This window comes from Apodemus sylvaticus, chromosome 2 (genome assembly GCF_947179515.1).
Source record: "Apodemus sylvaticus chromosome 2, mApoSyl1.1, whole genome shotgun sequence".
NCBI classification, from domain to species: Eukaryota; Metazoa; Chordata; class Mammalia; order Rodentia; family Muridae; genus Apodemus; species Apodemus sylvaticus.
Genome location: NC_067473.1, coordinates 119,752,572 through 120,021,312, shown reverse-complemented (window position 1 = coordinate 120,021,312; position 268,741 = coordinate 119,752,572). Strand labels below are relative to the sequence as shown.

At 45.2% G+C, this 268,741-nt stretch overlaps 1 protein-coding gene and 2 pseudogenes across 1 annotated transcript; 2 read left to right on the top strand and 1 right to left on the bottom strand.

Annotated features, from left to right (window-relative positions):
* Positions 1–23,760: 23,760 nt before the first annotated feature.
* LOC127678941 (ferritin light chain 1-like) lies at positions 23,761–24,273 on the bottom strand (annotated as a pseudogene).
* Positions 24,274–45,998: 21,725 nt separating this feature from the next.
* On the top strand, positions 45,999–259,689 carry Chchd6 (coiled-coil-helix-coiled-coil-helix domain containing 6). The gene is made up of 8 exons (XM_052174302.1): positions 45,999–46,186; positions 66,503–66,695; positions 69,372–69,441; positions 71,059–71,203; positions 170,998–171,081; positions 220,718–220,788; positions 258,096–258,231; positions 259,502–259,689. Exons 1-8 carry the CDS (start codon positions 46,100–46,102, stop codon positions 259,505–259,507), a joined length of 792 nt encoding a protein of 263 aa, XP_052030262.1. The 5' UTR covers positions 45,999–46,099; the 3' UTR covers positions 259,508–259,689.
* LOC127678940 (60S ribosomal protein L18-like) lies at positions 125,778–126,347 on the top strand (annotated as a pseudogene).
* Positions 259,690–268,741: the final 9,052 nt, after the last annotated feature.

Genomic DNA, 268,741 nt, shown 5'->3' with positions numbered 1-268,741 from the left:
CCTTACAAAAGCTCAAATCTTTTTCACTTGCAACCCTTTTTAACCTAAACAAGTTCACACGATCTCAAAGGTATATATGTACATTAAACAGATTCACAAATGTTTACTGGTAATAAATCATAATGAATTTTACTTTTTAAGAAAATCTTAGGTATCTTTATAATTTCACCCTTTATTAAAGATGAGAGCAAATTTACATTCTAATTAGATGGATGGGGTTGTTTATTTTTACATAAAACAAATCTTGGCTGAAAATTCGATACCATGGAAGGTAGAACATTATCACTGTTTTTCATAATTGATCAATATTTTAATGTTATAATTGTCAATACTAAGAATGCAGCTTTGCATAAACACAAAGAATGCTTAGAGTTGGAAGTTCTGCTCTAATCCCAAGCCAACACTCATTTAACAATTTTTTGTGTGAAACTTAAGTATGCAGCTCAAATAGCAATTTTTGAAATCAAACATATTACAAATGAAATCAAACATAATACAAATCTAAACATATACTAATTTGTTCCTTACATACTGAGGAGAAAAATATTAAAATTCCTAGTTTTCTATAATTAAATCATTCATTTTTAAAGGAACAGAAAAATCTGCTGCAGACTTAAGAACACTACAGTGCACAATATTCCCGTCTTACACCCTGAGGCACGGTGGGTAGCTTGTGGGCTGTGTGTAAGTTTGATGGGATACACTGGGCAGCACGAGTGCAGCATTGTGTTTGAAACCAAGGCTGTTCCACTGAAGTCAGGCAAGACAGCACTGGCAAGCCCTACCTTGCAGAATCACCTTTGATTCATTTTGTTTTGATTTTGAATCAGTTGTTGGGCTTTCAGAAACCTCAGGAAATGAGTGGGGAGGAGGAATGTGGCTTGAAAATGTGTGGAATACATGTATATAACCACATGTATACAAGAACGAATAGATGTCAGCAGTGGTGGACTCCTGACTCCTGGTGGGTTCAGATCTCCTAGAACTGGAATTGCAGATACTTGGAAGCTACCATGTGCATGCTGGGAACCAAACCCAGGTCCCCTACAAAAAGAGAACGTGTTCTTCATCATACTCAGCATCTCTCCAGCCCCCTTCATAAACCTTTCACCACTGTCAAAATTTTCACAACCCCCACATTTTGTATCATGTCACTTGGGGTCACAGCCCACAGCTTAAGACCCTGGGATCTGTTCGGTTGGAACTCGTTGCAGGCCTTGTGCATGGTGCCATAGTCTCTGAGGTCATATGTGGATCAGTCTTGTGTCTGGAAGATGATGTTTCCTTGGACTTGTCCATCATCACCCCTGGCTCCTACAATCTCCTGCCTTCTCTTCTGCATAGAACCCTGAAGGGAGGAGGGTAAGGAAGCCATTCCATTTAGAACTGAGTGCTCCAGCATCTCTCCCTCTTGGTACATTGTCCCGTTGTGTGGGTCTCTGTGTTAATTACCATCCACTGCAAGAAGAAGCTTCTCTGACGAGTGGTCACTGTTCTATGTGTACAGCAATGCCATTAGGAGTCATGTTATTGCTATGTTCCTTTACAGCAGAATACTGTTCCAGATTAGTGGTAGGTTTCCCCTAGGGTCCATGATCCAACTTGTCTCAGGTTCTTGGACACTTTGGCAGTGTCAGACATGGGTGTCATCTTATTCTGATGTTCAGTGGTTGGTACACACACAAGCCAATGGCTATGATTGATCCAGACACCCCTTCTTGGATGGCATGAGCAAGCTGTGCATGCTCACTTGGTGAGCTGCCTGGGAGAGCCCCTCCTTGCCTGCCTCCCCTGTTACACTGAAGTCAGGCAACACAGCATTAGGCTCGGCCAGAGTGCTCTTTCCATGGTAGTGTGGACTGAGGGGGTAACATGGAGTAAAGCAGCAGGAGGCATGGCAGCAAGGGCTGAGACCACAAAAGCCGGGCAGCCTGCAGGCTGAGCTGGGAGGGGCCTGGGGAAAGAGGAAGGGCAGCTGTATTCATTTCTTTCCTTGTCACTGGGACAAAATGCCTAACAGAAGCAATTTAGTGGAGAAGATGTTATTTCCGTGGACTAGTGGCAGGAAAGGTATGTGGCGGCTTGCTCTCAACTCAGCTGGCCAGGACACAAGGAGACTCTGGCTGGAGCTCAGCCTGTAACCATAAGCCCTATCCACACAGCCCTGTGTCATCCAGCAACACATCCCTAGACTGTGCCGGGAGCCGGGACCAGATACTCAAATACACAAGCCTGTGGGGACATTTCACATTCAGCAGAAAGTAGAGAGGCAACAAGAGAAGGCAGAGAGCGGAGACTTAAGTATAGAAGGCAATAAGGAACCAGAAACATAAACTGCAGCTAGTTGCCAGAGGGGCTTCATTGAACTATAGGGCCAAGGGTCTCACGCGGCACACTGAGCTATCACAGTGCCCCATAGTAAGGACTAGAAAAATCTCATCTGACTTCCAGACCTATAAAGAACTGTTGGAAAGGCCTCTGTCGTAGGCTGAGGAATCCTAACACCACCAACCACCCTAGGCCACACAACCTCTGGGATGCTTGTTATGTTAAGGGATTCAGTACTGATGCTGGCAGGAGAGATGTAACACTAGGGGGCGCCACCTGCTGATGCTCCCACCTGCCTAACTGCAGCCACTTTGTTTGTTTGTTTGTTTTGTTTTGTTTTGTTTTTTCGAGACAGGGTTTCTCTGTGTAGCCCTGGCTGTCCTAGAACTCACTCTGTAGACCAGGCTGGCTTCGACTCAGAAATCCGCTTGCCTCTGCCTCCCAAGTGCTGGGATTAAAGGCGTGCGTGGACCACCACCGGGCTCTGCAGCCACTTTTTGCTACTGGCCATGGGGAGAGGTCTGTCTGAGGAGAGGATGAGGAACCCAAGCAGTTGATGGAGATGCTCTGATTACTATTGGAGTTGAGGTAAGCTCTCACCATAATGGCTGATCTCGCTGTGAGCTTAACTACATCTAAGATCAATAAACACCCAAGCTGCTGAGTGCTCCGGTGATGGATTTTCATGGTCATAATATTTGAAGCAGGAAGATCCACCCTAATCTGGCCCAGCCCTTCTGGTGGCAGCCAGATAAAAGGACACAATGGAAGGAAGGTTTGCTTTTCGCCTGCTTACCCCAACTCTCTCTGGCAAGCCCATCTATGTTGCCGTTGGGGCATCTGTTTGCTGGTTTTAGAACTAACTTCTTTGAGATTCCTAGCTGGACTGAAGATAACCAACTGTCTAGGAGTCCTCTAGGACTCCAGCGCCAGGTTTAGACTGCTCAGACCACAGTCAGCTAGCTACTCTAATACATCTCCACCTAACATATCTCTAGCTCATCTGTCTGTCTTTCTGTCTGTCATCTTTCTTCATTTCATCAGTTCTGTTCCATCAGAGAACCATGAGTCATACAGCAACTGAGGCTGGACTTAAAATCACTGGGTACGAAGAGTGAGCTCGACTTCCAGAACCTCCTGCTTCTACCTCCCAAGTGCTGGGCTACAGTGTCCCACCATGTTGAGGTTGGCTTTCTGCTGTCTGCCCCAGACTGCATGTAAGCTCTGAGAGGAAGAGACTAGATCATCATTAGGCCCACATGTCTAGCCCAGAGCCTGGCTTATTGCAGGTCAGCTGTGAAGTTTACTGAGTGATTTACCAGACTCACAAATCAGCAGTGTATCCAGTAGTGACGCTGGGTGACCTTGCTTCCCCTCCCATCTGTATATAAAAGGTCAGGATCTGGAATACTTCCCCTCCTTATCTTGCTTATGTAGAGCAAAGCAGGTGGCACACAGACATATGTTTAGGGGCTGCCTCACACTACCCCTGTCCAGGGCCTGTGTGACCCGTGTAATGCCTTTACTTCTCAGACACTTGGTGACTAGCCAGGGTCGTGGTGGGACACGGGCTTAATGACAGAGCCTGAGTTTGGGAGCCAGAGCTCTTAAGAGAGAAGGCCAGACTGAGGGGCCATGGCTGGAGAGGCAGCTTCACAGAGAGGGACACATGGGAGCTAGTGCTGACACACTGTAGGCTGGCCCTGGAGTCCCAAGAGGCCATCCCAAGCCAAGCAGAGACAGAGCAGCTGGGCACATTGGGGAATGCAAGTGTGGACAGCAGTGAAAAAGGACTTAATGCCTGCAGAGTAAGCAGGGTCCAATGGCCAAGGCCTCCACTGCTGTGCGGTCTCCAGAAAACAAAGGGGAACCTAATGCAACGCCATGAATAGGACAGTGGCCCCGTGGGCTGAACAGGGTCAGGGTTGTGGAAAGTAAGGACAGAAGGTGACAGAATGAGAGGGATATCCCCACTCTTCTTGCTATGTCTGTCTCATCTCTAGTCTCTGCTGAGGTTTGTAATACAGTGTCCCCCACCCCAAGACTCATGTTCCCGTTCAAGTTCCTCCTCTCTGCCTGTAGAGTCTTCATTGACCTGCCATTGCCACCATGGTGAGCTTGTGGAAAACAAGGAGGCAGCTTCAGTGAGACCTCACCACAGGTCTCACAGCACAAGGACTGAGTGCCTCGGGCACCGTGAGCCAAAATAAACATCTCCTCCGTGAAGTTGATTATTTTAGGTGTTTTGTCGGTTACAGTCACAAAAAGCCAACACCATCTGTTAGACCGTTTCTACCAGAGCTGTCTGCTTGTCACGGTTTCCACATTACTGATGGAATCCACATGGCTGTCTTTCAAAACCACGAGTGTCTGCTTCGTCCCGTTAGTTTACTTGTTCCTCACAATCACGTTGTGTGGTCCCCGCCGCCCCCATTTCTCATGTCGCATTGATAGCTTGTTTTCTTCAATAACATAAACACCCACTGGCAATAGCACTAGTTCACCAGTTTCTCTCCTTCAGATTCCTTCAGCGCATGAAAGTGTCAAGGACAAACACAACTGTGAGTCTAGGGTCATCCCAACTCCAGAAAGATACAAACCATGGTTCATGTGTGGTGACCATTGCCCCAGCTGTCTGTGTAAGCCTTTAATAGCAGAAGGAGACAAAGGATTACAACCCTGATGGCAAGTGTCATCAGCCTCACAGGAACTAGAGTCGAGTGGGAGACAATCCTTCGAGCTTGTCTATGAAGAGGCTTCTAAATCAGACCAACCAGGATGGGCAGACACACCTCCACGGTGGGAGTTGCTTGTTCATGGTGTGGGATCCCGGACTGAACAAAACAGAGAAGGTGAGTCGAGTGCTGGCACTCGTGTCTTCTGCGTTCCTGACTGCAGACACGTGAGCAGCTGCCTCACACTCCTGCCGTGATGCCTTCCAGCCATGACGGATCACACCCTCAAACTCTGAGCCCAAAAGAACCCTTCCTTTCGTAAGTTGCTTTTGCTGGATATTTGATCATGGCTATGACAAAAAGTAAATACGTGGGTTTTTTTTTTTTTTCAAAATGTGGTTGGTCACACTGATTTGAAAAGAGCATAAATAGAATTTGAATTTAAAAATCTAAGACAAAATGAAGCCAAGAAACGAGGGAAAAGGTTAAGGGTCCTAAAATCCCCTCCATGGCTATGTCTCCAATGACTTAACTCTTTCCCATCAGGTCCCACCCCTAAAGGTTTCACATCCCTCATTAGTGCTATAGGCGGAGGAACCAGCCTCCAGGACCTGGCCTTCGAGGCACACTGAAGCTGCAGACTAACCATCTTCCTTTCCCTTCCTTCAGCGTTACTGTCCTTTTCTTCTGTATACGCCTCCTAGGATGGATATGGCCTAATTAATCCCCTATTATCCCTTGTAATTCTTAATTAGTTGAAAAGAAATATATTAAAATTGGACTGTAGAGCCAAGAATGCTCTGCGCACAAGCAGATGGGGGATGCCGGGAGCCAGCAACGAGTCGCAGGATGTGGGTGTGCCGGGGACCCGAGCAAGGGGTTACAAGGGATTTTTAATGTATAATAAAGGTACTTGAGAGTTGATTTTCTTGATTGGTGCTAAACTCATTGAATATAAGAAAATCTATTTAATTGTACATTGTAATTGTAAAGCCATGAGCTGTGAAATATGAGAATTACATCTTCAATCTTTAGAAAAGAGTAAGGAAACAAAACAAGAATAGGGTGTGAAAAATAAGTGATTAATAAAACCCCAAAAGACTCGGACAGTTTGAAGTATTGTTGTCAAAATCCACTTCTATGTCTTTGTAATATTTTGGAAAGCAGTAAATGTATGCTTTTATTGTATATACACAGTTATGCATATGTCTTTGTCTAAGAAAATTTCTTGGAGCAGTAGAGATGGCTCAGTGGTTAAGTGTACATTTCCGGCAGGGGACCCAGGTTTGGTCCCAGCACCCACATAACACCTCACAACCATATGTCCACGTCCCAGGGCATACACACGGTAAGCATGCATGTATGCAGGCAAAACACTTACATGAAACAATAAGGTTTCAAAAAAAGGCAGAAAACAGGAAAGAAAAGAAAGGGAGAAAAATCAATCCAAAGGCCCAAGTGTCTAAGGGACCCCAGAGGCAGCGAGCAGTTTGCAGAGATAAAAACACGCTGGCCGCTCCCTAATAAGTGGATATTAGCCTGGAAAACCGGAATACCCAACACATAATCCACACATCAAATGAGGTACATGAAGAACAGAGGAGTGGCCCCTGGTTCGGGAAAGACTCAGTGTAGCAGTATAGGGCAAAACCAGAACAGGGAAGTGGGAAGGGGTGGGTGGGAGAACAGGGGGAGGGAAGGGGGCTTATGTGACTTTCGGGGAGTGGGGGGGGCCAGAAAAGGGGAAATCATTTGAAATGTAAATAAAAAATATATCGAATTAAAAAAAAAACATGCTAGCCTTTGTTTTTAACAATTGCCTTTTAAAGGCCAGTTTTTAAATTTTTCCTATGTAGGAATGTCTTGCTTGTATGTATGTCTGTGTACCACTTGCATGTCTGGTACAGACAGAAGCCAGAGAAAGGCATCAGATCCCCTGGAACTGGAGATAAAGCTGGTTATGAACTAAAACGTGGGTGACGGCAACTGAACCTGGGTCCTCTGCAAGACCAAGTACACGTAGCTGATGAGCCACCTCTCCTCTCTCCAGCCCCTCGTGGTTCTTTAAATGTAGTTCAGCTTGGTCTAGAGCTTGCTATGAGGTTCAGGTTTTCCTGCTTTAGCCTCACAGTCCTGGGATCAAAGGCGTGCATCAATTTGTACAAGTAAAACAAATTCCCTACCACTGAGCTACACCCCAAACCCTAGGCCTTCAGCTTAAATGGGGCCCTACCACAAGGGGCAACGATGACTCAAGTCATTTCAGCACAAAATGTCAGCCTATTGGGGAGATCAGGACCCCCCTGAAACCATCTAAAGCAGGCGTGAGCCCGAGGCATGCACTCCGCAGCACATACTCACTAACTCTGAAAGCTAGAGGGAGTCAGAGCACTGCCCCCAAATCCCTGAGCAACAACAGTTCTAAACATAGACACCCAGAGCAAGCCAATGTTGAGAGCAAAATAGAGACATTCTCAGAAACAGGACTCAGTGTGACCATGCACACATTTCCCAGGAAGTCTGTTGGGGCTGTTTATCAGTGCAGCAGCAAGCTGCTCCTGGAGGACGGGCTCTAGGGAGAAGCTGCAGGCCAGCCCTGGGGAAATAGGAATGGAGTCCTTAGATGACAGCCAAGAAGTCACAGGGGCCGAATCCCAACCTCTGCTCATGTTCACAGCTGCCTCTTCTTGATTTAGTGGGTCTCCCAAGGTGAACGCACCCTCTGCTGACTCTCCAGGTCCGCAGAGACACCTGAATAACAGACGGCTCCAGAAGACAGGGAAACAACCAGAGAGACAGCTTTGCAGCTGGATGAGCTTAAGTCCAGTAGTGGAAGGCTACGACAGGTATTCTGGTTAGCCATCACCGCATCACCGAGCAGTGACACTGGGTATCCACCACACAGCATCACTTCTGAGTGCCCGCTGCTTCTGCTTACCCTGACTCCTGTATCAACAGCATGCAGTGTTGAGCAGCCATGTGGGATGGCTGTGTTTAGATGGCTCTAACGTGTCTGGAGGCTCGTCCAGGACAACCGCGATGACTCTCTTGGCTCCAGGTGTCCTCTTGCCCTACCAGTCCTTTCCAGAGACCCAAGAGAAAGAAAGCATGCAGGGTCTTTTGAGGCCTCCACTTAAAATTAGACTTTATTACTTCTGCCACATTCTGTTGGCCACACTATGTCTCAAGGCCAACTCGGGTCTATTCAAGGGATAGGAGATATCCCATGGAGTGTCCTGGGAGTTGCTACACAGTCACAGTGCTTGGGGACATAGGCGACATAGGGCAGCACATTGGGGCTACTTTTGCATTCATTCTGCTATGAACAAAGACATTTCTTTTTGATGCATCTTCTTTGGAACATAGCACAAAGTCTCCCTCCCTCATTCTACATGAGAGCTCTGCTCTCTCATCCCCACAGGACTTAGGTGTACACGGACCATTTTATGATGTTTGCAACGTCATGTTCCACATGCAGAGAGGCCTTTGGGTAGTTCCAGCAGGGCTCCCTGAGCTAACAGATGCCTCCAGAGTAAATCCAGTTCATCGCCCACTGGAGCAGAGCATTGTAGGAGAAGACACCCTCCGGCTGTGATGCATGGAAGCCATAGGGTTCAGACTGAAACTCTCCAGGGGAGCGGGAGCCCCTGCCCTTCCTTTCCTGCTGAAGTCGATCCTTCCAGAAACCAGCCACCGAGGTGCAGAGGGTAATGGAAGTGCCTACTCAAGCGGAAACGTAGAATGATGCCAGCTGCTCCCCTGTCTATGAAAGGAGACCTTAAGTCACCTTGGAACAGATTCGCCTTATTATCGCTGGAGTCCCCTTAAGTTGTATAAATGAGGGCATCTCAGCCCTGCTGTTTTGAGAAAGGGTGCGGAGAGAAGCTTGTCGTCTTAGGTCTGGAAATGCCTGCCTATCCAGTGTCCTTAACAAACAAAGCCAGGAAAAAGGCCATGGCAAATCTGTACAAGTATCAAGAGCTTTCAGGGGCGGGAAGGGGGTGGGGAGGGGGTGGGGAGAAAAACAGCTTTGGAGTCTGAGACTGAGTTTTTCATAGAAGCCTGGGGGCTATGTGGGTTACCTGAGGCTTGGAACAGGAGCGGGTAGACAGACTCTCAGGGATAGAGAATCTGTGTGGCATGTAGCATACCCGTTCTATGACAACCCCTAGTGTTTCTGCTTGGGCCATGCATACAGACAAGAAGTCATAGAAAGGGTTGATAACTCAGGTGCTGGGAGCAACTTTTCATGACTGGGGTACAGCTCAAGTGGCAGAATGCTTGCTTAGCATCTTCAAGGCCCTGAGTTCAATCCCTATGCCACATCAAGTGTTATTATTCCTGAAAATAACAGCACTGGACAGGAAAGACTGCAAGCCTGACATTCAGGATTTGAATCAACCAGAGCCAATAAGGGCAAGGAGACAGCCCTCTGCCTGGGTGACTTTGCTTAGCTCCTGGCACTTAAAAGTCATCACACAATTCAGCTGGCCTCACCTGGAAGCCCACAGGGCTTCACTTCTGCATTTCTAGCAGACAGATCCTTCTCTGCTATACTCCGTGGTCTCTCTCTGCTTCCTTATTGCAGGACATGGGGCCTGGCACCGACAGAGGGATCTAGTGTGAATTCAGTGCACTGTGAAGCATCCTTAAAAACCTCATTTCCACTTCCAGTGAGCAGCCAGGCAGGGGATGAGCTTTGGGAACCAGGATTTGTAAGCTTTGCAACCCCCTAGCTAGACATGAGGTGCCTCCCCTCAAGTTGATCTCTAAACTGCGGTACCAAGACACAGTTCTCCAGACGACCACTTGGTGGCGCCAAAGCTTCTTATGAATCAGACAAAATAGGAAGGTGGGCCCGGTCACAAGGATACTTGCGAGGCTGGCTGCCTGCTGGCTTCAGCACGCGACAGGGAAGTGGCCTCGTGCCTTTAGTCCAGTAACAAACACCACCCAGGCGTGGTCAATGCAGGCAGCCAGAGCAGCCCCCTAGGGAGCTGTGTTCCAGTTCAGTTGACTCCACCTCTCTGAGTCTTGACTTCCTCTAGAATACAGTGGGGAGGGTGACATGGGTAGGTAAGCTAAGCGAGCCCTGTGAACTACAGAGTTTGAAGCCTGCATGGGTATGAAATGAAAGAGGTAGCTCTTAAAAGCCGTCCTGGCTGGGCTGCTGAGACCCACCCAAGATGCGGCTAGGTAAATAGCTAGAAGGATATTCCTGTAGTGGGTTCCTTGGCTTTGGGGTACTCAGCGCTTAGCACCCACGCATGAACTTATTGAAACTCTAATTCTCACTGAGCTGCTGTGCTCACTCTTATTGAGCAGGCAAGGAAACTGAGGCTCAAAGAAGTTGTGAATTTGGAGTTGATTGGCCAGCGTGGAGGCAGAAAGAGGAGTGAGGAGAGGCTGTGAAGATGGACACCATGAGAGAAGGCAGGAAAGGGGCAGGAGACTGACCACTGTGCCGATGGTCAGCTGGTGTCGTCCCTCTCCTCTGACAGGAATCTGAGCAGGTGAGGTACTTCCTCCATTGAGCATCAGAGACAGGGCCTGGGTTGGCAGAGCCAGAGGCTGTAACTCAAGCCCCGAGAACAGAGGCCCCAATGCTCCCGGCTGTAGTAGAGGCTTGGGGCTCCAGGTGCTTAGGCTGTAGACCCACAGCCTTGGGCCTTAACCCCCAGCACTGGTCAGCTGTTCTTGACACTTAGCTTCCAGCACTAATGATTGGCAACAGCAAGCAGCTGCTGCTAGGGGCCTTGAGTGGTAGGACCCTCTGGCCTCACACCTCCTAGACCCAGATGCCAGGATCTCCAGCCCTTAGGACTTGGCAGCGACCTCATATCCTCCAATGACGGCCCGAGGCTCCTTGCTTTTGGTTCTTCTCAGCCTTCCCTTCCTGGCCTTCCAGCTCCCAGTCACCTTCTCATTCTGCCGGTGCTTCCTAACCAGGTCTGCTAATGATAAACATCATAAGTAAGCAAGAAAAAAACCTTTAGAGGGTCTTCAGAGAAGACAACGTCTCAACACCACACCCCAGCACAGGAAACTGTCTCCACGCTGACTCCAAAAGCGAGCTCAACCACCTCCTCATCTTGCCCAGAGAGGGTGTAGCAAGGGAGCACTGCACAGCCATCACATGCCTCTGCTGAGTGCAGAAGGGGAGTGCTCCCCATCAGCCTGTTAGAGATCACCGGGGCTCAGAATGGCAGAAAGGTCTCCTGGGACTGTGGAAGCAGTGGCGGTTGAAACAATGCCTTCTGAGCTGAGCTCTGATGCAGCCAGTAGCTGTGGAGTCTTGAAAGCAACAGGACTGTCTTGGAAGCAGCCTGGAGGGTCTGTAGGACCAGAGTTCTCCACTACAGGAAGCCAAGAACATGGAAAAGGTTTAACAGCTGGCCCCTGACATCTTAGCTCACTTACGTTCAAAATAAACATTAAGAGTGGTGCTTAGACTAAAGTCCTACCATTGATATTAACAGCACTTTACCTGTGCTCACAATGTTGCTTTAGCCAAATGCTCCTGGCAGAGGAGGGGCACTTTACGTGTTTCATCTGCAGGGAGTTGGGGGACAGTATGGGACCCTTACCAGCTCACAGCCCCTGCCCTAGTTCAAATGAAACACAATGGTGGAAAGACTGATTCTAGCAACCCGAGGGATGCTGTGTGCATGGTTTCTGCCTCAGCCCCCTCTTCCATACGGGTGCCGCCACTATTGGTGGGTGTGTGCATCCCAGCTGCACAGAAGAGCTATCTACAGAGAGTCCACAGGAGAAGAGCAGATGACGCACAGCTGAGCTATGGAACAGACCTCAGACTCCATCAACAAAGGAGTGGCCACAGAAAATGTGTCGTAAACACACAGTGGAGTTTTCCTCAGCCAAACAGCGATTGTAGGAAAGCAGGTGCAACTGGACACTATCATTTAAAGCAAATTCACTCAGTCTCAAAAGGACACATATCAAGTTTTCCCCACACTGGTGGGTTCTACACGTAAAATCTACAGACACATAAAATCACACGTGAGAATAGACATGAAACTGTCTACTCGAAGAAAGGGGATGATGGGGAGGGGGAGGGGAGGGTCACGGGGTGGGAGCATGTTCAGATTGCACATATACTTGTGAGAAGATGGCCTCATGTAACACTGAATACAGTAATAAGTAGATAAATAAAATTAGATAAAATTTTAAATAGGGGCTGGAGAGATGGCTCGGAGCTTAAGGGTGCTTGCGGTTCTTACAGAGGACAAGGGTTCAGTTCCCAGCACCTACATCGGGTAGTTCATCCCCTCCTGTAAGTCCAGTTCCAGGGGATCCGATACGTTCTTCAGGCCTCTGATGGCGCTGCACACATGTGATACATAGGCAAAAACAACCCACGCATGTAAAATAAATATATCTAAAAAAGCAATAAATGTATTTAAAAAGCAATATCCTTCACTGAGTCTGAGAAGCAGAAAAGACAAGAGCTTTTGCTTCATGGAGTAAATGCTTCAAGTCTGGGGTCTGAAGTAGATTCTAGAACTTAATAGAGGCTAAGGCTGGGGCTGGAAAATCATTACACGTAAATGATTACATATCCAGTGAACAGACACGTGCCGATGACTGCACAAATGTATTTTATTCACACGATGAATAAGATAAAGACACCGTGAGACCGACAGTGTCTTTGAGGCTGTGTCCCTCTTGTTTCTGCCCACACGGCTTTCAGGCTGTGACAGAGTGAGGACTACCTGTCTCATTTTATGGAGATGATTGCCTCAGGGACACAGCCTGGAAGGGACAGAGCTGGCCGCAGACCTGGGCAGGATGACTCATGGTTCCTTTGCAGCCTGCCTCCTTCTCCTCACATCCCCTGAATAATGGCTCTATTAACCTGGCCCAGCACGTTGGCCTCTCAGACCTGGTTCTTACTTGCAGGAATCATCTGGCCTACAAGAATTTATTCAGTGCCTCCATGGCTGAAGTACTGTCTACTGGTAAAGATGTAGAGTGATAGTTACTGGCCCTGAAACTGCCTTCCACAGACGCCCGTGTCTAGAGACAGCCAGGATTTGAGAGCGACTTAGGAGACCACTAATTGTCTGTTATTGAAGTCCGGATGGCGTTGTTTATGCGTATCTTGAGTTATTTGTGCTTCTTGTCCTGAGACATGATGTACGGAGCAGGTGAGGAGAATCTGCTGTGAGACTGGAAGGTGTTCCTGCCTGCCCTCGTTCTTTTTCTTCTTTTTAAACAGCTTTAGGAATTAGTGTCTAAATAAAATCAACCAACAGGAAAGTGAGCACACTGCTGCTTTATAACTCTGACAGATGATGGTAACGGACCGCAAACCTGTAGCACAGAAAACCTATAAAACAGGCCTCAAAGCACAGTGCTTTTGTCAAGTTAGAATGAAGGATGTCCTGGGCTCCGGGTGAGCTTAGCAGCCAGGAGCGAGGGAGAGTTCCTCGGGTCTTGTGAGCAAGATGTTTATAGCCCGCAAGACTGACAGTCTGAGTTCCAGAGATGTCGAGGCTGAGCACAGAGGAAGGGCTGGACATTGCTTCCGTGTCTAAGCTCCGTGGGGTTTTGAGAGCCCTGCGCTCACCAGGTGTCACGGGAACACAGATGACTCCCGGCTTCCTTCTTTTCTTTCCCCCTCCCTCCTTTCCTTCAGACAGGCAGACAATCAGGGATTTTCATGCCAAAGGCAAAATGAAGAAGACTGGAAAGTCTGAAAAGTGGACTTCTGTGTCTGGTCCAGCCCCCTGTGCTGATGCACAGACCCCCACAGACCAGCAAGGTTAGCACGGAACACTGTCCGGGGCTGAGCCCCTGCTAGCCACCACACTTACCACGGTCCATATCCGATGTTGTTTACCAGCCTTGCTTTCCCTCTCAACCACTTCTGCACTGGGCAACTGATCTCATTTCCTGAGTTAACCATTAGCACATCCTAGAGACTCTGACACATCTTGACTCTCTCCTCTTCCTCTGTCTTCTGCCAGGGAGGATACCTCCACCTCGCTTCCACTCCTCAGGACTCACAACCTACACCCTAAGGCTCACTAAGCCAACCTGTCCAGAAGTGCCTGGAACAGGGAAGTAGAGGAGGGTTGGAAGAAGTGTGGAAAGGTTGCAGCCCTTAGACAGTCCTGCGGGCACCCCTGCTCAGCCCGAGCAGCTGAAGGCGCTGCTAGCTGCTCAGATCTGTTTGCAAATCTATGAGCTGGTTTGAGAATCTGAGCATTAGTCTTTCTAGTGCCACTGTGGAACAGCTGCCAGAGTCAGTCAACAGGGACATGTCGCTCAGGAATCAGACCTAATATAAAGAGCAGGAATCTTGAATTCAAATAACGAATGTCTGCAGAACGCTGCCCAAGGATACTGACTTCATAAAAATACAAATAGAAAAATCTTGGTTCCTTAACTAGGAAAGTGGCTCAGCAGGATGGCTGAGAAGTGGAATGAATACAGCCAGGGATCAAGTTGGTGACTCGACAATTTGCTGAGGAATTATGCCAGAACAGAACATAAAATGGAGGCACTGGAGAGAGATGGCTCAGTGGTTACCAGCACTGCCTGCTCTCGGTGCCCCAGCATCTGCACAGTGGCTCACAACCATTTGTAATTCCAGTTCCAGGGAATCTGATGTCCTCTTCTGGTCTTTACAGGTAGCAAGCTAGGTGCACACACACACACACACACACACACACACACACACATGGGCGAGCACGTAGGCAAAACACTCATACATATAAATCTTATTTTAAAAAGGATGAGGAAATAAAAGCACGAGGGGGGGTGAATCAATGGCAGCGTGCTCACCCAGCGTGTGTGAGGCTATGAGCTTTATCCCAAGGCCACAGACAACAACCTGGTAATGAGAAAAGGGCTGGCTCACACCTGTAATCCCAGGACTCAGGATGCTGAATAAGGATGATCTCATGAGCTCAGACGTTTGATGCCAACCTGGGTAACATAGTGAGGTCCCATGTCTGAAAAGTGGGTAAAGGACGAAGGAGAGAGGGAAAATGGAAAATATCGGGGCACTGAGTTCTAGAGCGAAGGAAGAAAATTATTGCCCAAGAAATCATAAAAGCAATTTCTTTCCAACACAAGAAGGTGTGAATTTTGGGACTGACAGGATCCTCAGGGCAGGCTCCTCAGAGTTCAGGGTGAAAATCACTTGGAACCTGTAATTACAGACTCAGCCCATTATAAAGCCCATTATCGCTCAGAATAAAGACCTCTCAGGCATGAAAGGAGCCTAACATTTTTGTGCTCACACACACTTCCCTAAAATAGATAATAGAAGGCTTCTGAAGCAAGAAGAAATGTGAAGAGCACAGATGGAGGTGCCATGAAACACTGGTGACCAAACACAACAGCAAAAAATGTCAGAATAAGTGTGGAGGAGCTGGGAGTTAGTTCAGTCATAGAGCACTCAGCATACAGGAAGTCCTGGTTGAAACCCCAGTAGTGGGGGGGAAAACTTGAGTGTCAATATTTTTTTATATTCTATATTCTTTGTTTACATTCTGAATGCTTTCCCCTTTCCTGGTGCCCCCCTCCCCATCGGTCTCATAAGCCCTCTTCCCTCCGTCCATTTCCCAACCCCCCCCCCCCCATTTCCCTGTCCTGGTCCTCCCCTACAATGCTGGATCAACTCTTTTCAGAACCAGGACCCTCTCTTTCCCTCTTCTTGAGTATCATTTGTTATGCTAACTGTGTCTTGAGAATTCAGAGCTTCTGGGCTAAATAATATCCACTTATCAGTGACTGCATTCCATGTGTATTCTTTTGTGATTGGGTTACCTCACTTAAGATGATATTTTTCAGTTCCAACCATTTGCCTAAGAATTTCATGAATTCATTGTTTTTAATTGCTGAGTAGTATTCTATTGTGTAAATATACCACATTTTCTGTATCCATTCCTCCATTGAGGGTCATCTGGGTTCTTTCCAGCTTCTGGCTATTATAAATAAGGCTGCTATGAACATAGTGGAGCATGTGTCTTTATGGCATGCGGGGAATCCTCTGGGTATATGCCCAGGAGAGGTATAGCAGGGTCCTCCGGATTTCCAAAGTGGTTGTACCATCTTGCAATCCCACCAGCAGTGGAGGAGTGTTCCTCTTTCGCCACATTCTTGCCAACACCTGCTCTCTCCTGAGTTTTTAGCCTTAGCCATTCTGACCTGAAGAACTTCTGATGGCTGAAAAGCACCTTAAGAAATGTTCAACATCATTAATCATTAGGGAAATGCAAATCAAAACAACCCTGAGACTCACCTCACACCAGTCAGAGTGTCAATATTTTAAGATTTATTTTTAATTATGTGGATGAACGTGTGTGCATAGAAGTACAGTGGCCTTGGAGGCCAGGAGAGGGTGTGAAATTCTCCGGAACTGGAGTTATGAGGTACCGGATGTAGTTGCTGCAAAGTGAACTCATTCCTCTGGAAGAACAAACAGCTAGTATTCTGAAATGCTGAGCCATCTCTCCAGCCCAGGTGTTAATTATTTAAAAGTATGAAGGCACCGGCTAGGAAAGCTAGCTGTACCACTAATGCTAGCCGTATGTGCACTCCTCCATCTAACAAGTCTCCTGGGTGTGGCTCCAAAAGGAACTCACAAAAGCCTGCACCCAAAGGGTAGAGTCTAAAATATCATTTACAATACCCGCAGTCAGGTACCTGCATGTGTTCATCAGCAGGACACCAGAAAACCCATCAAACAGTCGGAGCAGAGACCACCACCCACAGCAGGCCAAGTGGAGCTGCCTCACATCTGCAGAGGAAGTAAGAGTGTGCTCTCTGATTCTTGGACCAACACAGCCACAGAATTGCTTCAAATATAAGCTAATCTATTTAAAAGGGGGCAAACCCCCTGACAATTTGATATATTGAACTGAAATCAAAGGGACAAAGGGACAACACAGAAGCAGAGTAAATGCCGGAGACACGGCTTAGGAGCAGTAGAGCCCCTGCCTTGGATGCGCAAATTGCTAGGTCGATCCCCAGCATCACACAAAACAAATACATTAAATAAATTAAGAGCACAGTAAATAGAAAACAGAAGTCTCATGAACAATTTCAACAATATCAGTCATTACAATATATATGAATGGACTAAATTTGTTAATTAAAAGAAAATGATGTTGTTTGAAAAAAAACAAACCTAGTTACATGTATGTTAGCTGGGGCACATCTACCAAAGCTGAAGAGAAAAATGACAAAAAAAAGTGATGAAGACTAATAAAAACAAAGAGCAGGCATAAATAGAATATAAAATAGAGGAAAGTACCAGTGCTTATCCAGGGGATAGGGTGTTTGTCTGAAACATTGCTTAAGGATCTATATTTCTTCCGTTTGGACTTATTTCCTGCCCCCTGCAAGCTCTGTGTACACAGAGACCTACATTTCACTTTTATCTTTCTTATTTTTATTTTGAGGAGAGGTGTGCTGATTAGTTTTCACTGTGAACGTAATAAAATCTAGAGCCACTTGGGAAGAGTCTTCAATGAGGAATTAATCTACGTCAGATTGGTCTGTAAGCATGCTTTTCAGGGACTGTCTTAATTGGTAATTAATAGAGGAAGCCCTAGCTCACTGTGGGTGGTACCATTCCCTAGGCAGGGGCCCCGATCAATATAAGAGAGGAGAGAGATAGCTGAGAGAAAGCAAGATGATATGTGTTCATTCCCTTTGCTCCTGACCCTGGATATGATGTCACTAGCTGATTGAGTTTCTGCTTTGACACCTCCCCCACTTCAGATGGACTGCAACTTGGAACTGTAAGCCAAATAAACTTTTTCCCCTCCATGTTGCTTTCTGCTGAGAGTACTTATCAAAACAATAAAAATAAAACTAGAGCATGAAGGTTTGAGACAGGGTCTCATGTAGCCCAGGCTGGCATTGAATCCCAGTCCTCTAGCCTCTGCCCTCTGCCTCCTGAATGCTTCGATTATATGTGAGCCTCTTCTGGCTTGTTCATCTTTAGTGGGATTGCCTCGTCTTCCTGTGTTCACCTAAGTCGCGGGGCCTTTCTGTCTTTTTCTTTAGTTTTACATATTTGTTACCTTCTTTGTGCCAAGAGATTTCTATGAAAATAAGCACTCTCCTTTTCGTGTTTTCTTGTCTTTTTTTTTCTTTTTTCCAACTAAGAGAAAAAAGAAAACAACACAAATTTTAAATGTCTTTAATTGAATGCATTTCTTGATCTTAATTTTAAATTGTCAAACAGATCATTTTACAGTATTGTCTTTTAAGGTAAGTTTTGATTGGTTTATTTTTTAAGAATTGGCAAACTTAGTTCTGCAGCATACTGAAAGACATTTTAGAAATGCAAGTGTGTGCTAAATTTTAGAAAAATCTACCAACTTAAATCGCTCTTTTACTAGAGTCCAAGAAGAACTACATAATTTCTTTGGAATATAAAAATATCTTAGAAAATATTCACATATATATATATACTTTCATATTTTATGAAAAGCTTCAAACAACACACTTTGTAAAATGATTGGAATCTAGACCATGACAAGCCCAGACGCTGGTGAGGATATGGAGTGACAGAAAGTGTCACTCAGTGGGAAGGTGAAACAGGAAGACAGGCTGGCAGCCCGTTTCAAGACTGAGCCCACAGTTACCATATATGATCTAGAGATGTAGTCATTGCTTTTACCAAGATGGGATGAGAACTTGAATCTACACAGAAAATGTGCACACAAATGCTCACAGATACCTCATAAGTGCCAAGACAGGAGGTGACCAAGAAGACCTCCAGTAAGTAAATGGTTAAACAAACTGTGGCACATCCAAATAATGGAATATCTTTATAGCTCCAAAAACAAATGAAAAGATATGGAAGAATCTTAAAATACATGAGTTGATGGAAGAAGCCAACTTAAAAAGGTCGCTTATAAGATGATTCTGACTGTGTGACATACTGTGAAGGAGAAAATGTGTGAGACAGTATTAGGACCTGTTCTACCCAGGGCTTCTAGAAGAAGGGAGAGTGGAACAGGTGACACACCGCGAAGCCTTTGAACAGTGACATCACTCTGTGATACTGTAATGATCTACATATCATTATACATTTGTCCAAAGTCGTAGAATTCTCACCACCGTAAGAACCCTCACTTACTGTGGACTTTGGGTGACAGCAAGTATGAGTTCTTCAGTTGCATCAAACTCACCTCTGTCAGTGATGGGGACCATGTGGGTGGCAAGATGTGTGTTTGGATCCAGTAGATTGAACATCTCACGTCTCTGTACCTTTCAATTTCGCTGCAAATATAAAATTAATCTACAAATACAATCTTTTTAAAGTCATGGGTGGGGAGTCCCCAGATAAAGTTTCCAGACGATCAGCCTATATTGCTCAGTGTAACAAAGGCCTTTAGAATGTTAGGGTAGTCAGTGTACTGGATGATGAACTTGAAGTCATTTTACCATTATAGTTCTGTCTGGAGAACTGGAGTCTAGCCAACAGTACACCAGCCTTTCTACTGGAGTCTAGCCAGCCTTATATTATGTATCTTCATTAGGATTTTTCTTGATCAGATAAATAACGGGAGGGAAAGGAGTTTTTGGCTTACAGTTTACAGTCCATTATCAGGGAAGCCCAGGCAAGAACTGAAGCAGAGATTGTGGAGGAATGCTGCTTCCCGGCTGGCCTACTCTCCTTTCTTATACAACCCAGGGCCACCTTCCCAGGGGTGGCACCACCCACAGTAGGCTAGGCTCTTCCACATCAATCATTAATTTTAAAAAGATGCTCTACATATTTCCTGTCTTAGTTTGAGTTTTATTGCTGTGAAGAGACATCATGACCAAGGTATAAAGGCAAACATTTAGTTGAGGTTGGCTTACAGTTTCAGAGGTTCAGTCCATTATCATCATGGTGGGAAGCATGGCAGCATCCTGTCAGACAAGGTACTGGAAACGCAGAGAATTCTACAGCTTGATCTGAAGGCAGCTAGGAAGATACTCTTTTCCACAGGCAGCCGGGAGGAGACTGTGTTTCATACTGGGCAGAACTTGAGCACAGGATCTCAAAGCCACAGTGACGAACTTCCTTTAATATGGCCACACTTACTCCAACAAGGCCACGCTTCCTAATAGTGCCACTTCCTATAGGCCAAGCATATTTAAACCACCAAACTTCTCTATAGGAAATCTGATGGAGGTATTTTCTCAATTGAGGTTTCTCTTCCCAGATATGTTTGTATCAAGTGGACTAAAAAGACCAAGCAGCATATTATGGAAGAAAAATGCTGTGTGTGCCAAAAAGGTAGGGACAGAACAACCAGTGATATCTGCAGTGCCAGACAGAGGATTATCTACCTGCCCTGGGACTGCTCACTGGAATCAGTGGGCGAAAACTAAGAGGGTTTGGCAGTCCGCAGGTCTATGGTCAGCTTAACACTCAAGAACTATAGCCTGGGCAGTTGGGTGGAAAGGTACCTGACTCATATGAGCAGGGCCCAGGGTCCCATCACCATCATCAAGGGAGAAGGAAGAGGGTGAGAAAGAAGAGACATTAAGAGGTTTAATTATGCATTTGCAAATGCCAGTTAGAAGAAAAAATGAACAATAAACTGATCCTTAAAAATAACAAATGGGGCTGGAGAGAGGAGATGACTCAGTGGACCTAGGTTCAATTCCTGGCAGCCACCTAATGGTTCCCAACTGCCTGTAATTCCAGTTCAGGGGATGAGATACCCTTGTCTGGCCTCTGTAGGCACTGCACATGAACACACATAAATAAGACAAACAAACAAAAATGTTCAAAGGCAACATTCTCCTAAATACCTAATAAGAAACCCAGCCAAAACATCTAAGACTGGGCAGACACAGCGGTGTATGCTGCATCCTAGCAGGTGAGGGAGGGGCGGGAGCAAACTATGTAGGAATGCCATCCCCAAAACCTAAAACTAAGGTGCATAGTGATGCACCACTGTTATCCCACTACTTGGGAGGTGGAGGTGGGAAGATCAGGTGTTCAAGGCCATCCTCAGTTACATAGTAAGTATCCTTGCCGGCCTCAAGGATACTTGAGGCTACATGGGACCTTGTCTCAAGAATGAAATGAACAAACAGAACAAAACAAGAAAAGCACTGAGAGGGACCAGGGCACAGAGAGAGTAGTGGGGTGGGGGAGCACGAGTCAAGACTATATAAGGAAAGCAAACAGGATGTATGGAATACCTTCTGCCACATCACTTATGGATATGCCAGTGGACCCAACAGAACCCCACCCAGAATCCTAGATAATCTGTCAGCCATATATAGCAAGATGATTTCTTCCTCCTAGAAATTTGTGAAAATAGCTAAGAAATTTTGAAAAATAAAAATAAAAATAGGGAATAACTTCCCTTATCAGATGGGTATTCAAATAGTTTCTAATGTTATGGCAGGGAAACACATGGTGACTTTTCTACAAATAACCAAAGACAGAGAGATAAACCATAAGCAGAATATGTGTATATGAACAAATAGATCATGTGAAGATGACAAATTGCATATCAGGGTGTTGGAGAAATGGTTCAGTGGTTATGAACATCGGCTGCTCTTCCAGAGGACCCAGGTTCAATTCCCAGCACCCACATGGCAGCTCACAACTGTCTATAACTCCAGTTCCAGGGGATCTGGCACCTTCATGTAGAAATAATTCAAACAAAATACCAGTGCACATATAAAATAGATTAATTTAAGTAAGTAGGAAGTGCCAAGAGAGGATGCTTGTGTCTCCCTGAGTAGGGGAAGTAGAATAGATATGGGAGTGAATGGAGGGACGGAACTGGGTGTGGGAGGGTGTGGAGAGAGGGTGGAAGGAGAGAGAACTGGGGGAGCATCAGTGGGGGAGCATCAGTGGGGGAGTGAAAGGATAGAAAATAATACAGCCTAACTCTAATGACCCCAAGAAGTCAGAAGTTTAAAATGCTATCTCGCTTTGTTAAAAACTAGGTAAAAGATCACATTCCAGAGCCCGCCCTTTGTTTAGACCTAGCAGAAAGGCCTTGAATAGGTGATCCTGGCCCCACAAGGTAGCTGGAAATGAGCTAAGCTTATCTTGCTTCTTTCTGTAAACTGCTTATGCCATTACCCCTATGCAGGAGTTCACGCAGCTATAGACATTCAAGAAAATAGGAAACTAATTGGTCCACTGAGCCGATAATTTAAACTGATTGGCCTAAAAGCTATGGAGTGGTACAAATCAATTGACTCGCATTTCACAGGCTCTCCATGCTAAGAAATGATTGGTTTGTGATTCACGGGCTTTGTCATAAACTTATAAAAGCTGTCATAATTCAGCACTCATGGTCCTCAGTCCTCTACCCCTGTGTGGTGTACAGCTGTGGAACCCAGAATTCTGGAATAAAGAAATCCTCATGTTATTGCATCGATACCATTTCTCGCGAGTGATTTGGGTGTCGCCTTCTGAGGTGTGGGGTGCTGGGGCCCCCTCGGTTTTTGGGGGTCTTACAGGAGCATCTCTGGAGGACCCTAGCTAAGACTCCTAGCAATGGGGGATATGAAACCTGAAATAGCCATCTCCAGTAGCCAGAGAAGAGTACCAGTGACGGACTGGGACACCAAACCAGCCACAGAACCTTCAACCTACAATCTGTCCTGCCTACAAGAGGTAAAGGGGTAAAGATAGAGCAGAAATTGAGGGGAAAGTTAACCAATAACTGGCCCAGTTTGACAGCCATGCTGTGAAAGAGAGCCCACCCCTGGCACAATTATTGATATTTTGCTATACTTGCAGACAGGTGCCTAGCATAAATGTCATCTGAGAGGCTTCACCCTCAGATGGAAGCAGAGACAGAGGCCCACAGCCAAACATTAAGTGGAGTTTTGGGTAATCTGAGGAAGAGGAGGAAGAAGGATTGAAGGAGCCAGAGAAGTCAAGGAGATCACAATTAAAACTACAGAGTCAACTAACCCTATAGGCCTTAGGGGCTCACAGAGACGGAACTGTCAAACGAAGTGCATGTATGGGATGGACTTAGGGCCATGGCACATATGTAATGGTTGTACATCTGAGTCTCCGTGTGGGACTCCTAACAGCAGGAACAAGGGCTGTCTCTGACTCCATTGCCTGCCTTTGGATCCCTTTCCCCTAAGGGCGCTGCCTTGTCTAGCTACAATAGGAGATGTGCCTAGTCCTACTACAACTTGATATGCAAAGGCTGATTGACAGCCATGGGAGGACTCCCCTTTTCTAGGAGGAAGGGAAGACTGAAAGATGGGGAAGGAGAGGGGAGAAGGGGGTACTGCATGGAAAGGAGGGAGGAGAAGCGGCAATTGAGATGTAAAATAAATTAAGTAATTAGAAAAGTTCATAGCACAATTACAAAACATTAAATAAATGCTTAGGTGTACATTTGGTTGTCTAGACAAAGAAGTCCTATGTAGTATAATCCCAGAGCATAATGAAATCACAAGTGACTTTAAAATATAGATTTGAAAAATTAGTTTACAGTCTCAGAGAGATGTTCTTTCTTTCTTTCTTTCTTCCTTCCTTCCTTCCTTCCTTCCTTCCTTCCTTCCTTCCTTCCTTCCTTCCTTCCTTTCTTTCTTTCTTTCTTTCTTCCTTTCTTTCTCTTTTTCCTGCTTGCAAAAGCTTTATTTTTATTTGGCCAAAGACTTGAGAGAGGCTCCAGAACGGTTAAATAGCTGCCTAGCGGCTTGAGAGGTTCATTCAGGTGGGGTCCTGAGGCGGCCGGTGCAGAACAGAGGGAGCCCGATGGAAGGCAGAGGCCTCCTAGTCGTGCTTGAGAGTGAGGCACTCAAAGAGATCCTCGTCCAGAGATGCCTGGGGCACGCCGGTCTGTGCTGGTTGTGGCCTGGCCACCCTATGGAGATTGGTCAGGTGGTTGTCCATCTTCTTGATGAACTTCACCTCCTTATCCAGGAAGTGGCTTTCCAAGAAGTCACAGAGATAAGGGTCTGTGCGGGCAGAACTCAGGGCATGCAGATCCAAGGGGGCCTGGTGCAGATTCTGCCCCAGGGCCAAGGCAACTTCCATGGCCTCCTGGGGTTTACCCATTCATCGTGAGGTGGCTTCTGAGTAGCCCCCGCGACTGATCATTCTGCAACTTGAGAGCTCGGAGACCTTGGGCCGCAGAAGTGGCTACACCCTCCAGAGTCACATCATCATGATCAAAAGAGAAGCCCAGAGAGAGTAGGTGTAGGAGGCCCGCAGGTGCAAGTTGACCAGTTGGTTTACCGCAGCTTCCACTTCGGTGGAATAATTCTGATGAATCTGAGAGGTCATGGCTGATCTAAGAGCTAACCGCGAAGACGGTGCTGGCCTGTCCTAGGAGTCAAGGAGATGGTCCCTGAGGCTGTAACTGAAGAGACTTGTAAGGTGGCTGGAAGCTAATAAAGTGGGAATCCCTGGGTCTGTTCTGTCCAAACACTTTTGAAGCAAGACACAGATCCACAGGACTTTCAGTGTGCTGCTCTGAGACTTTCTACTAATGCTTAAAACCTGATGGCACCAAAGATTTAGAGATGGATCATATGAACAATTTAAGTTGTGTTTGTCAAAAACTAATCTTTAGGCGCTGAAATGATGGTGCAGTGGTTAAAAGTACACACACACACACACACACACATATGTATGTATATATGTATATGTATATGTATATGTATATCCTTGTTATCTCTCTTTTTCAAATGTTCTAGCTATTTAATTTCAAACTGCCACTGCATATTACTGTAAAAAAAATTAAATTTAAACATTAGAGGGGACTGGAGAAATGATTCAGCAGCTAAGAGTACTTGCTGCTTTAACAAAGGACTCAGGTTCAATTCTCAGCACCCACATGGTGGTTCACAACCATCATAACTCCATTCTCAGGAGATCTGATGGCCTCTTTTGACCTCTGCAGGCACAAGATAAGCATGTTGTATGCAGACATATAGGCAAGATATGAAAATATTTTTTTAAAAAATAGAGGTTTTTAAGATTTATGTTTCTTAATGTGTGTGTGTGTGTGTGTGTGTGTGTGTGTGTAAACACATGTGAGTGTATGTGCCCACAGAATTCAAAGGAGCATCATATACTCAAGAGCTGGAGTTGAGGGTGCCATATATATGATTTGAACAATTTCTTGTTATCTCTTTTTCAAGTGCTCTAGCTATTTGATTTACACACACACACATATATATATAAACAAGTCAATAATAAAATTATTAAAGTAGTTAAAATCTATAAAAAGGTAACCCATAGACAGAAGATATATAAATAGCCAATCAAATATAAAAGACACAAGTTTAGATTAGATATTTTGGGAATTCCAACGGAAATTGAAACTTTTTTTTCATTTTCATATAACAGAAAGTTAGGTAGCAGCGCCTATATGTAGGGAAATGAGCCTTTACGACCTAATCTGTTGGTGGGCATGTCCACCCAGCATCTTGGTAGGGAAACTTAGGAACATCTAATGAAAGCTAAAGGAATGCACATGAAGGAGCCAGTCCACCCCTAAGCTCTGTTCTTCAGCCGTCTTTCTGTAGCAAGGTTTGTGTTCATGACCATGAGCTATTAGTAGGGTGGAGAGAAGGCACGAGAGGAGAGGCCTCCCCTGACTTCCACAGGCTGCACCAGCCCAGAGGATCCTGGAGTGCAGTGTGTTCTATCACTCCAAGTCCTGGCAGGCAGCAGGGGAGAGTCTCCAGCAGGCTGGAGACAGCAGGTGGGCTGTCCTGATGCTGTCTGTCCTCACTGGTTACAGCTGTGAGTAGGTTGGCTTCTGCCTGCCCCATGGTTGTCATTCCTGCGATGGAGATTCTGTCATTTGGATCTGGAATGTCTCCTGAAGGACTGACTGCAGGTCAAGTTTGGTTTCCAGCATGGAGCTACAGGAGGTGGTGGGATCACTTAGAGGTGGGGAAGCCTAGGGAGGTTTAGGTCACTGGTAACATACCACTGAACGTGATGCTGGGGCTCTGGGGATGTAGCAGTTGTAGAGTGCTTATCTAGCACGCTGGAGGCCATTCTTCTATGGGATCAGTATCCAGCCTCGAGAACTGGGTGTGATAACACCCATTTGTAATTCTGTCACTTGGGAGGTGGTAAGACAAGAGATTCAAGGTCATCTTTTGCTACATAGGGAGTTTGAAGCTAGCCTAGGCTAGATACTGTGTGGAAAGAAAGAGGGAAGGGAAGGGAAGGGAAGGGAACGGAACGGAACGGAACGGAACGGAAGGGAAGGTATGGTGGGATCCAGCCTCCCCTGTGATGACATTCTTAAGAATTCTGGAACTTTGAAACCTTAAAAAAAACAAATATTATAGAAATATGTTTTAATTTTCATCCCAGGTGTGGGGATATGGGGCTGCTTCGCAGCAAGTGACTATGATTTGCCTTGTGCTCTAGCAGAGACATGGCTTTGCCAGCTGCAGATGGTTTCTGCAATTGTGTTACATTTGGAATTCAGGGAGCTTTTCAGACTGTATATAAATGCTAGGGTACCATAGGTGGGGGTCGGTGGTTATAGGTTGTTCAACGGGATTGGCTGCAATTTGTTAGCAGTTGTGCTAAAAGAAGAAACAAGAAGAAATAAATTAGATTCAAGGATCTCTCTCTCTCTCTCTCTCTCTCTCTCTCACACACACACACACACACACACACACACACACACAGCCTCTTCTATCTAGTGATAGGAGCTAAAATGGGGGGGGGGGTTAAAGGGCGGGGGGAAAAAGAAGAACCTACAAAGTAGCTAAGACCAGCCTCCTGTAATGACAAAGTCTACTCACTGCCCAAGAGCAATGACACCGCCCCCCCATAAATCATGGACCAAATGTCCAGATGTGTGAGCTGAATGACTGCACTTTCCAGGCCAGCTGTCCCAGGTGTGTTTAACAATGCAGACAGACAGGAAAGAGTTACATCTCTGACATTTACCATGGTGATGACTGCAATGGTACAAGAGAACTTCCACCACATCCGAACATTCCCCTCTTTCCTCACCTGCTTTCTACCACAAACATGGGACACAAAGTCTGTGTGGGTAGGATGCTCCTTCGAGGACTGGAGCCTGACAGGAGATCAAGACCAAAGATCACTTTGAGTTCAAATTCATCCAGGAAGTTGTCTCATCCAGGAAACACTGACTTCCAGCCCTTCCTGCAGGCATACAGAACCTCTCCAGGCTCTTGACCCTGCACACGTGTAACTTTTAACTTCAGGGGTCCATCATGAAGTCTTGAGGGCAGGCAGACAGATGCAAATCAGCACAATTATGCCAATTCCGTGGTGGCCTGTGGAGGGCTTGAGGACACAGAAGGCCAGTCTTCTCATTTGCATTAAAAATACAGAGCTTGTGCTTAGGTTTGCTTAGCCAGGGTGAGAGACAGGGAGTATGAAAGGCCTCCAAATGCCCCTGGGACAGCCCTTTTGTATTTGTGCTTCAGATAGTGGCCTTGGATGCCGAGGAGGGAACCCACTCTCCCTGCTTCTCTCTCTGGTCACCCCAGGTCTCTGAGGAAGACACCAGGCAGCTCTTCAGAGCTCATAGGGTACCCAGAGGTCCTACCCTCCCTTTCCAGGCCAAGGAACTGCAAGAAAAGCAGGAAAACCATTTGGCCTAGGAGGCAAATGGAATTACTGCGGAGCTCTCCCAGGGACTGTGCCAATTTGTAGTTCTCCTTGCAGGGTAGCGCTGTTTCCTTACAAGTTTGCAAGCACATTTAATGAATTCATAAAACTCCAACTGCACAGATCTCATGGTGAGAAGGCAGGATGCAATTCTGTAACTGCACATTTGCTTAACTGCTTGGGGTCACAGAAACCCTGTGAGGGGCTGGGGGTAGTGAGGGACGCTCCCCTTGCCTGTTGAAGACTGGGCTAGGGGGGCGGGTACACTTCTTCATGGAGGAGTCCTAATGCCCACATTCCTTCTGGTTCCTTGGAGTGTCAGGTAATGCATTAACTAGTTACCCTGAAGTAAGTCCTATATTCACCCAATCAGCAATTCAATAATTTAACGACTGTCCAGGAGCACTAGGTGCTATCCTAGGTGCTATCCTAGGTGCTATCCTAGGTGCTAGGTCCAGAGCCAATGGCTCAGCTGGCTGCAACCTTTTGGGCCCTTTGGGTCCTGTGAGCTCTGGCAAGGCTCAGAGTTGCTCTTGAGTCTAGAGTCTGAATTTTGCTCTGGCTATGGCCACCCAAGCCTGGGCCTATTTCAGGTGTGCTAGATATATGTGCAATTCCCTTCAGATACTGCCTGGGAGCAGAGCAAGACATCAGCAGACACAGACCTGGAAGCCCAGCCTTGCCCTTCAGATGACAGAATTAACTCTCCCTCTCCCTCTCCCTCTCCCTCTCCCTCTCCCTCTCCCTCTCCCTCTCCCTCTCCCTCTCCCTCTCCCTCTCCCTCTCCCTCTCCCTCTCCCTCTCCCTCTCCCTCTCCCTCATCACCCTCACCCCCAACCCCATGTGTGAACAGAGGAAGAACAGACAGGAAATGGAGTCCGGACTGAACAAGCCAGGCTCACAGCAATCTCGGGGAACTCTGAGTCCATTTGCTTTATCAAAGTGACTTCCCTTTTTCCCTGAAATTCTTGGCCATCTGTGTTCCCGTCCTCTCCCACACCCAGGCATCTCTGTCTAGGAGTGCTCTGCAAGGTGATTCCTGTGGCACAGTCCAGGAAAAGCTGGTCCAATGCAGCTCGGCTAAGCAGCCATCCACTTGTTAAACAGTCAAAGCCAGGGCCAAAGCTGACGCTTAAAGCTCTGAGAGGCAAAAAAAGGAAACCAGGGCCAAGGAGGTTGCTCCCGACGGTCTGGGTCTGCGGCTAACAGCGCTCGGCTCATTCCTCCCATCTGGAGGCTTTGTCTTGCACTGAGAATTTCCTGGTTTTCGGGGAAAGCAGGTGGGGACCCCAGCACAGGGCTTTGGAACAATGGACTGAGCAGCTTCATTGTCTGAGCTGACTTGCTTCTTGTCTGCAGCGACCAGCACACAAGTCCGTACACATGCACACACGCGCGCACACACACACACACACACACACACACACACACGCACGAACGTGAACATACACACACGGACACACACAGACACACAGACACACACGTGCACATACACACACAGACACACACACAGACACACACTTGGCGCAGACGCAGCACACCCCTGCTGCACACACTGCAAACAGCTAACAATCCAGCCTTGGCAGGAACAGATGGCTGTGCAAATGGGGGCTTTTCAGGGCTTGGTGAAAGGGGCTGTAAACAAAGGTGGAGTGGGCTGGTTTTGTAAGGGATGAATGATGATAGCCTCAAGCAGCCATAGCCCTCTCAAGTCCTCTGGTTTAGGGGTAAAATGTGTGGCCAGCGTGCCTCCAGAAGACGGCTTCAGGAAAGATTTTCTTTGTGTGGAGAGAGAATGTTGTGTCCTGGAGCCTGTGTAGTGTTCACTTTATGGACTGAGGCATTACTCATCCTCGACTGTCTGAAAAGCACAAGCCCCACCCCCAACCAACTGTGTCTCATTCTGTGTGTGTGTGGGGGGGGGGGGGTTGGGGTAATGATGCTCCAGTCAGCCCTACCCTGTGGCCGAAGAACCTAAGGTTCCACTTCAGAAGGCTGGACCTTTGCTTGACCGGGGACCAGTCCCTCCAGTTCCTTCTTCCTGGCTACGTTGGACCTGGGGCCCACCGGATCTTTCTGTGGTGCATTCTTCCTTCACGTTGCCTCCTCCTCCCTGCAGGGACCCATTACTCACCTGGAGCTTTCAGACTTCAGTACAGAGAATTTGTTAGTTTACTTAATTAGTGGACAATGAAATAAAAGAACAAAGGAGACCACCATGGAAGGAAATGTCTTTTAAAGCCCTGGCCAGGTGACACATCCTCCTGAGGTGAAAGTTGCTAGAAACAGGGCCACTCTCAGCAGGAATATACATAAACACTTCTCCACACAATCTGCTCCTGAAATGGCTATGCTTTGGTTCTTTGTGCTCCTCAGTGTGAGTGATGTCCTGCCTGCTGCAGGCCTGTTTCCTCAGATGGACAAGAGAGGCTGATGAGTCCTGTCACTGTCTGAGTCAATTTCCTCTTCCTTCTTCAGGGCAGACAGCTCCTCTCAGCCACTGCAGGCAGGGGACCGTGTGCCCAGTCCCACCAGAGAAATGGCAGGGACATGTGTGGTCCTTCCAGCCTCCCAGCCTTGCTTTTCCTGCTCATTTGACCATGGAATCATGTCTCCCCCACCGCAGCATAGTTAAAGCGTGATGGGGCCCTGTGAGCCAGGATTGCCTTCCTGTTTACCCACATTTTGAGTGAGAAACAAAACATAATTGTGAAATGTCATATTACCAAAGAGATCTTCAGATTCAACACAACATTCATCAAAATGTCAATGACATTCTTCACAGGACTAGAAAAAAAATTCCTAAATTTCTATGAAATCACAAAAAGCCCAAATAGACAAAGGGATCTTACAGGGCTTGCTAGAGCAGTGATTCTCAACCTGCTAATGCTGCAGCCCTTTAATACAGTTCCTTGTGTGATGATTCTCCCAACTATAAAATTATTTCATTACTATTTTATAACTGTAATTTTGCTACGGTTATGAATTGTACAGTAAATTATCTGTGTTTTCCTGATGGTCTTGGGCAACCCCTGTGAGAGGGTCGTTTGATCCCAATGGGGTATTGACCCACAGGTTGAGAGATGCTTCTAGCATAGGCATCTGCCCAGAAACTACCACAGAGCCGTAATGGCAGAAACAGCACAGGTTCCAAAATAGACACAAAGACCCACGGAATAGAACAGAGGACCTAGAAATAAACCTTGTAGCTACAGCCACCCAAGTTTTGACAAAAGTGTCAAAGCATACATTGGAGAGAAGACAGCTTCTTAGACAAGTAGGGTTTAAAAAAAGCCCTGGATATCCACATGTAGATGAATGGAGATAGATTGGTCTCTAACTTTGCACAAAACCAATATCAAAGACCTCAATGAAATATCCGAAACTCTGAAACTGTCAGGCGGAACATGTCAAGATTCAGGTATGCAAATACGTTCTGAAAAGAATCCAACTAACTTAGAAAATAATGACGAAAATTGACAAATGGAATTGCGTGACATTAAAAACCTTCTGCACAGCAAAAGTAATGATCAGCAGAGTGAAGAGAGAGCCACAGAAAGGGAGAGAAGCCATATATACACACCTGACAGGTGATTAATATCCAGAATCTATAAAGAAGTCCAAAAATTAGACACCAAAAGTTAAATAGATAGACAAGTGAATTGAACAAAGAGCTCTTAAAAACTGGCCAACTAATATATTTTTTAAAATTCAATATCCTTAGCCATCAGGGAAATGCAAATAAAAAATGCATTGATACAATCTCCCTCCAGTCACAATGGGCAGCATAAGAAAATGAACAAGGATATGAGGACTCAGGGGAAGAGGAGACGTACACACTGCAGCACACTGCAGTTGGTATGTTGGCTCTTCAACAAACTAAAGAATGACACTGGAGAGACGGCTCAGAGCGTTTGCTACTCTTCAGAGGACCCAAGGTTGGTTCACAGCATCGCCATGGCCGCTTACAACAGCCTGTAACTCCAGCTCCAGGAGATTTGATGCCCCCTTCTTTTCTCAATGGGCACTGCACATAACCTCCCCTCTACATATACACATAAATGAAAATAATAAAATATTTTAAAATGAAACAAAACAAACCTAAAGACAAAAACAGCATATAACCTAGCTATTCTTGAGGATATTTAAGGGAATCTAAGTTATCATACCACAGAGGTACCTGTACATCCACATTTATTGCACTACTCACAATAGCCAAATAAGGAACCAATCTAGATGCCTATCAACAGATGACCGGATAAAGAAAATGTGGAATATATAACATGATAACATATATATATATATATATATTGTGTGTGTGTGTGTGGTGTGGTGTGTGTGTATATATATATACATATACATATACATTACATATATATAAATATATGCATACATATATGTAGTGATCTTTTAATCAGTCACAAAAAAGAGTAAACTCATTTTCAGGAAAGTAGATTGAAGTTTATCGTGTTAAACAAGCCAGACTCAGAAAGATGTTTTCTTTCTCATATGTAGAATACACATGCCCATATAAACTTACATATAACATGTCAGAAGAACAGGGGCTATGTAGGGGAAAGGAAGAGTCTAGAGATGGGAGATGGGTTTGAGGAGAGCAAATGAAAATAATGTGTTTTGTTTCCCATGTAAAATCTAGACATGTTTGTCTGTCATGAAAGCAAGAAAGGACTATTTATTAGAGAGATAGCCAGTGACAGCTCGAGAGGATGCCAAATATGAAGTAAACTACAATGGCATGTAGGTACCAAAGTGACTGGTGGGATGGTTGAGGAAGGAAAGGCACTTGGTGCCTAACTTGATCACCAAGCTCCAGGACCCAGGCAGAAGGAAAGAGCTAACTCCGATAAGTTGTCCTCTGACTTATACCTAAACTGCTATCTAGTACCCTTTGCCCATAGTGCCCTCTGCCTAATACATATGTACAAAACATTTTAAAAGAAAATGTCATGATTAAACTCATTCTGTACACTAAAAATATTAATAATAAACAAGAGAAATAACCAGGCATGGTGGCACACAGGTAATATCGGAACTTGGGAGATGGAGACAGATGCATCGGGAGTTCAAGGTCATCTTTAGCTAGAGAGTGAGTTCCAGACTAGCCTGAATTATGTGAGACCCTGTCTCACAAAAACAAAAGAGGAAAACCCAACCACCACCAGCAGCAAAGCAAGATCAAACTAGACAAAACCCCATCATGGAGGGAAGAGATGACACAAAGTCCAACCCCCCAACCCCAGCAGAGATAGCTGCCAGGGGAGGGAAAGTTAGTTCTTATTAATGGTGTGCACACTGGTAGGTTGCCCATGCCCTAGTGGTTGGCCACATGCCCAGGGCAGAATAAAATGGATTCAACAGGTTAAAAAAAAAAAAAAAAAAAAAAAAAAAAAGGAAGACACAAAGTTGAGTGGATATAAAATGGGGGGGGGGGGTACTGAGCAAGGAAGAAGAATATAATCAAACTAAATGCCTGAAATTCTCAAAGAATTAATAAATACACTAAAAACAAACCTCCAAACCCCAAGAGAAAGGAAATAAAATACAGTTACCATGGTAACTACTGGTAAATGTTGATACCACAGCTGCTCCAAACAGCACACAGACTGATGGACTAATGTCTAGACTCTATAACTCCAAGATTTAATCACCCCAAAGATTCACCTACAAACTGTTCTACAGAGCCACAGTAGTAAGAGCAGCACGGTGCAGGCACCCAGACAGACAGACAGACAAACGCACAGCCCAACAAAACGGGGGCTTTCTTCACTCTCCATCCTCATTCCCAGGAGATGGTATTATATAGTTTTGGGATGTAAAATCTCATACTTTGTGGTTTTGGATTGTTCTTTCTACAGAAATAGAAACCAGTTATTTTGTGACCTGGGACAATTTCTCTGTGCAGTCCCGGGGGGGGGGGGGGGGTGCGGTTCTATCTGTGAGACCCTATCACCTGTGAATTGAGAATAACTGCTTCTTCCTTCCAATCTGGGTAGTTTAAGTTCCATTTTCTTGCCTTGGTGACCTTCCTAGGGTGACCATACTGAGCAGCAGCTACAGGACTCCTGACGGGGAAGGAAGCTGCCAGCCAGTTTCTAGAATGGACAAACTCGTCGCTTCTGCGCTAGCCTTCTTCCTGTCTCCTTTCTTCTGTTTCTGAAGAATCCACTCTATGACAGGCAGCCCCACAGAGGCCACTCCAGGGCACCTTCTACCCTGTTCACCAGATTCCTAGTTCTAAAACTCCAGCCATTCACCCTCGTCATGAGTGAGCTCACTAGGTCTGGGGCCTTGATTGTTAAATATTCTGTAACATCAGAGGCATGAAGCTTGGAGAGTCCCTAACTTGCCCAAGAGTAGCTCTGAAGCCTTACAGGCCAAAGCTAGGTCAGGAGACCATTTAAAGCTGCAAGAGACAAGCGCATCTCAGAGAGCTGTCTCTTCCACCCAGTTCAGAATTTTATTTTCCTATTATCTTATTCTGAAAGCATCTCAAGCTCATTCAAACAATGAAGTAATGTAATGGACTCCAAGATATATTTCACTTAGAACTGTCTCCTGACACTTTTCCCCTCAGAACCATCTGAGTGTAAGAGGCAGACACTCTTGACTCGGCATTCTTAAATAGTTTGGCACACATCTCCCAGGAACAAGGAAATTAAGATTGAGGGACTGGGGAGATGGCACGGCAGATAAGAGTCCTTTCTAGTCTCGCATCCTGTACAGGTTTAGCTCCCAGCAGCCACATGGTGACTCACAACCTCTGTGACTCAAGATCCAGAGGCTGTGATGTCCTCTTCTGGCCTCTACAGGCATTGCACACATGTTGTATATAATATAAACATCCAGGCAAACATATATAAAATTAAATAAAAGCTTTTTAAAATGAAAATGAATATTGATTCAATAATAATTACCAAATAGTATTAATCGATGTAGAAGGCCAGGGTGTCACTCAGTGGTTGAGTTTACACTCAGTGTGTGGGAGGCCCTTATGTCAATCCCAGTTGCAATAACAACAACAAAAAACCCTCTGGGATATTATACTGTATGTAAACTTTGCAAGGGGCTGGGAAGATAGCTTCCTGGTTGGCTAAGAGCACTGACTGCCCTTCCTAAGGACCAGCATTCATTCCCAACACCCATTTCGGGTGGATCCGATGCCCTCTTCTGGCCTCTCTGGGCACTGCACTCACATGTACAACCCACCCCCACCCCGACCCCACTATTAAAAATAAATCTATTGGGGCTGAGTTTGAGGGGATTTATCATCCCTACCCAAGTACATTCAGGTCACACACTGACTGGAACACTCCACAGCAGCTTGCTACATAGTCCTGCTGAGAAACACACATTTTTAAATCCCAGAATTTTTTGAAACATGGTCATTAAGTGACCAGCAGGCCTCCTCATCATAATACAGCGTTTACTGGTAAATAGTAAGACATCTCTCAAAACGAAAAGGCTGGGTGAGCCGTCTGCATCTCAGCCTCCCACCCAGTGGCTTTAGTATGTTTTGAAGACTTGGGCCAGCTTCATTAAATTTTACTGAGTAGCAAAATGGCAATTAAAAAAAATCTTAAATTTTTTTGGCATTGACTAGCTGGTATTTTTATTTATAAAGAAGAGATTTTGGGCCATTGGGATGGCTCAGCAGGCAATGGCATTTTGCCCAGTGTAATAACCTGATATCGGCACTGGACTCCACAGCGCAGAGGGAAAGAACGATGTCCAAAGTTGTCTCCTGACTTCGACATCTGCTGTGGCATGCATGTGCCCATCCACACAAATACATTCAAGTCTTCCAAAGGGAAGGTTTGCATCCTTTTACCATTTCTATCTCCTTTTTCTTCATTAGGATGGAATAATGGAGCTGATGAGGCTGGAAAGATGGCTCAGTGGTTAAGAGCACTGCCTGTTCTTCCAGAGGTCCTAAGTTCAATTCCCAGCAAGCACATGGTGGCTCATAACCATCTGTAACAGGATCCAATGCCCTCTTCTGGTGTGTCTGAAGACAGTATATATGAAGACATATATAAATAAACAAATCATTAAAAAAATAGACAGGAGCTGATGAGTTGGCTCAAGTGGCTGAAATGCTTGTCTGATAATCTGAATTTGGTTCTTAGAATCCATAGTGGAAAGAGCCATCCAACTCACGTAAGTTCTCCTGACCCCCACATGTGCATGTGGTACATGTAAGTCCCTCCTGTATTATGTGTGCACATACACACTCACACATACTTTTAAAAATGGACTAATGGAATTTTAAAAATATTAAATGCATTATAAACCATTATTTTTATCATTCATTTTAAAGGATTTCTTTTATGTGTATGCATTTGCCTGCATTAGTTTATATGCACCATTTGTTTGCAGGGGTCTATGGGGGCCAGAGTTAGAGACATTATAAGCTGCCATGCTGGTGCTGGGAACTGTACCTAGTTCCTCAGTAAGAACAGTAAATGCTCTTAATTGTTGAGTAGTCCCTCTGGCCTCATTTACTCTCTTTATTGATGTTCAAATTGACTCAAATTTGGCCAGTGGGAACCAGGCCCCTTTTCCTGAAGGGGTACATGGCTACACGGAAGGAAATTGGCATTCTGCTGTAGGAAGAGGGCTGGGTATGTGGCAGCCAGTAAGAAGTGTCACACTTTACTTCCTCCAGAGCCTCAGTTTCCTGGGTCTTAGGTGGGATTGTAGCACTGAGGATTTTTAGACTCGATTAATCAATCGGTCGTGGATTAATATGGACAGCATGTACTCATCCTTCCCTGTCCTTTCTTCTCCATCCCTATCACATCACCTTTATTTAAATGTGGTCAGGAGCTAGGTGCGAAGCTCAGCCGCAGAGTGCTTACCTAGGATGAGACCCTAGGTTTGATCCCAGCACTAGACAAAAACAGTCATCTTACTTTTGATTTATAACATTACCATTTACCTGTTTGCTCCTCAGTTATCTGTGAAATGGGCATGTGGCAGCTACTGGAGGGTTCAGTGTACACCTTCCCTGGAGGACTTGTGGTATCTCAAGGGTCCACCAGGATCTCTTACAGAAGTGCTGAGGGGTTTCCCTGGCTCTGACTCATTTTGCTGACTTTTGCGGGGGGAGGTCAGTCATTGTATTAATCACTTTGTCATCTGACCCAGAATTTCCTGAATGGAGAATCCATTTGAGTCTTCTAGGAGACCCTGAGAATGTCTGGGCCATGTAATGGATATTTGAGGTTTCTCATTAAGATTTTGTTTACTGATCACTGAGGCAATTTCCCAGTGTGGGACATTGATGAGTCACAGATGTCACTTCTCTAGGGAACTATCCTCAGCTGCCAATGGTTAGCTGATGTGACATGGTCAAAGCTGGTGGCAGGCTTCAACCTGGTCCCACAGGAGCACTGGAGTACAACTTTCTATAGAATTGTGCCTAGGTTTGAGCACGCCAGCACCCCAGCCCAGCCTATTAAGGTATGAGTGACAAAACTGGGTATATTTAAGATATAAAAAAAGATTTGACAAATAGTGAAAGGGTCATCACAATCAAGGTAGTTGATTTATCCACTGGTTACCACCATGTGTAGTTATGATCAAATTTTAATCATAACAGTATTAAAAATTATTTTATGTGTACGAGTCTTTCTCCTGTATGTATATGTCCTGTGTGTGCAGTGCTTAAGAAGGCCAGAAGAGGGCATCATATTGCATACCTTTAATCCCAACACTCAGGAGGCAACCTTGAGACCAGCATGGTCTGTCTACATAGAAGTCCTAGATCAGCCAGGGCGTTATAGTAAGACCCTGTCTCAAACAACAACAACAAACCTAATTACATATATTTTAATTAATAAAGAACATATGCATTCAAAGTTTACAAGGTGTACAAATACTTTCATGCTGTGTAATGCTTATGACAACCAAATTAGTCAATATGTCTTCCATAATTCAAGCTGTACACTAGATTCCCCAAGCCTTTTCATCTTATAACTAAAGTTTATATCCTCTGATCAACACTACCATAGTCACTGCAGAGCAAATATGAATTATAGACATTTGCTCCCTCGTTGTGGCTATTATGAACAATGCTACATAGAACATGGTGGTTCAGCTTACCACTTTGAGACAATATTTCCTTAGGAGATGTGTGTGTGTGTGTCCCACCATATTTAAAAAGTGTGATGAACTTCTATATCCTTTCTCATATTGGGTGTGCTAATTTATATTTCCATCAACTGTGTGCAAGGGTTTCCTTCCCTCCAGTGTTTACCAATAGCTGTCATCGCTTGTTGTTTTGATAGCGGTCATCCTAACAGATGGTGGTGATAGACTGTGGTTTGGATATGCATTTCTGAGTTGACTGGTAATGCTGAACACTTTTTCCATGTGTTTCATTGTTATTTGTATGCTCTTTAGGGGAAAAAGAGACTGTTCTAGTCATTTGTACATTTTAAAGTTGGGTAACTTCTTGTTTATGAGTTAATAGCTTGGATATTATTAACCCTTTAGTATGAGTTATCTAGCTGGCAAATATTTCATTCTTTAGGTTGCATTTTCACTTTCTTAGAAACTTCCTTTGCTATGTAAGACCTTTTAATTTTAAAATTACATTTGCCAGTGTGTCTCTGTCTCTGTCTCTGTCTCTGTCTCTCTCTCTCTCTGTGTGTGTGTGTGTACACGAGCACACACACCACATTCATGGCATGCATGTAGAAGTCAGGGTCTCTTGGTCCCCTAGTGTCTCTTGGTCCACCATGCAAGTCCCAGGGATCAAACTCAAGCACAGGCAGCAAGCACCTTGGTCTGTTGGATCATCTTACCAGCTTGTACAAAGCCTCTTTTGTTTTGTTGTTAAAACTGTTTTTAGGTTGATTCCACTTTATGTGTATGAATGTTTTGCCTGTGCTCACAGAAGTCAGAAATGGATATGGGATCCTCTGAAGCTGGGTTCATGGATGGTTGTGAGCCACCATGTGAGTGGTGGGAATTGAACCCAGGTCCTCTTTAAGAGCAATCAGTGCTATAGACCACTGAGCCAGCTCTCTTTAATATAGTCTTAATTGCTTATTTTTGCTTTTGTTGACTGAGGATTTGGTGTCATATCTAAAGGATTAGTGTTAAGGTCAATATTAAGGAGCTTCCATACTTTCTTTTAGGGGTATTTCAGGTTCAGAGCTTACATTTGAGTTTCTGACATATTTGTAGTTGATTTTTGTGCACAGCACAAGGAAAATCGTATCATTTTGAGTGTGAAAAGCAGTATTAACAACATTTATTAAAGACTTTCACTTTCCCATTGTGTGCTGGCACCAAGATGAGCTGACATAAATTTATTCCTAGGCTTTAGTCTATGTGTTCTGTTGTTTTGATTACATTAACTTTGCAATATAGTTTGAAACCAGGGAGTGTGATGACTGCAGTGTTAGTCTTCTTCCTTAAGATAGTAGCTGGGTTCCTACCAAAATGGGCCATGTTTATACCAAGACTGTGAAGAAGGTGGCCTGGGTCATCATCAAGAAGTACTATATGTACTTGGTCCAAGTGCGCGCATGAGGAGATCACCATCATTACCAGCACGACACTCTGCAACAAGATGACTAGCACTGCCATGCATTTGATGAGGTGGATTGAGTCAGAGAGGTCCTGTGAGAGGTATCTCGACAAAGAGACAGGAGGAAAAGAGAGAGGAGAGATAGAATTATGTCCCCAAGGTTGCTCAGCCCTAGATTAGGAGGTCACTGAGGTAGATACTGATGCCAAGGAAATGCTGAAGCATCAGGACTTTGGCAGCCTCTCCAACCTGCGGGTCATTCAGTCTACCACTAAGATGAATTTCAAAACACTGCATGGAACTGTTTGAATCCGTTCTGTATTATTTTCAATAAGCCTGGGGACAACTAAAAATATAGTATTAACTGGGAATGGAGAGATGACTCCGTGGTTAAGAGTATTTGCTGCTCTTGCAGAGGCTCCAGGCCCAGTTTTCAGCACCAGCACAGTGGTCACAACCCCTTGTGATTCTAGTTCCAGGGGATCAGGCACCTCTTCTGACCTCCTTGGATTCCTAAATGCATGTGGTACACACAAATACACTCAAGCATACATATATACACAGAAAATGAGTATCTTTTAAAAATAGCTTTTGATGAAAAACACTATTAGAATTTTGATAGTAGTGACTCAGATTATTTGGGGGAGTATGAAAATTCTAACAATATTCTTTTTCCAACTGATGAAGACAAGATAATATCCTTCATCAGTGTCAGCTTTTGTTAATCCCACCAAATGAGAGTAAATACCCAGGTTTGTTTAGTCAAATTAAGCAAGCTGTATTTTCTGTCAGACAGGGCTATCTCCCTAATGTGTAGCACTGAGCTTCGAGGCTAGTGGGTTTTCTAGGAGAAGGCTTCCATAGACTGGTGCTTGCTTTTGTTTGTTAGCTTTTGTGGCCCTTCATCCAGGCAGTTCACCTTGGGCACTGGAATGTCTCCATGGGGCAAGCCCTTAAGGAGCAGCTCCTCAGTCCCAGAGGAAAGGGTCCAGCTTTTGAATTTCTGAATTTGAGTTGGGGTTTTGATCATTATGGGGCCTCCAAATGTTAATCCCAAAGATGTGAGGGAAAAGACCATCAACTCAAATCATCATGGCCAAATTAATTAATTAAAGAAATGAAAGAAAACAATTAATTAAAGCAAAATTTTTATTCATGTTTATAGGCTGCCTCCCCTTAAGATGGGATTCAAGAGATGAGACTTGGATGTGGGGAAGATACGGCTTTTATAGCTCAGAGGTATGGGGCTGGCAAATAGGTGGGGTTATAGAAGCAGAACATACGAGTTGGTCATAACAACCTCTGTGGAATAAGCATAGTTACAAGGTAATCATAACAAGGTGGTCAACACAACAGGTAATCATAACAAGGAGGTCATTACAACAGGTAATCATAACAAGGTGGTCATAGCAAAAGCTGATTTGAAACTTAAAGCACTGGATTAATAATTAAAAATTTACACATAGGTAATCTTACCATTTAGGTTGTAAAACTCAGCACATAGACAGCACCAACAGCCAAAATGAAAACAAAGATATAATCTATCAGAGTCCGTCATTCTGGAAAGTCTCCAAATGTAGGAACTTTAGGTTTTAACCAAAGTAGGTCTATTTCCAGCTAACTGTTCTTGTTAACTGAAATATGTCAACCAAAGCATGGCTTTTATGCTTAAGAGCTCACCCTGAAAAAGGTTCGGCAGAGACTTCATATATGCCTAGCTCTTCTGTGTCTTTACTAACTTTGTTATGCTTTAGCTATTTTGACAAACTGAATCATACAGGAAACTGATATTCTGCAATGGTGTACTATAAAAAGACCAGGAAAAGTAAAGTTGCTAGGCTCCCTATGGACTGTATTTATGGTTTCATGTTTTATTCTGATAAGCTTCATTTAGTTTCCTGTATATGTTTTCAAAGTTAAATCTAAAACAAGTAACTAAAAACTAGTAAAGTTTATTTAAAATCAAGGATACTTAATAGGTGGCCCTCAAAACTTTACAGAGATCTGCTAAATATGACATTTAAAATGCTTAACAGAAAAAGCTTCCTATGATAGACAGAAATGCCAGCTCCTAGAGGTGGCCATAAGGTCCCCAAAGAAGATGCTGTGGTACAGAAAATTCTACCAGAATTACAATGATGCTAACCATTGGGAAAAACTGCCCCTAACATCAGGGCTCTGCACACACTGTAGACATTGTTAGGTTAGTCACTCTGCCTCATCACAGTGGGTCAGTTATCCCAGGTTCCTTCTCCACAGGAAAATCTCTCAGACCTTCTGGGTCTGGCAGCCAGAGGCCTGTGTTGTCCTTTGCAGTAACTGAAGATGTAAAGCTGCCTTATGTGACAGTCGAAGACCAACTACTTCTGCCCTCAGCAAAGCCACAAAGACCACAGAGGTCTAGGGAATCTACCCAGGTAGCAGTAAGTCTCTGTCATTTTAATTGATACATATGGTATCTGGATTATACTTCCTGCTGTAATTCATCCATCTCAGATCTCTGATGGTGTTGACAGCTAACTGTAGCTTTATCAGTTTATCAGCAGCTTCCTGGTCAATGCATTTCATATATAAAAACCAGGACTTGCTTTTCTAGAGCTATTAGGTCACCTGATGAGAAAAGCAAACTCACAGACAGGTTTGTCTAACGTGTTAAGGCTTCATTCTAATTGATAAACAGGTTTCAGATGTGGCTTTTACTATTTAAAGGAACTTGCCTGGCAATGAATATTCTCAGTAATCAACTATTTATATATGTTTAATGGTAAATAATTGGATAAGAAGTATAAGGTTTATATAAATTATAGAGGTCTAAAATAACTTAAAATATAAACATCTGAGGATATAAACATCTAAATAAATTATGAGGATCTAAAATGATTTAGTATATAAAATACAAGTTATTCTATGCTACTGTTATACTAAATTTTCAAAAGTTCAAAGTTTTAACATTAATCAATGAAGTTCTGATAAATGGTTAAAATACTGACTACTATTATCAGTAACAAGCTCATGATTTTAAATTATGTCTGATTGTCTTCTCAGTATAGACTTAAAATGCTTCCCATCATTTAACACCATAAAAACACCTCCGTCCAATTTATGTATACCCAATCACCTAAACAGAAAAAGAAAGTGTTTATGCTTTTAACCTAAAGCCATAGCTTTTGCTATGATTCTAAGGTGTGAATCCACTCCAGCTGTTTTCTCCGATGTGGATTTCAGTGCAGATTACAAACCATGATAATATAAGTTTCAGGGAATTGAGAAAGTCATAAAACTTAATTCTACCTCTACCAGGTCAGACTCCAGATAAGTCATCTTGTCAATCAACAGTCTCAGCTTCCCTGCTATCGCCTGTGCCTGAGGGAAAGCTCCAAATGTAACCATTTTCTTAAGTTCTGTAACTCTGCCCCCAGTCTACATTTGTCTTGGCAGAATTCCACTCAGTCAGTAGACACCTTTCAGAACTCAGCTGTGGCCTATAAACTGCTGTACAAACTGAAAACAGATGCAAAACAGTCCCTTTGACGTGACTGCTCTCTGTCTCTTCAGTTGGGTGAATGCCCCCTTACCCGAATCTCCTCTGACCTTTCACCAACGTTCCAGCCTTCCTGGGTCTTGACAATAGTGTCCTAATTTCAGCAGGAAGTAGTCACAGAAGAGAATACTCCCCACTTATCCTCCACAGATGGCTGGAATATTAGATAAGAGGATAGCACCTATTGGCATACCAAGATTATATGGCCTTAAAATTTTTGTTCTTTCTATGCCTGTCAAATAGATATAATTTATGAATGAGCATTGTATCTTTTGATGCATTGCAAATTTTGCCACCCCCCATAAAAATGCTAAAACACTGTCAAGAATTTGACAGGGACACATGAGACAAAGGGGAATGATAAGCCAGCCTGCCTCTACCTTAGACTTGAAAGACATTTTATAATAAACTAGGTTAATTTCATTTTATGATTAAATCTCTGTCTCTCAAGTATTAGGCTATGCCCTATCTGTAACTTTAACTACAAATGATTCTATACTGCATGCTCCAGGAAATGTCAACCATGCTTTTGTTTCAAAAGTTTTTATGACCACCTGTTGCTATGACCACCTTATATATGCAGGCATAAGGTTACTGTGCACTTTGTAAAGATTATCCTTGTTTTATTCAAATGCTGATTTCTGTGCTCCCAGATCTGGTTGCAATCGTTATTCTGAGAATCTCCTGTCTCAATGTTGTGTAAACAATGTCACTGGTGTTGGGGATTTTGGCTGGGAGATAGCCAGATTAGTTTAGAGGATTAAAATAGATTAATACTGCTCAGTTGTTGTGCCTTAAAACTGCTAAATAAATCTAACAGCCCTGTCTCCCTTATTTGGAAGCTAGCTGCATTAAGAGAAACTTCAACCCTAATAAATCCTCATTAATAACCTTGCTCTGGGTGCCTGTTGCTGTGACTTGACCACTTTGTTATGAGTACCTTATTAGAACTACCTTATGAGAGGATCTAAACCGTTCCATTTTAGAATGGGCATCCATATTAGACTTTAAGTTTCAGTTTCCCAAAGAAGTGGGCAAGGCTCCTTTGGAAAGTCACAGACAATGGATGTTAGTCAATAAGGGTCCTAAATTTTGGCCTAGAGGGAAAATGGACCAGAACTGAGTCAGTTCCTGGGACATCTGGCCAAGAGAGATAATGAAATACTCCCGAATCCTGGGAAATCTTCATTCAAGTCTTGGGATAGGACGCCCCCAAAAATTCACGAGAAACTGTTCTTGATGTAAATACATAAGGTTTAATTCTCCAGTGCATTGGGCCACTCCTGTGTCCCCAGCATGGACAGAGGAGTTCGACCCCGAGCAACTACCGCTGGTTTTTTTTTTTAAAGAAACAGACCATAAAGAAAAAGGGCAGGGGATGCTTAGACTGTGATCTATGTCATAAGGAATGGGGATATCAGCGGCAACTCATGGCTCAGCAGAAGGTTACAGGTTATCTTGGGCAAACACAGTTACTTTGAGCGGAGATGGGTCCTTGAAGCACGGGGAGTGCTCGCCCTTGCAGCTGGAGGGAGTGTGGAGGGAGTGCCGGTCTTTGAAGCCTTTGAGTGCTATCTTAAGGTTGACAGTTTTCTAAGTTGCACTGTGTCTAGGCTAATTGTTAGTAGTCTCTCAATAACAAACCCTGAATTGGGTTAGTTCCTGAAATTTCTCTAAATTTCTGACTAAAAAATGGTAAAATGAATATAGCAACCTGTCAGAAATTGTACTAATGTAACTGCTGCACACTTAGCTAATCATGTTAAAGATAATGTAACCCTTTAAGAAAATTCCACTAGCCCCGCATAAAAAGAGCTCCTCTCCTGGTCACCATTTTGATGAACGGTTGACCCACGCATGCTGGTTGTTTTTCAGAATAAATGTTCTTTGCTTTTACATACTATTTGAGTTTGGGGTCAACAAACCCAAACCTTTCTCAGACCCTAACACTTGCAACCGTGTTGTGGTGGTTTAAATAGGAATGGCTCCCATAGACTCATGTGTCTATGGACTTGGTCCATAGAGAATGGTACTGTTAGGAGGTGTGGCTTTGTTGGAGTGGGTGTGGCTTTGTTGGAGGAAGTGTGTCTCTGGGGTGGTATGGGTTCTAAGGTTTCATAAGCTCATGCCATCTTACTCCCCGCTGCCTGCTGGAATGCAGAACTCTTGGCTTCTCCTCTAGGACCATGCCTTCCTGCCTGGTGTTGGTGTGATGCTTCCATATAATGGACTAAATCTCTGAAAATGTAATCCAGTCCTAATTAAATGTTTTCTTTTTCTTTTTTCTTTTTTCTTTCTTTCTTTCTTTCTTTTTTTTAAGACAGGTTTTCTCTGTGTAACAGGCCCTGAATGTTCTGGACTCTTTTTCATAGATCAGGCTGACCTCAAACTCACAGGTATCTGCCTTTTTCTGCCTCCTGAAATGCTGGGATTAAAGGCATGGGCCACCACACCAGGCTAAATGTTTTCCTTTTTAAGAGTCACTCATGGTGTCTCTTCACAGCACTAGAAACACTAAAACACATGTCTTTGTTTCACAAGAAGTTAAGACCAACTAGTTAAATTCTACTTCTGCTTGCTACTATACCCCCACACCTCAAATTTGGAAACCCCGTATCCCTGAGCTATAAAAATCTTTTCCACCTCAAAGGCTGATCTCTTTAACTCCATCTTAGAAGGAGGCAGCCTATGTACAAGAATAAAAAGTTTACTTTAATTAATTTGCCCAGGACAGTTTGGGTCGGTGGTCTTTCTCCTCCCATCTTTGGGATTAACAGTTGGTCCCTAGCAAAGGGACCTTTCTCCATCTTCTCATGGCAAACTAGACTCACCTTAGGTCTTAAAGTCGCCATCTGTGAGGTTACCACAATTTATTAATCCGTCTCGCGGTATTACAGTGTACTTTCCCATGCATTACAGTAAATTCACTCATGTTTGAAATTTGTTTCCTCCTGACTGAGGCTGAGGGAAGCAAGTCACATGGGGTGGCTCAGAACATGTCTGCTGAATGCTTAACATGAACATAGATCATTAACAGTTGTCTTAGCATCCTTGGTAGTTTATTCTCAGAACACGACTTTTACTTTGCTTCAAGGATAACATCTATAGGAAACCTTGATCTTGCATTAGCCTCTGTTTGGCTGGTCCTCTATCCAATTTCCAGCTCACAGGCACTCCTGCCTCAGAGGGCCACGCCCCCCTTCCAGAACCTTTTATAGCGCCAGAAATGCTAGACTACAAATCCCACAGGGCAACGCGCGCCAGTCTCAGCAGCCAATAGAGCGCGGTGTTGCTGGCCTGTGTCCCGGTGACGAGCGTAGGCCGCTGAGCAGCGTCGTCCTGGTTACTGTGGAGCCGGCTCGCGTGGCCGCACGCCCTGCCCGCCTCCTGTCATGGGCAGCGCGGAGAGCGCCGATGCCCGAAGGGTGTCCTTCGAGATGGATGAGGAGGAGCGGGTCCGGGTGCTGCAGGGCATCCGGGTGAGCGGCGCGGCGGGAGGGCGTGGGCCGGAGGAGCGTGCGGGCGGGAACGGGAGCCGCCGTCCGGGGACCAGATAGATAGAGGGGGCCGCTGGCATTCGGGGGTAGCCGCCGCCTCACGTCGTTTTCCACCGCTGTGGCACTCTCGGTTCCGGATTTGTTCCGTGCTCTACCCGGTTTCACCTGTCGTGTGCGTCTTGTTGCGTGTGCTGCAGCACGTCTTGAAAGTGTTCGACTATTTCCAATCTTGTTCACGTGCCTTTCTCCGTGAGGCAGCAAAAGGAGAGCTTTAGTCACCATATATTAGGTCATATGCCTTACCCGCTCTTCATCTAAAAGCCTACAGTGGGTCCTTATCATGTCGAAGAGGAGGCATAGCCTCACTTGCTTTTACAAGATGTCCTGGTGCCCACTGACCTCCCCAGTCCTTCCCTGGCCTGTTCCCTCATCGTCTTAAAATTTTGCCTCAGGACCTCCTTGTTCTTCCCAGAAGATCCCAGGTGGTTAACGTTTCTTCAGTTATCTTTAACCTGGCTGTCATCATGTTACAGCTCAGATATCACCCAAGAATCCATCCTTGGCCACAGTCTCAAGCAACTTCCCACACCACTGCCACACGTTTATGATTTTCACAGCATCCAGCACAGTTTGAAACAAATTGTGTTTATTATGTTTTCCTTTAGAACTCTAGCTAATAGCTTGGCTGAAGTTCTTGTGTGAGTCATGACTTTATCACCAGAACTTAAAAGAATAAAAGCACCTGTTTTATTGCAGACTGGCAGTTCTTTACAGGAGTTATTTAATTTTCAACAGATCAATGAGAAGTAGAATTCTTAGTACCTCTTCCTCTGGTTTTTTTTTGTTTGTTTGTTTGTTTTGTTTTGTTTTGTTTTGTTTGAGACAAGAGTCTCTATATTTAGCTCAGGCTGGCCCAGAACTCCATTATCTTCTTATCTCATGAGTGTTAGGATTAAGGAGGGCTCATACCTCCAACTGTCTGGTTAGTCCATTTTGTAGCTTATGGGGAACTGAGGTACTATGGGCATAAGTTGGCTAAGGTCACACAGGTTACAAAGTAGGAGACTCAAGATTATAAAGTAGGTGAACTCCAGAGCCGTTTGTTAAACTTCTTGATATACTTCCTTCTATACCTGTGCATGGCACTTAGTGGGTACTTGGTCGGTAATTGTTAAGTAATTACATGAGTGAACTCAATGAAATAAATCAAACTTTAAACGAAATGCTCTGAGTTGGGTCTAGGTGAATTAGGAGGTTCAGAAAAAGACTTCAGAGGGTCTGACATCTGAGCTCCTCAATAGTGTGACCTTACAAGAGCTAGCTATTTTTTTTGAGTTTCACTTGCAGAGAGAGACAGAGGAGACAGATGGTGGGATGTTATCCTGGGTACTACCAAGCACCAGATGAAGATGTATGTGAATCGATGGAGAAGACAGGCAGAATGCTTTGTAGGGGGCCTCACAATGTGCAATGTGCATGTCAGGTGCTGACCAGCTGGAATTGCTAACATGGCTTGAGGCAAGAATTAAGTAGGGAAGATGACTTCTATGGAAAGGCTGAGAGGGAAGAAGTAGGGTAGGTTCTAGGAAGACAGCTTTGGCTCAGGATATTCTTCACATTTGTTAGTAGGTCTACTGTTTCAGGGGATGCAGGCCTGAGAATTCAGAAGTTCAGAGACTCACCATTGGAGGTGGCTTCGACTTTTTATTTGTAGTTCTCTTAATTCTGTAGAGTACAAAGTCTTTACATTTTTTTCTCTCCTTAAAAAATGTTTTATGTGTGTATATTTGCACATGCTTGCTTGTCTTTATGTGTACTACATGCATATAGGTGCTCAGGGTGGAAAAAGGATGTCAAATCCTTTGAAATTGGAGGTATAGATTATTGTGAGCTGTCGGCTCTGGGTGCTGGGAACCAAACTCATGAATAGTGATAAGCATTTTAAACCACTGAGGAATTCTTCCATACCCTAGTACAAACAATTTAAGGATGGAAAGTCAAGCTTAGAGACAGTAAGGACTTCCTAAGGCACCACTTGAGAAGTGTTTGGAACTAATCTAATTCTATCAGACTTCCCACCAGCCTGAGGACACATGTCTTGGTAGTCTGAAATTTTGACATTGCTTCTACCTGACCTGACAGGGATGCTAAGACTCTGCTTAGTTTCACCAGGCAATTAAACCGGAGGGAGCTTCAGTAGTTGTCAGCTTTCTTTTCTAGTTAATCTGAGAGAATAATGGCTTGTCAGAGGTAGTCAGTGAGGTGGCTGGCCCAGTGTAGGGAAAACATGTCTAGTGTGCTGGGTTTTAAAGAGGAAGATGGAAGAAAGAACATTATGGTAAATATTTTGGTGGTAGGGGATCTGTTATGAGTAGTTACTTGAGAATTTAAGAGTTCCTCTGATCTTCAGACAGATAAGTAAAAATCAGTATAAATAAATAAATATTTTTAAAAATCAGATCAATAAAGTAGTTGGCCTACTAAACGCATGGGATGTCAGCAAGAGGTAGATTCCAAGAGAATATCTGCCCTAGTTCCTTCAGAGAAAATTAAATATTCTTATAGACCACTTGTATTTAATCCCTGGGGCCTGATCCCAGTGCTCTCATTTCCTTAAAATTAAGTGTTAGGGCCTTGCTCATTTGTGTGTGAATTTGCATAAATTTACATAGCAAGTTCAAGCCCTAATCTGCGAAAGGTAAAAGAAATTTAATTGATGCAAAATGCTGCAATTATATTCAACTCCTGATTTCAGAGCGAGCATGCACAAAATACATAAAGATTGTTTCAGCCAGTGCATTGAACCTCATGGTCTTCTAAGAGAAGGTAACAATATCTTATAAATGTCTGCTTTCTTCTTTTCCACCTTGTATAAGCAGCCATCCTTGCCATTCAGCTGAACTTGGTTGGTTGTTGAAATCCAGACTCCTCATAGTTCCCAAACCACTCCCCCTTTGCAGCGATTCACCTCTTATTTTGCCACACGCTCCAGGAGCCTACGTATGGAGCCACATGCCTACGCTCAGACCAGGCTCATTTCATCCTTCTGGCTAGATCGGCTTTATCATTACTCATTGCTCCTCTGAGGCAGGTTCTGGACCACTTGGGAAGGGAATATGATGAAAGATTAGTCAGATACACAAGAGACAGTCAACATTCAGATGCCAGGGAGGCTGCTTGCCAGTGCACTACCTGAGCTCCTCAGCAAGCACTGCTAAAGTGCTATTTACCAACACTGGTATGCTCTTACAGAGATAGGGAACAAAGCCAGGCTCTCTGTCACCTTGGAGACTGGAAACAAAACAAGACAAAACAAAACAAACAAACAAACAAACTCCACCCCCCCCCCAAAAAAAAACCCTGAAAGTTCTGAGGAGGAATTAAAAGCAGGCAAAAGTAGTAGGATTTATTTGAGGAGCGTTGGTAAGAAAATGCCTCTCTGATGAGGTGACATTGTTGATATGTATGACCTGTGCTACCCCTTGGAAGAATACATATGTATACTGTGCTAAGTGCTGTGCTAAGTATATTAAGGACATTTCTTCGGGTTCTGCACATGCTGATCTTGTTCAATGTCATTGCCCCATCCATTTTAGAGGTCAGATGTCACATAGTTAAATAGTGGAAGATTTGGCTCAAGCTCTGATTCCGAAGCAACATTAAGATGATTGGCCTTCATGAGGGGTAAGGATTCTTGAGAAGGCTTGCCTTGTGGGCTCAGGAAGGCAAGGCCGTGAACACATTATCTGGAGGCCACATTGCAGATCCCTAACTAGGCAGTAGCACTCTTCAAAGATTGGGTGGCCATTTTTTAAAATTTCATTTTAAAGAAAACTGTATTGAGACTTATTTTAAATATAAAATTACCACTTTAATTTTTTTTTTTTTAGTAAATGTACAGAATTGAGCAACTGTCACCTAATCTACTTATAGAACATTAACAAGATGTGAAAGCTATATAGTTCCTAAGACACTTTCTATTGCCTATCCACAAACCTGGGTAACCATATTCCTCCTTCCTTAAAAAATTGCCTTTCATATAGGTGGGTTTGTGTATCTTGCAAGCCTGGCTTCTTTTGCTTAGTGTAATTCTTTGTGCAGTGTGGAGATAGAACCTAGCATCTTGTGCATTCTAGGCAAGTTCCCTACTACTGAGCCACACCTAGCATGCTAAATTTCCTTCTTTTCCTTTTTTATTTTATGTGTATGATTATTTTGCCTAAATGGACATCTGTGTGCTCCATATGCACAGTGCTCACAAAGGCCAGAAAAGGATGTTGGATCCAGTGGGACTGGAATTACATACAATTGTGAGACACCAATGTGGGAGTTGGGAATTGAACCCAGGTCCTCAAAAAGCACAGCCAGTGCTCTTAGCTAATGAGCCATCTCTCTAGCCCCTGTTAAACCATTTTGGCATTGTTCTGTTGGTAGGGGTGTTTGTCATGTGAGAGTTTTAGTTGCTGAATCTACTGTGTTGTGTGGATAAATAGTGCATTTGTTTATTCATTCACCAGTTGGGGGACATTTGTATTGTTTCCGTTCTAAGCTCTAGAATAAAGAATAAAACTGTGGCACACTTTTCTTTTTCTTTCTTTCTTTTCTTTTCTTTCTTAGGATAGAAACTAAAGAGTCTATTTTCAGGATCATTCTTATATGGTTAAATTTAACTTTGAAGAAACCTCATTTGTTCCTCAATATATCCCATTTTCTGGTTTCACCAGTTACCCTTGAATATTTTTCGTGTCCTTCCCACACTTGTTCTTGCTGTTGTTTTGATTGCATTGATTCTAGTACTGTGAGAGCATCCCGTGGCAGTCTGAACCCATTTCTCTGGGAAGGCTCAGTGGGCATTTTATGGACTTATTTGCTACCCACGTACTTTCTTTGGTAAAAATGTTTATACTCAGGCCTTTTTGCATTTTAATTTAGTTGTTGTTTTTTAACATTAAGTAATGTTTTGGTTTTGCTGGATCCAAACCCTTTCTTAGATTGTAATTTGAAGTCATTTTCTTGCAATGTGTGGCTTGCTCCTGTTTTTATGATAGTTTTGAAGTACAAGAGTTTGTAATTTTAAACTTCAAAAAATAATGACTGTACCTCTGGTGTTGTATCTAGGAAAACTTTGCCTGCTTTAAAGTCATAAAAAAAATCTTTTATTTTTTTCCTTCTTAGAGTTTATAGTTTTTGCTATTTGGGTCTATCACCTGTTTGGGTTAGCTCTTGAGTGTGGTATATATCACTGCAGTTTTAAAACTGAGATTGGCCAAATCATCCTAGGAAGAACATAGTAAGTGCTTGGGTTTTGTATATTAGAGAGTCTTTGTCATAAATGCCAAGTTTTGCCATAAATGCATGGCTATAGCTATGTCCCACTGTTTAGCAGTTCAAGTGGTGGGTTGAACTTCACTCAAGAATGTTTGTTGAATTCTGAGAAATACGGCCTTTTTTTCTTCCGTGAGATACCTATTTTTGTACTGTTTGTTGAGAAGACTTGTTTTTTCCAATGAGTTACTGTGTTGACTTCATAAGATGCATCGAGTGAACACGAGCTCATTTCTGGGTGCTCAGTTCTTTCCATTGATCCCTGTGTCTGCCTTTGTGCCCGAACCACACCATCCAAATTGGAATAGTTCCATAGTTGCAGAAGTTGGTAGTGCAAAACCTTGTTTTTCAGGATTGTCTTGAATCCTTTGTGTTTCTATGTACATTTTAGGATTAATTTATCAACGTTTATAAAAAGAAGCCTGTTAGGTTTCAATCTGCACTCTACTTTGGGAAATTGCTGTTCTTACTTTTGCATGTGGATGTGTGTGTGGTGTGCATACATATGTGCATATGTGCATGCATGAGCTAGTAGAGGCTCAGAATTGACTTTGGATCCTCAGTCGCTCTCCATTTATCTTTACTGAAGCAGAGTCTCACTGTGAACCTGGGGCTTGCTGGTTCTAGCTAGTCTAGGCAATCACCCCCAGACTGCCCTGTCCCTCACTGCACCCACATTTCATTGACTTTTTTCTGGCTCCTGGGGCTCTGAACTCCAGTTCTCACACTTGAGGGGTAAGTGCTTCATCTACTGAGCCATCTCCCCAGTCCCCACATTGCTTACTTAAGAGTGGTATTGCCTGCCTGTGGATCTGAGAAGTTCTCCAGGTAGAGGGGAGCCTCATTTTCCTCAGCACTTTTTGCTTTGAGTGCACAGAAGTGTGCTTCTTTCCTTCAGTGTAATCCAAAGGTTTTGTTCTTTTGGTATCATTGTGAGTGAAATTATCTTAACTTTATTTTCTTAATTTTATCTTTGGTTCTGTCATTGCTTGTCTGTAGTTGATTTTTGTATATTGATCTCACAGATTGTTGAGTCCCTTAATCTTAGCAGCTTTTTTGTTGATTCCTTAGGATATTTTATGGTTAAGATGATGTCTACAAATGGCTTTATACTCTGTGTGTGTGTGTGTGTGTGTGTGTGTGTGTGTGTGTAAGTATAACTTTTAGGAGTTGGTTCCCTCCTTCCAGTTTGGGTTCTGGGAACTGAACTCAGGTCAGTTTGTATGTAAAGTGCTTTTATCCTCAGAGCCATGTTGCCAGCCCTCTTTTTCTTTTCTTATTTCATTGGCTAGACTCAGTAGTATATATTGAATGGAAGTGGTAAGAGTGATGTCCTTGCCTGAGCTTAAGGAGAAAGCATTGACTCTTCCCTTACTAAGCATGGTAGTTATGGGTTGTGTGTTGGTTTCCTTTAGGGTTTGATGGTCTTTTAACTGTCTGTCACCTCTCCCTTCCAGCTCTTGTTTACTGTTTTTCTCTTGGAAATTCTAAGGGTACAAAGATTAACTTTTTGAAATTGGAATGTCTGGTTTGTACATTTTTGATTCCAAACTTGGCTTAAGGAGTTGACAGCCCTCTCTCCAAGCTGATGCTGTGGCAGCTGAGTATGAGATTCACTCCTTTCCAAGGCTTTATGGACTTGTTTCATATTCATACCTCGGATTTCTTTCCACCATGCTAATGTCAAGCAGTGTTGCACCGGCCCCCTCAGATGTCGCACATGAGTACTGTGTATCATGTTCTGTGCCATCCCATTCTCCTGTCCCATGCCTTTATTTTGAACTTGTTAGTTATTACTCTGTGCTTAGGATCCTGTCCAACCTGCCGTGTCTGCTCTCTGGTTGCATCCTTTGTCTTAGTTTGACTTGTTTAAAGTCAGTAAGACAAACCAGTGATCTCAGAAAACCTGGGCAATGGCCTTGCCCCTGAAGAGGGGGCAGATAGGATGTAGCATTTTCATGCATCAGTTAAGGACAGATGCACACAGGGCTTGAGCACAAGTCCTCTCCAGGGTTCTTCAGCTGCAAAGCTCTCCTTGACTCATAGGTGAGTGTAGTTTGATGGAACCACAAAAGAAAATGCCATCTCGGAAAGCCAGGAGGCAGTCAGTCTCTTCCACTTCAGAGTTCGGATTTAGAGTCCAGCAGCACACAGTGCACCCTACCCTGCCTGGACTAAGTGCTTCCCATGTGCAGTTCTGACCAATGCTCTGACACTAGTCACATCTTGTGAATAGTTTTAGGAGTTAGAAGACAAAGCAGAGCAAGCTCTGATGGGAGGTAGAACATTTTAGGTCTTTCTGTCCCTCCTCAGCTGAAGAGGCAGAGAATTTGAAGGCCCAGCCTTCCCTTTGGCACCCTCCATTCTCCTCACTCCTGGTTCCCAGAGTGACAGTTTGTGAGATGACAGTCAAAAACTACATGCAGTTTGAGATACTTTTTCTGATATTTGACCCCTGTATAGCCAACAGTAATGTTTAAACAGCACAAAGAGATGCTGGGACTTCCATCTGACCCTTTGAGTTGGGGATGCTACCCTCATGTAAGATGAAATTCTGCAGTGCACCTTAATTGTATCACAGACCCCCCCCCCCCCAACAATGTAGATGTAGGGATGGCTGATGCCTTCATTTGGGAAAGAAAGGTGTAGCTCTGGAGGCATCCTCGATCCGTGAAGGTGGCAAATCCTGTCTTTTAGCAGGCAGAGCTCTGCTTTTTCTTAGTATTTCTGGGTATTTGATGGCTAACCAGTGTAGGCATGTGATGCTGTGAGCAGTAGCGTCCATAGGCAAGTGGCCTTGGGCTGTACAAGAAAGGTAGTTGAGCTTGAGCCTTGAACAGGCTAGAAGCAGCTTTCTTTCATGATTTCTCCCTTTGCTCTTGCTTGAATTCCTGCCCTGTAATTTGTAATTAGCCCCAAGTTGCTTTTGGTCAGAGTGGATTATCGCAGCAACAGAAAGGTATCTAGGATACTGCTTTTTGCCGGGGTCTGACGGAAGGTTCGGGGTATTTTCTTGTTCACTCTTTTGCCCCTCCTGTACCCTGACCCCCAGTCATTCTCTGTTGTCCTTATTCATTAGTTGATAACTTCTGGAGTCTGAGTTTCCAGCCTAGAGCTATTACAAATGGCCTGTTCATGTCCCCGTGCACAGCACGCGTGCTGTGTGTCTATCTAATCCACTGTCCACATGGGATCTGCCTGCACCCTTCCTTGTCTCCCTCAGAAAGGACCTGTTTCTTAGGTTAATGGTTCTGCACTCCTGTCCCTCACCTATGAAGTCGGCAGTCTCCTTCATTTACTTTCAACCTTTAATGACAAGTCTTTCCAGTATTTTGTTTCATTGTCCCTTTGTCTTTACTATTCTTCCCCCAACTGCCTGTTGGGGATCAAAGGCCTGGTATCTGCTCTGCAAGCTCCCCTGAACCACATCTCCAATCCTCTTCTTACTCCTTCCCCTTCAGGTCCACATTTCTGCTGTTCGTCTGACTTTTGGGCTGTTTTTCTGGCAAATGGTCATAAAACTCAAGTTTAAAGGAGGCAGGTCAGGAAACCTCATCCCTGAGCACTGGTTTATCCTCCTCTCAGAAGCAGCCCATCTTCTTCTGTCAGAGATTCTGTTCAGAGTCAGCGCTGATTGTGTCACAGTTGAATTTTGCTACTGGGTTAAAGGGTAGTGCTGTGCCAGGCTCACTGGGAGCTCCATGCTGGCACACTTTCATCCAGCTGGACTGCAGACAGCCTCTGCTGCTGTGCTCTGTGCTATTCCCTGGTCTGCCTATGACTCTGTCCTCTGGATTTAGCGTTGTTTTCTCCCTCTTTGATTGGCTGAATCTCCTTCCTTAGGACACTGGGAAGGAGTACCCTCTGAAGGAGCCTTCCTCTGTGGCACCTGCAGACCCACTAACTTCCCACGGCTTCCTGCCCTGAGCCAAAATTGCTCTTCCTTGCCCCTTCCTTTCTGCTTGATGAGCAGGAGTCGCTTAGATATGGCTGGGTGCCTGCTACAGATCTGTGTGATACTAGCTGGCTAGAATTTGAAGACATTGGCTGGTTTTCTTGCCCCCAACCGTGAGCCCAGAAACTTTATGTTATTAATAGGTTTGAATTAATTGCTACCAATTAAAAATTGGGAGGCTTTACATAATTTGATTTTTAGCGTTTTTTGGAAGGGGGAACAGTATTGACAGTCTGGTGTCTTTCTGTATAGCAGCACTTTGTGTGAGCCACAAGTCAGTTGTCCCCCTTCCTTTTGCCCTCGGCACTATTCCCACCGCAGAGCCTTACAAGATTTGTTTTTCTTTGCTATGCCTGTTTTGTTTGCTTCTGTCGTCTACTTGGCCCCAGCAGGCATTTATGTGTGCTGTACTTAGTGTCATGTGCAGTGCTTGGTGTTGGAGGTCCCCGAGGGCTTTTCTTGTCCTGACATTCTGGGATTTACATCTGTGCTGAGCAGCCGGAGGGTCTAATTTCAGCCCATAAGAAGTTGAAGGACAAGGAACACTGTCTCCAAGGCAACAGCCCCAGCTAGGAGAGGAGGAGTCTCAAGTGCTATGGGAATAGGCAGTGCCTCTTCAAGGATTGGGGTGTCTAGGCCCTAGGAGCTTCCCACAATGAGATGTCAGGTCAACTGCTTCCTCTAGAGATCATCTAGTTGACATTGCTTTGGTGCAGGGCTGAGCCTGGGCCTCTGCCCACAGGAGCTATGGACCTAGGCAGGGAGAGGGCACAGAACAGACTTGGTTTCCTAGTAGTCCTGGGCTTGCACAGTGCCTGCACCCAGTGAGACCTCAGAAAACATGGTACTACATGGGCAAAACATATTCACATAGGCTTGGCTGGCCTGCAAGCCACTTCTTATCCCTAGTAACTATGGTGACACCTCTCCTGCCCTTAAGGGAGCTGACACCTTACTTACTTCATGAAATGACAAAGCTGCCTCCACACTGTTACCTCTTAGCTGTATCTACACAGTAAGAGTTATGAGACTATAAGAACTGCACTAATGTTCATACTGATTGCTTGCTGACCTCTGTGCATGTAGCTGAAAATTCCTGAGCCAGCCCTTGCATCACATGGCTTTTCCACCTCCAGGGAGAACCATGTTCCTACCTTCCTTTGTACAGTTGTCACATTATTGCCAGAGTTTAGGATGGGCCTTAGCACTTAGGACATCTGTGATCGTGGTTGGCTTTCTAGCCTCCCTGACTGTTTGTGTAAAATGGCAACGCACGGAAAATACATTTAGCTGGAACCTAGCATGTGTACAGAGTCCCTGTAATGCACAGTGCTTTTACATTTAGATTTGATTCTGGGGTTTGTCTGCCTCTATTCCAGCTTTGTTTCCTGTACTAGTCAAGGTTCTCTAGAATAGTAGTTCTCAAACTGTGGGTTGTAACCGCTTTGGTGGTTGAATGACCCTTTCACAGGAGTTGCCTAAGGCCATCTTCATATCAGATATTTACATTATGATTCATAACAGTAGTAAAATTACAGTTATAAAGTATCAGCAAAATAATTTTATGGTTGAGGGCCCCCACAACATGAGGAACTAATATTAAAGGGTCACAACATTAGAAGGTTGAGAACTACTGCTTTAGAGTAACAGAGAAAGGGATTAGATTGATTTATAGGCTGTGGTCTAGCTAATCCAACAAGGGCTGGTTGTGACAGAAAGTCTTAAGAATCTAGTAGTTGTTCAGGCTATCTATGAGGCTAGATGTCTCAGCGGGTCTTTAGTATATATTGGAATCCCAAAGAAGTAGGCTCTAATGCCAGTGAAGGAATGGACTTGCTAGCTAGGAGAGGGCAAGCAGACAAAGCCCTAATGCTTCCTTCTTCCATGTCCTTGTAGTAGAAGGTGTGGCTCAGATTAGATCTGGATTAAAGGTATGTCTTTATGTCTTAAGATCTGGGTTAATGGTATGTCTTCCTACCTCAAAGATCTGGATTAAAAGAGGAACTTTCTATTTCAAATTAAGCAAAAACTCACAGGTGTACCTTCCATTTTGGGGTGTTAGTTTCAGACATAGTCTTGTTGACAACCAAGAATAGCCATATAACATTGCCTTCTTCTGGAGTTTGAGAAATGACCTCCTTACTCCAGTCTGCCTCTAGGCTCTCTCGCTGAGCCCCTCCACGACTTCTTCCTCTATGCTCAACCTGTTTTGCTTCTGGAATGGCAGAGGGTCAGAGCTACTTGGGCGCATTCGGAACACTTCACACATCAGCTGTTCTTGGCTCAGCCATGACACCTCCTCTTTTACAGCAAGCCAGGCTGGAGTCTCACTGTCATCTTTTCTCTCCTCCATTACTTGATGACTTTTTTCTTGCAGAATACATCTTATTTTTAAATGCCAACTGTTCACAATTTCTCATGAATCCTTCATACTTTCCTCAAGCCTATATACAATGTGCTTTCCCCTTCTGCTTGTACAGAGAGATTTGGAGTTCTGTGAATTGCTCTCTCATTTGTCTGTGCCTTTAGACAGGTCTTAACTAATTTCTCTTCCTTGGTATCTTCAGTGTCCACCCCTTCTGTCCACCGTCCAGCCAGCGCATATCTCAGCCTCTCCTGGACACCCTGTGTCATCACACTTTCTCCATGCTCTCATTATCTCAAGTACCCTTTCTCCTTTGGCAGACTCTTGTGCAGAGAAAATCCTGGCTGGGCCCCTTTCAGAAGTTTCAGTGGTTCTAGTTGATGGCAGAATAAATTCTAGCTTCTCATCATTTGGAAGCCTCATCAACTAGAGCCCAGCACCCTTACTTAATTTTTAAATATACCCATTGTGCTCTTTGTGATTGAACCTCAGGACCTCTTTATTCTTTTTTGTGTGTATTTGCTTGTGCCACTCCCAGCTCTGGCAGGCCACCTTCCACCTGACCCCTGATTACAAAGTATATTTTTTGTTCTACCCAGAATAGGATGTGTTCAAGGCCTCATTTAGGCATCTCTCCAGGGGCTGGAGCTCTTGGAGCACTTAGCTGAATGGCTTGTATTTCTGTGATTGTGTTCTGTCTGTCCTTTGTACCCATGTCTGATGACAAGCTTGTTGAGAGTTGAAGCTAAGGTATTTGGCATGCTTCTTTGGTTTGGATGTTGCCTCCAAGGCTATGTGCTGAAAGCTTGCTTCCAGTCTTTGGTAGGACTTGAGGGTAGAACTTTAAGGTATGTCAGTTCTCTGAGAAAGGACTTCAGGTCATTGGAAGTGTACCTCTGAAGGGGTTGTTGGGACCCCACTCCTCATCACTGCCTCTCAGCTGCTCTGGAAGTGACTAGGCTTTGTCCTAGTTTTCCTTCTGTTGTGATAAAGTACTGATCTAAAGCAACTGACACTTCCAGTCTCAGTCCATTATTAGGGAAGTCACAGCAGGAAATTAAAGCAGGTACCTGAAGCAGAAACTGTAGATGAATATTACTTGCTGACTTGCTCACAGGCTCGTGCTGAGCTAGCTTTCTTAGCTAGCCCAGAACCACATGCTTAAGGATGCTGCTGCTCACAGTGGGCTGGGCTCTCCTAATAGTTAGTATTTAAGACAACCCCCCACAGACATGTCCACATGCCCGTCTGATGTAGAATTCCTCAATCTAGGCCCTTTTCTCAGATGACTTGATCATTAAAGCTAAATGAGGATAGACCTTCTTTGCTATGATATACTGAGTCAAAGCAGGCCCAAAGCAGTAGAGCCAAGCACCGTGTGCTGGATGAAGCCATGAGCCAGAATAAGCATTTTCTCCTTTTAAGTTGATTATCTCAGATAATTTGTCATGGTAATGGAAATTGACTAATACCCTGTTGACTGCATGTAGTGTTATGTACATGAACCTTTACTACATATTTAATTTAACAAATATTTTAACATTTCTAATGTGCCTGGGGCACTGAGAGCAAACTGGGATCCTAGCTGTCATGACTGGGGCTTATATTTCTGGTGCTAGTGGACAAGAAGTCAAGTGTGTGTTGTGTCAGATTGTGAAGTTCCATGAAGAGAAACCAGGCCGAGTACTGAGACTGGAAGGTGGAGGCAGGACTTTGGTCAGGGAGATGTGCCAAGTTTCCTTGTGCTCTCCGTTGTATTCCTTGTTTTCTTAGCTGTCTTGGCATCTCCACCTATCTCTGCCTTACTGCCCGTGTGAGCCATGTGTGTCAGACACTTCCAGTGTGTGAGGGTCATATGGAGAGGACTGCATGGCAAGCATGTCTTCTTGCTCTTGAGAACAAATACTCCATTGTTCCAGGACAGAAGAACACAGTTTAAAACATGGATCCAGATTTCCAGTGGCCTGCTGTGCTGTGGTGGCTTCTTCATCTGCTTTGCACCTTGATTACCAGGGCTGGGATATGGGTGTGATGAGTGCCAAGCTTTTGTTCCCTGGTACCTTAGTGCATGCACTGTACTTCCTTTGACTCTGATCTTATTTAGTTGGATGCAACTCATCTGTCAATAGTTCTTCTATTGGGTTCTTCATTTGGTAAAGCACCGCAACTTTCTTTCACAGGTGGCCACATGACTTGCCCAGACTATGTAACTATCTGCATAGTTCTTTATGAGTGGCTGGAGAAAGTAAGAAAGAGGCCCTTCTTAGACTTTCTCTCACTCTGGGGAATTTTGGAAGTGTCAACCTAGCAAGCCACAGTGTCAGGAAAAGACCCCTTCTCTTTAGGGTCCCTTGCTATGACAGCATGAGTTCAGGTCCAGGTATCAGACTTGGATGGTATCGGATCCAGAAGGTGCATTAAATAGAACCTACAATCATTGTGTATGTGGATTCTGGGCACTATGGGAAGAGACTTGCACAAGGTCAGTAGAGCCTGGGTACACTGCTTTCATAGTTCCTTTGTTCAATCCTCTCATTTATCTGTGTGCACTTGGCATGTGTGTGTCCTGGACTATAACCCATGTTGGTCTGGTATGTACCAGTCACACTGAATAGCTAACATTTATGGTTTTCTTTGTGCAACTGCTTTCTGCAGTTTACCTCAGTGAAGCCCTGAAGTTGCCGATATTATTTCCATATCACAGATGAAGAAACTGATTTAGAGATAAGAAGGCCACTGCCCAATGTAATGCAGCTAGTTAGGAGCTCTCTGCTGACTACATGGGACACTTTCTGTCTTACTCAGTGACTAGAGGGCTAGTGGCACTGAGCACCCAGCCCTGTCTGGCTTTGGAGGCCTCTGTTCTGGTTCTGTTGGTGCAGGGAGCATTGCCCAGATGGTGTTTATTCTCGCATGACTACTGTGTGTGTGTATTTGTTGATTAAAAATATTACTTGCTGTATTTTGTAGCAACATTAAAAAATATTACAAATTTCTTACCGCCAACAAGAACTGTGCCAATGTTTTCCTTAACCCTTCATTCACCAGGCAGTATGGTTCTGTCAATGCAACCTATGCCAGCTCTGGCAAATCAGAGCCTGTGACTCACCCATGGCAGCCCTCAACCTTGACTTCCTCTTGCCCTGGAGCCAGGGTTGACCTCTTACCCTGATCTACTCCCAGCCCTCTCCTCAAGAAAGAGCCCAATTGGTAGTGTTTGCTGATTTCTGAATTTTTGTAGTGGAAATACTCCCTCCCAAGTCAATTTTAAACAGCTATCATGATGTCAATCAGTTTGCTAAACTTTCTGAAAACTTAAAAATCAGCTTTCAGGAACTGTTTCCTGGACAGGGTAGGATGGTCACATTCTCTTTCCATCTTGTTATGTTCACACCTCAGAGGCTGCCTTCGGGAATATCATACTCAGCGGACCCTAGTACACTGACCTCAGTATGCTGGTTCTTCGTGCTCTGAAACCAACCTAGACTTTCCCAGCTGTGTTCAGAGAAGGAGCATGACCTCTGAAGGCTCTTTTCCTTTAGTGGTCTCAGGAATTTTAGTATCCACACACTAGTGTGATACCTTCTTAGTGGTTTCTCTTCACGTCTCCTTTACCCATGTTCTTCCAGTAATGTGGGAATCACATTCCTTCCTCTTTTTTAAGTCCCAGTTCTTACTCATTCCTACTAGGCAAGGCAATGGCCACTGGGCTGTTGATGTTTGTGTGGTCTCTCTCTCTCTCTCTCCCTCTCTCGTTTTCTCTTTTTGCTATGAAATATCATCAACATAATGTACAATTTATTCCTTGCCCCAAGCTGCTGATAATTGTTTTTGTGTCTGGAGATTTCCTAGATGGATGGACCACATAGGTCTATGTTACACAGGCTGTGGCTGTCTATGCTTAGCTTCTTTCACTTAGCATGTTTTCTGGGATTGTCCATGTTATAGTATGCATCAGTATTTCATTCCTTTTTATTATTCAATAGTATTCCATTGTATAGATGTTTTTATTTTTATTTACTTATTCATACGTTAGTTGAACATCTGGGTGCTCTCTTATTGGCCACGCTGGATAAGCTGTTGTGAACGTTAGTGTAGAAGCATGTGTGGGCATGCTTTCTTTTTCTTTGGCTTTAGCTGATTATTAGAACTGCTGGATCATTTGGGTAGCTCTGTGTTTAACCTCTGGAGAACCTTCCAGACTCTTCCCAGTCCTGCCTATCCTGTGTTATACCCCACATTATGTGAGGCTTCAGATCTCTAGCTGTGCAGACACCTAATGTGTAACATTTGGATGGCAGCTGCTCTGATGGATGTGATGTGTTCTCTCAGCATGCCTTTCTTTATTTTGTGTCTCTGTAATGACTGATGATATTCAATGACTGTTCTTGTTCTTCTTGGCTCTTTGTCTATTTTTGCTAGAGAACTTTCTGTTCATATCTTTTGTCCATGGTATTAGCATTTGGTCACTGTGACCAAATACCTGAGATAGTTAAGGCATCAGGAGACTTTACCTTGGCTCATGAGTCTGCTCCATGACTGCTGACTGGTCTTAGTGCTCTGCACTAATGAGAGTGGTGCATCATGGGAACATGTGCCATAACAAAATGCCCACTTCTTAAGATAGGAAGGAATGAGAAAACAATGGGTTCCCTCTTCTCCTGTGAGGGCACGTCACTGACTTAAGGGACTTCTACTGGACTCCACTGTCTAGATTCCACCACCTCCCAGTAGTGTCTCTTAAGGACCAGCCTTTATCATGTAGACCTTCAGGGACACTGAGCCAAACCACATCATTCACTTTTCAGTTGGACCATTTTTATTTTTTACTGTAAGTTGTAGGAGTTCCTTGAATATTGTAGATATTTGTTAGGTATAATATGCAAATGCTTTATTCCATTTTGTGGGTTATCTTTTCAGTTGCTTTAGAATGTTTTTTTGATAAACAGAACTTTAATTTTGATGAAGTCCAATTATCCATTTAATTGGTTGTTTTTACTTTTGGTGCCACATCCAAGAATCTATGCCCAAAACAAGTCATTCAGATTTACCTCTGCTCTTTCTTCTAAGAGTTTTTTGTTTTCCTACTTTTCTTTTCTTTTTCTTTTTTTTCCCATGGTTCATATTTTTCTTTCTTTTTTAAATTTTTTAAATTTATTTTTATTGGATAGTGTTCTCTTACTTTTAGATTACTGGTCTATTTTAAAATAGTATTTTACCGGGGCTGGAGAGATGGCTCAGCGGTTAAGAGCACTGACTGCTCTTCCTAAGGTCCTGAGTTCAAATCCCAGCAACCATATGGTGGCTCACAACCATCCGTAATGAGATCTGACACCCTCTTCTGGAGTGTCTGAAGACAGCTATAGTGTACTTACATATAACAATAAATAAATATAAAAAAATAGTATTTTACTGTATAGTTTAAAGTGTGGCCCCACTCTGCTACTGTATGTGGGATATCGGGCTGTCTACATATCATTGGTCATGAGGCTGCTCTTTCCCATGTTGAAGTATGTTGGCAACTGTACTATTCTGATTTTTTGCTACCTGAGACTGAGAAATTACAAAGAAAAGTCTAATTTAGCTCCAGTTTTGATGGCTGTAAGTTCAACTACATAGGATGCTTATTGAGGTTTATCTGTTGCTATGTATTATACTGCTAAATTCTATACCTAGGCTGTGAGTGACTTCTCATGTTTATAAGCTTTGTTATGCAAGCCTTGTTCCTTGATTTAAAACCATTGGTTAAATAATATTGGCTTTGACAATAACTGGGAGTAACCCCTAATCTACACTACTCACTGCTAGCCTGGTGGGTACTTCCCCAGTGCTGTACCCCAGATACTTGCTGTTTCTCCTGGCTGTATGCTCATGGTCCATCTTCTTCTATGGTAGTGTCCTCTCTCCCCCTTCTTCTTTCTTCAGTCTTTTCCCCCAGTCAGATCACTCCAAACCCACCTACCTCTAAGCCCTCCCATAATTAGCTGTAGCCGATGCTATTTAACCAATAGTTTTAAATCAAGGGACAAGGTTTGCACAACAAACGCTTGTAAACATGATAAGTCACCCCACTCGTAGGCCTAGACCTTCAGGTATTGAATTTAGCATTACAATACATAGCAACAGATCAAACCCTTAAACTGGTGGTAGGTCTGGTTAGCTTTTGGCTGCATCATCTCATGGCATGTCTGTAGAAGTTCCATTTCTTTCTTTTTATTTTAAAGATTTATTTATTTTATTTGTATGAGTATACTGTAGCTGTCTTCAGACACACTAGAAGAGGCCATCAGATCCCATTACAGATGATTGTGAGCCACCATGTGGTTGCTGGGAATTGAACTCAAGGCTTCTGGAAGAGCAGTTAGTGCTCTTAACTACTGAGCCATCTCTCCAGCCCTAGAAGTTCCATTTCTAAAAGAACATATTAGGGAAACATCACATTCCAGGCTGGAAGCCAAAGAGTGGAGAAGAGTAATGGTCATCCCCATGCCCACTTCTTATAGGTCCCATCACCTTTCAGCATGGTCACACTGAGAACTAGTGTGCCATGGTCCAAACCCCTGGACCAGACTTAGCCACATAACCCTATGAACTATCAGTTGGCCATAGACATACAGGTTCATTCTGGGCTTTCTGTTCTTTTTCCACTGATGGGTGGGATTGTCCTGTATCATTAGTTACTTGATTTTTTTATATCCTCATTTATTGATTATAATTATAATTATCATTATATCTTCAATTATTAATATATTCTTTAGATATCAAATGATTATGGCAAGAAAAAAATAAGGAAGGCATAAACCCACATACATATAGATATACATAACATGCATACACATTGTCTTAGTGTGTTTTATTATTGTGAAAAGACACAATGACCGAGGCAACTGATACAGGCAAACATTTAATTGGGGCTGGCTTATAGTTTCTGAGGTTCATCATCAGCATAGGAAGCATGGTATTGTGCAGGCAGTCTTGAAACTGGAGTTGCTGAGATTTCTACATCTTGATCCAAAGGTAACAAGGAGACTATGTTCTGTAGGTAGCCATGCTGACCACACTGCCTAGAGTTGAGCAGATATATGAGACCTCGAGGCCCTGCCTCTAAAGTGACATACTTCTCTAACAAGGCTCCATTAAGTCCATACCTCCTAATACTGCCACTTCCCATGGGCAGAGCATATTCAAACCACTACACACATGTATATGTTCCTTGCCCATTTCCTCTCCAGGACTTTGCTGAGGAGCTATGTGACTTGCCCTTCTGAACAGAACCTGTGAATTCTGTGAATTCATCTGTGCAGAGATGTGAAAATCACTGGATTTATGTTTATACATGTGCAAGTGTGCCTTCACTTAGTTAAATTTGTTTGTATCTTCATAGTCAGTGTCTTTTTGCTGTTTTTGAGATGCAGCGTTAGAGGTCTTGCTAGTGGTCAGCAGTGGGTCATGCTCCTTCCTGACCGTGCATGCATGCCTTGTCTCGGTCTTCTTCAGTGGCTCCTGGTGTTTCACAGGATGTGTGTATGCATGCATTGAGTTCTTTAACCATTTCTCTCCAGGATATTCATATTCTGCAGCTTGTTTTTCTATCTCTTTTGTTTTTTGGGACAGGGTTTCTCTATATAGCTCTGGCTCTCTTGGGACTCCCTTTGTAGACTACACTAGCCTAGAACTCAGAGATCTTGCCTCTGTCTCTCAGGTACTGGGATTAAAAACATGTGCCACCACATCCAGTCCTGCTGCAGCATTTTGGTTTTGTCTGTCTCCTACAATGAGCATCCTAGCACTACCCTTTGCTCACAGGGGACTGCTTTCTTTCCATAGGTATCTGGAAATAGAACTGCTGACTGTGCCTTTTGTCCTGAAGCCATTTTTAATGTCTTTCCCTCAGCTGTGCTTTGTGATGGCCTGTGAATGTTAGGCACTTAATAAATATTTACTGAAGTAAACTCTTAAGGGTTTTTATCTGGGATTTATCTCTAGCTCACTACTTCATCTATGTAAACTGTTTTATGATACCCTCATGCCCATTTTACTTCCTCTGAAATGAGTGAGCTTTTCAGTTATGCAGGCTTCATTAGGGGAATCAGGTGAAATGAATCAACAAGTATTTTGATTATCTTCCCTGTGTGGCGGCTGGAGCAGGTGCAGGAATGGTGCCATTTTGGCCCAGTTCTGGAGCTTTCCACACACCAGCAAGCCAGGCCTGCTGCTTCCCTGGCATGCATTGTAACAGTGGGCACAGTGGCATGAGAGACGGAGCTTCACCTGAGTGCATCCAAACGCTCCTGGGAAGGGAGCGTGGAACTTCCTTGAGTGGGGCACTGATGATGGGCCGCAGTGGCCATTGGGGCTGGTGAGGTTGAGAGGGTCAGTGTGAGTGCACAAAGGGAAGGGATCTGAGTCATGGAACCCCAGGGTAGGTGTGTGTAGAGGGTGACAGGACAAGAGAAGAAGCGCCAGAGTCCAGCCGGGCCTTCCTGGGATAGGCTTGGGATTCCAGGTGGGCTGGCACTGGGCCACCCTGAGAGGCTCTTAAGTAAAATTATATTACTGGGGCTGGTTTTCAGAAAACTTCAATAGTTTCTTGGGCATGGATTTTCAGGGCTTCCGTGATGTAACTTTTCCTGTTCCTCACTTCTTCCCAAAGCTGTCTGAAAGTGTTGTGAACCGCATGAAGGACTGCAGTCAGCCTTCAGCAGGGGAGCAGCCAGCTCCTGGTTTTGGTCCTGCACGCTCTGCTCCTGTGCCCATTGTCCCTGAACCAAGCACTCCTGTGCCTACTGCTCCTTCATCCTCTGTACGTGGTCCCTCAGAAGGCATCTATAAAGTCCCTCAGACAGGTATGTTGGGAGAGATATGCCTGGCTGCTGCTAGGCTTGCCTTTACTCTTAATGATGTGTGCGAGTCACTGCTTTCTGAGACAGTAGCCCTCCCTCCGTGCAGCAGACACTGGGGTGGTGTAGGCCGCACCATATTTAGAGCTTGTATAGTGTGCCCAGACTGTTTTCTGCAGTGTTTTTATGTCTGCACATATAAAAGATGAGGCAGAAGGTCATAGTCTGACAGCTCAGGTAGGAAGCCATCTGCTTTTCAGGACCCAGAAGAAGCAGAAGTGTCTGTCACTCAGTGGTGGCAGCTCTACCCTAGCTGCCAGTCACAGAATGAGGCATATGAAAATGGGCCATTGGGATACAGTAGTGAGTAGTCCTGGCACAGGCATCAGACACCCTGATCGGACCCTTCCAAGATACCTTGGCCACTGTGGAGCTGGCACCCATGCTGCTCTGTTGAGCTCTTCCCCAGTAATTGCTTGTAGCAAACACAAAGAAGCAAAAAGCCTTGAAGAGAAGGCTGCGAGGAAGAGTAGAGATGGGGTATTCAGAAGGCTTTGGACTGCTTGCTGTTCTAGTCAACAAACACCTGTGAGAATCTGGTCTGTACTTACGATTTGTTTTTTTGTTTGTTTTGGTTTTAAGTAAACCACCGCAGAAGGTAGGCTCTGCCCAGAGTAGCCCCTGTGGGAGCTTTGGTGTGCCCTCCAGTAGCTGCTGCCCTTCCTACCCATCTTCTTTGAGGGCTGTATTAAAGACTGGGGCTGTCCACTTTTGTCCAGTAGCATTTCTGGGACACAAGGCAGGTAGCCAGCCCCCTCTCTGAGAGTGCACACAGCTCTGATTAAAGTCTACATATTCACCATGGAGTTCATGACATGGTGTCACCATGTCACATCAGAAGTTCATGCCAGCTGCCTAAGGCAAGGGGTGGTGAAAGCAAGCTCCTTATGTGAGGCAGAAGCTACCTGCATATGGGAAGACAGGGCTATGGTGGGTGGGGTTTTCAGGCAGGTGAACAGTAGGAACAGAGACTTAGAGCTGGGGTACAGCCTGGCCTGTTGAGGAAGTAGAAGCAGTTTGCTGTCTCCAGACTACAAAGTACAAAGGAAGGGGAAACATTGGTTGTAGTCACCTTCAATAAGGGCTAGAGGGCTCTGAAACTCCTCCATTGTGTTGTAAACCTCAGGGCTTCTCACAGGCCTTAGAGCCAATCAGAGCCTGGATTTCACTCTGAGATCTTAAAGGGCTGAATAAGCTCCAGTCCCAGTCCCCATGCCCATCCTGTACCCAGCATGCCTCTTCCCTAGGACTTCTTTGCTCTAGAGAGACTGAAAGGGGTCTAGCTTGACCCAGTGAGCTTTAATAAGCATATTAACTGAAGAGGGAGAGAACCATGGGAAAATGAGTTTGTCACAGTATATTGTCATCTCAGCTTTGGAGAATATGCACTGACTTCAGTTTCATTAAGTTTCAGCTGTTTGAAAGAAATAATGAGACTTTAGTTGTCACTTAGTTTTAGCAATAACAAAATATTTTGCAGAGTGTGTTTTAAGTTTCTGGATGTGGAAAAAGATTCGACAGAAATGGACCAGCTTAAAATGGGCTGATTTTAAGGTATCTTTTAAGCATAGTTTTTGCCTTTATGTTAGTGATAGAACAAAGTTAGAAAACACCATTAAAATTAAGTCATTCCCTCATACAGTTGCTCAGTTGCAAGAGCCAAGGTCATCGAGATGTGGTGGTTTCAGCCACCATAGCAGACTACAAAGGAAGGTGTCATCATGAGGGAAGTCCCTAACAACCCAATAGTTCTAGATAATTCTAGAAGTAAAATAGGTTTAATAGAGAATGCCACACCAGTATTAGGAATCTGTAGAAATGGATGTGTTTTCAGTTGCTGTAACTAAATACCATAGGTAGATAATTTGTGAAGAAGTCAATTTCTGTCTATAGTTCAAGGGGCTGGGAAGTCCAAAATCAAAGGGTAGCATTTGGTCAGAGCTTTATTGCTGATGGGAACTGGGTAGAGTCCCATAGCAGCATAGGATATCACATGGAGGACAGAACAAGTGGAGAGCTGAAGGCTTTCCATCGTCTTACAAAGTAAATGATGCCATCCGTGGTGGGGACCGTTCTAGTCCTAATTGCTACTAAAGACCTTGCCTCTTACTGTAGTGAGAATGTAGTTATGTCCCATCTTGAGTTTTAGAGGGGTAAGCATTCAAACCATGGCAGGTTCCAAAAGAAATAGGATGCAAGAGTCTCTACCTTTCTCTTGCATAGCAAGAGATACACAGCAGAGGGTGATTACCTTCCGCCATCTCTGGCCTGTGGGTTAGGAGGTAATCTCAGAGTGCTAATAACTGTGCGTTATGTAATGGTGAACCTGAAGGGCAGCACTCAGATGGTTTGCTGCCAGCCCCACATTGAGGGTGCCCTGTTGCAGAACCTGTGATCAGAGTAGCCTCGTGTCATTTGGCTCTGCAGAGTGGTTGATTTGAGGATATGTAGAACTCTGCAGTCTGTCCATGGGGCATGCTTTTCCTTGGGGACACTGTCCACATGCAGAGTGTGGTTTCCTGAGGAAGTATATTGATTGATTTGTGTGTGTGTGTTCCTGTACCCTTTCTTTATCAATCCTGCATGCTGTTAATTGGCCCTTTACCTCTGGTTCCTTTGCAGACTTTAAAGTGCACAGTGCAGAGAGTGGTGGTGGCCTGCATTCCTCAGCAGTGAAGGAGGATCTCAAGAAGTAAGCCCAAGACTTATATCCCCTTGCTGCCTCCAGCCCCCAAAACTGCTTCCTTCCAGGTGAACCCTCTCCCTCTCCGGACTCCCTGGAGCATAGTGCCTCATGTTTTTATGTTGGCTTGTGTTGAAACACAGTGCTATGGTGGCCTGGTCCACTGAAAAGGGCACAGGGGAATTGGTTACCAGAGATGGATTCTTAAAATTCCATCCTTAAAATCCAGAATTGAAGAGGCAGATTCTTGGAAGGATGAAGGAACTGAAGCTTGCCCAGTTCTATGTGATGAACTTCCTGCCAGCCTAGGCCATGATCTGGAGAGCTCACAACAGCCATGAAACAGTACCATTTTCTCTGCCCCTCGGATGTGTAGAAAAGTGGCTAGGGCACAGAGACCTCTTATGTTTAGGCCAGCTTCCTGATTTTTTGACCCACTAGTTGTCACCTGGAGAAATCATTGCAGAGGAGGATGTTCTTAGTGGGGCATAGTCAGGAGTGAGTACAGTGCCTGCTCTCTGTGCTCTTAACTCACTTTGAGGAAACGGCCTCTGTCTGGGCCTAGGGCTCAGTCTCAGACTTTGGACAGTATCAGCCCTGGCTGGGGGTTTGCCCTCCAGCACGACAATCCTTGGTAAAGACTCATGGTCTCAAAAGTTACCCTGCTGTATCCCAGTGGCATCTCCAGGAATGTACAGTCTCCCTGCTCCCTTCAGTAACTTTTAGCAATTTTAAAGTAATACATGCTGATAAAAGACTTTTTAAAAATAAATAAAATAAAAACAAATCCCCATAGACTCATTATCTTAGTGTAACTGCTGTGGCTCTTCTGGGTGTCTCTTGTACTAGATGTCTTTACCTTAACTCGTTTATATTAATGTCATAGGCATTTTCATATCTTGCTGCTTTACTTTCTATTATAATTACTTTCCATCAGTTACACCTGCTTTCAAACATGTTTATTGCTAGTCAGATTGCTTACTCATTCTCAATTTTTAGATTCAACTTGTTACATATAAATCCAAGTGCTATAAATCATATAGCACTGAGGCTGTGGTATAGCTTTTCATGATGCTGTGGCCTTTTTCTCTACTGTGGCCTTGCTGCTGGCTGCTTGTGTTGTTTTACTTCCATGAACAACACAGAGGGCATCTTAGTTCTCCTAGCTTTGTGTGTGCTGTGACACACTAGCAGAATGCCAGGATAGTCAAAGGTTATGACTGTACTCTGGCCAAAGTTAGATGTTTAAATCCCAAAAGTGCTGCTGTCTAAAACCTTTAGGCTTTCAGCCAAACAAGAAGGTCATATCCCACCCTGCCTACTTGTTTGAAAGGATGGCTCACATGGGATTCAGCACTGCCCTGACACACTCCCACTGGCTGGTGATTGCCTCATTCTTTGCCTTTGGCTAGCTCTCCTGTTCCTCATCTGAGTTGTCCGAAATGTCATTGTCCCTTGGCTAGGGGGCTGTCACTGAAGCTTCCCCTCAGGTGAAAGAATTGGCTTATGGTTTCCTATCCTGTACCCCTGCTTAGCTAGGTACAGCGAGCAGGCAGGTCTTTTCCTACCCATGTTCTTCCAGCCATGCCTTCTGCATCAGCTTCTCTCTGTTTCTCTCTGGCCTAGGTTCCAACAGGAGCAGTTGGCAGTCCAGGATGAGCTGGTCAAGGTGGCAAAAAAGGAGAAAGAGGCAGCTGAGAAGCACTTGAAGGCATCCCTGCCCAAGAAGAAGGCCAGCTTCACCCATGAGCAGCAGCAGTCAGCTCGACTAGTGAGTGTGTCTTTCAGAGCTGGCCGCCTTCCAGTGTGTGCAGGAATGGGCAGCAGAGACCTGGCCCTGGAGGCTCGGGCTACTCCACAGCTGGCTACATCAGCTATGGCTTTGAGGTGTTTTCCAGGCACTGGCAATTAGTAGTCTTCAGACTCTTGATTCACTGATTTTCTTTGCCACCTTGTCAAAGTCCATTCTTGTGGCTTCAGGCCTCTAGAGCCATGGGGGATTGAGAGTCTCATTTGTCATAGCTATCACTGGTGTAAGGGCTGCAGTGCCATGTGCTTTAGGAGGGCATAGGGTTGGGTTTTGGGGCATGCAGTGTATGACACCAAGAGATCATTTTCACAGCAAGGCAGCCCAGGTGCAAAGCCTAGCCCTTTGCTAACAGCTTCAGCACAGTGAGCCTTGTTGGAAGATCATGATGCTCACACACAGGATCGCCCCAGGGGTCAGGAATAATAGCTACCCTGGGCTTAGCAGGAGCTGGCGAACAATGAAGGAGTGCTCTGACTGCTGCTACTGTTATTAATGCATCTAATTGATCAGAGCTGTTAGGATTCTTCAGCTTTAATGCAAAGTTTATTTTACAAGTGAGGAGTCTAGGAGCACCCGGTGGGCCAGTTCAGCATTTGCTGGCATCATCAGGGATCCGGCACTCCTCCTTCCCACTGTTTCCCCAGTCGACCAGCCACTCTCAGGAGGACTGTTGCAACAGTTCCATGATAGCTGCCACCACCTCACGATTACAGCTCTGAGCAACAGAAGAGAACCTGTGCTAGCCCATATCTGTGTCAGCAAGGACAGGTTTCCTAGAGCATTGCCTCCCAGCAGCATTTGTCTTCCATTCCATTGGTCTGAATTGCACTGGGTGCCCAGGGCTAACATTCAGACACAGAGGGACTAAGGGGACTGCTATCTGCAGCTAGGATCCTTTCATTGCTGTGGTTGAAAAGTAGACAGACAGACTCAGGCTGATGGCAAGTGATGATGGCTTAGTCTGGCTGTTGGCACATCTAATGACACTTGCTGTGGAGACTGAGACCATGGGTTTGAGACTAGGGGTAGCTTTGCCTCAGTTATTAGGTTAGCAGACTCTGCACACAGAAGGGTGCAGAAATTGGGGTAAGGTTGTAACTCTGGGATGAGATGAGCGGAAGGATAAGCTAATGATCCTGATAGTCACACAGCTGTTCAAAGCACACAGTGGGTGAAATGCTCTGGAAGGTATAAACCCTTAGCTCCTGGCCCTCGGGACCGGGAAGAAGATAGAAGTTTGAAAGAAACGAGTTGTTTCCAGTCCAGTATTAAGTGGCAGAGATGAGTTATTTGGGAGTGTTGTGACCTGCTGGTAGGCAGAAATGACATTTACCTTCACCCTGGAAGACGGGTAGCCACTGGGGCTAGGAAGTAGTTAAGACAAATGGTAGGAAACAGGTCAAGGCCTGAAGGCAGATTATGGAAGGCTTTGGTGACTTGTTGAACTTACAACAAAGCAGCCCTCTATGCCTCTGAAACAGTAGCGGCATCCTAATAGTTGTAAGGATGGGAATGGGCTATCTGAATTGTGCTTTTAGAACAGAATCTGTGCAGTTTTTAGAACAGTTTCCCGAAGAAGAGGGTGTCTGCAGAGAGACAGGTTATCACCTTACTGCAGGCAGCCTGACAGCCAGTAACACAGAAGATCATATTATTGAGATAGAAGATTAATCATGGACTGAACAAGGCAGGCATCGTTTACTTGGGACAGTTGTAGAGCAGAGCGTGCCGGTCTGCTTCATTCTCACCTGAAGGTGAGTTACAGTGAAGGGACTTGAAAGCCTCTCTTCCTTCCACTTGCAAAGAAGAGGCCTTCCCTCCTGCCTCTGCTTTCTGGCTGTCTCTAGGGGAAGTGTGAGAAGGGCTGAGTGCTCCTGGGTGCAGGTGTTGGATTTTTGTTTGTGTGCTTGGTAATGGATTGCTACCTTAGGAAGAAGAGAATGCACCCTACCAGCTTTCTCCCAGCTTCCTAGATGGATGATGCCCTCTACAAACTATTTCCAGGGAATAGTAGAGCAAGTCCCTTCAAGCTGAAAATATCTTATCTACTTTTGTAGGCACTTCTACTTTTGGCTGCTCAACATCCTTTTCTCCTTATGACTAGAGTTCAGATCTTCTTTCAGGAGCTTTCCTGTCTCCTGTAGTTGCAGCCTCAGTAAGATTCTAATTTCAGTGCCTCTGTGGAAGCTAGATCTGGGCATATGTTCCAAGTTCAGCCAGGGATAGATAGCCCCTTCCTAGGGACTTTGGTCTGAACTAAGTACAGAGGGAGAGTGGGAAGCCAGGGTGGCAGTTACTGACTGCAGCTTAGGTGGGCCGTGAGGCCCTATATGCTGTTAGGTTATGTCTTCTGCTCTCTCCCACCCTGTTAGGATATGCTTGTTTTCTTTCTGGTCCTCCTGCCATCTTGAAGATCATGTCATCTGCTGAGAGCTCTCAGTTCACTGGTTTTTGAGTTTGCTGGAGTTGGTTAGTGTTGCAGCAGGACCTGTGGCAGGTACATCTCTAGAAGAGATGCTGTAGCAGCTGGTTCTGGAGATCAGCAGCCTCCTGTAGGAGAAGGGAACTAAGGCAGCTTTTCGTGTCACAGTTAAAGTGCTAGGCAGGTGCTATTGCCATCAGTGCAAAAGAAGCCGCTCACTGTGGATAGCTAGGGTTGGCAAGTGCTTTCAGTGGAGAGAATTTTAACTATGGCACATTTAAATGAGCAGAAAAATCATTTAAATGAGAAGAAAAAAGATGGAGAAAAAAAAAACTTGAACTAAGTATGGAGATTTCCCCCCCTCCCCCATGTATGCCTTCCATGCCTCCTGCTTACAAGTGCTAAAAGGCTAGGGATTGATTGGCAGCCTTCAAGGCAGAGCTCCAGTGGCTTGGTAGTCTGGAAATGTGCGTGGGCCTGAGGCACACCTAGTGCGTGCTGGAGTGAACTGGCTCCCAAGTCTCCTTAATGCTTCTGTGACTCAGTGTCCCTAAGTCCCACACCTTTGGATCTGTTGCCCTGCCTGTACATAAGAGGCCTGAGGTATTTGATACACTCTTCTGCCCTCTGTCTCCCTCTCACCTTTATAATATTGATTTTCAGCCTCTTCTGCATGAGGGAACGGCTGAGCTCATTATTGGGAAAAGTTTCATAAAACTAATGAGAAGGAAAGGTAATAAGTTTTATAACTTGCTTCTGCTGACAGAAGTGTTAACATTTCCCATCTAATGCAGCAGTAATGAACAGTTCTGGGTGCCACACATGCTCCTGCTCTTATAGCTGGGTTCAGATCCATCCTATTGTGAATGAAGGCCATGAGTGTTGTTGGAGCCTATGTGAGCTGAGAATAATTCCCTTTGTGTTTGTAGAGGAAGTCTGGAATTCAAGCCAGACACTCTGGTAGAAACAGGCAAAAATGAAGTGGTTTAGGGAGCCCAGTCTTCTGTTCTGAGACATAGTGGATTGAGAAATGAAGTCCTGGAGCCCAGTCTTCTGTTCTGAGGCATAGTGGATTGAGAAATGAAGTCCTGGCAGAGTGAGCATCACAGTCTTGCCTGCCAAGAGATCTCAGTGCACTCAACACACAACAGAAACCTTCCTTCACTCCCTCCCTCCCTCCCTTCTTCCTTCACCCACTCCCTCCCTCCTTTCCTTCCTTCCTTCCTTCCTTCCTTCCTTCCTTCCTTCCTTCCTTCCTTCCTTCCTTCTCCTCCTCCTGTTCTTTTGTGAGTCTCTGTCTCTCCCTCTCTCTGTCTGTCTCTGTCTCTCTCTCTTTTTCTCTCTCTGCATAGGATTCTAGATACTGAGCTAGTTTCCTAATAGATGGAGATATATAGGCTGCTTCTGGGCTTAAGCAGGTGTATTTGTTAGGATAGTGACAGATTCTCTCGAGGGACACTACAGAGTTGAAAGGAAGGACTGGAAGATGCTGGAGAAGCAAGGTGATGAGCTTGTGGAGGATGACAAAGGCCTCTGAAAAAGGAGACATTTGAACTGGATCTGAGGGATGAGTAAAGGTGTTAGCTGAGGAAGAGGAAGGATGCTGGGGCTGAATGAACCTGAGACAACGGCTGGTGAGGAGGGGTGGATTCTCTGGCCAGAGTGGAGGGTGCACCAGGCTGGAAAGCCACTGAAGCTTTCAGGAAGGTTGAGGGAGAACTTGGGAGGGGTTTTTCTCCTCACAGGATATAGAAAGAAAGAGCTCAGTATCAACTCTGGGAAGTACTCAATTCCAAATCTAGCCTTGGGCTCAGAAGTTCTTAGAGTTGGTAGGCCACTCCATTCTCAGATGTGGCCAGTCTAAGCCTAAGAGTTCACCTGAAGTTCACCTAAAGACTGGCTGTTCTGTGGACTCCTCAGATAACAAGGCTCTTTTGGCCATTATCACAGTTCTTGCATTGTTTGAATGCTTCCAGAAACTGCCGCATACGTGAGCTGTGTGAATCTCTATCTTATGATGTGAGGAAAACATTAAGAAAGGCTCTAAGTTGTAATTTTCAAAAGTTAATGTGGCAAGAAGTTTTAATCCATCTCCAGAATATCTCCCTCCTATAGTTTTGTAGGCTTTTCCGCAGAGGAGCCATTGGAGAGAAGAGCTGTGTGATAGTGTGCTGGTCTCTTCATTCAGCATGTAGAGAGACAATGATTGGCTGGCAAACAGCCAATGTCTGGAAGGCTACTGCCCTGTAGTGACAATTTTGGGATTTTGTTTTCTTAAACACACACACTATAATAATGTGCTTTTCTTTTAATCCCAGGTATGGGGATGTGGAGCTGTTTTGGAAGCCACTGACTATGATTTGCCTCGAGATTTAGCTGAGGCATGAGACTGCCAGCTGCAGATAGTTTTTGTGATTGTGTGATGTTTGGAATGCTGGGAACTCTGCAAAGGGTATCTAAATGCCCGGGCCCCAGTCGGCAGGGCTGGGGGTTGTTATGGGGGTTGGTTACAGTTTGTAAGTAGTCATGTTCAAAGAAGAAACAAGAATTTAAATTCAGGGCTTGCTCTCTCTCTTTCTCTGTCTCTCTCTCTTCCTCCCTCCTTTCCTCCCTCCTCCTCCCACCATCCTCCTTTCTCTCCTATCTAGTGAAACTGGGAGGATAAGTGGTGGGAAAAAGAAGAATCCTCAAAGTAGCAAAGACTGGCTACACTGCTCAGCTGTCTTTAGGGTCTCATTGAGGCCTGCTGCTAAGAGTGGGAAGCAGGTTCCCATCACAGTTATCACAACTAGGTTGGATAGCAATACAAAGTTTTAGCTCTTTCAAACAACAACAACAACAGCAATCCCAAATCAGAGCCTGGTGTGTTGTACTGCACTATAATCCCAGCATTCAGGATGCCAAGGCAGAAAGAGTTCCATGAGTTTGAGGTTAGTTGGGACTACAAGTTGCTACTATGTAGCAAAACCCTATCTCAAAAAGGGAGGTGGGAGGGCAATTAGATGGTAGGTAAAGGTGTTTGCTGCAAGCCCGATGACCTAGTTCATCTCTAGGGACCCACATGGTGGGAGAGAGCTGACACTTGCAAATTATCTACTGACCTACACATGTGTGCCATGGTATAAACTCACCGAGAATAAATACATGTAATTAAAAGTTGAAAAGAAAATCAACTAAAAAGATGTTAATTTGATTCCTAACCAGTGACTTAATAGACTTTAAGCTTCATTTGCCAGGAAGCAGGACAAGTGGGTTTTGGGAATACAAGCCTCGTGTCATGAAGTTGGGATGACATTTAACTGAGTAGCTTGGTGGCCTTGTCTACAACTAGGCCTCTTCTAGAGATCTTGGATTCCCATCTATGTCTATTTTGCTGGCACTCAGATGGCAGATAAAAGGTTAAACTGGGACAACAGACTTGTCATTCCTCTCTTCTGTCCTTCAAGTCCTTAAATCTTTGTTTGTTTTGTTGTTGAGCCCGGTCTTTAGATCAAATCAGATCAGAGGCTGCTTGTTTTTTTTCTGTTAAGATCCAGAGAGGAAATACGCCTGGCTTTACAGGCCACACACAGTCTACCTGCTCTTGTAGTGTTTAGGGCACTAAAATACGCCTGTACCATTAACAGATCAGAGGCCATATCAAAAGAGCCCCTGGGCTGGATTTTAACGTATTGCAGAAAAACTGGCCCACAATGCTCACCTCTGAGGATTTTATTTTGTTTTTCTGCTTTTGGAGACCTGGTCTCTGGAACTTACTATGTAGCCCATCTGGCCTCAAAGCTGTAGCAATCCTCCTGTTTCAGGCCTGTGAACTATGCCCAGCTGGGCTTTTAGTCTTAAAAGTGTCATTGAGTACCCAGTTCCTTGGTTGTTGTATGCTGGGTAGATTCAGCTTTTTAGTGGATAGGGTGACCCAGTCTTGTCAATCTTTTGTTTAAAAAAAAATCTTATTTGTGTGTGTGTGGGTGGGTGGGTGGGTGGGGGAGAGAGAGAGAGAGAGAGAGAGAGAGAGAGAGAGAGAGAGAGAGAGAGAGAGATTGAGATTGAGAATGAATGAACTTGTGTGTGTGTGTGTGTGTGTGTGTGTGTGTGTGCAGAAACCTTATAGGCATTTGTGAGCCACCTGATATGGGTGCTGGAATCTAAATTCTGAACCTAATAGAGTAGGGAGTGTCCTTCAACACCAAGCCATCTCTATAGCCTTAGTCTTTTTATCTGTGGAGTAACTTGGAGTTGGATGGCTTCAGCTTTTGTAGTAGGAGGAGTTTGTGTTGGCTGGTGTCTGAGCCCAGGTTTTATTTTCAGTAAGTATTGTTTCTCTGGAGACAAAGCAGTGATCTGTGTGGGGAAAGCCCCAGCTCCCCTTTCACTCCAGTTTGCTTCTCTTGCCACTTTATCGGGTGCAAAAAGTGTTCCTTCCTTACATACACTGCCATCCTTTTCTGTGTGCCCCTCTCCAACATATACTGTGCCACCCTTTTCTGTGCAGCCTCTGAGCACAGGAATCCAGAAGATGCTATAGTTCTTACACTTTGGTCATCTCTAGATTTGGCTCTGTCAGCTGACCAAATTCTAACACTGGTTGCAAGAGCATACTTGGCTTTATTTTCAGGTCTAGAACTGAGCAACACCGTGTGTGTGTTCCATGAAGTAGACTAGTGTTCTGATGGCTGGATGGGGTCTGAGGTGAGGAAGGGAGACAGGAAAGACAGATCACTTGAGAGTGCTGTGTTTTGTGTAAGTATTTGGACATAAGGAGCTTCATGGTCAGACTGATTCATACTGTTCCGTGTGTAAGCTTGGCTGTTGTCTTTCTAATCCTGTTTCTGGGAAGGCTGGATAAACAGCTTACTTTCAGCTTGGCGGTAAGGAACTTTAGCTTGAGTGTCTCCATTTTCTTTTTAGCATGGTCCATACTGGAGTTTAGTCCAATACTCTTGTTACCACTTAACAGTTCTATTGGGTGTTTTTCTTTTTGACAACAAGCCACCTTTTTCTATTTTTCTATAGATTTCTTTGCCTGGACATCATCTGCAGAACAATACAGGGCAGTGCTCTTTCTCTAGCCCATGGTAGCTTGGGAAGGTAATCAGCTGTCTCTAGGGACTCTGAGCTTAGTCTTGTAGGAAATAACTATCAGGAATTTGCTGTAGTTAGGAAATGATTGATGTTGGTGATCCCAGGGGAATCCCTGGACTTTGAGCAGCACCTGCAGCCCAGGCCATGTGGGAGGCTAGTTCCAGAACAAAAGGGTCCCTTTGCAAGCAAGCCATTCTGGGGCACAGGAGATATTATTGCTGGTCCTTTTACTAATAGGTCACTGGGGTGTGTCCTTAGGCAGGCTCAATAGGCTTGCAGGTGGAAGTTTCAGCTCCTCTCCTGGGAAGCTCATTTCTCACCTGTATCAATGTGTGGTAATGACATCCATGCCATCAGCTACCAGGCAACTAGAGGTCCCTTGGTAGAGGCCCAGGAGATATAGTGTGAGAACAGGGTAGTGAGGCTGGGGTAAGTGTTAGGACAGGAGTTGGTGTAGATAAGGTGGCCTGAGTTGTTCTACATAGGAAAGGTAGAGGTAGGCGGTAGTCTCCCAAGGATGAAGCAGGGAGCCTGAGGACCCATTTAAAGAAAGCTGTTGCTCTGTGGCCTGCTCAGCGTCACATTCAGTGGAAACCCCATTTCTCGGTAGCATAAGTGTGCACATTGAATTCCAATGAAATAGTAAGGATTTGGGGTGGGCTTCAAGCCTGGCCCCTATCACAGGGTTATATGTGCCTTCAGCATGGCCTTGTAGAACTGTCTGAGGGCACCTTAGTGCCCTCCACTGTGTGCCCACAAAAGCAGCAAGTCCTCATTAGTGTGAACTTTGTTAGGCATGTGGCTGATTGTGGTTCCATTCTCAACGTTGTTACTTTTAATTAGCAGATTTCATGTCTATGAAAATTTATGTTAGCACAAGGCACAAATGAGCAGGCTGACAGCTGAGGCTGGGACCTGGAGAAAACTCTTAAGGAAGCATTTTCTCTTCAGTTTCTTGAAGACCAACCAGGCTGACAATTGCAGTCAAACCCTTGGCCTCTGTGTATCCAGTGAGTTCACAAGGAAGTGAGCTACTAGCTGCCAGCTCTGGGGGTATGAGAATGGGAGGGATGCCCTTCTTCACGTTCCACAACATTCTGGCTCGTGGATGGCCAGGCCCAGCTGGTACTCTGGTCTGTGTTGAGCAGAGCTTTTGGTGCCATGCCTAAGCCTAAGCTGTGGGACAGCCGGCTTCAGCAGTGACCTCCCTCCTCCTGTGTGAGGTGAGAGACAGAGAGATCCCCCCTGTAGTGGAAGTCACTCACCTTGAGTTTTGCTGTTCCTGTTATCTTGGCTGTGTGTGCTTTTTTGCTTGGGGGGAGAGCCTGTGCCCACCTCTGTGCTGCTTCTGAGAAGCTGGTAGGTCTGGGTGTGAATGTCCCCATGACTGTACATGATGTCACCTTTACCTTCTTGCTTAAGCAAACTGTTTGCTCCTTGGGTAGATGCCACTGCCGGCTACTGGCAAGGCAAAGAATTGAAAAAGGTTGTTAAGCTTACTCACCAATTGACCTTAAGATCTTAGATTCTCATCTGTGTTGTGTCCACTCAGTGGCTGGGTCATGCCACCATCTCATGTTTTGATATACCAACATATGTACCAAATACACACAGGTTGTGCTGTCATAGATCTTTTGTAGGTGGCTTAAGGAGTAGGGCATGTTTATCTTGTGCTTCAGATATCCAGGAGCAGATAGTCCAGACAAATGTGATAGTTTAGCGTGTCAGAAGGGGTGTAGTCTCTTTCTGGTCCTTATTGTACCTCTCCTCCTAGATATAGAGTGGCTTTCACATCATTTTCTAATTCAGAAAGAAGGAAGGTCCCATAGCCCATTTCTTAATGAAGCTTTATTACTTTCTATTGAAAAGATCCAGGAAGTGTCTGGCAGAACTGTCACATGAGCACCTCTGGCTGAAAGGAAGGCTGGGATAGTCATTTTATCTGGGCACAGGACTTTCTGACATCAAGACAGTGGGGTTATGTCATTCAAGAAGTGATAATCTGGTGACTGGTGATAATCACCTTGTACGAGGCAGCAGCTTAGAAGTAGCTGCCTTCTGGACTCTGACTTCAAGACTCTGCAGGTACTGTTGCTGTGACCACTGTTGTGACCTGTGCCTGTGGTTCTGCCTCTGTGAGAGTCAGCTTTCTCTCTGGTCAGCCTCAGCCCTGACTGGCAGACTCAGAGCATCCTGTGTGCCCTGGCAGGTGAAGTGGTCGTGAATTCTTAGCGTGGAGCCCAGCTTCCTCGAAATGTAGAGAAGACCAGCAAGTGACTGAAAGGGGACAAGAGGATCCAGGCGAGTCATGTTGCAGTATGGCAAAGAAGGGGCAGGCACCGAGGGCTCCAGTGGCAGAATGACTCCCACTTCATCCCCTCTCCTATGGCCCTGTGTTCTCTCAGAACCATCCACTTCTCCTTGGTGCTCCCAAGTCAGCCTTGGAGCACTTGGAGAGGAGGCTCAGCTTTCGGTTCCTCTTGCATCCATCTGGACAGTAGGACTCGAGAGTCGTTAGCCATAGACCCATGTGCAGCTGCCTAAGGAAGGTGGTTGGGGGCTCTGTTCCCTGGGCACCTCTGCATCCTCTGGCAGTTGCATGCTCTGCCCTCTTCAACTCTCCTATCAGTGCCACATCCCAGTAGGACTTGCCTGCCATTCTTCTGTGGTGCCCTAGGCTGGAACCTGATGGGGAGTGGACAGTATTGAGGAGAGCAAGCCTAGTAGTACATCCCAAGTACATTTCTATGACTGTATATTGTCCCTCACTGGAGAAGGACCATCCAGGGCTGGGCTGCCTCCCTACTCCTGCCTCCGTGTCTCCTGGTCCCTGCCTACTCTTCCCAGCTGATCTGTCTGCACCTCTCTCATGGTGTGTGGAAGGGGTTGCCTGCCCTGGCCTTGAGCTGTTCTCTTTGATACTGCCACACAGTGGTGATGGCAGCCAGTGAATGCTAAGGCATACACAGGCAGTGGGGTCTCCATTCACGGGCATCCAGTGTCAGGCAGTGTTGAACATGGGCCCATTCTCTAGCTGACTGGTTGGACATGATGTCGGCTCTTATCTCCGCTCTGACACACACTGGACATTAATAGAAATACAACTCGGCAATGCGTGGATGGAATTTCAAGCAGCCACACCACGCCAGTGCTCTCGATGGCCATTGTGTGTTTAACCTCTGCCGAAGAGGTTTTTGATGAGAAATGAGTGAGACTGTTAACTCGGCAGCTGGGATGTGGCCGGCTTCCTTCTTTCCTTTCTTAGCCTTTCTTCATTCTTCACAGTGCCTCCCTAATCCTCCCTCAGGAGAACTGGCTTTGCTGCCTCACAAGTTTATTTAATCTACTGTTACAGGGTGACACTTTGTTGCCCAGGGGCCTTGGCTGTTCAAAGGTACAGCATCCCTGGTACAGCCACACAAGGTGGCTGGGGATGCCAGGAAAGCCTGCACCCTGTCTAGTGTTTGACCCAGGGTTCCTCCCCAGGTCCCCGATTTCCCAGATATACGCAGTGGTTTTGGGCCTGCAGGCTGTTTCCTTTCTCAGGCAGACTCAGCCTTCAAAACTGTTTGCTTTCTCCTCTTTGCTTACCTCCCGTTTCTCTTCAAGTGTTGGGGTGATGTCCCAGCCTTTCTTACCAGAGCGAGGACTCACATTTCTGGGTGTACTGCATTGGAGTCAGTTGGCCTACTAGATTGCTGATGACTGTGGGACAGATCCCCTAATGCCGATCCCCCATTCTTACTGTGACAGAAGATAACAGGATGACAAACCCTCAACAACAGTGACCCCTGGGTCCTCCTAGCCAGGCCAGTGGGGAGCAGGGGGGTGGGGTGGGGGCGGGGACCTGCAATAGAATTCCTGATTCCCTTTCTAGATCCATCACTTAGCCTTCCCACATTCTGGGGGTGTCTTTTTCTGGGTTGCATCTTAAGTCAGAAACGGTGTTCACTTTCTCCTTCTTGCCCCACCAACTTCCTTTCTGGCTTTCTCCAACGTCTGCAATGTTTCTAGTCTTGGGCATTTCTCCTCTCTAACAGGTTTGTGTTGAGAACTGCTTTTGCATGTTGTACTGACCCATTCCTCTAGGCCTGCCATGTACGGCCGTTCAGCCTGGGTGCTTCAGTTAGGTGCTCCTCCACACCTGGGCCTAGCTCCTGAGGATTGTGAGAGACCTTGAGGGTCTGGGAAGATCACTTTTCCTGGCTACCCATTGCAAAGACTCCCTGCCATACCAGCCACACATACCTTCCCTGCCCCCTTCCTAGCTTCTGAGTATGGAAGAAGTCTTTGCTTCTGAGGTACCTTGCCTTCAGGTGACCTGGGTTGGATCCTGGACCTAGCCCCATCCCCCTCCCCAGAGCCCCATTCTTCATACTCACCCTTTCTGAAGACAATACCCTTTCCTTAGTGGCCCCTCCAGGTTCTTCCATCCTCTTCCTGTCGCTTTAACATGGAGGGTAGTAGAGGTAAGGCTGTGTGATCTCACTTCTCAGACAGTTTGGCTTCTACTTCCATGAATGCCTCCTCAGATGTCTTCATGATCTTTCTAACAAATCTGTCCATTGAGGTTCACTGTCCTCAGAGATTCCTGTTATTTCCTGTGCTGCAGTTGTCTATCTGGGCTTTGTTGTCTCACTGTGTTTGACACAGAAGTGACATGGAACCTACTCTGCTGTGGCCTAGACTCCCTTTGGAAAAGCAGACATCAAACAAGCAAACATTCTTGAGTTACTCTGAGCTAAGAGCGATGCTAGTGAAGAGGACAGTGCTTAGCGAGAGTAGCTATAGGACCTAATGTAGGCTGAGGTGAGCAAGAGGCTTCTCTGAGAGACTCACACTTGGGCCAAGCCTGAGGGGTCAGTAGGACTTAGACGGAGGGAGGAGGGGGAGAGGTCTGAGGATGAGGAACAGCAGCACTGCAGTCACGGTCAGAGGAGAACAGGTTGAAGAGCCTGGGGGCATAAGCTGAGAAAGCTGTGACTTAAAAGGTGCAAGCAAGGGAGCTGTCAGGCACCAGGTTTCTCCAGCAGAGGGGAAGTCAGGGTTGGAAGATAGGAGGGAGCTTATGGTTGGTCTTTGTCAGGTTGGAGGAGGGCTCAGAGTGGAGGGGGCAAGATCCGTGGGATCCCAGGGGAAGTGGTGATGATCCAGACAGGACAGTCACTATCTTGGAGGACTGAGTAGAGAGACAGAATGTTGACTGGGAGCCCAGCGGCACAGTGAGGGACACAAAGAGAAAGACAGCACCTTTTTCCATAGCTTGGTGGTCTGGGCTAGTGGGGCTTCTAGCCTCAGCACGTGTGGCTTCCAGGTGGTTGCTCCAGGTCTCTCTGGTGGGGAGGGGGCCTGGTGAGATCATGGCCAGTTTAAAAGCAAGAACTGAACTGAGCACACCATTTCTGGACATATCCTGTTGCCTGGATGGTTGTCTTGTGGCCTCTCAGCTATAGGCTGTTTAGGAATTATATCCAGCTGGCATCAAGTTGAAGCTCTGTCACAGTGGAGGAGGGAGGCATGACTGTTGGGGACAGATGGAAATTCTCCCTTTCTTCTGTTGCCTCCTCACTACCCACCCTCAGTGACTCCCACATTCATCTTGTTCTGAACTCTGTGTGGTTTCTGTTCTCTAGGCGCCATTAGGAACTGTGCTAGCCACAGAGACAAATACTTGAGAGATACAGTTGAAACGGCTTGCCTGGGCTCATGGTTTCTGAAGCCTCTGCTCATAGCTGCCTTCACTGCTAGCTGTATTTCCGGCAGCAAGGAGGCTTGTGGAAGGACATGGCAAAGCTACGGTGCTCATGTCGTCATGGCCAGGAAGCAAAGGGAGGCGGAGGGGCCCAGGACGTTCCAGTTTACTAGGTCTGTGTAAGCCTCTCTGCCGTCACTAGACGTGCTCCATCGAGGTTCCTATCTTCTTCTCAGGAACACCTCTGTGTCCACAGTAAGCCACTTTCTATGGCCATGTAAAGTATTTTGTAAGAAGTTCATCTTCTAGAATCTCTGGAAGGGGCAGAATAGAAGGGCATTTTGGAATTGGTGTGCCTACTACATGAACTTCCTTCCCTGTACTGCCATAGCGCAGGTGTGGGGCAGGGAAGCTGTTGTCTGCTCTTGGGAAACGTTGGGAAGGACGACAGACTCATAAATGGAATTTTTCTGCTTTTCACTTTGACTTCTGGGTAACTGTTTCCTCAAAAGTTGGGGTTATTGTACAGCCAGGGAGAATCCCACTGAACCTTGGGAATGAGGTCACACTGCTGTATATCCACCCCAACCCCTCTGGGGTCTGGCCCCTCTCTGTCATGCTTATTGAGCAGAGACCACTAGGTGGCAGTCCTGGGCCACTTGTTGGTGTGGAGGATCCAAATGCTGCAAAAGACCCAGTGGGGCGGAGAGCAGGGGTCCTCTTCCCCGAGTTACAGACCTTTGAGCGGGTCTGTAACTGCTGATTCTAGAGACACTGAACCTGGTTAGGAAGCTGGAGAGGACTTTTCTTCTGACAGACTTTCTACCTCTCTCCTAACCTTTGGTTATGCTCTACACTCCTTTGTTGTGGCTGCCCTAGGGTCTCTGCAGTTCAGGAGTCCAAGTGGTGCCCCTGGGGACCAGAGAGAGCATCTTCCAGCCCCTGTAGTGCTCTGGCTGGAGGACAGGCTCCCTCTTCTTGCTGTGTTTTGCTCTTACCCAGGGTGTTGCTGGTGGCAGCTTGGCTTGAGTCCAGAACAATAGAGGCACAGTTGGGCTTAGATGGGGGCAGGGTGAGAAATGCTGGGGTTTGAGGAAGGATGGTCTGGGTCATTCCCTTATCAACCATAGGTTACTGTTTTCCCAGGCTGTGTAGTCCCAGGCTGCTCACTGCCTAATGCCTCAAATTAGGGTGTCTCTGTGGACTTTGTCCTCAGACAGATGGTTAGGAGACAGAGGGTTCCTTGCACCATCTTCTCTAAGAGCTGGTGGCATCCTTCAAGTGCCTTTTCTTGGCTTCCTTGTACAAAACAAGCAGATTCTGACTTTCTTGTAGGCGGATGGACTGCCAGTTTTGGCAGCAAGGGAGATTTTTTTCAAGGCCCAGAGAAGACGCGTAGGGAACTCAGCTAACCTAGCAGTGACTTGAACTGTGGTGAGTACCAGTTAGGTCTAAGGATCCTAATGCTGGTTCCCAGTACAGCCACTGCTGCTCATTTCTCTGAAGAAGCTATGGTCCAGTGGCAGGAGTCCTATTCTTCTGTGTCCTCCTGGAGAGTCTCCAGGAGGATGACATTAGCACCATGGTCCAAATCATCCGGGACATTCCTGTGAGCATGCCGTAGCTGGCCTGCATGCCTACCATAGCTCTGGCTTGCCCTGAATTGGTTGCTGCCAACTCCACTGCAGGGCGGAGTCTTATGTAAATATGGAAGGCCGCTGTGGGGATGACTTCCTCAGAGCTGATCCCAGCCTTATTCTCAGATTCTTGGCAGCCACTCTAAGATACTGATCAGCTATCCCCACCTCTTTTGACCTTAATGCCTCTGTTGCTTCCTAGTAGTTGCTCAAAGCCTTCCTGACTGCTCTTTAGGTAGCAGTGGGTGAAGAGAGGGCTCTGGGTTTGGTCCTCCTGTCCTGCATGCTCCTGTACTACAGTGGTCTCAAGGGCACAGCATACATACATTCCCGGCCCACTGGACGTTGGTGTTCCCCACAAGGTGCCATAGCGGCTGCTGTTCCTCAGGGCCAGGGAAGAAGGACTGTGCCTTTGTGCTTTTATGGGGGAGAATACCATCTTGAAAATGACGTGGCTATGCAAGTTCCAGGTGGAAGAAAGGAAGCATGTTCTTTTGTCCACAGCAGTGCTGATATCCCCAAAACTCTGTCTACAGTTTCTTGAATACAGGTAGGAAAAGGAAGGGACTTAATATGCATTATCAGTCCATAAATCATCCTAGCAGTTAGAGTTCTAGTGTATCGTGTTACAGAGTTGCCAAAGAAGTGGGAGTCAGTAGAACCCCCCTCTAGGAGAAGATGCCTGAAGCTAGCCATAGTCAGCTGTGCTTCCCTTCAGCTCTCAGGACTGTACATTTCTGGGCTTGCCTGGACACTCCCTCATGGCAAAGCTGTTGCTAAGGTGTTGGGACTTAGCAAACTGGGGAGGGCAGGTGAACTTATCCATGAGAGAACATTTCTCCTGGTGTTTCCTTCCAAAGCAGACTGCTTAACTGCTCCACTGCAAAGAGAAACGTCTGTGTACTACCCCTAATTGGTTTACAAAGAGATTGATTTCTGCCTGTGTGATGCTGCCAGGAACTCCAGGGTCTTTCCTTAGGGATCACATACCTCCAAATACATTCCATTTGTAGACAATTTAGAGATGGAGCCCCAGAGGTGAAATGTGAGGCACCTTCAGCTGGGCCTCAGAGCAGTACCCGTATTAAGAGGCTGGTCAGTAGTAAAGGAGATGGCTACCATGAGAGAGCAAGACCCCGGCCAGTCTTCCTGGGTTTGGCATTTTGCTCAGAAGTAACTAGCTATCATAATCAGAAATCTTGGAGAAGAAAGATCGTAAAGAGAATCTGAGAGAACATTCCTAAGTGTGTGCAGAAAATGTTCTGAAAGAAAGTGGCCTGCTTTCCTGACTGCCAGGCACTGTGATAGGTCTCAGCATGGGTAGTGCTAAACAGGAATGGGGAGGAGAGGGGGTTCTCCACAGTAGCCTCCCTGCCTGCTGGCAGCAGATCTGTGTCTCCAGGGGAAGGGTGGACAGCCTCAGAGCATCAGAGTGGGATTCATCTTGCCAGTCCCAAGAGGGAGGTATAGGTAGCCTGTGTCTGCAGGCTCCTGAGTCCTGGCTTAGTACCCTCTGGGGGGGGGGGCAGTCACTTCTGATGCTTCAGTACATAGCAGGTAATGAAGTGTCTTTCCCTTGCTCCTGAAACCCTGTGGGTGTGTGCTCCCCAGGGATTCTGCAAGGTGTCTGCATTTGAGTCATTGTAGCTCTGTTTTTGGCAGCTTGATTATTTAGGCTTGACAGGTAGGCACAACTGTCTCATTAGATGCAGATATATTTGTGTGGTTTGAAAAACAATGGAACATTCCATTAATCTATAAAAAATACCAGTAGCCCCTTTATTCTTAAACTCAGTATATCAAAATCTGTTGTCATTAAATTTAGGAAGTGGGAAAGAAGTCATCATTGGTGCCTTCTTTTCACAAGGCCTAGGTCTTTGTGGTTGGGTTGTACCTCTGGGTGTTTGTGGTGGGTGTGTCCCCCGGGCCTAGATCCTGGGCTTTGCATGTGTTTCTTATTGGATCCTTAGAATCTCTATCACTCCCATTTTGTAGTTGACCCTGAGGCTGCCTTGACCTCTGTAGTAGATGCGTGTAGATGCCAGTGCCTGTCTGTAGATGTTGACATTGGAGAGCCAAGTAGATGTGGCAGCTAGAAAGCAGGACAGAGCTTCTGGTTTTGGGTACCACCTCACTTGATCCCTCCATGGCTCATGCATTAGAATTTGGGTAAGAGAGTGGAAGGGGAAGTAGAGGTTTCAGAGGTCAGGGTAGTTCTGTTAAACATGCCCACTACTGAGAATCCAGTTTCTGTAAAAGGAGAGCTGAGAGCACTGTTAAAGCTCTATGCCTTAGTGTCTAGTAGAGCTGCAGAGAGCCACGCTGCTGTGCGTTTGCTTACTTTACCTCTCCCTTACAGTCCTCCTCACTTCCCCACCCCAGAGAAGATCCTCTGACCCAGAGGCAGTAGGGATGATAGGGCTTGTGTCTTGCCACAATTCTCTCAGAATCTTTCAAAATGTCCTATGCTTTGTCACACCCACATTGTAAGGCACTAGACCATCTTGGGCATGTGCCCTGTCTCTTGGGGCCTCAGGTAGCAGCTCATTTAGAGCTGTTGCTCTTTCTCCTGCTTTCTACTCACCCAGTCATTGCCTACTGCTTGGGGTAAGTAGGACAGGAAAGGCAGAAGCTCCATGGTCCTCTTAGTAAGTGTGGGAATAGGGTGGGGCCACAGGGCTACCCCATGCATCCGGAAGACTTAGGTTTTCAAACTTTAAATTCTCTCCAGTGACAGAAAAATAGGTCTAGCAGGAGTGAGTCCTGTGCAACTTGAGCCCAGGGTGCTGAGCAGCAGGCACTGGATCTAATGTCAGGATCTAATTCAGCTTTTAAAACAAGGGGAAGAAGGACCAGGGGAAGAGGAAGAAGTATCGTGATATAAGGATGTATGCGAAGCGAAAGCAAAGACCATCATGGCCCAGTGTTGCTGGATTTAAGCTGGTTGGGTGAACTCACTTTCAGGTTTGGGGGTGCAGGTGATAAGGTATTGCACTAGCATTAAGCTTTGGGGCCCTGCTGATAACCTTCCGTTTGTCACCTGTGAAGCAGGCCACCACCAGCTGTTCCATGTCTGGGGAGCTTTAAAGTCTTGATTAAGAGAGCTCAGCTAAACAGAAGATGCTCCTGGCAGACTGACAGTCTTTCCATGGCCATCAGTGCCCCATCAGCAAGTGCCACCCCAGTGTCCTCCGAAGCCTGTAGCTGTCTGCTATTTTTAGCTCTTGTGTAACTCCATTAACCACATCCACCTTCTCATGCTGCTTGTCTTATGTTTAATTATGTAAATGGCATTACAAATCACAGTGGTGTTGAACTACAACTCATTTCTCACGGCAAATCAAATCATGATATGCTGCCCTGTCGGCTGTCCACTACATCCAAAGGGAGATGCAGCAGAGGGCTGTGCAAAAAAAAAAAAAACAAAAAAAAACAAAAAACAAAAAACAAAAAAAACAAATCGGGGGTGGGGGGTGTGCGGGGGTGGGGGGGAAATGAAAGTGTCTGTATAGAGTTTCCATGGGATGAACACAGGCTCACCTCAAGATGATTGTAGGCCAGGTCACTGCCAATGTATTTTAGGGTTTTGGCTTTGATTCTCCAACCACTGCACTACTGCATGTGTGTGGGAGGGGGGGCAGTGGCGGCAGTGGGGGGGAAGTTCGTAGGCGTTGGACTATAGAGAAGGGTCAGCGTGACGTGGAAGACTGTCCCTTGCCAATCGCCTGAAGAAAGGACTCAGGATTCTTTTCCCCACCTCCTTGACAGGTAAGTTCTCCAGGACAATCTTCCTGCTGTCTGCTATGACCTCAGGTTATCATGTGATGTGTTCTGGATGGACAGCTGTGAGGAGGCTGGGCTTCATTCTCCTAGTCTCTGGCTGCTTCTTGTGTGCCAGTGGGGCTGTCTATTCTTGCTGCTTCTCTTCCTGGGATACAGTGGGCATCTGTTTGGTCCCCCTCAACAACCTCCCTGCTGTCTTCTCAGCCTCCTCAGCAGAGGCCCTTAGCTCTTCTTGTTCATTCCTTTGTGCAATTTTTTTTGGGTTTTTTTGTTTGTTTGGTTGGTTGGTTGGTTTGTTTTTTTTTTTTTTTTTTTTTGGTTTTTTTTGGTTTTTGTTTTTGTTTGTTTTTTTTTCCGAGACAGGGTTTCTTTGTGTAGTCCTGGCTGTCCTGGAACTCACTCTGTAGACCAGACTGGCCATGAACTCAGAAATCTGCCTGCCTCTGCCTCCCAAGTGCTGGGATGAAAGGCGCTGCCACCACCACCTGGCTCCTTTGTGTAATTTTTAATCTTTGGCCACTCCTTGGGAATGATCTCCAGGTGCCTTTCCTGCCCTGTGCATGCAGCACTCTCTCCCAGTCTCTCTTCACTAGTGCTGAGTCATGCAGGGTGACTTGAGACTGTCATTTCATCTTAAACACTTCAGCTCGAGTCTTCATTCCTAACACAGGACATGCTGCATATCTAATGCACAGACCATGAACATTCTTCTTGCGGCTCCACCCAGTCTGTTGAAGTTCTTTTAGAACTCCGTGATATGGTCAGAGGACACACAAGATGTGTATTGTTACAACTTTGGAGTTCTTGAGTCAAATGGGAAAGTTTTCAAGGCCTTGTTCAGTTGTTTATGATAGAGACATTGTTGAAGAGTGTGGGACACTGGTCTTGTAGACTGTCTCTCACTGCATTTATCTGACCCTGCCCTGTGTCTAGATTTGGGTCAAGGTGCCAAAACACTTTCTTGGGAGTTCTCAGCACTTGCATCAGGGAACACATGGCACCAGCTGTGTGACTACGGGTGACATTAAATTTGGTGACTTGATTAAGGTGGTAAAGGTGCCTTTTCCTTTTTTAAGTGAATAAGTAGTGTGAGACTGTACATTGTTTCTCGAAACAGTTGTTTCTTGATGACTTTCTACCCATCTGCGTGTTCAGGTTTGAGATGGGTTTCACTGTGTTGTTCAAAGGGCTCCAGGACTCCTGGGCTTACATGATTCTCGCTGCCTCAGGCTCTCCGTAGCTGAGATTATAGGCACATGTTTACAGCTCCGAAATTTTTAAAGAATTCTTTTCTTGGGGCAAACCATGCCACTAAAATTTGTCATGTGGGACCTTTTAAGTACACAGTTCAGTGGCATTAGTTACACTCACATGTGCAGTGCCATTTTAAACTGTCGCCATAAATGGCACTTGTCTCCTTCGCCCCCATCATTGGCAGCTGCCATTGCACTCCTCCTCTCTGTAAATCTGACTGCTGTAAGGGGTAATGCACTTTGTTCTTTTGTAACTAACTCATTTCAATAAGTGTGTTTTTGAGTTTCATCCACATTATAGCATGTGTCAGCATTACCTTCCCTTTTAACACTGAATAATATTCTTTCTTCATGGTAAAATGTCTCTATCACATAATAACTATATTTTTGATATTTTGAAGACCTTCTATAACAGGTGCATTACGTTTAAAATTTTTTAACTTAAAAAACATGTGTAGGTATATTTATGTCTGTATACCACATGTGTGTGGTTCCTCAAAGACCAGAAAAGAGAATCAAGGTGTCTTGGGTCTGGAGTTACAGCTAAACATGTGCATCCATATGGCGCTGGGAACTGAACCCAGATCCTCTGCAAGAGCAGCTGGTGCTCTTAACTGCTGAGCCATCCACCTCTCCAGCCTCCACTTTAGCAGTTTAAAGTATCAGTAGCAGTTTATGAGGGATTCAGTATCTCTACAGGATTGCTTGAATATTTGTCTTCTATAAATTATAACTATTGCTGTCTTGGTACGTACAAAGTTGAGGGTTTACCTTCCATTTTGCTAAAGATGGCAACCATCTTTTAATGTGCATGGTAGACATTTGTATGTCTTCATTAAAGATGTCTATTTAAATTTTTTGCCCATTTGATTATCTTTTTATTATTGAGTTATGGGAATTTGGGGGGATGGCGGAGAGGTCGAGATAGTCTCACAAGCCTCATAAGCCCATCAACCCATTGGCCTTAAACTCCTGATCCTCCTGCCTCTACCTACAAGTTTTGCGATTTCAGGTGTGAGCTACCATGTCCAGTTTGAGTTGTACAAATTTTTTTTTTTTAGGTACGAATTTCTTAACAGGTGCAAATATTTTACCGCCACCCATCCCCTTTTGGGGGGGTAGACATAAAACTTTTCAATTTGTATGAAATCCAACTTACTACCCCTGCCTTCCCCAGCCATTTGCTAGTGCTTTTGGTATTTATGGTGATATGAATGAAAACAGCCCCTATAGGTTCATAGGGAGTGGCACTATTAGGAGGGTGGCATTGTTGGAATAGGTATGGCCTTCTTGGAGGAAGTGTGTCTCTGGCTTTGAGGTCTCAGCTACTCAAACCAGGACTAGTGTTACTGTCTCTTCCTGCCAATCTGGGTGTAGCACTCTTAGTTCTTTCTCCAGTGCCATGTCTACCTGCATGCCATCATGCTTTCTGTTGTGACAATAATAGACTGAACCTCTGAACCTGTAAGCCAGCACCAATTAAATGTTTTTCTTATAAGAATTGCTGTAGTCATGGTGTCTCCTCATAGACATAGAAACCCTTTGACAGTACTTTATCAAGAATTTGTTTCTAAACACAAGGTCACAAAGATTTACCTCTGTTTTCCTTTAAGATTTATGGTTTAGCTCTTACATCAAGATTATTTATTTTGAGTTAAGTTTTTGTATATGGTGTGAAGTTAGTCACTTTAGCTTTCTGCATGAGATATATCCCATTGTATCAGCATCATTGTTGTGTAGACCATCCCCCCTCAAAAGGTCTTGATATCCTTGTCAAATTAATTAGTACTTCATATTTGGATTTATTTCTAGACTTCCCATTCAATTTCATTATGTATGTCTGTTGTTAAGCCTGTCCCATACTGTTCTGGTAACTGAAGGTGACTGTTTTAAAGCCAGTAGTTGGCATTGAAGCAGGTTGTTTTTGATTGGGTTCTCTAGAAGAACAGATGATTTAATGAGTATGTATTAAGGGGTTTATTAGGTTGACTTACACAGTAGGGGCTGGGTAGTCCAACAATGGCCATCTGCACTGAGAAAAGCTTAAATTGGTTACTGCTCATCACACAATGCTAGGTTCCCTGAATTGTAGGAATGAGGGGTTCCTAGAGAGCCACTGTTCTTCAGTCCATGTTGGAAGCTGAAGAAGTAGGCTGATGTTTGGGAAAGATGGCAGCGGTAGCAGCAGTGGCAGCAGTGGCAGTGGCAGAACAACACAGATGAAATGAAAAAGGTAGGTGAACTGGTTAGTGAGACATGAAGGCAAGCAGCCAAAAAGTAAAAGCTTTTCTCTTAGACTTCCCTATATCTGGACCACCTCCACAAGGTGCTGACCATATTTGGGCAGGGCCTTCCTACTTCAGCTAACCTAATCTAGAAAATTCCTGTGTATCTGGAGACTTGTCTTGTAGTTGATTCTAGATCTAGTCAAGTTGAGACAATCAAGATTAACCATCACAGATCCTCTACCAATCGTTCTTTGATCCCCTTCACGGTTCTGTATGGATTTGATCAACTTTTGCATTTCTACAAGCCAAGACTTGGAATTTGGTGGAGTTTGCATTGCATCTTTATATTGCTTTGGGTAATGTGTTCACTTTTCTGGGCTACTGTGACAGTGCTATGACTAGCATGGATTTAACAAGCTCTGAGCCAGTTCTCAGTTCTAAGAATTGGAAGTCCAAAATGAAGATGTTGCTGGAGCCCCATCTCTCGTAAGGATCTAGATAGAGTCTGGTCCTTACTTTTCTCCTGGATCTAGCATTCTCTGGAAGTCAATACTGTGTCTTGCCTTGTACCTGAGTAATCTAATCAGTCTCCATCTTTATATGGTTGTTCATTCCTACCTTTCTTCTTCCTACCCTTTTCCTTCTCCCATTTTTCTCCTTCTCTTCTCTTCCTCCTCCCCCTCCTCCTTGTTCCCCTTTTTCTTCTGATAGGGTCTGAGGTTTGTAGTACAAACTGGCCTTCAATTCTCAGATTTTCTTGCCTTGCCCTCCTGAGCACTGGTGTTACAGAAATGCACCACTGTGCCAAAGTCTTATGCTTTGTTTTCTGTAAATAGTAGTTTTGCTTTTCTGTTACCAATTTGAGTACCTGTTATTTCTTTTCCTATCTTATTGATCTATCAAAAAATTCTAGTTAAAATGTTTTTGTCTCATTCCTAATTCTGGGGGAAAGCTTTTCCTCTTCCACCATTGGCTTTTTAATATATGATCTTTATGATAAAGTGCCCTGTGGTGGTTTAAATATGATTGGCTCCCATAAGCTCATATATTTGAATGTTTAGTCATCAAGAGGTGGCACTACTTGAGAGGCCTTGTTGGAGATATGGCCTTGTTGGAGGAAGTGTGTCACTGGGGAGGGCTTTGAGGGTTCAAAAGCCCAAGCCAGGCTCAGTGGCTCTCTCTTCCTACTGCCTGCAATCTGGATGGAGAACTCTCAGCTATTCTGTCTCTTCACAGGAATAGAACACTAAAACATGTCTGTTTTAATTGGGATTTTCATAAGTCTATGGGGGGGGCATTCCTATTTAAACCACCACATGTCCTAAGGGTGGTGGTGCTGTTCTTTTAATCTTATCATGAAAAGGTAATAGATTTTGTCAAATACATTTTCTACATCAGAATGATGGTGTGGATGCTTTTTGTTGTCTGTTAATATAGTTGAATATATTTTCCCACTGGTTTTTTAGTGTTGAACTGGCCTCACGTTCTTCTATCCAATTTTGGTTATGATCCTTCTGAGATGATGTTAGACTTGCTTTATTGGCAGTTTGTGGAGGACTTTATATCTGTGTTCCTAAGAGAGACTGGTCAGTGGTCTTATTGTCTTGGTTTGCTTTAAGGGTAATGCTGTTCCTATAGAATGAGTTAGAAAAATTTCTGTAAGAGTCTGAGAAGGGTTGGTATTGATTCCTTATAGGTTTGATAGAACTTACCATTAAAGCCATCTGTTTATGGACTTTTCATTGTGAGAAGCTTTTGATTACTCTGGTTACTTTTCATGTGCTAATGGGTATTTAAACTTTTCCATGTATTTTTATTCTAACAATTTGTGAATTTCTCAGAATCTCTTTCTTTGTCCAGATCATTAGCACAATCTGTGATGTTGTCTGCAGAGTGCTCTTATGGTTATATTTTTGCAATGTGCACCCACTCTTTGTTCTAATGTTTCTATTTACTTTCATTTTTACCAGATTAGCTGAAGATTTGTCAATTTCTTGATTTCTAAGAATTGATGTTTTTGTCTTATCTCTTTTCTTTATTTCCACTCTGTTGATTATTTCCTTTTGCTAGCTTTGGATTTAATTTGAGACTTTTTTTCAGTTGTGGAATCAACTCCACTGCCTTACACATGCCAGGTAAATGATCTGCTACTGGCTACATCCCTGCTTTAAGTTTGTCCTTTCTTGTACCTGTTCATGTAAGTTCAGGCCATTGGACTATCTTTCTTTTAATTCAAGCCTTCAAAAGTTTCTACATATTATTACAGCTCTCTTTTAGTTGATTTTTGCATTTTTAACAAAACAGTCTTTCAGTTTTAACCCATGTACTTGTTGCTAAAGTAATCTACCAGAGCAAACAGATAATGCTTTCCATCCATTCTTCCTGTCTCTGCCTTTTGATTGGAGTATTTGGTGCATTTACATTTAAAGTGATGATTGAGAAGGGTTTCTGCTTCCTGCTCTTTTTTTTTCTATGATTTGGAGATTTGGATTTTTGCTCCCCATTTCTTCTGTTACTGATTTCTTCTCTGTCATTGTTTCTTATGTGTGCTTTCCTGCTTTTCCTTCATATGGTTTTTTTTCCTTTGTGGGACTTTGGAAAGGTGTGTTTCTATCATACCACGCCCTTGGCTGTGCTCCCTGGTGTGAAGTTTTTTCTCATTTGCTCCCAAGATGCTGTGATTTCCATTGTTGCAGCTTTGTTTTCACACAATTCTTTCTCCTGCTTGTTGGAGTTGGATGGTAGAGTTATTGACTGTCTAGTCACAGTTGCTACTAACTGGTATTTCATTCTTTGAGCATATTTAAAATAGTTGTTTTAGGTATATCTGTTTAATAAGTTTGCTATCTGGACTTTGAAGACATGTGGCATCCATTAAATTTGTTTCTTTGAATGGATCGTTCATGTTCTTTGATAATGGTGACTAAGTAGCCATAGTGTGGGCCTCAGCTGTAGGTTCTTCACCCTGAGTAGGATAACTGGAAGGCTGGGCTCAGTTAAGAAGACCTCTTATTACCTGCCATGGGACTTGGAAAGGATAGAAAAGAGGAAGTGTAGGTACTCATGAGCAATTGTTGTATAGAGCTAGCTCAGAGAGAGGAATGATCTGGGAGAGGGTCTCCATGGAGTAACCTTCAGGGGAAAGTTTGTCTGTCTAGGAACTGACATAACTCAAGTGGTGCTGCCTTTGCCTTGTTCCATGAATTGAGACAGGATCTCATTCACATTGAGGGGAGATAAGACCCTCAGTTCCTCAAGGGTCTTGTTTCAACTCACGGGACACAGGACTATAAGACAAGTATATAAGTAAAACATTTACTGATACTAGACCATAAAGAAATTATGTATAAATTATTTGATAACAATTCTTTGGTACACAAATAATTTTACCATTTATTAAGAGCAGAAGAAAGCTTGGGAATAGAAAGAGATGGCTTAGTGGTTCAAGAGCTTGCTGTGCATACATGGAAATGCAAATTTGCATCTCTAGCCCCCATGTAAAAATCCTGGTGTAATGGGCTGCATCATGTTCTTGTACTTTCATTGCTGGGGGTTGGAGACAGGTGACTGGATGCTTACTGACTAGCTCATCTAGCCAATGAGAGATCTGTCTCAAAAACTAAGGTGGAGAATGATCCAGGAAGACACAGTGTTGACTTCTGGTCTCTATAGGTATGTGCACAGGCACATGTACTCATATACTTGTACAACACACATACACACACACACACACACACACACACACACCAGTATAGTTATGGAATTACAGTGGGAATTACTTTTTGGCTAAATATTTGATAACAGTAGGACATGGAGCATCTGTAGTGTTTTTTTAAATTGGTTGATATTTTGGTTTTATAATCAACAATGTTGAGAAAGTGTAAACTGGACAAAATGGCAGAATTATGTTTGAGTCCATTTTGGAAATTCTTGAAGACTGTGCCCTAATCCCCAAATTCCTTTAACAGTATTTCAGGAAATCCAAATCAGCAATTTAGACAGCAACTTTTAAACTCAAGCATTCTAACACAATTCAATCCAAAGACATACTGATTTGCTGCTTATATGCTGAAGAAAGCTGATAGATAAACATTGAAAGCTGTTGTTTTGTGTTACTAATCCATTATGCTTCTGTAAGAACAGTAAAGAGCTGAGGGGTTTCAGACTCTTCATTGGTGGTGTGTGGTATGATGGTGCTGTGCTCAGAACCAAAGCTGCAGTGATGTCAGCCATGTGACGGCTGAGTGATGCCAAACTGTCTTGGGTTCATTGTGCATTTGTCTTTAAATTAAATTTTGGTCATTACAGACCTTTCACTGTACCACCCATATGTAGTTGTGACCCACAGTTTGAGCAGTGGGGTCCTGGTGGTATTCTGAAATCAGAAGCAATAGAAACCTGTGCACAAGCCCTCTGATGTGGCTGCTCCTACAGATGGCTAAGGGGACTTGGAACTGAGTCATGAGGCCTTTGGTCAGACAGCCTTCCTTTCATCCCAGAGTCATCTTCTGCTTCTGGGCCAACTAGTTATATGATTCTAGTACTCACAGAAGGAAGGCATGAGTCTACTGCATTGATGCCTTTTTTTTTTTTGACTAATATTGTAAAGATTAGGGACAAATACCATCAGTTCCTTCTACACACACACACACACACACAGGGTGAGGAAGTAATGTATTGCCTATCAGCTATAGTCTAGTATCTAGTCAGGAGGTAGAAACCACAGCCATCTCTGGAACAGAGAATTTGATCTAAGAGCTGAGGAGGGGGCAAGTTGTTAGCAGGTTCCTGGGGAGGGTTGGAGGACAGGCAGCTGTGTGAGCTGACCTGGGATGTACAGAGTACTACCATCCAGGGCCAGGTCAGAGAATCTAGCAGGGAACAGAGGTGAGAGCCACAGCCTAAGAATTTAGTGTTGTTCCATGATGGGTGCTGCCTTGTGCGCATGTGGGGTGGGAGACCTGAAAGAGCTGTGTACTAAATTATTTAGACAGCTCACCACAGAGAGTATGCTCGTACTGCAGATGTCTCTATTTTGGTACAGTATGACCTCCTAGTTGCATTTTGCGTGTATATAGTTCACTTTGTATGCCGGTAACCATGTTGAGCACTACCATGCAACTTCATGAGAGAGGCCCACAGCATATTCCGAGAGTAGTTTGGATTATAGCTGATGTGTTATCTCAGCCATAATACATCAGTCTGTGAGGCACATCTACAGTTATAACCCAGGCAACCTGGAGGGTACATTTGTTATGTATTGATAGAAATAGCCATGTATTCTCTATGGTTAGCACTCACCTCCTGCCAGCTGGTAAGTAGTGGCTAGCACTGCATCTGGAGTCTGAGATGAGTGTTGTTTTCAGTCCTTCACTATTGACTTTTGTTGGTGGTTTCTTACTGAAGTGTGTTTTTCTTCGTGGTGATAAAATGGTCATCTTCTTTCTTACAGGTGGTAAGGTCTTAGGTTCACTTGGGTATAATGCTCGTCTTAAATCAGGAGTTCTAGGACAGAGGTAAAGTGATTACAAACAAAGCAGCAGACTTTGTCAAGTTTCAGAGTCCTTCCTGCCCTCATCATTGGCTGCCTGTTACCTCCTCGCCTTGGCTGACCACCTCCACACCAGCCTTGCCTAGCTTAGACCTCAGCGGCCTTATCCAGCCAGTTCTTTTCTCTCCTCCTTCCTAAGGATCCTACCTTGCTAGGCTTCTACATTGAATTCTAACTAGAGTTTGATCTCCCCAAGGCATGGGGGCCCCAAATCGGCACTTGTGGTTAAAGCCAAGCATGGTGCCACTGATTGTGGCAGCCTCTGGGAAGGAAGTCTAGTGAAGCAAATTGGGAGGATCCCTGCTTCATCAGCAGATCAGATTAGGTACATTTTCAGAAGGTGGTTTTAACTTAGTAAATCAGTACTTTCTTCAGCAGCTGATTTGAAGTAGGTGGACTCATCAGCAGGGTTTGGAGCCAGGTTGAAGGAAGAGTTCTGATGACCAAATGCTAGACTTGGGAGTTTAGGGAAATGCCCTCTAAGAGAGCCAGAAACTGGGGCTGGTGATGAACCTCTTCTGCATGCATAGTATGCAGCACAACAGTGCCTCACACTCAGGCTCTGCCTGCTTGAGAGCCCTGCAAGACTCCCTTAGCTCATCTCCAAGGCTTTGTTCATTGAGATGATATCAACATTCTACATTTCCAAATATAAAAATTTCCAGTGTGGTAGTACATGCTGTTAATCCAGTGCTTGGGAGATTGAAACAGGGTAATCTATGTGTTTAAAGTTCATAACCCCAAAGAAAGGACAATTCTTTGTTTTTATTGGAGTAGATAGTTATTCTGGTTATAGATTTGTCTTTCCTAAATGTAGTACTTCTGCCAAAACTACCATCTGTGGATTTACTGAATGACTTATCCACCATTGTGATATTCTACACAATATTGATTCTGACCAAGAAACTCACTTTCTAGTCAGAAAAGTGCAACAGTGGGCCCACAATCATGGAATCCATTGGTCTTACCATGTTTCTCACTGTTCTGAAGAGCTGGCCTTTAAAAGGGTAGAGTGACCTTTTGAAGACACAGTTACAATGCCAGTTAGATGGTAGCAGCATGGAGGACTGTGGCAGGATTTTCCAGAAGGAAGTGTATGTGCTTTGAGCCAGCATCCAATATATGATACAGTTTCTCCCTTAGTCAGGATCCATGGATCCAGGAATCAAGGGGTAGAAAAGGAAATAGTTCTACTCACTTTCATCCCCAGTGACCTACTAGGAAAAGTTTTACTTTGTGTTCCTGTGACCTTAAGTTCTGCTGGCCTAGAAGTTTTGGCCAGCAAAAATGGGAAGGCTCCTGCAAGGAGACATAACAAACATTCCACTGAACTGGAAGCATAGGCTTCACTCTGGCCACGTTGTGCTTCTGATACCTGTAAACCAACAGGCTAAGAAAGGAATAACAGTGTTAAGAGGGATGATTGATCCAGATTACCAAGGAGAAATTGGATTGCTTCTCCATAATGGAGGTAAGATTATTTCTGGTGTGCAGGAAATCCTTTATGGAACCTCTTGGTGTTACCATTGCTCTGTGATCAAAGAAATAGGAACCAACAACCACCTAATCTATGCAGGATGACAAAGGGCACTGACCCCTCAGGAATGAAGGGCTAAGTCACTCCTCCAGGAAAAGAGCCAAGACCTGTTACGATGTTTGCTGAGGGTGGAGGAAATACAGAATGGGTAGAGTAGAGAAAGGTTGTTAGTTTTAAGTACCAGCTAAGGCTTCATGACCAGTTGCAGAAATGAAGATTATAATTGACGTGAATGATTGTTGCATTTTGTTAAGAATGTGTTGTACATATTATTTGTATTTTCTTTCCTCAATTTCTTTATAATGTAATGTATTATTAGTTAAGAGAATATCATTGGCTATCAAATATTTAAGTTTGAGATACTGAAGGAATGTCCCTCCAGGAACATTACCACCTATTCTAAATTTATAATGCTTTTGTGATTATATGAGAAATAGTTAAATAATGTTAGATGTCATTACGACCTGGTTATTGCTTTTATTTGGAAATTAAGCATGACATAAGTTTTGATTTTGTGTCAAGCTGACAAGGGGTGGACTTGTGATGCTATTCTTGTCAATTTGACTACACCTGGAATTAATTAAAACCCAAGTGGCTGGGCATACCTGTTCAGGATGTTTTTCTTTTCTTTTCTTTTTTTAGAAATAACTTATTTACATTCCAGATGTTGTCCTCCTCCCAGGTCCTCCCTCCCAGAGTTCTTCACCCCATTCCCCCCCCCACCCCATCCCTTTTGCCTCTGAGAGGGTGTTCCTTCCACCTATCCTCCAGGATGTTTTTCTTAATTAAATCATTTGAAGTAGGAAGATCCACTTCTAATCTGGATTTTTAAGATGAGAAGACACAACTTTAATCCAAATTTTTTGAGGCCAGATAATCCACCTTAATCTGGGCCACACTTTCTGCTGGCAGCCTGTATAAAGGACATGCAAGAAGGAAGCTTGCTCTTTCTCTGCCTGCTTGCTCTTGCTAGCAAGTCTATCCCTTCACTGGCATTAGTTTATGGTTGGAAAGTCCAAGAATCCAGTAGTTGTTTAGGTCACAAGGCTTGATGTCTTAGCTAGTCTTTAAATACGAGTAGCCAGAAGAAATAGGCTCCAATGCTAGTGAAGGAATGACCTTTCCAGTGACAGTGAGGGCAAACAGGCAAAGAGGATGCTTCCTTCTTCCATTTCTTTATGTAGGCTTCCACCAGAAGATGTGGCCCAGATTTAAGATGGCTCTTTCCACTGCAAAATATCTGGATTTAAGGTGTTTTTCCACCTCAAGTGATACAGTCAAGAAAAAGCTCTCACAAGTGTACCCAGTCACTGTGTTTTAGTTAATTACAGGTGAAGCAAGTTGACAAACAAGAATAGCCACATTATCCATCAATGACAAGTTACCCTGGTACACTTGTCAAATATGGGACAAATACTGAGCCTGTGCAGTTTGTTCTATAAGAAGTATGAACAATACCTCAACTGTGTTTTAGTTTATAAATGCTCTAGAACATAAGGAGATATCTTGTCTGAACTTTTTTTCCTTTCCTTTCAATCCACCTCAGTATAGAATATGCATAGGCTTCTGAGTGATTGGAAATGAATAGTAAGAGCTTGCTACCATGGGCACATGCCAGCATCCTTGTGCTGCAGGCTGTCCCTGGCTGGTGTTCCACACTGGCTGCCCCTAGGCGGGTGGTGTAATGACTGGGATATTACCTCTGAACGTTAACTTCTGATTACTTAGGAAAACAAGCACAGTGTCTATATGTTGCAGTCTATCTTCCTCTTTAATGAGAGTTTGTGACAATCTCAGGAGCTTGGGCCTCCTCATCTAGCATCTGAGTGGTTTATTTTCATCATGTCTACGTGTTTTTGTACGTAACTTCTATTTATAGCAAGTGACAGTGTTTTCATTCTTGGTAGTTAAAGTCTAAAACCAATTTAGCTTTAAAAAAGTGAGAGTAGATTAAAACCAACCAAACAATCAAAAACAAAACAAAACAAAAAACCTCTACCAGACAAGAAAGCACAAATTGACAGCATCAACAATGTAATGCCCACAGTGGAGTCTCGCTCTTCTTTGTTTTCCAATTTTATTTTTAACTTTATTTTTGAGAAGCTAATGCATTGAGATGGCCAAGTTAAGAACTTAGTGGGTTTATAGTAAAGGTGCGCTACCCAAGTCCTCCAAGGTACCTGACTCCCTAATTTGGGAAAAGATTGACGTTTATTTCTTTTGTACTCATCTAGTGGCCATTTGGTGATAATGGAGAAAATATCCTATTTAATGTTCTGCACTTGTTTTACCCAGATCAGCTCTTACTCTAGGCCTCACTTTCCCTTGCCTTACAGGGTTACCTTCGTGCCCTGGCTGGCTTGTGTGGGTTGCTGGTGGCCAGGATGGCTCCTTCCATACTCAGCTGCTCTGCACTGGGCTTGTTCCCACCTTCCAGGTCCTTAGCAGTGTTGAACCAGAGGCTTTCACAATGCTGTGGATGAGGCTGCTATAGGCTGTAAAGGGCAGAAGGCAGGGCCTTAACAGCCTGTACCCTCTGTGTCTTCTGGTGAAGTACTAGGGAAAGGATGGGTACTGTGGGTGTGTCTGCTCAGTACTCTTAAATGAGGTGTTTTCTTCACAGTGCTGTGGTCATTCCCTCAATGTCTTCAGTAGGAAGGAGCAAGGAGGAAGGGGTACTGAGAGCTTATACAGGGCTTCCTTGGTTACACCTGAGGCATGTGAGCATCTCTGAGCTGGATTTCAAAGCCTTCCTCACAGTGGCCAGAGGGCTATATTTTCTGAAATGGAAACCTCTACCTCCTGCAGACCATCTTAGGGGCTTTTATGGTAGAGGGCACAGATGCTCTGGAGACAGGCTGCCAGAGGGATTGTCCAGCTGGAGCATGAAAAAGGCCCAGGCAGATGTCTGCTTTGAAAAGCCTCAACTATCATTGACTTGCATAGCTTGGAAGAGGAAGCTGAAGTGGTATGCTTCAGCCATGGCTAAGGCAGTTTTAGGGCTGGAGTAAGGTGGGCTCTGCTGCCTGGAGGCTTACTCGTAGACCTGTTTCCCTGATATGGTCCCTTTTCACTGTTGCCCAGAGGTAGGAAGAGCTAGGGAAGTGCCTTCCAAAGTACTTCCTGTGCCTGCTGTAAGAAAATAAAAAAGGGCTCTGCCCTGACCTGCAACTGGGCCAGAGGGAGTAGCTGGGCATGGGCCAAGGGGTAGAGGGTGGGCTAACTGGTGTCTGTAGGAAGATGCAAATCCAGAGAGGGTCCTGTGGCCAGCCATGCTTTTTGAGCTGAGTGTTTATGCTGCTATCCCCTGGTTCTTCTGGTGCCCACCTAGCTCATCCATATTTCTGTCTCTCTGTCATCTTGTCACAATCTATCCTCAACTTCTATCCCACTCAAGTCTCCAGCCCTTGGAGCTGAGACCAGAGGCAGTGTTAGGAGCCTTATTGTCCCAAGCAGTGAAGGGCAGGACCACTGCTAAGAAGGTGGAGACTGGTTGGAGAAGAATACAGCAAGTGGGAAACAGGCGTGGACTCTGGAGTGGCTGCAGGAAGAGAAGATGAAGGGCCGTGAGGCTGGACTTTGGTGGTCACAGTGGTTCACATGGTCAGTGCTTCTGTGGCTTCCTGTGTTTATGGAGTAAGCTCCCACAAGGCAGTGCACAACAAGGCAATGATTAATTGCCCCTTTTAAATTGTAATTATGTCACTCATCAGAACCTGTGAACACTAATTCTTGATCTGCAGAGGGAGTAATTGGATAATGAAGGGCTGCCTGTTTGCTGGGCTCTGTTCTTGTCCTTTCGTACTTACCATGCCAGGCCCTTCTGTCTCTAGACTTTGGCCGTCGCTCGCTCACTTCCCTGGAGATTTCAGTGCCCATTCTGGCCTTCTGACTGTTGCTGCCTGGCACTGCCGTCCATTGATGGCAAATGAGACCCAGGTTGTATGTGCCAGAGGAGAGGAAGCCAGTCATTTGGGAGCCCATCTGATGCTGCTAAGTTTTCGTCAAGCAACAAAGCCTGCCTTGTCAACTCCAGCCAGAGAGCCAGAAACCTTTCTTGGAATCATGAAAGCTTATGTGTGGCGAGAGGACAGCTGAAGAAGCATACCTTGAAGGGGACAGGCACCAGTCAGCAGGCAGACCACAGCAGCATTAGTGTGAGAACAAGCTTCCATGTTTGCATTTTGCCTCCGCACGCCTGAGCAGTTCAGGCTATTGATCCAGACACAGACAACTTGACAGTGGGCGCTGCTGTCTCTCCAGCAGTTCAGGCATTGTAATTAGGAGCGGTTCTCTTGCTGTACTTCATCCCTACTGCCGGTGGCTCTTAACCAGAGAAGGGAGGATGCTAGCCGGCAGGTATTACATAGGCCCTGTTGGTTCCACCCCAGCCTTGGGGGTGCTCATCTCTTCTTTCCAGTCACATGGAGAAGTGCTTCCTTCTCCACAGGAAGCAAGCTCACAGGTAGAAAGACCTACACCATATGGGTCTGAAAGTTTTTCCTCTCTCTGGGCTCACATTTCAGTCTCCCTTGTCAGTTGACATTGTACTTGCTGAACTTAGAGGATTAAGAATGTAAAAGTTACATTCTTCAGGTTAGGTGATCCAAATGTCCCTTTGATCCCCCTGGATACCTTGTCTCACTCCCTACAGTAATCATATGCACCAACTCTGACATCACAGGTGTGTGTCCCTGTCTCGCTCTGTTGTATTGATTGATCTGTTAGTCACAGTGAAGTTCATTGTTAAGAAGTCTCTCTTTTGAACCCTGGTGAGCAGTCACACTAATGAGCACTGCCGCCACAGTTTGCTCTTTGGTGTGGAGTCTTAAGAATACACCAGCTTTCCTCTTGGTAATTTTCAACATGTAGTGTATTATTATTGGTCTTAGTTACATGTTGGGTGTTAAGTCCCCTGAACCTTTTTACTTATATGTAAAAGTTCATACATATCCTTATCAACATCTTCCCCTGTCCCTGTCTCTCAACCCTAGTAGCTACTTTACTCTCTTTCTTTAAAGAGTGTCTGTTCGAGATTCTGCATGGGTGTGTAAGAGCAGGTAATATTTATCTCTCTTTGACTGGCTTATTTCACTAAAAATCCTTCCTATAATCACCTCAGTTGCTATACCATCCTTTTATAATACAAACTCTAGAAGTCATGTTGCTTGAGGACACAAAGGCATGTGCGACAAGCCCACAGCTGACACAGTGGTGAAAAATGAAAGCTTTTCCTAGGAAAAACCATATGGTTGCCCACTGTACTTCACTATTTCTACACAGCACAGTACTAGAAAAGCTAGCTCTGGCACTTAGGCAAGAAAAAGAACATCATCCACACATAAATGGAAGGGTTCAGTAGTCTCTGCATTTGAAATGATAACATTCATGGATGGTCCTAATGACCTCAGATAGTGTTGGAACCAACAAACAAATTTAGCAAAGCAACAGGATCAGATGTAAACATGCATAATCATTGTGTCTCTATGTTTACAGTCAACTATCTAAAAGGCTGTTTGCAAAGTCCTTAGCTTTTGCAAAGTCCTTAGCTTTACATTTTGAGAACTTTTTGCAGGCTTGAAACTGTTTGTCCTGGAGTTTCTTAGACTGTTTTTTGTAGCCGTTATTGTTTTTTAAAATCCTAGAGCCTCTTAGACAATTTTATTTGGTTGGTTGTTTTGTTGTTTTTTAAATCAGCTGCTGTCACAATAGTTGTGGGCACAGTGGAGGCTCGGTCTGCAGTCAAACATGTAGGTTTGTCAGTTTAGATGTGGTGTTGGACATAATGTTGAGATCCATGGTCTTGGCCTTGTTGATAAAGAATAAATTGTAGTGGAGCTGGAAAATTGCCACTTAGCAATGGTGTAGTTTTTGTAATTACACACACACACACACACACACACACACACACACACACACGTATACCACGCACACCACGCACACGCACACTGCAACCCTATATGACCATCATATGGAATGATGTTGACGCTAGTTGTATAAAACAGAGTGCTGTGGTTCTGCACAATAAAACCCATGATGTAGTGAGCACCTGTGTCTGTCTGTCGCTCCCTACCATATTGTGTCTCATTGAGATGTCTAGTGTGTTCCTTCTGCCCTCTGAAGAAAAGATTGTATGGTAAGCTGTTAGGCACCTACAGTACATGTGTCTTGTGTTTGTGCTTTCAGTTGTGTCCATTGCTCAGACAGCGACTGACTCATGCTTTCGAGGTTTGTGTCAGTGTGCTGTGATGCCCACCGAGTGATGTGCTTGCTTAGCAATACATTTTTCAGAGTATTTCCCATCGTTAGTTCTCTTTGTCTCCCCTGGAAGATACTGGGCCTTGTAACAAGTCTTTAAAAGAGCCGGCAGGTAGCTTCTGGCATACCCCGTGGGATGCATGCTCTACAGAAAGGCTAGCGTGGACTCCCTTCACATGCCCATAGACATGCATGCATGGCATGCATGGTCCAGTCTTTCTTCTCCGCCCCCTCCCCCCATGGGCAACTTTAGACAATTGCGTTTCTTTGCTCTCCTGGCCAGGGCCTTTTCTCTGCTTCCATTGTCCTCCCAATGCTTCCCTCAGCCTTGCAGCCTGTGTCCCCAGGGCAGCCCCCATTCACAGATTTCATTCTCCAGCCTACCACCTTCCCTTTAAATAACCTTTCCCTCCCTCCCAAAGCCATTTCTTTCTTTCCAAAATTATTTCCTTTCTGTGTGAAGAACTTCTCTTAACAATTGTGCAGACCTTCTGGGAGCAGCCTCTTCTTTCCTTTTACTGAGCTTCATTTCTAGAAGACTTTTTCTTCTTTCAGTTACCTTCTGGAGTCAGACTTCTGGTTAACAATTCTTTTATCTCAGTTCTTAGAAAATGTGCTGTCCCTTTCTGCTGGCCTCTAGAGTTCCTGCTGGAGACCCACTGTCCTTTGTACCCTCTTTTCAGGGATAGCAGGATATTTCTCTCTAGCCATTTTCAAGAATTTTTCTTTCTCTTTAATCTTCAAAAATTTTATTTACAATCTCTTCGCGAGTTCCTTTGAAGCCTGGTGTGTGGGGTGCTCCTCCTTTGTAAGCTTTACTCAGCTCTCAAATTTATAGGACTTTCACTTGTAAACTGAGAAATTTTAAACTGTTACTTGTGCAATTTTTTTTGGTTTGTTTTGGTTTTTTTTTTTTTTTTTTTTTTGATTTGGTTTTTTTCGAGACAGGATTTCTCTGTATAGCCCTGGCTGTCCTGGAACTCACTCTGTAGACCAGGCTGGCCTCGAACTCAGAAATCTGCCTGCCTCTGCCTCCCAGAGTGCTGGGATTACAGGCATATACCACTACCACCTGGCATTGTGCAATTTTTTAATGAAACTTTCCTCCTTTCTTTTGGAACTGAAATGTTCCTCCCACATTTTTGTTGTTAAATACTGTTTTCAAAAATTATAATTCATATGTATATATTATATTCATATGTATGTGGATTATTTGTATAAGTTTATGTTGTAAAGATTAGTATCAAATTTTGTTGGGTTTGGTGGCACATTCCTGTGATCCCAGCAGTAGGAGACTAAGGTGGAAGGATTTTAAGTTTGAAGCCAGCCATCTCAAAGGCAAACAACAGCAGGAGGCGGGGTAGGGTAGAGTTGGGGGGTGGAGACAGGATTAATACATTCTCTAGGTATCTCTTCTGCTTGCTTATTTATCTGTCTAGATTGCTCTATTACATAGTGCTCTCAATTATGATTCTACATTTGGGTCTTGTGGGTTTTGTCTGTTCTGATCTGAAAATCTACTCTTTGCAGTCAATGTATAAAACTTCCAGGACCTCTGAAAGCACTAGCTCTTTGACAAATATCCTTCCTGCCTTCTGATGTCCAGCTTGGCCAGTGAGATCTTAGATACACTATCCATCCTCCTACTGTGGGCACTTCCAAAGCAAACCTCACACTCTATGGTTTCTGTTGAATGATTAGAAGCAGGAGTATTGTTTACTAATCAAAATGACGATTTTGCTAGATAGAGCTAATAAGTCAATCAGCAGATACTCTATGTGGGACAGTTTGGACTGTGAGAAGCTGTCAGGAGAGGACTTGACCTGTGCCTTTAGGACTCTGGTCTTATTTATTATTACTGTTATTTTTTTTGACTGAACATACTCTTGTCATTTTCAGCTATACAGTACTGTCCTGTATACAGTCAAGGGGTATAGTTTTACCCTGTGGTGAGTCTCTGCCCACTTCTTGTTCACAGGCGCTGGTGGCCTGATGGGAAGATGTGAATGGACTTTAAGTGCTAAGATATCAACTGAGTCCTCCCTAGTTCTGAAGTTCATTAGCCGTGGTCCAGCCCACAGTGATATGTTTTGTAGAGCATTGTATGCTGTGTGGTATGGTGGGAGGAGTTGCCTCATTGGGCGTATGTTGAGGCATCCCACCCATGCCCCAGGTACTAGCCATACAATGATTCTAGTATAAAATAGAGTTTATTTAGGGGAGTTGAGAAAGGGAGTAGAGTCAGAAAGAGAGGGGCCAAAGAAAGGGACACACACACACACACACAGAGAGAGAGAGAGAGAGAGAGAGAGAGAGAGAGAGAGAGAATGAATGGGCTGGCTGGAACACATGGAAGGGGGGAGAAAGGAAGAAAGGGGGCAGAGAGAGTGAAGAGAAGCCAAACAGCCAAACAGTTCCTTTTATAGCAGGCCAGTCCTACCTGGCTGTAGCCAGGTAACTGTTGGGTGGAGCCTAGAAGGAATGTTAAGTTGGTTACAAACCCGGGGCTCATTCCTTTTCACTTCAGTTTCTCTCATGTGAAATGAGTTCAGAAGTGCTAGCCAGGGGGTTATCCAGCAATAAATCAAGATGTCACAGATCTCCTGTTGGCAAGCAGGTGGCCTTCAGCAGGCCCTGTTCTTTCTCCATTTCTTTCTGAAGCTTGAGAATTTTCTTTCCTGGCTGGGTTAGGAGTTGAGAGTAACACATTTGTCTACATGTGTTTGCTGGCGTATTACAACAGAGGAAGGAGACAGAAGTTAGCCATTAAAGATTCCACTTGGTTCTGGGTTTCTAGAAATTTAAGAAGTTAGTTCTTGTTTGGCTCTTTGCATAAGAGCTTCATCTTTAAGCCTTTTGTCTTGGTGTCATCTCAAGTCCCCACCCCAGGTGTTAAGTACTATCGTAGTGCACAAGTGAAGAACAGCACGAGGAGTGAACAGTCTGGTCTCCAGCTTTAGCCAACGCTGAACGTTCATTAAACCCAGCGCACTTGTCAGCTTTCCCCTCCAGAGAGTACCTCCGAAGACAGTCCAACTGCTTCTGTTCTGCCTTGTCACTTACAGTCACAGTACCAGTGAGGACGTGCCTGTGCATGTGTGCATGCATGCATACCATGTTTGTGTGCCTGCACATGCCTGGTGGAGGTGGAGTACAGGTGAGAACTTACTTGTAGGCGCCAGATGTGGGCTCCCCTGGGGCTAGAAGGTGCCTGTGTGTCTCCTCTCTCTTGTTTCTTGGCCTCTCGCTTGCCAGGAGCACTCCCTCTTTGGCCTGAATCCCCCTTGTTTCCCTTTCCTTCAGTATACAGTCAGTATTTCTGGCTGAATATTTTACCAACTTCTTAGAATGACTTAGACAATTTTAGAGGGAAGTTCTTTGAGGAGAGCTGTAGTCTCTCCATACTATGAAGTGTCTAGCTAACTGGCTGCTGAGACACTCCAACCAGCTCTGAGGTGCCCTCTGATGAGCATGTTGTGCAGGTCTTTCTATAGACAAGGCTGGTTTTGGTAGCATGGGGACATCAGAATCCTCCCAATAGTGTGTTATGAAGAATTTTCTGTGGGAGAGTCCCCTGATTGTTGCCCTTTCTTAGCCTCCCTGTGTGGCCAGAGAGGAGCTTGCCTCTGCACAATGTGCTGAGGACCCACTCTGGACATGTGCAGCCTTGGACAGTGGGGCCAGGAGCCCCTTTGAACATAACTGCAAGCTAACCCAAGGAAACCTTTCTCAGACACTTTACTACTCCTGCCTTTTCCCCTGTCGCTTGCTCATAGTATTCTTCAGAGTCTCTGTGGGTAAGTTCTTCCCTCTTGGCTTCTTCACTGGGAAGTAGAAGATCATGGTAGGCCCCTTAGTTTCGCAGGACTCTGCAAGGCAAATAGGAGGAGGTACCAGATAGAGGATCAGAGAAAATCTCCTATTCCTAATTCCTCTTGTTACAAATGTTAAGAAGGGCACTGGTGATGATTAGGTAGAAGCAAGGGCTAGGAGAGGATTGGTGAAGAAAGAAATAAATGGGCCTGCCTAGGATGGGGCCACAAATGGGGCCCTTTCAGAAGAAGTTAGTGTTACTTAAGTGCTCTTGGTTTGAGGAGGTGATCTCCAGGTCTCCTCTGGTAGATCATCCCTACTTGCTTGTGGTTAGAAATGTGCCAGGGATCACCTGAGACCGAGACTACTTTAGGGCTTCAAGCCTTTTATTTACCTTAAGCTCTTTCTTTACTCATAAATTGCAAATGTGGTATGTGCTTTCAAGCATTATACAGTGTCTCAAGATTTCCTTTTAAGCCAGATAGAGGTGCTGTATGCCTTTAATCCCAGTCCTTGGGAAGTGGATCTCTGTGAATTTGAGGCCACCCTGGTCTACAGAATGAGTTCCAGGACAGCTAGGACTACATAGAGAAAGCCTGTCTTGTGGTGGTGGTGGTGGTGGTGATGGTGGTAAAATGTATTTTACCCCCACGGTGTGTGTGTGTCTATGTGTGTGTGTGCCTGTGCAGGTGCATATCTGCCTGTGCAGGTGCCCAAAGAGGACAGAGGCATCAGATCCCTAGGAGCTGGAGTTACAGAGCTTCTGGAGCTAGATACTAGGAGTTGAACGTGGATCCTATGGAATATCAATACATGCTCATCAATACATGAGCTCTCTCTTCATATTCCATTAAACACCTTTTAAAATCCCCCAGAAGGTCTTAAAATAAGAAGTGAGGGTCTGTCTATGTGCTTCCCTCCTCCCCAGTGTCACTTGTCAGATGGCTTGGGAAGATGGGTTGCTGGGAATCATGCTGGACTTGTTTATACCATGAGATCCACCACCAGGGCTCTCTGTCCCTGCCTCTCTGATGTCGCATGTGGTGCAGTTACTTGAGGAGGCACAGGAGGGAAAGTGGCAGGGCACTCCATGTTTGTTCCTGTTGCCTTTGTCAGAGGCTATTGAGAACACTTTTCTCAGCTATGCTCTTTTTTCTCACACCTACGCTGCTAATGTACATTTGATAACATTTCCCTTTCTTAAAAAATGCTTTATAGTTTAAACCACAAAGTTGTAGTAAAGGGAATGGCAAGGAAACCCAGGTAGCCTACTGGTAGGAGAGGAGCTGAGCTCAGAGTGACAGTGCTGAGGGTCCCCTGCTCCCAGTGTAAGACGTGGGGGCCACTCAAAAGTGAGGTTCCTGCTTCCTCTGCAAAGACAAACTAAAGGGAGCTAGTTCTTGGAGTGACTTTTATTTTTATCTGCCTAATTAGTGAGTAAAGTAGAGAGTGCACCCAGTAAATTTTTGTTGTTGTTCAGACAACAAAAAGTGGTTTCAGTGGAGAGAGAGCTTGAGCTTGCCAAGGTTACTTGGGCGATTGGATCTGGAAGCTAGCTTTGCCTCCTAGTGCATGCTGTTCCCATCTCCCTGCTTTTCTTATGGCCACTGAAGTCACAGGCCAGTGTTTTTCAAGTTCCCAGACAGCACTGATGTCTGTTACAGTGTGCCCAGAGTCCATGGCTAGGCTGCCCACTGAAGGCAAAGGCTGGGTCTGAGCCATCTGCTTGTCCTCTGGAGTCTTTTTGGTTTTGTTTTTAAAGATTTATTTTTGTGTGCCTGCATATATATAAATGTACCACATGCATGTAGTACCAACAGAAGTCAAAAGAGGACCCTCTGGAACCAGAGTTACAGAAGGTCATAAGCTACCACATGGGTTTCATGAACTGAACCTGGGTCTTCTGCAAGATCATCGAGCATTTTTAACTATAGTGCCATCTTTCTCTCTCCCTCTTATGGATTCTTACCAACAAAGGCAATATCTGTGGGGTTTACAAACTACTGCTCAGTTACTACACACAGATAATTGGTGATTTTACAGAGGACTCAGAAATGGCCAACACTGTTCCTCACTGTGTGTGGCTCCCTGTGCTTGACTCTCTAGACCAGAAAGATATCTGGTCTTGAACAATCCAGGTTCTTTTATTCCATAGATAGTTGCTCCTATACCTCAGACATGAATTTCTTTTATCAAAAGGAAGCTGCCCATGTTCCCTGGACTGGCTAGATGTCCTGGTCCTGATTTCATCATTTATATTGTCATTTTTCTCTCCTGAGTCCCCGAAGACATTGTCATCTCTGAGTCAGGAACTCATAAAACAGGCACTGGATGACGGAAGAGCCTTGTTTCTAGCTGTCTTTGCTGCATACATAGGGGTACTAGGGGCTGTAAAATACCCATGCAAGAGAGCAAGAGGGGAGGTCATGAGACTGGAATGCTAGGCCTGATGTACAGGCTATAGGATGTTTGTATCTGGGTCATGTGGTTCATTCATTTTTTTAGTGGTCTGTTCATGTCCACAGTGTTTATTTGATGAATTGTGGCTCATCTTACCTTGGCTGAGACAAAATGTAAGGCAGAAATTGTTGTCCAAAGAGCCAAGAGTCAGGACCCAAACTGATGCCTGCCAACTTGTGTCCATGTGAGACTCAGAGGTAGTGGTGGCCCTGCTGGCCTCAGCTCCCATCTTCTTATGCAAGACCTTGTGAAAGCATCAAGTACAGCCACAAGTACAGCCACAGTCCATTTGGTGGGTGCCGGGTAAAAGTAGATAAACACCAGGACTGCAGTTCTGAGGGAGAAAGAGAATGTAGAGTCTTGGGCTCTGTCTTTCAGGTGTAGATGATGCACAGTGTACCATTTGTAAACAGTCTTTCTCTTTGCAAATTTTGAGAGAGAGAGAGAGAGAGAGAGAGAGAGAGAGAGAGAGAGAGAGAGAGAGAGAGAATGCATACATATGTACCACAGTGTGCTCATGATGGAGAAAAACTTTTGGGAATTAGTTCTTGTTTCTACTATATATGTTAGATATTCATTTTTATTCAGGAAGTTTTTAATTTTTTTGTTTTTGCCTTGACACAGAAGTCATTTGGTACAGAGTTGTTCAGTTTCCATGAGTTTGTAGGCTTTCTGTTGTTTCTGTTGTTTCTGTTGTTGAGATCTAGCTTTAATTTGTAGTGGTCTGGTAGGATACAGGGAATTATTTCAACTTTCTAGTATTTGTTGAGACTTGCTTTGTGACCAAGTATGTGGTCAGTTTTGGATAATGTTCCAGGAGGTGCTAAAAGAAGGTGTATTCTTTTTGTTTGTGTGAAATATTCTATAGCTATCTGTTATGTCATTTGGTTCATAACTCTGTTACCTCCATTATTTCACTGTTTAGTTTTTGTCCGGATAGCCTGTCTGTTGTTAGGAGTTGGGTATTGAAGTCTTCCACTACTAATGTGTAAGGGCTGATGTATGATTTAATCTTTACTAGTGTTTTCTTTACAAATGTCGGTGCCCTTGCATTTGAGGCATAGATGTTAAACATAGAAAGATCATCTTATATTTTTTCCTTTGATAAGTATGAAGTATCCTTCCCCATTTCTTGGATTAATTTTGAAGTCTATTTTGTTAGATATTAGGATGGATACTTCAGCTTGTTTCTTAAGTGCATTTGCTTGGGAAATCTTTTTTCTATACCTTTACTCTGAGGTAATGTCTGTCTTTGATGTAGATGTATGTTTCTTGTGTGCAGCAGACAAATGGATCCAGTTTTCACATCCCTTCTCTTCTTAGTCTGTGCCTTTTCATTTGGGAATTTAGTCCAATGATACTGAGAGATATCAGTAACCAGTGATTGTTACTTCATGTGTTATTTTGTTGTTGGTGGTGGTGGTCTGCTTTTTTTTTTGTGTTTGTGTGTGTGTGTGTGTGTGTGTGTGTGTGTGTGGTGTTTCCCTTCTTTTGGTTTTGCTAGGGTGAGATTCTTTCCTGTATTTTCATAGGTATAAATTACCTTAGGTTAGAATTTTCCTTCTAGTACCTTCTGTAGGGCTGAATTTGTGGATAGATATTGTTTAAATTTGACTTTATCATGCAATTGCTTGTTCTCTCCATCTATGGTGATTGAAGGTTTTGCTGGGTATAGTAGTATGACTGGCATCTGGGATCTCTTAAAGTCTACAGGACATCTGTCGAGGCCCTTCTGGTGTTTGAGAAGTTGGGTGTAATTTTGGTAGGTCTGTCTTTATATGTTACCTGACCTTTTTTCCTTACAGCTTTTAATATTCTTTCTTTGTTCTGTATATTGAGTGCTTTGATTATTATGAGGAGAGGGAACTTTCTATTTTGGTCGAGTCTATTTGGTGATCTATAAGCTTCTTGTACCTTTATAGGCAGGTCCCTCTTTAGGTTAGAAGATTTCTTGTATGATTTTTGTTGAAAATATTTTTTGAGTCTTTGAACTGGATTTTTCTCTTTATTTCTATTACTCCTTTTATAGTGTTCCAGATTTTTCTGGATATTTTGTGTTAGAAATATTTTAGATTGAAATTTTTCTTTGATTGATATATCTATTTCTTCTATCATATTGTCAACATCTGAGATTCTCTTTTCCATCTCTTGTATTCTCTTGGTGATACTTGCATCTGTAGTTCCTGTTAGCATCCCTCAATTTTCTATTTCTAGAACTCCCTCAGTTTGTTTTTTCTTTATTGCTCCTATTTCCGCTTTTCAGGTCTTGAACACTTTTATTTGTTTTCTTCATATGTTTGGTTCTTTCTCTTGGTTTTCTTTAATTTCTTTAAGGGATCTATTAATTTCTTCTTTAAGGGCCTCTATCATGTGTTTAAAATTGGTTTAAGGTCATTTGCTTGTGCTTCAGCTGGGGTGGAATATTCAAGACTTGCTGTAGTAGGATTGCTGGGCTCTGGTGGTGACAGATTGCCTCGGTTGCTGTTGTGTTCTTAAGCTGGCATCCAGGCATCTAGGTTTGGGGTGATTATTAGTCTGAGAACTGATTTCTGAGTTTGTCTTTGTTGGACGTGTATTTTGTCTTTGGTTTCTGTTTCTTCGTTCCTCTTCTGCCTGGAGTGGCCTGTGGTTGCACAGAGGATCTCTGCAAGAGTTGGGGGCTAGATTTCTGGTGGCTGGTATGACCCCTGGTCTAGCCAAAGGTATTCTACTGGAGTTGGGGCTTGGAGTTCTAGAGGCCAGCTTAGCCTCTGGTGGAGTTGGAGGTTTCTGATGGAGTTTAGGCCAGGATGTGGAAATGAGGAGAGGCAAGATTGTTGCCAGCAGGTGGGGCAGGCACTGAGGCAGTGGGGAATTCTCTGGCAGGGTGCTTATCTGGGGCTCAAGGAGCAAGTGTGGCCTCTGGTGGAGCAGGGGGCTTTCTTTGTTATTTTTTTTTTTTGGCATAAATCCCTAAACATGAAATGTCTTATTCACTCTCTAAGAAAAATCTCTAGAAAAAATTGACTTAAGTCAATGTATTTGTTTCCTAGAATTGTTGTAACAAGTACCACAAACCAAGTGGCTTAAAACAAGTAAAAATCTGTTTTATGGAAGTTGTAAAAGCTAGATGTTTGGGAGCTAGAGAGATGGCTCAGTGGTTAAGAACACTGGATGCTTTTCTAGAAGACCAAAGTTTGATTCTAACCCCCATGTGGAAACTTACAACTGTCTATAACTCCAGTCCAGGGCATCTGATTCCCTTGTCTGACTTCCATGGACACCAGGTATACACTTCCATGGACAACATGGCACACTGAAAATATATGCAGGCATAAAACACACACACACACACACACACACACACACGTGCACGTGTTTTAAAAAATCAAGTTATGAGGAAGATACCTTTTAGACATTCCTTGGCCCTTCCTGTGTCTTTACACCCATTCTTCAAGTACTGTGTGTATGACCTCCCACATTTTGACCATTTTATCAGGACACCAGTCATATTGGGTTGGGGTTTATCCCACTGACCTAATTTTTACTTGATAACTGATGCAAGCAGCTTAGTTTCAAATAAGGTCACATTGTAGAAGTAATAGGGGTTGAGCGTCCCATTTTTCAGGGCCATAATCCAGACCCTGATAGTTGGAAATAATATGTTGGGCTTGCATTTTAATCTGACAACTTGGATAGTGGCTTTGAGGGACAGACAGAAACTAGAGGTCAAGGAAACTGGGGAACTGGCTGTACTTTGATGAAAAATAAGGGCCTGGCCTAGAGAAACAACAGTGGACTTGAGAGGTGATTAAGAAGATAGCTAGTAAACAGAATCATAGAGCTCAGCGACCGTAGTGTGTGAGGATGAGAACAGCCAGGCTGTCTGTGTAAATGGCATAATGAATACAGTCAGTTCTTTGGTTCCATCCCCAAGTCCAATTAAAACAAGAGTGAGGATGTGGGGCAGCAGCAGTGCTGTGAAGCTGGAGGTTAGATGGCAGGGTTGTTTGTTTAGGCAATAGGCGGCCTGCAGAGGGGAATCAGGCCCATGGCTGCACATCACATCTGCCCCAGAGCTTTAGAATTGAAGGGTACCCTAGTCCTAACCCCTGTGGGGTTCACAGAGACTAAAGAATGGAAGGGCTGAAGAGCTGGTTCAGTCAGTAAAGTGCACAAAGACCTAAGCTCTGACCCCCCAGTATCTACACGAAAAGTCAGGTTCAGCAGTACAGATATGTTCCCAGCTCTGGAGAAGTAGACACAGACAGAGTCATGAAGACACTGGCTAGCCAACCTAGGTACACACTAACACACTCCTACAGGAAGAGATGCACACATACGGCACACACACACACAACGAAATAATGGGAGGAATTAGGTTCAAGTTATATAAGAAGTGTCAAAACCTGTCTTTCTTGAAGTTCGTTTCTACCAGCAGACCAAGTTCTTTATGTCTGGTTCGGGTGTCAACTTTATGGTTGATGTGGTAAAAGGGTCTGGATGCCTGTAAGCTTCATGGTAAGGGTACCCACCCCTATGAGTAGGAGGGGCCTTCCATTCTACACTGTGATTCTTTCTTTCTCCAAGAGTACAGGCTTAACACTCCCAGGCTAGGGACTAAAGGACCCAGGATAAGGTCTACAAACACTGACAATGTAAAGTTCCTTATGATAGTTCATCTGGCAAGTGACGAGCAGGTCTTGGCGAGAAAGAACTTGGAACTGCTTCTGAACTTTGAGAAATCAACTCTATAGAGGAATCATTGATAGCCGAAATATAAACCAATGTAAATTAAGACTAATATATTTAACCTCTGTACAGAGTTTGTAAATTGAAAATGGGAATAATGCATGGAAGCAGAAGAAAAAATAAGATTTAAAAAAAAGCCCTCTGATAAAGAAAATATTATATTTCTGAAGAGTGGAAAGCTATTTAAAAAACAACATAGAAAAAGAAATTTTAGAATTAAAAACACAATCATGGAAATAGGAAATTCTGTTGAAGGGCTAGAAAGTAGAGCTGAGGAAATTGCCCAGAGATGAAAACAAGTGGCAGAAAATACAAAAGAAGCTTAGGAAACAAGTGCATTTGTTTAGGCGGTCCAGCATCAGAGTTCAGCAATGCCAGAGAACAGCAGAGTGTTAGCAAAATGACTGCACGGCCTTTCTTAGACCCTGCAGATGGAATAGCCTGTTAGCCGTTGAGAACAGATGTATACAAGGTCTACTTCATGAAATTCTAGAATATGGAAGGACCTTAGCTGCTCCAAAAGCATACAGGAAGGAGCATGATAGTATTTTGTGCTGCCATCAACTCACCCCAGAACATAGAGTCACTTGGGATCTACTGTAGCACTCGTCTGTGCCATGATAATGCAATGGCAGCCACAGACAGTGGCTCTGGCCGTTCTTGCCAGACCATTCTGAAAGTACAAGTTGGGACAGGGCTGTGGCTCATTGTCTGGGTTGAGAATATAAGTGTTCATGTCTCAGAGCTTCTATAGCTTTGTCGGATCTTTGGGTTCTGGATCACCCAAAAGTCTTCAAGCACGGTGATTAAGCCATCTATAAGTTTTCTAGGTGTATCTGATTCTACTCTCATTTCATGAGTTTTGGAAGGTTTCTATTTCTGTGGACTGCTGGATGGGAGGGCCTTGGCTCCTTGCTCTTGGACTTCTCCTTGAGACAGCTGTAACATGACAGCGTGCTTTGTTGGTGAGGGCAAAATGGACAGACAGCAGTCCGTCTCACAAGTCTCCGATCGTGTCCTACCACTTTTACCCTGTCTGTTTTCAGAAGTGAGACCACACGTCCAGCCAGCAGACAGAGAGGAAGCTGCCATTAAAGGTGTGGGTCAGTGCTTAAGTCTGAACACTGAGATGGAGATGATAGAAATGGGTGGAGAGGATGGAGATGACTGGGGCTTTTTTAGCAGGCTGTGGAAAAGAGACGGAGGAGAGGTGAGGGAGGAGGGAGAGGAAGTAGGAAAGTGGGAGAAAAAGAAAAGAAAAAAATGACAGGTTGTATCAAAGAATCACACTAACCCCAATGTATTGGAAGCCACAGCATAGAGCTGATAGAAGCTACAGAAGGAGCCCTCTCTTCAAAGTTCCAAAAGGAGAGCAAAATTTGATTCTGCAGAAAACAGTTATTCTAGAAAAGAAATCTGAGAACATTCCATGGCTCAGCTGTGAATAATACTGGCTCAGTCATGCTGTATACTGCAAGTGATGAGGGCTGTAGATATTGGAGAGGCATCTTTATGAAAAAAGTCAGTAACTGGGAGGCTTAGAAACACAGAGGCAAATGCTTGAGAAGCGAATAAGAGGTCTGAATCAGCCTAGGAGAGTGGAGAGAAGCTAGTGTGTGTAGTTTGATTTTAATAGGAAACACTTGCCAAAGAGACAGGATCAAAATGTAAAGTGCTCTCCTATCTTGGATTCTGGAACACCAATGATAAAATGATGGTTGTAGGTAAACTTGTGTTTAATGGACTTAGGTTATGAAGTAAACTCAGTTTAGTTTGTCAGAGGAACCCTGGTATTTTATGATGCTACCTCACATTGGGGAGTGTGCATGTACTCTACAGTGTCTTTTCAACTTTTTATGTAAGTCTACAAGTATTTTTCAACATAAAGCTTATTTAAAAAGAGAGGTAAAGTTAGACCCCAGAAAACCAAATAACCCTATTAAAAAATGGGGTACAGAGCTAAAAAAAGAATTTTCACCTGAAGAACTTCAGATGGCTGAAAAGCACCTTAAGAAATGCTCAACATCATTAGTCATTAGGGAAATGCAAATCAAAACAACCCTGAGATTTCACCTCACACCAGTCAGAATGGCTAAGATTAAAAACTCAGGAGACAGCAGGTGTTGGCGAGGATGTGGAGAAAGAGGAACACTCCTCCACTGCTGGTGGGATTGCAAGCTGGGATTTCCACTCTGGAAATCAGCCTGGTGGTTCCTCAGAAAACTGGGCATGACACTTCCAGAGGACCCTGCTATACCACTCCTGGGCATATACCCAGAGGATTCCCCAGCATGTAATGAGGATACATGCTCCACTATGTTCATAGCAGCCCTATTTATAATAGCCAGAAGCTGAAAAGAACCCATATGTCCCTCAACGGAGGAATGGATACAAAAAAATGTGGTATATATACACAATGGAGTACTATTCAGCCATTAGAAACAATGAACTCATGAAATTCTTAGACAAATGGATGGAGCTGGAGAACAGCATCCTAAGTGAGGTAACCTAGTCTCAAAAGAACACTCATGGTATGCACTCACTGGTAAGCGGTTATTAGCCTAGAAGCTTGGAATACTCAAAACACAATCCACATATCAAATGATGTCCAAGAAGAAGGAAGGAGTGGCCCCTGGTTCTGGAAAGGCTCAGTGCAGCAGTGTAGGGGAATACCAGGACAGGGAAGTGGGAAAGGTTGGATGGGGGAACAGGAGGAGTGAAGAGGGCTTATAGGGCTTTCCGGGAGGGGGGATGCAGGAAAGGGGAAATCATTTGAAATGTAAATAAAGAATATATCGAATAAAAAAAAAGAGAGGTACACACAGGATGAAGGTGTGGGATGCTGGGTACCTCTCAGTCTCCTGGAACACTAGAGGAACAGGCTGATTGTGGGAGAGACTGGCTCAGCTGTGGATATCTCAATCCTAAGTGTCGAGGCATATCAGATGTCCTTATAGGCAGGACTTGTAGTTTGAGACAGTGTCAGGCACCAGCTCATGGATAATTGGTCAGGAGCAGATGGGCTGTGTCTGTGGGAAATGAGAAGAGGAATTAAGACAGCGCTAATGAGTACCAAAAACATTGGTGGGGGATGCTGTTCTTGCTGCTTGGTTTTTATTGCTAATTGTGCAGGCATACCTTTTTCCCGTGCTTTGTTCTCCAGTTTCTGCTTGCTTGTTTGTTTACAACTAAAGGTTTGTATCAAGCTGCATTGAGCAAATTTATCAGCAGCACTTTCTCAATACTATGTGCTTGCTCCCATATTTGTGCCATGATGTGATTCCTACAGTATTTCAAGTTTTCTCATGAGTATTGTATCTTTTATGTTGATCTGTGATGTCATGGTTGTAATTATTTTGGACTATGTCTACATAAGTCTGTAAATTTAATCAGGTATTATATCACACTGCCTTCTGTTTTTACGGCTTTCCTATTTCTTAAGATACAACAGTATTAGGCCAGTTATACAGTAGCCTTTCTACGTTCAGTCAAATATTGATGATTAAACTTAGAGAAGAAGGATGTTGGACACTGTGATGGGCCAAAGGCAGGACCTGGCAACAAACATGCAAATTGTGAATGGTGAGAAGTGATTGGTGCTAGGCAGGGACATAGGAGGAGGAGAGTGGAGCAGCCTTGCTGCTGATGTGGAGAAAGTGTTAGTGGATAGATGGAAGCTCAAACCACCCACAGCATTTCTCTCAGCCAAAGCCTAATCCAAAATGGCCCTACATTTCTTCAGTCCCGTAGAGGCCAAGAAGCTGGCAGAGACTGGTTCATGGAATGTAAGAAATGAGGTATCTCCATAACAGTAAAGTGCAGGGGAAACAGCGGAGGCTGAAGTGCAGGTTGCAGCAAGTGACCCTGAATGTCTGGCTAAGGTCACTGATGAGGATGGGTGTAAACCACAGTGGGCTTCCAGAACAGGTGACATGGCCCCATGTTAGAATACGGTGCTGTCCAGGACTTAAATAGCTATGAAGAAGAAGCCAGTGCCTGTCTTCAAAGCTTCAAAGGACAAGCAGATTCTCTTTTGAGGGGCTGATGCAGCTGGTGGATGACTAAGCCAACCAGTGCTCATTTGCCATTCCAAAAATCCTAAGACTTATTATTCTGCCTGTGCTCCAAAAATGAAGCAGCAAAGCATATGTGATAGCACATCTGTTTACAGCATCGGCTGCTGGGGTTTTCAAGCTTATTATTTAGACCTGCTGCAACCTGGCAATTCCTGTGGTCACCCAGAGCTCTGATGGAGAAGATGGAGCTCTGATGTCAGTGCTGGCACACCTTCATACATGGCATCCATTTTCCAGCCAGTCAATCAGGGAGTATGTTTGACTTTAAAGTCTCATATTTAAGAACTGCTTTTCATAGGACTATAGCTACACCTGAGGCGTTTCTGTTGACCTGGCAGGTTCAGCTAAAAACGTTCTAGAAAGGATTCACTACTCTCTTCCATTAAGAATGTCTATGAGTCAAAAGAACACACATGGTATGCACTCACTGATAAGTGGATATTAGTCCAGAAGCTTGGGAATATCCAAGACACAATTCACAGATCAAACGAAGCTCAAGAAGAAGGAAGACCAAAGTATGGATACTTTGGCCCTTCTTAGACGGGGGAACAAAATACCCACGGGAGGAGATACAGAGACAAAGTGTGGAGCAGAGACTGAAGGAAAGACCATCCAGAGATTGCCTCACTTGGGGTTCCATCCCATATATAGTTACCAAACCCTGACACTATTGTAGATGCCAACACGCGCTTACTACAGGAGCCTGATATAGCTGTCTCCTGAGAGGCTCTTCCAGTACCTGACAAATAGAGAGGTGGGTGCTCTCAACTAACCACTGGACTGAGCACAAGGTCCCCAATGGAGGAGCTAGAGAAAGAACCCAAGAAGCTGAAGGAGCTTGCAGCCCCATAGGAGGAACAGCAATATGAACCAACAGTACCCCCAGAGCTCCCAGGGACTAAACTATCAACCAAAGAGTACACATGGAGGGACCATGGCTCCAGCCACATATATAGCAGAGGATGGCCTTGTTGGACATCAAAGGGAGGAGAGGCCTTTGGTCCTGAGAAGGCTCAATGCCCCAGTATAGGGGAATGCCAGTACAGGGAAGCAGGAGTGGGTGGGTTGGTGAGCAGGGGGAGGGGTATGGGATAGGGTGTTATTGGAGGGGAAACCAGCAAATGGGATAACATTTGAAATGTAAATAAAGAAAATATCCAATAAAAGAAAAAAAAGAATGTGAGTCACTAGAGTGGTGATGCAATAGGGCTTTGGTAGTTGACTCTGTCCTTTATAGATGACTTGCAGAGGATTAAACCTGCAATGGAGGCAGTGACTGCATGTGTAGTAGCAATAATAGGAAAGCTAGAACTGAGAGTAAAGTCTGAAGATGTGCCAACTGGCAGAAGAACCTCATGAGGAGTGCAGTGGAGTTGCTTCTTCGGATGAGCAAAGGCAGTGGACTCTCAAGATAGAATCTGCTCCTTGCAGAGAAGCTGTGATCCTTGTTGAGACCAAAAGGTAGGTTCAGGGTACTATAGAAGTTCAGTTGATAAGGCAGCATCAAAGCATGGGGGTAGGGATTAACTCTTAACTATAAGCAGAAGTGCTATGCCAGTAAACTGTTGTCAAAATAGCAGAGTGGCCCAGGGAGGCCATTTGTGAGAAGAGCCTTGGTGGCCTGTAGCAGCCATTACCCTGGGTTGCTAGCAAATGCTAACATAGAGGGGAGACTCAGCCCTAGCAAAAAGATTAGACCTCTCTGAAGGCTCAGATGATCATTAGCACATTTTAGCAACAGGGTTTTTTCTTTTAAGATAGGGTTTCTCTGTATAACAGCCCTTGCTGTCCAGGAATTTGCCCTGGGGACCAAGGTGGCTTCAGACTCACAGAGATCTACCTGCTTTAGCTTCCCGATTACTGGGATTAAAGATGTGTACCACCACCCAGCAAAATAAATTTTTTTTGATCTAGAAAATATACTTTATATTTTAGCCCCACAGTAATGGTTTAAAAACAATAACATTTACTAAGCAAACTGATACTCTGCATTAATTTTCTGTCTGACAAATGCACTCTATGATGTAAATGCAGCATTCAGAAATTTGTCTTCATATGTGTCTTCTTTTTATTTTTTAAACTTTTAAAAACTCCTTGTGGGTTTCACATTATGCACCCCAATCCAACTCATCTCCCTGTTCCTTCATGTCCACCCTTCACCCTTACAACTTCCTTCCCCCCCAAAATAGCACACACACACATATACACACACACACACACACACACACACACACACACACACACACACACATACACACACACAACCAAAGCATAGAAAATATCTCATTGTAGAATCTGTAGTATGTCACAGTATGTTTTGCAATATTCATTGCAGTAAATATTTGGTTGACTCGAGATATCTGGTTTCTATGACACCATCAATATTGGCTTCACACTAGGATTCCTCCCTGTCATCCCATTGCTGCCCTGTGTCATGGAGATCCTATAGCTTTGGGTCAGCAGGATTGGCCCTTTCACATATCCTACCGATTCGTAGGTGGTATAGATTTTGAGATAGGCCAACTCAGAGCCCTTGGTCTGGGCCTGGGTGGCAGCTGAGCTGGTCAGTGCACTGGCATTCCATTATCTGCACCACAGGGTGAGCTCTCCAGTACTGCTCCAGCTAGGCCACCCAGTGGCAATATTGGTAAGAGGTGAGGTCAACTTTCTTGCTCTTATGCCCTTGGACCAGCTCACCTGCACCTTTGACATCAGGGCCAGCTCTGCTGTGTTGCCCTGTGGTGAGGTATAGGGTGCTGCATCCAGTAAGGAGGAAGGGCTTGCTCTCTCACTCTCATGCCCTCAGAACCTGCTCTTCTAACTACTGTAGGTTATGAGCGGCAAGGGAGGGAGAGCATCACTCCTGGACCCATACCACTTCACAACAAAGGAGCCAGCTCTCCGTCATCCTCACCCTTGGGGCTGGTTCCCTGTACCCCTTCTACCAGGACCAGCCCTACTGTGTTGCTCAGGTGAGGTGTGGGGCCTGCCCTCCAGAGTGCTGTATCTGACAAAATACAGGGCCAGTTCACCCACTGTCATGACCCTGTGGGCAGCCCTCACAACTTTTGCAGGTGGCAGGAGGGAGGGCAACATACTCACACCACCTCATGGCAGAGGAATGGTGGGTTCAGCATTTCCACACTTAAGCCCTTGGCCATTTCATTTCCCTCCCCTATTTTCCCACTCCCCCCTTGTCAAGGCCAAGGCCAGCTCCACTGTGCTTCCTGGGTAAGATGCCAGGCCCGCTCTCCAAAGCACTGCTGCTTATGAGAGGTGAGGCCAGCTTTCTAGGCCACCTCAACCAGTGAGGGATGGAACCAGGTCTACACAGCCCCTGGACATCCTGTGGTCCCTGTCTGGTGCCCCAAGCACGGGCATCCCCATATTCTCTAGTGGTAATATAAGCCACAAACATTGACACACTGACCCCTGCTGCTGTGTATCCACAGACCCAGACATAGCCCTTAGTGGCAGCTGGGGCTGGGACCTCATTATGGCCCCAGGTGGCAGAGCTGGCCATAGGATACACTCCTCTCCACCCTCGGTCTCCAGTTGCACTCTCTTCATAATGTACAAGCTGTTCCACTTCTCTTTCTTTCCCATCTGACCAGAAGGTGGCTCCCTCCACAGGCTGGCCATGCATCTGGTGGGTCCCTTGGCTGACATCCTCTGTGGTGGTTCCGATATGGTGGCCCAGGGAGTGGCACTATTTGGAGGTGTGGCTTTGTCAGAGTAGTTGTGGCCTTGTTGGAGTAGGTGTGTCTCTGTGGGCCTGGGCTTTAAGACCCTCATCCTAGCTGCCTGAAAGCCAGTCTTCTCCTAGCAGCCTTCAAATGAAGAAGTAGAACTCTCACCTCCTCTTGCACTATGCCTGTCTGGATGTTGCCATGCTCCCACCTTGATGATAATGGGCTGAACCTCTGAACCTGTAAGCCAGCCCCAATTAAATGCTGTCCTTATAAAAGTAGTTGCCTTGGGTTTTTCTGGACCTGGCCAAGCAGGAGGTGCTATCATGGGTGTTGACATTCAACACAAGGACTGAAAGGTTTGGCGCAAGGAGCCCAAGAGCCAGGATATTTACCTGCAGCTGCTAGTCAAGCTGGACAGGTTTCTGGCCAGATGGACCAACTCCACCTTCGATCAGGTTGTGCTGAAGAGGTTATTTATGAGCCACACTAACCGGCCACCTCTGTCCCTATCCTGGATGATCCTAAATTAGATGAAGCTTCCTGGCTGGGAGAATAAGACTGCTGTGATTGTAGGGATGGTCACAGATGATATGCAGATTCTGGAAGTACCCAAGCTAAAGGTGTGTGCACTGCAGATGAGCGGCTGGGCCGAAGTCACATCCTCAAGACTGGGGACAAGATCCTCACCTTTGATTTGCTGGCTCTGGACCTTTGATTTCCCAAGGTCCAAGGTACTGTGCTCCTGTCTGGTCCTCGGAAGGGCCAAGAGGTGTAGACATTTTGACAAGGCCTCAGGAACCCCACACAGCTGCACCAAACTCTATGTCTGTTCCTAGCACTGGAAGCTTGAGGGTGCTAGAGGCCAAAGGGCCAGCCATGACTATAAAAACTAACCCTAGATCTTAATGAAAAAGCTTTGGGTATTAAAAAAAAAAAGTTGCCTTGATCATAGTGTCTGTTCCTAAGACATCTTCCCTCTGCTCTACGTGGTGTGGCACCAAGTGGGTGTCTACAGCCAACCTGTGCTGTGTGCTGGAGGGCAGATCTGTAGGTTGCATGGCTGTCTACCAGTCTCTGTCTTCCTTCTCCCACACTGTGCTGCACAGTGGTAGGTGGGGCTCTGTTTATCTATGCCTCCCCCTCATGCCATGCAGTGGAGGGCAGGACTATGGGTGGCGGATGGCATAATGGAATGAAGATCTTTGTCTGTCTTCCTCTAGTACTGTGCTGCCTGGATTTGACTTTTATGTGTCCTGTGCATATAACAGCTTTGTCCACTGTCTTAGGGTTTTATTGCTGTGAACAGACACCATGACCAATGGAAGTCTTATAAACTACATTTAATTGGGGCTGGCTTACAGATTCAGAGGTTTAGTCCATCATCATCAAGGCAGGAACATGACAGCATCCAGGCAGACATGATGCAGGATAAGCTGAAAGTTCTACATCTTTATCTGAAGGCTACTAGCCATACCTACTCCAACAAGGCCCCACTTCCCAACAGTGCTTCTCCCTGGGCCAAGCGTATACAAACCATCACAGCCACTAAACTAGGCACCAAGCGAGGATGAACAAAGTACTGCCATCTGCTCTGCCCTGCCTGATTTAAAGGCAATACCACCAACAAGGTGTCTTTTTGCCTATTGCAGGGGGATGGCAAACTATTTTTAATTAAGGTATAGACATTGCTTTTCAGATGGTGCTTAACTGATACTCACTGTATTGAGTGGTCTGGGACAGAACTGTGAGGCCCCTAGTATATATGCCTTAGTTCTTTCTGTTGATGCAGTAATGTTTTGAGACTGGTCATTGAAATTCTAAATAACATAGTTCCAAGTACTAACCCCCAAGCTTCTAGAAATTGTGTAGACTTGAGCAAAGCTTAGCTTATATGTAATGGGACGTGTTGTTCTGTGACAACCTGAACTGTATGTGCTCTGTCCATAAAGGTGGTTCCATCTTCCATGGATTGTTGCATATAGGAATAAAGGATCTTCTGCTGACACATTTCCTTATTTTATAAGACAGAAATTAAAGTTTTAAGAGTCAGCAGTTCATTCATTCTTGATTTTATTATCAAGGCAGATTATGTATGTTCAAAAGGTGGCTTGTACATTGCCTGTTTGTTAGCTCTATTCATTCCTGTGATTGTGGCATCTTTCCATTCTTTTTCCTGCTCTACATTTTCTCAATGTCTTAATTGACACTACACCCACAGCCTGGCAGCTAAGTGTTTGATGAAGGTTGCCGATAAATTTGAACCTTTTCCTACATATCCCTGCTTACAAACTTCCCTTGCCTGCCCAGTCACAGACTTCCTGCTGCTAACTGTTAAAAATGGCCAAACCTTTAGTTCTTTTCTTAGGAACTTTAGCTTATTGCCATGTGTTGGGGGAATGAAGCTTAGTTTCATGCCAAGAGAGACGGTGTTGTCCTGAGACCTGTGGAACTGTTACACTGGCCTGGAAGGCCAACCCAGTCACTTTTGTAGGCTAGTCCCCCACTCAGTCATAGTACAACATAGCAGGCTCCTTCAGATGTACATAGAGAGGTTTTGTTTAATTTCCATCTCTGCTCAACTAGCGGTGGTAGGGGAAAGAGTATATTAGTATTAGAGAAAGATGCAAACTCTAAAATGAAGCTGCTGAGTTAACAGTTTTCCAGACTTGAGAAAATTAATTTTGTGTGTATACACACATACATACATACATGTGCACAAATACATAGCACATGTGGAATCAGAAGGCAACATTGTGAGGTATGTGTGTGGGGAGGGTCAGTTTGGTCCTTTTACAAGTCCTCTCTTGTATTTATGCCTAAAAGCTTCCAGCAGACTTTTGTCTCCACTTCCAGCTCTCCATAGGAATATTGGCATTACAGATGTGTGCCACTGAATCTAGCTTTTTTTCTGGATTCTGGGGATGAGCTCAGGTTTTCAGTCTTGTGTGGATAGTACTTATTTGCTGAATGCCCCATGCATAGGTTTATTTTTCAGAACATACAAACATCACAATGGCTCTTTTCCAAGTTGTCCAAGCATAATTATCAGTCCTCTATGAAGCCTTATAAATTCTAGGGTTCCTGGAATCCTTTCAGCTACCTTCTTGAATGCTTCATGATGCTAGTTTGGAACCACAGATCCAGTCTGCCTCCTTTATTAGTCAGGGTTCTCTAGAGTAACAGAATTTATAGAATGACTCTCCCTTTATCCATCCATCCATCCATCCATCCATCCATCCATCCATCCATCCATGGGATTTATTAGAATGACGTATAGGCTGTGGTGCAGGTAATCCAACAAAGGCTGGCTATAAATGGAAGGTCCAAGAATCCAGAAATAGCCCCATCCTCAAGACTGGATGTCTCAGCAGCAGATCTTCAATATATGCTAAGATTCCAGAAATAGGCTTTAATGCTAGTGAAGGAGTGGGCTTGCAAGCAAGGTGAGGGCAAGCAGGCAAAGAGCAAAAATTTCCTTCTTCCATGTCCTTATATAGGCTTCCAGCCAAAGGTCTTTCCACCTTAAGATCTGGATTAGAAGTGGATCTTCCCACTTCAGATTAGTCAAAAAGCTGTGTCACATGTGCCCTCCATTTTTGGATTTTAGTTAATTCCAGACATAATCAAGTTAACAAACTAGAGTAGCCATTATACTTCCTTCTCCTTCTCTATGTGGTCCAAGTTTTTGGATGACCTTGAATCTAGGGAAAATGAACAGGATTAGTGCTTCTCACAGGAACTGCTGTCAGCTTTGATATACAAACTTGCCAAGGCCTCTTTTTCTGGTACCTGACATCTCTGGAAAGCTCACTGGTGTTTATGTCTCCTACTAGAGAGTACATTGGTGCTTGGGCTTTTGACCCAAATGTAACTTTCCTGTTGCCTTCTTCTGTAAAGGATGATTCTTCCTTTTCCTTACTTATTGATATCTTGGGTGTTTTACATGCATCTTTGAATGTGACAAAAGATGTACCTCTGTCTTTTGTCTCCTGCTGGGAGGAGTGCCCGGCTATCATATAATTTACCATAATTCTGTGTTTATGTATTATAGAGCTGATTGAGTTAGCAAAAATGGGAGTTTGTAGGTCTGGATTGTTTTTTGGAATCTAATATGGTGTTTTGGAAGAATACAGACACAGAATAAATTAGTTCAGATATTTTACATGAAAACTCCATTAGCAAATAAGTCTTAAAATGTTGACCATTTTGAATATTTGGGGTCCAGAACTCCAGTTTGCCTTTCATTGGCTGCATGGCCTTGGGCATGTCATGTTTCTCCTTTGAGTCCTGCCTTCTTATCTTCTAAAGAGGATGCTCTCCCTACCTCATTGACCATACTGGATTGATACTAATATTCAATTGGATTGTGACTGAGAAGGTTCAAAGTGAATGTCAATAAGTTACCTGCCTGTACCTGTGTATACACATTCCTAGGTTACTTGATGGTTTAAGAAGACATGAGTCAGGACTACAAGATGTCTCAGTCATTAGAGCATGTACTACTCTTCTAGAGGACCCAAATTATGTTCCCAGTATCCATGTCAGTGATTCACAGTCACCTATAACTCCAGGTTCATGGGATCCCATGTCTTCTGGCCTCTGCAGGTGTCTGTTCACACAAACATGCTGACATATAAATACAAATAAATTTTAAAGACATGAGTAGACACTGGATATGAATGGTGGCCTTCCTTCAGTGAACTTCTTAGAGCTTAGTACCTGCTAGGTGTGGCCACCATGTCCTGTATCACCTGCTCTAGGGGTCATCACAAACACCGTCAGAGAAAAGCATCAGCTTTGTTTCTGAACAGAAGCGGGTTCCTCTTCACTAGTGAGTACAACTTGTCAAATATGACTCATAGGTGTGAGCCCCACTCTGAGTGTCTGGACAGCCTATCACTGTATGGATTGAAGCCCAGGTTCACGATGGATTGCTTCTGTCCTTCAACTCCAGTGTATACCAGCTGTAAAGGCATAGAGCTGGTTTAGGTTGACCATAGGAGTTTGTTGCTAAAGTAAATTGCAATAGTGACTTGAAGGCCACTCACTGTAGCTTGAGAAACTTTCACAAAGCTGTGAATTCTAGATTCTAGTTAGTTTCTACCCAGTTGAAAGAGCCATATATACAGGGGTTCAATTCCAACCCAGACTTTGTGGGGTAGACTCCCCAAAGGGACTGTTTGGAATCATGTTTGTTATAAATGACTTTGCTGGTGACATCACACCAAGCATGCTAATTTGTAGCTTTATTTGATTTTGCACTTATTCATTAAAGGGCCTTTTCCTAAGAGCTCTGAAATGTGATGAGACAAGGTATATGTAGGGAGGGTTTAAAGCAGAGGGAGACATGGGTGTGCTTTATAAGGTTGGAGGTAGCCTCTTGCTGCACCTGTGGCCTCATTAGTCCTGGTTCTCTTGTGATTGCTGTAGTTTTCCACTAAAAAAATATGTGATGGATGTCTTTCATTTTTGTGGACAAATCTAACTCTGTATAACCTGGCAGTCAAGGTATGTGGCTGTGCCTCTGCTGGCCTCATCCCAGCCTTCTCCAGAAGACACACCTTTGTTGGAGGTACAAGGAACTCCTCAGTATGTGAAGAGCAATCAACAGTTCAGGAATGACTATTCAGACGGCATTTCCCTTTCCTCTGTCCAGAAATAAATGTCTATGAACATCAAAGACCTCCCTGCCCTCTGCATTCTGCCCATGTCTCCTTCCCATCTCCACCCTGCTCCACTCCTATAACAAGGCTGCTGGGATACTCTTGTGCTCTACCCCTGCATGAGGACACACTAGAGGCTTGTGAGCAGAAACACTGTTTTAACAAAATTCCTGGCATTAGCAGCAACTACCAGATGGATGCTTGAAAAAGATTTTTTTAGGGGAATTACAGGGCACTTACGTGGATGCTTAGTGTTTTCTTGTTGGCTATGTTAACAGCCAGTTGAAAGAGTGATCATGTTGCTGTTGTTATGATCTGATGGGGTGTCATGGTCAATGGCCTCAAATGGCCAGCACCCACTGTCACTGAGGAAAGCTGATGGCCTTCTAAAGGAGCTGGTTCTCGGAGATTTAGGACTCTGTAAGTATTGAGTGGGCCAGGATTCTTGAACTTTTCTGATTCAAGAACTGACTGTTCTTGCCCTTTATCGTGGGTAACTTCACCTAATGTGGACAGAGCACAATGGACTCTTGCTTCAGATCCGTAGAGGATCACAGCTGGGAACTTGTAAGAGTGAGGAGTCTGCAGCCTACACAGCCTCCTCTTACTTCTAGTAGGTAGCAACATGGTCTGGGTTCCCAGCAGCCTTGCAAAATGTTGTCGCCTGTCTCTGCTGATGCCTTAAAGCCAGAAGGCAGCAGAGCCATGTGCAAGAGAGCAGTGTGGCTGGGTTGTTTTCTCTTTACAATCAAGTATGTTGGGGTTTTGCCAGATAGATTTTCCTCTTGCCTTTTTTAATTTTTTCCCCCAAATGAAAAGCTTTTCTGGCAGATGTCGTAAAGCCACTTCTAGGGCATTGATAGTTACCTAAAAAAGCCCCTGGCTTCCTCTCCCCACCAGCTGACTGTGCATTTCAGTGCCCCACATCTGTGCTGTCTTTCACAGAAGGCTGAGCCTGCAAGTGCCTGCTCTGGTGAAGGCCTTGCCTGTGCCTGTGGGGCCCCAGCACGGGTCTGTCCCTCCTGCTTAGTCTCTTATGAACTCACTTTCACCCTCCCTCTGCTGGGCCTGAACCTGCTACAGCTCTCTCATCTCTAGTGGCATTCAGGCCCTGTGACATCTGCCTGCATCTGGTCTCTCCTTTATCTCCTCATTTGCTGATTCAGCTTTCCTGTTCAGTCTCTCATTGGTCCTGTGCTATGCTGCTTCTTTTACTGTCTTCCCTGATCTTCCTCTACACCTTCTTCCCCACTTTCTGTTAGAAATCTGTCCAGATCATATTACATGACACTTAATGAGCAGTAGAATGTACCCGAGGACAAGGCAGAAAGGCCAGAGTTTGTGTCCTGTGTGTCCAATCCAGCTCTTCACAGCTTTTTCTTTGAAGAACAGAGTGAATGCCCTGGTAGTCTTGGTAGGAAGAGTGTATAAGGTGACCTGTTAAGTAAAGAGTAGCATCAAGACTTGCCTCCAGATGTCTGCCTGCTTTAGACAACTCTCTCCTATGCTGCTGGACTGGAAGTTCTCTCTATGCCTGTGCCTTGGCAGCTGACAGGTAGAAGTAGCATTTCTCACTGTATTGCAATTGTTTGCAGAAGGGCTCTTTCCCTCCTTAAACAGGTACTTTGACTTACAGGTGCTTTGACTTGACTATGTTGGGCCACTCCTCTACAAAACCACTCAAGCCCTTCCTAAATGCCTTGTTCCATAAGTATGTGCACAAGGCGTTACCATTAAACTCAGAGGTTCAGAGCCAGGCTCCCAGAGGTGGCTGCTCCCCATGGAGATAGGCAGCCTTCCTCTCTGCCTTTCATTATGTTTATTATCTGAACTGATTTTGATTCTGTATTAAAATTTATTTGTAAAGAGAAAGTAAGTGAAGGCCTTGTAAAGGGAGTAGTCTGTCAGTGTGGGGCCCAGTGTTCTCTAATGCAGATCACCATGGCAACATGGTAGCCTTCACATTTCACTAGTTAAGAAGATGAACTCTTCTGCCCACAGAATCCAACTGGATTGGCCACAATTACTTAGTGTTCTGTGCAGCAAGTCTTCCTGAAAGCCAGCAGACCTCATTACCAGGGACCTTTCCTCAGCAGGGACCATCATCTAGCTGCCTTGACCCTTCATGTCTCCCTCTTGACCCCCTCACTGTCTAAAGCAGGCCTGGAATGAGCAATGGTCCATATGGCTTTTATCTGCATACATGCTGCCTCTGTTCCAGGCCGTGAGAGCATAGTGAGGTGAGAGCAGATATTTCTGAGATGTTTGTGTAGTAAATCTGCTTGAATTCAGTGTGGTGTCATCAGCCTTACCATACCTCTCGTTCATCTCTCTGCACTGGAAGATGCTAGCTTCCCTTACGTACTTATTCATAGAGAGAGAGTATCACTGAGTAACATAGTCTAGACCTGAACTTTTAAGGCCTTGTGCTAACTCTTGAGTGCTAGGATTTCAGGTATGTGCCACTAAGCCTTACACAGGCCTCTTTTTCTGTCAGCTCGCTATCCTCTGAAGTCCTGCTCACCATCCCATTCAGTCATGATGGAAAGACAGGCTTATTTCTAGTCTTTTCTCTGTTCTGTTTGTTTTTGGGGGGGGGCAGTAACAAGATATTAAGGCTGGATGCAGGCACAATAATTCTACATTTTACCAGGAGCAATCCAGAAGAACAGAGCAGCTAACTCAGTCCGAGAATGCTGTGTGGCATCAGGGGTTCTGCATGCTGCATTAATGCAACTCTAGCTTGGGCTAAAGCCGACAAGGCTGGAGGATTCTAGTTCACCCCTTGATATGGTACTTGCAACAGAAGACAGGCCTCACTGCTCCTCTTCCCTAGTGTCAGGCTACAGCATAGCCAGGCAGCGACTACCACAAAGGTGTGGAAGCCAGCTGGCTGCGGTCCACCAGAAACCTGCTTTCCTTGGCTCTTAGCAGCTCTTTGTTGACAAAGGTCTTAAAATTCCACACCTGACAGAGGTCTCTGGGCAGATGAATGCCCTTATGCCCATAAGAGCACTAGCTTTTGATGGTGGGCCCCCAGGGAAGATTGGGCAAATCTTGGAATCATTTGGCATAAAGTATACTGAAGGACAATATACCTAAGATGAGATTCTAGCTGTGCCTGGTTACCAATGTATAGGAACTTGATGGACCTTGTCCTAAGGAATTCTCTGCTGATAAGGATACTTAAGGGTTGTCTAATAGAAGGCGCCTGGGAGTCTAGTTTGGATAGCTGCCTGAGTTGTTCTATCACAGGGAACAGTAACTATGAGGCAGAGAACCAGCTCTGGAAATCCCCACTCTGCTACCTATGTGTGTGTTGTTGATACGGGTATAACTTGAGGAATGCATCTAGTCCTGAATAATGCCTTTGGAGGCCATAACTATGCTCCAGCCATTTTTCAGCAATCTCTCTTGGAGATAGTTATTTCTGATTAGCTTCTCTTTGGTCTACATAGCCACAGTGGTTGGTCAGATTTTTTTTTTCTTTTCTTTTTTCTCTTCTCTTCTCTTTCTTTTTCTTCCTTCCTTCCTTCCTTCTTTTAATTTTTTTAAGGCATGACAGAAAGCATGTAAATTTGAAGCCATCAGCTCCATACAGTTTTACATGGGCATAATTACTCTATGGCCAAGATGTAGATCATTTCTACCATCACCATGTTGACCCTACCCCTGCCGACTGGCTTGTGGTCCTATGGAGGTATGTGCCATGCTGCCTCTGGCTCTGCACTTGTGGGATTTACCTGTGTTGCATTTCACAGCTTTCTGTTTGTTTCCAGTGTTTCATAACATTTCCATCTGACTGTACCATGGCTTACTTGTCCAGCAAATGTTCTGGGTGCTGGGGCTGTCCCAGGGCTAGGCTAGTATCAATAATGTTGCTGTGAATTTTTAAATTTTTTATTCTTAGATTTATTCTTCTACATGTATGAAACTTTGCCTGCATATATGTATATGTACTGCATGCTTTCCTATTCCTTACAGTAGTCAGAAGAGTGTGTTGGATCCTGTAGACTGGAAATTTGTATGGTTGTGAACCATCATGTGTTGCTTGAAACTGAACTTTGATGGTCTGCAAAAGCAACAAGTGCTCTTAAGCTCTGAACCATCTTTCTAACCCTGCTGTGAATATTTTATAGCTGAGCTTTGGTGGGCATAAGCATTTATTTTTGTTGAGTACTCACCTAAAATACAAGTGCTGGATTTGAGCATGTGTGTGACTTTAGTAGATACTAAATAGTTTTCTGAAGTGATTACAGCAGTTTGCACTCCCATAAGTAATGTCTGAGTGTTCATTTATTCCATGTTTTTCTTCTCAGCGTTCATGGCTTTAATGTTCATTGTCTAGGAGGAGATTAAACATTAATTATCTAATTCTGGACTTATTCCATCCCCCCAAACACTAATCATGAATTGACAACTTCTCCGTTTCATCCCTCAAGCTCCACACTATAACTGCTAACTCTTATCCTTATCTAACTTGCAGAAAAGTTGATACACCTTCTGTCTTTGTAGATAGTCCCATTCTGGACATTTCATGGAAATAGAATTTTCTATTGTGGTTATATACCATATAGCCTTTGTGCTTAGTGTTTCTGGCTACACACATGTTTGGGGTGCATCTCTATAACATGTGAGTGTTCAACTGTGTATAGATAGGTGACACTGTATTTATTCCTTTACTGATCAGTATTTGAGTTGTTTCTATTACCTAATTTTTATGAATGGTGCTTATAAGACTCACAAACCAAAGCTAGGCAGTGGTGGCATACTCCTTTCATCCTAGCACCTTGGAGGTGGAGGCAGGCTGTTACTCCTGAATCAGTTCTAGGAGAGCCAGGACTACACAGAGAAATCCTGTCTTGAAAATAAGACCCCTGAAAAACAAAGCAAAACAAAATAAAAATAAAAGAAACCAAAATCTTAAAAAAAAAAGTACCAGTTCTAGACCATATGCCTATTCTTTTGTGTAGTGGTTATGTAAAACATCTGACATGGCAATTAAGGTTTAGCTCTTCAAGACACTGCCATGTCAGATACTGAAAGCTATTGTCTCCTTTCCATTTCTACCAGGAGCCCAGGTTCCTGTTCCCCATCCTCTGTCAGTGCCTTTTACTCTGTCTCTTTAATGATGGTGCCTAAGTGGTGTCTCACTGCAGCCCAGATTTGCACTCTACTGAGGATTAGTGGGGCCAGATGCCTCCCTACATGCTGTTGCGCCTCTGTCTTTTGAGGAAATATCTGCTTCCTCCACCCATACAGATTATTCGTCATTTGGTTTTTGAGTTAGGTTGAGTTCTCTTCATATTTCAGACACAGATTCCTTGCAATGCATGATTGGCAGGTGCTCACTCCCATTCTGCAGATTCTTTTTACCTCTCATTTTGTTTTTGTTTTTGTTTTTTAGGTGTGTTTAGGGCAACTCAGTGTATAACTCAGGCTTTTTTGAGATCCTACCTAAGCCTCCAAATGCCATGAGTGTGAGCACATGCTGTCATGCTGGCTTCACTTTACACTTTTTTGGGTGTCCTTCAAAACATGGAAAGTTTGTTTTGGCGGTGACAGGTGTGGGGTGGGGTGGGGTGGTAGTTGAGGGATGGTTTATGCTTTTGGTGTTGTATCTAAGAACAGTTGTCAGATTCAAGATCATGGAGGTTGATTCCTGATTTGCTTCTAAAAATTGTATAGTTTAACTTTTTAAATATTGAGTTCTTATCTGTTTTGAGGTAGATTTCAAATATGGTGTGATATATATAGTTTGCATTTTTTCTCTTGAAGTAAAATTCAGCACCACTCTAGTGTGGACTTTGTATTCCCTTGCAAGTCATTTACTTAAATATGAAATACAGGTATCCTACACCAATACCACACTATCTTTATTTGTAGTTTTGAAGCCAAGAAATGCAAAACCTCCAGATTTTTATTTTTCCTAATCTAGTTACTTGATTTTCTTTGAGACATCCAGTGTGAATTTAGGGTTGCTATTCTACATCTGAAAAATAGGCAGCTGAGCTCTTGGTGGCAATTAGACTGAATCTATTGATCATTTTACACAATTCTCATTGGTCTTTGTCAGTCATCCTATGAATTAGCCTATGTTAGGTGTCCAGTGCAATGTCTATTCACTCATGATACCCGTCTTTTGCTCATGGGACTACAGGAAGGCCTTGTGGATCGGTCATCTCCTATGAGGGGCTGCTTCTGGACTGTCCTACTAACAAGGTGTTCCGCTGCTCTGTGCTGCTCTCCTTAAATGAATGGTACTCTTTATTTTAGCTTTATGATGGCTTGTACCTTGTGTGTGAGCCCCTCATTTGGCTGTACTTCAAGACTGTCTTTTCTTTTGCAGATCCTTGTCTTTTCTATATCTGTTTTAGAATCAGTTCATCAAATTACTGTCTACAGATGGGGTTGGACAGAATTACTGTTGTGACATTCTTGGGTCTTGCAGTCCATTTTCATGTGTAATGCTGGTATATAGAGAAGACACTCTAAGGCAGTAGTCCTCAACTGTGAGTCTGTACTTCTTTGAGAGTCGAACTACCCTCACACAGGGGTTGCATAACAGATATCCTGCATGTTAGATACTTAATGTACATTATGATTAATAATAGTAGCAAAATTGCAGTTATAAAGTAGCAACAAAATAATTTTTGATTGGGGGTCACCACAAATGAACAACTGTATTAAAGGGTTGCAGAACCACTGCTCTAAGATAATGATTGTATATACAATACATAATGCAAATCCACATATATGGTTGAGTTTACATTATATGTGTTATGCATAGTCTCTATATTTAGGTGTGTTTTCACTGGCCATGAAGCAATGCTTCAGGTATTTCTCTGTAGTATCTTAGACCTTTTATTTTTTAATCAGATATATTCCAGGTTTTTATTTTATTTTTACTAATGACAATGCTTTTTTAAAGATAAATTCTCCTGTATCCCTGACTGGCCTCAAACTTGCTGTGTAGCTGAGAATGACTTTGAACTTCTGATTTTCCTACCTCCTTCTCCCAAGTCCTGGGATCACAGATTTCACTTGTGTGGAGCTGGAAAATCAAATCCAGGGCCTGCTACAAGCTAGACAAATACATTATCACCTGAGATATATCCGCAGGCCAGAATGCTATTGTTGTAAAGTTCATTTCCTCATTTTCAATTTTGTTTATTGCTGGTAAATAGAATAGAATTGATTTTTTTTATGTTCCCTAACCCTGCAACCTTGATAAATTTCCTCATTACTTCCTGTCATCTGCAAGTCATGGCAAGTTTACTCTTTCCTTCTGGTCAGGAGGTAGAACTTTCAAAGACTTTCCCCTTATCTTTGGCTGTTGGCACTGGCTGCACATCTGGGACAGTCTGAGTAGAAGTCACCACAGTGGACATTTTTCTCTGGGTTTCAGTTGGAATGGGAGTGGCCTGGTAGCTGACTGTCCTGTGCTGTCAGCTGTGGGTTCCTATAGATGTCCTGTCAGGTGTGTCTCCAGGTTGCTTAGGATTGCTTTCAAGAGTGCCATTTGCCTTTCCTGAGGTGGTGACTGCAGTTCAGTTCTGTCTCAGTGGTTGTCTTACCAGCGCCTCATTACCGCTGTTTACTCTCTTCTTTTTGGGGGAGGGCACTCTCTTCTTCACCTGCTTCCTGCAGTAGTGGCTCGGGCTGTTGACTTGAAGTACTCTTCTCTGGCTGTCTTCTGAAGCTGTGCATGCTCCTCTAGACACAGTTTTGATGGTTTATATTTATTATTATGTAGCTCAAGTTACTTTCTAATTCTGCTATAATTGTTTGTGTTTTGATTTGAGCCTTGGGTTTCAACATCTGGGATCTTCCCAGATGTTGAGCTGCCCTCCTGATATTGAATTCCATTTTACTGGTGGTCACAGTTTGTTTGTTTGCTTATTTGTTTGTTTGTTTGTTTTGTAAGATTTCAGTCAATGGCATGTATTAGGCTGTGTCTTATGGCCCATGCTCAGTTCTAGAAACCTTTCCCTTGTGCATGGATGCAGCATGTCCTGCTTTGGGGTTTGGTGGTTGCTGTCTGCTCCCTATTATCAGGATGACTGGATCAGCACTGCAGCACTGCTGTCTGTCTTCAGCTCTGCCATCAATTTTCACTGATCTGAAAACACCTTTCCCTGCAGGTCCCTGATGTCCAGTCTCCACTCATGCTTCATGGTTTATCTATTTCTCCTTCGACTCTTACAGACCTTTACTTTTAATATAAGAAATATGTAAATCATAGTCACATATTCTCCCATATTGGAGGAAGATGTCATGTGAGTTTTTATGTTTGCCGAACTTTCTCCTTGCATCCTTTGTTTGTAAAGGTATGGCCTTTGTGGCTAGCCTCTTGCTCTAATTCTTTGCTTCACTCTTGGCTGTAGTCTGCCTACCTCTGTGCTAGCACTTTGAGAGCCATGCAGGCAGCACATTCCCTGCACCACAGAGAGTGGCATCTGTGCTGTCTGTATCATCCTCTCCCCTCCCAAGTACTTCATGGAGATTTTATGTAATGGTGTGTTATCTCATAGTCTCTCTCCTTGTAGTTTTTAACTGTAAGTAATGTCTGATCAGGATCCTAGGAAATCAACCTCCACAAAACCTCTGTCATGGCCACACTTCATCTGCAAAAGCCAAAGCTCAGGTGGCTTGCGCAGCTTGCTAGGATCCTACACCCAGTGCCATGGATTGAGTTTGAACTTCTCATGTTCTGTGTGGCAAGAGAATGATGGCAAAATGAATGGGCAGCTAGCTATTTATCTGCCATTTCATTAGCTAAACTGTGAGTTTGAGATCAGGAATGTGTTTTCTGCTTCAGGGTCTGGCCTTGGGTACATAAGAAATGTCAAGGAAGACAGCAGCAGGTGAGGATGACTGCTTAGCTAAGGAGGGAGCCAGCACTTCTTATAAACCAGAATTTGTTAAGCTTGTTGTCTTGGCCTCCCTCCCTCTTCCCTTCCCACCTTCCTCCCCCCCCCCCCACACACACTCTCTTGCTGTTTTATTCTCAAGTCTATAAAAGAGAAAACATCTCTTGCTTCCAGACCTAATAAATGGATAAGTTAATTGGGCAAATGTGCAAGTTACTGGCTGAGCTCCAAACACAACTAAGCCATGAACTGAGGAGCCCCTCTGATGTGTTGGGGGGATCATGGTGCTCTATCCTTATGGGCAACAGAAAACAATCCTCCTGCCTTAGCCTCTTAAATACTGGAATTACAGATGTGTACCATTACACCTGACTCTTGCCTGGGTCTTAAACTGTCCTTTGGTAAAGGACATAAGCCTCCCCTGGAAGAACTGCTGCATCTTCACTTCATATGCTCCTCGGCTCCAAGGGGCTTCCCATGGTTGCTTCTTTCTCTGTTATTTCTTGGCCATGGAGAAGCTTAACTGGACCTTTTGTCCATGTTGCTCAGTCCCTCTGGCTGCAGTTTGACCTGAAGTATTCTGAGCTGCTGCTGTCATTTGGGACTTTAGTCAAGAGACAGTAGAGACCATCTAGCTTAAATAATAGGATATTCACAGCTGAATGGCAGCTGATGAATTGACCTGAATGGAGCCTTCCCTAGAGCCTGGGAAGCAGGAACTTCTATCTTGCTGGCCCACCCATTGGGTGGAGGAGGCCAGCATTTTAACCTCCAGCTCTTCTAGTCACAGTAGCCCTCATGGGTTCCTTGAGGTCTCTAGCAATAAAAAGAAAGATGATTATTAGCCTGGGGACTATGTAGGTGGCAGGTCCTTGTAAATGTTTATTTCAGCCCCCAACCCCTATATTCAGGTCCATCTGCCTTTAGGGAGATACCCTCCTCAAATATGTCTAGCAACAAAGTCTTTTGTGTCCTACTCAAGCCTGGGAGCCTACACTGGTTTCTGTCTTATTACTATTATTTTTAGTTTGTGAATCATGATTGTACACTACTTGTGGCATGATGCTGTCCTTCTGTGGTCTCAGGCATGGATTATTTATGTTCTTTACTTGTGACACACGTTGCTGTCCCTCCTTTGTCTCAGGTGGTGATGGTTTGCACTCTGTCTTGATCAGTCTGGTTTGGAATCTATTAATGCATTTGATCTTTCCAAAGAACCAGCTTTGACTGCATTTTCCACTCTTTGCTTTATCTCTCTGTTTTCCACCCATGCCTTTAGTACTTTTACTTTAATTCTTTGGTTTTGTTTGGTTTTCTGAGCTTTGAGTCTACACAGTGTGGATTTGGTGTATTCCTTGTGTACCTGGGGCTCAAGTGCATGCTCCTTTTAAGGACTTCCTACTATTTTACAAATCTCTCTCTGTGTGTAGTTCAGAGCCAGCAGATTTCAATTTGTGGGAGATAGGACTTCCTTTCTGGGATTATGTTTCTTTGTATGCAGTGAGGTGCCTCAGTCTCAAATCTAGATATTCTGATTGATTTCCAAGTTCCTGGGACAGCACCAGGTGAGACCTGTTCTCAGGTGAGAACTGTACCGTAGAGAACTCAGCCAGTGCCTCCTTTTCATGCATTGGCTGCAGTCTCCTCCTGCTGTCATTGTCCAGGGTTGTAGTCTTCCAGTTTTTCCAAAATTTATCATTTTTTAAAATTTTTTTAAGATTTATTATCTAAGTACACTGTAGCTGTCTTCAGACATACCAGAAGAGGGTGTCAGATCTCCTTTTTTGGATGGTTGTAAGCCACCATGTGGTTGCTGGGATTTGAACTCAAGACCTTTGGAAGAGCAGTCAGTGCTCTTAACCCCTGAGCCATCTTTCCAGCCCATCATTTATTTTCTATAGGAGATGTTATGGAGCAAATGTCTATGTCTTCCCCAAATTCACAGGTTGGATTCAGCAAGTATATCCTCGGTCTACCACACTGGGAAACTGACACTTTATATGTAATCTTCCAGTTCACTTTCTGTCTCCTCAGTAAAGGGAAAAGTCTACTGGATTCGAAGAAAGTAAATCACTAACAATCTTTACTCCCCAGTCCCTCTTCATAAAAGAAAGTATGTTTGCTTTAGTGTCTCAAAGGTAAGATACCATGGACCTGAGGTGAACAATGCTGAGGACTGTAAGGGACCCATCTCTGTGGTGGTGGTGCTGTTACCATGTGTAGTGCAGGTTCCACAGAACAGTGTTAAAAAGTAGGACCAATGCTTTGCAAAGTACATACAATATTTGGCCAACAGGTATTAATCAAAAATAAAGAGAAAAGGATTTCTGACTGATGAGGTCTCATAGAATGCCAAGGCATTCCCATTTTTTAAATCAAGAACAGAGAGAAAAAGTGATGGTTGTATTCTAGGATTCTGAATAGTGACATTCTCGGAGCTTGCCACCAAGAGAAAATGAGATTCCTGAGAAGTCTTCCATTCTCAGAATAGACACCATCCCTGTGTTTCCTTGTCTCTTGCTCTTTCCGCTTTGTAGAAACCTTAGGAACAGGACTAAAGTCATCCAACCACAAGAAGGGAACAGGTCCAGCAAGACCAGAACCAGCTGAGGTAGGGCCATTGTCTCACTTTTTGGATCAACACTAGGCTAGAACGGTGTGATTTTTCCCACGTGAGGTCTACTGATGTGGGGTTGTCCTTTCATTGTCTTCAGAGGTCGGATCATGTCTGCTGAGTGTGCCCTACATGGTTAAGAAGTTTAAAGGAAGACTCTCCTGGGAGATGGCTCAGCAGTTAAGAGCATCTGTTGCTCTTGTAGAGGGCACAAACTCAATTCCCAGCACTCACATTAGGCATTTCACAATGGTCTGTAATCCTAACTTCAGGGCATCTGATGCCTGTGGCCTCCTGAGCCACTGGAACTCATGTGCACATAACCACCTGCCCACACAGACATACACACATGCACATAATTAACATGTTTACAAGAAAGAGACAGTGCACAGAGACATGGTACTCCCAGGAGCAGAACCAGGATTTCCCCAGGCACACTGGCAAACTAGTTTTATCTGAACAAGTCACAAGTCACTGAATGTGAACTTTACTATCCCACAGGCATTTGTATACTTCTATCCCCCACAGATGTGAGCATCAGTGTACATATACACACTTGCACACACATACAAACACAGACATACAGATGCATGTATATGCTCATCCCATCTCCATGCACAGGAGTGCAAGTGGGCTTCAGTATTCTAAGCAAAGTCAGAACCCTATTCCAGAGGGCTACTGTTATAGGAGCCCTGACAGGAAGCCGTGTCTTTAACAGGTGGGTGTACGTTTGTATTCTGGCAGGCTGTCCTTTTCAGCACACGTCTTCTCCTTCCTAGGCCTAGAAGCAGGAAGATAGACAACTCTTTCTAGAAACTTGTTCACCCACTTAAAGGAAAAAGTGCTATTGCCGTTAAAGGTCTGTGTGTGATCACAGAGCACAATTTCTAAACAGTGCTTTGTGCAGTAGCAGTTTTGTAAGAACAGTTTGAACCATCCTCTGTGTGTGTGTGTGCGTGCGCGTGCGCGTGCGTGTGCGTGTGTGTGTGTGTGTGTGTGTGTGTGTGTGGTCACACCTGTGGGGGACATTCTTTGATGATGGTGAATGGAAAGAGCATTGGTTTCACACCCATGCCAACCTGGGTCCTCATCCAGCACAGCCACCTGACAGCTGTGAAGTCTGATCCCAGGGTCCTTATTCAGCATCTGCTGGATGGGCAGTGGCTGTCAAAATGATGAGTATTGCTCATCATTAGTTGGAGAATAAAGGTCTGACCTCCCGATACAATGTGTGAAGATTACAGCACAGCTTTATGTGGCCTGAGCTGTAATAACTAATATCAGTGCTTTTTGACCATTTGGTATGAGAGTGGACTAATTAGTGCAACTTGAAGATCTACGTCTTCTCAACACATCTGTGTAGTGTGTTACCTGCCAGGCCCCATGCCATGGGGAGGTTAGACAGAATTGACTGAGGGTTCTTCAGAAGCATCTGGATGATCAATAGCTAAAGATACATTAGTGTAATAATAATTAGAATAATTATAAAAGGTACTCAAGTGCTATGGGAGTGCAAATGGAAGATGCAATTCTGTTCAGATAGAAAGTAAAAAAATAATGTTAAGCATCTTAATTGCAGTCATAGAAACCAGTTAGGGCCATCTTGAAATGAATTGGATTGCAGGGCCTCACCAGTAGGTGTTGGGAGTAGGCATCACACCTGCCACTTGGGTTCTTGTGTTGTGCCCTTGTCCCTGTCAGATCAGTCTCCATGAGCCCCTCCATCTCTGCCTTTACAGGATTTAGTTTTGTGAGATGGTGATGGCTGTCTGAGTCAAGTCTGGCATTTCTCCTTGACCAGTCCATGGCAAAGGACATACATGTATCTGAGCCCTTTCACAAAAAGGACATCTTCTTTTCTCAAGATGCCAGCATGCAGTTTTGCTAGAGTATGGAAGTACTTGATTGGGTTCTAGACAATTGAAAAAAGCAGAAAATTTGAACAGAGTCCTAAAAAGTCTCTAAGCAGAAGGCAGGAAAAGGTTTTATGTATGTATGTATGTATGTATGTATGTATGTATGTATGTATATATGTATGTATGTGTGTGTATGTATGTATGTATTTATTTTAAGGCAAAAAGCAGAAGGAGCCAGAAGCAAGAACCATGAAAACTCTAGTGTCATATACAGCTAGAACTTGGGTATGCTAAGGACAGTATTTTATAGCTGGCTAAGGAAGGCGTGGTCAATTTCTGATACGTGTTCTTACAAGAAAGATCCCAGACCTAGATTCTAAGTAGATCCAGTTTCTAAGTAGCTTTTAGGTTCCTAGTGGGGCAGCTTTCCTAATGGCCAAGAAGATGATGCCAGACCCTATGAGCTCCATTTTCCCTTTCTGCTGGGGAAACTCCATCTTTACCAGCACTCTCAACCCAGGCTGTGGACAGTACTGATGCCCACACAGTCCCTGATTTCCTTAGGAGATGGGAGACAGCTGCCCTCCTGCTTATCTTTATGGGCTGAGGGTGGCTAGGGCCAAGCAGCCTTTCTCTGGCCGGTTGCACATTGCTTCTCCAGCTCTTAGTCTTAGAGCACTCTAAAGACCCTTTCTAACTTGGTAACTACAAAACCCTCTACTCTGAAGATGCAGTGAATGTGGGTCATGTCTTGCTTTATAGACTCTGAGCCTAGAGCTCAAGCTGTGTGTTGCAACCCCATAAGCAGGGATCAAACTACCTTTTCATGGGGTTAGCATATCAGATATCCCACATATCAGATATTTACATTATGGTTCATAATAGTAACAAAATTACAGTTATGAAGTAGCAATGAAATAATTTTATGGTTGGGGTAATTACAACATGAGGAACTGTTTTAAAGTGTCACAGCCTTATGAAGGTTGAGAACCGTTGTCTTAGAGAAACCCATGGCACGCTATGAATTTCCTTTTGATCAAAAGCTGGGGCTATCTCTCAGCTCTTGTTCTCTGCAAGGAGTCATGATTGTCACACTGTCACATTAAGCAACTTCTCTGAACACATACTCCTCAGAACTGCAAAGTGAAGCAGCAAGCCCCTGAACTGAGTACTGCATCCATTTCCTCTCTCCCCAGCGGTCTTTCTAGCCTGCAGGATCAAGTCCACCCATGAGCTCTACTCTACCGGACTCTGGCTTGTTTCAAGTGGCACATTGTTACAGTGCACTCAGAGACAGCCCCTGCCTCCCTTACAGGCAGGGATTTTATTCTCCATCATTACTTTTTAAAAGGTGTTCAGCTAGAAAATTGCATATTATTTCCTCTGTAAAGGTTTCTCCTTGCTGCCTTTGTGCAGCTACAGCTGTCATAACCACAGTTGATAGTTTGTGTGCCCGTGCATGCAAGTGCCTGGCGTGGAGAGAGATAATCAGGCCAGCCTCTTGGGCAGCCGCCTTCTAGTTTGGCTTTTATGAACTGGATTTAAAAAATAAGTAAGTCAGATCATATCATTCTGCTGCTCTCGCCTCATAGAAGTCAGCGTGAACCTTTCACCACAGCCTGTCAGCCCTGCACCTCTGGGCATCAGCCTGGTTTTCATGCATTTGCTCCTCCCCCCTTCCCAGCTATGTGCCATTGTGTTTGTTATGTTCTTGTTTCTACCCCTTGGATGTGCCAATGTTTGTTTCTGCTCAGAGGCCTCTGTATTTTCTACTAGGAATAGCTCCGCCTAGATAAGTCCTTGTCCATTGCTTTAGTTTATGTTTGTTCATCTTCCACTACTCCTTGTCTTCCTCAATTCAGTGTGTACCAGTTCTGGGAGCAGTCCAGGGCTATGGATATTCAGGGAGGTGTCCTATCTCTGAGAGCAGTCTCAGGCCATAGGTGTTCAGTGCGTTTTTGTTCTAAACTGACAGTAACAGAACCCTAAAGTAACAGCAGGATTGCAGCAGGATTTGGCCAAAGTTTTGTCAGGAGAGACGGTATTATGGAGTGGTACAAATGGGTCTCTGCTGCTTTGTCTCTGCTGGTCCTCCCAGAACTGCACTCTGATGACATGGGTATGGAAAAGCAGCACACCAAGGATGGAGGTAGAAAGCACAGTGGTGGTGGCAGGAGCAGGCTGGGTGTAGTGCCTGCAGTCCCACCCTCGGGTGATTTTACAGTGTGAAAGGTCCTGTGTGACTGTCATTCTCTGCAAACCTGAGCTTTGCCCTAACCTGGGGCAAATGGGGCATACACCAAATGAGTGTTGTGCCTGTTTTCAACAATGTTGTTTCCCTTCCTGGGACTTGATGAGACTGAAGAGTGATAAATGGCCTCTTACCACAGTCTTGCTTGAAAAATTATATACCAGGTGAAGTTTTTCAGAAGAAGGAACCTATTATGTGACTTTTTTTCTGTGTAGTCCTACTAGCAAACCCTGAAGTGTCATTAAGAGAAAGAAGGTTTAGGTGCATCCTCTCCCAGGACTGGTGTGTGTGGGGTGTGGGGATGTGTGTGAGCATTTGACATGTAAATAAATAAATTTTTAAAAAATGGAAAAGGAAGAAGATGCCAGTAGGTGTACTGCATAGACTGCATCAGACACATAGCTGTCTCTGGAGCTTTCTGTTGTCTCCTTTCTATGGTTTTGTTCTTTGCTTCCATGGACCACATGGAAGATACCATGCTTTGGCTGTATAGTCCATCATAGCTGAAGCCTCTTTTCTTATGTCTCCAACATGGACAGTGTGTGCCCAGTCTGGGTGGGAGTGGAGATGTACCCTTAGCATGACAGCCTGTGAATAGAATCTTTGGACGGATACAGCATCAGAAGGCACCGTCTCCAAATGAGACCTATTTTCATGCTTCTTTCTCTGGTAATAAAAGAAAATGGGGGCTGCAGAGAGAGCCTATGATAGCTCAGCAGATGGCCATGTAATAGAATGTTTTCTCAAAGTTTTCTGCAAGGCATCAGTGAATCTCAAGAATGCACGTGGAGTAATGAGGAACAAAAGACAGGACTTTGAATGTCCCTCTGAGCCAAACATTTATGAGTTGGATCCTTTCTGGTACAGGTACATGTTTGGAAGATGAAGGATGTGACTCTAGAAAAATGATCTGCCTGGTGGTTACTTTATGTACTCTGGGCAGTTGTCACCTTATTCTGTGTTATCACGCAGCAAGTTTTTCCTTGGCTCCTGCCTGTTCCATTTGGGCTTGATTTAGCCAGGCCATCTGATAATTCATAAAGGATCTGTACCTCTGTAGCCCCTTTCTGAACAGCACTGACTCCCAACATAGGTATCAAGACACAGCTGGGCTGGGAAGGGAAGAAGGAAGGGAGGACCAGGTCCTGGAAGCAGGCAAGCACAGGCATGTCGCGGACCCAGCACTGGAACATAAATGCACCAGTCCCCCCAGCAGTGCTACAAACTGAGGAGGCTGGAGCAAGGCAGCACCATTCAATGCTCATGGCGCATCACTGTTAGAGCCCAAGCTGCCGAGCCATCTCCTCACTGATCCTGTCTTCTCCCACATCAGCAGTGCTGTATTCCTTCTGTCCTCGCACCACACAGTAGTCGTGTGTGGACTTGGGAGACCTACTGCTAGGGAGGAGGACTGGCAAGTAAGCAGGGAGACATGTCCACATTCCCTCTCTGCAGCTTATGTCCTAGCAGACACAGCAGCACACACAGTAAGGTCATTTCTGGCAGTAATTTGGCAGTTGGATGAGTATTCCTTGTGCTAACTGCTGCACTCTATTGTGGTGATGATATGAGGGCCACTTAGGAGAGGAAGGCTGTCGATGGCATTTATTATTACAGTATGGGTAGGTGTGGCTTCCCACATCACGCCAGAACCCCAGGGCCTTATGTTCTGCATTCAGTGACAACAGTAGAGGTGGCGGCGGCTGCTCTCTCTTCCTTCTCTTTCTCCTCCTCTCCCTCCTCCTCTTCCTCCTTTTCCTTTTTGCTAGTTTCCTATTTTGTATCCTCGGCTGATCTTGAAGTCACCATGGAGTTCTACTGAAACCTGTGGTGATCTTTTTGACTCTGATTCCATTAAGATACACATACACAGTTCAGGCCTAACTCCTGTTCTCCTGGAGTGCTGGTTTCATGACTGCTGGCCTTTTCTTGGGTATTTCAGTGACTGTATTCCAATATGATCCATTTACTTGGATCTTCTATAATCAGTGTTGGTTTTGAGATAGTTTCACAGCTGAGACCAGCCTCGAACTCATCATTATATTGTTTTCAGAATGTTAAGCGCTGGGATTATAGGTTTGCACCACCATGCCTGGCTATTCTTTATTAGAATATATGCCAGCAACTCACTCTTGTGAAGCACTCCCTACCGTGGGTATTGGAATATTTGCTGAGGTATACTAGCCATCACCACAGTTGAAGCTTAGAACATTTTGTCACCCCCAAGAAGAATCCTGGTGATCCTAAAAGACACATCACAACCCAGTTGCTGGCAGGTACTCACCCACTTCCTGCCTTTGTCTTTGCCTTCCCATCTGAACATGGTCATCATGCAGTATGTAGCTGTTTAAGCCTACCCTGTCTCTCCTCCTGCTCCCTTCCCCTCTCTCTTGTCTTTGAGAAGTTGTACCATGTGTTTTGCATATTTACTACTTCTCTCCGCTCTGACCCATCCCCGTTCCTACCCAGCCACTCATCTTTGTGTTCTCTTTTTTCCCCCATGAAATCAAATTTGTGCTGCCCATATACCCTTGTAGTGTAGCCTTCCACTGGAGAGTGGTTGACTTACCAGTGTCTATACAGTTAAAGCTTCTTAGATGGGAGTGAGACTTCATACCCACCTTCCCCTTTCCTGCTGGGATTTGATCTGGCTTGAGTTTGCACAGGTCTTATACATATTGTCACAGCTGCTGTGAATTCATAGATTCAGCTATTCTACTGTGTCTGGAAGACATTGTTTCCTTACAGTCACCTAACACCTGTGGCTCTTACAGTCCTTCCTCTCTTTCTTCTGCAGTAACCCTTGTGCATTGAGTGGAAAGGGTATGATAAAGATGTCCCTTTTTGTGATGAGCCTTTAATAATCTCTTATTCTCTGAACCTTGAAAAGTGTAGGTCTGTATTAACTGCCATCTACTGTAGAAAGGGGCTCCTCTCATGAGGGCTAAGAGATGCACTCATCTACGGATATTGTGGTAAGTCCTTAGGAGTCAGTTGTCCATTTAGCAGAATAATAGTAGCAGGCTCCTCTCGGGACTCTGGCCTGTCTAACCATGGATTCTTGGCCTGATAATGGTGTGGAGATAGGGGTCTTGTCTGGTAGAGTGGGGCTCAAGTACAATCAGAAGTGGTTGATAATTCCCCTCATGCTTGTGCCACTATTGCACCAGTGGGCATGTCTTGCCACAGCAGTCATCACTGTAGCTCTTGGGGTTTACAGGTGAGTAGGTTTGGTGATTAGTTGTCTCCTCTGATAGCAGGTAGTATGCTCAGCACCTTCCACCATTATGGAAAATAGCCAGTGAGGATGAAGCTTCTGGGTTAATCCTTGATTTTCTCCATTTTCTATGACTCAAGTCTATGGTATCTTCAGCAAAAAGATTTTACTGCCAAGTTTGAGGGTCTCTGGGACCTCATTAGCTAACAACTCCAAATGAGGTAACCCATTCCAGAAACTAAGATTTTTTTGTTAGCCTGTGACTTATTTCTTATTGTCTGGTTTTCAAGATTCATTTGTGTATCAGGGCTTTCTTCCTCGCTCTGGCCAAATTGCATCCCATTGTATAGAAGCATTGCATTTGAAATCCTTCATTAGCTGATGTCATTGTGTGACTGTGTGTAGGGAAAGGGAATGGGACCGCTTCTGAAGGTGTAATTATATTATATTACATTATATTATATTATATTATATTATATTATATTATATTATATTATATTATTTGCAAACTATCTATATATTGATGTTTAAAGTGCAAGAATTTGCTTTAAAAGCCCATGATAGTTCTATAGGTGGGTACCTGAAGGCAGGCGGTCAGAAAATAAAAGTAAACACAGTATAGGCACTGACATCACCTCGCAGAGGTCTTCATGCTGGTGCCTTAGTGGAGATGATCTCAGATCATCTCAAAATTCTATTTGTTTTTGAGATTTGGCTTTTTACATTGAAAGCCTGTTACCCATTGCAACAGTGGATAGGCATGCACTTTTTCCCCGATTGAATACTTAATAATAACACTTTTATTATCATGAAGACAATTCTTGGCTGGCATTTAACTTGAAAGCATTACATTGAATCAGATACTGTGTTGGTGCTTTATATGCACACTCTTAATTAACCTCACTGCAGCCTCCTGAGACAGAGCTGCTGTCAGTCTTCTGGGTGTAGAGATTAAGAAACTGAGGCTTCGAGAAGCTGACCATGGACACTCAGAAGACAGATTCAGGTCAGGGTTTCTGACTGCAAAGCAAGCCTGCTGTCTGGAGCCCTTTGTGGAAATCATTCAACACTAGTAAATACCCTGGCAGATGGAAAGGAGGGACTTTAGGGATGGTTATCTAGAGGTCTTATTTACTTTCTGCTTATATCTATGCCTTGCTGCCTAGCATCTGTGAACAACATACACTTTTGAGCTTATCTCAAAACGTGCTGCTTGAAAAGCTGCCCTTTATCAAAGTTCTAGGTAACTCAAGTGCCACTAAGTGTTTGAGACACATTGTTGCCATGCAACTTATGCATGGCATCCAATTTGAGGGTCCATGGCTTTCTTTTATCCAAACATATCTCCAGATAGTCTGACTGCTTGAAGTTGGTTACCTAGGAGAAAGGAATCTGTCTCCGTATCTCTACATCTGTACCATCTGCACCAAACTACTTAATCTGAGTCTTATTTTCTTTGTATATTCAATGAAATATTTGTTTGAATCTTAATTTTTACAAAATATTTAAAGCTGTGAATTTACCTCTTAGATTCATTGGCTTGGCTATGCAGTGTTTGTGGGTTTTTATTAATAATCTATTTATTTTACATCCTGTTAAAGCTTCCCCTCCATCCTCTTCTCCCAGTCATTCCCTCTCATGTCCCTTATCCACCTCCCCTCCCTTCACCCTACCTCCCCTCCCCCCATCCACCTCTCCTTGGGCCCTTCTCCGCAGAAAAAGGAGGAGTCCTCCCATGGATATCAGTCAGCCTTGGCATATCAAGTGACAGAAAGACCAAATGCATCTTCTATTGAGACAAGGTAACCCAGTTAGGGGAAAGGCAGACAATGTAGTCAGAGACAGCCCCTGCTCCCACTTTAGGAGTCCCATATGAAGACCCAGCTGCACACCTGTTACATATGTGCAGAGGTTGGCCATGCACTTTTAAATATAAAATTGTTATCCCTTTTACAAAATTTCAGCATATTTATTTGACATAATAATTATGCATATTCATGGATAACAATGATAATTTTGATTCATGTATATAATGTGCAGTAATTGAAATTTCTGTTATATTCTTTTAATTCCCAAGTTATTTAATATGGTGCATTGCTAAAACTGACTTTTAGTCATTCTTTTCACTGCATCTTGTAGTTGTGTTGTATTGTACCTAAAGGAATGATGAGTTTTCACAGCTGTCAGATGAACTCTCAGGCAGTGGAAGCATTCAGGTAGGGGATTGGGGGGAGGGGCTTCTAGATGTGCCCACTCATCAATCTCATTGCAAACATTCTAAGCCCTTCCTCATTTGTCTTCTTTACCTTGGGGAAAGTGTTTCACTAAGCCAGTGTCACATGCCTTACTTGGTCTTTAAAAATGGTCACATTTTGGTCAATTGTGCTGCTTGTTGTCCCCCATCCTCTACAAAGATGGCTTTCTGTTACCTCTGCCTCCTGGGAGGCATGTGCCTCTCAGTTCTATGTGTTTTGAACACTGAGTAGTCAATGGTGCAACTGTCCCCCAGTCCAAGCAGACTGTCAGTCAAGTTGTGTGGCCATGCTGATATCTTTTTGTCCCCAAGAAGTCTACTTGTTCCATCAGCATTCCCACAGTAGAGTATTGAGGCCTCCAAATGTGGTTGCAGAGTTATTTGTATTACACATTTGCCTATCAGCTTTGCTTTGAATACTTTAGTTTATTAACTATGTGTACACTTACTTTGCGTTGTTATTTCTTTGGGAATATTGATCTGCTTTATTGAAAACAGCCTTCCTTGTGTTTGGGAACATTTTCAGTTGATGGCTTTCTTGTCTGATATTAACACATTCACACTGGCTTTCCTCTACCAGGGAGGTATCTGTGCACCTTCGTTCATTCTGTTTTAGAACCTTTTGATTTATATCCAGGGAATATTTTTAGGAGTTTGCTTTTTCATTAGAGCAGAATAATGTGACTGCTTAAGATCTCTAGAACCTGTGACTGTATCCCATATACAGAAGGGACTCTTCAGGTGTGATCAAATTAAGGACATCATGAGATGCAGAGGTTATCCTTTATTGTCCAAATGGCCTCAGGGTAACCCAAGGATCCTTAGAAGGTAAAACGAAGAATGTCAGGAAAGATATAAGGAGGGGTAAGGTCATGCTCAATGTATAGTCACAAGCCAAGAGAAGAGAGCAACCCCTAGACCCTAAAATCCATCAAAGCCAGAGAAAGTAAGGAAAAGATTTTTCCTAGAAGGCTCCATCCTTGAGAATATCATGGACTTGGCAAGGTAATCCTCTTTGAAACATCTGCCTCTGCACCTGTAGAATACATATCATTGGTGTGCTTTTAGCCACAAGGGTTTATTCATTTTGTTGTTGCTCTAAGAAATGATGCAAAGGTCCCATCCACCCCTGAATAAATCATTTTTATTTTAGAAATCTGTGGTCTTTGTTGGTTTTTATTTGGTTACTGTTTTAGGGCTGCTATAGAAATTACATTTTTTCTCTCCTTTTTTTTTTAAACTCTGTGACTTTTTTGTTGTTGTTGTTCAAGAATATTTGATTTCTTCAGGACTAAGAAGTTTACACTGCATTTGCGTAGTGGTTTTGCACAGTTCAGGTCTGTAGTTTGGAGTCCCTTGCCCGCCTCTAGGTTGATCTCTGCTTGTTTGGGTCTGAGCTCTGGAGGGCTCTGTTTCATCGTGCTCACTTCTACCTCTGTTATTAATTTTTAAAGTCTTTTCCTTTGTTTCTATTTAGTTTTTAGTTTTTAAATGTTTTTAATTAATTTTAAATTAATTCTTTGAATTAATGTATTTTGTATTACAATACAAAATTTGTATTTGTAATACAAAAAACAATGTATTTTGATCATATTACCCTCCCCCAATTCCTCTAGGATCTACCTCCACCTCCCTACCCATCTAACTTTATGTCCTCATTTTATTTTTTTAAGCCCATCAAGTCCAATTTGTGTTGCCATATAGTTTTAGGTTTAATGGTCATCCCCTGGAGTATGGTCAATACACTAAGGGCCACATCCTTAAAGAAAATTTACAGTTCCTCTCCTAGCCACTATGAATTGCCAAAAGCTCCTTACTTAGGGGTGGGACTTGGTGCTCCTTCACACTGGGATTTAGTCTGGCTTGAATTTGCACAGGTCTTGTGCAAGTTGTCACAACTTCTGAGTTTATATGTGCAACAGCCTTGTTGTATCTGGAAAATACTGTTTTATTGTATTCATCTACCTGTCACTATTAGAGTCCTTCTTCACCCTCTTCTGCAATGGCCCTCAAACACGGGGTGGAAAGGGTATGATAAAGATGTCCCATTTTGTGATGAGCCTTCAATAATCTCTTATTCTCTGAACCTTGAAAAGTGTGGGTCCATGTTAACTGCTATCTACTATACAAAGGAGCTCCTCTCATAAGGCCCGGGAGATGCACTCATCTACAGGTATTGTGGTAAGTCCTTAGGAGTCAGTTAGAGGAGCCTATGACCTGTTCTTAGCCTGGGTTCTTAGCCTGAAAATGATGCCTAATATGGGTCTTGTCTTGTAGAGTGGGGCTCAAGTGCAATCAGAATGTGGTTGATTATTTCCATGATGTTTGTGAAAGGTAGCCAGTGGGGATGAACCTTTATGGCCAGTACTCACTTGATTACAACTCTCCATGTTCTATGACTCAGGTGTAAACTTTCTTCAGCAGAAGGATTTTACTGCTAATTTCTGGAGAGTAATCAATAAATTGGCGTAGTTTGGTAACTCATTCCTAGTACTGAGATTTTTATTTTGTTGGCCCATGGTGTCTAATAGGGGCATTGTTGTTCCAATACATGATAGCTCCATTTAAAGTAATTTTTCTAGTGTATATAGGTGTTTTGCTTGCATATATGTATGTGCACCACGTGTGTGCAGTGCCCACAGAGGCCAGATGAGGGCACTGGATCCTCTGGAACTGGAGTTAGATGTGATTGTGAGCCAAGTGTGGCTACTGGGAATTGAACTGGGTCTTCTTGAAGACCAGCCTCTTAACTGCTGATCCATCTCTCCAGCCCTCATTTAAAACCTTTTTATATGTCTATATTTTATGAAGCCTTTACAGAAACTTTTCATAAAGCTTTTTTGTTAGTTATCCCTTCTCATAGTCCTTCTTTTATCCTATCTTCCCTCCCCTACCCCACGTTACCCTTTCTGTTCCATTATTCCACCTTAGCTTTTTCTACCACTATATTCTGTATCTTCTACTCTTAAGCTCCACCCCATTACTAATTTCCTGATGTTTATGGGTATTCCTAATAAAACATACATACCTAAAAGCTTAAAGGCTAATAATCACAAAAGAGAGAAAGCATAGGACATTTTTCTTTGTGGCTCTGAATTACCTCACTCAGAATGATTTTTTTTCTAGTTCCATCCAGTACTTGTGCATTCCATAATTTTGTTTTTCTTAACAGCCGAATAATAATTCATTGTGTAAATGTAACACATTCTTTTTTATTGACTCATTAGTTGATGGACATTTAGTTTGTTTCTACTTCCTGACTATTGTGTCTAGAGCTACAATGAGCATAGCTGAGCAGACATCTCTGCAGTAGGGTGTTGTCTCCTTTGGGTATATGCTCAGGAGTGGAATAGCTGGATCATATGAAAGATCTACTTCTACCTTTTGGAGGCATCTTTATACTGATTTACTTAGTGGTCACACACACCCCACTGTCAGTGAATAAGTGTCCCCCTTTCCCATCCATGTTAGCCTTTTTTAAATCTTAGTCATTCTGACTGGAATAATATGAATCTCAAAGTTCTTTCAGTTTACATTTCCCTGATGGCTAAGGGTGTTGAATATTTTTAAAAATATCTGTCTTTTATCTTTTGAAAATTCTGTTTAGTTCCATGCCTTATTTGGGGAGGTGGGGTGTTTATTTTGAGGATGTTGACTTTTTTTTTTTATTTCTTTGTATACTCTAAATATTTCTGTTTATTTCTCCTATTCGCTTCACTTGAATGTTAATGTCCTTCGTTATAGAGGTTCTTTAGTTTCACGGGGTCCAATTTATTAGTTGTTGGTCTTAATGCCTACCGTTCCAGGGTTCTGCTTTAAAAAATATCTTCTCAGACCTTGAAGTTCAAACATTTTAAGTTCAGTTTCCCCTCTATAGGAGTGTCAACATCCTTGATCCATTTGGAGTTGAGTTTGTACAGGGTGAGAGATTAGATCTTGTCTCATTCTTCAGCCTGCATCTATCCAGAGTGAACAGCACAAAACTCAGATGACTGTAAGACTCAGATGGCTTATACATGGGCTCTCAGACTGACTCTGTTGAGCATGTGTCTCTTTATGCCATACATGCTAATTTTGTTACTATGTCTCTACAGTACTTCAAACACGGGCTGGCGATAGCTCCAGCAGTTTTTTACCTGTTCAGGATTGGGTTTTGGCTACACTTAGGTTTTTGTGTTTTCATATGAAATTTAAGGATTTGTTTTTTTTTTTTTTTATTTTTTTAATTTCTATAAAGATGGCATTGAATTTTGGTGGGAGTTTCATTGAATCTGTAGAATGCTTCTTGTGGATGGGTGTTTTCATATTATGAATCCTACCAATCCATGAGCATGGGAGGTCTCTCCATCTTATGGTATTGTCTTCAACTTTGTTTTTGTTTTTGTTTTTTCTAGTGTGTTGTTTTCATTGTACAAGTCTTTCACTACCTTGATTAGATTTGTTTCAAGTTTTGCGTTTTTCTTTTTTTGTTTTTTGTTCTTCGGTTTTGTTTTGTTTTAATGCTACTATGAAAGGTACTGTTGCCTTGATTTCTCTCTGTGTTTTTGTCATTTGTATATTGAAAGACTACTGATTTTTTGTGTGTGAATTTTGTATTCTGCTAATTTCGTGGATGTGTTTATCAGCTGTGGTTTTCTGGTATAATCTTTAGTGTCCTTTATGTAAAGCATTATATTATCCATAAATCAGGGTGTTTTGACTCCTTTCCAGTTTTGGTCCCTCTGTATATCTTTTACTCAGCTTGCTGCTCTACTAAGTCTTCAAGTACTGTATTGAGAGTCAGGGAAGGCGACACCCTTGTGCTATTCCTGAACTTAATGGAAATGTTTCCAGATTTTCTCCACTCCTGATATGGCCTATGGGCCTTTGTTATGTTGAACTATGTCTTCTGTATTCCTAGATTTCCCCAGAGATTTTATTGTGAAGAATATGGTATTTTGTCAAAGGCCTTTTCTCATCTAATGAGATGATCATATTGTTTTTGTTCTAGTGTCTTTTTATGAGATGGATTACATTTTTTTAATTTCTATATGTCAAGCCATCTACAGCATATCTGCATGAAGCTGACTTGATCGTCAATTATCTTTATGTGTTTCTTGGCAAATATTTTGTTGAGAACTTTTGTGACCATGTTCGTTAGTGATATTTTCTTTTCTGTTGTTGGAGCTTTGCCTAATTTTCATATTAGAGAAACACTGGATTCCTAAAAAAAACACTTTGTAATGTTTTTCTGTTTTACAGAATAACTTGAGTAGTAGTGATGTGTGTCCGTCTCTGAAAGTCCAATAGAACTCTGCACTAAATCCATCTAGTCCTGGGCTTTTGGGGATGGGGAAGGGGATTTTAAATAATCTCCATAGATGTTATGGGGCTATTAAAGTTATTTATTTCATTTTGACTTAGCTTTGATAGGCCATATATACCTAGAAATCCGTCCATTTATTTTAGATTTTTCAGTTCCCCCCTTTTTTATTGAAGATTCTTTCATACAATAATATATTCTATCCACCTACCTACCCACCAACTTTATGTCTTTCTCTCTTTCAAAAAGAACACAAACAGCTGGGTGGTGGTGGCACACACCTTTAATCCCAGCACTTGGGAGGCAGAGGCAGGCAGATTTCTGAGTTTGAGGCCAGCCTAGTCTACAGAGTGAGTTCCAGGACAGCCAGGGCTATACAGAGAATCCCTGTCTCAAGGAAAAAAACAAAAAACAAAAAACACCACAAACAAAAATCCTTAAGAAATAAAACTAACCACACACACACACACACACACACACACACACACCCAAAAAGCAAACAAAGCAGAAGACTACTAGGACAAAAAAAAAAAAAAGTCAAAACCTAGGAAATGAAACAAAAAGTCCACAAAAATATCTACCACTGAGTCTATTTTTTGTTGGTCAACTACTCCTAGGCATGAGGCAGTACCCTGGACTCCATTGGAAAAAACTGATTTTCACTTTGCAACTAGCAATCAATTGCAGATAGCTTCTAGTTAGGGATTGGATCCCATATCCACCTCTCCCTCTCAGTGATGAGACTCCAATCTGGCTTGAACCCATATTGGTCTCATGTGTGCTGCTCTAGTCTCTTGGGTGCATATGTCCGATGGTCCTGTTGTAAGATACTGTTTTCTTGGAGTCATCCATAGCCTCGGGCTCTTAGGGCTCTTATATTTCTTTTCGTCTTCCACATAGATACCTGATCCCTGAGGGGGAGGTGGATCTTTGTGTTAATTTCCATCTGTTGCAAGAGGAAGTTTCTGTGATGTGGGTTGAGCAAGTCATTGACCTATGTGGTATATCAGTATGTAATCAGGAGTCCCTTTATTGCTGTGTTCCTTATGCAGAATAATAGTATTAGGTTTTCCCCTAGACCTGAGACCTATCTCATTTCATATTCTTGGCCATTTTAGGAGTGTTGGGTATGGGTTCCATCTCATGTAGTAGGCCTTAAATCCAGTCAAGACATAGTTGTTTACTCCTCTAACATTTGTGCCACTATTGAACCAGTATATTTTGCAAACAGGCTATTGTTGTAGGTCTCAGAATTCGTATCTAATTGATATGGAAAATTACAGTTCTTCTCTAGTTGCATTCAGAATACTTTTAAGTATTATAAACCCTAGTCAGTAGGAGTAAATTTCAATTAATATTGAATTCTTAGGTCCATTTGCTTGGAATACTTTTTCCATTTTTTACTCTGGAGTGATATCTGTCCTTGATGATGGGGTATGTTTCCTGAATACAGCAGAAAGATGAATCCTATTTTATTTTTTTCTTTTTTATTTTTTCTTTCTTTCTCTTTCTTTTTTTTTTCTTGTTTTTTTTTTTTTTTTTTTTTTTTTTTTTTTTTGGTTGTTGTTGTTTTGGTTTTTGTTTTGGTTTTTCGAGACAGGGTTTCTCTGTGTAGCCCTGGCTGTCCTGGAACTCACTCTGTAGACCAGGCTCACCTCGAACTCAGAAATCTACCTGCCTCTGCCTCCCAAGTGCTGGAATTAAAAGCATACACCACCACCGCCCAGCTGAATCCTGTTTTCTAACAGTCTGTTAGTTTGTGTCCTTTTACTCAGGAGATGAGACCATTAATGTTGGGACTTGTTAATGAACAGTGTTTCTTGATTTCTATTATTTTGTTGGGGGTAGTTTGGATATTTCCCCCTTTCTTTTGACTTACTATTCTAGGGTTATTTATTTATTATGTCCTTTTGGGTATGGTTAACCTCCTCAGATGTAAGTTTTCATTATAGTTTTGGAACAACTGGATTGGTAGATACAAATTACTCAAATTTGGTTTTATCGCAGAATGTTTTTCTTTCCCAGCTGTTGGTATCTGTGGTCTATCAGAGTTTGTAGTACATCCATTTAGATCCTGCTGGCTTTCAGAGTCTCCATTGAGAAATCTTGTGTTATTCTCATGGGTCTGCCTTTGTATGTGACTTTTTCTATTTCTCTTACAGCCTTTTAATATCCTTTTCTTATTCAGTACATTTAGTGTTTTGATTATTATGTGTTACAGGTAATTTCTTTTCTGGTCCTGCCTATGTGGTGTCCTGTACAGTTCATGTACCTTGATAGGCACCTCTTTTATAGTTCATATACCTTGATAGACACCTCTTTTATAGTTCTTGTACCTTGATAGGCACCTCCTTCTTAAGATTGGTGAATTTTCCTTCTATAATTTTGTTTAAAAACATTTTTGTTCCTTTGACCTAAGTTTTTCTCTTTTTCTATAACTATTATTCATAGATTTAGTCTTTTCATGGTGTCCCACATTTCCTAGATGTTTTGTGCCTAGATATTTTTATATTTAACTTTTTCGTTGACCTGTCCATTTCTGCTTCTTTGTCTACATGCCCTGGCATTCTCTCTTCCATGCCTTGTGTTATTTTAATATAAATCCCCCTGAGATTTTTGTTTGACATCCTACATTTTTCATTTCCAGTTTTATTTTGGTTTGGATCTTCTTTAGTGATCCTTGTAAAAGTAACTTTAATTCACTTGTAGTAAATGTTGTCTCTTTGGCTTATAGCCTCCATCTGCTAACCTAGGCCTAGTCCTGAAAGCTTCTAGCCTTTGTAAATCTAATCTAGGCCTATAATGTGTTCAATCTCTGAGACTTAGTATGGAATAAAGCTCACCATTTCTAGTTTTCTCCTATCTCTGCCTGGCTGGTCAACTTAGCTGCTTTGGCTCAACCTCCTCCAAGCTGATTCAAATTGGCTTCTCTCACTTCTGAGTTTTTCCACTTGCCTCCACTCTTTAGCAATCTGTTCTAATCTTCTGGCTCCTTCTCATTCTCTGACTGTTCTGTCTTCTAACTTCTCTCTTCAACCTGTCTCTGTAAAACTCTCTTGGTAAAACTGTCTATGAGTTCCACAAACTGACTGAATAGAATTGACTAGAATTCAGAGATCTGCATGTCTCTCTTTCCTGAGTTCCGGGAGTAAAGGCATGCACTAGATTACTTGCTCTATATATCAGACTGACCTTGAACTCAAAGATCTGCTTGCCTCTGTCTTCTGGGATTAAAGGATATGCATATTCCAGACAGATCACATAGACCTAGAAGGGTCTTTGGGTGTGATCTCTTGCCAGAGCAGCCATGTTCTGAATTAAAATTCCTCTACAGATCTTATTTCTACTTCCATGTGTTGAAATGTTTCCATTATTTCATTCGTTTCACTGTCTTAAGGCATCTACTCATTTTCAAAGTCCTTGAACATATTCATAATTACTATTTTGAACTTCTTGTCTGTACTTCAGCTAAATTGCATTTTTCAGGGCCTATTACAGTAGGGCTTCTGGTTTCTGGAGGAAGTATGTTATCTTGGCTGTTTGTGATTGTGTTTGGGGGATAGGATGTCAGCATCTGGAGTTCTGGTGTCAATATCCAGTCTGGTCTTTGTTGCGTGGCTTTGCCATTCTTAGTTGCTATTTCCCACTTTGGATCCTAGGCAAATATAGTGGCTATAGGGTCTCTAGTAGAGAGTGCTTCTACAGGTTGACATAAGGAATGGAGATAAGCTAGGAGGAAAGGCTGATGGGAACAGACAAAAGGGAACCATGGCTCTGCCCAGGTGGTAGAGTCTCCAAGGAGTGGAGTGTGAAGAGGGGCTCCTTCAGGCAGGCTGCAAGGGCTAAGTTTTGAGAGACAGGAATGAAAGAGCCAAAATATATGGGATTTTAAAATATATCCTTGTGGTCCTCTGAAGTTCCTCAATGTCTGTTCTAATGTCTCCATTTTCTGCTAATTTTATTATTTTAGACCCTCTTTTATGGTTAATTTAGGTTTGTCAGTGTTGTTAAATTTTTTTAAAGGACTAACTCTATTTCTACTTCATTAAATTTAGCTCTGAGTTTATCTCTACCTACCTTCTTTTTTCCTTTTCTTTTTTCTTATCTTTTGTGTGTGTGTTGAGGGGGATTCTTGTTTTTCTGAGGCCTCTATGTGCATCATTAAGTTATTAATTTGAGATTTCTCAAAAATTTCTATGTAGGTATTTAATTCTGCAAACTTCACCTTTAGGACTGTCTTCATTCTGTCTCATAGTTTTAAGATGTTGCCTTTTCATTTTCATTAAAGTATAAGAATTGCAAATTTTCTTCTAAATTTCTTCCTTAGCCCAGTTATTGTTTACCCATGTGCTATTTAGTTTCTTTCTTTCTTTTTTTTTTTTTTTTTTTTTTGAGGTATTGTGCCTCATAGTTCTTTTTTATTTATTTATTTATTTATTTATTTTTATTTACATTGCAAATGATTTCCCCTTTTCTGGGTCCCCACTCCCCGCAAGTCCCATAAGCCCTCTTCTGTCCCCCTATTCTTCCATCTACCCCTTCCCACTTCCCTGTTCTGGAATTTCCCTATACTCTTGCACTGAGTCTTTCCAGAGCCAGGGCCCACTCCTCCATTCTTTTTGGACATCATTTAATTTGTGGATTATGTCCTGGGTGTTCAAAGTTTCTAGGCTAATATCCACTTATCAATGAGTGCATACCATGATTGATCTTTTGAGACTGGGTTACCTCACTTAGTATGATGTTCTCCAGCTCCATCCATTTGTCTAAGAATTTCGTGAATTCATTGTTTCTAATGGCTGAATAGTACTCCATTGTGTAAATATACCACATTTTTTGTATCCATTCCTCCATTGAAGGACATCTAGGTTCTTTCCAGCTTCTGGCTATTACAAATAGAGCTGCTATGAACATAGTGGAGCATGTGTCCTTATTGCATGCTGAAGAATCCTCTGGATATATGCCCAGTAGTGGTATAACAGGGTCCTCAGGAAGTGACATGCCCAGTTTTCTGAGGAACCGCCAGACTGATTTCCAAAGTGGTTGCACCATCTTGCAATCCCACCAGCAGTGGAGGAGTGTTCCTCTTTCTCCATATCCTCGCCAACACCTGCTGTCTCCTGAGTTTTTTACCTTAGCCATTCTGACTGGTGTGAGGTGAAATCTCAGGGTTGTTTTGATTTGCATTTCCCTAATGATTAATGATGTTGAACATTTCTTAAGGTGTTTCTCAGCTCTCCGAAGTTCTTCATGTGAAAATTCTTTGTTTAGCTCCGTACCCCACTTTTTAATGGGGTTATTTGGATCTCTGGGTTCTACTTTCTTGAGTTCTTTGTATATATTAGATATTAGCCCTCTGTTGGATTTAGGGCTGGTGAAGATCCTTTCCCAGTCTGTTGGTTGATGCTTTGTCCTTTTGACGGTGTCCTTTGCCTTACAGAAACTTTGTAGTTTTATGAGGTCCCATTTGTCAATTCTTGATCTTAGAGCATAAGCTATTGGTGTTCTATTCAGGAACTTTTCCCCTGTGCCCATGTCCTCCAGGGTCTTCCCCAGTTTTGTTTCAGTTACTTTCAGTGTGTCAGGTTTTATCTGGAGGTCCTTGATCCATTTGGAGTTGAGCTTGGTACAAGGAGATAAGAATGAATTGATGCGCATTCTTCTGCATGCTGACCTCCGATTGAACCAGCACCATTTGTTGAAAAGACTATCTTTTTTCCACTGGATGCTTTCAGCCCCTTTGTCGAAGACCAAGTGACCATAGGTGTGTTGGTTCATTTCTGGGTCTTCAATCCTATTCCATTGATCTGCTTGCCTGATATTGTACCAATACCATGCAGTTTTTATCACTATTGCTCTGTAGTAGAGTTTAAAGTCTCATCTTGCCAAAGGCAATCTACAGATTCAATGCTATTCCCATAAAAATCCCAACCCAGTTCTTCATAGAGCTAGAAAGAGCAATTCTCAAATTTATCTGGAATAACAAAAAACCCAGGATAGCTAAAACTATTCTCAACAGTAAAAGAACTTCAGGGGGACTCAATATCCCAGACTTTAAACTCTACTACGCTATTTAGTTTCTATGTGTTCACACACTTCTTGCCATTCCTATTGCAGTTGATACCTTTCTTTATTGCATTGTGGTCAGATAAAATGCAGAATGTTTCAATTTTTCCTATATTTGTTGAGACTTGCTTTGTGTCCTAATATGTAGTTAACTTTGGAGAAAGTTATTTGGGCTGCTGTGAAGTACTTGTATTCTTTAATGTTTACATGGAATGTTATGTAGATATGTTAGGTCCATTTGATTTATGGTATCATTCAACTCCAGAGTTTCTCCCTGCATTTTCTTCACAGATGGCCTGTCTATTGGTGAGAGTGGTATTGACATCACCACTATCACTCTGATGCTGTCAATATATTGCTTCAAATCTAATAATGTTTTTCTTATGAAATTGGGTGCTCTTGAGTTTGATGCTTATTTGTTTAGATTTGTAATACTCTGTCCTTTGATGAATATGAAATGGTCCTCCTTATCTCTTCTGACTAATTTCAATCTCAAGTCTATTTTTTCAGAATTTAGAGTAGCTATGCCTACTTGTTTCTCAAATCTATTTGTTTGGAATATCTTCTTATATCCAATTACCCAAAAGTGGTGTGTATCATTGGTGGTGAGGTGTGTTTCTTAGAGGCAGAAAAAATATGGACCTTATTTTCTGGTCTAATCTATTTGTTTGTGTCTCTTTATTGGGGAACTGAGTTCACTGAAATTAAGAGTTATTATTGAACAATTTGTGTTAATCACTGTCATTTTGTTGCTTTTGTGGTGTTTCCTTAGACCTCTTTTGATTAAATGTTCTGGGTTTATTCATTCCTTGTTCCTTCTTCCCCCGCCCCGCCCCGGGACAGGGTTTCTCTGTATAGCCCTGGCTGTTCTGGAACTCACTCTGTAGACCAGGCTGGCCTCGAACTCAGAAATCCACCTGCCTCTGCCTCCTAAGTGCTGGGATTAAAGGCGTGCGCCACCATCGCCCAGCTTTCTTGTTCCTTCTTGTGCATTTTTTTCGTTCTCTTCAGAATTACATATTCTTCTAGTAGTCTCTGTAGTACCTTAGTGGCAGTTCTTAAATCTATTTTTAGCTTGGGAAATTTTTCCTTCCTGGGTTACAACTGATAATTTTGCCACGTATGGTAGTCTGGGCTAGCATATGTTGCCTTTCATAACTTTTAGTAGGACATAAGTTCAAGCCCTTCTTGGAAATGAGGGGCAGTAGGAAGAGTGGACCTCTCTGTGTTTGATTTAGATAGAGACTTGTTTCTAGGTTCATGATACTTATCTTGTGCTGTGTCTGTCCAGTGTGCCAGTAACCCCTGCTTTTATATCATACCATCTGCTTGTCAGTGCAAATGGTGGACTAAGATCTTCTGCCACCAATGAAAACATTGCCAAGCATTGAAAACAGTTATGGAAATAGAGTTTACGTTTTCACATTTTTTTAGACAGGGTCTCCCTATGTAGTTCCAGCCTAGAACATATTATGATCTATTATGAGGCCTGTCCCTGCCTCCTTAGTGCAAGTAATAGCATTAAAGGTGTGTTTCACCACATCTGATACTTTGTCACAGTTCTGAACATTAACTCAATACAAGGACATTTGTATAAGGAAATAGGAGACTTTCAGTCAGAACAGCAAAGCTTTGGCCATTTTAACTGGTTCTATTCCATCTCTCCTTTTTCAAAGCTCCTTGATAGTCTCAAAAATAGCAGTTCACAGGTAGTGTGTCAGGCTCCTGTCAGACAATGGAGTTATTGTCAGTGTTGCTACTGCCTCCTCTTTCTCTGAAAGACCCCACTTAAAAGATCTTCATCTGACCTGACTCAGTCTCTCATTACAGACATCCCCTGCACCTCCAGAGAGTTTGTCTACAGACAACCATAGATAATTGTTGAAAAATAGCCATTTTCAACAGCCTGCAAAGGTGATTATTTAGGCAACAACCTGGTGCCAAGAAATCTAGAAAGGAAAGCAAGGACTCTGTTCCTGTAACATTAGACTATGTCAGTGTAGACTGAGATTCCCAGACTCAGACCTAGTCCCTTGGTAATCATGTTGGAAGAAGCTAAAGTCAAATCTCAAAGGAAGCAAGGTAGCCACATGTGAAGAGTTCTTAGTAAGATTATTAGCTGCAGATTTGAATTATTGGAGGCCATTTCCATCATTGTAAAACTCTGTCTTTTCATTAACATTTTCCCTTCTCTACTAGATCCCTCACATGTAGGCATAGTGTATTGATTCTGGTGTCTGAACTGCTGGGGATTTGTTTCTAGTATTTAATCTCTCAGTGGTGGTAGTAAACTCACTCTCGTCTCTCTTACATATTTTAGATTTTTTGATATAATACTAGTCCTATTATGTACAAAGTGGCACACACTACAGTATTTATTTCTTTCCAGTGAAGGGTTTGGTGGTATTCTATATGACTGTTTATACGGGTGTCTAGATCTCTTAGAAGTAACATCTACTTGGTTTTTCTTTTATCCAACGTGATCATCTTTTTTCCTTAAGGATGAGATTAATCAATTTAAGTTTTATTATTATCTATTGCTAAATATCAATTTTTAAAAACTAAGGAGCTTTAGTCAGTATTTGCACTGTTGAATCTGAGATCTGGCTCAGTGGGTGCTCTTCAGCCCCCTGGCATCTCAGTGCTGCTGGCCAGGTGTTTTCCAGGACAGCCATTGTAGCCAAAGGCCTCCCTGAAGAAGGATCTTTGCAGGTTTCCTTCTGACTGCTGGAAGCGTGAGAGTCGGCAGGCCTCAGCTTCTCTCTGGCTGCTGGCTGTGCTCCCTTTCTCACATTATCATTATCATGTGGGAGTTCCATGGGGCAGCTCATAACATGGAAGTTGATGGGCTAAGAGTAAGCAAGAGGGACAGGAGAGCAGCAGAGCCAAAGAGCAGAAGTGGCATCACACTATGTTTGACATACCCTGCTGATTAGTACTATCTCCAAATCCAACCTACTCTTAGGGAGGAGAACCATACAAGGCCTGAGTTGGAACTGGAGAAGAGATTTTGCCTCTCAGAGGCTTGCAACATGTTTCTGTAACTGCTCATTTATTTTGTTCTATGGATTTTTCAGTGTCTTCTCCTTACTGTTGTCTGCCTACCTTTCTACAACCCCTGTCCCCTTACTTCTATATCTTGCTACCTGTCTCCTCTCCCTATCTTTACTCTCAGTGTATTCGCTGCTGCCTTCTTGACTGCCTTATTCTCTCAGGGGTCCCTGCCTCTGCCGTCCTTCTGCTATTCTGGTAGCCATTTGCCTGTGCTGGCCAGCTCCAAGCTTCTCCCTTATGTCTATCTGCCATTCCCACCTGCTGCACTCAGCGCCACGCCCACTTCCCTTCTTTCCCTTTGCTGCTCAATGCTTAGGGCTTATATCACACTACAGTTTTTATTTTGAAGAATTGTTTATGTTCTCTGGGGTCTGCCTATTTCATGCTCATAATTTCTTTTTTATAAATTAGAAGTCATTCATTTGTCTTTGGGACAACTTAAACAGTATATTAAAATATTTTATCAGTGGGAGATTTTAATACTTTGCATATGTGATGAACCTATTGTATTTTTAAGGTGATACTTTTGTTCTGTTTAGGAGCATAAACGTCTTTTAAAATAGCATCTTGAAGCCTACACAGATGAAGTGACTTGTTGGCATGCTTGGGACAGGTGTTTGTGCATGTCCATGTGTTTGAGCATGTGTGTGTCTTAGTTCTTGGTTGTTGAAGCTTGGTGATGTCATCTGACTTTTTATTACATCATTTTGTCCTATATTTAAAGTTTTCACAGTAAAAAAGCATTTTGTCCTTGTGACATTGTACCATGATATTAGTTTGATCTGGGTTGAATCTCTGTCTCAGTTAATACTTTTGCCAGTATATTTCCTCACCTGAATGAGTCTAGATTTGTAGTACAAGTCTTATCTGGCTGCTTTCTTTCCTGCTCACCTCCAGCATGGCCTTTGCACCCTAATAGCATTTTTTTCACTGCCTATACCTACCCAGTCAGGCCCAGTTCCTCTTTCTGTCTGCACAGCTGTGATAATACACTGCAGAAGCCTCAGAAAGCGATGCTGGTCTTGTCCTGCTTTGGTTCCAGGGCCTCTCACCTGTCTGAGTTGAAGCAAACAAAAAATCATGTGCTAGGGAAGGGGGAATCTATGGACACTTGTAACACCTCCTTTTTGCTTCAGGGTTCACTCTCAGCTCCAGATGTCCACATTGGTCCCTGCTCTTCCTCTGAAGGGCAGGGTTTATTTTTATCCTTCGAGGTTGTAAGGTTGGTCCTGGCTGCCCAGCCCAGCAGGCCTGTGGCTCTTGCTCTGCCTACTGCTTTGAGTATCCCTTCTGTGTTGGCTCTTTAAGCTTGGTTTTAGACCTGACTGTGTCTTTCCAGGCAAGTGTTCTCTCTGCCCCTGCTGTGTGTGGAACTGCAGTGGTGCATCAAAGTGCATACTTGGTGTTGTCTGATAGAAAGAGGTCCTCTACTTATCCACTGAAGATCCCTTCCACTCCTGCTCAAAGCCTGCTTTCCACTGTGCACATTGTCATCATGGTGATATTTGTCCTGTGTATTGGAGGCAGCAGACTTGATTTGACTTAGTATTTATTTTCTTTGAAGACTTAGTTGGGAATTTCCTTAGACAAAATAGCAGCCTGCTAGCTGCTATTGGGTCAGTTATTGGGTCATAGTCTCTCCAGCACATCAGACTCCAAAACTGTCAGTGCACATATTTGCTTCCTTTTCAAAACTGAGTTCCATGAGCACATCTGATACAGCTGAGGTCCCTTTTCAGGAATGCCTCACTCATAATAGACACTTGGGAACAGCCAATGAGTTGCTGAGCAGTTACTGGGACCATGATGGCCACTTCAATATCACCTGGAGAAATGCCGTTTTCTAGGAAGCCTTCTGGCTGTAAGCTTTGTCTGTGTTACCTCCTGTCTATTATTGTTCATAGAGATTTCATTACCAGCCTCACAGCTGACTAAAGTAGACTAGGACATAAATGCCTCCCCTGACCTGACCTTGGTCTTTTGTATGCAAACATTGGTAAGTTTCAGGCCCAAGCCTGGACAATAAGTCTATGATAACGCATCTCTGCCCAGAGCTTTACTTCTGCAGTGTTTGCTGATGTGGTTGTCCTAGTGGCTGCTGTCTGAGTGTTCAGTATGAACAGAATCACAGTATGTCATTTGGAGGCTGGGTACATGCCTGGATGAGCCTCCTTGTCCTTCCTGCCTCAGTATCCCCTAGGGAACAGCAAATGAGTCTCATGATAGTTTTGCCTTCATATGTCACATTTCTGCTTGGCTGGAGCTACAGGTCAGAAAATGGCAGGTCCACACCCTGCAAGATATTCCAGTACTGGCGCTTAATTGTATCAGATGGCTTCTCCTCTGATTGCTCCAGAGATCATTCACAGTTGGTGCTGGGCTGCTGAGAGGCCCCACATACATTAGCCATGCCTATGTGCCTGGGACACAGCCTCATCAGCTCATCACCATGCTTTGAAAGATCCTGCGAGAAATCCCTGGCATTCAGTCCACTGTCTATGTTTAGCTTTGCTGGAGTATTGGCATTCCAGAGGCATTCCAAGGAGCCTTCTTGAAAGATCTTATGAGAAATCCAGGCATGTAGTCCCTTGTCTGTGTTTAGCTTTGCTGGAGCATAGGCATTCTGGGACCTTCTTGGGATTTTTAGATTCTTCAGCCTCTGGGGAGCCAAGTTTCTTTGCTCCACTTGACAGGTAAGGGAAAATACATAAGAGGAAGGCAGCTTACCCAGGACTAGAGAGGCTACTGCCTAGCTGTCTGCCCAGCCCCTGGCCTGGCATTGTCTGAACCTTGGCCTTTTCCTCCAGCCCTTTTAGCATGTGCCTGCTCACAATGGTATGCAGGCAGCTCTTATTGCACCATTCTGGAAGGTTCTAAGGCAACAGGTACATCATTGCCAAGGAGAGGGCTCCCAGAATCTCTACCCTTTTTCTTCTCTTATATTTTTGAGGGATTAAGACATCTCTGTAGACACCATAGTGTAGCTTAAAATAAAAAGCTCAGAATTTAGAAATTGTGTGGACTCATGTTCACAGTAGGCCTCAGTCCTTGATAAGGTTGTGCTCTTGGGGATGATGAGGGTAAGTGCCACCAGGAGCCTAGTACAGTGCTTGCTCACAGAGACCTCATATGAGTTGATGACAATTAGGAGTAATGTTCCTCTTCCATGTACCCCAGACTGTCCAACCTCTCAGGCCCATGGTGACTGCATCTGTGTACTGAGGACAGAGGCAATGGATCTTAATACATAGTACTGGAAAGCCCAGTGAACATGTGGGTATTCCAGTCCATACTCCCAGCTACTCTAAGCTCCCAGCTGTCCCAGTGCCGTAGACCTGTGTAGAGGCCTTGTTCTAACCCTGCTCATTACTGAGTGGTACCCTCAGCCTTCAGACCGTCTTGTAGGTATGGGAAGCAGAGAACACTTCCATTCTAGTTTTAGCTATTGCACTAGAGAGATGGTCTGTGCAAGCAAGGAAGTAGTTCAGAGTCATCTAGCTACTTAAGGAGAGGACTGGGCTGCACCCCAGGCTGCTAACTCCAAGCTGTTCACCCTGGCTCTCAAAGTCATGACTGAAGGAAGGAGGTTCTGTTAAGATGGTTTCAAAGGACTCATTCAAACACATCCCTTAGGTTGGTAGAAATATATACCCTCTTCTTTAAGACTCTACCTCTCTTGCTGTACACCAGGACTCCTGCCATATAGGACAGTGGCATGGTATACCACCAAATATCAGGATTCAAAAAACAGTGCCAAACTCTGACTCTTTCTCAACTAGGTTAGAGGCAGCTTAGTGCTAACACCAGGTCCAAGTTCACCTCTGCTCTGTGAGCTCTGTGTCCTATATGCTGAGCTATCATGGCAGGAGTCCCCATGTACAGCAAGAGAGGTAGAGTCTTAAAGAGGAGTGCATATATTTCTACCCACCTAAGGGATGTGTTTGAATGAGTCCTTTGAAGTTCATGCTCTGCCTGTGAGCTGTTGAATAGTTACTTACCCCCTCTGCTTTATCTCCTGTCATGGGGATCCATTGTGACTCTTGACACTGATTAGCTTAATACACCCTACTTTCCTCTTAGGCTTTAGAAGGAACCTAGAAATGTCCAAGAAGCATGTAAAACAGGACTTGGCAGACAATAAATATTCCATAAACATTAGTGATTGTCATCTGCAAAAATGGTTGTGCTAATTACCCACTTTGAAGGGCTGTTGTGAAAATTGGGGATAACACATATGCATGGCCGGCCACAGCCTAGGCTCTCTGTGCATTACCACTGTCCTTCTCATTGAGCATGACTGTGAGCAGAAATGTCAGCTGCCTTCTCCCTGTGCCACTCTCTCATTCAGCACTACTGCTGCCAGCTAACTCAGGCTTTGTTCTCCTCCAACTAGGCCAGGGAACTGGAGAACAGAGAGGCCGAGCTCAGCCGCCGTGACACCTTCTACAAGGAGCAGCAGGGGCGCATCCAGGAAAAGGTAAGGCGCACGCCTGCTTCCTTCTAGGTAGGTCCCAAAGGTACCTGAGCAGAGCATACCACCATGACATGACGGGAGACCAGCAGGCCCCATGCTGGCTTACTCTAGCAGCAGTCACCCTGTGGACTGCCCACCCTCTTGCCTCCACAGGAGCACCACCATCTCAGCCTTTCAACAAGTTGCTGTCACAGAGATAATTGCTTTTTAATTGGCCGTTTTCTGTGAATGTGGCTGGCTCTACTACAATCCAGTTTTAGAAAAATAATTCACTTTCACCACAGGGCGGTGCTGAGACCCAGTATACCTTTTTCACTTGAGTTAAGCTACACTGGGTAAAAATAATAATAACATGAAGGCTTGCTGTACAAATGCATTAAAGTTGTATCATCGATTTCTCCTGGGACTTGGGAAGATCAAAGTGCCCCGCTGCTGCATGCTCGCTGCTGTTCTAAGGATGAGCCCAGGGATACCAGAGTCACAGGCATTTTTACCTGGTTAAATGCTAGCAATTTATGATTGAAAGTTTATTTGGTAACGTGCTTACTTTGGGAGGTTTAATTTGTTGATTGTGACAGATTTTCCAAAGAAATGGCTTATAACATGGGAAAAGATGGTTGGGAAATTTTTAAAAAAGTATTCTCCCTTATGCCTAAGAAAAGTATTCTTTCTCATGCCAAGCAATCTGAGCCACCAGCTATTGCAGGCAAGTCTTCTCCTGTCATTTGTCATGGTTTGGAGCTTTGAAAGTGACAGTTTGCTTGAGGGGCCTGCTTTCCACGGGGGTTTTCTTCTGCAGCATGCCACAGCAGAGTCTGGCAGAAGTGTGGGTTCTGGATTTCCAGGTAATGAGGACAAGAGGGCGGGGGCTCCCTGCTTCACAGCCACCTGCTTGCCCACTTCTGCCAGGCAAGTAGAGGAAAGCCAGCATTGAGGATAGAGCCCTGACAGTGATGCCCTGCAGTCCTAAGCGCGTGCCTGAGCAGTGCCAAGTGGCCTTTAAGGAGCCAGCTTTCACAAAGCAGCGCCTGCACAGGTTTGACTGTAGCCTGCCATGTTAAGAATTGTGATTCGGGATTACAAAAAGGAGTTTTAAAAAAATGCACCAGCTATGGCTCTAATTATCACAGTCACCCATATGTTCTCGGGCATGGAGATAGTCTTTCTGGTTGTGTGTGCCGCACTGTTTCCTGCTGCGCTCTCCGCATCTCTGATTTGGGCTTGGCTACTCGGAGCTTGTACACATGCTTCTGTAGGGTGGGAGGAAATGGCCTCGTAGCAGCTTTCCTCTCTAAATCTGTTTTCCTTTCATCGCGCTCCTCTTGCTCCTCGGTTTCTCTGTAAGGGCAGTCTTCTGCTCTGCCATGGGAGAGGCAGTCCTCCCCCCAGGCTCTCCGCCCCCCACTCTTCCTCCCTCCTGCTGGGAGAGGGGTGCCCTGCTCCTCACACACAGAGAATTTTACATGCTTGTGAATAGTTCTGCGCTTTGACAGGAGCTGTCAAAGTATGCTCTCCTTTCTGGTAGTGCTTTGCTGGCAATAACAAAGAGGAAAACACCCCACATCCCAGCAGATGGAGATCAGGCTAGAGGTAGTGGAGTTGTGGAGAGGCCAAAGAGTGAGGCTTACCTGTAGTAGTTCTGAAAATGGGGTTTGATCTTTTCCATAGATAAGCTTATTCTGGTAATGGTTGAGAAGAGGAAAATGCAGCCTCTGACAATTTCTCTATAGCTGCTGCTTTTATTGAGTTTGGCTTCTGTTTGCTGAACACTCCCAGACTTCCCTTTGCCTTCCAGCCACCATGCTCCTCCCCTCCCCGTCCTTCCTCATTCCCTTTCTCAACATCCCCTTCCTGTCTCTTCTTCCCTTCTCCTTCTTTTTCTTTTCTGTTTCTTTAAGTATAGACACTGACAGCAGAGCCTGATGTAAGAGGAAGTGGGGAAGATATGGACAGTGGAACCCCATTTGGTTCCATGACATGGAGAGTGGAATCTTACCCAGGAGGAGAAGGGCTCATTCTGGAGCTCTAAGCAAGTCAGGGTGCAGGGCAAGGCGGGAGTAAGGTGGAATGGTTGAGTCCTCAGGCTGGAATTCTGCCACCGCCATCCTCAGGTCCAGTCCTAGGATGGGACTTCCTGGAGGCTTCCATGTGGGCCTCCCCTGGCCACTGTGACAGGCAGGGAAGGAAAGTCTGCATCATCCAAGCTCATGGCCCAGGAAAAGGAGACTTTGCAGTGCTTTTATACTGCTGTGCTTATTCTTCCATAATGGCCTTTTAGTGTGGAAGGAGAGGCTGTTATTCTTAGCAAACTTTCTGAATAACTATACACTGTACCACATTGAAAGGTATAAGTGTAGAGTGTTTTTTGGATAACAGTGAACTGCTGAGGACATGGGCCAATAGAAGGTTCTCTCATGTACCTGAGGGAGAACTATAAGCAGACTAGTCACAGAGAACAGTCATGCATCCAGCTGAACTGACAGCCTGGGGGTCAGCGTCTGAAAAGCTAGGTTGTCTCTGTTGCTCTGCAGTTCTCATTTCTCTCTATGTCTCCATTTCCTCATCTTTGAGATGGAGTCATCTGTGCTGCCTGTGAAGAGGGAATGGAGACTAATGTAGGCAGTACCTATGGAATATGGAAGTGTTGTCCTATACAAGATGCTGGGTTTGCCCTGTAGATACTTGGGATCCTGTATGGTATCATAGTGAGTTCTTTAGTTTGGGATTAGTGCATAGACATGGGTCCATACATGTATGCTGTGAGTTTGAACCTAGGTATGCTGAGGTAAGTTTCAATACTGAAGATGATCTGTCCTTATCTCCTACTCTCTGGGATGGAAAAGCCTCCTCTCTGGGCTTTATATGAATGCCTACCAGGAGTCCCATGAGCAAGGCCTTGTGCTGGGGGTGGGGAGTTGGGGGTGGAGGGAGGGCTAGTTCACACTGGCATTTCTCACACACCAAGAGAATTTTTATTGTGTGTTAGATATATGCACCAGGAAGGTAAAACCCTCACTGTCCTTAGAGTCGTGCTCAGAGGACCTCTTACCATCTTGCTTGCACTCCAGGTGAATATGCACTCTGCTTTCATTTTTGTGAATTCTTCTAGGATATGAAAGAACTGGGGCAGGATCCCCGCATTGTGCCTGGAATCAGCAGGGGTGACTTGTGTCTCTTAAACCAGTGCATTTGCTTCTGGCAGAGATTCCTGTGAAATACCTGAACAGCTCACAGAGCTCACCACTTTTGCTGGCAAAAGCTCAATTGGCTGTGACTAACCATGGCCATCCATTGAACTGCATAAGAGAGGACAAGTATGGTTTAAGGTCCTGTACACATCCTTTCGTTCAGCCTTGGTAATGGAACAACAACCTTGTGCTGAGTATGATGTTTCTATCCTCTGATCTCAGTTTTCTTTTCCTTGAGGCGAGGTGATAATCTGCCCATTATTTTATCATGAGTGATTATTTGTGTAAAGCAAACATTAGGATGCATACTGACAAAAGTAATAAGTTCTCTTTAATGTTATTTTCACCTTTTCCCTCTTTTTTAATTTTAAGTACATAGCCATTCCACATCCATTCAAGTTTGTTGTTTCATGGAAGCCTCAGGTGTGGTGAGGCTTGGGGAAGGCTATGGGTCCTCTGGTGTGGAGGGGCTGTGGTGAGGTTTGGGGAAGGCCATGGATCCTCTGGTGTGGAGGGAAGGTGGTGAGGCTTGGGGCAGGCCATGGGTCCTCTGGGGTGGAGGAGCCGTGGTGAGACTTGGGGCAGGCCATGGGTCCTCTGGGGTGGGGAGGCCATGGTGAGGCTTGGGGCAGGCCATGGGTCCTCTGGGGTGGAGGGAAGGTGGTGAGGCTCCACCTTGAGGAGTCCTCTGGAATAGAGAGAACTGATGCCCATGTGTGGCCCAAAGACACACACACACACACACACACACACACACATACACACACACACACAGCTGCATGGAGGACAAAGTTTGTAAGCTAGCTTCTAAGACTGAATTTGGAGAAAGCACAAAACTCAGAAATGTTTGTATTCTTCCTGGACTTTGGCTCTTTCCCAGCACAAACATCTGTATACTTCCTGCTTGCCTGTTCCTGAATGATCAACACTTTCCTCCTCCTTTTCCTCTGATAAAGAAGGGCTGTAAGCAGATCCAAACAGTCCTGATCAGCCTTCTTACTAACACACTCACAAAGCCTGCCTGACTAGGCACAGGTATCCTTGTCTCTTGGGGTGTCGATCAGTGTATTCACAATGTTTTCACTTGCTCATGAGCATGTACACAGCAGGGAGGCATAGCCTTCACCCACGGGGTAAGACTATTGTACACTCAGCAGAAGGGCCAACATGGAAGAGGTAAGAGCAGGTGAAAGTTTCATACAAGGCCATGGGAATACATCGACAAAGCCACGTAAGAAAAATTGAGGTCCAGGTCTATTTTGACCAGGTGTGGACATAGCTAGTGACAGCAGATTCTCCAGCAGAAGCCATGGTGCAGTGCTCAGGAAAACCTCAGACCAGAATCATAGAATCCATTCATCTATCCAGTAAGAGCAAGAGTGAGCAGCCTGCCACTGCAGACAGCAAAGGTGAAGATTGTAAACCCTGTGAAGGAAGTAAAAGAGGCCAGGTGTGAAAGGGATGAGTGGGATCTATCTGCATACAAGCAACAAAGCAGATCTGAGGGTTACAAGGTTGACCGGTGGAGATGGCCTGACTGGAAGAAGATGTGTAGCATGGGAGTGGGATACTGGTCACCTCAGGTAAAGCCCTGACTAGAAGAAGATGCAGGGGCTGGGCAAGATCCACTCTCTGACCTATGAAGGATTCACCTGTTAGGTGTTAGATTTTGAGAAAAGGACTGCCACTGAAGAGGGAAGGCCACTAGAGAGTGCCTGATACCTTCTGCTGCTTTGTCCCTTCTCCTGGGGTCTGGGGCCCTCCAACAGATCTGAGCACACACAGCACATACCATGTTGACTAGTCCATGCTAGTGTCTATGGCTTCCCCCTCCTTCCTGGAAAAGCTGCTGAGCACAGTCCTGATCACTCACAGTCATTCAGAAAGGGTGATTCATGATTCATTGGTAGGGGCCAGGAATGCAGTGCTGGGCATATAATAGGGGCTTAGTAAATATTTTCCAGAGTAAAGGGAGGAAAGTATGTGCACATAAACAGGAAACAAATGCATTCGGGGTTCTGGAAGGGAAGAAGGGAGCTTTGTGAAGAAGGCTACTTAGTGGAAGCAGTGTTTGGAGAATGACCAAGATGCCCATGACAGCCTAAAAGGTGGAGGGAGGCCCAGCCTCAGCAGAGGTGCCCCATACATAGGCCATGGGAGGTGGGGCTGAATAGAAATTGGCATGTGATTTCAAGGGACCTAGCTGAAACATGTGGCCTTAGTTTTAAAGTCTGTAAGGCCTGAAAGAGAGATTTGAGCTTGAAAGCCCAGGAGAATAATGGTACCATTTAAGGAAAGTCATGTGAGCTACTGCTTTTGGGGATATTGATGAGCTTAATTCTGGGCATGTGCTTATGAGGCAGAATGTCCAGCACGATTGAGAAGTGTTAGGCAAGAGGAGTGGATCCTGAAAGACAATTGTCACTCTGAGTTTTGAGCCTGTACCATGTGCCAGGCCCCTTTCATAAGTTATTGCTGATCCTGGCTTCAGCCCTGCAAGCTAGATTATATTACATGTGTTCTACAAATGAAAGAACTCGGAACCAGGCTGAGCGGGCTGCCAGAAGCCATGCAGCTGATAGATGGAGTCTGCTCCTTTCACCACACCATGCTGCCTCTCTACATCAGCTTGGAAAAGAATGTGGGAAGCAGGCCGGATTCTGTGGGGGCAGAGAGCATAGACCCCAGAACACATGTGTAGCAGGACTTGTGAGCCACACCCAGGGAGCCTTGTCAGTTCTCCTCTCAAGAGGGACTTTATAGGGACGAGGTAGGCATGTGAGGAGGAAAGGGCCGGCTGTGTTTTCAAGAAGTTTCATCAAGAGTATATTAGTAGTTGAGAAAGGAGTAGAAAACCTGTATGTCTGAAAGGAACACTCCTACCACCTTTTAGAAAGGGTCCAGCAGACGCTAATCCAGAGTCAGAGGTGGGCATGCCAACAAATGGCCAGAGGTTCTTTAGGAGTGAAGATTTCAGGCCACATGGTAAGTAAGCTTGTTGTTGCTGCAACAACAGCTGCACAGACAGGCATGTCCATTAGACACCTCTGTTGAGTACCAGGCTGGGAGAAAGAGCATTGTCTGCCGGCTGCTCCACTGGTGTGTTGTTTTGATCACAGCACCTCATATTTGTATGTTCTCATGAGCTGTGAGGGGGAAGGGATTAGCACATTGTTTAGAAATGCCTGAGCACCAGAGAGACAGAAGATGCAGTGGAGCTGGGAACCTGTGCCCTGTGTCCTTTCTCTGGTATATGGGAAAATAGCCCTGCACTTTAATGGCTTAAGAACCACATAGTACAGTATTGAGTGCTGGATTTTCAACACCACTTGCAGCTTTGTGGAGTTTACTATGTCACATAAGACCTTTACATTTTTACAAGGACAGCATTATTAGCTTTGGTTACAGGTTACATAATGAAGACATGGCATATATCCTTTGCCTTATATCCTTGCATCAACTGAAGCTACCATCAGTGGTCCTAGGTAGGGATAACAACAGGGACTCTTGTTTCCGTGTCTGTCTACTATTCCTCTGGTCCTCTTGTTTTTCCATTGTAGTGTGGGGAGTGTTAAGCTCCCATTGTGTGGAGTTAGATGTCTTACACTAGTCATGTTAAATATGTTTCTCCTTGCTATGAGCAAATACCTTTCATAAGCAACTTAAGGGGGGATTAATAATGGCTCCTGGCTCACAAAATACAACCCATTTATTGTGGGGAAGGAAGGCACAGTGGTAGGTTGTGGCACAACTTGCTGACATCTTGGCAAGCCACAGAGCAGAGATGAAGTGGAAGCAGGGCTGGGCTATAACCCTTACAGTTCATTCTTACTGCCCATGTCTGTCAGCTAAGACCTTTGGGTCAAAGGTTCCACCACTTTCCAAAGTAGTGCTACCATGTAGGGACCAAATATTCAAGCAAGTTAAGTCTGTGGAGGGCAGTTCATATTCAAACTATAGCCTGTCTCAGTAGGCATTCAAGATTGGCATCCCACCTCTACCTCCATCATCTTCATCATCTCCATCATGACCTCTACCTCCACTGCCTTCATCATGTCTACCATTTCCACCTCCACTATCACCATCTCCATCATTTCCAACAACTTTACCATCTTCACCTCTACCTTCGACTCTACCACCTTTGCTACCTCCACCTCTTCTATCTCCTCCACCATCTCCTTCATCTTTACTACCTACCTCTACCCTATCACCCCTATCACTTCTACCACTTCCTGCACCACCTCACCATCTCTCATTTACCATCTCTATTAGCATCTCCATGATTTCTACCACCTGATCAATTTTCATTTCCACTATCTCTGCCTCTACCAACATCACCTCCATCTGCACTATCTCCACCTCTTCTATCTCCTCCATCTCCTCTTCAGCTCTACCTCTATCATCCCCATCTTCACCATCTCCCCCCTCCACTCATTCCTCCTTACTTCCACATCATCCACCACCTATGCTTCATTTACTTCCACCACCACTACCACCACCACCACCGCTACCATCTCCCCCTCCTCTATCACCTCCATTTTTACCATGCATCCTCCTCAACCTTCAACCTCATCTATGTGTTCATGCACCATGTCCATGTCTATCTTTGCTCTACCATCGGGTCCTATACCAGTGCAGCACCAGCACATAGACCTCCACCTCTATCTCTGTGCTTCTACCTCTGCTCCATGTTTACTTCCAGGACCATTCCCACTTATTCCTTTCTAGCGCTCCTTTCACAAGCCAAGATCAGCTTGCACATCCTTACCACCCACTCTGTTGTGGGAGATATTAAAAAATGGCACCATTCCACGCTATACCCAGCTACTCAGCTGGGTGACAACAGTGACTGCTGACTTGGCTGCAGTGCTTGCTGGGAAAGCACCAGGTAAGTTATGAGCGACTCATTCTCATTCCTTTTGTTTCATTCTCAAATAATTCCAGGAAGTGGGAACTCTTACCAGCCTACTGGGCAGAGAACTGGCACAGTCATCCACAGCAGTGGTGCCACAAGTTGGGTAGAATCACAGATAGCAGAGTTTGTTGCCCTAAGGCCCTGGCCACCTGAATTCAGGGAATCAATACTTAGCATCTGCGGGACTCAAGTCAGCCCTGTTTCTGGGGAAGGTTCCTGAGTGGAGCACATAGGAGCACTGCAAGCACTGCTCCCCTTGGCATGGCTGCTTCTGCCTTACCTATTGTTCTTCACTTAAGCACCTTCAAGCCTTTCTCCCCAGGTACTCCACATAAGTGACAAAATGTAATTCTTATGCAGCTATAATGTCCTCATCTTACCTCAGGGGACAGACATTAATGATTTTTTTTCCCAAAAATACCTTCTTCCAAGATACTTGGATTTCTATTTGTTTGGGGTATAAGTCTTTATCCAATAGTCACAGTTGGTTCTTAGTTCTGAAGCCCATGGTCATGGTTATATAATTTAGACTTTTTCATGACAATGGTTTGTTCCTTTTTTCCTCCTTCAGTGCATGGAACCTGAACCAGGGAATTAAATGCTGGGAGAGCCTGTTAGGAAAGGGAGTTGCCGCCCAGGTCAAAGGCTAGCCCTGTGGCTAAACTGCTGCTTTCTGCTACTGATTTGTGTTGTTTGCTCTTTAGCATTGCTAGGGTCCTTTCAGCCCAGACTCAATCAGTAACTTGGAGTGGTTTCTGTGCATTCCTGCAATAGCCATAACATGCAGTGCTTCCTGCTCATGTGCATTCTATGTTGTCCCTGCAGCACATTACGTCTCCTAAATGGACACTTACAATGTGGAGAGCCAAAAGTGACTTTTCATCACATGTGCAAGTTATCACCCATTCCAGTTGGAAAGGATTTTGTTAAATGGTTTTCAATAGATAGCTGCTCCAGGACCGTTCCCACTTACTCCTTTCTAGCGCTCCTCTCACAGGCCAAGATCATCTGGATTTGAACATATGAACACCTTAGCTAGTATGTAGTGGTGGAGGCCAAAAAGGGGGCCCCTGGCATCAGGATTCAGTATACTGTGACATAGTGCTGGGGACTGTGTCTTACTCCTATCACTGAGCTAGTACTTCCTCACCCACCTTGATCCTCCCTCCATCCTGGCAGCCTGGTAGAGTCTGTTACATGAACTGAAGCCACATCTTTCCCTCCCACTATTGTACTTTTTTTTCTGGACTCCTCCCATGATCCAGCATCCAGTTGTGCAGCAAGATTTTCTGGGGTTTTTCATTGTCTTTCCACTGCAAATCAGGACAAGGCCAAGATTCCTCAGCCTAGGCTGCAAGACTCTGGTTTGGGTTGGGCTTGTGACTTTGGGCCCTTCCCAGCCTGACAAGTATTGCCCGTTCTGGAAGCCCCTTCCTACCTCTCCCTGTGCCACCTACATGTGCCTGCTATCCCAACAGAGCTGTCATGGCTCACCTAATTCACTTTTTGCTCCCTCCCCTTTTTTGTTCCCTGAGTTCAGAGCTCAGTTCCTGAAATATCCAGAGGTCAGCCAGGCCTGTGTGGACTTGAGAGGGCGCATTCTCCGAATGGCACTGCATGTTCCTTGCTGCCTTCTCAGTCCCATCTCTACTTGAGTATTTGTTTCATAGGAATTACTGGGCCGTCTGCTTGGAGCCATGGAATTATAGTACCTTTTCCTTAAATTGCCTGTTGTTTATTTCTTAAATAATATGTGTGCATAGTTAGAAGAAAAACAGAAAATACAGATAAGCATAAAGACTAAAAGGAAATTAAGTAACTCAGCCTGCCCTTAAAGAAATGACAGTTGCTCACCTCAGTGCTCACTTACCCAGCCAGACCAGGGTAATGTTTCAGTAATTGCAAAAATGGGACCATAAGCACACATGCTTCCCGGTGTCCTTCAGTTCTTGGTTCTGTCATCAGCCTTTCGCATCCAGTTTATCTCAGTCTAACGAGCAACTCCCTGCCTGTTGTCTGTGCCTTATTTACCAGTTAACCTGTCAGTACACTGTGTTGTTCTAGGTCTTTCTGGCATTAGAGACATCTGGACTGGTTTTCTAGAAAAATGCATATTTAGACTTAAAATTTCTGGGTCATGAGTTCCCAAGGAACAGGGGTGATACATGCAGGACAGGTTGATGCAGCTTACCTTCCACTGCAGGTGTGTGACAATGCTGGTCTCCCCTGACTTTATGTGTGCAATATTTTCCTTTTCACCTTTTAAATAAATTACAGATATAATGCTTGTTTGCAGAAAGCATGGAAAACATGGCTGGCTGCAGATTCAACCCTGGGGGTGGGATAGCTTCCTGCAAATACTTTCTCTGCTGGGTGCCTTTACTGCTACAGTATAGACATACATGGTCACCAATAGGGTTGCAATGTATTTTGTAACTTATTTTGTAGCTTGTACATAACAATATGCCTTGGAAAACTTTACATACCAGCTTTCTCTTCACATCAATCTCACTTGTTCCTTTTGATAAGTGCATGATGGGAATCTCTTATGTTTATTTGGTGGTTTCCTGTTAATGGCATGGAAGGTTAGCATCTCTGTCACAGTTGCTTTTATTGGTTACCCCCAGATTCTCTTCAGGAATATATTCCAGTGAAAGGACTTTTCAGGTTACTCCCCAATGTTTGTGCTATTGCAGGATCTTATCCCTTGTAAGAATGACTACACTTTACAATTATCAACATAAATATGTTTATTAATGAATGATTAAAATATTCATTGTTAGAAAAATTCACTTTTCCTGGTATGTTTATTCATAGATACTCTTTGTGGGATTTATTTATTTATGATTTACAGAGTCACTGTTGCCCAGGCTTGGCTCAAATGATCCTTCCACCTCAGCATCCTGTGTAGCTGGGATGATAGGCTGTTTAGGCAGCTAGATATTGGCGATCTATCTGTTTGTGATTAAATTTAAATGCTCTTCCTTCTCCATTTTTACTTTTTGGCATTTATGATTATTTTGAAATCATATTTATTAGTAGTTACATAATTCCATTTCTTGATTTGAAACTCTGGTCCTGTCTTGAAAACTCTTGTGTATAAGAGCTCTTACTGATGCTACGGACCTCCTGTTATTTCCCCTTAGGTGATTATCACTGATGGAGTCCATAGCCTCACCCAGATCTGCCCTGTCTCTGGCTAACTGACCTTATATCAATGAGTCACCTCTGCTGAGCTTAGAGTCCTTGTTCTTAGGGAATTGAGGACCTGAGGTGGACAGGCCTCCCAGATATAGCTAGGTAACCAAGAGTCTCCTTTCCTTTTCTTCTGTGCTCATGGGTTCAGTTCATCTTGTTGATAGACAATTGCTGTTGTTTACATGAAACTAAATTGCTTTTCAGGGCACAATGGTGGCCACTGGTTCTACTTCCACCCTGAAGAGTGACAAAGTTGTTACAAAGTCACTGGGTCCCCCCTGCCATCTGGCCATGTATATTGTGTCAAGAATTGGAAAGAACTGCTCTTCACCCTCATTTTTGTCTAGAACTCATGACCTTCCTGTCTCTCATTAGAATATGTGAAAACAAAAGGTGGGGAAATGGCTCTGGGCTGGGCAGGATCTGACACCCTACATTTACGCTCCTATCTGTCATTTGTGATGCTCTGTCCTTTTCCCCATCCATAAATTGGACATTGCTTGTCCTGGGCATCTTCTCATTTACTCTGAATCCTCAGAAGTGCTGCAGCCCAAGTCTCTCCTGTGAGTGAATCCAGGTTGAGGCTGGATGCATCTGGATGGGGAGATTTGAATTCATTTAGTGTGACTGAATGTTCTCTTGCAATCTCTCCTGCCTTGAGTTTCAATTCCCTCATATCAGTGCTTGATTCAGTCTCAGTCAGGAGATTGTTCTCTTTGATAGCAGAGGGAGTTTAGGAGTTCTTTCTTTCTATCTTGCTAACTGGCCACCTTTCACCCCAATATGAGTCCAACCCTTCCTGCTCTTATCACTCCTAATCCAATTTTAAAAGCTCCCTCCCTCTTTCCTTTTTTTTTAAAGGCTCAACTTTCCAGGCCTCAGCTCTCCTGACCCTTTACTTACATGCCTGGACCATTCCTTATTGCCAGTTCTTTGGTTTCCATTGGAAGCAGGTATTTCTAGGAAAGTAACTACTAGGTCAGATCTAGGAGAGGCCTTAAGGTCCTCTCCTAGAAGCATATAGAACTCATGAACTCCCTTCCTACAAACCAGTCTGTTCCTCTGGGCCCTGTTCCTGTCTCACCCTGGGAGCTACAGTCAGTAGGTGTCAAGGTCTTTGGGGGTAGGGACAGCTCACAAGCTCCTCCTTCCTTTTAAGAACATTCATTTTATTTCTTAAGAGTGTTTGCATATTTGAACTCTTACCCTCACAGAGTGTGGTCTTCCCTCAGGGATGTTTGTGACTGAAGAGGATGCTTGGTAACATCTGGAGACAGTTAAGGAGATGGTGCTGTGTTCAGCTAGTGAGGGACAATGGTGTTGCTTTCTTTTCTACCAGGAAGAGCCCATGGTGAGGAGCCATTCAGCAGGAGACAAGCAATGGTGCCAGAATGGCCCAATAACCCCAGTGCAGAGCAGCTTCTTGAACCTCATCAGCCTGAGGTGTTTGGTAAAGGCTGTAGGCTTTACCAGGCAGGATGACACATGCCCATAACTGGAAACACTGAGGCAGGAGAATCACTTAATCATAAGCCATCTGAAGAACCTTCTCTGGGTGAAAGAGAATGCAGGAGCCAAGAGAGAACGAGCACAGGAGCATTTGCTGGGATGTACTGGGATGATGGTCCCATGTCTGACTTTCCTGTTAGTCCTTTGCTGTCCTGAAACCTCTGTGCCTTGCTTTGTTTGCTGCCTCATTGTAGTTCATTATTCAGCACATGTTTCACAGATATCAGCAGGGTGTGCTCAGGAAGAGCCAAGGAAGGGAGACTTCAGTCTCTGATGACAGAAAGGCTCCAGGTGTGTTTAGTGTCTTCCCCTGGCATATGGGTGTCCCTTGCACAGGGCACCATGAGGTGCCAATTCTGCCAGGACTTGGTTTGGGTTGGCAATCCAGAGTCAGGGCTGCTGCAGTGCGGTGATAAGACCTGCTGGTCCATGCTGGTTCTGGGGCCTGCAGGCCTAAGCATCGCCTCGAGCAGGCCGGGAGGAAGGGTTCTCTCCTGCGGCCTCCTTTTAGGCCAGCATGTAAGGAACCTTCTCTAGCTCCATTTGTGGCACAGCTCAGTAGTTGGCATTTTGCCAGGGGCTTTATCTCTAGTTGCCAGGGGTCTTTTGAGTGTGTGCAGCTATTCCCATTGTATGGTGGAACTTGGGGCTGTGGTACACAGCGTTGCTCAGTCGGTGGTGAAAATAGAGCTTAAACGTAGCACTGGCTGATCTAAAGTCTATGTTTTTGCCTCCAATGTTGAACTATGATTGCTGTTTTCAGTGGCAGGAACTCGAGCCATGAAAAATGGGAAGGACCTCATTCTGCATTACTAGCCAGTCATGTCCGCTGTAGACTGCCTCATGTCACCTGGGAAGTTAGTCAGAGGTGCATCTGGCTCACCCTTGGGATGACCCTCTCGAGATGCCTGTGGGATTCATTCCATTTGCATTGCCATCTATCATAGAAATTTATTTGTGAAATAAATTTCCTACAATTTTATCACACTCTCAAATTGGTTCAAGTGTTCACAGTGAAACAACCTTAAATAAGCTTTAAGACCCTGGATGGAACCAAGCAATGGTGACACACACCCTTTAAAAAAAAAATTTTTTTTTATTTAAGTATATGAGTATACTGTCACTATTTTCAGACACGCCAGAAGAATGCTTCAGATCCCATTACAGATAGTTGTGAGCCACCATGTGGTTGCTGGGATTTGAACTCAGGGCCTCTGGAAGAGTAGTCAGTGCTCTTAACCACTGATCCACCTCTCCAGCCCCCAGTGGCACACACCTTTGATCCTGGCACTCGAGAGGCAGAGGGCAGGCAGATCTCTATGAGTTTGAGGCCAGTATGGTCTACAGAGTTCCAAGAGTTCTAGGACAACAGCCAGGGCTGTTACATAGAGAAACCCTGTTTCAAAGGGAAAAACAAACAAACAAACAAACAGAACAGAACCTGGATGGAGTTCATTGATTGAGAAGAAAAATGTCATGAAATCAAGTATCAGAAGCTTCTGCAGTAGACTGGGCTATAAGGAACTAGTGTCATCAGAGGTACAAGAGCCAGCTCTACTCAGGTTGAGGATCCCTGCAGTGACACAGTGTGAGGGCTCTTTGTCTTTCGGGTGTGTGTGCTCCAGTCACACTGTTATTCCCAAAGGGTGCCCTTTTAACCAGATATTAGGAAATGCAGAGTCTAGTGGGCCTTTCCCTCACTACCCATGTCAGTCATTTCTAAACAGTTAAAAATGATCGCCTTCCATCCTGGCTGCCAGCATCTATTCACTGGGCCTTAATGGCCTCCTGGCCTTTAGTTCCAGACTCAGTGAGTACCCAAGGTGACCTTGCCTGTGCTCTGATCAGAGGATACTCTGTTCACATGGCTACCACGTCACAGTCCTGCTTCTGGGTTCACTTGATATTTCTACAGACCTCAATGTTTCTTGAGCCTTGTTGGAAGTGCCAATCAGACTCTGTATCCTATGACTCAGGACACCTTCCCTGGACCTTCCTGGAGAAGTCCTGTGCTAGCCTCCACATCCCAAGACTGAGTGTTTTTTTTCCCCTATCCCAAACTGCAGACCAGGAAAAAGAAAAAGGAAAAAAAAAAAAAAAAGATCCTTATGTGTCACAGCCTCAAATACCAGAAGCTCGGGCAGAGAGAGAGAGACAGAGGGGCGGGGGAGGGGGGGAAAGATGGGTGCCTTGTGGAAAAGTGTTTACCCAGTACAGATCCTGGGGAGATTCATGCCTCAGTGTACCTTCAGCAAGGAACTGGCCATTGGAGACTGCCAGGGGTGGTATCTTTCCTCCTGGTTAAGCCACCTGAGGTCCATTTTGAGCATGGCAGAGCTGAGGGTGGAGCTTTCAACTAGCCAGGTGTACACTGCCCAGCCATGGTAGCACTGAGGCACCTAAACACCATAAGATAAGAGCTTATATATTTAGAATGCCAGTGGGGAACGGGCCATATGGGGTGTGTTCAGGTTTCTAGTGTTTTAAGGAGTGCTGGGTATCAGGTAAGGACTGTTGATTTACTTCATGTTGGTCTAAGCAAAGCCAATTAGTGCAAAGGTGGGCAAAGCTTTTCAAATCTGAAAGCCCAGATTGTAGCCTCAAGCTCAGGGAGGCTCAACTTACTTATCCAAGTCACAGCATATGTGAAAGGCCTTCTTGGAAGCAGCACACTGTTTTGTTTCTGTCTGAGATAATCGGGAATATTATAAGTTCCTCTACTATCACAGACTCTCCCTAAGGAATACTGCCTAAAAACCTGTAGGCGCCTGTGCTTCCTGTCGTTCCCGGGAGGAATGTAGGTCACTTCATTGTCGCTTGTTAAAATGGTCAGCCTTGGCAAGTATCTTTGCTGTTCTAATGGCATCTAATGAGAACACCAGCTTCTGGCAAAATAAGAGGCTAGAATGTAGAATCTGCTAATTTGCTGGTACTTCTTGAATATCAGCCAGTGCCTTTGCCTGTCTAGAATAAAGACTGATATTTACTGCACTCCTGTGTGTGGCAGACACTGTGCAAGCATTTTATAAGTATTAGCTCTTGAAGCCTGCAGCTCAGGAAATACTCAAGAAATGCCTGTTGTGTGAACTTAGTGAGCAAGGAAGGGCCTTCCGTCCCTGTGCTAAGGCTGTGCTGAGAGGGGAAGGAATGGGGAAGAAGGCTGGCTTGTTCAGAGGATCCAGGAAAGAGCTAGTGTAAAGGGTGTTGTCGCCAGTACGAAGAAGCAGAGTCAGTTCCAAACCTCCAGGGATGAACTGGATATGAGGTGGTAAAGCAGCCTGCCAGCACTGTGACAGTGTTCAGTATCGTTCCTGTTTTTGTGACATTTTAAAAAGTGGTAAAGTATAATTGTTAACATTTTATGTTTTATCGACTATGTTTGGTCGACAATATCTCACTTTCCTCCTGAGCATGTGATCATAAGCAGCGCATCACATCAACACCCAGTGTGCATATCCTCTGGCCACTCCTATCAGTGGGCTAGAATGTGAGTCACTGAAAACTCTTCCCAGCCAACTCTAATGGATACTGCATTAAGATGCACAGATTCCTTGTTTCTGTTGAACAGTCTCATGCGTGTAAATCATTGAAGAGCAAAAATTATGAGGCAAGTCTGGGGAAAAATCACCCTCATCAGTAACATGAGAAGGGACTGGCAACAGTCAGAGGCTGAGACAGACTAAAGAGCATGAGCAGAATGGAGGGAAGGGGTTTATGCAGGAGGTGGCCTCTGAGGGTGCTGACAGGAGGCTCTGGGGTGTGAATCACCAACTGCTAACAGACTCTCAGGCCTCTGCTAAAACAGGGCAGCAAGGATACAAAGATTTGAACCTGCTTATTTTTCACAAAGAAGTGCAGGAAGAATAGGCATGAACTGATGTTTTGCCAACTAGGCTGAAGAATAAGAGGAAGACATAAAGGAAAGGGGGCACTTAATGAACTAGAAATTTTATGTGTACTGTGAATCTTGAACCATAGTGTTTTCTTTACTCAAAAATTATGTCAACAGTAAATATCTTCCCTCTATATTCCCAACAGGTATCCCTGACTAAACTCAGGGACACACACATACACACCCACACATATTTACATACATACATACATACATACATACATACATATATACATACATACATATATACATGGCATCAAAGTAGGGGTACTTGTTAGAAAGTAGGGTTTCAACAGAAGGTACAGTGATATAAATTAATAGAGAGTGAAAATGAAATTCATATGTGTGTACATATGTGTGGAATTATCAATGAATAAAAAATAAGTTAAAATTACATCAATAGCTGGTTGTAGTGGCACACACCTGAAACCCTAGCCCTTGGGAGGCTGAGCCAAAAGGATATATAAGATCTTGGCTAGCCTGGGCTACATAGTGAGACAAATAAAACATAGATCAACAAAGATAAAGGAAGTAAGTTTGAACAGAAACAAATATCTTCCTGTGTTTCAAGGACACACCATGATCTTATGTAAGGAACATCAGTAGGCTTTTAGTCAAGGCAAGATAACTAGACTAATTTCTCCCTACTCTTTCCTTCCAAGAACACCTATGATTCCAGAAACTCTGTTTCTGGGCAGCCAAAGCAGTGCTCTGAAAGAGATGGAGCAGTTTTGGCTAGCTAGAGACCCAAGACTTAGCATGGTTGTCTGAGGCCCAGCATCTCCCAACCCTAGTATAGTATCACATGTCAGACTCCTGTACTCCTTTGGATTGAGAGGAGGTGGGTCCAATAGCAACAGTAAGAGATGGGGCAGGGAGGACATTAAGTGGCAGGAGCAGCACTCCATTCCAACAAAGGAGACATCTCCTGTCCCCAGGTGGTAGTATAGAGGCCGAAAATGCTTTGTCCTGTGACTCAGACTCCATTCTCCATTAGGGCTGTTAGCTGTGCCACATCAGCAGGAGACATGATGCCACAACTGTATCTAGGAGCTGCTCCCTTCCCCCACCTGGAAGCACTTAGAGTTGTTGTACTGGCATGGGTCCCCTTCAACACCCACTAACAGAGAAGCACTCTGCCTTGCACAGGGACATGCTTTCACCCTAGGATCAGCAGGAAACCCACAAAACCCACTGCCCTCGGATGGCTAAGACAAACCTGAAGAGTGCAGTTTTGCCTCTGATTCCAGAAGCTGAACATGAGTCACATAAACCCAAAGAAGTCCTCATCTGAAAATGAAAAGGATATAAAATAAATTATTTATTTTCCACAGCATTGTGGCAAAATACTTGAGATTTATTTTGACGCACAGTTTCAGGTAGTACATTCTACCATGGGGCATGGTGGCTGGGTAGGTCCATTCTGGTGGTGGGAGCTTGCAGCCATCACCTTCTTAATCAAAAAAAAAAGGGGGGGGGGGGCAGAGTTTCTTTAAAACTTATCCCTAGTGACTCACCTCTACTTTGCTATTTGAAACACACAACAGAACAAGAAGCTGACATCTGTAATACTAAAACATCATATGAGACAGGAGTAGGTAGAAGAAGGTCTGAGTATGAGGCTGGGAGCAGTACTGATAAGAGGCAAGCCACTGGGAGGCACTGCCCAGAACACCTGCTGTGCTACAGGATGCAGGATCTAAGACCTCCACCTGGCTGCAACCCTCCTAGAGGACAGGTATGGAAGGGGCCTAAGACAATAATAGCTGAGTCTGCACAGGAATAATGGGACCCCAACCTCAGAACTACAGCCACAGTTGAAGGCCTAGGTTAGAGGGGTGCCTTGTCCCCATCCTGGCATCTCTCCAGATGGGTGATAGAACCTTCTAGGGGACTGAGATGTGAGGATCCTAGACAAAAGACTGAGTGCAGAGGGAGGGAGCAGAAGAGCCATGTACGAAGCTACACTACAATCTACAACTTCTCTTCAACCAAATTGTTAATTGAATGTGAGGACAGAAACAGTTCAAAATTTCTATATCCTGGCACCTTTATTAGGAGGATGCAGAAGCTGTACTGAGGACAAAAAAGAACTAGGGAAAGGTTCTGTAGCAGATGATGCTCAGACAAGTGTCAGGCTGTAGGCAGAGAGCTGCCCTGGGCTCTGAAGCAGGAACACTGCTGGCCAAAGTCAGAGAGCCAGGCGGCTGCAGAACAACAGAGCTGCTTGAGAGAACGGAAGGAGCAGAGCTGGGTCTGGAGAAAATAGATCTTTAAATGAGGGGATTTTCATTGTGGGGAAAAGGATGCAATTATGGCACAGAGTGGCTCAGCAATGGACAATATGTTGTCACAATAGCAAATATCATCTTCATAGGAGTGTGCAAGCCATTTCTGTGGGAAGAGGCATAGAGAGTGAACCCTTACTGCCCGTCATAGGAAATTCATCTCTGATATTGCAAGTTGACAAATCATGAAATCGCTGTAAAAACAGCAATTTAGAGACCCAGAATGAGTGCTGAGGAAAGGGAATGGATTCTCTGTGCAGCAGCAGTAATGTTGGGGTGGCAGAGTACTGCTGGGGTTTGCTCCTACTATGTGTGTTGAGAGATGCATCTGTGATCTGACAGTGGAGATGGGCCTCCCCAAGTAGTGACTGCAGAACTCTAGGTCCCCTTCTATTCGCTGGTCTCATCTCTATCCTAATCATTCTCAGTGCTCATGGCTCCATTGAAAAAGCAGCCCTCTAGAATGGCAAACCTTGAAGTGAATGCTTGGCCCTACTGTGCCATTGCTTCAGGGGAGTCCATGAAGAACTGATGTCCCCAGAAGACATGAAGTAGGTGAGCCCAGGCCACACCAGGAAAGGTGATCCACCTGCCTGTGACCTGGTCATCATGGTTTATTCAGCTCATACTTCTACATTGTAGTCCATCATTAAAGGAAGCCAGGACAGGAACTCAAACAGGGAAGGAACCTGGAGGCCCAGGAGCTGTTGCAGAGGCCATGTAGGGGTCCTACTTACTGGCTTGCTCAGCCTGCTTTCTTATAGAAGCCAGGCCAGATCTTATGGACATTTTCTCAATTGAGGGTCTCTCCTTTCAGATGATTCTAGTTTGTGTCAAGTGGATATAAAATAATCTGGCACATAGAGGTAGGTCACCCTAAAGTCACATAAAGTCACCCTAAAGCTTCATCTGCCTGCGTGCAGGCCTATCCTCTGCCACTGGCTCTGGTACACAAGAACAGCTGACTGGCAGAAAGTAGTCCAGACCAGGCTTACCCAAGGTGCATCCACATGTCAGTCATTCCTTTTCCTCTTTCTAGCCTGTCTATCCTCCTGGCTTACTGTTCTCAGACTGTGTGCTGGGAGATGCCTGTGTATATTGTCAGCTACTCGGAGTCCATGGGGGAAGTAATGCCCCGAGGAGTGGCATGCCGAAGGCAGCCAGGCTTCCCTTCTCTAGGAGGTTCTTAGCATAACAGGCCATCATGTTTGCCACATTTGGAGTTTTTCCAAGTTGCTGTGTTTCACCAGACTCCTGATGTTTCTATTTAAGAGTATATTTCTTACTTTTATATAAATAGGAGCAGATGTTTTGCAACCAGATATTTTGATTTGGTATCATATCCTGGACATCTCTCATTGGCAATGTGTGCAGAAATCTGCACAGCATTTCTTCTTAGGGTGCACCATAATTTATTTACACACTCCCTCCATGGTGGTTACTAGGGGTTTTTTCCCTGTTATAAACCATACAGCTGTAGAATCCCTTTAATCTATATCTCTGTACTCTATCTGCTTCCTCAAGACAGTGTGCTCATTAACCATGCCAGTGCATATCACAGCTACGCCTCCAGAAAGGCTGCATAGATGTGCCATGATAGCCGAAAGGACTGTGCCTGTTATAGTAGGCCTTTCATCTTGGCCAGTTTGATTGGCAGAACATTTCAGGTCTTCTTGGGATTTTTTGTCAATTAATAGTAGGGCTGGGTGTGTATCCCTTAATTTATTCATCATTTATCTATGCAGCTGGTTCTGAAGCTATGCTAGCAGCTTTGGGAACACTATGACAAACTCCTCAAGAAGAGCAGTCCATTCCAAGGGACAGAGTATGAATGATGGCCTCTCCTGGGGTGTGACTGACTGATAAGATGCCTGTGGTGTCATATGACTAGATCAGACAGATTCTCCAAGGGGCCTCAAATGTGACTCATGGTGGAGCCTCAGTCCTGAACAGTGTAGAATGCTACCTTTGGAGCCTGTTTCTCCTGCCTCTCATGTCTCCAGCTACCCCTTTATCTATAGTTAGCTGCCAGCCCACCTCGCAGGACTCTAGGTAGAGTCTTAACTGGTTGAGTATGTTATAGCTTCCGCCTAAGCTTCAGGTTTGAAGGGAACTGAAAGGACTGTGACACAGCTACTCCCACAGGAGGCAGTATGGAGCAGTGGAAAGTACAAACTCCTAAACACTAGCTGGATTTGTCTCCCAGCCCTGCATTTTTTTTTAAGCTAGTGGGCATGTGTGGAGGTATATGGGTACCTCTGCCCTCTGACCCAAGAATCAAGCATCCATATGTGGTGCCTCAGAGCTACTTTGTCAGGATAGAGGAAGAGAGTGCCAGATAACAGGAGCAAAGTGCTGTGTGATAGTTGTGGTGCTAATTGCAAGTCCTCCCCTCCCCATGTGGAGGCCTACCCTCCCTCCTTAATTCATTGTCATGAATGAATTTCTTTCACCAATCAGTACTAATAATAATCATAACAGCTATAATTCACTCAATACCTACTGAGGCCAGGCCCCATATTAGACACATAGTATAAATGATCTTTTGTATTCCTTACAGTCATCTGTAGGGAAGATGAGTTACTTCCATTTAATACAAGAACAGCTTGAACAGCACCTTGTAGGAGCCCAAGATTCCTGAGTCTGGTGCCTTCATTCAAAGCCCATGCTTCAAAGGCTGCTCATGGGGACAGACAGTCTCCTGAGGCTCTCTTCTCACCTACAGACAGGTGTGTCAGCCATCCTGTCCCCTCTACCTTTAGGCTCACAGTTCCTGACACGTTATCTGCATAACAAGGTCAAACATACAAGAGGACTGTGGCTTCTCACCCCAGTCCTGTTTTATTTATGAGTTAGTAATGCTTCTTAGCTGTCTTTGCATATGCTGGGCTGTATTTGTGGATATGAAAATGGAACCTTTTAGAAAATACCTTTTCAAAGCCCCCAAACATTAGGATTATGTTAAAAACCTCTCCGTTTTCTCAGTTCGGTGACATTTCCTGTTTGCCTTTGCACAGCCGGGAGAGCAAATATGCACTTGGGGCTGCAGATTTAGTTCCTGTTCTCAATTGCATAGTTCAAAGCTTGGATCATCTGCTCTTTGGTTTTTTAGAAGAAGCAAAATACTTGAGTCTGCTACTTTTCTTTGTAACAAGCTTTTCTTTTGTCTTTTTAACTATGATGGGTACTAGCTACTAAGACAGGCTAGGGAGAATCTGAGGATTTGAGTCTAGCCTCCTCAAAGGCCAGTGCTATACCCAGATTCCAAAAGCAGGAAGGGCTTAAAAGTAGGACAGGTATCTTCCCCTGTCCTGTGGGAGGAGCATACAGCAATCTCTTTTGCTGGAAGAGTCTTAGAGCCTTGAATACATGTTAGGCTAGAATCTTTTGTGTGCTTAATATTGGTAATTTTGGCAATAAAGGAAGAGAATTATTTTTAACTCAGCTAATAAATTGCACAGCATACACAGTGAACTATATTATCCCACAAAATCCCACTATCTACCAACATTTTGAAATTGTTCTAAAATTAGAAATTAGAATTGGTAGGAATTGACAAACCATGAAGAAAAGCCGTCCCGTGAAGGAGAGAAACAAGTGCGTTTGCTGTTCTGCTGAGAATGGCAGCAGCCAGGAAAGAGAAGGGTCCCTGAGAGGGGCACAGGGAGAAGAGGCAGAGAGTGTTCATACAGCTTAGGAAGGAAGGAAGGAAGGAAGGAAGGAAGGAAGGAAGGAAGGAAGGAAGGAAGGAAGGAAGGAAGGAAGGAAGGAAGGAAGTAAGTCAGCCTTCAATTCTTGCCCACTAGCAACTGGAAAACTGAATACAAAGGACCACAGTACAGTATCCCATCTTTCATTCCCAATTTTGAAAAGTTAGGTTCATAGCTTATTTATGAACTTTAAGGCTTTAAGGTCATGTTTCACATATCACTCAATTGGTTTCTTGTGGGCTGGCTCCTGGAGTCTCTGGAAGGGCCTAACTCCTCATACTTGCTGACTTTGTTTCTTCAGTGCATGGTAAGAAGCCCTCTTATAACTGAAGCTGGCTATAGGACATGGCTGGTGTCTGGGTCCACTGGGCAGAGAGCCCATTTCCAGAAGCAGCATGGTACCCTCACCCAGGTAACTCTCCACCTAGAAGGTAGGAAAGCAAAGAGGAGAGGCGTGGCGCAGACAGATGATACCCAGGACAGTGGTCACCTGGCCTTATTGGAGCTTTGAATTCTGCACACCGTGCTTCCAGAGAGAAACTGTTGCTTGTTTGGTTGAGATATAAAGAATGCTGAGTGCCGTGGCTTCCCTGACTCCTTAACAGTCCCCATATTCCTTTTTCTTCCACTTCTCTTCTGAGAGAACTTGCACCCCAGTTTGATAAGGTTCCAGGATGCCTCATGCTGAGCTACACCCATTTGAAGATAGAGCACCTTAGTGGAGAGTGGTTCAGAGACATTTATCTCAAAGCCAGTGAAATCTTGGTTTTAAAAGCTGGTATGGGTTTTTTTGCTTTGGCTTGGTTTGGTTTGGTTTGGTTTGGTTTGGTTTGGTTTGGTTTGGTTTGGTTCGGTTTGGTTTGGTTTGGTGGTTTTTTTTAGAATACATTTGTTCAGAATGCATTTGCGGCAGAAAATCTCTTTCCTTTACACAGAAGCAAAAGCTACTGAACTGTTTGGGGATCGTGAAACTCGGGAAGCTGGCATGTGCTCTGTCACACCCTGCCATGGTCTCTGTGCTATTCCTGTGTGAGAAGTAGAGGAAAGAACCAGACCCTAGGAGGGTAAGAACCACAGGAGTCTTAGAAAGAGGAAAGGGGAGGAAAGAGATGGGCTCTGGCTGCCTGGATAAGTGTCCCTAGATTGAATGCTTAGAAGAGCCAGAGTAAAGGCACCATGGGAGAAGCACTTCAGCAGTTCTGAGACTAGGCCTCACCTTACCTGGAGACAGCAGAGCTGAAGAGGCTGCCTGATGGCAGTGATGGTAAGGTTCATGTGTGCTTCTCCGCACCCTGAGTTAAAGCACATCACCAAACCAAGGCCCATTCTGTTTCAAGGTCATTCTCTTTGGCTTACTTGTTTTGAGGGAAGGTCTACCATGTTGTATGTAGCCTAGAACTTGCAACATTCCTGACTCAGACTTTCAGTTGCTAAGACTTCAGTCCTACACCTCTGTACACAGCTATAAAGCTCTTCTATGAACAGATATCCTTAGAAGTATAGCTGGGTGCCAACTAGCATGGAAGCAGGTTAGCCTTCTCTAGGACAAATAGCTTGTTCAGCCTTCAGTTTCAGACAAGTGGACTCACAGGTGGTCTGAAGGATGTGTGTGAGTTCTTTTTGTCCATGTGTTTAAAGCCAGGAAGGGTGTGGTAGCTCAGTGAGAACATATGTTGAGTATGTACTGGGCCCCAAATTCGGTCCCCAGCACCAAAAAAAGAAACTGGGAGATGACTCTGTCCTCACTGCAGTTTGGTATACACAAGTATTACATTTCAACCCTAAGTGTACAATGGGAAGATGGTCTGCTCTGCTGGTATATCCTGGGCCCATCTTCCTCCAGCAGGGCTTGGTTGTTGAGCGTTCACTGCTCAGTCTGCATATGACCATCAAGCCAGAGCACACCTGGGTTCTGGAGCTGGAGGGCCTGGAAGGCCTTTGATGAGCCAGAGCTCAGCACACACCCTAGGGATATTCGAAACATATGACCTGTTTTTCTCCCATCCTGCCACTTTTCTGGCAGAGAGTTTCTCATCTCAGGTAGGGCCCTTGTTGACCTTAACATCCACCCTGCCCAGCCCTTATTGGAAGAGACAGGATCACCCTCAGGTCCCTGGGTTCAGCCTTGAAGACCTACCCATGGCCTGCTGTGCCTCTCACTACCTGCAAGGAAGATGAGCAGGTACCGGCAAGGCTCTGGAGCAGGGCCAGAGTGGCTCAGAAGAGACCCTACTCCAAATCTTTACTCCTCTGTGAGGACCAGAAGATGGGTTTAAGTATGACAAGTAGCCACTTAGAAATGACATTCATAAGCCAGGCGTTGGTGGCGCACACCTTTAATCCCAGTACTTGGGAGGCAGAGGCAGGTGGATTTCTGAGTTCGAGGCCAGCCTGGTCTACAGAGTGAGTTCCAGGACAGCCAGGACTATACAGAGAAACCCTGTCTCAAAAAAACAAAAAAAAAGAAAAAATGAAAAGAAAGGAAAATGACATTCACGGTAGCTACAAAGATGTGAATATTACTCTGTTCAGGAGTATTAAAACTTAAAGGTTACTACCTTTGAGGTAAGGTGAACAGTATGGTTGGAACCTGTGAGGGTACATGAAAGAATTGGGAGGTCTTCTTTAGGGAACATTTGAGGTTTGGAGTGTCACTTGGCACTTGCAGACATGTGGGCGTGGAATGGCTCAGCACACCATGCCATATGAGACAGTAGGGGAAAGACAAGCAGAGGATTGTGAGTGGGCTGGAAGGGGAAAGCTGTGTTAACTCTCCACCTTGGGATTAAATACCTGGGAGAGCCAGCTGGCTGGGAGGACAGGCTTGCCGTGACTCATGATCTCAGAAGTCTCTTCCCACTCCCAACTCAGTCCTGTTGCTTTGAGATTGTAGGCACAGCATACCATGGTGAGAATATCTAGTAGAGGAATCTACTCATCTCATGGCATCCTGGGAAGCAAGAGGATGAAGAGGGCAGGAAGGGGTAATGCTGGTGAGGCTCTAACACTCTTAAAATGATATAGGCAGAAAGTAATAATGGGGCAGGTAGGCATACTCAGTGTACTTGTCACAGTTCATAGACAGGTTGCAATGGCCTTACAGATTATATGGGCCCAGACTATATCTGCTAGGTATAAGTAATTTCAGCACAGGACTCAAGAGACAGTTAAGACTGAGAAATGTGGTTTAGTGACAGTCAGTGCTTACCTATCTCCTATAGTGACTATTCATTAAGAATCAATGTCAAAGGTCCTGTTGTATGGCCTAGCAGGAAAAAGAACAGGCCATCAGCCTGTTGATGACATGAATTTGATCTTAAAAATCCACAGAGAATTGACTTCCAGTAGTTGACATCTGACCTACACACACACACACATACACACACACAATGAATCAATTAATCAATCAATCAATCAAAATTTTTAAGAGTCCATGTGAAGAGTCCACCTTGACACTTAGTATTTTTACCTTGTTCCCCAGGCTACCATGAACATTGCTGGTACCCCTGTTCTTGGTACTCTAGGAATAAAGAACCAATAGCCTGCCTCACAGGAATATCCAAAGTTCAGTTCCCAGGCCATTGGTTTAGAACCATTCACACTCAAGAATTACTGAAGACATAAAGCATGTGTGCTTCCGTGGGTGATAGCTCTCCATTCTGGCTACGTCACATCAAGTGAATCAAACCAGATACCAGAGGATGGAAACTGTGTTCTCACTCATCTGTGGAAGCTGAGAGAGAAAATTTCTCAGAACCACTTACTAGCCTCTCTGCTATCCAAGGGCCCACACAACCTCATTTAAGCCAGCGCATAGAAGCAGGATACTGCTGATTATTGGCCACTGCCTTCCTCTGGCTAGCAGAATTGGATATGTGTTCAGGACTTGCTGAAGCCAGTCAAACTGGTAGGCTGCTGGAGGCCATGGTAACAGGGCTTCTTGTGGAGAGAACAGAATATCTGTGGTTAGAACCATGTTTGCTGCAAGCTCTCTGTTATCTATGGCTGAATCTAACCATAACAGATAAATAGCTAATCACTCATCTAGCTACAGACCTTGTACATGGACAGGTCTGCATGTCCTCAGTGTCCCACTGAGCCATTCCTTCTTGAGTCTCCTGGGCCCTGCCATGACTGTGTTCCAGTTAATAGTAATGAAACAAGGAGATGTTCTCACGACTCTGCCCGCTCCACAGCCTACTGGGTTTTGTGAGATAGCATTTCCTGATGCGCCTTCCCCTCCCCCCCCAGAGAGGGCTAGACAACAGCCAACAAGAAGAACAAGCCCTGCATCTGTGGGGCTGAGGAGACGATGCAGCCCTTGTGCAATACCGGAACTCTTGCCTATGACTATAGAGGCTGCAGATTAAGGAAGTGGGGCTGTGGGAAAGGTATGGTGGCCTGATGGTCCACCTCTAGAATCAGGTGCCCTACAGGAAACAAAAAAAACCCTGCATACCACTATGCCCCCTCTCCATGTCAGCATACTCCTGTGCGCTTGGCTTGGCTTCCTCCCCCAGTGCCCAGTTTAAAGGGTATGACCCCTCCAAACAGAGGTTGCGAGCTTTCTGAGAATGACCACACTGCAGTAGCCACAGATGTGCTCTGATTGTTAGTGGGAAAGTCACTGAGCAGTCACACCCAGGGACAGGAGACACCTCTCCTCTGTGAGTAAACATAAGAGAGAGAGAGAGAAAAAAAAAACCTTTCTGACCTGCATCCCAAGCCAGGTGCCTATTTTTGATGGCAGAGCAAGCTGTGTCCATTCTTTGCATGTAACCTTCATGGCTTCACATGTAACCCTGGCCTCAGTAGACCTTGGGATTCTCCTGGACTTTTTCTCTAGGAAGAAAACGGGCAAACCAACCCATGTCCCTATGAGTCGTCTTTCATGGTGATCATCTCCACAGACATATTCCACCTCTTCCCTGATCAGGTGTAGGGACAACTGGGTTCTACCCTGGGGAGGCTCTCACGGCCTCATGAAAGTGTCAGGTCAGGGATCTAAGAGGCCAGAGTGGCTGGCTAGTTCTGTCTGGTCAGAGAAGGCTTCTTGAAGGAGACGGTGTGATATAGCTCATAAAGAAGGTCTAGGGATAGGCCTTGCCAAGAACATGGCAAAGAGGCTGGGTTGTCCAGTGAAACAGAACTAGTGTCATGTTAGGAGAAAAGGGTCCAGGTAGAGCAGCCAAGGGCACTGAGGGGCCTGGACTTGGCTGGAAGCCATATGTCATTGTGCTCCTTAATGCCTTGCAGAGGACAAGTCCCTCTTCTGCTGTGTCCCCAAGGGTGACCTGCTATGGGCTTCAAGCAGTTTGAGAACCTATTGCCCAGGAAACTTGGACAAGCTCTGTTAGACTGTGTAGTCCAGCCTGCTGCTGAGCCTCTGTCCTGGCAGGTGCCCATTAGAGCAGCTATCACAGCAGTTCCTCCATGTGGTGGAAACACAGCATTCCAGCACCATCCTTGTGACTCAGTGGCCCTTTTTGATGGATACTTTGATGTACCTCGATATGCACCTGCCTTCCTTCTGTCTTTTTTCACCTCCAACTTGCGATTCTCTGAGGCTGAGGCCTGTGTCAAGAACATCATTTATGTGAAGAAGCCGGTTGCCACAGCAACCCAGCAGTCAGCCTGCTACCTGGTCTGAAGTCTCCAACTAGGTCCACAGAAAAGTGCTCATGGAAGGAGGGTATAGCCAGCTGGGCCCTGCTCCTCTGTTCACAGTTTGCCACTCATGTGAATGCTGAAGCTTGCAAAGAGCCACACCCGCTGCTCCAAGTGGGCGGTTCACGGGCCACTGACTGGCAAGCTGGTTGTGCAGGTGCCCATGCTACAGCTGCCATGTCTTCCCTATGACCTGCCTAGCCTGTACAGAGAGGCCAGTAAGGGAAATATACTGACCTCAAAAGCATGCTAGCTTTAGGGGGCTTTCTGGTTCATATACCAACTGCTCGGCAGTGGGGTGGGTTTTCTTGGAACTGAGGAAACAAGAGACCCAGGATTCAACAGCTCTAAGAGGAAATAGTTCCTAAGAATATTGAAAATGCTTTAGTCTTCTGGATAAAGTGTAGCCCCAGCAGCACAAGTTTGCTGTTGTGTGCTCAGTAGAGTAGGGGTGTGGCCTCAGCAGCATTTCAGGTGGGTACATACCTGAATAGTAGGTGATTCATGCTAAATGACACAGGTGCACCACATCCCTCAAGGAGTTCCAAGCAGCAAAAGCATCCCACACTGAAATGAAGACACATTGGTTAGGTAAGACCTGTAGATGTCCCCAAAACTCCTTGGAGCCCTCAGGGCAGCAGAGAGTGAGAAGGAACTAAGGCTAAGCACTGTTCCATCCTCACACAAAGAAGCAGACTGTAGGGTGTCAGGTGTATCTATCTTCCATGTGAGATTGCTTGCATGGTAGCTTTGCTACCTAACCTGTAAGGCCTTTGTGTCATGCTGCCCAGCACCTGTTGAGTCAGGATCAGGAGATGAGGCACTACCATCACACACACAGCAAGAGGCCCATCGCAATTTGCTACTATAGTTCTCCCGCTGTGCTGCTGAGCCTCCCTTTTGTTCCTGTCCCAACACACCTTAAGGCAGTGATTTTGCCCTTGGGGCACTTCTGATTTGGCAGCAGTTACCAGGGAGCAGGAAGGATGGTGACAAAGAGTCTGACCAGTGCTCCTGATGTGTGAGAGATTTCTTGGTAGGCATAAGACTGGGATTTATCTGTAGAGGGATGAAAGTTGAGTTTCTCAGAAGCTATGTGTCCTGGTTGCTGGAGGTTAACAACAACAATAGCCCTGCCCTAGGACACACAGGCCTTGGAGAGTGGTATCCAGATATTACAGAAGTTGCTTCTGAGGGTAATGGGGGATCCTAAGCCATCAGGGATATAGTGTCAGAAAAGGCATGGTAGGAACATCAGCTAGGCCTGTGGAGTCACTTAAGAAGGTGAAAATTATAGTTTAGATAAAGGATAGGTTTGGCTCTTCCTCTGAAGGTCTGGACACACTAGATGACATGCTTTTAGAGGTACCACATAGCCTTTAAAAAGATAGCTGCACTGTTCAGGAGGAACCAGAAGAGTGGGCATAGAAGCTGGAGATGGTAAGGAGGCAGTTGCTGAGTTGTTCTGATATGAAAGCAGTATGGTCAAAGCCAGGGCTGAGGGTATTGAACCAAGAAGTAGTTGGACTTGAACTATGTTTGGGGTTAACATAGTGTGAGACTCGGGGAACTTTAACTTACTGGAGACCCCCTGAGTGAACAACGTGGAGATGGGAATCAATGCAAAAGCAAAAGGAATTTTATTTAATCCAGCATGCTGGGGTCACCCTGCACATGGGGAGAGAAGGACCACGCACAACCCATGTAGCGGGCCTTTCGGGCCTTTATACAGTCCTCAGGGCAGCCACCATTAGGCACAATGTGATTGGCAGAACAGAGTTACCCTTAAACAGATTGGTTGTTAGGTAGGTGGCTAATGGTCTCAGAAAAACTCTGGGCCTTCCCTAGCAACAGGGACCTCCCTGTGGTCTGAGGAATGTAATTTAGCCTCTCCCTTCTAGGAGGGGCAAGTGTTCCATGGCCTTTCCAAAGTTCCTGAGCTGACCCTTTCAATAGCATCCCGAAGACAACCAGGGATCATTGACATTTACAGGAGAGTGCTAGCTCAGGTAGGCTTGATCCTCCTGTCTTAGACTGTTGGATGAATGGGGAGCAGGGGGACTAGGCTTGGAGGTATGGCTCTTTGACCTAGGCTTATTCTGAAGCGTCCAGCCCATAGCCCCTGTGTACATCTCTGCTCTTTTGTGCTGATGCTTCGAGGCATTTGGGAAGCCACATACTTGTGACTGTGCTAGAGCACTTGAGAGAAATATGCTGCAGAACCTACACTATATATCCCAGGGGGCAGAAGCCAAGCTAGTTTATCCAGAAACCCCATACCCTGTCTAGTTGTCTGTTTTCTCATGTGGACCCCAGGCCTCTGTTCAGAGCCAAATATGAGGGGTATTCCCTATGGTTGTGGTCACTCCTCCCTCAGACGACTGCCACGGTGACGTTGGGGCCAGCTCCGAACCTGGGCTATATGGCCTGGAAGCCTCTCATGACATAATTGCAATATCTGAAGAGACTGAACTGAAACCTGGGACCAGAAGCCACAACAGTATCATAGCCAAGCTGGCCTTCATCAGTGGACACTATCCCTGCCTCCAAATGCTGTCCAGAATATTCCCCTCCAGCATCCCCAGAAAAAGCCCTGGACTCTAACCTCTCTCCTCCCACGGCTCCCAGCTCATAATATAGTTCACTGCTTTGGACTACAGCCCTGGCCCATGGAACTCTTATCACAATATGTGCTCTGCTCTGGAGATGACAGTATCACTTTTCTTATTTCAGTAACAAAACATCTCACCAAAGCAGATTAAGACAGGAAGGATTTATTTTGGCCCATGGTGTGAAGGTATGGTCACTCGTGGCCAAGATGGCACAGTGGCATGAGAGTAAGAGCACTGACCCCATGCCATTTCCTGTAAGCAGAGGTGAATACGGTGCTCCGCTCACTCTCCTTTTTATTCCTCATTCCCATGGGTCTCAGTCCATGGGATGGCAGTGTTCACAGTTAGGGGGTGGGGAATCTATAGACTACGATTAACCTAATCTAGAAAATTATGCACAAACCTGCCCAGAGGTTTATCACTAAGGTGATTATGGGTCCTGTCAAGTTGACGATTAATATAACCAATCACTGTGACATTCATGCCCCTGTCTCTCTGCATTAGCCCTGTTCCCCAGCCTCTGACCTCCTGGGTTTATTTCCATGGGACATGAGTTTAGAAACCTGCTCCTGTTACCACCTACCTCAGGACCTGTCATACTGACTCCTCTGAGATCCAAGCCAAACTCAAGCCCTCTGCTGTAAGGCCACATGTTTATCGCTTGACCTGTTCTTCAGTCTTCCTCTGTCTCAGCTGGAAGTAGTTCTCATTGGGACTGACTTTCCCTTTCTCAAATAGCTCTTATTGCTTGAAAGTCACTTCAGCTGATTCTTATTTAATTGAGTGATCTCTAAGCTCTGACAGAGCAGTGTGTAATGATCTGGTTCCTGGGATGGGAGTATCATCCCCTGCTCTCTTACTGAGGCATCTGCTGGCCCTGAGTAACTCATTCATATTCTCCACTTCAACTCTCCCACCCTGTGGGCTGGTGATGCAGCTTCCGGTGCTGGCCTACCTTGAATGAGGTCGAGACAGATGTTAAAGCATGCCCAACAGCTCTCATGTCTTACTCAGGAATTGCTCTGAAGGCCATTAATACAGTCAGTCCAGTTCTTTATTATTAATATTACCAAAAAATGAGGTGACGCCATACAGTGAGTGAGGCTGCAGAGGGAGAAGTGGGTCTGTGACAGGAAGCCCCAGAGTTAGCAGAGATCCCTGGGGACAGATACTGAAGTCCTGTGAAGGAGGTACATCAAAGATTGGCTTGAGGGGCCAGACCCCTGCCGCAGAGTAAAGATGCTGTGCCCATTTCAGTGACCAGCATGGCTCTATTCTGGGCCTGGGAGAGAATCCACCCAAACAGGTACCTTAGATCTGTGGGGAAAGCAGGCTATTCGGGCCGTAGTGTGTATAGGGATCCAGGTATCTTCAGATACAGAGGGCTAGGGAACAAGCAGAGAGAAATTGCTGATCCTGCCTGGGACTCTGCTGCCTGTTAGACACCATCTCCATTACTGAGTGTAAGTGTTGAATCTGAAATGTCTCCCTGGATTCATGTGGTCAGTACCTGTCCCCAGCTCTAGGCACACAGCAGGAGTCTGTGTCCAAGCCTAGAGGAAATAGTTCCCCAGGAGGCAGACCTTTCAGAGTGTATCACATCAGGCCCCTATTACCTGATTCCTGGGAAGCTGTTATCCTCTCTGACCTCCTCCTTTGTGATGGAAACCATGAACTAAATCTGTCCTTAAGTGGTTTCTGTGAGATATATTGGTTACAAAGACAAAAGTTGGTAACCCAGGAGAGAAGTAAACAAAGCCTTCCCGGAGCACCTTGGGAGAGCTGGATGGATTTGGAAGGCTTGTGCTTGGCTGGCACTCCATTATATTTCCTGTCTCACCTTCGATTCCTTCCTCTGACCACACTGATACCTCAGGCACTTTCCCCTAAAATGTCCAAGGCACACCCCAGGGCTCTGCCCTGCGGTGTACCTTTATTTGAGGACACATTGTTCCCTTCCCTGACACAAACTGGTGGAGATGCTTAAGGCCCTAGCTCCCTCTGGAACTGGCTTCTTCTCAACATAAAACAGGGAGTCCAGAAGGCTTCTGAGGGCTTGCAGTCCCGGAGCAATAGCTCTGAAGCTGAGCAGCTTAGCTTGATTGCTCTATTGGGCAACCCAGGCCCTTTTATTTTATTTTTTGCAACAATTTATTTATTCACTTCACAGCCCCGACTCCCTTCTCTCTTCCTAGTTCCACCCTTACAAATACTTACCACCATTATCCCTTCCCTTTCTGCTCAGAGAAGAGAGAGCCCCCGTGGGTCCCACCCTGCTCTGGGACAGCCAGTCCCAGCAGGACTAAGCACATCCTCTCCCACTGCGACCCCGCCAGGCAGTCCAGTTAGGGAAGGGATCCAATATCAGGCAACAGAGTCAGAGACAGACCCTTCTCCAGTTTTTAAGAGACCCACATGAAGAACAAGCTACATATCTACTACAAATGGACAGGAGGCCCAGGTCCAGCCCCCGCTTGCTCTTTGGTTGGTGGATCAGTCTCTGGGAGCCCCCATGGGTCCAGGTTAGTTGACTCTGTAGGTCTTCTTGTGTCCTTGACCGCTTCAGCTCCATCTCTTCTACCCTCCACTCTTCCACAAGACTCCCTGAGCTCTTTCTGATGTTTGACTGTGGGTCTCTACATCTGTTTCTACTGATGCTGGATGAAGCCTCTCAGGAGACAGTTATGCTAAGGTTCCTGTCTATGTAAAACAAAAGGGCCACACAAGCAAGGATTCTGGGTTGTGCCTCCAGCATGAAAGATCACAAGTAGAAATGGGGAGGCCTGCTGAACACATGTGGTGTAGGTACTCTCTGTGCTTTTATTTATTTCATTTAAAAGTCATATCTGCACACAGTCTAACACTCAAGTCATTGCCTTTGTGTCAGCCCCCTGTCCCACTTGCTAGAAAGTTACCTTTCTTAGTGCTTTCTTGCATAGCGTTCAAAATTTTTAATGCATATTCAAGTATGTATTTTACCCACATGGAATCACACTGTATTGTTCTGAAACTGCTTTTTTTCTACTTTAATAATATGTCTTACAGTTCTTTCTGTTGGGATGGAGAAACCTTTCTCATTCTTGTTAGCTATAACCTAGCTAAAATAATAAATTCTTGAAACTGGAAAGAACTTCCAAATCAATGTGATCTAATTGCGTCATTTTGTTAGAGCCTGGAGGACTGAGGTGACTTGCCAGAGGGTACAGCGTATGAGGGAGAGAAATAGATTCCTCTGAGAGTCTTCTAGAAGGAAAAACCTCACCAGGGACAGCACTGGGGCTAACAAGTAGGAATGGCAGTACCCAGCTGTCCATTTGCAGCAGGGAGGAAAGAGGGAAACGAAGAAGGCTGAGTGGCCCTCTACACATGCTGAAAGGGGGCTTATAAGATTCTGTCTGCAGGTCCTGTGGGCTGCATGAGTGTGGGCCTCCCATACCTGTCCTAATCAACACACCTCGCCATAATCTGGAAGGCAGGCATTCTTCTGAACGCCGCTGCATCTTTGCTGTACTCTTCTGTAGTTTGTGTAAGACATACTGGCAGGAAGGTGTCGCTCCTTTCTCCATACATAGTCCTCGCTGTCTCCTGGCTTTGTCCCCACACACTACTGTCCCCTCTGACATTGACCCACATGAGGTAGGTTGGAGGGAACCCGCTGAGCATAGCCTCTCTGAGAACTGGAGGTACTCAGAGCTGCATGGTGGCCAGGTTTGAAGTGAGTCTGTTGGCCCTAAACTGTCATATCCAGGCCATTTGTATGCAGCAGAACCCTCTGGTTCCTAATCTTAGGTGCAAGTTCTTGGCCCAGCTTGTCCCCCCCAGGTACCTGTCCATCAGCATGTGTTCCCACCATAGGGACATGGGATGTGAAACCACAGACCTGAAAGGGTGTGTCTTCCTGGTCTACCCAGTTGACACAAAGCTTTGAGAGGAGAGAAATGCTATTTTTATATTAAAGCAAACACTGATATTATGGAATACCACAGAAAATTCAAGTTACATTTCAAGATAAAAGAGGCTATTTCAAAGCAATTTTATCCTTCCTTGCCTCGGGCATGTCAGGCTTTCCCTGCCTGGACCCTGGAGGGTGTGTGCTAGCGCCCCTCTCCTTGTGGGGACTTGACTGAAAGTGCATTAGTTAGATTGAAGTCCTTTGCCCCAGAAGTGGAAGTTTATCTTAGGAGTGAAGAGGCCAGCCATGATTCTCCTCTGTACTGGGCTGTGTCCACTCACTCTGAGCACTCATTTGCTTTCTCTGGCTTCTTCAGCATTTCTCTTGAGTGGCTTGGTTTACCTTGACCCTGACTACCATGGCTATCTCTTGTGTCACCTCCACTGCTATTGGTCTGCTTCTCTGTTTATCTTTCTGGAAATCTGGTTGGCTCACCTCATTTTCTTAGGCATGCTCATAGAACACTGGCCAGGCTGAGAATTTCTGCTCCTATGGGTTCAGGGTCACCTTAAAAGACATACTTAGCTAAGCCAATGTCTGGTTTACTGAGCAGACTGGAATGGTTGTTCTAGAAGGGTGTGTACACTGGTGATCAGCCTAGCATGCTCTCAGAGAAGTGAGCTCTCTGCCCCCCAGCACACCCTGCCTGTTCCATGGACATCCTCTCTGAGACCCTCCTGCCTTACCATGCTTCCCACAGTACACCATGGTTAGGAGTACCTGCCCACTGCCACACAGGTGACCATAATGGCTTTCCTCCCAGGAGGTTGCCCAAATAGGCTTCCTCCCAGGCTAAGCTGGAGCATGGTGTCACAGGCAACCAGAGGAAAGGGTGAGGGAGCAGAGCCTCGATGTGGAGAGGCCTGTTTGGTATATGAGATCTGCTGCCAGGGCCAGAGGTACGACAGATGGATTGGCTGTTTGAGCAGCCAGCATCTTTATCATGGAGGCTGGCTGTGCTTCAGTGCATTGACATCCTGTGTGTCTGTGTGCTGTGATATGTAGGAGGTTCTCCTTACAAGAGTGTCATGTTATCTGTAGATAGCAACCCTCGTGCCTTTTTCTTCTTCTCTTGGATTAACACAGCAGCAACACTGGTTAATGTGCTGGAAACACTGTTCCTCTAACAGATATTAGGAACAGAGCACACTTGCCCCTCATGTGACTCATCCTGTCCCTAGTCCTCTCTGCCTTTTTACTGAAGGACTTGCTCACTATTGTGTAGTGGAGAGTGACAGAGGATGGCATGGAAAGTCACACAGACCTGAATTTTCACCTTGCCAATGCTGCTCACAGGTTCTGTGACCTTGTGCAGTTTTTTTGTCTGTCTGAATCTCTTCTCATCTATAAAAATGGTGCCCTGCCGCTGGTGGGTGATCTTAATGAGGTCTCATGTATTAGGTGGTGACCTAGCCATTCTGACCTTTTCCCAGTGAATCCCCATAAGGCCAATGCTGGAGGTGCCCGCCATACCTCGTTTCCCCCAGCTGCCTGGCATTGTAGACTCAGTTGGAACATGAGCATGGAACTTTTTTGTGTGTGAACTGTCCTATGTGATAAGTACTTAAAGGAAGGGAATGACCTCAGTCTTTGTAGGAGGAGACGAAGAGCCTGCCTTATGTTTCAATGAGGACCATGGGATGGGAGGTACATGGAGAGCTCTCTCCAGAACAATTGTCAGTGTGACACTTTGTGGATGTGGCTCTGAGAGGCCCTGGAAGTGTCAGGCCAGGTTCCTCAGGTCCACGCTTCAGCACTAAACCCACCCAGTTTACTTCCTGATAGGTTTACTCTTCAGACACATAATAGGCAGACTCGGGACTAGAGTCAAACAGTTTCTCCTCTTCAGAGCTGAAAAGTGAAAATGTGGAAAGCTTGTTTTGCCTGCTACTTGCTTCTTCAAGATCCCATTTCTCCTCAACTGGAAAGTTACTAGTTAATACATGGTTATACATACACAGAGCACTTGAATATGCCAGGCACTGTGCTGGGCAGCATGCCCTCACACCCCCCCATTCTCCCCCACAATAAGCAGCAACACTTCTTGCACACAGATCCCCAGTAGCAGGTGAGGGAGCAAGCCCACTGAGCCTGGCTTTCCCAGCTCCACATAGTCGTGTGGTAGCAAGAGATGGAGCAGGTCTGCCAAGCCTGGACTGCTTGGCTCCACGTGGCAGTAGAGATAACAAGTGAAGAGGCAGGCTTTCTAAGCCCTGATTGCTTGACTTTTTTTCTTTCTCCTCCTTCTTTATCACTTAAGTCTCAGCACATTGGAAATGGTCCCTTCTAATCTGCTGTGCAATAGTAAATGCCTCCCTTCCCTGCCAGTTTACCTTGTCTGTCCCCCTCTAGCCCATAGGCCCCTGGGTCTGTGTGGTCCTTGATGAGACAGTTCCTGATATTTGGGAGGAACTACTGCATCCCCATCAGCTAAGTGGTAAATGATGTCCCCCATGACAACAAGGAAGGTCAATATTTGCTAGAACTCCCAGAACAGAGGACCCCATGCTGAGTGTCTCAGACACAAAGCTAATCACATCATGTGTGCCTCCTGAGTCTAGCAGCTGCAAGTCAAGATGTGGAAGATGATGCTGCCTCTGAAAATGCTAGGGAAGGTCTACTTTATGTCTCCTCTCCACTCTGATAGACTCTTGTCTTGTGGGTGTACAGCTCCAGTTTTCATGTGACAATTTCCCTGTGCATGTGTCTCTCATGTCCAAACATCTACTTCTCATAACAATGCCAGTCATTCTAGATTGAATCACCCTTCTCCAGTACAACCTCATGGAGCTAATTGCATCTATAGTGACCTTTATTTTCTATATGATAACAAATGATCAGAGCTGGGATGGGGAGCACACAGTTCACCTCATAGGTAGTGTTGTGTGTGTTGGAATTCCAGTAGGCATCTTGTTTAGTTTATCTGGACCAGACCATCCTTGGCTACTCACCATCCTGGTAACCAGGGTATTGATACACTGGATGCCTGGCCTTGGGCACATCACATTGTCCTTAAACTTTGTAAAACCATATGGATTCCCCAAAAGAAATCAAGAGTACTCAGAGAGGGAAAAAGGCATGAGGAATAGATTTACTTAGGTAGACCCACCCTGAAAGCGCATAGTCTCTAAGAGTCATTATATTGGATATGTGTGGCAATGACCAAAATGCCTAGCATAAAAAAACATAAGGGTGGATTTTCTCCTTTAGCTGACTAGAGGATTTAGTCCATGGTCACTTGGCCCCATATGCTTGAGCAGAACATTACAATGGCAGCATTTTGTGGTGACAGCTGCTTTTCACTTGACAAACAGGAAGCAAAAGATGGAAATGGGAAGGGACAAGGACTTGCTCCCCATAGCCTATTTCTTTAAGCTGAGTCCTATGTCCTGAAGGTTTTAGAATATTCTAACATAGTTGAAGCCCACATGCTCAGCCTGTGAGCATGTGGGGACATGGCACATCCTAACATGTCTAGCATACAAGAGGAGAAAGCAGGTTCCAGACTCCAGCCCAGACTAATATTCTCCTCTGGGAGTTAGGCTTTTTCTAAATAATGCAAGCAGAATTTGGCGATCACTTGAATTTGGGGATCACATCCTTTCTTGAGGAGGAAGAGTTGGTAAAGTCTTCTGTGTGACATTATGTGAAGGTGGATCAGTTGTACAGTGCCCCCCCCCCCTTGTGATCTCCCTGTATTACTTTGAAGAAGGGAAGAAACTTGCTAGGTTTAACCACTCTAAGTATTTGAGGAAACCAAGATGAAGTACAGTTATGTATCTTGCCTAAAGGTACAGCAACGGTAAGTGAGAGACCTAGGATATAAGCTCAGTCTCAAGCTTGGGGTCCGCTGACCTTAGAAAAGTGATGCTCAACCTTAGCTTCACAGGAACATCCCTGAGAAGAGCATTTTAAAAATCCCTGTGCCCACAGAGCCCAGCCTTCACCAGGAGGCTGCCTCCTATGCCCACAGAGCCCAGCCTTCACCAGGAGGCTGCCTCCTATGCCCACAGAACCCAGCCTTCACCAGGAGGCAGCCTCTGAGGGTGGGCTCAGGTGTTGCTTATGAAAGTGACTCAGGTAATTCCAGAGTATAGCCAGGGTTGGGGACCATAGACCTATACTTTGAAGACTGGACTGAGGAACACAGCACAGCTGCCTTTAGGGCCCTATGGGAGCTTCAGTCACATGAAATTGTAGGTGTAAAAGCACAGTGGCATGTAAACCGGGGTAAACTGAAGAACAAGATCCAATTGAGTAGACTCAATTGTTTTAAAGCAACTTCAATGCTCTACCAACAGAGCACTAAGAGCCCTGCCACCTCATACCTCTATCTCAGGCTTCAGCTATACATGAATCTGCAATCTTGTGAAGAGCAGATATGTGTGAGCTCCAGGGGACTTTGCCGTTGCTCAAATTCCTGGGCCATGTAGATCTCAGTAGTTAGTTCAGCAGCAAACTTCCAAGATGAAGGCACCCCCCCCCCCCAAGACCATCCAGCTAGAAACTCAGTGGAAGTGTTCTTCTGTGAGGGAAGGAAGAGACAGGGTATGTGCAAAGCCACCTGCCTGGGGGTGTCCTTCTCACAGAAGTCCAAGGAGAGATAAGACCTTTTCTCAGGAGTATCCCAAAGGGCCCTGTCACAAAGGGCTAAGAAGTGCTGAGTGTGCAGCCTCAGCCAGCCTTGCTTCTGTAATTCTGCAAATGGAACCTTTCGGATCAGCACAAAGAGCCAAACTGTCTTCTGCCTGCCTCTGTGGCCTGAAAGCACAGTCCTCAGGTGCTCCTCAGCTTGGACAGGCTGGATCCCCAGGGCCTGCAGCTGTTCCTTCGCTATGGGATTGCAGACTCTGACTTTACAGCTGTGGGGTTGTCCTTAAGAATTTTTGTTCTTTTTTTTTTTCTGTAGAGAGCCCCCCTACATCGTTAAGACCCTGTGCAATTTTATTGGGGGGTCATATCAATAGCAAAGTTAGATTTAAAATACACAGCTCTTGGTTTGACTTTTACTTTGTGTCAAGCTATAAATTTTGTTTCACAATTTTAGATATTCACTAGCCAAATATGTTTTGCAATTTAAAAAACAGCAACAACAACAACTAACACGCAGCCCTAAAGCGTGACTAGCTGCCTGGTGTTTGTTAGAGTGCTGTTATTCCCTACGTGCCTCGTCCCCATGCTCTACCAGTGGAGTGATTACACTGGTCCATTACCTTGTCAGTCCTGCTTTCTCCGTGTGCACCCTCAAATTCCTCCCTGCCATGGCTTTTGTACATCCAGGTTAAGGACTGCTCCATTCTCATAGCTATACAAGCTCTATGCTGGCCATTCTCCCTAACACCTCCCTGAGGCTCCCTTGAGGTTCCCTGGCCTCAAGAAGTTCTAGGGATCCAATTCCAGTCCGTAAGCCCAGGTCTGGGCAAGTGAATCTGACCTCTCAGTACTGCAGTGCTCTTAGAGATCAGTTTTCTCACATGGCTTTAAACAGGACTTTGACCTTTTCATTCTTAACTGTTTATCAGGAACTTCTTGGAAGTTTTTCCTGAGCAAACCCTGCATTCACCTTTTCAGACCCATTCTCATGTACTCAAATACAAAAGCTTCTGAGGATTCTTAGGCTATTTCTTACTAGGCCAGGGCCAGGACTCTTACCTGTCTGTTGCAGGCTGCTCTGCTCTGGAAGGAGCCAGACACACATGTGGTCTTGCCTTCAGTTCTCCTAAGTTCTGTAGTATCTGTCCTACCTAAGGAGCTATAAGATACACACTCTGTCATTCCAGATCAGAATGCCAAAGGGTCACCCATATGCAGACACACATCTTGCCCTCACATAAAGGTCTGGTGCCTCCTGTTTAGTATTCAGTGTAAATCATTACAGAAAATGTGTAGCTATTGCCAATTAATACAGCTTTGCATTTTTGTTACTATGTGATATATGTGTGTGTGTGTGTGTGTGTGTGTGTGCTATATACACACATAAAAAAGCACACATGCCCAAATAAATTCCACTCCTACCCCAGCTACACATCCAGTAAAACATATACAACCCCAAGAGTGGCTGAAGGCTGGAAGGCTCTGCCAAACTTATAAAAAAGGCACGGTAAACATTGCAGAGCCAATAGAGAGTGGGAGGAGGTTTTGGTATTGTGGTATGGTGTGTGTGTGTGTGTGTGTGTGTGTGTGTGTGTGTGTGTGTGTGTGTTTCTACCTCTTCATAAATGCAAATACTTCTGAAAGGGTCTCACCTACAACCACCTCACCAGTGCTCTAATTAGCAGTTCAGACCTGGAAGGAGGTGGGAGACTTAGATGGCATAGACTAACGTCCTTAGGAATGAAGGGTACTGGTAAGGGGTAGATGCCCTAGAATAGGAAGAGGTGGAGGATGATAGAATTGTTTTAGGAAAATGGTCCTAACAGTTGAGGGACCTATGTCTTTTCTGGCTTTTCGAAACAGGGATTCTCTATATATCCCTGTCCTGGAACTCACTCTGTAGACCAGGCTGGCCTCGAACTCAGAAATCTAGCTAGCCTTCTAGAGGCTGAGGCAGACACATCCTGGTGAGTTTGAGGCCAGCCTGGTCTACATAGTAAGTTCTAGGACAGCTAAGGCTACAAAGAGAGACCTTGTCTCAATAAACAAACAAACCAATAAAAATAAATAAAAATATTCTTTGGTTAGACTCTGGGCTTTCCCAAGCGATGACAATAAAGATACAAAGCTTACCCTGGAGCTCAAACAGTTCCCAGGGGAGACAGAGAATTAGCAGATGGCTGCAGTACGCACTAAGAAATGCTACTGAAAAGTGTACCTTAATACAGAGCATGGAGAAGGCCATGAGAAGTCTGACTTGAGAGACCAAATATCATTCATTCAGTGGAAGGGATGCTACTGGAACTCAGGGCTGGACCAGGAGCTTCCCAGGTGGACAGGGAATTAGCAGAGGACGGAATATTTAGAACATCCTGGAGGCTTCAAGAATAAGTAAGGCATTGCAAGGGATGCACAGAGACTGAGGATAGTGCCAGGGTCGTTAGGAGAGGCCCTCTCTCCAGCAGGGATTCTTGGGGCTCTCTGGAGGTTCCCAGCCCAGAGTGTCTGTAAAGACTGCTCTCACCACTGCCTGGATGGTGAGCTGGAGGCAGAGGATGCAACCACAGGGGACAGCAAAGGCATCTGCATGCAGTGCAGTCTGTAATCGCACGCTTTACCATGGTGAGGAGTGAAAGAGAGGAGCACAGTGGGGAGAAAGGAAAGGAGTTCAGAAGATCCGGAAGCAGAGCTGGCTTTGGCATTCTGCTGCAGCTTGACATGCAGACCCGGGGGCAGGAAGCAGTGATAATTGACAGTTAATCTCCTGGAGTTGTGTGGAGGGTGACATTCTTTAGTGCAGGAATGTAATGAAAACTCCAGAGGTAGGGGTGTGGGAGAGAGGAGGCTCTCTAGAAGCATTCCGTTGAAAGGACAGAGATAGGGAACTGGGTGTAGTCAGATAAGTTCTGATAAGGACACAAAAGCTTTCCTTGTTCAGCCAATACTTAGCAAGCGGACCTTGCCAAAAATGCCAGCCTTGTCCTGAGTTTCAGCCATCTCCTTGAAACCAAGGCAAAGATCTGTGCCTCATTCACCAAGGGAGCCAGGCTGCCTCCACTGCTCTCCATTGACACTGCTGCATGCTGCCTGTGGTCCTTCTAAACGGGATCTCTGGTGCTTTATCTCATAGCACAGCCTCCAGTGGCTTCCTACTGTCCTTAATATAGGTTCTGCATGTGTGGCCATCCCTGGATGACCTTCTATTTATCTCACCTTGAAAGTCTGTCTGTGCTTATTGTTTTATCTAGAACTCACCTAGTGCAGTCACCCTGTCAGAACTTGCCCAAGCCCTGACTTCATGTCAGTTAGCCAGCTGCCTGAGGTAGCCAAGCAGAGGGAAGAGGCCTTCCCTGACATCTAATGAAAACCACGGCCCCTTAAGCTTTTTGTGTGATCTTTTAAGTGGCATTGACACTGAGTGAAATTATCTGTTTACTTCTTCCATATCCAGACTGTTAGCTCTGGAGCAAGGACTTCATCCCCTCACCTGCTCTGCTCACTGCTTGTAGAGCAAGCCTTGGCAAATAGCAAGCACCCAATATATGCTTATTGGATGTACAATAGAAGCAAGTGGTGAAACTATGATGTGTTGGACATGTTTGCATCCATTTCTAGCCACGTCCACAGTGCATTTCACTGTCCACTAGACCCATGAGGAAGCAGGCCAAGGGCTAACTAGTATCTGCCATTCTGTGTCCACTGGAACTGGGACCAGTATCTCAGATGTGTGACCTGTGTCCCTCTAAGGGTGAGAGATATGGGTGCAGTCAGTGCTGAAAGAAAGTGTTATGGCAGGAGTGGAGTATCCAATGGCAATGGGAATTCGGAGCTGGGGGACATGTGGCTGAATGGCTCACAGGGAGAACAGATAAGGAAACCAGCCTTTGTGAACTGTGGTGACAGGAGGGTGGAGTCCAGCCTGGGAAGGGCTCGGTAGGCAAGGGTTCTGAAGACAAGAAATAGGAAGTGTGGGGTGAAAGGTAGAACTTATGGGCTTTGGTATGGGGACACCTATCAGGATGGCCTGTGCTCAGGGCTGCAGGCATGCTCCAGGGTAGAATGGGGGTTCCTCTCCATAGGATGGTGCTGGGTAAGTATTGTTGGCTAGGACAGAATTGAATTTCAGCAGTCTTGAGCACTGCATGCCTTAGCTATGGCACTCACACTCTTGATATCTTATGCTAATGATTTAGACCTTTAAAAAAAAAAAAAGTCTGGTATACTCTTTCAGGTTAGAGGCTCCAAATCCTGAATTTATTAATCACCTTTGCTTCTCTTAGAATTAGCATTTCTTCCAGCTCTAAAAACTCCTGATAATTAGGCTGATTCCAGATTCCACAACCCCACTCCCCACAAGTGCTGGCTCCTCTGGCCGCACTATGGCCTGGGGCAGTCCTGGGTTTAAGTTCCTCTCAGAATTCTGGTGTTTCCTCTGGCCTCCAGCTGTGGGCCCTTTCCCACCTATACTGATATTGCTAGGACACCCTTCACTTGGTTGTAACTCAGATCTGTGTTGGACCATCACTTGCTGAATTTTTCCTGATCACAGCTGGGCACAGCAGGGAAGCAAGGAACTACTGAAGAAACCTGGGCCTGCCCCACCCTGCTTTTTGATTTCTTGTCTTTTCACCTTAGTGGTCCATTTGCCTCCCTGGGCCTCGTCAGTTTCTTTATCTGCCAAGTTCTTACCTCAGAATAACTGCTCTGAGCTTTCCAAGAGTTGGCCTGCTGGGCAGTCCCTACAATAGTGCCTGGCCAGGGAAGGCCAGTGAACCTTCTGATGAGACATATTCCTCACCCCCTTTGGCTATTGATTCTGTGTATATTGCTGCTAAGACCAACACACATGTGGCTGTTGCCTCTTGCATCCTCCCACAGCTTGTGTTAAAATTCTCCCACCTCTTGAAAAGTAATCCAAGTCTCTGACCTTCAATCTGCCCGCCCTCCATAGGTCATGCCTTAGTCTTCTGTGGCCTGGTCACACCATGTGCTACCCCAAGTTGGTCTGCAGTAGCCCACTAAATCTGGGAGTGCAGACCCAGTGCAGAGCTGAAGCTTAGGAACTGTCTTGCCTCCTAACTCACATGTATATCACTCTTGTGGTTCTGGCCTTGGTTTGAATTTATTCAGCAATTCTTGTGCTGGGCCCTCTCACGGGTTCTAGGGATAGATCATGAACAAAAGAGACTAAAAGCCCTATGGTAGTGGAGGTCATGCCCCCTGAAGAGCCTTCTTTCACTCCTCAGCTCTGAGAACTCTTCAACATTCTGCTGGTCTTGTTGGTTCATATGCATAAGGTAAGGGATGTTTGTTAAGTTCTTAAAACATTTATTGAGTGTCTAGAGTGTGCCAGGCATTGTGTAATTCTATACTGCATTGTCCCACCCCCACTCCCATCCAGCCTGTGCTGACTACTCCATCTTCTTTCTTATTGTGCAAAGGAGAGGACATGGCAGTGACACACTAGGAGCAAAGGTCCTGACCTGAGCACAGAAGCCTCACTCTGATTCCTACATGGTCCTGCACGGTTTCTCCATAGTTTTATCAGTTGAGTTCTCTCTAATGCTGTAACCCTTCTCAAGCTGGGTCTCCATGACACCCAGCCCTGCTTTCTTTCCCTTAGTAGATCATCCATGAATGCTTTTGGCTTAGGTGTCTGTGTTGAGGGCTCTGGCCCAGTAGTAGTTCCTTTCCAGGCATATAGGATAATCTCTTGTTTCTATATCTATTGTCCTATACATGGACACATGGACCTCACCCTGACCTGCACTTGGTAGACTTGCTGCCAACCTCTGTGCCCCTCCATCCTCCCTTTCTGCTGCCTCTCCTAGCTCTGCCTGGGGACAGCGAGTCCATGTCTCCTGCCTGAGACATGTTGCGATGCTATCCTCCCCTTCCCGCCTTCCCACCTTGCTTCTCTCACCCTCACACTCTCTTTTGATCTTGCAAATCCGGGCCCTTGGAGAAATCAGACAGTATGAAATATGAAAACTGCTTGGGAAGTAATTGAAGAAACACTGCGACTTTTGAAACCCACAGAGATAATGCTCACACCTTCTTACTCACGTTATTTAATTTTTAATGGCAGATTTAATTAATGGAGATCAGGTCTTCTGCCTTCAGATGTGCTCAAGAAGCAGCTGCAGGCGGCGGAGGAGGGGCAGCTGTCTAGAGCAGAGGAAAAGGCATTCCAGAAGTGGGAACCTGAGGACTCTATGGGAAGAAAAGTCTCCAAAACTATTAGCTCATGATGGTGGGGCACAGAAGATGTGCGGACAGCACAGGCCCATCAGAGAGCAGTCAGAAAGCTCGAGAACTTCTATGGTGACTGTAGCTCCTAGGCCCTGGGCAGTCCAGCACCCTCCAGTGCTGATGACCCCTCCAGGAAGACAGGACTCCATTGTCCACAGCTGCCACAGTCTTTTGAAAACAGAACTGCTCTGCTATTCCCTCACTTAAAAAGACAGGCATACTAGCTGAGGACTGTAATTTCAGTACTTGGGAGGCTGAGCTAGGAAAAGCACAGTGGCTCTCAGTCCAGCCTTGTCTACACAATGAGTTCCAGATTGGCCTGGGAGCAAAACCTTGTTTCAAAAACACAAAACAAAACCAGGCTTTTATTTACCCCTCACTGGAACTCAGGCTCTGAGCCTGAAGTTGAGTCAAGCGCACCCACTGTGTCTCTCAGCCTTCCTTCCCTGCCCTCCATCCTATGTTTGACAGTCCCTGCTCCCCTCATGTACCTACACTGCCCTTTGAACACCCACATACTATTCTCATGGGGCCGCCTCCTTGTTTGGCTGATATCCGCTCATCCTCTACAGTTAGTTAGAAATAAGTATAGTCTTTTATTTTATACTGTCTCCAGACCCTGACTTCTAGAATATTCTCTCTAGATATGCTCATTCACACACAGAGCTACAGGTAGGCACTCGTTCTCCTCAGCACTGTTTACAACAATAGGAGCATTTGTTGGCCTAGAGGACATGGTGGTAGCTGCCTTGACTTGAGGGCTTACTCACAGAACCCTCACCCCCACTGTGTTCCCTCACAAGGTGCTCCTTCACAGGGTGTGCTCAGTGTGTTCCTTCACAGAGTGCCCACTCGCAATGTGCTTCACTGAATGCTCACTAATTAAAGTACTGACCCACAAGGTGCTCAGGTGTACCCTGACCTCACTCAGAGCTAGGAAGGCTACAAGCCCTAGCTCGCTTGCTCACCACTCACTATAGACCCTGGCCTGCTCTCACTTTTGAAAATATTGATGTGACAAAAAAAATGTGCCATAAAGTTGAGTGCTAGTCTACCATGAACTAGGCCATGGAGTCCACTGTTGGAACCACCAGAGTCAGTGATGGTGGGGAGCAAGAGCAATGCTTTGGTGGGTTCAGTTCAGTTATTAGCTCCCAAGAAGACAGTCTGATCAAGTATGCAGGCTGCTCTGCTACTGCTCGAATACTGGCCTCATGCATTTGTAATTGTGACATTGTGGTGTCTGAGTGCCCATTTGGCCAGGGCACAGGCTCCAGTTGACTTGGACCCCACCCCTATAGTGGGGTGTAGTAGTGTTCTCAGGATGAACAAGTTGTAGTCTACAGGATCCTTGTCCTTAATGAGGAAGGCTGGAGAACCAGGGGCTCATGAACAAATGTACCCCTGTCGTGACTTGGAGATCTCTCCTGTGCTTCTGGGCCAGTGGTTGTTACAAATCCCACTGCCATGGGTCTGCACAGACAGTCAGAATGGGACCAACAGGGGGTGGGGGGGGGAGATTTTTCACTGAGTCATCATGAGGAAAATAGAGGAAGCTACAGGGGGTGTCCCTAACCACTTCTTAGCCTGTAGACACTTCCTATGACAAATCCTGCTGACCACATGATTGGCTCCATGTCCCCTGGGACAGATGCATGCTGCCTACCATACAGAGCAGGGGCCCTAGGCCTCTTCTGCCTGCCCACAGTACATGGGCCCCATCTCAGTCTTTGAGTCCTCTCTTTGAGAGGGACTCAGCAAGTGACTGGGCCTGGAAGCCTGTGATCTGACCCTCTGAACACATAGAAGAAAAGAAACTCAAGAGTTGGGTGGGTTTCTTATGGGGAAGAAAGAGCAGCTTCTTTGGAAAGAACACAAGGTTCTTTTTGGCTTCAGAAGCTCAACGGTGTGTGTGGGTTGGAGAGATCTGTGTGCCTGCTTTTCTCTCTCTCTCTGCAGTTAAGAAATCAAAGCTTGGAGGAAGTACGTGGTTTACCACAGACTATGGTCAGCTCACACCGAAGTGCTGTCATGCTCTGAGCCCATGGGCCAGGCCACATCCTCAGAAGGCTCCACCAAAATCCCAGTGATCCCAAGTAGGTCACAAAGGACCATGCGCTAGAGGAATTGGGAGAGGCTGGTCGATCAGGGTGCCTCTGCCAGGACAGCCATATCAGGAAATGTCACACCATTCTGAAGCAGGGATGTGAATACAAGGACTTGAAGGGAGAAGCAGAACGCTTCCCGAGTGTGGCATTAGTATAGCTCTTCTACTGCCAGAGGCTGTGAGGAAGACCTGAGTTTATTTCATGCCCGTTGTGTGCTGGAGTTGTTGGCACGCCTTAGAGAAGGCTCCCTGGTGTGGAGAGAGGAAACTATAAGGAATAAGCTATGACCTGCTCCACCTCCCTGCAAGGGACTTTGTGTACCTACACTCTCCTGCAAGAGTCTCCTTTTCATGCTTACCTCCCATCCAGGCTGCCTGAGACTGTTGACAGTGGAAATCTCAGAGAGCAGGTAAAGATGGAACCTGATTCCAGCCCAGACCTGCCTTCACACCTTTAGTCTCCTAGAGGAAGTCCTCTGCCTTAGTTCCCTTCCCTATAGGCCTAATTGGGCTCCACACCACATAATGTGCTCTCCTAGCAACCTGTATTCAGACTTCTCTTTCCCTGTCCATCCAGGGACTACCTTGTTGCTTTTCTTCAGCAGGAAGGTAGTACCGGGTCGAGCCTGACAAGACTTGCAAGGAGGTGCAGCCCTAAGAGTCCACAGTCCTTTCACTGCCGTGTTAGCTTGTTGCAAGGACTGATGAACCTGAAGCTGTTTGTTCAGCTGAAACAAGGAGAGTCCCTTCTCAGGAGTGAATATATTGCTGTGTAAAGAACCTGACCTTGGCATACCACACAAAGGCATATGCTATTGGCTTCATACCCCACTCAGCACATCTGACCACTTACCCTACACCTCTGTACAGGGGCCACTTAACCCATCCTGTCTCAGCCTCCAGGTGTGGCTTCCCCTGCACTCTATGTGTCTGACCAACTGCATGGCTCTGAGCACTCCCACCTGAGTGTTATGTCCTGGCTGAAAGGTTGTCAGTATCAGTCTTCTCTGGGAGCAAATGAAAACATCAGAACTTTAGAGGAAAGGAAAGGGTTAGGCTTGGCCTGTGTGACCAGAAGTGACTGACAAGCACCTTACTGAAAATCACAATGTACCACCAAGATCAAACACAGCTGGCATGTTCTTGCTCTCCTAGGTTTTTCCTGCTAGCCTGACTCTGTAGGTATATGTATAATGAATAGCTTCAGAAAGGATAGCTATATGCCTGCAGAACCTCCCACGGTACATCCTGGGAAGCAACAGAGCATGCCCCAGTCTAAGAGTCAAGACATTGGATAGTTCTGACACTGCTTGTCACTTGACCTCTTTAGGCAGCATGGCCCACTTGTACTGTAGGGATGGGAATAGATCAATGTCAGCACATTCTACTTTACGAGTAATAGATGTTTTAGGCTTTGCAGACCATGCAGGCTCCACCATAGCCATTCCACTGATCCTGTAGCATACAAGCTAGGTGTGTGTAGCCATGAAACTTTATTTACAAGCAGTGTAGCCAACAGATTTGGCCTGTGGCCTGAAGCTTGTCACTCCCTGAACTAAAGTTATCATGGTTTGCCTTCAGCGTCACTTTTCTGGGATTCCATCACAGTAATCAGCAGCGTGGGAGCTAGGACCTAGGCTGTGCTGATACCAGTCAAGATATCTGCATCTGCCCAGTTCTATTGTGATTGTGTCCTACAAACTTCTAGAAGACTGTGGTAACCTTTGGTAACCAATTTTGTGTTTTCTCTTTGTAGAATGCTGAGCTGTATAAACTGACTTCCCAACAATTCCACGAGGCAGCTTCGAAAGCAGAGAGCACAATAAAGTAAGTCTGCTTATTGTTCTTTGTAAACTTGCCTGCATTTGTAGAAATCCCCATGTGGGGCTTGAAACCTGCTGCCACCTGCCTGATGGCAAATTTCTCTAATAACAAGACAGCCATCTGTTCATCGGCCCCCTCAGTTGGGCTGAAGGTAGCCATTGGCCATCAGTAATTACCCAGATTAGCACATAGCTCTTCTCAGCTCCTTGGTGGGCTGCAATGAGGTGTGGCCACTGCCTTTTTTGGGGGCAGCAGCTGCTTAGTTATCTGGCTAGGTGAGGGCCAGTGAACAAGCTCCATGGGATCTGGGGTTCAGCACTGGCCCTCTGCTTTATGAGGAGTGGGGGATGGGGAAAGAATATCAACATGTCCCCTGTGGGAGCCTCCTGCTCTGCTGAACACACTGTGCTCCTCATGCTCAGGACACTCATGCTGTGCTCCCAAATGGAAAAGGCTCAGAGAGGTCAAAGATTCATGTGCCAGTGTTTAGCCCCATCTGCCATGCTCCTGTGCTGCTGTCCATGAACTCTGAGCCAGGTTGTCAGAAGCAGGGAGGCGTAGGCTTTTTCATGAATCATGTGGGGTGTGGATCCCTGGGAAAGGAAAACCTTAAGTGTGAAGATGGTCTGTGTGCCAGGAGCCTGGGATTCTCTGATGAACTATCAACCCCTTCTGATCCCTTTGGCAGTCTCTCTCCCAGCAAGTTAGGTGAGTCACCAGAAAAGCCCATTTTGGTACAAAATAGTTGGATCTGGCACCATGAGAAGAAGGCGTCAGAGAGGGTTGCATAGCTATGAGGTGACAAAGTACTTGTGAAAGAAAATGCTGTGGATATGCGTGAACCATGCAGAGATCCAGGCAAATAGGGTAGAACTGATATACTGTCAGAGCAGACCTGAGGGTGTGGTGGGGTAGCATAAGGAACAAGGTTCCTTTAGTTACCACACTGTGAAACATTGGAGCTAGAGGATGCTGACAAGCAGCACCAAGGAAGGAACAGAAAACAAGTCTTGAAACCTTGAGTCCTAGAGGGACAGTAGGAATCTACAGTGTGGGAGGACAGGACTTTCCCATCAGGTGGAGAGGACTGGAAAGAGATGGGTGCACAGCCCTGGGGATGTTGCCCTTTCCCACCATACCCACGAGTCTGAATATTACATGTCTCCTGAATGACAGGGGACATTTAGGTGTGTGTCATCTGCCTACAGGTATCCTTCTCTTCATGGAGGGACAACAGGACCTATTTCATAAAGACTTCCTGAGCCTTAGCTTCACCCCAGCATGTGAAAGCCTCATGTCATGGGAAGGGGATGGGAGCCAGATGACAGCCACTCTGTGGCAGTGCAACCCCTGACCATATGAGCTGCCTCTCCATCCGCAGCAAAGTAAAGCTGCTTCGCCCTTAAATGCCTGGTGCCCTGCCACCTGCCACCTGCCTTTGTGGGACAGACTTCATTGTCACAGGCCACTTTTGCATTCTCTTGACTTCTGAAGACAAGGCAGAAATGGACCAATATGGTTTTTATGAGGTGAAAAACAATGGTCTTGTGTGTTTGTAGCACACCTGGATTACCACTGCTTCTTGCTGAGCCTGTATTGAATAGTATACTTGAATGCTTTGCCCACCTTCAGTTTTGTTCTCTAGTATGCTTTTACTGCTATCAGTGTACACATGACTAGAAGGAGGTGGAAAATATGTCGAGGACCCTTTGCCTGAGATCAAAGCTGCTTGGTATAGTTTGTATCTTACATGTCACACCCACCCAAAGTCACAGGAATTAAAGACATGATCCCCAGCTACAGGGCTGTTGTGAGATGGCAAAGCCATTAGAAGATACCATCTAGAAAGCGAGAGTTAGCCCATTAGAGGCATAGCCTTGAAGGGCATCTTGGCCTTCATCTCCTGCTCCTTGCTTTCCAGCTGCTGTGAGATAACCAGGCCTCCTCTGCCTCAAGTTCCATGCATCATGTCTTGTGCTGCCACAGGCCCAAAGCCTCAGTATCAAGTGACCATGTTCTAAAGCTTCTGAATCAATAAGCCAAGTAGACATGTCCTTTTCCCATGTTAAGTTGATCGGACTTGCACAGTGGATGTATAACAGGACTGGGGCTAAAGCTTAACTCAGACTGTTTCAGAGCTGTCGTATGTCTTTGTCTCTGCTGTCTTTCTTTTTTAAAGATCTATTTTATTATTTTTAATATATGTATGTCATGCACATGCTCACACATAGACACATTGCACAAAAACACATATTAAAATAATAATTGTTTTTAAAAGGCTGTGCTGGACAGATGTCTTAGTGGTTAAGAGCTGACTGCTCACCCAGGTTCAATTCTCAGCACCCACATGGCAGCTTTCAACTGTCTATAACTCCTGTCCTGGGGAATCCGATATCCTCATACAGACATGCATGTAGGCAAAACACTAATGTACATAAGAAATAAAAAAAGTGTGTGTGTGTGTGTGTGTGTGTGTGTGGTCACCCCACATGGGTGCTAGGAACCAAACTCAGGTTCTCTTTAAGAACGTGATCTTAACCATCAAACATCTCTCAGGCCCCTCTGCTATAAGAACTCTCTGAACCTGGGGTAGGTGGTTGGGGCCTTAGGCCACTAGGCCTGACAGACTGACTCAGACCTCAGCCCTGTACTCCAATCAATGAGGTCTCTGTTTCCTCACCTCTAAATAGGCCACCGTTTGTAATACCCTACATGATGGCACACAAGCTCCATAGAGAATGGAGGCATAGGATTGTCTCAGCTGCTGATGGTGGTAGCAGTGTGATTTTTGGCTAGAGGCGGAGTCAGCAGTCTTCAGGAACCCAGCTGGATCTCTGAGAGATGATCTAGTTTTAAGTATTGAGTCCTTGTCCATGGGATCAGTGTTCATGTGAGAGGGATGCTAGGAAGATGCCTTGTCCTTCCCATCCTGAGAGGACACAGGGAGAAGGCACTGTCCATGAAGCAGGGCTATGGGCCTCACTACCCAAGAGCTGCCAGCCCTTTAGGACTGTGTTCCAGAAGTGGATGTTCTTTTATGACCCATCTGTGAGTCTCAGTTCCACCAGTACTAAGAGATTTTGATAATGGCAGCCATCGAGTCACTTCACAGCACTTGCTTGGTAGAGAAAGATTTGATGAATAGAGTTTCCAGAATACTGTCTTTTCCCTCATGTAGTAAACAGTGCAAAGTTAGAAAGTATTTTCCTTAAATATCAAAAGAAAAAAATGTTTGTGAGATTTTTCAGATTAGCAAATGATTGCAAATTGCATTGTAAATGTCACAGGAATGAATGCCAGCTGCTAGTGGCAGAAATGGTGGGAGTTTCCTTCCAAGACAGTGGAGCATCGCTAACAGCTCTGAGTAAATCAAATGATTACTTAGATGGTAAACTCTGTCCATGTGTTTGTTCGTTCATTTACCACATGTGGCATGGCTCTTATTCCTGGTAGCATGCTAGAACTGAGGTTCTAGCTAGGAACAGAACAGCTTCTTTCTCTGCCAGGAAGAGTGACAGTTGAGATATGAAAAACAGTTTCTTAAACTGAATTGCAGAGAAAGCAGTTTCCCAACAAATGCTCACAGGGTCTAATAGTGCTGTGAGATATGGTGCATGAGTCAGAAGTGTCCGGCCCAGGAACCTGACCTAGGCTGGATTTGCAGAGGAAATGACATTTAAACTGGCTCCTATGAGATGGAGCCACCAGAGGAAGGCAGGGGAAGCTAGTTTCAGCATGTACAAAAGCCCTGAGACAAGAAGTCTTAAGGAACAGAAAGATGACCAGTGTAGCCAGAGTAATGAGTGGGAGGAGAGGTGTAGGTGAAGATCCTAGAAGTAAGGGTTATGTTGACATCACATGGCCTATTTTAGTTTTAAGAACGGACAGTGCATCCATCCATGTGCTATTTAGCAACAACCTTGGACCGCATGGGCTGTAGCCCAGAGGAGCACAGTGGGACTGAACAGGTATTTCTACAGCATTGTACATCAGTGCACACAGAACCCTGAGTGCCAGTGAGACAACAGCACAGGTATCTGTGTACAGCACACCATGCTTGATGATCACAAGTGATAGTGCTGCTGGTTTGGTGCTCGGTATATGAAGCTACTGTTGGTCACCATTTTAATGTGTGCTCATTCTACTTTACAAAGAAAAAAATCACCCATAAGGTAGTGTGCTTTATGACTTAGACAGTGACTGCCGCCATCTTATAGAGGCTGTGTCTCAGTTGCATCAGGAGGCCATACCAAGTGATTGACACATTCCATCTAGGATTGCGTCGTGTGATTTGGCTGATTTAAGGGATAAATAAGCTTCTCTACTATTGTTCACATGATGTTGCTAACAACACATTTCTTCAGAACAGCTCACTGTGGATAAGCGAGGATAAATTTACCACACCCAGCTTTATTTCCCTTCTTTTGTCTGCGGTCATACCTGTGAATTTCTTTTGAGCATATAACTTTGCTACAGCATTTAGGTTCTGAGCTGATGTATTTTCATTACAATTTAATTCAATTTTTTTAATTTTTAATTCTGATTTCTTCTCTTGAAGAAATGTATTGATGATTTTCCAAACATTAGAGGATTTTCTACTTTTGGTATGATTGCTCTCAAGTTCAATTTGCAAATTAGTGTCTTGAGAACAGGAAAGTGAAACTGCTTGGAAGCTTGACTTATGGTCCAGTTTATGGTCTGTCTTGGTACCCTCTGTGGTTTCTCTTGACAGCTTTGCTGGGCTTGAAGTTACCTGGAAGACACCTCTGTGTGTTGTCTTTGAGTACAGTCTATCTGAAGAGGGAAGACTTGCCTTAAATGTGGATAGCACTATCACCATGGATAGGATGGAAAAGGGAGGGAAATGAATTGAACACTGAATTTATCTCCCTGCAATTGTTTGCTCCTCTGGGGAAGAATTCTTGATTCCAGAACAGGAGTGTTTTTGCCAGAAGGTATAATCACCCCATTGAAGTAAAAGCTGAGATTTCCCTGGCCACTTGGGCTTCTGGTATCCTTCACAACTGTGATCCAGCTCACTAAAAGAGAAACCCAATTGTTTACCTCAATGAAAGGGATAAAGAAAATGTCCCTGGAGGGCAGGAGATCCTTTCGCTACCTCTTGGTACTCTCATCACCTCGTGATTAAGGTCATCAGGAAATTAATACAAGCCAATCCAGGAAGGATGAGAAATGGTCTAGACCCTTCTGGAAAGAGATGCGAGTCAGTTCTCTAGGTAAAAGACCAAGTAAGGACAGCAGAGACCTGCGCATGAGCAAACAACTTTACCCAGTGGAAGTGTGGGTATGTCCACTGCAGAATTCCCTTTTAACTGTGCACAGACTAGTCCTCTCCTTTCTCTGGTACTTAAAGCACATTCCTCTCCTACCTACTCCACATTCCTTCCACCCTCAGCAGGCAGGTCTTGGTTCTTTACCTAGAGGAGTGACTTGTATCTCTTTCCTGAAGAGTCTGGACCATTTCTCATCCTTCCTGGATTGGCTTGTGGTGGTTTCCTACTCACCTAAATCATATGGCGTTGGGAGCACCAAGAGGGAGCCTGAAGGATCTCCTGCCCTCTGGGTACATTTTCTTTACCTCCACTTAGGTAACAGTTGGATTTCTCTTTTAGTGGGCTGGATCACTCACCCCTCTTACCCGTCTCCATCATAGATCTTTCTTCGTGTTCCTAGTGGTTCTCAGCTGCACGTCAGGCACTGTAGAGGCTTTGGTGAATTTCTTTTCGGAGGTGCCCTTGTGGCTACACAGACAAAACAGGTCATCTTATTCTCAGGGACCCAGCTGTCTAGTTCCAATAGTCTTCCTGACAGTTAGCTGAGTCACCCTATCCCAGGGTGTGGCTCTCCAGAATGTTTCCTTCATAAAACTCTGAACTATGGTTTCAGTTTCTCCAGTCAAAAGAACCTTCTGGAAACACCCTTTCTGAAGCCTTTACATCAGCTTCTTAGCCTCTTACTTTAAGTGGCTCAGGAATTTATATGTGTTTTAAAAGAAGGAAAAAAACTAAGTTTCTAGCCTCCCACCTAGACTCCTGGGCCTTGAGTTAGCTATATGGCAGCCTCCCAAGGAATGCTATTTCTTTGCATTCCTGTGAGATCACCCTGCTGACCTCTAGGCCCTCACTGAAGCCATGAGCTAATAGAAATGCTGTGGGTAAAGTGACCCAAGAATACACAGCTACCTCTGCATGGCCCTTTCTCAGGTCCTGGCCTGTTCATCCTGGTTTCCTTGGTACTTAGACACCTGCAAAGACTGGCTGTTATGGCAAGGGAATGGAGGTCTCCCTCTGCTGCTCCACTGCTGCTGAGAAATGGCTGCAGCCTTTGAGAAATGGCTGAACTCAGCCAGCAAGTTAAAAACCCAGGAAGTTTTAATGTAACTTTGGCAGAGCTGTTCCAGCAGCACAGCAGGCTTGGTCCTAGAAATCTCCCATTATCTCCAGAGGCCTGAGTCAAGACCCTGAGGACTCCCGCCTCCAGGTCAGTGGAAGACTCTTTTTGATGAGGCCAGCAGTCACAGTTTGGGGACCCTTGTTTTGGAAGAATTGAGCTGTTGGTGTAGATATGAATACCTCTCAAATACAGTGTGTATGCCCTTCCACCTCACCCAAGCACTGTGGACAGGATTGCTCTAGTTTTCTGAAGGAAGAGATTAAGACCCCAGGGAACATCCTGCATTTATTGTCTCACATCTATTTTTTATGACAACCTTCAGTCCTCTCCCCGTGGGATTCATTCACAGCTGCCTTGGCTTCTCATTGTCAGGAAGCTTATACTGTCTTCCTAGACCACAAAGAGCCAGCTTTAGAGAATCTAGAACAACCAAGCCAGGAGGAAGACAGTTGTTAACTATTTCCTGAAACTGAGTCATTGTGCTCCTAGGACTTTGATCCAAGGATCTCTGATTAATGTCCCTTGAAACTTGCTGGTTTGAGCTGCCACCCTCCCTGGGAGATAAGATTTACTACACAAACTTTGTTGGTGGCCTACCCGAATCCTTCAGTTTGCATCTACTTAGTGAACGGATGACAGTTGACTTATTAAGATGGTGTCCATTCATTCTACATTCTTAATGCAGGTAGCTTTCAGCTGTCTGAATTCAAGGGATGCCAGTGGCTCAATTCCCATCAGAAGTGGTTCAGTACATCCAGTGGATGGACAGCATGACACAGGTGCTTTGTGACACCCTGTCTGCCATCTTTTCCATCCTAAGGCAGAGGCTGTATCCATGCAGGCAGACAAGCCAGCCATGGCAGGTTGGTTGGCCTCTCAAATACAGTGTCCTGGTATAGAAACTGAGACAAGTCTGACATTTTCCTGTGCAAATTCTTACAGAGACCCACTTTGGTAGGCATAGAGGCAAATCTCGATTATTCTCTGCTTGATTCTCCCTAATGTACCTAAGGCCAGGGACAAATTACTAATACACAGGCTGGCTGGATGCTTCAGTATTGTCTGAGAGAGGGGGAGGGGAGAGAGAAGAGAGGAGAAGGGGAGAAGGGGAGAAGCAGATGTGCATGTGCTTGAGCTTTTCCAAGCTGCAGGGTCGTTGGCAAGATACTACTCCATGCCACTGCAAAGTGGTGGCTCTTGGGGAAAGAAAGAGTCATGAAAATAATTGGTTTTCATAACATGGTGTTTGGGAGTAAATGTTTGAATGCTCACCTGCTCCAGTCAGCAATGGGGTACACATCACAAGTGGACTCCAGTACCCTCTCACGGACCCTGCATGTGGTTCCCATGCAGCTTTGAGCATTGCCCTCCTTTGCCCCATAGCAGCAGTTGGGTAAGCTTTTGAGCTGAAACCCATGTGCCACCCATGGGTCAGATGAATTCACTTGTTGGAATTGCAAGTCTGAGACTGTTTGGCTCCCACTTTCAGAACAGACACTGTCCTTACATATCCTACTCTCTGTGAAGCGTGTCCTCTGGGTTCTCTCTAGATCATGCTTGCTTAAGCTCCTTTTCTGTTTGCTGTACTGTTATCCAGAGTTCATTCAGTATCATGCTCTGTCCCTACCACCCACTCCAAAACTTGGCATGGTAGACGTGCACCAGGAGAGTAGGTAAGGGAGCCATTGTCCCGGGGTAACAGGTAGGCCTGGGAGAGAAAACATACTATTCCATGGAAGCCTGTGCCACAGGAAGCAGGGTCTCCCCGGGGCAAGGACTTTGAGGTCAGTCAGGTACTTATGCAGGTCATAGTTGTGTGCTGCTTAAGGTATGGCCTGTGACAGATAGCAGAACTATTATTATTCATATTATTTAGGGGGGATACCCCACTTAGATCATTCCCAAATAATAAAAAAAACAAACTTTTATATTTATAATAAGCCTTAAAAGCACTAGAGCTGGTCAGATATCAACCCTCTCTGCTGTTTTGACCCTGTTAATAACCCCGAAATATAATTTGCCTTGTTCTGCCTGGGATGCACCTATTCCATAGGCTGCCTTCATGGTCATGGCTCACCATCCATGCTACCCCATGAACTTCTCTCTCCCTTCCTCCTGGTCTCCTTTCTCCATGGTGGGCCTAGCCTGAGGCCCCTAACCCAAGAACCTTTGCTCCACCCCCTCTTCTGCCCAGCACAGGCTGTAGGCATCTTTATTAACTAATCAGGGATAACTTGTGGGGCAAGTTTTATGTAACAAAAGCTAGTCTGCATGAGAGGATCTACTTGTCTTGGAGCAATCAGATCTTTGGGTACAGAATTTAGCATTTGAATATATAACAGCATCAGATCAACCCCCTACAAACTACTAAGACATACTTCTGCTGATTGTTTAGACAGCACTGGGATGTGCTTATTAAGCCTCTAGCAATGCACAGGATACAGACCAGCCACAGTATGCACTATTAGTGGTAGCTTATATATTAGCAAGCACACTAGCCCTTGATACACAGAATATGGTCACAACTGAATCGGGAGCCACAAGGGCCAGGTAGGGGAAGCTGGTACCTGGCAGCTGTCCTTGAAGAACCCTGCCCTAGAGGTACTCTGGATATAAGCAGCTATGGATGGAGCACTGCAGTTGTTTATAGGTGTAAAACGCCGGAGCAGCTCACTGCAGCTGATAGAAGGCTCTACAGCTATTGACTCTGGAATAGCAGGTGCCACAGAGGGTGAGCCACAGTGGGGCAGGCAGACACAAAAGAGAGACAATGCATATTGTATCTATATGCCCAAATGCCACATGACAGCTGATGGTCTCCTCTTGGGGGTGTGGGTGCATGATACAGAGAGGCAGGGAAAAGCCACCCTCCAGGTGGAGACTGGTACTGACTTCAGAGGAGCTTAGTTTTTTGGACAGGGCCAAATGAGATGGTAGCATTATCTAAAGTGCTCACTTTTAAACAGTGTGTATTTGTGGGTGACTTGTATAATTGAAATTAGGAAGATTATTACTGAAAGGATTTGTGGGGTGGGGGGAATTGGGATTAGGGCTTCTGTCTTCTTACCAAGCAGCAACAGCTGTGACAAAGGCTAGCCTGTTCTCCCTTGGACCTAGACCCTGTCTGTGGGTTTTATCAGGGGAAAAAAAAGATACCCACTCTGGACCCCTGAGACACAGAGAAGCTGATTGGAGTGCAGGCATTATAGACTACAAGGAGACTTCCCAATGCTCTGAGGACCTCAGGCCTCAAGGCCAGCTACTAAGAAGGCTGGTCTAGGGACAAGTGGGACGAATATAGGAATTGCCAACAGTTTGATGTTCCCTGCTCTGTCCTGTCAGCCTAAGTGATGAGTCCTAAGCAAGTCCTGCAGGCCCCAGGAGAAGACATGAAAGGCCCTACAGGGAAGGACTGCGTGCCTCACAGGAAAGGCAGGTATAGTCTGTGGCCTGAAAAGAAACTGGCAGCAGGTCCATTGGCACTCCTCAGAGAAGCAAACCTTGTCTGAGAAACAGCAAGGCCGGAGACATGAACTGTAGCTATGAAAACTCAAATGAGGTCTAGGAAAGAACTTCCTGATTTGCTGTGAACCTTTGTAATGTCCAGCCTTTGTCTTCTACCATAGTGTTTAAGGAGAAATGGTGTGGTATGTACTCAGAGTGTTGTCCGTGTTGTCCTCTGTCTCTTCTCCCCTAGTGAACCATCAACATCTATCTCCCAGGAAAAGCTGCCAAGTATTTTATTTTGGGGATACCTGGGACTAACATATGGCCTGTGTTCTAGAACCTGGGCTGGGGCTTCTGTGTGTTTGTCTGGAAGCTGCCTCCCCTTACTGTTCTCATCATTCTTGCTCTTCCACATGAGACTGAGTGGTGTGACCTCTGACCTGGTACAGGCCTCCTATCTCAGCTGAGGATGTGATGTGGTGCCTGCTGCCTCTGATAATAGGGAGCTCTGTCTATGCATACCCTCTCCCCAGGAAGATCTCACTGTTTTTGTCTTGACAAGGTCTCTGTAAAGGCATCTTGGCAATCCTCCTGACTCCATACTATAGAGCCCCATCTTCATGGTGCCCAAAGGTAGGGCACCTCTACACCCTTACTGTGGCTCTTTAGTCATGCCTAGTCTCCACAATGTTGTCTGCAGAGTACAGGCTTCTTGTTGAGAGGAGCTTTGCTCCCTTTATCTTTGTAGCTAGCTCCAAACATTCCAAGTACTTAAGGTCTCTCAGGGACACAGAGGCCCCTTGGGAACAATGAGCCATGGAGCAGAGCTCTCCTGGAACAGAGACCATGGCACACTGGTCTCTGCCTGAGCTTGGGTGCTGACATGAGCCGATCACAGTGGGGCAGCCCCAGAGATATGGGCAGGCAGCTCTGTGCTCAGGCGACGAGCAAGTGGAACCTACAGGAAGTTTCTGGTGAGGTATGAGGAAGGCAGGCCTTGGGGAGCAGAGGTGTTCACTGTACAAAGCCAGAAGTTGCGGTTGGTTCTGGACACAGGGCCAGCAGTGCACAAGAGCCATTTGGAACGTGTTCTTCAGGCTGCGGCAAATCATAAAAAGAAGCTTTAAGTGGGGAATTGATAGGATTGGGTTTGTGCTTTAGAAAGATAACTGGCAGCCTTGGGGGAGGCGAAGTGACAGTGTCAGAGCAGAGACAGGACTCAGCACTGCCAGCTGGAATGACTCACCCTTCCTGCAGCCTCAGGCTGCAGTGTTCTAGGGACAGAGAATGATTAGACCCTAGCCACCGCTCCCAGGGAGCAAAACACACAGTGTACAGTGAATGAGACAAATACAAGGTGTATGAAGGAATATAGACATAGACATAGACATAGACAGAAGAATATGGGGAAGGGGGGGTAAGGCTATGCTACTGAATGATACAAAGTGCCATGGAGGAAAGGAAGCAGGACAGTGTAGGAAATGATGACCACCAGGGGTGCACAGGTGAGAGTCACAATGGACTTTGTGCAGCACTGATACAGGAGGAAGGTGGGTAGGTGCTATGGAGCTCTGGAGAACAGGGATACCTGACCAGGCTCTGTTTGTGTTTGTGTACTGTCACCTCCTATGTTATAGGCTACAGGGAGAGGAGCAGGTCTGAGGACCATGGGGTGACGTGTTCTTTACAGACTGTGTGTTCCAATGGCCTGGAGCTCATACGTGGCTTTGGAAGCACTGGCCATAGGCTTATGGGAAGGGCTGCCTCAGCCCCAGGCTTTCTTGATATTCAGAGATCCATGACTTAAAACTGAGCTTAGAAACAATAGTTTAGTAATTCCCTCCCCTTACAAAGACAGAACTGGCATTTCATTCCCAGCTCTATTAATGGGCTCACTTTGGGAATAAAGCCAGTCTCCCTGAAGGCAGGGCTGGCGCATCTTTGTGCCACTTTTGTTTTCTTTTGAGTGTTACATTTAGATTAGCTTTTGAGGATTAAATGGTATTACAGTCCAATCTTTTTTTCTCCTTTTTTAATCAGTAGAGAGGTGACTGCTTAGCAGTGTTGCTGTTAGATTATTTTCCTGGGTTGTGTCACCTCCCCATTCCTAATCTTTGGGGAAGCTTGGCTGAGGCTGCATCTGCTCCTGGCTTGGGAGGAGCCAAGCCATCCATTGCAGCCCTGTGGTACGCATGCAGCTTCTCTAGGGAGTACAGCCTGCCAAGTGGGTAACAGTCAGTGAAGAATCCCCCGATGCTGGGTGCCATCACTGAATGCTGCTTACCTAGGGCTAGCTGCTGGGCTCTCACCTGCCAGATTCCCAAAGGCCTGCCAGGTAGCAGGCAGGAGAGCCTTGTCTCTGGCCCTGACATCTTGTTCTCAGGAGAACAGGGTAGATGTCACAGAAAGATGGCTCAAAACAGCTGGAGATTCAGACAAGTGTCCCAGGTGTAGCCTCTAAACCATAGCAAAAAAATTGTATCTCTAGGCCATTGTGAGGGTTTCACTTTCCAAGAGCTGACATTGTCTAGCTCCCTTAGTGTAGGCAAGCTATTCTAAACACAGGTGTAGGTCATTCTTGGAACACCCACCTATAAAGGTTGAGTCACCAGTGACCACCCTTCCACCATCCATCTCCTGTCTGCTTGGCCTGGAAGTTACCAAAGAGCATTCATAGGACAGCTTAGATGATCGTCACAAGCTTCCTCTTTCCCTGTCTGCGGCTCTACAGCACAGAAAGATGCAGCCCTAACAGTTAGGTGACGGGAGCTTTCAGATTCCCCTGCCTTGGTTTTCCCTTAGCCCCCAGGGGAGGCACACATCTCACTGGAGTCCTCTCCTCCCACTGCTGCTGTGATATAGGCTCCATCTTCCTCATTCACAGACTGTGCCACACCTACCAGAACCCTCTTGGAAAACTAATGCCTGCTGATCCCTCAGCTGACTCCACTGGCCATTGGCATAAGCTTCCTGCATGTTCAACTTCACATAAGCTCAGCTTGGGCCTAGGATCAGGACCCAGTGTCCATTCCATGAATGGCACTCTAGGTGGACTCAATCCAGCCTGGGGACTAATGTTTGTAATTTTGTATCTTGTTGCTCCTCATACTCTACCTTCTAGTAACTTGTTGGCCACTGTTCCATCATACTTCAGGGCAGTCACTGGTGAGCCTGGGAGTTGTCCAAGCCTGAAAACATTCATCAAGACTTCTTCTACATGCCTTTGTTCAGACAGCCCTTCGCCAAGTCCCTGACCATCAACTTGTGTTTATCACTCCTTAGCTGCAGGCTGATTGGCGAAGGAGAGCCTTCCAGGAATGTAGAGACTAGAACTGTCAGGCCATTGGTGCCCACTGCCCTAGCTAGGGTTCCTGGAGAAGGAAAGTTGAGATGGGGCCTGTATGTTCAACAGACTCATGCATTACTGATAGAGGAAAGCAGAGATTGCGGGCCAGGGTAATGTTCAACAGACCCATGTGTTCCTGCTGCTGTCTCACCCTGTCCAACTTCTCTAAAATCAGCCTCTTGAAGTCAACCCAGCATCACTGGGGCGACTTGACCCCTCTAGAGTGTGCGGTGCCTGTTCTCTGTTGGCTGTAGCAGTAGTGGCATGCTCTTCAGACTGCATGAATGGTGTTCTTGAGCACGGTTCAGTGGGCGGAGAGGGTGGTAGACATAGGAAGAAGCGTGGTCCTCTGATTATCCTCCTGCCCACCAAGACCTTCTGTGCTTTCTCCTAGCATTTGTTCTCTTTCCTGGGAGGAAACCAGCTCTATGCAGAAGCCCGTGTGTGAGCTTTGAAGCAGAGAACGCAAAGACTGTCAGTGTGTCCATAGTGGCCCCTCTCTGCCCCTGTTGTATTGTCTCTAACACTTGACCTCTGTCTTAGTTAGGGTTTCCATTGCTGTGAAGAAACACCATGACCAAGGCAACTCTTATAAAGGACAACATTTAATTGGGAATGGCTTACAGATTTGGAGGTTGAGTCCATTAATATCAAGGCAGGAAGCATGGTAGCGTCTAAGCTGGAGGAGATGAGAGTTCTACATCTTGTTCCAAAGGGAACCAGGAAAAGTCTGGCATTCAGGCAACTAGGAAAAGGGTCTCAAAGCCCACCTGCACAGCAACACACTTTCTCCAACAAGGCCCCACATCTAAAAGTGCCACAGCCTGGACCAAGCAGTCAAACCACCATACCCTCAGTAGCTCCCAAGGGCTGTGTTAAGGGCTGAGATTTGAGTCATCTCCTTCAGAAGGCAGATAGGGAATCATTTCTGTCTCCATTTCATTCTCACTCAAGCCCATCTGAATATATGCCCTCCTTGTTTCTTTCCCAAGAGCCCTACGGCCTGGAGTACAGAGAATGAGGACTGCCTTGGCAACCTCCTCCTTGTAGCCTCCTTGGCCCAGTCAAGGTCATCCGGAAGTCTGGCAAGGCATAGTATGTTCCTTTTCCCATGGTGGTCACTTCGGTACAACAATGACATTGGATTGTGTGATTGGATTGTTGTCCTGCCCAATACCTGGAGACCTGTCTGGCCTCAGCCCTGCAGGACCGCCAGTCTTCCCTTCCCATAAGGATTACCTAGTTATCAGTAATGTTTGTTAAGCTTTAACTCCATTCCAGTTGTTTTTATTTCCCTCTGGTCCCAGCACACAGATCTGCTGATGAAGCCAACCTTGGTCTGTCAAGCTGACTCTAAGCCTTTTGAGCCAGTTAGAGGGACAGACCATAGGACTCTTGTTCTTTAACTGTATGCCCCTTGAGTCCAAGATATGGCTTAGGAGCTAGGAAATTCTGCCCTCACACTCTTCTTCCGTGGCTACTAACGCAATCTGATCAACCCCAGATCACTTTAGCTTGTCTGGTTTTCCCCTCCTTCTCCACAGTGTATACCCAGCCCAGGGCTTTGCAGGCTCTAAGGTGATTACCAGGAGAAATGGATCCAAACCCTTGAAAACTCTAGCATATAGCCCTAGTTCTACTGCACTTGACAAGAGAACTGGTTCAGATAGCCCAGGAACTGAATAACAAGACCCATGAAGCACTAAGCCTGTCTACATCAGGAAACTGTCCTTTCCCCATTCTCATGATGAGCAAATTGAAGTTTTGTTTGCTTTCCTGTTCTGGATTATCCAGTGGAGGAACAGGATAGAGGCAGGATTCAGGGCCTACCTTGAAAGTGTAAATTTCCATCTTGTAGCTGCCAATAGTCAGCTTGTGTGAGGGTCCAGAGGTTCTAGTCATATGTGGCTTAAAGATTACAACTGCTTCAAGGCCTTTGCTGTGCCCTGTTGCCCAAGAGTCTTTCTCAGTAGGCTTCAAAGTAGACCACTGCTTCACAGCCTGTCTAGACCAGCCCATGGGCTCATATCAGGCTATAAACAGGTCTGCTTAGAATCACATGGGTTGTAGAGTCCAGCATTCTGCAAAAGCAGAGACCTCAGAACATGCACTGCCTGCAAATTCCCAAGTGGCCACTGTGCACCCTGGAGTTAGATCGGCTGCCAAGTGAGTGTGTTATAGCCAACATATTAATCACTTGCCCTGTAAAGTCCCCCAAGGAAAGCCACTAAATCTAGGCTGGCTTCTGAGTTGCCTCCGGGACCATAGAGATTGAAGAGACATACTTCTTTTTCCTGTTTGAGCAGCTGCCTCCTTTCTAGGGCCTGGGCCTTGAATGTAGAGAGCATGGGTCCTTCTGGAAGGAAATGTTCTATTCCCTGTGGCCTCACTGACCCAGGGCCTCACATTTGAACATGCCTTCCAACTTCCTGCTGAGTGTACACATACCCAGTGGCCAGGCACAAGTGGGCATGCCAGGGGTATGAACATAGGAAGGCCCTAGTGGTTGTGCCAGGCCTGTGAAAAGACACAACAGCTGCCCTTCTGTTGATCAAGATGCACTGTAGCTCAGGACTCCTGCCTTTTTAGGAGTCTGCATCCCTCAACTGAAGGGAATTCGTTTACTGTTTCTAACAAGAGCCTAGTTCTAGGATCAAGTTCTTGGGTGACTTCCAGGGATCTTTGCTCCAAGCCTGGGAATGTGAGATCAGAGTCATACCTGCCCTGTTAGTAGGCCTGCTCACTATGCCAAAAGTTACCTCCCACCTTGGGCCTCAGATCTTCATCTGTTCTGTGTTATAACTGGACCACAGATTCTCAAGGCCCAGAGAAGTACTAGTTGCACTTGCTGTCTAGGCCTGCTTCCTTTTGAAGTGGTAGCTGTGCCCTATTTCTCCTTTCCTGCCATTTCTAGGATCCAGGTGAAATTTCTGGAAGCTTTAAATGGTTAATTAAATTATGTGCTAGTAGTGAGAGTTAATTCTGTAATAGCCCACATTTGTGGGTTACAGTGTTTTCCTAAATAATAGGCATTGGTTTAGTAATCACTGAAATACCTTCCAATAACAAGATTTCTTCACAGTTCGTGGGTTTTAAGTTGTGTGTAATGTAGTCACAATCAACTTCTGCTTTATCTTTAGCACAAAAGCCAAGTCAGAATATCACACAGAGATACACCTGTACACCGCCCTCCTACATGCATGGACACACAACCTAGCATCAGCTCTCTCTATTCCCAGTGGCATTCTGGAGCAGTTCTCTCTGTGGTACTGGTAGTACCTAGGGCTCCAGGGACACACTTCCCTATAGCTGAGGAAGGTGTTCTTACAGCAGATTCCTCACAGAGTGCATGTGTACTTTTGTGTTGTCAGGCTCACTCTCTGAATTTTGCTGGAATGCCTTCCAGTGTTCTGTATGATGGTTGTCAAGAATGCCTGGGAGTCTTACTTAAATTAACAAGTGATTGCCCTTCCCGTTAACTCTACAAACAGACCCTAATTAGTGAACTGGCTAATAATGGTTGCCTCTGGGGTCATTAGTCCTGACAGACAGTGTTGGCGGTGTTCCGGGTACTGCGTCACTGTCACAACGCATGTTGTCAGGCTCTACTGGAAGTTGAGTCTGGGAACACGTGTCCTGTTGTCCCCTCCTTTTGTCTTTTACATTGTGTCCTTGGCTCAGTAAATTACCTATGGATTAGAAACATGGATTTTTAGAATAAAAAAGTGGTTATATAGATTCTAGATAAAATAGTTTTCAAGAAACAGTTGCATTAGTCTGGGAATCACTTTAGAAACACTGTTTTGCCTGAAGCCTTGGGCTTCCCCAGTGAGCACAATTACCTTCCCTCACAGTGCATGAGATGCTCAGCAAGTGTCTCCAACATGCCCCCAACCCCAAGTTATAAGGGACAGGAAGACTGCATGGCAGGATACAGAGGCAGGGCATCTGTCTAAGACTTCGTACTTCTCAGGGCTCGCACCCATCTGAGAGTCTCCTGCCCTCCACAGGAGTGGTCATCAGACTTAGCACAGCCTGATACATGATTATTTGGCTTCTTTGAACTCTAGACACCCTGGGAATTTGTAGATATAGCCTCACAGCAACTCTGGAAGTCCTGGGTTGGTATTCCAGAGGTGAGGACAGCCCTGCAGGGTGAAGCAAAGTTCTGCAGAGACTAGCAAGCAGGCCCAGGAACCACCATGACAAAAACAGTGCTTTGCATTCAGATGTTGTTGCCATACAGATTCTTCCTACATCTGCCCAAAATCTTGTGCCGTTTAGTCTAAACATCTATTTAAGCAAAGGCTAGAAGGCTATTTGAAGACATAAAGGGCAGAGAGGGTATTTACAATACAAAGCTTAAAGTGAGTCCTAGATGTAAAATGTATGACACTTTTTCATATGATAAAAATGAACAAAACTACATTTAAATGTTCATGAGTGACAGAAGTGAATCTTATAGAATTTTTAAAATTGTGTGAAGACATGAGCAGAGCAGATCTTGACATGCTCTCACTGAATTACAGCATGACCATGAGCTTTGAAAGGCAGAAGCACAATGTTGGTTGAGATGGGAAGGCAAGGTTTGTGTTCACTTCGGACTGAGGTGACAGGAAGTGCTGGGAAAGCCATCAAGGGAAAGGCCTTGGCTACTCCCGTGGAGTATATATTCATTTGATCCCTGCAATGTGGATTCTTCAAGCCCTTCCCAACCCAGCAGGCCATTCCTCTAGACAACTACATGGTGCTTCTCACATTCAGGATCAGACTGTCCCTCTGGGAACAGAGCATCTTCACAGCCTGCAGCCACCCACCCACCTTCACATCCCTTTCTCATAGCTTCCTATCCTGGGCTAAAGCATGTCCATGGTTCCTTTGCTCTGAATCGTTGTGCTTGGATGGGAAGATAGTGAGATGTAGCTGTTATAGCTTGGATCAAGAATTGAAAGAGTTAACTCAGGAACTTTAAAAAAGTCAGAGGCTAAGTTATATTCCTCAGACCACAAAGGGGAGGGGGAGACCGACCTAAGAGTGGGGATGCATTCCAAAGGACTGACCCGTTGGCCACCTACCTCATCACCTAACAACCAATTAGTTTGAATGTAACACTGCTCTGCCAATCACATTGTGCTTAATGGTGGTGGCCCTGAGGAGGGTAGAAAGGCCCGTGCAGCAACGAGAGTCAAGTCGTTCTCTCTTCGTGTGCAGAGCAGCCCCAGCATGCTGGTTTTAGTAAAAATTCCTCTTGCATTTTGCATCAATTTCCATCTCCACATGGTCCACTCAGGGGGTCCAGTAAGTTAAGACTGGTCTTAAAGAGTGTCCTCCACAGGTTTATGTCTTGAAGGCCTGGTCTCTGTCTGATGCTAATGGAAGAAGGCAGAACCTTTAAGATGTGAAATCTAGGAAATGAAGTCAGGTTTCTAGAGACATGCCCTTAATATGGGGATCCCAGACTCCTCCTGTCTCTGCATCTCAGCCACCATGAAACAAGCAGCCTTCCTGTCATCAACTCCTGCTACTGTGTACTGCGTAAAAGCAGCAGGAATGAGCCGCCATGGGCTGAAACATGCTGAGATAAACATCTCCTCCTTTCAAGTTCTGGGTCTCAGGTATTTTGTCACAGTGACAGAATGTGACTGACATAGACATGTGTGTAGAGTACCCAGTTCAGAAAAGTACCACTCCTAGGCTGTTTAGATACTGCCAGGCTCACCACATGCAGCTGTTGGCATATGACTCGTCCTCTCTGAGATGTGCTGCCAGTGCCAAGTTCACATGGATTTCAACCACTCAGAACAAAACTCTCCAATGTCTCATTACTCCTTCCTGGTCTTACATGTTGGAATAACTCTTTGTTAAATTTTTTCAGTGAAATGCACTATTGAAATTAATTTCACCTGCATCACTTTTGCCACATAGGTATTAGAAAACTTAGTGTACATGTAGCTTGCCTTCCACTTGTACTGAGAAGCAATACTGCCTTCCCTTCTCACAACCTGCATGCTTCCTACTGTAGCATGCCTACACCATGAGTGCAACTCTACCCAAGAGAGCTTGTGTGTCCCCAGGGGAGAAAACTGCAATGGGTCCTACAGATGAAGAGTTGGAGAACAGCACTGTTCTTATAAACAGCAGTTCCTCTTGTCTCGGCTTTGAGCACATGGAGGTCAGGAGCCATCAGTAGGCAAGTGTCCACACTAAATCCAAGAAGATGAGCCAGAGTTCACATGGCATGAATGCAAATACACAAAGCATCGAGCTCAGGGTGAGGGTGAGCTGTGTGGAGGCTGTGCTTATTCGTTGTCATTGCTGACTCTTAGAATGCAATCTTCCACTTAGACTCTTCAGAGTTGCGTTGTGCATGCGTGCATGCATACATGTGTTTTTAAACATCAATCTCATTAAAAGACAAATGCCAGGATTTAAAATGAATGCCTATCAGAACAAGAAAGGACAAGTCCATCTTCAGGATATTCCTGTGTCCTTCCTCCTAGGACCATATTAGTAGGACTTTGTCCTAGTCAGCTTTCTGTTGATCTGATCAAAAACAACTTGGGAGCAAATGGTTTATTTCAGCTCATAAGTTACAGACTGTAATCTAGGGAAGCAGAGAGGTCATTCAAGTCAGGAATTGAAGCAAAAAGGTATACTGTGCTGGCTCCCAGGCTCACATTAGGTACCTCCTCTTACAGCCTAAGTCCTCCTGCCCAGGGATGGCACTGCCCACAGTGGCCTGGACCTGCCTACATCAACTAGTGATCAAGGAAATGCCCCCACAGATGTACCCACAAGCCAGTCCTCCTGATATAGTTCTTCAGTAGAGGCTCCCTCTCCCCATGTGTGTCAGGTTGACAAGATTAACAAGGACACACAAATAGGCACCAAGGCAGTGTCATCCTCAGACCCTGCAGACCCCTAGGCCCCTCCTTAGAACTGACCTGGGCCCCTCTCTCATGCCTACTGTGAAATCTCTACAGAAGTTCTGTTTGTCACCAACATGACCAAGGAGGCCTCTGCTGTACAGCCACCTTCTGAACTTCCTTTCTTTGGGTGTTCTCGCCTAAACACTGACTCCTCCTGCATGCCCCTTCCCTTCAGTCTTCCTGTAGAAAAGGGTAAGAGGGAAGTCGTATTAATCAGACCCTTTCTGTGCTCTTGGGAAATGACATTGAATACATGATCTGCCATTTATTGCCTTGTTTTATAGGTAGTAAGATGGGGAGTCACCAGAGTGAAGGTACTCACCAAGGTTTCTGACCAAGTCAGCCAGCCTCCATCAGCTGTCACACAGGAGGTATGGTGAAGGAACGTGGCTGGCACAGGTCTGACAGTGGAAGTTTAATTGCCAGGGCCTTGGGTTTGGTTTTGTCTTGGGAAGCCATCAAAAGTATCTGAGCTTTGAAGTGACAGGATCAGATGGGTCTTTTCAGGAGATAATTCTAGGAGCCGTGTATTGTCTGCTAAGGCACAGCTCTTCCATCTTAAACCCAAGTACAAGAAATAGTACTTGTCTATATGATTTCATGTATATGCTGGCCTATTGTTCAGTTTGTAACTGCCTCACTGTGAACACACGTGTGTGTGCATGCGTGTACATGCCATCACGAGTGGGGAGCATAATGTGGCAGAAGACTGACTGCAGCTGCCATGTAGCCACTGGCTTATGACAACTGTGATTTGTTTCTCACATACCTGGGTAGTGGTGGCACAAGATGGGGATACTGAGAAATGAGACCATCCCCACACAGATACCCCAGAATTCACACCTTTTCCCAGAAACATTGTTACTTCAGTTTTGAGTTTCAGAGGAACTGGTAACCTTTGTGTCTTCTAATTCAGTGAGTTTTATTGAGCTCATACTGTGTGGGCCAGGGCTTATGTGCCTGGTGTTCCATGAAGGCTTGTGGTCTTGTAGTCACTAAAAATGAAGTATGTTTATATGAAATAGTACTGTGACAATGGATGTTCAAAATTCACTTAGGTCCCATGCTGACACTTGCCATCTGCAGTACATGTCTTTGGTATCTACCCTCAGTCTGGTTTGCTGTTTTCTATAGCATCTTCAAATTACAAATAATATAAAATACATACCAGAGAGTTCATGCATCTGTATATGTGTGTAGTTATAGATAGGCTGCATCTTTAGATGTTTTTCAAAATGAAAACCAGTGTCATCTTTTGGCTAAATAGTTATAAAAATAGTATATGAATTTTATACTCATATATGTAATATTACTATATAATAAAAATATAGAAAAATATAAGGAAAGGTTTTTTTTAATCTAAGTCTTTCCCTGTTACTATATTGGGACCATCATCACTCAGTTCACAGAATGCAGCCACAAACTAGGCAAATGAGTCATGAGTCCTGTGCAGTACACATCTGTCCTTGGACTAACCTCATTCACATGTGGACACCTTTCTGGTCAGTAGATGTCTAATTATGTCTTCATATTAATTACCTGCCACTCTTCCATATGGTTATTTCAGAGATTCTTGAGCAGCCCCCTATCACAAGCTTGGGTGGTTTCCAGCCCTTCTAAGGGAGCCAGCACTCTTGACAAATGGCCTTGCTGCCTGGTTTCCTGTACACGTTTGTTTAAGTTTGTCTAGAGAAAGTGGCTAGTTCAAAACCTATACCAAGAGAGCCAAATACACATATATTAGTATACTTACGGTTTTTCAACTGGCCCTCCAGGAAGTACAAGTGCCATTTTTGAAAGCACACAGTGATGGAGGAGGGTGTCCATTTTCCCAAGGCTTCTGAAGCCTGGGATTGTAACAGGGTTTTGTTTTGTTTTTTGTTTTGTTTTGTTTTAAAACACCTTTGCCAATTTCACAAGGGAAGACAGCCCTGGTCTCTACAACTCACTTCTTCAGTTACTAAGTGCTGCTGTCCGCTTCCTCTTCCTGTGGCTCACTTACTGGCAGCCTGTGTTCTTCTCACAAGCCTGTGCCTTAGTGTTGCCACTACCTCTGGTCTCTCTTATTGGCTGCTCTAGTTAATGCTTTCGGAGTTGATTTGTAGCTAGGAACCAAGGATCTTTATGTTCATGTTTTTGCTTGTGATTTGTGTTGTATTGCAGAGGCTTTCCTTCCCCCAGGACTTTAATCCCAGGGAATAGTACTTGTGTGATTTTTCATTTCATGCCCTTAAACTGTTACTCTAAATAGCCCACTGGGGTCCACTTGGGAGTTAGACGTGAGCACAGATCAGCTTATATTTTCTCTGAGTAGGAGTCCTTTGTCCTGTTGGTTCTGATCTAAGTCTTTTCGACCACACGCTAAGTCCCACTTGCACAAACAGATCTGCTTCTAGACTCCTCCCCAGGATCAGCCCTGTATATTTTAAATATACTTAAAAATGTATTATAAAACTGCCATGATTCAAAATACTATATTTCTAGTAGAACAAGCTTTTCTACCTTGCTTATCTTTTAAAGATGCATTTAGAATCATTTTGTCAAATCTCTCCAACCCTACTCACTCCTAGCTAGAAAAAGAAATTAAAATCTGGTAAGGTCTTTTTTTGGATAAGCACATCTTGAATACATTCCATCCTATCAAATTGTCATCCTTATTGTTTGGCTGCTTCCTTGGAAGGCACACCCAGCCAATAGCCATGCTAAGGGCAGCACAGGAGTCCTGCGTCCCTTGACCAGGGCCCCTGAGTGCTGCACTTGTTACAGGTTTGCTTCAGCACTGCTTCTTGCCGTATCCTGGTCTGAGCTGGTAGCCCATCGCTCCTCAACTGCATATGTCCTTCATGGACCTCCCAAAGTGTCCTCCATGGCTACCACACAGCCTTTCCTTTATGAAACAATTATCACCTCATAAATGAGGTTCCACCTGCTGCTCTAGCAACCTCTCCTTCCTTTCTGATCCAGGACATTGTTTATGACTCTGTTCTGACTTAGCTGTTACCTCCTTCATATGGGCCTGTTCCTTTATCTTTCCTGCCACTAACAGCCTTGACAGTTTTAAAGAAAGTATAGGACTCTTATTTGTAGGGTGACACCCTGGCCTGTGTTTGCCCAATGTCCCATCACAACAACAGTCAAGCTATAGATGCTATGCTCTAACAGGGTTTTCTTCCATTGGGAGACCTGAGTCACCCATCTCCTACTTGGGCATGTTGACCTAGGCCTATTCTGTTTGTGATAAAGACCCCATGTTCTCTGTTACCAGCTAGTATTTTGTCAAGAAGTACTGTGGTAGGACGCCAATGTGCTGATCTTCTCCAGACCTTTACTAAGCCCTGTATGTATTGACATGCTCACCCAATCAGCCACCACAGTGATGGCTGCTAAAGGGTGATTGCTTCTGTCCCGAATGTCACCTGTGTTTCTGGATTGCTATTCTATTACAGGAGTCTCACCTCCTCCCACCTCCAGCTCTGCGTTCAAATACCTGGTTCTATGTGGGAGGCCCAGAAGTCACATTTGTTCATTGGGTTGTAATGTTTATTCTCATTTATTTAGTGGAATGGCCTGAGTTTCAGATTTTGGATTAAGACTGTCTTTCCCCCCCACCCCCCCCCATCCCTTCTCTCTCAAAGTACATCCCAACTAGTTCACGGAATGAGGTCTCCATTTGGGGTCTTTATCTCCTTATGTTCCAGATGTGGAGCCTATCATTTAAGGAGTTAAGTGCCTTTGATTAATGGTCTTGGATACCAGCTTCTGGGCCCGGGTGTACTTGGTGCTACTGCTGTGCTGCTCTCACTGTTCTGGGTATTCTCAGTAAATGAGCTAGGACACATGTATGCATGGACTACCTGGATGGTCACACGTGTACACATATGCAGAACTATTTCCTTCAGGATTTCCATATCTATCTATCTTTTATATCAATATTCCCAACACCTAAGAGTTCTTAGCCCTTATCCACTACCCTCAGCATAGGAGCTGCTCTCCATCAGTGAACTGTGTGTAAGCTGAGGCCCTCTTCCAAGCATTTAGACTGCCTTTTTGCCCTCCGCCTTCATTTCCCCTTGTTCCTCTTGGCAGCACACCACTAGTATTCTCATGGTACCCTCTCTATCAGGGCCCCACTTCTCCTCTCATGGTGAAGGGTTAGATGGGAGGGAAACAGCACAAAACCCTTCAAGGACTTCAGATTGACAGTTTGAGAAAACAGACAGAACACCATTGTGACCGTCACATGACTGGTGGTGATCACAATCCCCTCTCCAGGGTCCAGAGTGCTGAGTGTCTTCCTAGACACCCCCCCCCCCCATAGGCTATGGCCTGCCCTGTGACTGTGAGGTGAACTCTGGTTCAAGATCAAGACCAGGTAGCAGAAGATAAGATTATTTGGGGGTGCCTTCTGCATAGAGTATACATAGCTTGCCGGGCCATGGTGGTGCATGCCTTTAATCCCAGCCCTTGGGAGGCAGAGGCAGGCGGATTTCTGAGTTCAAGGCCAGCCTGGTCTACAGAATGAGTTCCAGGACAGCCAGGACTACACAGAGAAACCCTGTCTTGGGTGGGGGGGGGAAGAGTACATGGCTTCTTTTGTCCTGAGAGACATGTGAGATTCAGGAGAAGGGAGGCTCTAGAGAAGATCCTCTTGGGCTTCTCTTGAATCACAGGACAGAGAGTGGGACTGTCATCCTGCTGCCTGCCTGCATATGATGGAACAGGCCCAGTGGCCAGGTGTCTTCCTAGAAAACACACAGCTCAATCCAAGCTTTTCTATATAGCCCCAATATCTACATGTGCTCAGGTAAGGGGGAGCAGGACCCATGGGTGGGATGCATTTACATGTAAGATGTCAGTTGTGTGCATTCCTAGAATCCCCACTGAAACAGTGAGTTTCACAAAAAATAAATAAATAAATAAACTCTGAATAGATCACAGTCCTAAATATAATGCACAAACTCTCAGAAGCTAGGAGTCTAAAGGAGTTGAGTTTAATGGTGACTTCTTATATTCAGTGGCAAAGGGACAAATCATGAGAGAATGGACTGACGCTGGACTTCATTAAGACAGAGGGAGGATAGCTGAAGGAGGGGTGGGTGCAGAACGACCACTGATCTAGTCAGGTCTAGTCTGGAAAGGTCAGATAGTGAGCAGAGCTCTAGGGAGAGTATTAGCAGACAGCATGGGGATAGATTACAGGTGGTGCCAAGACAGGGGGGGGAGGGGGGAGGGTGTGGCCAGGCTAGATCTACAGGTTGAGACCAGAGAAAATACCAAAGTATTCAGAGTATTCTTAGGGTCAAAGGTGTGGAAGTCTGGGGTGTTGATGGCAGTTGGAAGCCCAGATTTTGAGGGGTCCAAGAGGCTAGTTTGAGTATACTGCCAAGTGAGGCTGCTAGAGGGCAGAGTTGGAGAAAGGGTGTGGCTGTGCTGAGGGTGCCTGCAGGGCAGACCCATAAGATGTCTAAGTATCATAGGCCCAGTGCTTGCCTTCCTGTCTTATGTCTTATGAGATGACAGTGTTCTCTTAAGAGCACGTGGCACAAGATCCACTTTCCCTTTTGGGTGGCAAACTGAAGCAACACATGCCCAGCACCTGAGCTCAGTCTAGCCAGCCACACTAACTGGGTGGGTGGCTATGGATGCCACTGAAGGAGTCCTATCCTGCAGATATTCCCTGTGCCGGCTAGGGTGGTGTCAACCTGACACAAATTTGAGTCTTCTAGGAGGAGGGAGCCTCCACTGAGAAAACACCTCCATAAGATCAGGCTCTAGTAAGCCTATAGTACATTTTCTTTATGAGTGATCGATAGGGGAGGGCTGAGCCCATTGTGAGTAGTGCCACTCCTGGGCTGGTGCCCCTGGGTTTTATAAAAAAGCAGGCTGAGAGAGACAGTAAACCATCCTCCCCTCCCTCAGTGGCCTTTGCATCAGCTCCTGCCTCCAGGTTCCTGCCTTGTTTGAGTTCCTGCCCTGACTTCCTTCATTGATGGACTACAATATGGAAGTATAAGCCAAATAAATTCTTTCTTCCCAACTTGCTTTTGGTTATGGTGTTTCACCATATCAATAGTACCTCTTCTGGATGCTTCTAGATTCTACTGTGTGCAGTTGGCCCAGGCTGTACAGTGAGCTCCAGCAGGCAGCTGCTGCTTGAAGATCTCCCATGTGTACAGGTTCCACACATAGGGCCAGAGGATATAGCAGGGACTCTAGCTTTGGAAGACTCCTCAGATCTGGAGGAAAAGGGAGGCTGAGTCACCTAGAACAGAGGCTGCCAGGCACAGAGAGTGTGGGAGGTGAGTATCAGGGGAAAAGCGGGCTCCAGAAGAAGACACTGTCTGACTGACAGTCAGAGGAAGTAGGCAAAGCCCAACCTGCACGTACAAAAGTAGACCCATGTCAGTCTCAGCCACAAGAACCTGTGCAAAGTAGAGCTCCTGTGACTCAACCATTGATGTCTTGCCAACATCAGATGAGGAATATCTGCTTCCTGCTATGTATCCTATGCAGACCTGCGGAAGCAAATATAATGTATTATGGTTCCTGCCTTCCAGGCACCCTGGTTTAATGGAAAGACAGCTCTCACATGACCTGTCTACAGCACACACGTGTGGTTTTCAAGTGGGTAGTAGGCAGTGCCTAGGACCCTCCGCAGCAGCAGGAGCAGCAGCAGCAACAGCAGCGGCGGCGGCAACAGCAAGGGCCACAAAGCCTTAGGTGACTAGAGACCTGGTGGAGGCAGAGACAGAGTCAAGAACACTCCTCCCAGTGGGAGGGAACCAGAGAGGCAGGAGGCCGCACTCTCATGGGTGAGCAGTAATGAGCCAGTAAGGACCATCTCCTCTCTAGGATCTTTGTGAAAGCATGTGTGGGACAGAGAAAATACTCTGGAGAGGGAAGCATGGGAGCCATGGTGCTCCCAGGAGATCACGGCGCATGGTAAGAGAATGACCTGTAGTGTAGCCTCTTACCAGCAGCTCATTTAGCAGCTGTTACATGCAGTGTTGGCAGTGCTGGGAGTAAATGAGCAACAGTAAGAGTTGCAGAAAAGAGAAGAAAGTGCAGCCAGTGATAACTCTGTACACTGTGGGTCACCACGTCCAGCTCCAGCCTACAGTACCGAGGTTCTTTGTAGAAAAGAGGGGAGCTTGAACATTGGAAACAGGTAGGTTTGCTAATCTGCTGGCTGAGCATAGGCCTTAGGTGACTGGAGAACTGGAGGCAGAGAGAACAGCCAGAGTCCCTGGAAAATTGAGCTCAGGAGAGAGCAGTTTCTATGACTCAGAGAGGTCAGACACAGACTCTTGGCCTTGGGATGTTAGAGTCATGTATAGACTGTAGAGGGCTTTGAACATCCACTAAGGGTTCTCATCTTTAACAGGCAGCAGGGACCAGTGAAGAGCTGGGGGCTGCCTTACAGGTTGATGATCTTCCACCCTGCTAGTAGCAGGACAGTAAATCCAGAAGCCAGGGAAGTTTTGAGAAATGTAGGCCCTGGATCTAGGTGGCCAAAGCAAACAGGTGAGCAGAAGGTTTCTGAGATTCTGAATCTGGATAGCTTCAGTACAGTCCCACTCTGCACCATTTGGGCCTCTGAGACACTTCCTTCCTATTGTCAGTCCCAGAACAGCTTAGAAACAAATCCTATGAAAGCAGTTGTCTTAGGGTTTTACTGCTGTGAACAGACAACCATGACCGAGGCAACTCTTAGAAAGACAATATTTGATTGGGGCTGGCTTATAGGCTCAGAGGTTCAGTCCATTATCATCAAGGTAGGAGCATGGCAGCATCCAGGCAGACACAGTGCAGGAAGAGCTGAGAATTCTGCATCTTTATCTGAAGGCTGCTAGGAGAATACTGGCTTCTAGGCAGCTAGAACAAGGGTCTTAAGCCATGCCCACAGTGACACACCTACTCCCAACAAGACCACACCTACCCAAGCAAAGCCACACCTCCAAATAGTGCCACTCCCTGGGCCAAGCATAGACACATCACAGAGGTGCTGACCTTCGATTACAGACTAGACTACCTCAGAGTCTATGCAGGTTCAACTGCTTTGGCTGCTGTGGTTGAGGTGAGGGCTGTACTTCACGCTTTCATGGTTCCCTCAAGGCTGAGGTAGGTTTGGTCTCTTCACCAGGGTACTTTTACTAGTGCATGGAGCCAGTACCCACACACACCACATTCTCATGTGGGTGCATTATTCAGAAGGAGGGCACACCATAGAAAGCAAGAACTGGTGCCCTTGGGTCTAGAATGATGCAGGTGCTAATGATGAGTTGGGGAGACAGAGAGGAACAGAATAGACAGACAGTCTGCTTATGCATCATTTCCTGTTGGTAAAAATAATCACGTGAATTCTGAAAATGAAGTTTAAAGTGGGGTCAGAGGCTCACAGGACCTTTAGGAGAGATGCAAGACAGGAAGTCAAGGGAGATATTAGGTCATAAATCAGGAGAGGTGGCAACCCAGAAGACCTCAACATCAGGCACTAAATAAAGCTGGTAGCTCTTGGGGAACGTACCAGACATCTCAAAATTCCCTGAGGTCGACCAGCCTGCATGTCTGTAAGACAATTGTATGGCTCCCAAGAGCCCCTCAGAGACACTGGGTCGGCTTCAGGGTGCCAGGCTATCACCCTTAAGTGGGCTTCTCCCTTGCTGCTAGAATCGGCCTCAGGCTGATGGGTCAGAGCCTTGAAATGTGGGGCTTTTCTCTGCAGTGGTTCAGGCCTTGCAGTATTTCTCTCACCAGCAGATACTGGAAACTTCTGACCAGGAGCTTGGCTCTATGGTTGAAGTGGGCCTGTGTGGTGTGTGCCAATCCCTGTCAGGTCCCATTCCATTATACAGAGAATCTCTGTATAAATCAGCTGAACTGTCTTAGACCTAGGGTCTCCTCACTAATCAGCCAGTGCCAATGGTTTGACTCCTTTCATAGCTCTACAAAAGCCATGCTCCCATGGCTTCTTGTGGTAGACCATCAGCATCTGCAAGTCAACCAACCTGAAGAGCATGACATCCATCTAACAAAACACCAAGGCTCCCTCTATACCAGGGCTCCCAATGCCCTGTACTTCCAACAACATTCCTAGCACTTGGCTTCCTTTAGAATAGACTTCACACATGAGAACAGTTAAAGTCACTGTAAGGCCAGACATGGTGTGACAGCCACAGAGCTGCTGCACAGGGGCCATGGCCTCTTCTGGTGTCCTCTATTAGAACCCTCAGAACCACATGTATCCCTGGGTTCTTGCAACTTAAGCTGGCCAAATACACTGATTTTTGTGGAGAACAGTACTTCCTCCTGTAGCCTTGGTGCATCTCCCAACAGGGACAGGGAAGAGTTTGGGCATGTTTTCAAGTGCCCTGAGAGGTACTACCGTGGGGTCTTCATGCAGGGGAAAGCTCACCCCAGATTGCATCATGAAGAAGCCCAGCTGCCACCCTAAGAATGCCTCTGGACCTCCAGCTTGATGGTAGGTGGACAATATCCTCTCTAGAAGTTGCCACATTTGGGGAGAGGGCAGGAGTAGGCATAAGACTAAGACTCTGTCTTCACCCTGCCACACTCAGCATTATTCAGCAAACACTTTTTTTTTATTTGATATATTTTTATTTACATTTCAAATGATTTCCCCTTTTCTAGCCCCCCACTCCCCGAAAGTCCCTTAAGCCCCCTTCTCTCCCCCTGTCCTCCCACCCACCCCTTCCCACTTCCCTGTTCTGGTTTTGCCGAATACTGCTTCACTGAGTCTTTCCAGAACCAGGGGCCACTCCTCCTTTCTCCTTGTACCTCATTTGATGTGTGGATTATGTTTTGGGTAGGTATTCCAGTTTTCTAGGTTAATATCCACTTATTAGTGAGTGCATACCATGATTCACCTTTTGAGTCTGGGTTACCTCACTTAGTATGATGTTCTCTAGCTCCATCCATTTGCCTAAGAATTTCATGAATTCATTGTTTCTAATGGCTGAATAGTACTCCATTGTGTAGATATACCACATTTTTTGCATCCACTCTTCTGTTGAGGGATACCTGGGTTCTTTCCAGCATCTAGCAATTATAAATAGGGCTGCTATGAACATAGTAGAGCATGTATCCTTATTACATGGTGGGGAATCCTCTGGGTATATGCCCAGGAGTGGTATAGCAGGATCTTCTGGAAGTGAGGTGCCCAGTTTTCTGAGGAACCGCCAGACTGATTTCCAGAGTGGTTGTACCAATTTGCAACCCCACCAGCAGTGGAGGAGTGTTCCTCTTTCTCCATACCTTCTCCAACACCTGCTGTCTCCTGAATTTTTAATCTTAGCCATTCTGACTGGTGTAAGGTGAAATCTCAGGGTTGTTTTGATTTTATTCAGCAAACACTTAAAAGTTTCCAGATCTGTACTGGGACTTTCTCACAGACAACCTCAGGTTTTTGGAAAAGGCTGAGCAGGACACAGATTTCTTGATCTGGACATAGCTGTCTTTGCCTTGGGGTTTGAGCTTGTCACTAGGACTAAAGCAGACCTCAAAAGTGAAGCCCACGTGGCTGGCACAGTCCTTCAGTGTACCAGTATGACTTGATTAGAGGGATCCCTCTAGTTAGTGTCAGAGGGCATAGTTGTAAAAGTAGACCAGATTAGAGTGTGAGAAACCAGCTAAGATGGACAGTTTTTCCAGGTTGCAAATGTCCAATGTTCCAGAGAGAACAGAGTGGGGGTAGGAAGGGCCCTTCCTTGAGGAGGCTAGAAAAAGACTGTAACTGTAGTAACAGGTGCTTGTGAGAAGCCATGTGAGTGCTAGAAACCAAACTCAGGTCCTCTGGAAGAGCAGCAAGCTCTCGTAGCCACTGAAACAGCTCTTCAGCCCCAATTGAAGACCCGTCCTAATTATGCCCAAGAGCCCCAGACCACAGCTACAAAAACTACTGTGGGACATCTGTCCCAGTAGAGTCACCCTCAGACATTGAAGACCACAGTAACCTGCTATTTCCCTCCTTATCTGAGACTCTGAAAGGGCCCTGCTCTTTCAAACATGGGGGGTGTTGTACAAGTACACATGCAATCCCTCCTCTCATCCCACTTAGCCCTCTGCCTCTTACCGGGCTCTAGTTCTCAGAGGGATGGGCATCTGAAGACCAGACTGACAATGATCCCGAGTGGCATGTTAATCAATAGTCGATCCCTGGGTCCCATTTACCTAGGCTGAGTGGCACATGGTCGATAGCAGGCAGTTAACCCAGTCCCTTGCAACCTGCCTGTCTGAACAGTGCCTGCGCCCTGGCCACAGGATGGAGCAGAAGCTGCCTTTGAGCAGCTGGGCAGAACGTGACGGAGATGAATGGCTAGTGTGTGGAATCTCGCTGCTGCTGCTACTATAATAAAAAGCCTGCTCCAAGGTCCCCACCAATGTTTCCTTGAAATTAAATATGAGGAGGACAGATAATAGCCAGATCCCATACCAGGCCAATATTATCAGATTGATGTCAGCAGTGATAATAGGAGAAGGATAAGTTGGTGAGATCCCATTTATTAAATAAAGTGAGAGAGGCAAAGGACTGGCTCTATGTGAGCTGGTGTACAGTGAGCACCTCATGAGAGGCAGCTGGGGAAGGAGTAGCACCCTGGATTTGCTGCAGGAACTCCTCTTGCCTGCTGAGGCTGCAGTGCAGGTGACAGCAGGGGAAGATGCTATCCCCATAGTGATGCTGGCATAAGAGCATGGAAGATCCTGCCCCTCTGGCCTCCTGTTGTCTCCAGCCTTGTCGTGTTCCTTGGTTTACCATGAACTTTGCCTTTCCTTGTGTGGAGCCTTCCCTACAACACCCCTTTTCTTTTCTTTTTTTTTTTTTCTCATAAGATTAAAAAGGGTAAAGAGAAACTTTACCTATACTTCTTTTTTTTATTGATATATTTATTTACATTTCAAATGATTTCCCCTTTTCTGGACCCCCACTCCCCAAAAGTCCCATCAGTCCCCTTCCCTCCCTCTGTTCTCCCACCCACCCCTTCCCACTTTCCTGTTCTGGTTTTGCCCTATACTGCTACACTGAGTCTTTTCAGAACAAGGGGCCACTCCTCCGTTCTTCTTGTACCTCATTTGATGTGTGGATTATGTTTTGGGTATTCCAGTTTTCTAGGTTAATATCCACTTATTAGTGAGTGCATACCATGATTCATCTTTTGAGTCTGGGTTACCTCACTTAGTATGATATTCTCCAGCTCCATCCATTTGCCTAAGAATTTCATGAATTCATTGTTTCTAATGGCTGAATAGTACTCCATTGTGTATATATGCCACATTTTTTGCATCCACTCTTCTGTTGAGGGATACCTGGGTTCTTCCAACTTCTGGCAATTATAAATAGGGTTGCTATGAACATAGTGGAACATGTATCCTTATTACATGCTGGGGAATCTTTGGGGTATATGCCCAGGAGTGGTATAGCAGGATCTTCTGGAAGTGAGGTGCCACCCCTTTTCAAGTGGAGTCAGCAAGTTTCCAGGCCATCGAGAAGCCCTGCATACCTTGTGGTATAAGCCTGTGTTTTGTTTCTTTCCTGTACCCCTAATCTTCTCTTCTTTTGAATTTTGTGGCATTTTCTTAATGTTAAGTGGCTTAAAGACACGGGCTATGGAAGTGGACACCCGGGCTCTTCTTGCCATGCTCCTTAAGCTTTTTGAGACTCGTCCCTGTGTGCAGAGTGAGGCAACCATGCTGTCCCACAGAGCTGCTGTTTGTACTCTGGGGAACATGAGACACTGTTAGTGGTGTGTGTTGTCAGGGACACAGTAGGACATGAGACACTGTTAGTGATGTGTGTTGTCAGGGACACAGTAGGCCCTAGCACAGTCTGCTTAATCAGAAGAGCAAAGACTTACTCCCATTCGTGTCTGGGTTTTCTCCCTAGGCTGTTTGCTGTGATTATATGTCCTCTTTGCCTTCTCCTTTCCCCAGGCTGGTCCTCACCCCAGATGTCTCCCAGGGTGTAGGCTACTTAGGGAGCAAAGAGACATATATGTCTCTTTGTAGAGCTGCTCATGGGATACTTACCCTTCTCTTAGCCACAGTCAGCTTATCTCTAAGTGTAGACGGTGTCTGTCTTCATTGGAATTACCATTACTGTAACCATTACTGAATCACAATGACCAAAAGCAACTTGGGGAGGAAAGGATTTCTTTGGATTATTCTTCCACATCACTGTTTATCATTGAAGGAAGTCAAAGCAGGAACTCAAACAGGGTGGGAACCTGGAAGCAGGAGCTGATGGAGTGCTACTTACTGGCTTGCTCAGCCTACTTTCTTACAGAACCCAGGCCACTAGCCCATGGATGGCACCACCTACCTCACCCACCAGTGAGCTGGGCACTTTCACATCAATCATCAATCAAGAACATGTGCAACAGGTTTGCCCACAGTGGGGGCATTTTGTCAAATACAATCCCCTCTTCCAAAATGACTCTAGCTTGTGTCCAGTTGACATAAAACTAGTGAGGAAACTGCCTCACAAGGTTGAAGCCAGAGACCTTGCTGAGCCTTGCATCCATCCCAGTACCTGCACAGTAGCTGTTTGGCAGCCCAGAAGTGCCAAGAGATTCTGAGCCTTGGTACCCTGCTGCCACTCAAGGCCACCAAAGGATCATATATTCTCCCAGTTCAGAGACTGAGAGGCCAAGTGCAAGGTGTGTGCAGTTCCTGGTCCTCTCTCCCAGTAGAGGAGCTGCAGACACTCCTCATAGCCCCCTGCACTCCTTGGCTGATAAAGCATAGGACAGCCTTCACCTCTCTCCTCAGAGCACAAACATCTCATATGTCTGTCTCTGTCCTTTTTCTTCTCATGAGTGTGAACTAGATTATCGCTGGCTTTGCCTCATTCTACTTCTCTGTTACCCATCTTTACTAACTGTATCCATAGCCACACTGTGTCCAAATATGGTCATGTTCCAAGGCCCAGGAAGGCTGTGGACAGTGAAGGAAACTCCAAGCCTCTGACTTCTAGGTGTGCATATTCCTGACCCCCTTTGGGCATCAGTTTTTATCTTGGCAGGTATATGGGATCCAGATTGATGTAAGCTAAACAGAAATATAGATGTTCACTTCAGAAACAGAAAACCTGACCAGCTTCTGTTATGTTGAGGCAATATGTGATCTGGGTGAGGGTTGTGGCACTGGTGACCTGATATTTGAGCCATCTGCTATAAGACTTTGCATTTACTGAGTGTGTGTTGAAACCATATGCCCTCGTCAGCTGAGCAGGACTTCTACAGCCACCTAAGCTGACACCCATTCACAAGATTATTCTTACCTGTTGGAGCTGTTTTGTGACACTCAGTAAAGCAGGGCACCTTGAGTGGGGTAAAGCTACCCAGCACCTGCTTCCAAATGGTTTGACCTGACTGGCCCTACCCTGCTTCAGAGACAGATTCACTTCAGGGGCTGTGCCTCTTCTCAGAGTCTTCTGTGCACAACAGATAAAACTGTTGACATTGGCCTGCCTGTGTGTACTCCTACTGTGCTGAAGTCCCTGTGGAAAGGGACTGTGGCCTCAGCAGTAGCAATGCTGTGCAAGAGGTAGATTTCACACAGCCCAGTTTCTCCCTGCCTAGGAAGCCACTATATGTTCTCTGAAATTTTCTCTCAGCTCCCAGGCCCTCTTATCGGAGACCAGTCAACAGTGAGGTGGGCAGTCCTAGGGGCCATGAGAACAGAGGCTACTGATGAAGCCACTTCTCTCCTCACTTGCAGCTCAGACTGTGTCAGCAGCTCTGTCATACATGTATGGAGGGGGGTGTGAATCACACTGGGCCCAGGAGCCTGCCAGGGTACTTCCTCAATAAGGACAGTAAACCTCATACCACTTAGAGCTGAGGAAGTAGCTTCCGGTATCTGCCTGGTGCTTGCAGTCCATTACTGTGCAGGGTTAATTAACTCTGTGCAGGGAGGATGCCTGCATCTTCCCAGATGTGAGAGAGAACAGAGCTAGAAGGGAAGACAGTGGGATAGGGGTACAAGCTAGTGATCTTGAGGGACCACAGAGCAGCGGTCATAGAGAGCACTTGTCTGAGACATGAAGCCACTGAGAACACTGTCTTCCAAGGCCATACAACTCTAAAAGGCCCATGACTAGACAAGCTCTTGGGAAGTTACAAAGGAGGTGATGCCACAGTACATACAGGGCCTCTGTACATCAGGTAGAACCTGGCAAGGGAGTCTCCAAAGGATCAAGAGAAAGGCAGCTCTCCCTCAGGTATATGAAGATGTGATGAAATGCTGAGGCAAAGACCCCAGATGACCTCACTGGAGCTTGTTGGGAGGAATCCCCCATGTGCAGCATTGGGCACAGCTATGAGATTTGGGGGTGGGGGGCTTCTACCCTATATGTGGGTTTTCTCTCCTGTGGCCTGGCAGTTTGCCACAGCATCCCAGCCACCCTGGCCACTTCTGTTGCAAACCTCTATCTTGTTCACACCTCCATTGACTCTTATTATCTCAACTAAATATGGGTTCTTCGCTTCTTCCCTGGCACATGCTTGGTCCTGTGACCAAGTTCTGCTCAGTAGGGAAAGGTGAACTGGGTGAGGGAGGTTTCTAGGAAGAGTCGGGCCTGATTAAATGAGTCCTACAGAGGGATAGTGCATGATGGCTGTGGTCCAGGGCTGCTTCAGGAAGGAGGACGGACCCCAGGCAGCATCTTGAAGCAAATGGCAGTGGTAAAAGTGCCCATGCAGACCCCTGGGCTGGGCATCAGCCACGGCAGACCTACTTCCTAAGCCCCTGAGTACTTTGCAGCTGGCTCTTCTTAACTGATGGCTTTTACTTGGTTAAGCTATCTTGATAACAGCACTCTCCCTTCTGGTGTCTGCTGCATGGCTGACACTCTCAATTCAGAGGCACTGGGCAGGAGAACAGCAAGATGGCCTGGAGCACAGCTTGCAGAATGCCCATCCTTTTTATTGCCAAAGAATGTGAGGAATGGCTCACTGCAGCTTTATAACTGTCAGGTGTCTCTCACTGCAAGTCCACCACAGCTGTTACAAACATGGAGTAGTGGGGCTTTGGCGAAAACCCATCTGGAAAGGTGATGGGTAGGTGGCGCCACCACAGTGTCAATAAATACACCGTCCGCCATACCCTGGCTGTGATGTAACTTCTCTATGCCAGTCTTCTCATGTGGGAGAGGAGATAGGGAAGAGTAAATAACATGTGCCACACAGAGCGAGAAGAGGTGACCGGGGCATGTTTTCTGCAGTGTGATGCTGTGTGAGCTGCTGGGCTGGGGCGTGAGAGAGTCAGTGTGCACAGGACTCTGAGTAAAGGTGTGAAAGGAGGTGTGGGAGGGGGAGTGTGTCGATGTGGGAAGGCTGTGAGTGAGTGCATGCGAGTGGGGGACTCTGGGATCATAGGAGAATGGATGTGTGAGGCGGTGTGGGATTGTGTGTAAGGTGAGTCAGAGTGTGTATGTGTGTGTGAGTTGTGGGAATATTGGATATGTGGCAGGAAGGGAGGCAAGCGAAGAGAGCTTTCGTGGAACAAAACGGCATCTAGTAGTGGTCATGTCAGAGGAGCTGCGAGGGGCACCTGTAACTGTGTAATCTGTTGTTTACTTTTTTATCATTTGTTTTGCATCATAGTTGTAGAAAGTCAGCATATTCATTTGTTGTAGGTTCTAAAACTATGTCGATAAAGGAAGAAAGAACAGATAGTAAAATGTCTCAACACATTACTACAACTATCTGTAAGAAGTATGTTTTATCTTTTGGACATCTCTGTAGGTTTTCGGTGTCACAGTAGTAAAATTAGAACAAGGGTTTTTGGGTGAAAATGGCATTCTTGTCACATGGCTGTGGCATCAGGTCAAGAATGCACAGAAGACCCCTTCGACAGTGCCTGGCCCAGCCAGCTGGGAGGTTGTCCAGTGTTCCGTCCTCCAGCTGAGGCCCTTCCACTGGGCCCTGGTTACCCTGGGGGCTTGTGGCTGCAGTCAGTCAACATACAGCCCTGTACCCGAGTCCACTCAATATTGGCCACTGGCCATAGAACCAGACCCTGCAGCAACTCATTATAGCGTGAGCTAGCACATGGACAGACCTCCAGAGCTTCTCTAGTGTCTTTCTGGGTGATGAGTGTAAGTTCTTGCTTCTCATGCCTTCTAATTCCAGCCATCTGCCCTTATCGTCCCCCAGGCCCCGCAGAATGGAGCCTGTGTGCTCTGGCCTACAAGCCCAGATCCTCCGCTGCTACCGTGACCATCTACATGAAGTGCTTCTGTGCTCAGACCTGGTCAAGGCATACCAGCACTGTGTGAGCACCGCCCGAAAGGTGAGGCCACCTGCCTTAGTATGTAAGCATGAGACAGTCTGTGCCTGGGCCCCTGCATTTAGATGTCCCATCCTCCTCCTGGCTCAGAGCCATTTCTCACTACTCTTGGGACCCCAGACATGTCCGTGGGAGCAGTATCCCCTGTGCTGCTCTAGCTGGCTAGGCTTATAAAGTCTGTCCACCTTCCTGGAGCAAGTGGCAAACTCTCACCTTTTAGCAGAGGGCCTGAGAGAAGAACTACTCAGTTATACCACTAGTCTTCCTTGGCAGAAGCAGCTCTAGGCCTTGCTCCATCCACCCTGTATCAGTGGCCTCTTTCAGTCCTTGGACCCCCTCAGTGTACCTCACTAGTGTACCTTCATTGCACTGAGTGGGAACCTGGAAAAGGGGGTGCTGCTGATGTTGGACAGACAGCAGAAAGTTCCAGTGTGCCTTGTCACCACACATGTCTAAAAGAGGCTTGGGGCCTTCCAGGTTCAGCCTCTCCTTCCTGGTCCTACACCTAAGGTCTGTAAACACCAGAGGTGGGCCCCAAGCCACCTCTAGACCATGCATGCAGTCTGGCATAATGTGGGCCTCAGCACCCAGGCTCACAGGGCACCCTGTTACTAAGATGCCCTTACTAGAAAAACTTGGTGCCCTCTGCCAGATGCATAGAACGTGATCCCTGGAAGAGGTGAGATAGGAGTGAAGGTTCCTCAGGGAAGAATTGTTTCCAAAAGCAGTTAGATGGCAGGGGCATTCCTGGGCCAGCTCAGGAGGCCTGAGGGCTTTCTTCCAGGTACTGAGCTAGTATACCTGCCTGGAGGTATGCAGAGCTCCCTAGAGCAGGAATCTGATTGCACAATTGCATTCTCCCAGTGTCTCTCTTAGAAAATCCCTAGCTGTTAAGCTAGAGAAGAGGAAGGGCCTTGCTTAGGCAGAGCAGAAGTGGGCAAGGCTGCACTAGCCCAGGGTGGGGGTTAGCCATACCACTGTGAGAACAGAGAAGGGAGCTGGCCCCTGGGGTTAAACAAGTGGTGCTGGCTATTATTGCTGCAGAATGTGTTAAGTAAGAGCCTGTGTCCTGCTGGGCAGTGAGGAGAGACCCAGACTAGGTCTCAGGCCAGCTAATTGGCTAGTAGCCAGTTATGCTTCAGGGAAATGGCCACTGTCCAGTGCAGTCTGCAGGAGCCTGGAAAGCATGGGGCTGGGGTATCTTACAGCCTGAGCCTGGGCCATCTCTGGGGAAGAAGAGGGCTCAGCTGAACTCTGGCTGTTCTCTTTGAAGGGCTGAGGAGCAGCATCCTTCCTGGAGCTTTGAAGAGGGGACCGATCATGGGACCACAGACCATGGCCCCCATGCCCTGCAGTCTCTAACTGAGCGTGCCTCTGAGCATGGGGCTGCCATGCTCGAGAAACAGTATGTGCTACTGATTGAAAACAAATAAAGCAGATGTCTTTGTTTGCAGTCATTCACTCCTTGGCACCCAGTCACTTCTGTTGACTCCATGTCCAGCCGTCTGTTGGTCATCCATGGCACAGAGCCTCATAGGACAGACTGCTTCTCTGGAGGAGGAGTAGGCCTGGCAGAGGATAGCATGCAAACCATAACTACATGGCCACACAAAAGCCACCGTGGAGCAAGTGTGAGAGGAAAGAAGGGAAGTGGGGCTTTCTTGGGATGGTGCCAGCATCCAGAAGGACCTTCTGTTTGCTCTCAGGAAGGCTGGTAGGTAATTGCAGGACAGAGCAGAGCCGTGAGGAGTGGGACCCAGGTAGAAAGGAGTAAGTGCTCTGTAGCCAAGGGGGCAGTGGGCCTGAGAAGAAAAGGAAGCGGGAGAAGGGGCATCTGGGCTGGGAAAGCCAGGCCTTAAGCAGAGGCAGTGCTGTTCGGGCACCTAGAGCCATGTCGTTCTCTCACAGTAGAGGCAGACTGAGTTAGGGCCAGGCCAGAGAGCACTGTGGTCTTCACTGCTCAGGAGGATGGCGCTACCCTGCTCTCCTGGGCCAGAGCAGGTGTCTGAACAGGAGACAGAAAAGATGGACAGTTTTCAAGGCTCTGATGTAGTGCAGGTGGCAACACTGCGGTTCAAGCGTGAGGACTGAGATGAACAGGTCTAAATCCCGGCCTGCCAGTGCTCAACATTCTTTATGACAGCACACCAAGTACCAGGACCACACTGTGGCTTGCATTATGTCCTGTCCTGACAGGGGTGTGGGTGGAGCTGGGGCTTCTCTAGTCTCTCTGATGGTAACCTTGTATTTCCCATTCAGGTTTGCTCGGGGAGTCCCTGAGCCATCTGGAGCTGAGAGCCCCACACTCAGGCGTAGCAGCCCATCCCTGTACTTCTCCCTCAAAGCCCAAGGGAAAGTTAATGTCTGGGAGATACCCACCCACAATCTAGCCAGGTTTGCCTGATGGTCTATTTTAGTCACACTGTGGGAGAGGGAGTCAAGAAAGGCGGCCACAGCACCCTCCCTCAGTGTTCTGGGTGAGTGCTCACAGTGTGTAGGGAAGCTAAAGGGTGCCCTAGCCTGAGCCCTGCAGGGAAGACAAAACCTGCTGGGATGAGAGAGGTCATAGGTCACATGACTTATTGACCCTAAGTGATACCAGAGCAGTCCTCTATCTAGGAACAAAGATCCTTTCTGTCCCTCCCCCAGAGACCTAGCTACTAGGCATTGTCTGTCTTGGAAATCCCACAGCGGCAACATGCAGACATCCCTCCTATTCTGCAAGCTTAGTCGGGCTCCAGGGCTGGGCATCAGACACTGCCAGGTGTGTGAGCACCTGGGAACTAGACTGCACAATCCCGTGCCAGCTCACTCTGCTGGGAGACATGGCATACATGCACCGTCTGTGTGGCCTCCAGCACTGCTGAGCAGAGCTTCTATCCTGCTCTCTCAGCCTCTCTGTCCCTTGCTTGTGTCTGCAGACATTGGCAGGTCAACAGGCAGCCACTGGCCCTAGGATTTCCCTCTCATTCCCTGCCCAGCAACTGCCAGACTATATAGCTTTCTCTAAGTGTCGCTCTGCAGGCCAGGATTGGTCTCAGGCTCAAAGCAGCCGAGCAGGAGCCACAGCAAATACACACTCCCTCACCCTGGCCTGCAGCCTCTAGTATAAGTGCACTGGTGGCACTGCTGGCTGCTTGAGGTGGAGAGGGAGGCTGTCTTGGCCTCAGAGATCTGTGGAACCCTATTCTTCTGTGAGAATGGCAGCAGTGACCAGCCTCAGCTTGGGTCTGTCTAAAGAAGCCCTGGGGATGGACGACAGGAGTGGCTTGTCCAGGCGGCTCACTGACAACAGGTGCTGTGAGGCTTCTCCAAACTATACCGCCTAGAGGGTCTTAGGAACTCAGAAGAAGCAGAACTCAGAAGAAGCTGGGATAGCCTGGGGAACTCCAGTCTCTAGCAAAGCTCAAGACGATACAGGGGTGCAAGTTCTTAAGCTATAGTGTTCTACAGGCAGCCTGACCATCCCTGTGCTCTTTATCCAGAGTCTTAGCCTAGCTGCCTGGCCACCTGACTGATGGCAACCACAGAATCACAGCAGGGAGGAAGACTTTAATTGGCTTTCACTTGTCATTCTAAAGCTGGAGAAGCCTCGGCCTATGAAATGATGAGTGTCTAGAGCCAAACAAAGGAGGCTGACTTCCTAGAAAGTGCTGGGGAAGCAGAAACCCAACACAGGAGATTAGCCACTTCAGAGTTATTCCCCTTAAAGAAAGCACAGAGGGGGGCAGGGCAGTGAACTTTCCCCTGTGACTGGCCAGGGTAGGGGCCCTGTTCTTGGAAAACTGGCACACACCTCTCACACCACACACACACACCTCTCACACCACACACACACACACCTCACCACACACATACACACACACACACACACCACATCACATCTTGCTTCTTTTCCTTAGCTGGTGCTTAATCCTAAGAGCAAGTTGTACTGTTCCAACTGCAAGTGGGCCTGGTTCTCCCCTACTTCATCCCCAGAACTCAAGGCACACCCTGCCCCCAGCCTCCACCCTCCCTTCCCACTGTACCACAGCACCCTTCATGGCAACAGCACTTCAGGGAAAGCTTTCTCTGAAGCCTCTGCCTCCACGTGTTAACACCACCCTGACAGATCCGGCTGGCCCATCCAGATTGAGGTCCTTGAGTCTCCACAACTCCTCAGACTTGAGGTGGGAGAGGAGCCAGGACTGAGGAGTGGACAGACTGCCTATCATAAAAGCTTCCATCAGTCATTTCCTGTGTCACATTGTTTGCTTCTAGGATGGTTTTGTCTCTAAGTCAAAGTGGGAAAGTTGACATGTGGTTACTGTAAGACCCCAAAAACCAAGGGTGCCCCAGCACCCCACACCCCGGAAGGTGACACCCAAATCACTCGCGAGAAACGGTCTCGATGCAATAGCATGAGTATTTCTTTATTTCCAAAATTCTGGGTTCCACAGCCATACCCCACGCAGGGGTAGAGGACTGAGGACCCCGTGCAACTGAAGTCAGGGGTATTTAAAGGGGAAAAATCACTAGACAAGGGTTGGAGGACACAATTCACCAGGCAAGGGGTGAAGGACAAAACATGCTTGGAATGGGGAAGTACAGAATGAGGAAGTAAGGAAGGTTAGAGATTATCTGGAGCAAACGTCCTTGGGGCATTGTATAGTTAAACATCTGAACTAGAACAGGGTGGGCTATCTTTCTCAAGCTGAAAGCAGAAAACAAGTTACTCTGTGCTGGGCTAGTTGTTTAGAGGTCTAAAAACATTGAGTTGGGGGTCTCTCAGTTACCAAAGAAGGAACTGGGGCCTCAGACCTAGAGACCTCAGACCAGCAAGTCCCTAAGTTTCAATTCCCCATCTACAAAACAGCTAAAGCAAAGTCCAGGATTTCTAGGGAATGATTGTGATGTGTTCTCTTATCTTTGACAAATAGTTAAAGTTTGCAAGGAATGCCCCCTCCCAGCCCTAGTCTTCGCCTCCTCCCCTAGAGGAAGAGGGTACCCAAAAGTAGAGTGGTAGAGACACACAGCATGTGGTCAGAGAGAGCCTGGATGAGCCAGACCTGAAGTTAACAAGGCTGTTCTTTTTCAGGTGTGTTGGTCACAGGTTTTCTGTCATTTGTAGCAGACCCCCAGGACAGAGTATGGTGGTAGGAAAACCCCTATCACAGTATCTTGACTTCCCTTCTTCCTGAGACCAGCTGTTGAGCTGAGGAGGGGCTACAAAGATGAGACAGCAGTATCTTCCACAGGCACCAAGGAGCACTTCCACTCAGCTTTGGTCAAGTGGGAGATGCTAGCGCTGTGAGGGCAAGATTCCCGAGCCTGGGTAGGCCAGATCCAGCTGAGATTTGAGCAGTCATCTCAACTAGGCATCCTACCTACCCTTAGGGCCCTAATGCTGACTTTAGGCCCCATGTCCCCACCCCAACTTTAGTACTCCAAAAAAGGGTGTGTTAGCTGACTCCATCAGCTTCCCTGTCTCTGCTTGTTCCCCTGGGAAAGACTGGGTGAGGGAGGAATGGTTGACCTTTCACCGCACCTTTCTCTTCCTGGGCCACAGAGGTCGCATATGCGTGGTATATGCATACACATGACATATGAGTGTACAAGAGTGGGTGTGCACATATTCCTTAGAGGAGTGGGAGTTCTGTGCTTGTGTATGTCTGTATGTCTCTGGTGTGTGTTCTCCTGTGTATACTTTTGTGTACCTAAGTCTTATATCTGTTCTATACACAGGTGGCCAGCCTCCCTCAGCACACCTGCTGATATAGGCTTGATACAGGCTTTCCCCAGCCTGGACCTCATCCCATTTCCTTGTCTTTCCTGATACCAAAAACAAGCTTCTCTTTAGGAAGTGCGTGTGTGTGTGTGTGTGTGTGTGTGTATTTGTGCGTGCGTGAGAGAAGGGTGGGGGGAGAGACAATGCCTGGTGTGTTCCTGTGTATGTATGTTAGTACACCCAGTACCTTGCCTGGAGGAGGGGTATGTTAGACAGTGTGCACTTTAGGAATGTCTTGGAGCAATGCTGGTCGTTCCTGCTGCTGGGGAACAATGTGATTTGTCATTCTCAGTCCAACCAGGGAAGTAGAGAATGCCATGGTTATTGAGGCCAGAGAACAGGAGACAGGAACAGAAACCTCAGCTGGGTGGTTTGATGAACTCTAGATGAGCAGCAGCAGCAGGAAGTTCCTAGCCCACCAGGGCTAGAGTCACAAGGAGAAAGGATTGCTGACACTATGGTGGTGCCAAGGGCATGCGAGGCACAGCTACAAAGGAAGGGCTGCCTGTGGAGGAGAAAGAACTTCATCCCATCACCAATCACCGTCGAGTCTCCCAGAGCTGGACACAGCAGGGAGCCAGAGACTCAGGCAGCTGAGGGGAGTTGCAGCTGCCCCTGCTGAGAAGGAAGGGCCTGAGTGATGGTGCAGCTGCTCACTGCTCTGTGGTGGCAGGTGTGCCTGTGCCTAGGTGGCCGTGAGCAGTGGGTGTCAGTGCAGGAATGGACACGGACCTGAGTGGTTTATACCCTGTCTTACTTAGCAGGTAGTGGACAGCTGGCAGAGAATGATACCAACAGGCAAATCTAGCACTTAGCAGACTTTAAACAGGAACCAGAACAGTGTGCATGTTTGTTTAAAGCCTTACACAGCAATATGGTATAATTACTGCTATAATCATCTCATGGATGAGGACAGTACAGTGTAGAGAATGTGAGTAACTTGCCTAAGAGTACACAGGAAGATCAGAGCAGCCTGGCCTTCAACCCCTGCCCTCACACTAACACTGCACCACCTATTAGAGGTTGGCCCTGGCTGTGTCTGGGACAGAACTACCCTTAACCTGCTCATGAAATGCCTTTGCCTGTTCTTGGCTACCCAAACAGTGACCCTGACCCAAGTCCAGTGTTGGCTTTAGAGGCTATATGATGACAGCCCAGTCCTCCAGGACATTACTGTCCATGACAATGAGTCAGTATCAGCAGCCAGGTGACCTTGAAACCCTGGCAAATTGGGACAGACTAGACCTGCCCCACTTTGTCCTCCCATTGTCACCGTAAGTGGACACCCAGAGTTAGTGCAGGGGGCTACAAGAGGATAAGAGTACCCAGTACAAAGCAGGGTGGTCACTGTGACTTTCTGCCTGGATGAATACATCAAACTCTGCCTTTTAAAATGCAGGATCCCAGGGCTGGAGAGATGGTGCAGTAGTTAAGAGTGCTGGGTGCTCTTCCAAAGAATTTCAGTTTGTTTTCCACCACCTATATGGTGGCTCAAAACATTCTGTAACTCTAGTCTCTAGATCCACTAGCCTCCACTGGCTCCAGGCACACAGAGTGGTGCAGAGACATATGTGGATTCAGAAACGCCCAAGTATAATTAATTAAATGCAGTCTCACAGAGCACAGTAGTGCATACCTGTAATCCTGGCTACTTGGAAGGCTGACAGGAGGCCTGCAAGTTTGAGACCAACCTGGACAACTTAATTAACAAGACCCTGTCTCTAAAATAAAATATTCCCAAGGGCTGAAGATATATCTCAGTGGTAGAGGACTTGCCTAGTAGTTTCCAAGTTGACAAAAAGCAAGCAAGCAAAAGCTTTCTGGGTGCTGTTTACAGAATATATCACCCTAGTTCTGGGGGCGCACAAGATAACTGTCAAAAAAGGGAGTGAGGGTAAAAAAGATATGCCTGCAGCTGCCTCCAGGAGAGCAGAGGACATTGCAGTCTGAGACACAGGATACTTCCAGACTGAGCCTTGCAAGCAGTAAGGGGACATTTGGAACAACAAGTGACAGTTCACTGGACCTTACACACCTACACTAAAGCCGCAAAACAAGGTCAAATTTGCAGAATTGACCAAGTAAGTCAACACTGTATTTACAGATTTAGGATTTGCCTGACTCCTGTCCAGTGGTTGTCAGAACTGGTACTAGAAGTGTGTGTGTGTATGTGTGTGTGTGTGTGTGTGTGAGAGAGAGAGAGAGAGAGAGAGAGAGAGAGAGATAACAGCATTGATCCAGGTATCTGCTCAGTCCAAGTTGAAAGGCCTGGCAGACAAGCCCAAGCAGCTCTTCCATTGACCATGAGCAGCTCTTGTACCATCTATCCTCTCTCTTTCTATGTTCCCATACAACCTGCCAGTGGAAGGATCTGTGACTCCACCTGGGTCCCCCAAGACCTGCCGCTGTGGGCTGCTGGTAGCCCTACACTGAGTTGTTTCTCTAGGAAGGACAAGCTGAGGACCAGACCTACATCTGATAGGGCTCTTGACTGGCTCTTGTGTTCATCGTAGGGTAACTTAAAATGTGGTCCTAGCAGAGCTGGGCAAGGCCCATGGAGACTCTGGTAACCCTGCTTTTCCCATTGCCTCTACTGTCTGCCCTTTGCCAGCACAAGGTTTCTGTACAAACATCCTGCAGGCTTCTCCTTATTTCCACATCATATCACAGAGGAAGAGCATCCCATAATCACTGTGTCCTAAGTACTCTCAGGAAGGGTCGTACCCAATCCATTTTCTCCTGTGGTCAGGGTCCAGCAAGAGAGATGGGTGTCCAGTGTCAGGTGTGCTGAGTCCATCAGTAGGAAGCCCTGAGAGCTCAGAGCCTGGGTCCTCCAGCTCAAGGGCCAAAGGAAGGCGGGGGCTAGAAAGGGAACATTGAAGTCAGAGCTAACCCAGAACTGACTTGCTGAAATAATTGCCTGGCAAAGGGCAGGAGATGGTCCACATGCCTGTGGGTAGGGTACAGAGACAGTGTGATCAACCCATAAGTAGAGCCGCTCCAACAAGAGCGTTAGGTACTTGCAGTGTGGCATAGAAAGGAATGCAAGCCTCTTGGAATTAAAAACAAAACAAAACAAAACAAAAAACCTTAACCAGGACACAAAGATTGGGGGGGGGGGGGTCCATCCAGAGAGAAAAGCCAGAGGTTCAGAGCATGTTATCAGCTCTTCCTTGGGCCTAGGATGGTGGCTGTGTATGTGTGATTAATACTATTTTCTAATATTCTAAGCTGACATTTTATTTTTGAGTTAGGGTCTCATATATCCCAGGATATCCCAAAACTCAACTGTGTGGCTAGGGGGTGGTTTTGATTTTTTTCTTTAACTTTTTATTGATTTTCTTAGTGAATTTCACACCATGCACCCAAATCCTACTTATCTGTATATATCCTTGCTTCACCCTTGCAACTTCCCCAAAAAAATTAAATTAAATAAATAAATAAAACAAAATAAACAAAACAAAAAAATCTCATCATGGAAACTATAGTGTGTCACAGTGTGTCACACAGTGTACCTGTGTCTAGAGTTCACACATCTGTACTCAGCAGTGTTCGTGGCAATGAGTCACTGGTCTGGATCAAAGCCTCTGGCTTCTGCTCTACTATCAGTGCTGGGTATTGTCCTCTCCAGGGCTCCGCTCAGATGTCCTGTTGTTGTCTTGTGTCATGGAGATGTACAGAGCTTTGGATCTACAAAACCAGACCCTTCACATGCCGCAGCAGTTCATAGATGGGGTTGATATGGTGTGGGCCAGCCTAAAGCCCTGGAGCTGGGCCTGGGTGATAGTTGAGCTGGTTAGCCCACCAGCTCTCATGCACCCACACCGCCAGGCAGAGTTCTCTAGCACTGCCCTGGCTAGCTCACTCATTGCCATAGCCAGTGAAGGGCAGGGCCAGCTCTCCTACCTGCCACATGTGGCAAGGGGCAGTGGGGATGAAAGCATCTCTCTCTCTCTCTCTCTCTCTCTCTCTCTCGCCCATGCCATCACACAGCAATGGAGGGGTGGGACCAGCTCACACAGTGCTTGGACATCAACATGGGCTCAGGAAACAGCCCGAACCAGAGATATCTGCATGGCCTTTGGTAGTAATACAGGCCTCAGACATCAACACAGTCCCCTGCTGCTACAGTACCAAGGACCAAGACATGGCCTGGTGGCAACATGGGCCTAGATGTCACCATGGCCTCAAGGGGCAGCACAGAATCCTCATATCTACCCATTCCTCGCTGCCATGGCATCTCCAGTCCACCTTCGTCCAGCGTATAATCCCCTCCACATCCCCTTTCTCCCATCTCTCCACCACACACTCCATGTTTCCCATCTCTCCATCACCTCTTCTCTCATTGTAACGGATGCCTGGGTGTCTTTCTTCCAGCTGCCCTCGGAATCCTTGGCTCCCCTGCCTTCCATAAACTGAGATCACAGACCTACACTGCCAGTTTATGTAATGCTTCACTATCAAGCCTCCTGCGTGCTAGGCAGGCGTCCGCTAACTGAGCTTTCCCCCAGTCGCTGCATGGACAAATGAGAGGGCGTGGCCCTTGACAGCCTAAAACCGGCAGCTTCTTCCTTCCTGCGGATTCAAGCCTGTGGCTCCTGCTACCAAGGCTAGCTTTACTCCAGTCCTGGACAGTTTGAGCCTCCTTGAACAGTAAGGTGCTTCTGCCTTCTAAGCAGAGCCCAGCAGAGAGGCAGGGTGTGGGGCATTAGTTCCGTGAGAGGACCAGGCAAGAGGTCTTTCTGT

Excerpts from the sequence above, each read along its gene's own strand:
- Chchd6 (XM_052174302.1), top strand. The coding sequence starts at position 46,100 with ATGGGCAGCGCGGAGAGCGCCGATGCCCGAAGGGTGTCCTTCGAGATG. Across the intron at positions 69,442-71,058 it reads GTGAAGGAGGATCTCAAGAA|GTTCCAACAGGAGCAGTTGG; the intron begins GTAAGCCCAAGA and ends TCTCTGGCCTAG. Across the intron at positions 171,082-220,717 it reads AGGGGCGCATCCAGGAAAAG|AATGCTGAGCTGTATAAACT; the intron begins GTAAGGCGCACG and ends TTCTCTTTGTAG.